General features: G+C 38.2%; 9 protein-coding genes and 1 pseudogene across 20 annotated transcripts; 6 read left to right on the top strand and 4 right to left on the bottom strand.

The window, feature by feature from the left end:
• Positions 1–1,871: 1,871 nt before the first annotated feature.
• Positions 1,872–28,335, top strand: LOC127453850 (E3 ubiquitin-protein ligase TRIM4-like; annotated as a pseudogene).
• A 5,453-nt stretch (positions 28,336–33,788) lies between these two features.
• On the top strand, positions 33,789–36,937 carry LOC127453853 (CD209 antigen-like protein E). Of its 3 annotated transcripts, XM_051720590.1 has the most exons (7): positions 33,799–34,027; positions 34,129–34,228; positions 34,456–34,557; positions 35,215–35,370; positions 35,624–35,775; positions 35,966–36,087; positions 36,684–36,937. In XM_051720590.1, the coding sequence occupies exons 2-7, from the start codon at positions 34,129–34,131 to the stop codon at positions 36,847–36,849; spliced, it is 798 nt and encodes a 265-aa protein (XP_051576550.1). In that variant the 5' UTR covers positions 33,799–34,027; the 3' UTR covers positions 36,850–36,937. The 3 variants fall into 3 exon arrangements, with proteins under 3 accessions (XP_051576551.1, XP_051576550.1, XP_051576549.1); XM_051720591.1 differs by having other exon boundaries at positions 33,789–34,228; positions 35,218–35,370; XM_051720589.1 differs by having other exon boundaries at positions 33,802–34,228.
• Positions 36,938–38,756: 1,819 nt separating this feature from the next.
• On the top strand, positions 38,757–52,396 carry LOC127453852 (COP9 signalosome complex subunit 7a-like). Of its 2 annotated transcripts, none has more exons than XM_051720586.1 (8): positions 38,757–38,879; positions 41,327–41,449; positions 43,228–43,303; positions 43,582–43,670; positions 46,490–46,692; positions 46,808–46,913; positions 50,186–50,355; positions 52,060–52,396. In XM_051720586.1, exons 2-8 carry the CDS (start codon positions 41,327–41,329, stop codon positions 52,097–52,099), a joined length of 807 nt encoding a protein of 268 aa, XP_051576546.1. In that variant the 5' UTR covers positions 38,757–38,879; the 3' UTR covers positions 52,100–52,396. The 2 variants fall into 2 exon arrangements, with proteins under 2 accessions (XP_051576546.1, XP_051576548.1); XM_051720588.1 differs by lacking the exon at positions 38,757–38,879 and adding an exon at positions 40,498–40,642.
• A 758-nt stretch (positions 52,397–53,154) lies between these two features.
• On the bottom strand, positions 53,155–64,214 carry LOC127453859 (PILR alpha-associated neural protein-like). Its single transcript, XM_051720599.1, has 6 exons — positions 64,045–64,214; positions 63,509–63,561; positions 61,207–61,562; positions 58,402–58,480; positions 56,466–56,585; positions 53,155–54,675 (listed from the first exon to the last, which is right to left on the bottom strand). The coding sequence occupies exons 2-6, from the start codon at positions 63,517–63,519 to the stop codon at positions 54,654–54,656; spliced, it is 588 nt and encodes a 195-aa protein (XP_051576559.1). The 5' UTR covers positions 63,520–63,561; positions 64,045–64,214; the 3' UTR covers positions 53,155–54,653.
• A 146-nt stretch (positions 64,215–64,360) lies between these two features.
• On the bottom strand, positions 64,361–91,195 carry LOC127453842 (uncharacterized). The gene is made up of 13 exons (XM_051720568.1): positions 90,860–91,195; positions 90,399–90,514; positions 89,923–90,077; positions 78,240–78,363; positions 77,969–78,090; positions 77,511–77,597; positions 76,000–76,089; positions 74,679–74,767; positions 73,017–73,245; positions 69,013–69,135; positions 68,744–68,909; positions 66,268–66,353; positions 64,361–64,864 (listed from the first exon to the last, which is right to left on the bottom strand). Exons 1-13 carry the CDS (start codon positions 90,947–90,949, stop codon positions 64,776–64,778), a joined length of 1,566 nt encoding a protein of 521 aa, XP_051576528.1. The 5' UTR covers positions 90,950–91,195; the 3' UTR covers positions 64,361–64,775.
• A 443-nt stretch (positions 91,196–91,638) lies between these two features.
• Positions 91,639–110,464, top strand: LOC127453840 (zinc finger protein 384-like). Of its 3 annotated transcripts, XM_051720563.1 has the most exons (11): positions 91,844–92,115; positions 93,184–93,239; positions 93,834–94,068; positions 94,210–94,299; positions 94,511–94,650; positions 95,384–95,457; positions 102,511–102,735; positions 107,479–107,646; positions 107,759–107,837; positions 108,959–109,117; positions 109,245–110,464. In XM_051720563.1, the coding sequence occupies exons 1-11, from the start codon at positions 91,890–91,892 to the stop codon at positions 109,542–109,544; spliced, it is 1,752 nt and encodes a 583-aa protein (XP_051576523.1). In that variant the 5' UTR covers positions 91,844–91,889; the 3' UTR covers positions 109,545–110,464. The 3 variants fall into 3 exon arrangements, 2 of the variants coding, with proteins under 2 accessions (XP_051576523.1, XP_051576524.1); XR_007899458.1 differs by lacking the exon at positions 109,245–110,464 and having other exon boundaries at positions 91,639–92,115; positions 107,759–108,830; positions 108,959–109,097; XM_051720564.1 differs by lacking the exon at positions 102,511–102,735 and having other exon boundaries at positions 91,849–92,115.
• Positions 110,465–111,504: 1,040 nt separating this feature from the next.
• LOC127453837 (guanine nucleotide-binding protein-like 1) lies at positions 111,505–121,738 on the top strand. Of its 3 annotated transcripts, none has more exons than XM_051720558.1 (13): positions 111,581–111,708; positions 112,667–112,712; positions 113,820–113,973; positions 114,089–114,225; positions 115,967–116,118; positions 117,027–117,098; positions 117,436–117,628; positions 117,730–117,828; positions 117,943–118,125; positions 118,242–118,420; positions 118,537–118,711; positions 118,894–119,034; positions 119,938–121,738. In XM_051720558.1, the coding sequence occupies exons 2-13, from the start codon at positions 112,706–112,708 to the stop codon at positions 120,183–120,185; spliced, it is 1,740 nt and encodes a 579-aa protein (XP_051576518.1). In that variant the 5' UTR covers positions 111,581–111,708; positions 112,667–112,705; the 3' UTR covers positions 120,186–121,738. The 3 variants fall into 3 exon arrangements, with proteins under 3 accessions (XP_051576517.1, XP_051576518.1, XP_051576519.1); XM_051720559.1 differs by lacking the exon at positions 111,581–111,708 and adding an exon at positions 112,435–112,548; XM_051720557.1 differs by lacking the exon at positions 112,667–112,712 and having other exon boundaries at positions 111,505–111,708.
• A 14,145-nt stretch (positions 121,739–135,883) lies between these two features.
• On the top strand, positions 135,884–197,173 carry LOC127453834 (epithelial discoidin domain-containing receptor 1-like). Of its 2 annotated transcripts, XM_051720547.1 has the most exons (20): positions 135,884–136,228; positions 138,211–138,313; positions 155,531–155,685; positions 160,759–160,861; positions 166,869–167,097; positions 167,207–167,354; positions 168,172–168,274; positions 169,411–169,597; positions 178,153–178,402; positions 179,091–179,204; positions 179,881–179,928; positions 180,954–181,120; positions 181,838–182,039; positions 186,923–187,036; positions 187,785–188,080; positions 188,224–188,351; positions 191,155–191,352; positions 191,437–191,701; positions 193,721–193,870; positions 193,944–197,173. In XM_051720547.1, exons 3-20 carry the CDS (start codon positions 155,589–155,591, stop codon positions 194,082–194,084), a joined length of 2,940 nt encoding a protein of 979 aa, XP_051576507.1. In that variant the 5' UTR covers positions 135,884–136,228; positions 138,211–138,313; positions 155,531–155,588; the 3' UTR covers positions 194,085–197,173. The 2 variants fall into 2 exon arrangements, with proteins under 2 accessions (XP_051576507.1, XP_051576508.1); XM_051720548.1 differs by lacking the exons at positions 179,881–179,928; positions 186,923–187,036.
• LOC127453849 (uncharacterized) lies at positions 196,893–210,676 on the bottom strand. The gene is made up of 7 exons (XM_051720584.1): positions 210,557–210,676; positions 210,087–210,407; positions 209,672–209,980; positions 209,155–209,232; positions 204,394–204,479; positions 201,818–201,874; positions 196,893–201,576 (listed from the first exon to the last, which is right to left on the bottom strand). Exons 1-7 carry the CDS (start codon positions 210,615–210,617, stop codon positions 201,466–201,468), a joined length of 1,023 nt encoding a protein of 340 aa, XP_051576544.1. The 5' UTR covers positions 210,618–210,676; the 3' UTR covers positions 196,893–201,465.
• A 3,724-nt stretch (positions 210,677–214,400) lies between these two features.
• LOC127453844 (flotillin-1-like) lies at positions 214,401–232,342 on the bottom strand. Of its 4 annotated transcripts, XM_051720575.1 has the most exons (14): positions 232,233–232,342; positions 230,767–230,821; positions 229,438–229,513; positions 224,371–224,461; positions 224,136–224,279; positions 223,559–223,732; positions 222,712–222,831; positions 222,180–222,275; positions 221,943–222,095; positions 220,767–220,948; positions 218,421–218,466; positions 218,137–218,274; positions 217,781–217,945; positions 214,401–217,329 (listed from the first exon to the last, which is right to left on the bottom strand). In XM_051720575.1, exons 2-14 carry the CDS (start codon positions 230,807–230,809, stop codon positions 217,306–217,308), a joined length of 1,452 nt encoding a protein of 483 aa, XP_051576535.1. In that variant the 5' UTR covers positions 230,810–230,821; positions 232,233–232,342; the 3' UTR covers positions 214,401–217,305. The 4 variants fall into 4 exon arrangements, with proteins under 4 accessions (XP_051576535.1, XP_051576536.1, XP_051576537.1 ...); XM_051720576.1 differs by lacking the exon at positions 223,559–223,732; XM_051720577.1 differs by lacking the exons at positions 229,438–229,513; positions 230,767–230,821; positions 232,233–232,342 and adding exons at positions 224,923–225,178; positions 228,957–229,405.
• Positions 232,343–240,257: the final 7,915 nt, after the last annotated feature.

The raw sequence follows: 240,257 nt of genomic DNA on the forward strand, positions 1-240,257 counted from the left end.
AAACTGGGCAGGGTTTTTCCATTTGCCAGCATGCTTTGCATGGGACTGGATGGGATGAACATATGTTGAAATTAAGTGTTATTTTATGTATTTTTGAGCAAGATGAGAATATGAGGAGAATTTTTTATGTTTAATGTTCTGTTATATTGGTATTTAAAAAGATTTTTGGGGGTTACCATTGTGGTGAAGATTGACGCTTGTGCTTAGTTTGAGGATGGACTTAAAACTTTTAATTGATGTTTGATTCGAGTGCTGCTTAGCTCTTTAAACGGTTACTATCAAATTGACAGTGCAACAGTTTCACTGTCCTTACACTTGCTCATCTGGCCTATACTAATGATTAGTAAAATAAATGAAGTTGGACCAACATAAGAAAATTAATGAAATGAAACATTATTTAATTAAGTTTGACTATTAAACTATTAATGTTAAGTTAAAAATACTACAGTACATTGATTTAACCTAATTTAACTAAATTATGTTGGCTCAATGAAAATGAATTAATCTGAATGAAAGAAATTAAATTGCTTGTAAAAACTTTGTCAAATTCAATAATTACTTAATTTTTTGAGTTTAAGATTTAGTGACAACATATATCAGTGTCTATAAAAGCTAATAATGCCCCTCAGTCAGGACAAACTAAAGGTGTTGTGATGAGGAGGAGGGTGGGGCTGGGCCGTGACTATGCACGCCTGGCCCCCAATCGGGCTAATCACCCGAGAGGGATAAGTGCAGCTGCGTGTTGCTCTCTCTCTTGAACTGCTGCATTCCGCTGCACTTATCTCTATCCTCGGCTGATTAGCCTGACTGGGGCCAGGCGTGCATAGTCACGGCCCGGCCCGGCTCTGCCCTCGTCCTCGTCACAGATGTATAGACAGATGTTTCACTTTCACAAAAGCATTCTGAACTCAAAGGATCATTGCCTAATGTGGTTATATGGGTACATGCCAACACCTCTCTTCCAGCTGCAACAATTAACAATGATGATTAAACAGAAACTTGCGAAAAGCATATTTATGTTTGTATTTAATGTGAAGACTAAGTATTAAAATATTATGTTTATGACCTACAGTACCATATGATGCATCTGAACTAACAATCATATTCTACATCTTATATTCCAGCAGCTGATACAACAACACTAATTCCAGTCACCACCTCAAACTCTGTCCTGAGTACATCCGTAACTCCCACACAACAAAGCACATAATCCTTATAGTTCTCAGGTAACCAGATTTTCTCACTTCAGTGTTTTGCAGTGGCTCTCAAAAACTCATTTCTTTATTTCTTTACTGGTTCATAAAAATATGAATTTTGTATTTGTACAATTTGTCCCATCTGAACTAAAATCCATCCTCCATAGCGTTAGCTAGAATAACAACAATCCAATTACCACCCCAAACTCAGAGCAGACACCAAGGCATAAATGAATAATACCTCATAAACAACAAAGTATTATTTCAGTGGTTTGCACTGCAATAACTTTTACATATTGGAGTTCTAGAATCACTGATTCCTCTCTGGAGATTTACAGCTTATAAAACAGCTGATTTTGCAAATAAAATAAAGTTTATTTTTCTCACGTCACTTTTTTTTCACCAACAATCATCACCAGCATGAGCCAGCATGAAAGTTTTTAATCAGATATGTCAATGAGACTACAATAATTTCCATCTTTTCCTCAAACAGAATGATGTAGTGTGGCCATTTGGTACAGTCTGTGCCATTTATCATTTTATTTGCAAATAGTTGTTTTTTATATCTTTGACTAAAGTACAAGACAATATTCTCTTGTTATATACATTTGTACCCTTAGTGACTCTCTCTGCTTCAGTGACTGCTGTTGTTGTTGTGACTGCTGCATTAGTTGTTCTCCTTCCTGTTGTTCTTCTTTGGGTGATGTGTCAAAAAAGAGCTGGTGAGTTTTCAGAATCTAATATTTTTCAAAAATGGACAAACAGTCCAACATATCCTTTACAGATTAACGTGTAAGTTTTAGGTTGTATAAAGAAATAGTAATTTGGAATATAAAGATGTTCTCTATCTGTCACTCACTCGAAGTTGTGTCGATGTAGTGATACTAGGGGTCACGCTTGGGAGCCCCGAACACCTCTGCTTTTTGAAAAAAGGCCAATGGGAATTGGCGAGTGGAATTTGCATGCCACTCCCCCGGACATACGGGTATAAAAGGAGCTGGTATGCAACCACTCATTCAGATTTTCTCTTCGGAGCCGAGCGGTTGCATTCAGTGCACTGAATTAAATTCAAACTCAGTTTTCTTTACCATTCACCTAAAACTGCTGGATTTACGGCGCATTTCAGCGGCTTCTCCCCCTCTGCACCCGTGGAGTGCAGAGAACGCCCCTGGGCACTTCGGCAGAGCAAAAGAGTATATTCTAAAAAAGTATATTTTCTTTCTAAAAGAGCGGCACACACGGAAACGTCTTTTTAAAGATGCCTTTCCATTTGTGTGTTATTCCTGGTTGCGGTCGTTATCTCTCCGCTTCTGACGGCCACGGTCGCTGTCTTACATGTCTGGGCGCTGCCCACGTGGAGACATCGTTCGTGGATGGGTCTTGTCCTCATTGTGAGAACATGACCATGGCAACGTTGCGGTCATGGCTTGCATTCGTAAGAAAGCAAGCCAACCCAGCGGCTCCCTGCCTCGGTCCTTCTACCTACGGGTATGAGGCTGTGCTGGTTAGCAATTTGGGGACCTCAGTGGGAGCATCTCCACCGGGTAAACCCTCACATACCTCCCATTCCCCAGCACGCTCGCTTGCCCCGGTCGGGCTCTCGGATGAGACAGCCGGCTCATCTCACGGCGAGTTCGACCTCTTATTCGGAGCCCGGGAAGATGATGAGTTATCGAGCACAGCATCAGAGAGCGGGCTCGTCCACTCTGATGCGGATGCCTCGGCTGGGCTCCCTCCTTCGGGTGTGGTTGCTCAGTCTCAGGCCGATGCGGAGATAACGGACATGCTTTCCCGGGCAGCCGCGAGCATCAGGCTAGAGTGGAACCCTCCACTCTCCCCTGAACCCTTGTGGCTCGATGATTGGTTCCTGGGCCCAGAGCGCCGCTCACGCCTGCGCGCCTAGCCGTGGCACAAACACGCCCACACCGGGTTGGCTCCGATGGACTGCGGGAACGATGTTCCTCCTCCCCCCTCCTCAACCAATCTTATGGTGGGTATCGGGAGCCAGGTAAGTGCTGTGATGTCCCTGGACTCAGCACGGCCACGGGGCTCGAGCCCCCGCGATGTGGCACCTCAGGCTCCGCCCCGCCATGAGGCCCCACCCTCCGGTACGTCCGATTTGATTATCCTCTTGGTCCCCCTCGCCCGGAGTTTGGACGCATGGCTTGCGCTTTCCAATCTGTCGCGATGGCTGACCTGGACCGTCCGACTCAGCTACGTGATTCAGTTCGCCAGGCACCCGCCTAGGTTCAGCGGCATCTGCTTCACCTCGGTTAAGGGCGAGAGCGCTGCTACCTTGCGTGCGGAGATCACAACCCTTTTGCGCAAGGGCGCGATAGAGCCTGTCCCTCCAGCCGAGATGAAGAAAGGGTTTTACAGCCCTTACTTCATCGTACTGAAGAAAGGCGGTGGGTTGCGGCCAATCTTGGACCTGCGAGTTCTGAACTGGGCCTTGCACAAACTCCCGTTCAAGATGCTGATGCAGAAACGCATTTTAGCGAGCATCCGGCATCAAGATTGGTAGACCTGAAGGATGTGTACTTCCACATCTCGGTTTTACCTCGACACAGACCCTTCCTTCGGTTTGCTTTCGAGGGCCGGGTATACCAGTACAAGGTCCTCCCCTTCGGCCTGTCCTTGTCCCCTTGCGTCTTCATGAAGGTTGCAGAGGCAGCCTTTGCCCCACTAAGGGAAGTGGGCATCCACATACTCAACTACCTCGATGACTGGCTGATCCTAGCCCACTCTCGGGAGTTACTGTGCGCACACAGGGACCTGGTGCTCAGGCACCTCAGCTGTCTAGGGCTTCGGGTCAACTGGGAAAAGAGCAAGCTCTCCCCGGTTCAGAGCATCTCTTTTCTCCGCTTGGAGTTGGACTCAGTCTCGATGACAGTGCGCCTCATGAACGAGCGAGCACAGTCGGTGCTGAACTATCTGAAGGCGTTCAGATAGAGGACAGCGGTTCCACTGAAACTTTTTCAGAGGCTCCTGGGGCATATGGCATCCTCCGCAGTTGCCACACCGCTCGGGTTGATGCATATGAGACCGCTTCAGCACTGGCTTCAGACTGGAGTCCCGAGATGGGCATGGTGCCACGGGACACATCGTGTGGTCGTCACGCCGATCTGTCACCGCCTCTTCAGCCCTTGGAACGCCCTAGCATTTCTATGGGCAGGGGTTCCCCTAGAGCAGGTCTCCAGGCACGTCGTGGTTACAACAGATGCCTCCAAGACGGGCTGGGGCGCCGTATGCAACGGGCACATAGCCGCCGGCTCCTGGACTGGCCCGTGGCTGCGTTGGCACATCAACTGCCTCGAGTTGTTGGCAGTATTGCTCGCCCTGCAGAGGTTCCATCCATTGATCCAGGGCAAGCACGTGTTGGTCCAGACGGACATCATGGCGACGGTAGCATACATCAACCGTCAAGGCGGTCTACGCTCCCGTTGCATGTCACAACTCGCCCGCCGTCTCCTCCTCTGGAGTCAGCAGCGCCTCAAGCCGCTACGAGCCACTCACATCCCGGGCGACCTCAACACCGCAGCGGACGTGGTGTCACGACAGGTTACGCTCAGGGGAGAGTGGAGACTCCACCCCCAGGTGGTCCAGCTGATTTGGAGTCGATTCGGTCGAGCACAGGTAGACCTGTTTGCTTCCCGGGAATCCTCCCACTGCCTGCTTTGGTACGCCCTGACCGAGGCACTCCTCGGTATAGACGCGCTGGCACACAGCTGGACTACGCAAATACGCGTTTCCCCCAGTGAGCCTACTTGCACAGACCCTGTGCAAGGTCAGGGAGGATGAGGAGCAGGTTGTCCTAGTAGCACCCTACTGGCCCACCCAGATGTGGTTCTCGGATCTCACGCTCCTCACGACAGCCCCCCCCACCCCGGCGAATTCCCCTGAGGAAGGACCTTCTTACTCTGGGTTTGTGTAGGAGTCGGTGTTGTGCTGGATTCCATCTCTAAGATAACATTACCTAGTGTTGCAGTTTGTTGTCGCTGTTGAATATCAAAAGAGAAGCTATTACTGTCTGAGCCAAGGCTCTCGGGAGCGCGCATAAACATCACATCCTTTGGATTTTCCCGGCAAAACTGACCTGCTCCCTTCACATGAAAATCAGTCTACAGGCTTTAATAGGCAGCCTAGGAAGTCCGGAAAGGGCTCATTTCTTAAGTTGCATTACAAGCCGTTCACACATTGGCAAAAAAAAGGCGAATATTACATGAAAATTGTTACATATTGCACCTTTAATTTATAAATATACAGTTGTTCATTGTTAGTTCATGTTAGCGCATAATGCATTGACTAATGTTAACATAAACAACTTTTAATGTTAAATATGTAATTAAAATATGTTAAAACATAATCCAAGATTAATAAGTGCTGTAAATGTATTGTTCATTGTTAGTTCATGTTAACTAATGTACTGAAGGTAAAAAAAAATATATATATATATTTCAACTTATTTTAAGGTGTTACCATCAACTTTATCCTCTTGGACTCTTTTTACTTATGGAAAAGTGGTATGTGGGGAAACCTACTTTACAGGCTCGAAACATTTAAAAAAAAATCTTGGGTTCAATACACAGGTAAGAAAAAAATTCCTGTTCAATAATTGGGAGAGGGTGTGATCTTACTAAATAAAGGACTGAACAAACACTACACCTTGAAACTGAACAGAGCACAGACACAGCATCTCACTAAAACCTCACTCTTTTATAAGTGCATAGATTTCAAAGACTTAACACTGTCAATTTCTTGTATCATCAGAAGACTCTAAACAGAGAAACATCATGTCTTCAACACTGTCTCTTCACCTTATGTGTCCAGTGTGTTTGAGTGATTTCAGAGATCAAGTAAGTTTGCCATGTGAGCATAATTTCTGCAGGCAGTGTATTACAAACTATTTGGAATCAAGCACAGGTGCTAACAAATGTCCAGAATGCAGGCAAAACTTTATCAAACAGGATCTTAAAGGTAATAGAGTCCTAAGAAATCTTGTGGAAGCTTTACAGCAATGGAGCCAGGCAAAAGAAGTTGTGAAAGAACAGCAACTGACTCCCAGGAATGCACATGAAATGCTCTGCTCTTAACATGAGGAGCAACTCAAACTTTTCTGTGAAGATGATCAGAGATTGGTTTACCTTATCTGCAAGGAGGGAGAGAAACATCCCAGACACAGTTTCAAGCCTGTAAAGGAGGCTATGAAGACCAGTGAGGTTGTAATAATCTGTGAATCATGCAAATAAACAAAACATTACAGGCAACATAGATGGAAACTGTTTGTTTATTTTTTATTTATATCTATAAAAGGAGGAAAGAATAATGAAAAAGCTCCAGAGGACAGTAAGCATTGCTGAGGCACCAATGAAGCAAAATACATCATTGTTGACAGAGATGCAAATAAATGGAAACATCCAGGTGTCCGTTTTGGAATCAGGATTAAGATAAGCCAGCCTGAAAGATTTCTGGAGGTAATGCCATTCTCTTTCTTTCAACACAATGAATATTACAAATGTTACATATTTGAGCACTAAAATTTAACAGAATCAGTCATTTCATATGGATTTGATCAAGAATCAAAACTGTTTCCATTGTCTTCAGTGGTGGAATGAAGAATGTTTCCCTTTAATTGAAGAAATCATGCTCAATAAGAACAAAGACATGAAGTCTGCCTTGCAAATGAAGTAAGGTGTAACATGCATACATTTTTTTAAATTTTTTTTTTATTCAAAACATTATTGTGGCCTTGTTACCACAATTGACCACCACAGTTTGTAAGAGCACAGGCACTAACAACAAGGCCGCGACTCTGACAGTCAAAGTCAAATCAGAGTTGTGCCATATTACTTCTTTGACAGAAATGAAAACGAGGCTGTGAGGGATAGAAGTATAATTTGTTCAGTGGGTTGTGCAACTGTTGTTTAAATTGGTGTTGATCATTCAGCTGACAACAATTTTAAGAAAAAATCTTTCCAAAACATTTTCAGTTGACAAAAAAAAAAAAAAAAAGGTTGAGAAAATAAAATTTAATCTGGGTAATCTGGCTTTATACAGTGCATGCCTTTGAAAAGATTGTAAGTCTCTGACTGTCAGGCAAATGAGAGGTGTTAGTGTAAAACTGCACAGTTAAAGATCAACAAATGAGGGCATTATGATAGATGGTGAAACATTAACTAATTCTAGTTGCACCTTCATAAATTAACTCTACATGACATTCTACAATGGCATATTAATGAACAGAAAGTACAAAGTTAAGCTTTATGTCCAACCTTATGAAAGCTCTTCTGATTTCTTCTACCTATTGCGCTTCAGTTCATGGGCCATAAGTTCATCACAGGCATAAAGATGCTGTCCTGGCTGTCAGAACTCAAGGATTTATATCAAAGATCACAATATATGGCTTAAATACATATGTTTTATGCAGCAGAAATTAAATTAAGAAGAAAATTATGTTTTCCAAAGATTTAGGTCAAGACTTAATGGTTATCGAGTGATTTCTGAACACTTCACCCTTGACCCTTATAAAACTGACCTGCCAGTGTTTGTTTGGAGAGACATGCTAGGTCCTGTTAAACAAGGTGAGTTAAGCTTAAATTAATGTCTCTCATTGTACTGTTTTCTTAAACATGTTCAGTATTTGTAAGGGACTGTAATTCTTTATTATGAAGGTAGCTGGGTAGAATGTTAATCCACTATGGGGCTCCGTAAGAAGCGTGACAGGAGACAGAGAAATGTTCAACTCTTTATATGAAGACTTTGAATGCACAGCAGTACTACACGTTACAGAGCAGTTGGCAGAGCAGTTGGCAGAGCAGTTGGCATCACAGAGGCTTTGAGTAGTGCACAGAGGAGATATCTAGCACATATGTGAGCAAATGGTGGCAAGAAGCATTAGATGGATGCCTCAACAATGATCCAGTTTGGACTGCATATGGTATAGCTGCGATGATATGATCACAAAGGTGATATCAGATGTGGCATTAAATGTGGTATTAAGTATGGTCTTTATTCAGTCACGCACATTAACACCTGAAGAAATGTCGGAGCAAACGAAAGTGAAAGTGAAAGGAAACCGCAATAGCGGAATAGCATCATACACAACATAAAAGTTTCATAATAAAAGTACTCCCAGTATACACAGGAAATTTAGAACCGTATTCATTAAGTGCCATTAGTTTTGATTATGTTTGTTTCCCATTGTCTGTGTTTTCTTCAGACCTATAGTACAATAGACAAACACCTGAAACTAGCTATAAGAAGCTATCAACATTATGAAGGCAAAGATTACTTTGCCAAATTTCAGAAGTTTCACAATGGTTATAAGGACAAATATGTGGAGGACATACAAACAGGTCAGGTGTACTGGGAAGTTAACATAGGAGTTGAACCAGGGTGGGAACATGGACTTACAGTTAGGAATTATCAAAATGAGAAGATTTCCTTCTGGCAGACATGGGTTTCTAAACATTTTGAGAAAATAGCTCTTATAGTGAAAGATTACAGACTTTATGCCGTAAGGGGTGAAGAAGAAACCTTGATTGCCAACCAGGTTATGCCCAGCAGGGTTGGGGTATATGTAAACTGTGAGAGATGCCTGGCTGTATTTTGCAGTGCAGACAATATGTCTCTCATTCACACAGTGTGGTGTGGTGATAAGATTTATCTATAAATTAAACCTTTCTTTTAGAGCATGAGCTATCTATGAGTAACAGTCCAGTCATCGTGATGGAACTGACAGCCCGTTATCAGTGTAAGAGTTATCTTCAGGAAAGTATTTAAAGGAAGTGTACCTTTTTCAATTGGCTGTTTATCAAAACATATTAGAAGACTTAAACTTACTATTAATTTCATTAAAGGCTAAAAATGTGCGTATTTCCCACAACTGCTGATAATGTGGCTCTATGGCACAATGCAATTTCAAATCCAGTCCAATACATAAATATATCATGGGGTCCAAGCACATATGGCCAGGACATGGCCAAAATAATTAAATTGGACACAATAGAGCCTGTGGGCACAGCTGTTTTTGTGTAAAGATTTCTTCCAAAAGATTGTTTTATCACAGTTGTAAAATTAGAATTTTCTTAGAATGACAACAGAATGACAATAGAAGAAGAAGAAGAAGAAGAAGGAGAAGAAGAATAGATTTTGGATTGCTGGACAACAGCACATTACAAGTCAAAGAGGATTTTAAAGGATTTTTTGTCTTTGCACTTTATCTAGTAGACAAAATCGGTAACACATCCTTGATTTACCATGCATAAATGAGATTTTGGATTGCTGGACAATTAAATCCAGAACTTGAGAAAAAAAAATTATGTAGTTTTATGATCAAATTCTACATGGCAGAATATTTTAGGGGCAGAAATAAAATCTGGTATACAATTTTTTTTCGTCTTGACTCAAGGAATCATAGGAAATTAGAATTTTGATTCTAGCCCATACAGATAAGAAGTTATTAGCAAAAATACAAATTAGCTCATTATAGCGCCACTTTGTGGACAATTTTCACCAACTTTGGTATGCAGCCTAATTTTTGCCATCTCTAAGTACACCGTAAATTTCTTAACAATCGACCATTCGCAATGCAAGTTATTAGCTGCTGAAATTGATTGGCTGATGGCGGGCATTTTTGTTGATTTGTTGAATGGTTTTTGTAAGGATATGTTAGCATGCGCATAACCCAGAAATGATGCATGGCAGTTTTCATTTATAAGGAATCTTTTATTTGTAGTGCCCCTATTGGCAAAATTGGACTAAACTTTGCATGCATCCTCAAAATGTTGTGGTATCAAATTATTCCAAGTTGCGTAAAGTTTGGACTTTGCGTTCAGAAGATATAGGCCATTAAGTAAATTTAGGCCATGCCCAAATAATTAATTAGCTTATATCTTCGAAACGATCTGACAAATCAAAAATCCAAATGTTTTTTTTTTTTTTTGTCAGGACAGTCCCTAGATGATATGCGCGAAATTTCAATCAAATCGGACCCCTAATAAGATTACAAACAACCTTTGAGTAAATAGTTTTGCAGAAGAACACTGTAATCCGGTTGATCAAGTCTGTTTTTTAGGAACTTCAGTGTAAACCTCCTCTCACACACCACTTAATAGCAGCGTAAGGTACTTGGGAACTTTTAGGCAAGCCCAATTGTACATTTTTGTGTCCGTAGTACTCCATACACAAAATTGTTTAACAATTGTTTTCCCATGTAAACATGAGCTAAACGGAGAACTTTGACAATTGCGAAGCGTCGCGGGTTTTTTTTACATCGTGACACATTAAAAATACTTAAAATGGTTAAAAACGCATCTCGACATGCATGTGTTCTGTTTGTTGCACTGCGTCTAGCTATTTTGTAGCGCAAGGGTGCATTCAGTGCAAACGGCCCCTTTCTCTTTCTTTGATCCTCATCCTCTTTGGTTCGATGACAAGATGGGTGTGTAAAACATTCAGGAATTAAGCCAGGGGCGATTCTAGGATTTCAATCTTAGGGGGGCTCAGCCCCCACTGACACTATTAGATGTGCACATTTAATGTATTTCACTCTTTTTAAAGTATTTCACAGATTTCATACTTTTTTTTATTTTTTTACTGTTTTTACATCATTCAAGGTAGCAGCTAATATTCATTCAGAATATTGTCATTTTATATAGCAAACACACCAAAATAACTTAAACCGTTTAAAGAATCATTCAAATAATCAAATAATTTATTTTCAAAACTGTGTTTATTATACAAAATCAATAATTTCGCAATTTCTACAGATTAAAGTTATATCAAACCTATATGACCACCCTACCTGACAAATAATTATATTAAGCACAACACTGACACCGGTTCAGAACTTTATATAAGCAAATGTCAGGCGCACAATAAATGGATCAAAAATGTTTAAATTTAAATTGCGGATCAAAGCGAGAACTTGTCGGCTGATTCGGCTCATTGTTCATTGTGCAGAAACTAACACTAACAATAAAATCAAAGTCATTTAACAATTTAAATTTGCAATTGTCATTTATCATAATATTTAGAGAATAAAGTAAAAAATAATGAGATTATGAGATTAAAGCTGTAATATTTTGAGGATAAATCGAAAGGAATGTAACATCAAAGTGATGTGGTGGACAACAGCAAAGTGGAGCAGCTGGGTCTTTACATACAACATCACTAACCAGGGAGGTAACTTGGCTATGCAACCGAGCTGAATTTGTGCGAAGTTTTTGCGAGCTCTCGGTTCATGAATGAGGTGTGCATTAGTACAGCAGAATTCAATGTGTGGGCGCCTGTCAAGGGAGGCACGAGATATAGGCTTGCACTCAAATGAAGTGAAACATATATGGAACTGCTGTGAATTATAGAAGTCCATATCAAGATATTGTATGTGGTAACATCTCCTCAGTTACAGTATTGTTTAGAGAGGAAAACCCAATAACAACGCCAAGTGGTACTGCTCGTATTTGTCTGGTTCTTTCTCCTGAATAAATTAAAGTTCCTACATAACCGCTGCAGTGTCCGGATACTAATAATTCTGTGCTGATGCGCCAAAAGACCAAGGATTTCTTTATCGCTAAATCCTATTCTAAATATGTTTACATCCTCCACATCCATCTCTTGCATGAATGAAGCTGCTGGCTCGGAATCCATCTATTGCTGTGATAATGAAGCTTTCCTTATATTGAGATTTGTTTTCTCTTATATTTCTACTTCATTCACACAATTCTAAGACTTAATTCTAATAATTTTTACTTTATTCTCAAAATATTATGACTATAATCTCAAAATGCTGCGACTTTATTCTAATAATTTTAACTTTATTCTCATATGAATTTAATCTCATAATGCTACAACTTTATTCTCAAACTATTACGACTTTAATCTCTTAATGCTACAACTTTATTCTCTTAATTTTTACTTCATTCGCAAAATATTACAACTTTAATCTAGAAATCTTATTTTTTTATTTTATTTAATGTGGCAATAAAACACCATTGTGAGATCACAGAGTAAAGTCAAAAAGAACTTTATAAATGCATCTCGAAACTCCTGCGTTGGGTTTCATGACTGTTATTAAACATGATTCCAGGTTGTTTTTTAATGAAGCAAAGTTCAACTTAATGGTAAGACTTTTTTTTTTTTTTTTTTTTTTTTTTGCTCTGGTGTGCAGACTTAAGAACAATAATTGGACGAGTTCAATGACATCTGATTTTAAACTGATTAAAAATAAAGGCACTCCAAAGAGGCTATTTAAATGCAGCAGTTTAACTCCACGCACATGGCATGGAAATGTGAACCAGTTTTATATATGCACTGCATGCACAATTATTAGGCAAGTGAGTATTCTGATCTTATCATTATTTCCATGCAAATTTTCCAACTCCAAACCATATAAACTTGAATGCTTATTGAATTCAATCATTTTCAGGTGATATATATATTTGTGTAATGAGGGAGGGTGTGGCGAAAGTGACTAACACCTTATATCAAGGTGTGCATAATTATTAGGCAGCTTCATTACCTCAGGTAAAATGGGCCAAAAAAGAGAATTAACTGGCACTGAAAAGTAAAAAATTTTTTTAAATGCCTTTCAGACGGATGCAACACTCTTGAAATAGCTAAGCTATTGATGCATGATCACCGGACAATCAAACATTTTGTTGCGAATAGTCAACTGCGGCACAAAAAACGCATGGAGAATTAAAGGCGCAAATTAACTGCAAAAGACTTGAGAAGAATTAAATGTGAAGCTACCAGGAACCCATTATCCTCCACTGCCACCATATTCCAGAACTGCAATCTACCTGGAGTGTCCAGAAGTACAAGGTGTCAAATGCTCAGAGGCATGGCCGAGGTCAAGAAGGCTGAAACACGACCACCACTGAATATATTCACAAGTTGAAGCATTAAGATTGGGCAAAAAAATACCTGAAGACAGATTTTTCAAAGGTTTTATGGACAGATGAATTGAGAGTGACTCTTGATGGACCAGATGGATGGGCCCATGGCTGGATCACTAATGGACACAGGGCACCACTTCGAGTAAGGCATCAGCAAGGTGGAGGAGGGGTACTGGTATGGGCTGCTATCATTAATGATGAGGTAGTTGGACCTTTTAGAGTTGAAGATGGACTGAAACTCAACTCCCAAACCTACTGCCAGTTTCTGGAAAGTACTTTCTTCAAGCAGTGGTACAGGAAGAAGTCCTCAGCATTCAAGAAGGACATGATTTTTATGCAGGATAATGCTCCATCACATGCATCCAAGTACTCCACTCCTTGGCTAACCTGCAAGGGCCTCAAAAATCACCTGACTTAAATCCTATTGAGAACTTGTGGGCCCTTCTCAAATGTGAGATTTACAGTGAGGGAAGACAATACATCTCTTTGAACAGCATTTGGTAGGCTGTGGTTGCTGCTTTAGCGAAAGTTGATCATGAACAGATCAAGAAACTGACAGACTCCATGGATGGAAGGCTCATGGCAGTTATTGAAAAGAAGGGTGACTATATAGGTCATTGAATATTTTTGAAAGGCCAAAAATGTTATTTAATTGTCATTTTGTGTTACTTATTTGTTGCACTTACTCTAAAAATTGAGAATAAACAATTAAGTTGGGAGAATTTATTTTTGTAATTTAGTTGCCTAATAATTGTGCACACTGATAGTTGCCTAATAATTGTGCACACTGATAGTTGCCTAATAATTGTGCACACTTAAATATTCCCCTACAAAGGTTTGTATTTAATTCCATTTTTTTCATAATCATACTTATTTAATTTATTAATGACATTATTCTGGTAGTTGATAATGAAGGGATGACAGGGAGACTTGATTCACACACTAATTGCTTACATTTTGATCTGACATGCTACTGTGATGCAAGTCACAAGTATCACATTTATGTGCTCATTTCCACATCTTAAACTACTGGATGAATGCCATGTGTATTACAAAAGCATTAACACAAAACACATTACAAAATATTTTTGGTCATCAAATGGGATATTATATTTTGTATGGTGAAGTGTTTTAACTTCTCTGTCACTGAAAAGCAATTTGAAAATCATATGTTTTTTGCCATGCAGCACCACACAGCTTCACCAGAGCCCCATTTACCAGACCCAGACTGTATCTTTCACTCCATATATATTTAATTCTATATCTCTCATTGTGTCAAGAATAAAAGTGGCATTCTTATTGGTTTATGAAGAGTGTGCATTATGTATGTGCTCAAGTGCGGTAAAAGTGAGGTAAGAGGGAAACCCCATTATTTTAGCTCAGTGCTGCAACAGGATGCAAACAAACACACAAGCAACAGAGGAAATGTGAAAATAAAGCGAAACAGTGGAGGACAGAAAATAACAGAAGCAGTCATCAGATGCCATGTTCGCTATTAACAGCAGCGTCGTGGGGATATAACATTGCTATGGAGCTGCTTACTGACTAAACCACTTTTATACTGTAATAAAGAGTACACCACTTACAAAGTGTATATAAACGTAAACATCTATTTTGTGTATTAATGACTCACCTAACAAATACAGTATCTATGTGTGTATCAAATGCTCAATGGTGGCTTTACAAAGAATCCTACAGCTTGAGCACAGAAGGTGACGCAGAAGTCAGGTAGTGTATATAAGAACACATTTTTCCCCACTTGACCCTCTATCTGATAACGACATCAAAAGAAAATTCCGGATTCCAAGGACCAAGAACCTTGAATTGCTGCAGGTTGTAAAACCACACCTTCAGAGGGCCACAAGAAGAAACTATGCCTTAAGTCCAGCAGTGCAGTTCTTAGCTACACTGTGGGCAGATTTATGGAGGTGGTTGCTGATGGCCTGTGGCACAGCAAGTCTTAGGTCAGCAAGGCTGTGAAAGCAGTAACACCTTTGCTGTTACAGCTTATGAACACCACGCTGACTTTCCCCAAAACTCCTCAAAAAATCCGGTCACAACATTGCAGTTTTTTCAACTTCCTGACAAGTAAGAGGGGGTCATGCTGGTGCTGATGATGATGAAGATGCTGCATACATACATTAACATACATATTGTGTTTTACATATATAGCCATATGTGAAATTTCTCTTTGGAAAATGTTGTAACAAAGATATTCACTTGTAAATAATAAAATAACACCTTTTCTACATGAAAACGAACCCAATCCTGTGTTCCAAATGTCATAAATAATCCCTTCAGAGGGCACAAGGGAGAACAATTGTGACAGTCACACTGGAAGATCGTTTAAGACTGAATTTCCAATAAAAAAAATTGAGCACCACAACTTCAAGCCTTTTAAAGCTCTCAGAGTGGATGGTGAAGTCTTTGAAAGCAATAGGGCATAGGGGTGATAAGTCTGAATAGTACACACCCCAGCCGTGGCCAAATCAATGACGTCGACACCACAAACTAACAAGGAACTATGCTTCTAACCACAGGTGGAGAGCTGTAGTTCCAACTACACAACTTTGCGACGCCGTTTGCGAATGTTCGTTGGAACTACAGTTTCGGGAAACACCAAATCGTTGAACTATGTTGGTAACGATGAAACTTGCGACCATAGTTCGTTAACGATGGTTTTGGGAAACGCACCCCTGGTTGGTTCGCTGTTCAGTGAACTTGCTGCTAATTTGATTATGGATGGTAATTTTTAAACGCGCTAGCTGATTTTACCTAGGTAGAGTCCATTTTAGGGAGCGAGAAGGGATGCGCCGAACAAGTTGACTGGCGCATGCATTAAAATGTACTTGGTGTGTGGATTGTGAACAAATGAAGATTAGAAATTAGGTTTATAGATTATATGTTTAGAAATAAATCTGGCATAATAAAACATCAGTGCCTCTGATACAGAAAAGATGCACCCCTGTGAGAGAAAATAGAAAGATCACACTCGAGGCATTCGGTAATGTGTCAGATGAACTTGAGCAGGTTAAAGTCAAAGTGTGAACTGTCAGTTAATACAGGTGGGGCTCACTGATCAGAATTAATTTACATTTGTAGCCAGAATTGAAGCCTGCCTTGTTGCTTTTGTACCCTGATGTAATTAACATTAAGCCTTACTTTTTTTTCTTTTTTTTTTTTTTCTCATCACGAAAAAGCATTCGGGGCTATTAACAAAAGATCTGGGGCTTCAGCCCTATCAGCCAGTGTCTAGCTACACCACTGTTAATAGCCTACTATCTCAAGTCTTTTGAATTCTTTCAAAATAGAAAATCACTCCAAAAAGAGATTTTAATTTCAATAGAATAACTCTGGTAAAATAAAGGTATACAAAATATACAGTTGTGCTCAAAAGTTTGCATACCCTTGGAGAATTGGTAATATATGTACCATTTTTAAAGAAAACATGAGTGAGCAGGCAAAACACATTTCTTTAATTTCATATGGGATTCATATTCAGCTGTAGGTTATAACAGAATGGCACAATCATAAAACAAAACATGGCAACAAAGAAAAAATGAAATGACCCCTGTTCAAAAGTCTGCATACCCTTAGTTCTTAATACTGTGTATTGCCCCCTTTAGCATCAATGACAGCGTGCAGTCTTTTGTAATAGTTGTCTATGAGGCCCCAAATTCTTGCAGGTGGTATAGCTGCCCATTCGTTTTGGCAAAATGCCTCCAGGTCATGCAAAGTCTTTGGTCGTCTTGCATGAACCGCACGTTTGAGATCTCCCCAGAGTGGCTTGATGATATTAAGGTCAGGAGACTGTGATAGCCACTCCAGAACCTTCACCTTTTTCTGCTGTAACTACTGGAGGGTCAACTTGGCCTTGTGCTTAGGGTCATTGTCGTGCTAGAAAGTCCAAGAGCGTCCCATCCACAGCTTTCGTGCAGAAGAATGCAAATTGTCTGCCAGTATTTTCTGATAACATGCTGCATTCATCTTGCCACAAATTTTCACAAGATTCCCCATGCCTTTAGAGCTCACACACCCCCAAAACATCAGTGAGCCACCACCATGCTTCACAGTGGGGATGGTATTCTTTTCACTATAGGACTTGTTGACCCCTCTCCAAACATAGCGCTAATGGTTGTGACCATAAAACTCTATTTTGGTCTCATCACTCCAAATTACAGTGTGCCAGAAGCTGTGAGGTGTGTCAAGGTGTTGTTGGGCATATTGTAAACAGGCTTTTTTGTGGCATTGGCACAGTAAAGGCTTCTTTCTGGCAACTCGACCATGCAGCTAATTTTTGTTCAAGTATCATCGTATTGTGCTCCTTGAAACAACCACGCTGTCTTTTTCTAGAGCAGCCTGTATTTCTCCTGAGGTTACCTGTGGGTTTTTCTTTGTATCCCGAACAATTCTTCTGGCAGTTTTGGCTGAAATCTTTCTTGGTCTACCTGACTTTGGCTTGGTATCAAGAGATCCCAGAATTTTCCACTTCTAAATAAGTGATTGAACAGTACTGACTGGCATTTTCAAGGCTTTGGAGATCTTTTTATATCCTTTGGAATGCCCAATTCCCAATGCGCTCTAAGTCCTCGTGGTGGCGTAGTGATTCGCCTCAGTCCGGGTGGCGGAGGACGAATCCCAGTTGCCTCCGCGTCTGAGACAGTCAACCCACGCATCTTATCACGTGGCTTGTTGAGCGCGTTGCCACGGAGACATAGCGCGTTTGGAGGCTTCACGCCATCCACCGTGGCAACCACGCTCAATTCACCGTGCGCCCCACCGAGAACAAACCACATTATAGCGACCACGAGGAGGTTACCCCATGTGACTCTACCCTCCCTAGCAACTGGGCCAATTTGGTTGCTTAGGAGACATGGCTGGAGTCACTCAGCACGCCCTGGGATTCGAACTAGCGAACTCTAGGGGTGGGTATGTAAACTTTTGATCAGGGCCATTTGGATGATTTCTGTTATCATTATGATTTAAAAAGGAGCCAAAAAACTATGTGATGATAAGTGGCTTCATATGATCACTATCCTTAAATAAAAGACTTTTTGTTTTGCATGATCAGTCATATTTTCAAAATCAATGCCAAAATTTCACAATTTTTGCCAGGGTATGCAAACTTTTGAGCACAACTGTATATATTAAAAAGATTTGTTCAGATTTGTTCACTTATTCGTTCAGTTCACTTATTCAGCCTAAAAGTAATTACAAGTTTTAATTACATCCTGATGTCATTAGCCACTTTTTTTTTAATTCATCCAGCTCTTTTCTCGCTTTGTTAAACGAGATTACCGAACTAAATATGCGATTTCCCTCCTCCACTCCTTAAATCGGTCAAAAGAGACGCTGATCCTCACTCGTTAACGAAGCAAATGAGGAAATGGGGCGTATTCATTCAGTGGGCCAAACCAATGATATGCTCCTTCACAGCCTGCACTCCAGTGCTATTAGCTTGTGCTTTAGTCAGTCTTTACAGGTGGGAAAAGCCACCAGAGCAGTCTCGCACTGTGGCGCTCTAAACAAGTGCACTGCTGCTGGGTAAAACACTCGCGTGGTGAATGCAAAGTCACAGATTGGGGGGGGGGGAGATTAATTATTAGGGGTGCTAAAGCCTTTCTAAACAGGGTCTAGCAATGCCCATGAGTTAAGCATTATGGGGGTTGTTTTTTATTTTAAAATTAAATATGTTGTACAACAGTAATGTATTATTTTAAAGATTTGTTTAATTTTTTAAACCTGTCAGCAGTGGTGAGTACCTAACGACAGTGGTCCGAGGAACGACAAACCACAATCCCGCGACAGGGTGTTGGGCACCCAAGGCTCATCAATGCGCGAAGGCAACGGACACTATCCGTCTGGTCCGAACCGACAGAAGGTTTACTGTGGCACAAGGTCAAAGAAAATTTTAATGATGGTTATGGGAGGAATGTGTCACAACACTAGGTGCATAGCCACAGAGTGCCCATGATGAGCCCTGTCGACCGTCAAAAGCGCCTACATTTGGCATGCGAGCATTGTAACTGGACCTTGGGACACTGGCAGAAGGTTGCCTGGTACGATGAGTACCGTTTTCTTTTACATCCATTCATGTGGATGTCAGTTTGACATGTGCTACCTACCTCTTCATCACAATGGTATTACCTGATGGCACACTGCACACATTGTTCGGGAATGGTTTAAGGAACATGATGAAGAGTTCAAGGTGTTATCATAATGTACATCAGCCTTCTAGTAGCCCACCGGACCATCGTGACAAGTCCCGACCCACCTGATGGCCAATCTGACCCTGCAGTTTGTCCGAACGGAGGCTTTTGAGAATAAAGTCATAATATTTTGAGAAGAAAGTCGTAGCATTACGAGATTAGTAATATTTCGAGAATAAAGTCAAAATGATAAAGTCAGAATACTTTGAGAATGAAATCAAGTTAATATTGAGATCCAGACACTGCAGCGGTTATGAATTGAATTGATTCTGGAGAAAGAACCAGACAGATGTTCGCACAGTCCCGATCTGCATGGGTGATGTTTGAGCTGGGTTTCTTGAAGCTCTAAGTTGAACATTAGTAGCACTTAAATTGTACTTACTACAGCATGTTTCCTAAAAGCCTCGTTATATAAGTAGCACGTAAAAATGCTTGTAAATTAACTAGAGATATGAACCGCTCTTAAACCCATTAAGTGCAACTACACGTATTGTTCTTATATCTTTCACAGTTTTATCAGGTACAAAGGGGCATTTAATAAATTATATTAATATATTTGATAATTGGAAAGCCATTGCACACGGTTTCAGAGGATAAAAAGGTGATGGAAAAAATAGCATTGAAATCAATAGGCAGTCTCCGCAGTCTGTTTTATTGGACTTCTTTGATAAGCATAATGGCAACAGAAAGATATGTTCTTATTGAACAGATTTGCTAAGAAGACAATCTCAGCAAAAAAAGAAACTGTATTTTAAAGATAATTTTGTAAAAATCCAAATAACTTTACAGATCTTTATTGTAAAGGGTTTAAACAATGCTTTCCATGCTTGTTCAATGAACCATAAACAATTAATGAACATGCACCTGTGGAACGGTCGTTAAGACACTAACAGCTTACAGATGGTAGGCAATTGATGTCACAGTTATAAAAACTTAGGACACTAAAGAGACCTTTCTACTGACTCTGAAAAACACCAAAAGAAAGATGCCCAGGGTCCCTGCTCATGTGCGTGAACATGCCTTAGGCATGCTGCATGGAGGCATGAGGGCTGCAGATGTGGCCATCGCAATAAATTGCAATGTCCGTACTGTTAGACGCCTAAGACAACGCTACAGGGAGACAGGAAGGACAGCTGATCATCCTCGCAGTGGCAGACCACGTGTAACAACACCTGCACAGGATCGGTACATCCGAATATCACACCTACGGGACAGGTACAGGATGGCAACAACAACTGCCCGAGTTACACCAGGAACGCACAATCCCTCTCCATCAGTGCTCAGACTGTCTGCAATAGGCTGAGAGAGGCTGGACTGAGGGCTTGTAGGCCTGTTGTAAGGGAGGTCCTTACCAGACATCACCGGTAACAACGTCGCCTATGGGCACAAAAGCACCTTCACTGGACCAGACAGGACTGGCAAAAAATGCTCTTCACTGACAAGTTGTGGTTTTTGTCTCACCAGAGGTGATGGTCGGACTTGTGTTTATCGTTGAAGGAATGAGCGTTACACTGAGGCCTGTACTCTGGAGCAGGATTGATTTGGAGGTGGAGGGTCCATCATGGTCTGGGGCGGTGTGTCACAGCATCATGGGACTGAGCTTGTTGTCATTTCAGGCAATCTCAACGCTGTGCGTTACAGGGAAGACATCCTCCTCCCTCATGTGGTACCCTTCCTGCAGGCTCATCCTGACATAACCCTCCAGCATGACAGTGCCACCAGCTATACTGCTCATTCTGTGCATGATTTCCTGCAAGACAGGAATGTCAGTGTTATGCCATGGCCAGTGAAGAGCCCGGATCTCAATCCCATTGAGCACATCTGGGACCTGTTGGATTGGAGGATGAGGGCTAGGGCCATTCCCCCCAGAAATGTTTGGGAATTTGTAAGTGCCTTGGTGGAAGAGCGGGGTAACATCTCACAGCAAGAACTGGCAAATATGGTGCAGTCCATGAGGAGGAGATGCACTGCAGTAATTAATGCAGCTGGTGGCCACACCAGATACTGACTGTTACTTTTGATTTTGAGCCCCCCCCCGTTCAGAGACACATTATTCCATTTCTGTTAGTCACATGTCTGTGAAACTTATTCAGTTTATGTCTTAGTTGTTTAATCTTTTTATGTTCATACAAATATTTACACATGTTAAGTTTGCTGAAAATAAAAGCAGTTGAAAGTGAGAGGACGTTTCTTTTTTGCTGAGTTTATGTGAGTAATGTGACTGCAGTTTAAATCTTAAATAGGCAAAAATAAATAATTAAAATATGGTTAACAAAGGAGATTAGGGAGAGGGTGTGCAATAAGATGGATCCAATGGATGATATGAAAATACAGTCCTAGTCTGTTTACATAGCAGTTACAAATTGCAATCCAAGAGCAATGAGCAGACAATGCTCAGTGTCACTCGCACAAACACCAAACACCATCATGGTAACACATGTGAAATTAAAATAATTCAATAAACATTAACTAAACTACATCAAATATAACACAGACCATTGTAGATAAGTGATATTAAAAATAAGAAGAAGCAACTATTCCCATAAAATATAATGAAATGTGACGGGTAACGCAGGGAATTCTGGGAACGCCCGATTATTGTTTTGTTTTTTAACCGTAACTTTAACAATAATTTACTATAAAAAGAACATGTACTCTCTTGTTAAACATAATATATATTTACCATTAATTATACAGCAAAATCATACTTTTTACATGTAAAAATTATTTTTTTTACAACATTGTACTGTAAAATTACATGTATTGTCTTTTTAAATATATATTTTTTATTGTATATTTTAAGGTAACTGCCCGTATACCAATTATTTTCATTTTTTTACTGTAGTCATTTTAACAGTATTTTACTGTTAAAATTGCAGACATTTTTTACAGTGCAGGAACAGTTGCAGAGGTAGCTTGACTTGGAACAACTAAACACCAAGCACTGAAGCAAGGGAACAAACCAACTTAAATACACACAGGGGAGCAAGACACAGGTGACAGTAACAATGATAATGACACACAAGTCCAAAACCATGACACGGTTAATGTTTATATTTTTTGAAGTCCTAGAACTCTCTGACAATTTTTCTGTTCCAACCCCGATCTTGCACATCACAGTTAAAACTACAGTGATCAGTTTGCAGGTACAGCAGGGCCATCCTTAACTCCTATAATTTTGAGAAAAACTAATTATGAATTTACAATATATATCTCACATAAGATATATTTGCATGTTTGAGGAGATGCAGCAGTTCTTAATAAATCAGTTAGAAGAGGAAGTAAAGAAACAGCTGGAGACAGAGGAAAGGAATGCAGTTGAGGCCATGCAGATTAACCTTTCTATGATAAATTTACAGAACAAGAGGGAAGAGACGCTAGATCTGCACTGGGGGACTGAGAATGGCACAATCAAGCTGACCACTTTCTACAGCATAAAGTCATAGTTCATCCAAAAATGTTGTTCCAAACCTGAATGACTTTCTTTCCTCTGTGGAACACAAAGGATAGACAGTTAGCCTCATTCATCATTCGCTTTCATTGTATGTTTTTTCACAATAAAAGTCAATGATGAGAGAAGAGAGAAAGTCAAGCAGGTTTGCAATGACATAAGGGTATGTAAATTAAGACATAATTTTCATTTCTGGATGAACTATCCCTTTACAGTTTTTAAAATCGATTTTACACATTTCTCCAAACTCATGTCACTGAACACTCAAAACAATTAACACAGCCATCTGGACACTTACAGTTTTTCTTAGTCGATTTTATGCATTTCTCCAAACTGTAATCAGTGCTCTCAAAACAATTCTTATTTTCCTAAACAGATTGTAAATTTTTCTTGATTTTCATAATTTTCTCTTAATACTACACACAAATTTATCTGATCCAAGATTCATGCTTTCAAAACAGTTAACACAGACAACTAAATTAAAGTCATATTCTCAAATGTTCACGTGAGGTTGTCAGATGCCTTCATATTGATATTTGCTGTGTTAGTAAAGCACACAGCAAAGAAAATGCAATTTACAAAATTTTTCCACACAACTATCATGACTTTGCTATCTGTAAAAGGGGTCAAATATGAAAATTCAGTCCAAACAAAAAAATGAGGAAGAAAAAGAGGAAGAACAAGACCTTTGTGGTTCAAACTGGGAAGAGTGGGTAAAGGAAGGGGAAATAGGAGGAAGAAGTGATAAGAAAAGGTGAATGTTTTCACAACTCTTTCAGGGGTGAGCACTGAAAGAGTGGAGGAAAGACCAAATGGAGATGGTGTAATGATGGTGAGCTGAGAGAAAGAGGACAGCAGGGTGGAAGAGTAAAGTAGAGAAGACACAGAAGAAACTCAAATTATTTGAAAGTCACTCTAATTGATCATGTCATGAATCACGGTCTCTCTGAGACACACAAAGAGTTTGGCTTAATGTGAGTAGATCTACAATTACTTCAATTTCAACAAAAAAGAAGAAGAGGGAGGAATGCCACAATCAATTTCCATCTGTGCTTACAGTGCTGTCTAATGTAGGTCCATATAATATAGCAAGATTGCTTTTTTTTAATTATTAAATTAAATATCCTCATCCTCTTTCCAGAGGAAGAGCAGGAACAACTATAAATTGAGAAATTTTACAAAAACACATGGAAACAGGTCTTTATTGTGGATTTTTATGATAAATGTGTTATTTCAATAGTCAAGTTGTGTGTCTATAGCTGAAAATTTTATGAATTCAATAGAGAACATATCTCTAGTTTTGATGTTAGTATTTCGGTTTAATAAATGCATTATCAGAAAAGAATACATTGCTTCATTATGCAGTGAAATTGAATTGTTCTGTAAAATTAAGAGTCTGTTTTGTCGGAGAGCCACGTGATGCCATGCGAAGGGCAGACATGTGAGAGACAGCTCTGTGCACTTTGCTAATTTTTTTACATTATTTTCATGATATAATCCGGTGAAATTCGATACACCCAGTTACACATTTACTGTTTGAGGTAAACATGGAAAAGAAGTCAAAGTCCTCGGGCTCTGGAGACATTAAAAGACACTTACGGGTTCAAGATGAAAGTCCAGACAGGCCTATGGACCAGGGACTCGATTTGGATGGCACAGCGGGAGAAGGAATCCAGCGTCAACTGTCCAACATGTCGGTGATGTTGACGAAGGTACTTGTGGACTTGGAGGATCTCGCTGTAATACGTTGATCTATTACGGCGATGGAAAAAAATTTATCTGAGCTAGTCACAGGAGTGACATGTTGAAAAACGGATCGATTGTTTGGAGGCATCGGAGAGGGAATTAGCCGTTAGTCCGCTCGCGAACAAAATTGATTTGGAACATGTTCTTGAAAAGCTTGAAGATCTTGAGAATAGAAGCCCCAGGTATAACATAGCATGAGGAGGGCAGAGACATGGTGAAATTCCTGGACAAGCTTTTCCCGGGTCTGCTCGACATAACAGCCCACAAGCTGGAAATCGAGTGAGCTCACAGAGTCCCAGCTCACAGCTGAGGGAGAAAGGCACCGATCGATTCTGGCCAAATTTTTGAGATCATCCGAAGAAGATCTCATGTTGCGCCAGGCAAGGAGCAAAGGAAGGCTTTCTTGGAAGAATTACAATATTTTCTTGTTCCCGGACTTTGCGAACTCGACAAGAGAGAAACGCGATCGGTTTAAGGAATGTAAGAAACGTACATCAGCGGAAGATCACTTTTGCTCTGATGTTTCCAGCCAGACTGAGAATAAACACCAAGAACGGCAGCAAAGTATTTACATGTCCCAATCAGGCAATGTCTTTTATTGAAACAATGGGTGAGTAACCATTGGGTGTTTTTCTTGTGAGTGGATTGATTCACTGTACATACTCTGGCTTTCGGAGGAAGCTGGGCGCCATTTTTGTTTCTTTTTGCGTTGGCTCCACCGAGTGGTTGGAGTTTGTTTTGTTTTGTGGATTAACACTTTTCCTTAAAGAAACTTTTGCATTGACGGAAGATCACTTTTACAATGAAGTTCCCAGGCAGATTGAGAATAGACACTACGGATGACAGCAAAATATCTACATGCCCACACAAAGAAAGTCTTTTATAAAGTTGGCGGACTGTGTAAATCATGGGATATACTTTTATGCGGCCTCCGAGTGAATTGGCTCTTGACCATTCGTGGAACCGGGATGCGTGTTTCCTTTCCTTTTGTGCTGATCCCGCCTAGCGGTTGGAGCTTGTTTTGTTAAATAACACTACTTTGGGACAGTTATGGATGAATCTGTCAGTTCCTGGTGCTTATGCCTCCTGTTGGCTGGAGTATGATTTGTGGAGTATTTTCGTGGGACATTGGAATGAGTATGTCATCTGCTGCACTCATCAGCTGGCTCACTGAAGATTCGTTTGTCTGACCGAGGAAACTGAACGGCTTTATATCGGCTGGAATTTGTTTTGTGAAGGAACACACCTTCGAGACAGTTCTGTGAATGAGTCTACACATTCTTTGTGTTTATTCTGCCTATTGGCTGTGGTTTGTTTTACAAAATATTTGATGTTATGTAATTTTGCCTTACAAATTTGTGAGGCAAAATTGAGCAATCCGATGGCAAAGTTGTCGCGGGGGCTTTCGTAGGCGTACATGGACTCTTTGAGTTTAAAGGGATTGATGCCGGGTTCATGCGCACAATTTTCTTTTATCTGTTTGTTTTGTTCGGGGGGAAGTTCAGGGTTTTATTGTTGCATTAATGCTGAAATGTGGTCTTCATAATTTTGTCTTTGGCACACAATTTATTTTTTCTATTATATAAAAATTATGTCAAATGTTAATATGAGTGTACTATCTCTCTCCACATGGAATGTGAATGAGTTGGGGCACCCTATAAAAAGAAGGAAGGTTATTTCTTTTCTTAAACGTAAAAAATATGATATAGTGTTTTTTCAAGAAACGCATCTTTCCCTGCAGGAAGCTGAAAAATTTGGGAAGATATGGGGTGGACATGTTTTCTTTAGTGTTGGCTCAAGCAAGAGCAAGGAAGTCATTATATTGGTCAATAAACATCTACAATTCAAATGTCTCAAACAGATTAAAGATAAATTAGGAAGAGTCATTATTGTTTTAGCAGAAATTCAGGGGCAAAGTCTTATTTTGGCTAATATTTACGCACCTAACGCTGATGATCAGGGCTTTTTTATAGATCTTGAAGGGAAGTTTCAAGCTGCTGGCACCCCTCATGATATAATTTTGGGAGGAGACTTTAATCTTTTGATGGACTCAGTCCTTGATCACAGTGAAGCAAAAGTGTGTAAACCCCCTAGTGCAACACTGACGCTTCACAGGATGTGTAAAAATCTTGGTCTTACATATATTTGGAGACTTTTGAACCCATCTGGTAGAGACTATACATTTTTTTCATCAGTCCATAAGATTTGTTCTAGAATAGATTTTTTTATATATATCCAAATCCCTCATTTCATCTGTTGTGGATTGCTCAATTGGAAACATTTTAGTCTCAGATCATGCCCTGGTGAGTTTAGAGGTGTTGCCACATATAGAGAAAAATAAATCATATAGTTGGTGCCTTAATGTATCCCTTCTGCAAAATCCTGATTTCCAACAAATGTTAAAGACTGAAATCAATATTTATATGGAGAAAAACTGGTCCTTGGTATCCTCTGTGGGCATGGTTTGGGAGGCACTTAAGGTGGTTCTTAGGGGTCGGATCATACAGTATGCCTCATTCATCAAAAAATCCAAAGCACGAGAACTCGTGGAGTTGGAAGGAAATATTAAAAGTGCCGAGGCAGAGCTGAAGCGCTGTATGTCAGCTGATGGCCTCAGAGAATTGACCCGATTGAAATATAGATATAATACTATTTTGTCGCAGAAAGTGGAGTTTTGGTTATTCAGGGAAAGACAGTTATACTTTGAGTTGGGGGACAAAGCAGGGAAGCTTTTGGCTAGATATATAAAGCAGAGAGAGTCTCTTTCTACCATTCCCTCAGTGAAATCTGCTGGTGGTGAAATTTTTACTTCAGCCATTGATATTAATAATGCTTTTAAAGAATTCTATCTTGATCTTTATAGTTCCACGTCTTTGTCTACTGATGAAGATATTAGAAACTTTGTGGAACCATTAGATCTTCCTAAACTGAAGACTGAGCAAAAAAACGCTCTTGATTCTGAGATAACCTTGGAGGAGCTTGACGAGGTAATAAAGTCCCTACCTACTGGAAAGGCTCCGGGGCCAGATGGTTTTGCCGCAGAATTGTTTAGATCCTATGTTACAGAACTGGCTCCACTTTTGTTAGAAGTTTATACTGAATCATTAAAGAATGGAAAGCTTCCTCCAACCATGACACAAGCCCGGATCAGTCTGATTCTTAAAAAGGACAAAGATCCAAGCGAGTGTAAAAGTTACTGTCCAATCTCCCTGATCCAACTAGATGTAAAAATTTTGTCAACATTTTTGGCTAACCGATTAAGAAAGGTTATGACATCTCTTATACATATAGATCAAGTGGGGTTTATTTGGGGCCGCAGCTCTTCTTATAACATCAGGCATCTCATCAATATCGTGTGGTCAGTAGTGAATGATCAGTACTCTGGTTGCTGCCGTATATGTATATATATATATATGTTTTGCATTTCATTGTTATTGTATGATTTAATAAAAAAAAATTTAATTACAACAAAAAAAAAAAAAAGAGTCTGTTTTGTCGGCTGTGTGAATTGTTTTGAGAGCACTGACTATAGTTTGGAGAAATGTATAAAATCGATTGAGAAAAACTGTAAGTTAAATAATAATATCATGCATTCACTTGTCTTGACATATTTGTACATGTTCATACAAAATACTGTCTGATTTTATATGTAGAGAAAAGCCACTGTAAGTCATTGTTGTTTAAGTCAGATCATCTGAGCACTACTGTAATGCTATAAATCATGTGAAAATATCAATTTGTGTTTGTCTTTCTCCACAGAGGTTGAATGATTTCCAGTGACAGGAGGAATGAAGGAGAAAGACAAATATTAAGTAAATGTATGGCGAAATTAGGACAATTCAAAATGTATTCACAGGAATCAAGGGTACATATGAAAAGACAAGTCGTTAAAGAGTGGTTTTTTTTGTTTGTTTTTTTTTTTAGAGGAAGGCTGGTGTTTTAAATAATTCCTACTGTTGCAGGTGTAGGTCAAGAGTAGAAGATCTTCATATGGCTGTCAATTCTCTTTTTTAACTTTTCTATTGACTCGTCTGTATTTATTTATTTATTTATTTTTATTAATGGAAAATAGAAATCCAGCAAACCAGGTAAAAAAAATAAAATAAATAAAATAAAAAAAAAATACTTTCCCAATCTCTGCATCAGTGATGTTTGCTTTATGGCAAATGTCCAAACCAAACATGTATTAATCCACTGGGTTTGGGCTAAAGGGTCTGTGTATTCTGTATTATGTGTCATGGTAAACCAGGCCAGATTAATCTACATAAATCCTGAGTCATGGAGTGATCAATAGTTTGAGACATTATTTTGTGACAGTGCTGTGTCATGGTTTTCGATTTGCTCATTGTTTGTTTTTTTCACTGTTCATATCAGTCTCTAAGAGTAGCGTTCAATGTTTGCCAAAACTCTGAATCTGAATACCAGAGTAGGGCTGTAACAGAAAACATGTAACGGTGTTACGTATTCAGAATACAAAACTGTAACTGTATTCAACCCCTATTGTTTTTAAGCACAATTGTAGGAGCCATTTTATAGTTTTTTTCCTTTCAAATCGGTTTGTCGATGGCGGGGGGTGGGGGGTGGGGGGGGGGGGGGGTGGTCTATGCATGATATCCAATCTCTGAACTGTTTAGAATCACGGCAGTTATTATTTGGCAGATAGCGTTTTGTGCTCCGCCCCCTTCGCGGGTGTCATCGTGTGTATAAATGGCGGAACACAACACCATCTCCTCATAATTTTCTTCTTCTGGATAGCGATATCATTCTGGACACCCATCTTGGAATTTGTCATCAGACCTGCACCTCTTACAGTGAGTGGATCATTTATCTGTTCCCTGTAATGTTCCAACGAAACATTTTTCTTCGAAGCTTCGCAGTTGTGACTGCACATCGACAGCGTGTGGTTTGATTTTTCCTCCTGTGTGTCAGCGGACGGACAAGCCCATGTTTCGCCAATTCACTGCTTCACCAGTGAGCAGATTATTGTCTATGGACTGTTGTGTCTCAACGGTAGTGCATCCTTTGAATTATTGAAGCATATTCATAAATGCAACTGGATTTATTGTGTTTGAATGTGTGTGTAACTGCTGTACACAAGCATAAGAGACATTTGCTTAACAACGTCTTCATCAAGATGGCATTTTGCAAATGTTTCCACAAGCACATGAAAACAAGTATATTTCCCTCTGTCTGGTGGGCACGAGCACTGTTTTACGTAAAGCAGCGCTCATTGAGGCTGATTGTGTTCACTGTGAATGCATGAATCTCAAGACATTTGGCTCTCATCTCGGTTTTATTCTGAATACCGTAGCCATCGCCCTCTCCTTCCGTTATACTCCTGTGGCTTCCGAGAAACCGCTCGAGGGAGGCGTGTGAGGACAGGAAATAGAGCATGGAGGTTTAAGGAGGATTTTTGCCGGCTCAGCCTGCCATGCCTCCTCTCCTCCACATCAGTCTTCGCCAGTTCAGCACAAGCACTTTATGTTTATGATTAGAGGGTGCTATGTCACTAACATTATCCCTGCCAGGCATGCAGTGCTTGTTGAGATTAATTGTGTTCATTGTGAGCATGTGATACTCAAACGCTTTGCTCTCGGCTTGCTTCTGAGGAAGCTGATGGCCTCCCCTCCCTATATCTAAAAAGGACGGGATAGAGACCCTGAAGAATTTGAGGGTGATTTTCGCTGGCTTGAGCCTGCGTCTCTCCTCTTCTCCATCTCCAGAGGCCTCACTTGTACCGTGTTGATTTTGAAGGCACGCTGCAATTGTTAATGGTGGTGTTTATGTCAGGAATACTTTGTCACTGTGCTTCATTTGTGAGACATGTACACGCTCAGTTGAGACGCTTACTGTAATATTCCCCTGCAGGCGGGAAACGGAACAAAGCGGCCTCTAAGACAGCGATGCTTGAAGTTTTCTTGCTTGAGACTTACAACAACAAAAAATGGTCTTTACCGTGTTGGGGCATCTCCGAGTTTCACCGCCGGAGCCATTCTTTCCAGAGCTGCACGAACAGCTAATTATGACTTGACGTTGTCCCTATTTAGTGAGAGTTCATGTCTTTGGCGCTGTCGCCTTGCGGTACTTATTAAACACGCTTCTTGTTTCCCTACTGTTCCGGTTTTGGACTTAGCGCTTGTGTGAAAAGCTTTCACAGGAATGCCATTCGACAGTGTGTTTGCGCATACTCTCATTAAAGACAGCGTTGCTTCTTGCTTTGGCTTCAGTAAAACTTGTCGGAGACCTTCAAGCATTGTCGGTCGATGACTCTTGCCTAGAGTTTGAACCGGGTTTATCAAGAGCTGTTCTCAAGCCCAAGAGAGTTATGTGCCGAAAATCTTGAACACCCCCTTCAGGTTACTACGAGATATTGTAGTTGACCGCAAACTGCCTTTTGTTTGCCTTTTGCATTCCATAAAGAAAAACATCAGCGTCCAACTCCACATCTTATTTAAAGAAACCTCAAGGTTTAGATTCACTTAGCTGTTAATAGTGGAGATGTAGCAGTTCAGATAAGATAATAGGGACATATCACACATAATTCTTCCACTTGTGACTTGCCTTTAAAAATATCTATTCTATAAGTATTCTTGTATTCTGAATACTTTACTTTTTTATGTGATGTAGCGGAATGCAATACTGAATACATTTAAGAGAGAGTATTTAGCATACAGTGTCACGGTCCTGTCTCTCAGTCAGTCTGGTTTTTGGTCTGACAGGGCCATGGCATTATTCACCCATGTCTGTCCTTGTGTGAGCGCGCGTGTCTCTGTTTTATTCCCAGCCGTGCGCTCTTCAGTCTGTTGTGTTTCATGTCTGGAGTATGTTGTCTGGGTCCTGACTTCCTGTCTAGTTCGGTTCTGGGCTGTGTCGGGACCTGGACATTAATACTCCTTGTCTGTCTGTTATTGACGTGGGTGCATCGCGCTTGTGTAATCTTGTCAGTCCTGTATGCTTGTTCTCTAGCCTTGTTCTCTTGTCGATCCTGTATGCTCTCTCGTGTTCCTGTCTGTCCTGTTCACCTCCCTGGTTCCAGTGCGGTCCGGTTGGTCCTGTTCCCTATTTCCACCTCTGCCCAGCCTTGATTCCTGTTTCCCCTATGGGGTAGTTTTAGTTGTTTATGTTTTCCCCCCTCATGGGAGTTTTTGTTAATAAAGTGTTTTTTTGGATTTGAACTGCGTTGGTGTCCTCATCTCCTCAAACCCTGACAGAACGAACTGGCCACGATGGACCCAGCTGACACAGATTCAGTCCATAAAGCTCTCTCTGGAAAAGGAATACTTCTGGGACAGCACAGAAGACTGCTACGGGATCTCACGGACATCAACCAAGCCATGACAGGTCAGATCTCACAAATTTGATGATACTTCTGTGGTCTACAAGTCCGACTTCCTGTCAGCCCACTTCCACAGTGTCTCCATCACCTCCTTCTCAGATCATTCATCCTTTACGTGAGGCTCATGTCCCGGATCCTAAAACATACTCCGTGATTTAGGAAAATGTAGGTCCTTTCTTCTTCAGTGTTCTCTAGTTTTCGGCCAGTGGCCACACACGTATTCCGAAGATGAGAAGAAGATCCCTTATGTCTTTGGGCTCCTTCAGGGAAATACCTTAGCATGGGCCACAGCAGTCTGGAGCGGTCACACTGCCTAGTTTAACTCTTTTGCCTTTTTTACTGCTGAACTTAGGAAAGTTTTTGACTACCCTGTTCATGGAGCTGAAGCCGAGAAGCGCCTCCTCTTGCTCCATCAGGGCTCTCAAAGTGTGGCTGAATATTCAGTGGAGTTCCACATCTTGGCTGCTGAATCTGGCTGGAATGATGGTGCTCTTCATGCTATGTTTTGGAATGGAATCAATAACCGAATTAAGGACGAACTGGCCTCCCGTTACTCACCCTTGAGCCACGATCTGAGGAGTTGGCATCAGGGCAACCGCCCTTTTGGCCTTTTCGCCTAAGCACTCCTCGATGCACTTCAGGGTTTGGGTTTTAGTGAGGCCGCCCTAAGCTATCAGTTCCTGTCACGTCCTGTCTCTGTCATTCTGGGTTTTGGTCTGACAGGGCCATGGGATTATCCGCCCATGTCTGTCCTTGTGTGAGCGCGCGGTCTCTGTTTTATTCCCGGCCGCGCACTCTTCAGTCTGTTGTGTTTCATGTCTGGAGTATGGTGTCTGGGTCCTGACTTCCTGTCTAGTTCGGTTCCGGTTTGTGTTGGGACACAGACATTCATACTCCTTGTCTGTCTGTTATTGACCTGGCTGCATGCACTCGTGCCAATAATCTATGTCGCTCCTCATGGAGTTTTTGTTAATAAAGTGTTTTTTTGGTTTTGAACTGCGTTTGGGTCCTCATCTCCTCAAAACCTGACATACAGCCCATAACACTTTCTTAACTCTTCTTCCCATCCATAGTGAATAAAGATAAATTGGGACACTTTCTGATAACATGTCACTGTATTTTTTTTTTCTTATGTAATCCAAATGGCTACACCAGTTTCATTTCATATTAGTTTAGTATGAATTACTAGTATTCCACATTAGTTCATTATTAGTATGAATGCTGATTTTTATTTATTTCTTTTTTTGTAGTGGAATTATATACCCAATGACAGAGTAGATGATTGAGCTTATTTTGTCCCACTGTATCTGTTTTCACCATAAACAAAATGTATAGTGTTCAGCCATAACCACAAAAACCTATGATCACTAGTTATAATTTGCTATTCTTGGTCAGAAAACACACTGGAATATTTTACCTGTCACTGGATTTTTATTATTCAACAAGATTTTGTCATTTCTTCAATACTTATGTCAGGTTAGGTTGATGTTCGACATCAACATCCTTATTATTAGTTGAACCCAGAAAAGAAAATTAAAAATCGAACTACTTAGTTATAATTTTTTTAATGTTTTTTTTTATATTGACTAGATGTGCAGTGCCCATATGTTATTCTAAGCAAATCTTTCATTTGAAGGTATACAAAATGTTGGTTGTAATGTTTTATGTACTGTTTAGCAACATGCTCAGTATGAATCATTTTACAGGAATATATCTAAAAAGCTTGTGAACAAAATGTTCTATAACCATTGGATAGAATGATCTACTGTGTCATTGAATATGTTTTTTCTTTCATGCTGAAAATGTCTGTATTGCACAACCAGCCCTCCTACCCTTCTTCCTGCAAGTGTTTACCAACTTCCAACCCTGAGAAGGATGTTTTTGGGACTGACCTTGCTCTGTTTCTCTCTCTTTCAACCTGATTAAGGGTTCATTTGTTAATCTGAATGTTTGCCAATGTGTGCTGGGTTGGAAGGGGAAGAGGGGGCTGAAAGTATTGCATGATCAGAGACACAGAGGGAGGGAGAGAATTCAGGGATAAAAGTTAGTGTGGAGGGAGCTCTGAAAAGGAGCAGTTCCTACATGCCTCAGGAGCAGTAAAACAAACAACTTTCAGAGGAAAACCGTCAGACAGATTAGTTCAACTCAGGAGGAACTTTCTAACTCTACAGGAAAACCCTCTTTTTAGGGTAATGTTGAAGAGATAAAGACAGAGTAATTACTGTAAGAAGCTCTGTGGTTAAATAAAGAAGACTGTGCTTGACAGATCTACTGAATTTCTTGTTGAAAGATGGAAGACATTGAAAACTACACCAGTCTACAAGAGTTCACAGAGGATCTCTCTCATTGTGGGAACAGACCTATACTCAACACATTACAGGACAAAAAGGGTAATGGGTGTGCTTTGTGTGCTGTGTGTGCATGTGCATTTGTGCTTTGTGTGCTGTGTGTGTGCGTGTGCGTGTGCTTTGTGTGTGCGTGCGTGCGTGTGTGAGCATATGAACTAGAGGGGAGTGTGGTAGAAAAAAAATTAGAATGTAACTGTAGAGGTGTTCAGTGATATGTGGGCATGTTCAGAATAATAATCAGATCATACCATGATCTTGTGTTTCATCAGGTGTCCACAAAGGAACAAAGTGTTTGAGGGGGCAGGCACCTCTTGTCCTGTCCATTGCTCTATTGGCCTCTGTTTTTGCTAACATAGTACTGGGAGTTCTCTGTAAGTAAACATATTTTCACACATACACATATATGTATGCAGCCCCTACTCAAATACACATATCATTGAATCTGTGGTATAATCAGTCAATGTGGATTTCTTTCCTTTTATCGAGCTACCAAGCAAGCACATCATGCTTGTTATTTCGAATTTTATTTAATTTTCCCTTTCTGTCACTTACAATCCCCAAAAATGGGGACAATTTGGACATAAAGCTAAAAATTCTCTAATCTGATTGATTTTGAAGGTTGGGGGAGATTCAAATGTGTGCTGCTTCTGCATGTATGTTTTCACATAAGAATCTTTGAGCTTTTGTGTTGGCATTAATAGTATTTGGTATATAGAGTGCATAGATTATACAATTTCTTTCCTACTATCAGAAAACTTGGTTTATGTTGTACAATATATGTACATGTTATTCAACAGGTATTAATAAAAAAATTTGTATTTAAATCTTATCTCATATAAAACTGTACTTGAACCACTGGGTTCTCACATATGAGAAATGTTTAAGACAAAAAAGCATGCTATTGTCTGATCAGTCTTTCCAGGCCTGGCTGATCAATCCATTAATGGAAAATACACTTCTCTCTCTCTCTCTCTCTCTCTCTCTCTCTCTCTCTCTCTCTCTCTCTCTCTCTCTCTCTCTCTCTGCAGTAGTTAACAGTCGCAAAGCATCTCCTACTGCACTGCCAGCTAAGAATGATGAATCTGAGGCTGCTTCTCTGACTCTTAAACTTACCGCCATGCAGGAACGTTTCTCTCGCCTTTGCTCTGAATACACAACCCTTGGACAGACTTGCTCAAAACAGGGTAAGAAGCACATGCTTTTATTTGCAAATGAGTCAATTGTTCTTGGGGTCCAAAATGAGTGTACCTCTGAATGGCATTTCACAAAAAAAAATAGGTTCCTAAGGGGCAGCTTAGGACTTTGAGGACTGTGATTGCATAGCCCAGTCTTCTAGAATAAATAACCCAGACAGAGGTCACATTACAAGACATCCAAAGAAACTGTGTGAATTCTGCAAACTTATCCTGGTTTCCTATCTACGTATGAACTTCCCAGTGATCCAATGTAGGCCATGCCCAGAGACTTGGATGCATATGGAAGGAATGTGTTATTTCTTTAGTGAGGATAAACTTGACTGGGAACACAGCAAAGAGAGCTGTGCATCCATGGGTGGCCACCTGACTATACTCCACAGCTATGAACAACACGTAAGTGTGTGTGTGTGTGTGTGTGTGTGTGTGTGAGTGCACATGTTTGCATGTATGTATGTTTGTAAACAAATTTCTTGTGTATGCACAACTTTGTTAATACAGTAGTTCCTTCATGTCTGCAACATGCATGTTCATTCTATATGCTGTTCCACAATTATCACGAGTTGATACCTTTTTGTTTTTGTAGCACACCCTTGAGAGTGTCGCACGCCAGCGTGGTGGACCAGACTATCATTTCTGGATTGGTTTATCAGACACTGAGACTGAGGGGGTGTGGAAATGGGTGGATAACACAGTTGTTAATAGGACGTACGTGCACATACTCACACAAGTTGGTTTTTCAATCATGGTGGGGACTGTCCCATTGACCTCTTTTTTTTTTATACTGAGTTAATGATATTTTAATGATAACCTAACCCTCACACCAACCTTTTTGCATGGTTAACACTTTAAGTTCTGAAGGGGTTTATAAAGATTTCCTTGGTATCATTTTAAAGAAAACCTTTCAAATTTTTTATTAATATGTGCTGTGTAAAATTACTAATAAATTATCAAACCGGAACACTTCTGATTTGTCTGCAAATTCCAAAGCACTTGTTCAGTTTTAGTCATAATGCCTATACATGCATTGTAAAGTACAGCTTCTAAGCTTCAAAACGATGACTATTATGTGTTGGTCAAGATTGTAGTTATTGATTTTTTTATCATTATTTTGTTTCTCGGCGGGCCTGATCTTAAAGGGTTAAATTTTCATTTAGACATTATTCAGTAAGTTTATTAATGACTGATGGCCGGTCCCCACAATATTGGTTGGATTTCAGATTTTACTATGTTCCACGTGGGATTTTATGTGAAATTATTTTTTCTTCTAAATTTTCCTTGGGGTTTTACTCTGTGCACTGTAGGTTCTGGAATGAATGGCATAAAGAGCCAAATAATCACCAGTCCGGTGGGATTCATGGAGAGGACTGCGCAGTGCTGGATTCTCACTCCAAAACGTGGTTTGATGTGCCCTGTGATTTCAATTACAAACGTATCTGTGAGATGGATCCTATCACCATCGACATGTGAAGTGGACGTGTGCAAAATATATGTCTCTATTTTTTCTATTGCCCCTACTCTTTTTAATAAAAAATTAAATGTGATTTAAGAATTTTGATTTAGTGTGTGTGTAATTGTTTTGATAGTTTTGGTGATATTTTAGGAAAGTTAAAACATTGTGCAATAACGTTTTTTCCTGCCATCATCACAATCCCCTTTCCCCCCTTTCCCCAAAAGAAAAAAATCCTTGAAGTCTTATGCAAGCAAACAGAGTCCACACATGTTTTTGAAATAGAAGCAAACACTTTATAGACTGTTCAATTGTTTGTTTAAAATCATTGAAGGTTTTTTTATTTTTTTTTTATTAAAGATTGTAAATAAATAAAAATTGTACTTTATTCAGGACCACGATTAGATCCATAAAAAATAAAAAGTCTAAACCAACTATTAGGCCTATTAGAGAACAAAACACGTGTTAAACACAAACAAATTTACTTTTATATTTACACACTGTTTTTGACACATCTGACACACATGGCAGTTTCTGCAGCCCTCCCTGCTAAAAGATCAGCACCAGTTTGCTGGTTTTAGAGGGGGTTTAAACTCTTTTTAGCTGCTCAGTCTGAGACCAGTTAAGACCAGCCAAAATAATAATAATAATAATAATAATAAAATAAATTTTTCAAAATCCTCTTAAATAGGGTGACCATATTCTGGTTTTCCAAAAAGAGGACAAATTTCCAACATTCTTTTGAATGTCCATGTACTAAAATAAAATAGTTGATGCCATGAGTGTATCTTCATTCACTATTACTATTATTTTGAATGGCCATGGAAAATGAAGCAATATGATAACAATTTTACCTGGTCGCAAAAAGTAGTCCGTTAATTTACCTGATGAACTTTCACCTTTTGCTGACCCTTTATGCTTCTTCTAATGTGTGCTTCTAAATCACTTGCACCTTTACTAGCAACTGACACATAAGTGCCAGATTTACATGTCATACATTCTGCTTCCCACGGATCTCGACCTGGACGCAAGCATGGGAATTTTTTGATCAGATCTTCTGTAAATTTACACTTTCGTTTGGGCATTGTTTCCACTCAGCTGTCATTTGCTGCTACTGTCAAACAACTGTTTGATGCCGAACACAACAGCGCTTCGGTGTTCACGGAGAGATTGACAGGCAGGAATTTGGCCAATAGTTGCTGCAATCCTCTTATAATTGACCAGTTGGTGTGCGAGAAGGCGGGACTTACAAAGAGGGGTTAAAGCGATGCAAATATGCGCACACACACAATGAAGTATTAGACCAGATGCACATCATAATGCAGCTAAAGCCGAATCCCGGACATTTTCGCAAACTTAGAAATCCTGGCCGGACGCTTTTTTAAGGTCCGAAAAAGAGGACATGTCCGGGAAAAAGAGGACGTATGGTCACCTTATCTTAACCAGCTGCCCAGGCTGGGTAACCAGCTCGCCATCCAGCTTAGGCTGGTTTTAGCTGGTCGTTTTTTTTTAGCAGGATTGGCTTACTTCGGTTCCCAATCGCTTTAGGACTTAATAGGACGTCTGTCAACACTTTGAACACAAAAATAACCCACAAAACTAATGAATTAACGATAAAACAGCAAACATGAGACGTTATAACAGTTTCTAAAGCCTCGCCTTTTTGTCAGTACCCTACAGTTACGATATGTTGTTGTAAACCAAGTGGGAAAACTCCAGTTATAGTTTCAGGTGTCATTACATTGCCTTTAAAATAACCTTTAAAATAATTATGTGTATTCGATGCTAGGCACACAATTCTTGGCATATCTGCACATTTTTTATTTGGCTAGTGGTGTCCGTTTTGTATTTTGTATTTTTTCCCCATGTAACTTCTCGTGACCACACGGGGGCGATGTGTGTCCACTCAATTTCACACTCTATAGTCACGCCACCCCCCTTTCCTTATTCGACCAATCAGAGAGCACGTTTTTAAGTCGTATGACGCTTGCTAACGGAAGTAGTACTGGTAGCACAGTTGAGACAAATAACCTCAGTCTTTATTAGTAAGGTAAATATATCGCTTCGTCTGCACGTTTCAGCATGCGAAACGGGGGTTTACGTAAATATGACACATTTTAGCATGCTCGGCAAAGTATACACAGTATGTTTATGTTAAAGCGTAGTTAATGCAAGTAAGGCCTAACTGCTGTTGTGTTGACAAGCATCATGCCGGTGTTATGGATCAACTGGGGATCATGTTAACTGGGGATGTGCGCGTGCATGTGAATAATTTTACTTGCCTTTTCAGCAGATTCGTTCAATGTGAATGGTCAGTGAGTACAGAAAAGGCGTTTTGCACATTATAGAAAATGTTGGCATCATTATTAACCCGCTTTTTTCACCGATGTCTGTTCCGATCAATTTGACACACTTTTAAGAGCGATTTTAATGGTTTCACAGGGTAACATCTGGTTTCTCATGTTGGACTGGGGCATTGGTTTGAATGGGAACTGGCGATTACACTTGTCAAGAGCAGTAAATCGCAACTGGAACTCTTTAATTTGCAGCACTAAAGCATCATAGGCTGATATGTGTCAATAATAGGCTTATACTCTTAAATTACTTCCATTTATTAAAATAAATAAATAAATAAATAAATAAAGGTTTATCGGTTTAAGAAAATTATTGTTTGCGGATAATATAAAGACCGGTTGGTCTTGTGTGATTGTAACCATGCGAAAAGACCTGGGTTCAATTTCCCAGTAAACATCTGTCAGTTTAATTAAATTGATATATTAATATCCTTTACTTTTCAAAGTTTCTGTGCATGACAGTGTCGTATATTTATGATTACCCATGACACTGCCAAAAGATGATCTGTCAGAAGTGCAATTTTGTTTTTGTGTGGAGACTGGAGAGCATGTATAAAGGCCAAACTGACCAATGATAAATGATCTTCAGAGGAAGTTCTTCAGAAACAATGATTTCGTTTGATTGGCTAAAGATTTTATCTTAAATTGTTTGACCATTTAAAAAAAGCCTGTAAACTATAGACAGTGTAGTTGCAATCGAGAAATGTTGATAGATTTGTTTAAAACAATATAATAAATTGTATCTGTGTTTTACAAAATAGTTTTCAATAGACCTATTAAAATGACATCATAACCTGCACTTAATGAACCATGATTTGAACCCAGGTCTTTGAGTAATTTATCAGCATGACTTGCCACTGAACCAGCATCCCTGCTCTAGTTAGTAATTATTGGATCACTTTGTTCATTTTCAATGGTAGGAAAAAGTTACTCACTCTATCATGGTTAAGCCATTATTCATTATAAAGGGGAGAAAAAGGCGATTGAAAGTATATTATTGACACACATCAGTCTATGATGCTTTAGTGTTGTATATAAAAGTATTCCACTTGCGATTTACTGCTCTTGACAAGTGTAATCGCCAGTTCCCATTCATGACATGTCCCACGTCAATATGGGAAACCAGATGTTACCTTGTGAAATCATTAAAATCGCTCTTAAATTGTGTCAAATTCATTAGAACAGACATCGATGAAACAACTCTGTTTAATAATTATAACAACATTTTTTACAATGTGCAAAACGTCTTTTCTTTACTCATTGACAGTTCACATTGAACGAATCTGCTGAAAAGGCAAGTAAAATTATTCACATGCACGCGCACATCCCCAGTTAACATGATCCCCAGTTGATCCATAACACCGGCACTGAGCATGAGAACGCTACAGTTCATTTATACTTCCAGTTCAGTTTATTCATATAAAACAACAGCGATTGTGTTTAGACTGCATTTAAACAGGTAAATCTATTGTTCATCAGTGGTTTCAGATCATTTACTCTATCTTTTTCTACAATAACAACAGAAACAGAGGTATCACGTTTGTTCAGTATAATAATCCAATGTCTAACCAAATTTTTTTTTTTTTTTTTTTTTTTAATTGCATATATATTGTGTTCGTTAGCATTTGGAATTCCCTAAATGGCCTTATCTGTAAAATTTGCTTTTAAATTAATATTTTCTCGGCTGTCTCAGAGAAGTAATCTTTTTATGCACTCGGCAGCATTGTTTTAATCATCATGAAAGTGTGTCATGCATAAGTTCACCTCGCTAATGAAGTTATTTTTTACCATGAGCCACCTGTCATATTAATTTCCTGCATTGCAGTGTTGTTGAAAGCATATAGCTCTGTACCAACAGTACTTTAACAACCCCGATGATTTAAGGTTATTGCACATGAATTATTGAGGCATGCAGGTACAGATTTAATGAGAACAACTCTTGTATTGAAGAGGTGAAGTCTGAATGTAGTTTTCTTCATTGGCAAAATGTGCAAATTATCTAATTTTGTTTGGCTCTAAATATGTACCTCATTCTTTCACAATGTTCTTGTCCTTGTTCTTGCACATTTTCTTTAGCCTGAGACATGGTAATGTGGTTGTTTACACTCTCCTTGTCCCCTTTCTTTGTCTTTCCTCCTGTCAGATGGAGGTGGATCAGCTGCTGTCTCTCTCAGGTTCAGCTCTGGCTCAGGCCATCAGTTCTCTGCTGGAGACTCCAGGCCTCTACGTTTTCTCAGACATACTCGAACTGCCCAATGTCCGTGAGGTGAGATTGAGTGTGTGTGCTGACAAATGCACATTAATATGAATTCTGGGTCAACCATAAATACGTTTATGGCAGCACTTGTGAGTGTCATATTTAACGTTATGTAGATTAATCTTTGGTTAACAGATTAAATGTGGTGTGTTGTTGAACTATTTTGTTTTCTTTCTTGACAGATTGGTTTAAAGGGATAGTTTAGGATTTGCTCACCCTCATATTGTTCCAAATCCTTATGACTTTAATCCATTTGTGGAACACAAATGACACTGTTAGGCAGAATGACAATCTCAGTCACCTTTCATTGCATCTTTTTTTTTCCATACAATGAAACTGAATGGTGACTGGGTTCACCATTGTGTTTTACAGATGAAAGAATGTGACAGAATTTTCATGTCTGAGTGAACTATTCCTTTAATGTCAGGCTGTCTAATGTTGTATTCACACTTCAGCATACCCCCCCCCCCATGTCCTATTCATATGAGATTAGTTTAATATAGTCTAAACTGCAAAACCACACTGGATCTGATTCTTTTAAATATGTCAATATCAAATTGTTTCATGGTTTGAAATCTGCTTCAAATTGGATTTCTGAAGATGCAGTTCAGTCAGATCACAACTCAAGGGTTTTTTGTCATTCAGGATGTCACTGCATTTAATGTCATACAAAATGCACCTTCGTAAAAATTTGTTAAAAATAATAAACACAAATCAGCAAGTCAACAGCTGTCATCAGATATTGAGAACTATATCTGGCCTCAGTTCACAGCTTTTCCCACAGAGATCCCACAGATTACATGCATTACATACAGTGCATTACTCCACTGCTTATAGCCTTGTACCGTTTCATCATGCTCTGCACTAGCATGTCTAAAGATTAGACTTTTTTTCTAGATTAGAATTTTTTTTTTCCTACTGTGTGAATATTAGCGATGCACCAATATGAATTTTTTGGCCAATACAAATTTTAACAAAACTATACCGATATTTTGCAACTTACCTTATATTGTCATCAGATCACTATTTTACTTTGGAATGCTTAAAAATGTATAAATAGGTACAAAAGCTTTTTCACTGTTCTAACAAAAATGATTTCCATTGAACATTGAATTTGTTGAACACATGACAGGTTGATACATACAGGATAACAAAATAAAAAAGATAGGCCTACAAAAAAGTACTATATGTGATATCATGATGATTGATGTGAAAATTTTTTATTTTGTACTTAAACATTTTTGCACTTCTTTTTTCACAGTTTAAACGCAGCACTTTAAGGTTTAGTAATCACACAAAGCCATATTGCGATTTCAGTCTTAATTCAATCAATCATGCAGCATTAATGGTTGTCATACCGATATCTCAGTCAAAGTCTGCTGGTTTCAAAGCATTTTGTATGGCTCCCAATATCATGTAGCCTATAGGTAAGTGCCGCTTTCACAACTGCTTTTTTTCCACATTAACGTGAGAATGAGACAAAATAAAAATTAAATATTACATGTTCTTAGGAGTGCCAACCCTTCTACATATTGTGGCTATGTTTACAGTTTGTGTTACTACTTAATTATAAATCAACCATCATTTTTTATATCGCCGTCTTAATGCTTGTAACCGTTTTGCAGATAGTTTTAAATTTGGTCGATAATTGGCTGATAAATATCGGTAGCTGATACATCGGTACATCCCTTGTGAATATAGCGTAGCTAAAGTACTAACCCACTAAAACTTCAACACTGTCATGTACATCTGTGTCATTTTTCTTTGTTTTATTTCTCTCCCTTTAGTTGGAGACAGGTCCCCATGCTCCAGTGTATCAACTTCTTAATCTTTTTGCATATGGAACCTACTGCGACTACAAAGGTAACCATGACAACAAATGATCCGGCCAGAGATTGGCCCCCTGAGGCAGTGGGTTCATTCTCTACTCTGACTCAAAATGAGGTTTTACACTGTGTACACTGCCCTTTTCTTTCCAAAATAAGTTAGCTCTTGTGAGGTAGAAGCAGGAGTCTCTGGCCCATGTTCTGTTGCAAATTTTACCAAGACTGTAATGCCATCTGCTTTATTTCCTCTTGGCTGTTTGTGAAAGGTTGGTTTTAATGTACTGTATGTTAATGTAATGGATGTGTTCCCTTTAGAGAGGGCAGCCTCGCTTCCTGAACTCACACCCGCCCAGAAGAACAAACTCCGTCACCTGTCAATCATCAGCCTTGCCTCCAACCTAAAGGTTTCATCTATACTCAACTCATGGTTTATTAAAATAAAAATTCTGTATTTTACTCACCTTCATGTTGCTCCAGACCCCTGCCATACTTTCTTCCATTGGACACAAAAGGAGATGTTAAGCAGTATTGTGCTCTCAGTCACCATTTGCTTACAGTGCTGTGAAAAAGTATTTGTATATTTTGTATATTGTTATATATTTATTTTTATTTTTCATACTACATTGTTTTAGATCTTCAAACAAGATATAACATAAAACAAAAGCAACCTGAGTAAACGCAAAATACAGTTTTCAAATAATAAAAAAATAAATAAAAAAAATTATTGAAGCAAAAAAGTTATCCAACACCTATATCACCCATGTAAAAAACTAACTGCCCCCTTAAACTTAATAGCTGGTTGGGGCCACTTTTAGCAGCAACAACAGCTACCAGACACTTCCATTAAATGGAGATCAGTCTTTCACAATGCTGTGGTGGAATTTTGTCCCTCTCTTCTTTGCAGAACTGCTTTAGTTCAACCACATTGCGGGGTTTTTGAGCATGAACTGCCTGTTTAAGGTCCTGCCACAGCATCTCAATCGGGTTCAAGTCAGGACTTTGACTAGGTCACTCCAAAACTTTAATTTAGCTTCTTTTGAGCCATTCAGAGGTGGACTTACTCCTATGATTTGGATCATTGCTGCATAATCCAGTTGCGCTTGAGCTTCAACTCACGGACTGATGACCAGACGTTCTCCTTTCGGATTTTCTGGTAGAGAGCATAATTAATGTTTCCCTGAGTAGCTCAGCAAGTAAAGACGCTGACTACCACACTGAGTGACTCCAGTCAGGCTTCCTAAGCAACCAATTGGCCCGGTTGCTAGGGTGGGTAGTCACGTTGGGTTAACCTCCTCGTGGTCGCTATAATGTGGTTCTTGCTCTTGGTAGGGCGTGTGGTAAGTTGTGCGTGGATGCCGCGGAGAATAGCGCGAAGTCTCTACGTGCGCTAGATCTCTGCGGTAATGCGCTCAACCAGCCACGTGATAAGATGCGCGGATTGACGGTCTCAGATGTGGAGGCAACGGAGATTCGTCCTCCACCACCTGGATTGAGGCGAGTCACTACGCCACCACGAGGACTCGGAGCGCAATGAGAATTGGGCATTCCAAATTGGGGATAAAAGGGGAGAAAATCCCCCCCCCCAATCACACTACCACCACCACCATGCTTGACTGTAGGTGTGATGTTCTTTTTGTGGAATTCTGTGTTTGATTTACACCAGGTGAAAAGGGACCTCTGTCTTCCAGACAGTTCCACTTTCGACTCATCAGTCAACAGAACATTATCCCAAAAGGTTTGAGCATCATCAAGGTGTGTTTTGGCAAAATTCAGATGAGCCTTAATGTTCTTCTGGGTTAGCAGTGGTTTTTGCCTTGCCACTCTTCCATGGATGGCATTTTTGGCCAGTGTCTTTTTGATAGTGGAGTCATGAACAGTGACCTTTATTGATGCGAGAGAGGCCTACAGTTCCTTGGTTGTTGTCCTTGGCTTTTTTGTGACTTCCTGGATGAATTGTTACTGTGCTCTTGAAAGAATTTTGGAAGGTTGACCACTTGTGGGAAGGTTAATTACTGTGCCAAGTTTTCTCCATTTGGAGATAATGGCTCTTACTGTGATTCTTTGGAGTCCCAGAGCCTTTGAAATAGCTTTGTAACCCTTCCCAGACTGATGTATTTCAATCACTTTATTCCTCATCATTTCTGGAATTTCTTTCGACCTTGGCTTAGTGTGCTAATGGGTGAGACCTTTTAGCTAATTTCATGCTGCTGAAAAATTTCTATTTAGGTGTTGATTTGATTGAACAGGGCTTGCAGTAATCAGGCCTGGGTGTGTAGTCCAGCTGAACCCCATTATGAATGCAGTTTCGTAGATTTGGGGATTTAGTAACTACATGGGTAAATACTTTTTCACACAGGCCCAGTTGGTATTGGATAACTTTTTTGCTTCAATAAATAACATTATCATTTAAAACCTGTATTTTGTGTTTACTCAGATTGCCTTTGTTTTATGTTAATTTTGTTTGCATTTTTTAAACAATTTAGTATGAGATATACACAAAAACAGAAGAAATCAGACCAAATACTTTTTCACAGCACTGTACATTGCATCTTTTTTTCCATACAATGAAAGTGAATGGTGACTGAGACTAATATTCTGCTTAACATCTGGTTAACATTTGGAACCATATAGTCTTTTAGTGCTCAATATAGTGCTTAAATAGTCTTTTCAGTATCACAATGTCTTTATTTTTTATGTTATAAACATTCAAACAACAACTAAATGAACGTTTAAAGCCGTTACCGTCGGAGCGCACTGTTTTGATGCAGCAATGCGGCCATGTTTTCTGACGTCAGACAAAGAATATACAAACTTTTATTTTGGTCTCAGTCACCATTCACTTACATCGGATCTTCTTTTCCATTCAATGAAAGTGAATCGTGACTGAGACTAACATTCTGCTTAACATCTTCTTTTGTGTTCTACAAAAGTCATATGGTTTGGAACATCATGATAGTGAGTAAATGATGACAGAATTTGTATTTTTGAGTGAACTATCCCTTTAAGACTGTTATCATGATCAACACACATGTATTAGCAGTAAAGCAGTTAGTGTTATTGATTTACAAGATAGAAGAATCCAATATTCTCTTAAGTTTTTATAATACTTCAAGGACAAATTATAATGTTTAACCCCCCCCAGAGCGTACTATTCATCAGTAACAAAATAAATAAAATCTGTCTCTCTGTCTCTCTCTCTTTTTCTCTCTCTCTTTCTCGGCAGTGTCTGCCATACTCATTGTTGCTCCAGCAGTTAGAGCTGAAGAATGTGCGTGAGCTAGAAGACCTGCTGATCGAGGCTGTTTACAGTGACATTATCCATGGCAAACTGGACCAGAGGAACCAGCAGGTAGAGGTAGACTGCAGCATAGGTCGAGACCTGGGCCCCAATGAAATACCCAACATTGCCAACACACTTCAGGAATGGTAAGTGTGCATTTGTGTTTGTCAGTGTGCTTGGTGATGGATGCATTTCAGAGATGGATTCTTTAGTTGAAGTTATAAATGTGAAATATAGTGTGAAATATTCTGTCTCTCTCAGGTGTGCAGGATGTGAAGCAGTTCTGTGTGGCATTGAGGAGCAGGTGTCAAGAGCCAATCAGTACAGAGAGAGCCAGCTCAAGGTTAAAGTTCAAGTGGAGACAGAGGTGTGTGTGAATTCTCATAGACCTAGTAAATGTGAAGCCCATTTTTTGTGGGGTTAATCTAAACTGTATTAAAACATAAGGCTGATTATGGTAAAACGCTTTTCTATTCCAGCTTAAATGCAGAGAAAATTATAAGTCAGCTATTCATAGGGTTTTTTTTTTCCCTGAAAAGTGAAAACACAGTGGCGCTGCCAATTAACTCATTGTTTGAGTGGCTAGGCTGACATGGTAAAATTGGCTCAACCATTGTTTATTTTTGCAATTGCTTTTGTTGGCACTAGTGTTGCAGAAATTTCACACTTCAGCCTTAGGCTACGTCTACATCAATCTGAATATATTTGAAATTGCCGTTTTTGAAACGCTCTCCGTGTACACAGAAACGTCTGAAAAATCTTAAATCCCCTCACGGCGCATGTGAAAAATCGCCGTTCCATGTATGGTCTGAAACACAATTGTCCTCGTGTTTCGCCGGACAGCAATTCCAAGTAAACTTCCTGTCGCCTTTAACCCTTTTGCATGTGCGATCAAACTGGTGTGATTACACTATGCTGGGCTCAGACGCTTATGATAAAACTGGTGCTATCTGCATGCGTGCTTCTGTTTACCAGCAAAAGAGGGACTGAAGTGTTTGTCATAATGAACCAGCTGCTCAAATAGTCTTTTCAACATCACAAAATCTTTATTTTTTTATGTTACATACATAGTTACAACCTAAATAAAAGTTTAAAGCCGTTACTGACAGAGTGCACTGTTTTGATACAGCAATGTGGCCATGTTTTTTTATGTCAAACAAAGAATATACAAACTAGTCAGTACACTCGAGCCTTCGCCCATTCCATCAATCACTAATTCTAACAACTTCCAGTGCTGGGAAAGTGGAAGGGCTAGGTTTTTTGAACCTTCTATGCTTCTGTGGTGAACTCAGAATCCCATGCTGCATTGCATGTAAACAATATGGTGGCGTGCGTAGCTGGCAAGCGCATTCACGATCACATCTTATCTATCATAATCATAAACATCTAAAAACCACGTTATATGTTTGATAATATATAATCTGTCCTTCAGTGCATCTGCTGTGAAGTGTAAGGTAAGATATTTTTTTAATTACAGCGCGCATTAAAGAGCTCACGCTGAGGGGTCCATCAGTACAGAAGAAAATTATGTGCAAAAAGTTAAGGAATGCAATTTGAAGATTGTTCAAAGTAGGGCTGTCCCCGACCAAAGATTTTCCTCGTTGACTAGTAGGCGTTCATTTAAGCCATTAGTCGACTAGTCGCACGTTTATGATATTAATTTAATTACTTAAATATATATTTTTTGGGGGGCATCAGAAAATGGTTCGAGTTCCATGGCTGAGAAGGAATGTTATAAGTAACATTGCTAACACTGTTCTACATTACAGAGAAATACTAAACCGTAATAATGAGCCTTTAAAATATAAATTTCACAAGCGCACGCACGAAGCGAGCCGCAGCGACACCGGCAAAAGTGGTAATGATTATGAATGTGTCGGAAAAACCAGAATGGAGACTGTCTGTACATTTTGATAATTTATAGAGAGAAATGCACATTAGGGTTGTGCCGACAGACAGTGATCTCGGGGATCGACGATGGTCACAGTGATCACCAATAGCTGATGCCTTTGACCATGTCAAGATGATATTTGGCTTGTTTTCCCATGTATTAAATAATAATTATTATTTATTAGGCTTTTATTATTATTATCAAATTAATATTACAAATAATTTGCCCGTAGAGACACAGACATGCGCTTGAAGAAACACTTTATTATGTTATTAAGAACAGATGACAGAAAGCCGTCTATGCGCATGTGTGACACGCTGATACGGAGGCGTGCAGTTTCGTGGAACACGCGCGTATAAAAGGTTCTCACTCTTTCTTTGTTTCTGTCTTCTGAATTTTTGTTTTGTTTTGTTTTTTTGTTGCAAGAACAGTATCGTCTATGAGTGTACTGCAAATGATCTCAGCTCAGGAGGTGTTTTGAGTTCAGTTCACTTTATTTCCACAGAGTAGTTCATTGTGACCACAACTCTGCAGCCTATACATCTGTGATTAAAACATAAAATAATAAAAAAACACATTCACCTCGAACCATGATTTATATTTCAGTGATTATTATCATCATTATAATTATAATTTTTACATTTATAATTGTTTTTATGTCTTCATTTGTGTAAGTAATTTTCCACCATGATGGTAATTGGAAAGGGGTGTGTGATATATATATATATATATATATATTATTTTATCACATTATTTTATTTGCTTTTTCATTTCGTTTGGAGTGAAATTTTAATTTAGAAATGTATTTGATTTAAGTTTTTCGTTTTATAAATAAATTAAAGTTTCAATGCAAAATCACTAAAGCAAGAATATTCACCGATCCCTCAGCCCAGGGGTTGCTGATGTAATTGTGTGTGTGTGTGTGTGTGTGTGTGTGTGTGTGTGTGTGTGTGTGTGTATGTATGTAGTGAAGGAGGGAACAAAACAAATTTAGTCACACACATGATGTATTTTCCCAGACAATGAAATACCCGGCAGATAGAGAATGCACAGATGAAGTACGTTCTTTGCCACAGAGATATCGACAACTTTTGTAAAACCATCTTTCAAAAAGTTGAACAACACACATTTTAATTGCACTTTTTTTTTCTTTTTTTAGTTTCATTTGAATTTTTAGTTAAAATAAAAAATAAAGTTCAAAGTTTGAAATCAAGGTGTCTTGCTTTATTGTGTAGGCTTAACCTAACCCTGCTTAACGAAAATTACCCTATAGTACCACCTAGCGCCAACCAGTGGTAATACCGGTGTTCGTCAGTTTCCTGTGGAGTTTTTTCTGCGACCAAACGACCAATCAACTTGGTCAACCAAGACTCTTCTCATGGACTAACGTTTGGTCGACTATCAGGGGGCAGCCCTAGTTCAAAGTAACATTTAACATAAAAACACTATCAAAGTGAATATTAGTCACAACAATGCTGCTACAACATGGGCCGCCATCTTGATTGTTTTGGGTTGAATAGATCACATGACAATGAATACTTAATAGTTTTCAGATATCTCCATTTTCCCTGTCCACGCTACAACGCAAAGACTACGTTTTCAAATGTATCCACTTTAGAGAGCGTTTTCTAAAAAATGAAAACGACTTAGTGTGGATGTGGTTAATCTTTTTCCTCTATTTTTAAAGGATTCCTTTTCAATTTACCTCTCTGAAAAGCAAATTCCCCTTTATTTCATTTTTTTGTTAGGTATCAAATCTACAGAAAACTCTTAAGGCAAGCTCTGCTTCACCATCATCTGGCCCAGCCCCAGCTGGGGCAGCATCCAATCAAGATGCAGACCAGCCGGCTGAGCCAAGAGACCCTGCCTCCTCTCAGGAACCACGGCAACCAGGAAAAAAGAGTTCAAAGGTCAAAGGGTAAGTGAACTGTATTTAAGGGTTTTGGACTTCAGAACAAATATGGTTTGATGTGAAATACGGTTAAGAACAAAACCAGTAAATAATTTTATTTATATATATATATATATATAATATAAATACATATAATATTTATATGTACCAATAAAACAATAAATACTAATAAAAAGCAATATTGATGTACATACATCTTTAATAGAACAATTTAAATATGAAAAATATTACACTTTTGAATAACACAAATCGCAGTTGATTCATTGTAATGGACAGAATGAACTTATTCACAGAAATGAATCAAACTACCCAAATCTAACACTGTATTTGCTACTGAAGTTTAAATCAGAGATGCTATTAAAAGGATGGACGGCGAAACTAGTCTAATGACATGCATTTTAGGAATTTTAATGGCCAAATAAAAGCACATTAGTTGCTTAATTTGGATTTACTGCAAAATCATTGTAAATATATAGTGAATACTCCATATATTCCCTTGTCCTAGTTTTTACATGTCTATTCCTGACCACCCTACACATAAACCACACATTACGTCATACTGAATCACAGTGCAGGGAGTCTGTATTCACTAATGGCATTTTTTGAGTGCGTAGGCGCTACATATGATTTATGAATGTGTGTGCATTCTCTTTTCTTCACTGTTGTTCAGTGTTGAACGTTTTATGTACTGGTTCCTGCTTTAGTTAAGTGTGATTTATAAGAAATCGCCCAAAGGCTTAAAGTCCTAATTAATCCCTGATGAGTTTAAAATTGTCTCTGTCCTGGTTTGGAAAGCTCATGTGCTCTGGAGAGAGAGGGGTTTTGATCACCACTGCTTTTCCTTTGTCACTGAAGAGTGTCAGTTAAGAAGTATAATTTATTCAGGACCAATCTGACATTTATTCTGAGTCCACAGCTATCGAGGCATCTCAGTGGAGATGAATCATTAGCATTTCGGGGCTATGTCTAGCCCGTGTATTAATCTACTACATATTGTCCAATAATAATTACAGTTCTTAGATCAGAATAGGACCAGTAGGTAAGTGTGGTTAAAAATGTGTTGTAACAAGTGGAATTTTATAAAAATAAATGCATTAAATGAATAAAATGTTACCACGTGTTTTGATCTCATAATTTAAAAACACACTGCTGAGGGCAGTAAATGCTGTAAGAATAGCATTTCTTGCCACGAAACATTTCGGTAACACTTTACAATAAGGTTCCATTCATGAACATTAGTTAATGCATTAGGTATCATGAATTAACAATGAACAATATATTTATTACATAATTTAGTAATCTTTGTTAATGTTAGTTAATAAAAATAGAATTGTTCATTGTTAGTTCATAGTCCATTAACTAATGTTACCTAATACAGCTTTTCATTTTAAAACTGTATATGTTGAAGTTAACATTTAACTAAGATGAATAAATGCTTAAGTATTGTTCATTGTTAGTTCATGTTAACTAATGTTGTTAACTAATGTTAACAAATGGAACCTTATTGTAAAGTGTTACCAATATTTCTTATTAGTTCTAAAAGAATCATTAATGGAATTGTTAATGAATCAAAAACGTTGAGGAATCTGAACCAGAATCCTTTAATTTCTTATGATTCCCATTCCTAATGATCAGAAAAATACATTACTAAGAAAATCATTTTGTTTTGTTTTTTTCTCAAATTCAAAACATTCTTTTTGTACGTTTCAGGCTTCGTGGGAGTGGAAAGATTTGGTCAAAGTCTAATTGATCCACAAAAGCACTGAGATCACCTATTCACAGAGACATAAATATTCTGGAAAGGCTTGCTGGATAGACAGATAAACCAACTGATAGCCAGTTCTCAGACACAAACCGTCATCTTCTATAAAATAAAATAAAATACAAGACTTTTACACAACACTGTGTGCTTGTGCGTGTTAATGAATGTGTATGCTGTAAATGTCATTTAATTTGACTCACTCATTTCCCTGCGTGTTTGTTTTGTTCATCATTAAATCTGGATGTTAATTGATGAAACCAATGAATAAATGATATCCATCTGTCACACTGTGTAGTTTCTGGCTTTCATGTTTCCCTTCCTCTAATGTTAAGTGGTGGTAAATGTTTCGTCTCAATGGGGACGTGTCTGTTAAGAGGTCATGGCATTAATTAGCCACACTTTAATGCAGAAGCCCCGAAATAACATTGAGGTTTGGTTTTCCCCTCTCTCTCTCTCTTACAATCGCAAATACAAACTCCACAAATGTGTTTCGTGAAATAGCCTTTATGCAGCCATAAAAAAGGTCAGTCTGTTGCTGATGTTGCTGTCCATACTGCAAAGCAACTCTCTCTGTCTCCTGCATAATGGTATGTAATGGTAGCAATTAACTTGTGGCACCTGCTCAGAAATGAAGTGTACAATAAAAGCGGAGAGTAATGATCTACGTTTACATTAACTCCTGCTTCTCTCTTTTTGTCTCTGTGGAGATCCATCCACCTCAAAATCTATGATCCTCTCACACAGCCTGTTTTCGCTCTTTCTCTATAAATAGTAGTGTTAATTTCAGTCAGTGTGTTTGAGGTTCACTCTTTCTCAGTCTCTAAGCAGATGGGAGCTGTTAACTTTTGCAGCTTACATATGCATGTGTATGTGTACTTCGAGAGTGTGTGAAGCATGTTTATGTGTGTCCCTGTCTTCTGTCTGACCTGCGTATGATTCAGGATGGGGTGAGCAATTACATGCTTGAGTAACTTTCATACTGACAGTCCTTTTAAAATCCATATCACAGATACATATACATATGTTTTAAAACACCAGAGATGGCTTTTTTATTGATTTTGTAGTACATTGAACCACATATTTAAGGCAGTGCTACATACATAATGTAAAACTTTTCTGAACATATTTAACATGGTGTTGCTTTTTGTGCATGTAGTGTAAAATCAAAGTATAATTACTGAAAATAATGTGTTATACTCATACATTTTCATGGATAATTATAACTTTGGGACCCTCAAACAGCACAGGTGAGGGAATATTTCCAGTTATGTTTCTGTGGTTACTTTGTATTTTCACTTCCAAATAACCATGTCATTCATGAAGGAAAGTACAAATCGGGATTTTCATGAAAACTTAGCCTAAAGCAGAATGTCTTTAAAAATTTTAAAAGCTTGCTATCATCTAAAAAACCAAACCCTTCAGTTAGCCGCAGTTCATAAATATAAAAGACAAACCCCAGAGTTTCATGCTGCCTCGCTATACTTAAAACTAACTTGTGTCGTCAAAAAAGTTGTTTTTTTAATTTGCTTTTTGAACTAATTATACCATGGAAACATCAATATTCTTTTCATTTTATCTTCATATTAAAGTTCTGGATTGTGCTCTCCATAAATAACACAAAACCTCCAAAAACCTGGAATAACATCAGATCTTATCAATGCCCATTAAATAAATCTTGAATAATGCATAAAAGTGCTATATACAGTTTGCTTACCAACAAGACAATTCATTAACTCTCCATCGAGGTTGTGTGTTTCAGCACAACCAAGTAGAGATATATGGCCATGACGTAGAAAATATAATGCTAATAATAACACAGCAACACTTGAAATAGAATTACATAAGTTTCACAAACACCTCACCAGATGTTAATCCATAATTACTAAAAAATGTGTCAATTAACCGCCGTAAATGATATGGTAACACTGCAGAGGTGTTTCCAAAGATCTTTTTTTTATCAGTTGACGTCAATGCAATCCACTGTTGCAATAGGACTACAGATGTGAATTATATTTAACCCTTCAAAATAATTGATGTCATACATTAAGCTGAAATAAATGCTACACAAGTGCGATAAAGGCAACTATAGGCAGACGTAACCTTTAAACCTTTGGATGCAAGAGAGAAAGGCTACTGCAAGCATGTCACGGTGGTTAATAAATTAATGACTACATACATCACAGCTTATTCCAAGATCAGAAGCTAATGATTGTGTTCATGGTTGAGGAACATTCCTTAAGCCCTTGTTAATGGCTGCATTGAGAGCTAATTAATATAATACTGTACGAACGGCACTGAAAGAAAGTAGAAGAGAAGCCAAAAAAAGCCACTGGAACACAAGATCCCTCTTAGGAATCAAGTCACATACCCACGTTGCCATCAGAGTGTCCGACAGGATTAATTCATCCATATATCTGCATGTGTAATATCTAGATTTTATGTACATTCAGAGAGGTTTGCCCATGGGTTCACACCAGTGGCCATACCAATGTCCACATCAAGCCCACAGGAAATGATTATCACGCTCGAAACAGTCAGCTCTTCAAAGATTGACCACCGGTATCCTGTAGCATGGGGTAAAGAGGTTGAGGGAGAGGGGGTATAGAGGTGGGGGAGAGACGGCAAATTAAATTAACATGAGCTTCACTCTATTATCTAGTGTGAGTTTAATTCTAAAATAGATGGAGCGGGAGGAAGAGGTCTGATTTCATGGATGGAGTGTTTTCTTTCACTCTTTTCTCTCTATCTGTCCTTTTGAAATATTCACACAGATTGAGGAAAATACACAGCAGTGTCTAACTGGCTGTTTAGTATTGCAAGCTGTTGCTTCTGCTTATAAGTTTACATACCGCTTTCACAATCTGCTAGTCTTTTTTATTATTAGTTTTTTTTTTAAATAAGAGGGGTCATAAAAATTGCATTATGTTTTTTAAATTTAGTACTGCCCTTATGAAACTACTGGATATCACAGATATTTACATACTGTATATTACGAAGTAATTGAAATTACTAAGTAAACTGAAATTACACAAATAATTCTGTTCAAAAGTTTACATACCCTTGGTTTCCTAAATGAAGTGTTACCTCCTTGAGCTTTAATGACTGCTTGCAGCTTTTTGTGATAGTTGTATGAGTCCCTGTTTGTCCTGAATGGTGAAGTTGTCCACTAGGGCTGGGTATTGATACAGATTTACAAGCTCTCGATTGGATTGGATTCAATATCGATTCATATGGGTATATTTCAATTATAATGTCCCTTTTGCTTACGCATGAAAGAAATTCTCTCCCAACTAATGCTTTTAATTATACAGGGGACCTTCTAACTAGGTACATTATGAAAATATTAATTTTACTAATTGTATTAGTTTTTCATCATTTTGGTCACATTTTAGCTTTTTAAAAATGAACAAATCTTGTTTAATTGCATAATTTGTACTATTTACATGTATTTACATTGATTTGTTGAACACATGCTAAAATCCGGTACTGTCTCTTTAAGAAAACAGGCACTTCTGTAGGGAGCATCTGTAAATGAGCGAATGTTAATGAGAGAGACTCCAATCGCATTATCTCATCTGTGCTATGCCTGATTAGAATTAAATGTTTCTTTTTTTATTATCAACAACTCACTGTACAGAACAGAAAAGGTATTAAAAAAGACATTTGATGACAAATGGGTTAAGTGGATCTCATCTTCGGTCACACACACAGAACAACTTTTACTCCCAACACGCAGTGAAAGGATCTCGCTGCTGAATACTTCACCACTATACTACTCAATTACTGGTGATTGAAATCTGAACATTTACCAGCAAGTTGCCAAATATTTGGCTGTAAATGCGAGCGCTTTCCTCTCATTGTAGAGGGTTGCGCATAGAGTAAAAGATCGATCTTTAAGAATCGATATATAGAGATTGTTCAAATGAAGATTGCGATACATTGGAAAATCGATGTTTTATTCTGTCTACAAACCTCCAGGTACTGTAAGTGGCTCAGTGGTGTTGAGGTCCAGCTTGGCCTCTCAGGACAGTTGAAGGACTCATACACAACTATCACAAAAGCCAACATATACTGTTATTCTACAGACTTGGCTCTGGGTTTTTCCAATTTCTAAACCAATTCCAAAATTTTAATTGTAACTCCTCCTAGAGCTTTCAAGTTATATTCACCAAACTCTGCACAGATCTTCAGACAGTGCAGTGCTTTACTGGTAACCTCTCACTGATTCCCTCTCTCTCTCTCACACACACACACACACACACACAAAACATAAGTACTTAAATCAGTGTTGGCACCCTTACTCTGTTTCACAGTCTTACACACACACACACATACACACACACACACACGATACCTCTCTCTGTCAGGGAAGGATGGAGTGCTGTGCAGTGTCTGCCTGCTGTCCTCCTGAGCTATGGAACGAGGGATGGACAGAGAGAGGGGGGGAGGACGCTGGGAGAGACTGCGGTCGTAACTGAATGAGAGAAAGTAAGAGACAGAGAGCCAGAGAAAGCGATTAGGAGGACAAACAGTAAGTGAAAGAATCAAGAACACAGACACTGAAGAGAGAAAGAAGCACAGAAAAGAAGAAAAGAGAGCTTATACAGAAAGGGAAAGATGGAAAATACTTGAGTGACATTGGCAAGAAGTTCATTCACTTGGTGGTGAAATTTAATAGACTGCCTTCAGCTAAAAATAGAGGGGGTAAAACTAAGAGAGAATATTTCTTTTTAAGATACAACATTTTAAGATACAAAAGAGAAATACTAATTAAAAAAAAAATCTCAAACCTCATTCTGTATTTGCTTAAAAAGAGATCAAATAGAATTTTGCTATGCAATTTTAAATGCAAATTTACATTTAATCTGCACACCCACAGAAACCAACCAATGCTCTGATCACATTCACTAATTCTGTCTGTACAACAAAGTAGGGAAAGTTCACCCAAAAATGTCATCAAAGTAAATGGTGACTGAGTCTGTTAGTCCAAAACATTCTGCCTAACATCTCCTTTTCTGTATCACAGAAGAAAGTCTTGCGGGTTTGGAGCAACATGTGGGTGAGTAAATAATGACAGTATTTTCATTTTTGGGTGAATCCCTTTAATGTCTATTATTATCTTACTGAAAGTTTTTTTTTTTTTTTTTTTTTACACTGTTCTATTTTAAATTGTATATTGTTATTATTTTTATTAATATTTTATTTTGATGGTTGATTTATTGATGGTTTGATGATATTGGGAGGGAGAGAAAGTGAGAGAAGCTGAAATATTCATTTAAAACTATATTTATCCAGCAACCATAAGGAAGACAAAGTATGGCAGACACAGAGTGAGTTCCCACAGTGTGCGGATGTGGAGACTCACACATGTAATATTAATGCCCCACCCTGACAAACACACACATCTCCACCGACTCAGGAGTGAGTTCACTCCACCTCTGTTCTGATTGAATGACGGAAGGAGGCTTGGGCATTGTTAAATGAGCAGGAGGGTGTCATGGCAAGTATATGGCATACAGAGATTCATTGTGTAGATGCAGCTTGTGTATGCAATAAAATCGCCTTCAGCTCACGCCTCAGGAACGAGCCCTGGTCTGATCTTTTACGTGAGCAGCAGCCTTGCATTGAAATTAAAACCAGGAATTCGCAATGTGACAGTTTTAAACCTCTTCATCTATCTTCCAAACAAGCTCACAAACATTCCCATAACGTCTGATTTGCAGCACCTGCATCATGGCTTTGCCGCAGCAAAACGACATCATGTGATTGGTTGAAGTGTTCGACACATTCCAATAGAACTAAAATCAGTGAGTGGAAAATTCTAGCATAAACTAAAGTTACTAATATATCAGACTTATAACCTGTCACCTAGTGTTTATAGTTACTCTCAGGATGATATGGACCATTCCTCAGCTCTCTATATCATTTTAATGATCATCTGTTCAATCGAATGCTGCCGTCCAAGCAAGTAAAAATGCAGTCTTGTACCTGGTGGCCCCAAATGCTCTAGGCTACATTTCTAATTAAACTAGCACAATAAAACATTGTACAGTGTCCACACAGATATTGTCTGCAGAGTTAGAATATCCATTGATGACAATTTTAACAGTTCTACAGGGAACTCTTATCGAAACAGCAGAACCCTTGTTTGATACTTTGTGGAAATCTGTCTTGTGTAATGACACACTGATTGTTCATTCACTCACACACACACACACACACACACACACACAAGCAGGCAGTTTCAGAGGACAAATAACAGAATGCAGAGAAGTGTTGAAACATCTCACCACAGTTTTGCAGAGATGATGACCGCAGAGAGAATCAGCAGAGACGAAATTGTCACTGTCACATAAAACTGTGGGTCCACTAAAGAAAAAAATGAAGGCACAGGAAAAAAGTCAAGCAAGCTCCTTGAAACAACCACACCATCTTTTTCCAGAGCAGCCTGTATTTCTCCTGAGGTTACCTGTGGGTTTTTCTTTTGTATCCTGAACAATTCTTCTGGCAGTTGTGGCTGAAATCTTTCTTGGTCTACCTGACCCTGGCTTGGTATCAAGAGATCCCCGAATTTTCCACTTCTTAATAAGTGATTGAACAGTACTGACTGGCATTTTCAAGGCTTTGAATATCTTTTTATATCCTTTTCCATCTTTATAAAGTTCCATTACCTTGTTACGCAGGTCTTTTGACAGTTCTTTTCTGCTTCCCATGGCTCAGTATCTAGTCTGCTCAGTGCATCCACGTGAGAGCTAACAAACTCATTGACTATTGATACACAGACACTAATTGCAATTTAAAAAGCCACAGGTGTGGGAAATTAACATTTAATTGCTATTTAAACCTGTGTGTGTCATCTTGTGTGTCTGTAACAATGCCAAACATTCAAGGGTGTGTAAAATTTTTAGCAGGGCCATTTGGGTGATTTCTGTTATCATTATGATTTAAAAAAGGAGCCAAACAACTATGTGATAATAAATGGCTTCATATGATCACTATCCTTAAATAAAAGACAGTTTTTTTTTTTTGCATGATCAGTCATATTTTCAAAATCAATGCCAAAATTTCACAATTTCTGATAAATAAAGTATAGTCAGGACATTACTGATGTAAAAAACAGCACCATCAGTATTTAAAAAAAGTCATTTTTGATCAAATCTAGACAGGCCCCATTTCCAGCAGCCATCACTCCAACACCTTATCCTTGAGTAATCATGCTAAATAGCTAATTTGGTACTAGAAAATCATTTGCCATTATATCAAACACAGTTGAAAGCTATTTGGTTAATTAAATGAAGCTTTGTGTTTGTTTTTGAGTTGCCACAATATGCAATAGGCTGGTATGTCTTAAGGTCAAAATGGCAAAAAAGAAACAGCTTTCTCTAGAAACTCATCAGTCAGTCATTGTTTTGAGGAGTGAAGGCTATACAATGCTTGAAATTGCCATAAAAACTGAAGATTTCATACAAAGGTGTACACTACAGTCTTCAAAGACAAAGGACAACTGGCTCTAACAAGGACAGAAAGAGATGTGGAAGGCCCTGATGTACAAATAACAAGAGGATAAGTACATCAGAGTCTCTAGTTTGAGAAATAGATGCCTCACATGTCCTCAGCTGACAGCTTCATTGAATTCTACCCGCTCAACACCAGTTTAATGTACAACAGTAAAGAGAAGACTCAGGGGTGCAGGCCTTATGGGAAGAATTGCAAGAAAAAGCCACTTTTGAAACAGAAAAACAAAAAGAAAAGGTTAGGGTAGGCAAAGAAACACAGACATTGAACAACAGATAATTGGAAAAGAGTGTTATGTATCTTAACCCCATTGAGCTTTTGTGGGATCAGCTAGACTGTAAGGTGCATGAGAAGTGCCCGACAAGACAGCCACATCTATGGCAAGTGTTACAAGAAGCGTGGGATGAAATGTCACCTGAGTATCTGGACAAACTGACAGCTAGAATTCCAAGGATCTGCAAAGCTGTCATTGCTGCACATGGAGGATTTTTTATGAAAACTCTTTGAAGTAGTTTAAGAAGTTCTGGAAAAGATTTTGAAAGCAGAGAGGGAGTCTGCTTCACAGATGGATATGGGAAGATCATTCTACCAATGAGGTACAGTGAAGCCAAAAGTCTGGGCAAGTGATTTGATGCCTCATTCCCACCAGATGCCTGAGATCTGCAAATGAGTGGCACTTGTTGTACCAACACAATGAGGCACCAAATCACTTGCCCAGACTTTCGGCTTCACTGTACCTCATTGGTAGAATGACCTTCCCATCTCCATCTGCGAAGCAGACTTCATGCGCTCTCTTGGGTTCGTTGAAGACCAGCCTGCTGATTTCTGGATCATTTGCAAAGGGCTAATTGCGCATGCAGGAAGGCCAGCTAAGAGAGCATTACAGTAATCCAGTCTAGATTTGACAAAAGGCTGAACAAGGAGTTGTGTGGCATGTTCAGAGAGGAAGGGTTTTATTTTCCTGATGTTGTAGAGTGTAAATCTACATGATCGAGCTGTTTATGATTCCCTTTCAATTACTGACCTGGAATTGGAACTGAGTTGGTCACGCCTTACAGGAAGTTGATTTGAAAGTTGAATGGTAATGACAGGAAGAAAAAATTACTGAAATTTACCATTTAAATTCCATTTTCTTCAATTCTAATTTGAATTCTGCATCCTGTTTGCACATTTCAAATGAAAGAATTGAATTAAAATATAAAAGGCATTCTCATTTCAACTCTAAATTGTGCCCAACTCTGTAAACAAAGTGATAAAAGAAAGAGAAACAGAGGAGAAAAGAGAGTCAATAAAGTTAAGAAAATATGGAGAGTATAGAAAGAGGATTGAGAGAAAACAATAAGCAGTTACAGGAGAGAAAAAGAGGGAAAATATGGGGGTGTAAAAGTGTGGGTAGTGTGTCATAATCAGGTAAAACTGTATTGATTGGATTGATGCCTGCCTCTTGCTCAATGGGAGCGAAATTTGAGCTCTCCTTAAGCACACATTTTCTGCTATGAAGAAACAACACGAGCCAAGAGCCCTGTTGGCAGTGCAGCGCTCAGAAAAAAAAATAAAAAATCAATTTCACAGATACCAACCATCCTTGTCTTGCTCCTCTGTCTCCATCTTTTTCTCATCTCCTGTTGATGGGTGTTGTGTTTGATTGGCAGACGCGCTCCGATGATGCGACCAGTCCTCAGACGTGGTGGTCATCCTTAGACTATCAGTCTCCAGGCCAGACAGGAAGTGATGGGTTTCATCCTCCAGTGGCTGTGTGGGACCCCAGTCCACTGCCCAGAGCGGAGTTGTCGTGGCCTGCGCCGTGACTGGCATCTGCATTTCACCAAGCTCCTCCCACTTTCTCTCATCTGTGTCACCGGTGGCAGTGCAAAACATTATAGTGACCAGCAGGAAGCTCCAAAGGGGAATGAATCCAGTGTAGGGAGAGATGGAGCTAAGAAGAAGAAAAGACAAAGCAAAGAAGAAAACAAGGACTGAAAAGGAAAATCTACACTGTAAAAAATTTCCATAATTTTAACGGTAATAGAATGTTTAAAAAAGGCTCAAGTAAAAAAAAACAAAAAACAGTTAATTGGCAAATGTGTAGTTACCGTAACATATACGGTAAAAAAATATATATATTAATGACAATATGTTAAATTTTATGATAAAATATTGTAAAAAATAAAATAATTTTGATGTAAAAAGTATCATTTTAATGTATAATTAACAGAGAATACATGTACTTTTACAGTATTGTTAAAATTACGATGAAAAAAAATTAGGAGTTCTCTGAAGTTTCTGTGAAACCCATCATATTTAATTATTTAATGGACATAGTTATGTTTCTTCTTGTTTTTAATATCAGTTATTTACATTGTGGTGTTCTGTGTTACGTTTTATGTAGTTTATTTAATGGTAATTGCATTGTTTTAGTGTCACATGTGTTACCCTGATGGTGTTTTGTGTTGGAGTAAAACTACATGTGTATTAATTATTGCTCCTGGAAAGGGACACACTTGATGAACTTTAAGTCATCATGTGGAAGTTTTTTAGTTCCAGAAGGTTAGTATATTAAGTTTAAATCATTTAATAATATAAATGGGAGTGAACCTTAAATATACAGCCATCAAAATTACATCCCGTATAGCCTGAAACATGGTCACCGTATTTTTCATGGTAAATTTCTTGCAACAACAGCTGCCAGTATTTTACTGTAAATTTAACTGAAAAAATGTTTATAGTGTAGAGATGTATAGAAAACACAATTGAGAGAAGACTGCAAAGAGATAGAAAGAGACTTTAAGTCAACATTAATTTTAAATTGATACTATTTACTTTATTAATGCAAGTTCCTGATATTATTGTAAATGACATGATTTAGCTTCATAAATCTGTAATTACAATGTTATTAATACATATGCAATTACAATATGTAATAAATGTAACGCTTCTGCAATAACTTTCCTTTTCTGCTAATGTCACTTAGGAGAATGTTAACAAATAGTTTTTTATATTTTGTTTCAGCAAACTTGCATTCAGGTCTGGTTCCATTCTGGTATGGGACGTCTACTCTTCACACTTCAATCATGTCCCGCTAAAGTTTTTCCAACTGAATATCCTGTTTCTCAGTACGAAATATGTCACACTACACAAGCAAAATGGGTTGCAAATGGCAATTAATGTAGACTATGAAATCAGAATGTAATAACATGCTCTTCCTCTGAAATGACTTTCCTTTTCTGCTGATGTCACTTAGGCCATTCAGGCTGTTGAATAATGTTAATCAATTTACTTTGGCATTGTTTTAGTGAGCTCACATTCAGGTTTGGTTCCATTCTGGTATGGAACGCACACTTTTTGCAATCCAATCATTTCCTGATGGTCCCGACCTACATTTCTTGTCACTTAATATCCTGTTTCCTTAGGATATATGTCACACTATAGAAGTAAAATGGGTTTTAAATGACAATTCACATCGACTTTTTAATAAAAAATGAAACAGTTTGCTCTTCCAGAAATTACTTCTCCATTGACTTCACTTAGGCCACTCTGAGGATATTGGTGTTAATGTTAACCAATAGCCAAATAGTAACTTAGGCATTGGTTTAGCAAACTTACATTCAGGTCTGCCCTCATTCTGGTATGAAACCACTTTTCACAATCCAATAAATCCCTGATAGATTAAATCAAGTCCCGCCCTACATTTTTCTTGTTGAATATCATTTTTCACTCAGTTACAAAAGTAAAATGAGCTGCAAACAGTGTTTCGTGTTGACTTTAAGCAGAAACTGATGCAACTCAATGAGCTGCAGGAAACTAACAGGACAAATCTAAGAGTTCAACCAAAACAGAGTCAGTCAGTGTGTTCGTATGTTGAGCCTTTTCTCTTTTCCTTACCATCGCTCCATCGCTTCTGTCTTTTCACTGAGTCCTCACCGCTCCAATCATCTCTTAAATGAGAATAACATAAAAAGAGAGGGATGAGAAGAGAGAGAGGAAGAGGTGAAGAGGGGGAGGGTTGAGTCTTGACACTGACTAAAAGACTATAAACAGATGGCTGTAGTGGAGAAATACCCTGCTGGCTCCCAGAGCACACAAACATAAACACACTCATATGCATAAACATATACACAACTCAGATACACGTTATACAGTGACGCCCACTCACTCAGATCAAAACTGAGCATGCATGCATTCATCAATCATTAAAACAGCAGCCTTGTAGTGCTTTTGTAGTGCTGTAAGATTCACAGAAAAACACACTCACATAAACACCTGTGGATCCATTCCCTATGTCAAGCCACATCTTGACCCATCAAACAAAGCTGAACATCTGTATTCAGATTTAGCTGTATGAAAATGCTACACACCAACTTGAAGACACACACACACACGAAAACATGCAGATTTGACAGATCAGTTTGCATGCCTACCTTTTGCCGCTTAAGAAGGGAGTGGGAGAGAGGGAGAGAGCCTGGAAGTGGGGAAAAGCATTAGTTGCCGTAGCGACAGAGAGATGTAGAAATAGTGCCAGCAAGAAATAGAGTATGGAAGAGGGAGAGAGACAGAGAGAAAGAAAGAGAGAGAGGGAGGGAGGGGAGAGGGGATTGGAGGAAAAATTGAAATACTAATTATGCTTATTAACTAGTTCAAATTAAATAGACAGCAAGAAGAAAATAAATGAATTTTGAAGGCGAAAATAGATGGAGAGAAAGAAAGAAACAGCTTAATAATACTCAAAAGACCAGCTGAAGAAAAATGATTTGTTTATTTAAAGACGCAGTGGCAGAGAAATCGATATACATTAATGTAGCGTTGGACAGGAGCCCAACAGTGATGAACAACGCAATAGATATTTATATATGGAATGCCAACAATTATAAATACTCTCACACACACTCAGTCATAATATGGTAGGTTTTATTGGATCAACGTTTACATTGAAAACAGTCTGTTGCTTCTTTCACTTCTGCTGTCTCTACCCTTCTGCCAGTCACTCAATCTGTTCCACTCCAGTCCCCTCACTTTATTTCTCACACTCCATCATCATCCCTTGACCTTCCCTCCTCCTTTACTTCCTTTCCAGTACTTTCTTTTTAAACCTCATTCGACCTCCCCCTTCTCTCTCTCTTTTTTCCTCCCTCTCTCTCTCATTCTCTTTCTCTCACTGAAGAACGCAACGCAGCCATGAAGAACTTGCGGGTTCTTCTGTTTCAGATGCATCTTGGGGGATGGAGATTTCATCATCGTCCACTGGAAAAAGAAAAGTCGATATCTTCGTTAATGTTTGAACATTGAGTTGCAGTGAATTGTATGAGCTACAGTGTGAAATCAACTTGTGGTTGTAACTCTGTCTGACCTTTCAGAAAAGAAACAATTTACCAAATATACATTTTACAGCATCATCTTTATTACACGTTCTCCTAAGGATCCTTTGCAGAAAAGGCAAACCCAGACTGCAACAAGCTCAGTGAAAAAAATAAATCCAAGATGGATGAGGTAAAAGAAAAGTCAATTATAAATATACTACAATTTAATTAAATAGTGAATAGCAACATGCTAACGTCAAACTCTTTCAAAATCGTTCCAAAAATTTGTCACTTTTGAGATTTAATTTCAGTTAAGCTGAAATGTTGATTATAAATATACTTATATTTCATCAATACTAAAAAAAATTATTGAATAAAAATAGCTCAGTGTAATTAAAAATCTATTATATTTCCTAATATTGTTGTATGATATGTATTTTTATGCTTAGTAGAGTATTGTGCATTAGCTTGGCAATATGCTAAAATCAAACTCAATCCAAATCATTTCAAAAGTGTACCAAATCAGACTCTTATGAAATTTAATTTCAGTCAAGTTGAAATGGTGATTATAAATATACTTTTATTTGATTCATTACTGAAAATGACTGATAAAAAATTGCTCAGTGTAATTAAAAAGTCAATTATTTTACTCAATTTTATTGTGTGCTATGTATTTATTAATACATTATTAATGTAATTATGTATTTATCCCCTTTTCTCCCAATTTGGAATGCTCAATTCCCACTACTTAGTAGGTCCACGTGGTGGCACAGTTACTCACCTCAGTCCGGGTGGCGGAGGACAAGTCAAGTCGCATCTTAACACGTGGCTCATTGTGCATGACACCGTGGAGACTCACAGCATGTGGAGGCTCATGCTACTCTCCGTGATCAATGCACAACTTACCACATGCCTCATTGAAAGCGAGAACCCCTAATTGCCACCACGAGGAGATTACCCCATCTGACTCTACCCTCCCTGGCGACCGGGCCAATTTGGTTGCTTAGGAGACCTGGCTGGAGTCACTCAGCACACCCTGGGATTCGAACTCGTGACTCCAGAGGTGGTAGTCAGCATTAATACTCGCTGAGCTACCCAGGCCCCTGTGTGCTATGTATTTTTAAGCTTAGTAGAGTATTGTGCATTAGCTTAGCAACATGCTAACATCACACTACTTCCAAATCATTCCAAAACTGTTCCAAATTAGTCACTTTTGAAATTTCCTTTCAGTTAACATGCTGTCTTAGAAGGCAGCTGTTGTGGGCAGTAGGTAGTAATGCATCTCACTAAGTTTTGGACAAGAGATTCAGTTTAGCTCTGTCACCTATGGCTGGCATTCTCTCTTACCATCACTTTTGTCATCCTCTGAGTCTCTGTCAGATTCCAGAAGAGAATTTTCCAATCGGCTGTCTCGTCTCACTGTGACATCGCCTCTAGAAAAACAACAACAGAAGACTGTCAGTGTAGGGCACATGGATCACCCTGTTTAGAAGGACAGAATGATGTTGAACACAGCCCAAAGCAGAAAGCAAAACAGCTTTGCTGACAACAGTGTGCCGTCAATGAGTTTTCTGGGTTCCAATGAGTCCTGGAAAACCTGGAATTTTGCAATACAGTTTTCCAGTCATGGAAAAGTCATGGAAAATGAGAAAAATCCCTAAATGTCCAAGAAAATAATGATTTGTCCTGGAAATTATTTTAATTTAATAAAACTGTTTGAACAAAAACATGGAGTTCAAAAATTCATATTGCTTTGTCACTGCCAGCGGCTGTGCATTGTGAAACAACATCAATGGTTGACTGTCATGAACAAAGCCCTATCATGTACGTTCTCTGCTCATCTGCTGTCATCTCTACTTTGCTCAGACAAAATAGTTGACAAAGTTATGTATTAAAATTCATTCCAACACTGCTGTTGTGTTAACAACAAAAACATTTAAGTTGTAAACTTTAGACAATGGAGAAGGTCAGACCGCTGATTTAAAAAAATAAATAAATTCAAACCTCAAGGTGGTAGCATGGTGATGCAGCCTTTATTGCTTACTTCATGATGTAAATTAATTTGTAATAATTCAACAATCGGAGACCGCTTGTACTGCGGTTACCACATGCAGGCTCTATGAAACACGGATGGAAACACCGAATCAAGTCAAAACAAGGCTTTAGCCATTAAACAGAATTTGAAATACAAAAATGAATGTTTGAATGCACAATTAATCAAATTGAAATTGCAATATGTCCCAGTGTGATTATTAAACCACAAAAGGCTGTCATTTATTGAATAAATATATAATCTGCATGTGCTGCATGCTTCAAAATGACTGTGTGAAGCCAGCCATTCAAACACTGAAAACACCTCATCAAGATCATCACGCATGCTCTGTGACAGAGAGACAGAGAGCAGAGCACTCTGAAGTGCGCAGCACATATATAATATATACTATTTATCTAATTAAATTACAGTTTTTGGGTTTAATAAATAACAGTGGGCCATGTAGTGAACTGCTTATCCGGAGGTGAGAAACTACTGTCAAAACACACATAAATGCCAAAATAAAAGCTCGATTTAAATGGAAACATGAAACTATAAAATGACTATAAATAAAAAATAATTAAACAAATGAAGTGCTCTTATACAAAATCCAAAACAACACAGGAGATTTTTTTTTTAGATGCTGCACAACAGAACATCACAGATTAATAATTAAAGCAATATCTCACATTCTGTTGTGCAGCACCTTATTTGACAAAAAAACCCCCAAAAAAATCTACTGTGTTGTTTTGGATTTTGGATTGATAAAAAAATAATGCAATGTTATGTTGAAAACTTTTATTAATTAAAATAATTCTACTTTAATTAATGTTTTAATGAATTCATTTCATTAGATACCATTTTGATAATAGAATTTAAGTACACTACAATCCAACAACTACAACATCATGACTTCTCGGTGTTTGCTTAAATATTACACCCGTTAGGCACATAAAATGACCTGGAAATGTCCTGGAAAAGAGTGGGAACCTTGGTTTTGAACGGCTTGTTTTATCATACAAACTGCTTTTTTGATAGGCAGCAGGTTTCTTTAATGAAATTTCTTTGATGAAAATAAGAGAAAACTATAAGTAAGCCATTTGTAGGTTAATTCCCCTGAAAATGCAGCTCTGTGGTGCTTTCAAAACATTTCTCTGTTTGTTTCAGCATACCGACCAGCCTTACACGGCAACACTGGCTCAACCAATTCTGCAATTATGTTTGGTGTAGTTAGTGGTTCAGAAAGTAAACCCTTGAGCAATAAGGGTGGGGTAAATGCAGAGCAACTTAAAACTTTTGGTCATTCTGATCAACCTTTGACTTTGTTTTTCACACAGAAATGTAGTTACTACAAAGAAATCAATACTTTTTCACAAAAGTGTTATTAGCTCAGCACCCAACACTAGACTAAGAGCTACAGTTTTCATTGTCAATTAAACTCTGCCTGGAGCATTCCTGCAGACTTCTCATTAATAGGCATCCCAGAGAAATTTTACTCCAGCCGGTATCTCATTACACTTGTACATATTGATATACTGACTAACTAAAACAAAGAGCAGAGGTTTGCAGTGCCTTATATTAGTAATAGAGGTACAGGAGTCTCTCTGTGAATGTCAGTGAATTGATATATTAGGTAATACAAAATATACAGAAAGCTGTGAAGGGCTAGGAAATAGGTGGGGGTAGCTAAGGTACACTGGTCAGAGGAAGGGAGTTTTCAATAGGCCTTGAGATACAGGGATTATATTTGAACCTATGTGGCATGTATTAGTCTGAAGAATTAAGACACACCTCTTTTTAAAATTTCCAGGAAGCTGCTCCCAGACTATGAGGTCACGACCCCCTGTGACCCAACGATGGTCCCCGCTTGCTGTTAGCCATGCAGCAAAACAAAGAATTCTGGGAAGATCTGAAGAGGTGAGGGAAACCAGGTACTTACAATGGGGAACAGAGAACACTGAAAGAGTGAAAAAGACAGAGACAGAAAGTGATTATCCTGCACACTGTATTGAGGTTTTGCACAATGAGGGGTTAAAAAATGTGATCTCAGAATCACTTACGGTTTATCATACTTTCTCCATTGGTGAGGTCAAAACAAGAGCCAATCAAAAGACCTGGTATTTGATTGACACAATCTGTGACACCAGCAGTGCTGCTGTGATTGGTCAGTCTGGTCACTACACCTGCGAATGTTTAGATAGAGCAAACACACTTTTCTTTAAGAATTATTTTTATCTTTATAACATTTCCCTCACTGGGACTATGTGTAAAACTACACAACCAAAAATATGACACACTAAGTATTTGAATATAGAATTGGTGTGAAACCAAAAGGAACCGGATTTACACAACATTTAACTGATGAATAAACCATACAGAAAAACTAACAATTTGTCTGTTTATAGCACTCCTACACTCTGTTAATAACTGCCACCTTTGCTGTGTGTTTTATTTCATTAATACAAATGTTTTTTTTTTGTTTTTTTTTTCATTTGGTATGAAGCTCATTATTTCTATGAAAGCTCCAGCAACGAGTTATTTGATGAACTGGTGTCATTATGAAGCTTAGTGCTCTCGATTAGATGATCACATCATGTAGTGTGTTCTTACTAGTAACTGTGATTTATCTGAAGTAATTGTTTACAGGTTGTTTTAGCCTTCAGCAGAATTCTCCTTTGAGAAAACAGGATATAAATGAGAAAGTGCCGGATGTTTTTTATGTCTTTCTCTGCCCAGGGCAAACAGAAAATGAAGGTCCACTGGGGGTGATGAAATATTTATCGCTACTGAATTCAGCATGTCTGTGAGAAGTGCTTTATAAAATGAGATGTTGACTGAATATTTATTTTGATGTCAGATGCAGTATCATGTTGACACTGGATTTAGCAAATACCGAAAACTAAGGTGGTGGAAAAGGCCAACAAACGATTTTAAAAAATGGATTTATAGAATGTTAAAACATTTTCTGAAAGAGTCCGAAATGAAAAAGTTCCAGATGCAGATTATTTTTCAATCAAAATCCCAATAATAACTTGGAAGATTTGGTGCATAATGTGGGACCTTTAACTATAAACAAACCCCAGACACACCGGGGACTCTTATTTTGAAAGGATGGAGACTTGGCTCCATTACAATGCTCTATATTTAAGTATTTACTAAATTAATCTTTTTATAGCCTATATATTCACCAGATCAAGGGTATAAAAATATGAATGAATACTGTCAATGTTTTTATTTATTTTGTTCAACTCTAAAGGGTGCTTTTATCCTGTAGAAGCCATTCTAACTGTAGTATCCACCAGTGCAGGCCACAGAGGAACATAAGAGGAAATTTGAAAAGAAAACTAACGGCATAGATTTTTGCCAATAACCGATAGTTTTAAAAAGCAACTATCGGCACCAATTAATCGGTAAAACTGATATATCTGTCTACCTCTATTGACATATGCATGCACCAGGGTTTCCGTTAGCCGGTATATACTATTTTTTGACTGTTAAAATGTCCTAATGTCCGAAAATTCAAACATGGTCGGACACAACGTCTGGTAAAAACATTAACACAAAGCGTCAGCAACCCCTTTAATTGATACCACAAATGCACAGCGTGAAACCATTCCCATGATTACAGCGCTTCACTGCCATGGAGGATTAAAAGCGGAGTCCTAATCCGTGACTACAGCGGGTTTTATACCACACACTGGCAAAAGCAGCCTGCGTTATTCACGTCTCACATTAAAATGGCCTTGATTCTTCTGGAGGAGCTTTTATGCTATGAAAATAGGAAAATAGTCATAAAATAAAGAGTCAAGGAAATTAGCCAAGGTGAGAAATTATATAACATAACTAGGGGTGGGCGATATGACCAAAATCTTACATCACGATATGAGTAATTTTATATCAAGATAACGATATATATAACAGTATAGTGTTTTTTGTTTTGTTTTGTTTTTTGTAAATTACAATTTATATATTAAATAACCATATTGTGATGCCTATTTTTGGATAATCCAAATAATTAATTTGTCCTTTAATAATTTTCTCTTTATTTAATCGACAAATAATATAAATAAATAATAATAAAAAAAGGGGGCCTGGGTAGCTCAGTGGTAAAGACGCTGGCTACCACCCCTGTTCGCCAGTTCGAATCCCAGGGCGTGCTGAGTGACTCCAGCCAGGTCTCCTAAGCAACCAAATTGGCCCGGTTGCTAGGGAGGGTAGAGTCACATGGGGTAACCTCCTTGTGATCGCTATAATGTGGTTCGTTCTCTGTGGGGCACGTGGTGAGTTGAGCGTGGTTGCTGCGGTGGGTGGCGTGAAGCCTCCACATGCGTTATGTCTCCGTGGCAACGCGCTCAACAAGCTACGTGATAAGATGTGCGGGTTGACGATCTCAGAAGCGGAGGCAACTGGGATTCGTCCTCCGCCACCCGGACTGAGGCGAATCACTATGTGACCACAAGGACTTAAAAGCACACTGGGAATTGGGCATTCCAAATTGGGAGAAAAAGGGGAAAAAAATAAAAAATAATAATAAAACACTCAACTTGGTTACAAATCATTACCATAATGCTAAATTTCATATTATGCTACATATGTCTGATATGATGTTGACCATTAATATTATTATTATAAACTTTCCTCAAGAAATTCAAGATCTTCCCAAAGCAATGGAACAAAGAAAATAATAAGCTACATAAGTATCTAAAGTGAAAATAAACACTTCTTGCAAAAAAGAAATATAAAATAATTATAAACCCTTCTTGCAAAAACATAAATGACCGAAAAAATACGGAGCTCATCTTTTGGCTTTCATAATATTCTTTTGCATCCTTCATTTGATGTCCCACCTGTTTTAATAGCAGGCTCCTCTTCATTTTCTTGAATTGTTTGGGTGTGTAATCCCAGTCTAGTTTTCCTGTAAATTTCAGGAAGCCTGCTGGACTTGTCCGCACTTACATGCTCCAGAGAAAGTGCACGCGACACTCACATGAAACACAGATGCGTGTGTCAGATAAGAAGCATATTATTGATATTGCACAGCCCTAAACGTAACCTAATTATTTTTGTTATTTTAATATTTCTTTGTATACGAAAGGACATGTGGCAAATTCAGTTAAGTTTTTTTGCTCTGCCCATGCACTTTTGCTCCTTGTTGAATGTTTCATTTTTATAGATGCTAAATCCATGACAGCCGTTTTTTTAATTAGACGCTACTTCCATAAGAGCCGTTTTTCTTTTCTTTTCTTTTATAAAATAACATTTACCGTTCATTTTGTGTCATTATTATATCACATTATTATGCATAGTCCATCGCGTTACAGCGCAAAATAAACATCGAAATGAAATGACCAGATTTTTTCCAATTTGTCCGGCAAACTTTATCGAACCCCGGACACATTGGCTGGCACCAAAATTTCTTAGCGGAAACTCTGTCACGTACATATACAGTAGTGTGGACTAGTCTGATAACACTACTATAAAATGCTTCTATTTTACATTTTTCTAATTTAATAGAATATTTTTCAATACAAAATAAATTATAGTATCACCATAACAATTTGAGTGGTTTTATTTTGAAATATTTAGATTTTTTGAAAATCTGACCTTGTGCAAAATTTGTAGTAGTGACACAGAAATAGTGCAGGTTCTTAAAAGCATAGGTCACCCAATAATGGAAATCTGTCATTATTTACTCTTCCTCATGTTGTTTCAAACCCATATGTCTTTTATTCTTCTTTGGAGCACAGAAGGAGATGCTAGACTTAATGTTAGCCACTTTTGACTTTCATTAAATGCAATGAAAGTAAATGGTGACTGAGACTAACATTCAACCTAACATCCGCTTTTGTGTTCCATGGAAGAAATAAAGACATATGGGTTCGGAACAACATGCGGGTGAGTAAATGATGAAAGAATTTAAAGGGTAAACTATCCCTTTAAATATTTCTTATTCATTTTACATCATGACATTGCTTTGTTTTAAATGTTTAAAAATCTTAAAACTTTTTATTTCCAGCTTTACATTTGATTTTAAATCCCAGAATTTCAATATACTGTATATTACCCGTTCTCCAGTTCAGGATTCGTATGCTGGCCCTGCCACATGAGAGGAACATGCGGTCGCCGCGAGGGCTCAGAATCAGCCTCCCGCTCACTCCGTCATCCCCCCCACACCCTGTGACTTCTGGCTCCCAGAGGTGCAGCCTGCGGAGGGGCTCCGTCCATTCGTCACACACCTCCCACACACACACACGTCCTTCAGCGGAGCCGCTGAAAACCAGAGGACCCTGGGCCTGTGGAGAACTGAGGGTAAATGCCACTGTGTTTCCATGACAACTCCTGCCAACTTAATAGTTTTAAATATGAAACAAGTCATTGCTGTTTGATGCAACAGTATTCTGTTTCTTACCTTCACCTCTTCTTTCACCTTACAAAGTGATATGTAATATATTTCCCTCCTTTCCCTTGAAAGCATTTCCTTGATTCTATATCTATTTATATTCCTATTATTATATTGCTCTTTCTAGGTTCTGTCACTATCGTGACATTTTGGCTGATGATTAATTGTCATAAAAATAATTGTGATTAATAATTTAATTGTCTCTTTGATACACATGCACCTTTAAGTTATTTATTCACACTGAACTTGGAATTAAACAATCAAACAATCCATACAAATACGTTTTTAGTTTAAATAAATTTTCCTACTTTATCGCCACTTATGCACACTGGAATGGTGCTTTCCTCAACCGAAAATGCTCTCTAGTACCACATACTTTGGAAAACGATGATGTTAGGGACTGGAAAACTGAATTTTGAACCAAAAAATTTATTATTGAGGATTTGTGGCATTTCTATATTTGCATAAAAATACCCTAATTATGGTGGCCTGGGTAGCTCAGTGGTAAAATGCGCTGGCTACCACCCCTGGAGTTTGCTAGTTCGAATCCCAGGGCATGCTGAGTGACTCCAGCCAGGTCTCCTAAGTAACCAAATTGGCCCGGTTGTTAGGGAGGGTAGAGTCACATGGGGTAACCTCCTTGTCGCTATAATGTGGTTCGCTCTCGGTGGGGCGCGTGGTGAGTTGAGCGCGGATGCCGCGGTGGATGGCGTGAAGCCTCCACACGCGATATGTCTCCGTGGCAACATGCTCAACAAGCCACATGATAAGATGCGCGGGTTGATGGTGTCAGACGTGGAGGCAACTGTCCCACCTGGACTGAGGCAAATCACTACGCGACCATGAGGACTTAAAAAGCACACTGGGAATTGGGCATTCCAATTTGGGTGAAAAAGAGAGAAAAAAAAAAAAACACACAAAAAAAACCCTAATTATTTGCTAATTTGCAATTGGATTTGAAAGTTCTCGGTAATTCATGGTTATTTCAAATTATTGCAAACAGGCAATTATATAATAATCACAACAGACTTTTTCTAAATTCCTAATTTATTTTATACTCTTCTTTGTTTTCATCAATTTCTTGCTGAGCAGAGACGGAGACTGCAGAAGGGAAAATGTTTAAATGTTGCCCTTTAATAGCTTGTACATCTCTGTGAACTTTAGACCATGTTTAAAGATCGCCCGGGCAGCCTAGGTATTCTCAAGAGATTTCTGTACCGGCAACACTTCAGCTTTGAGCCGAGGCACAAGATCTTTTTTCTAACATATGCAGACTGAGAAAGTTCCAGATAACAGCACAGTTCTGTTGCCATGGCGCTCGCCCACCTGTAGTGTGGTGACTGCGTCCAGGTGTGCATTCACTGACTGACAGTTCTCCTGTGAGCTCCAGCTCCATACCTGCAGCTTCCCAGCATCTAGTGGAAGATCAATAACATGATATCTCCAAGAGAATGACGCAAGGCACGGTCAAAACAACTTACACACACAGATGCCTACCTGAAGCAGCTAGTTCAGGACCAAATGATGGTTTGTAGTTATTGATAGACTTTTATTTTGTCTTTCAATAACTTCAGTAACAGTGTTGCTTGCTAAGCTTAACAAATGCAGTCAATACAATATCTGTAAAAACTGTAAATAAAGTTTTTTAAGGTAATCCAAAAAATGTGCTTTGTGTGTGAATGAACTAGTTTTACTTAAAGGGACAGTTCCTCCCAAAATGAAAATTCTCTCATCATTTACTCACCCTCATGCCATCACAGATGTGTATGACTTTCTTTCTTCTCCAGAACAGAAGCAAACAAACCCAAACAAATATTTTTAGAAGAATATTTCAGCTCTGTAGGCCCTCACAATGCAAGTGAATAGGTACCAAAATTTTAAAGCTCCAAAAATCACATAAAGGCAGCATAAATGTAATCCATACGACTCCAGTGGTTAAATCCATATCTTCAGAAGTGATATAATAGGTGTGGGTGAGAAAAAGATCAATATTTAAGACCTTTATTACTATCAATCTCCACTTTCACTTTCACATTCTACTTTTGTTTTTGGCGATTCACATTCTTCGCACTTATCGCCACCTGCAGGGCAGGGAGGAGAATTTATAGTAAAAAGGACTAAAATATTGATCTGGATCTCACCCATACCTATTATATCACTTCTGAAGATATTGATTTAACCACTGGATTACTTTTATGCTGCCTTTATGTGTTTTTTGGAGCTTCACATCTTTGGTACCTATTCACTTGCATTGGGAGAACCTACAGAGCTGAAATATTCTCCTGAAAAATCTTCATTTGTGTTCAGCAGAAGAAAGTAAGTAATTAGCATCATGGATGGCATAAGGGTAATTAAATGATGAGAGAGTTTTCATTTTTGGGTGAACTATTCCTTTTATTAAATTTTTTTATTTAATCTGACTAATGAACATGACAAATTAGGTTACAGCAGCAAAAGTAGTTTTTAGGTGTTAGATCAGGTAGAAATAGATCCTTGAAGTAACATTTGCACTTTTTTGATGATACATTTAGGGTGTTACCATTTTAAAGAATGTTAAAACAAAATTGTAATGGGGGAAAGTCATGCAGTAACAGGGTTGCACGTAAAAACACAACTCACCCTAACACACATACCCACAGATGCCTACCTGAGCCAGAGACGATACAGCCTTCTCCTTCAGGAACGAAGCAGAGGCTTGTAACTGCATTGAAGGTGTAAATGGATTTAACACACTGACCTGCAAGACACAAAAAGCCAACATGACACAAACCTAAATCGCACTTGACTTTAATTCACCCTCATCAGCAGAGGGGGAAAAAAAGGCATTGTGGTGACTATAAAAGAATGAGGAGCCTCTCCACCAGTTAGATAATGACTGATTCTTGAGATTTACATAATGCCATTCAGCACACTGCCTTTCACTGGCTCTTCTTCATCTCAGTTTTCTTGGACTTTATACTTAAGTTCACAATGAAGATGTTTGTTATTTTTTGTTTGTCCCTTTTCATCTATATTTTTCTCAGTTGCTTACAACACACATCAATAAAATTGGCATTTATTAATTCAATCCCAACATATTTTTGTGCGTTATTGGTGGATAGTGGCTGGCAGCTGCATTGCACCATGACCGGACTGCAGCGAGCTCTGTACTTGTTGTTGCTGTGTCTCGGACGAAGGGATTTCTTGGTGTGGCCGTTGTGTATTCTGCTTGTTTAGACATGTTATTTTTCCACTCGAACGCATTCTATTGGACTGGTGAATCACACACATGCTGATTTATACCATCACTCTGGACTATGCTGTTGACATGGGCTCTGCTGTTATGTTGTGTCTAGTACATATAGTGTGGTTGTTGTTGTTATATTGCTAGATTTGCTTGTTTTGTTTAGATGTACTTTTAAATGTTTTTCCTTGTAAAGCACCTTAAGCACTGGCCAAAAGTGATAAAGTAAACATAGTATTAATTTTGTTTTATTAGTAGTCGTAACTCGATAGAGAGCCCACCCACTTTTTCAGCTGTCCTGGTTCTGGAAATATTTTTCCCTGTCATTTTTATCATAGGGATTTCATAAAATCCTTCATAAAAGTGTTCAAAGCCATAAACCAATCAACTTTGAGGTGAATCACAACATTACAAACTTGGATTTGAAGCAAAAAATGATTTGAAAATCAAACAAAAAGAGCAAGGTACAAGACTATGTACTTGAACTACAATCCCATGAAGCATTGCAAATTATGTAATCAAATTAAAAATGATGGAAAAATATAAAGAAGCATATACCAATGATAAACAGCCTCGGAGCTCACTGTATGTCTATCTTTAAAGGTGTAAGCTCTACTACATGACATGGCTGGTCAAGTGATTTCATCATGGTTGCGTCCATGAGGGGGAGCCCCTCTCTATGCAGAATAAAACTTTTCTAGAAGACTAGTATGATTGGAATCTTTTGTGAGTGAGCATCACATTTCTCAAAAGTACTATTCATTTATTTGTGTAAAAAAACGTTTAATTAGCAAATTAATTACTGAGTGCACTAATTATTTGATGACTGATAACTATCATTGAAGGCTTTAGCTAAAAAGCATGTTCAGAATGTTTGCTAAAGCCACACAGTGTGTGTGTGTGTGTGTGTGCGCGCGTAAGTGTGTGTGACTCACCTGTGCTCAATGCCCAAATTTTCACACAACAGTCTGTGGAGCCACTTATAACAAATCTTTCCTTCTCAGCTGCGTCAAGTTCACGTGCTGCAGGAAAATAGAGCAAGAGAATGAGTGAGTGTGACAGAGAAGGAGAAAATAAAATAGAAAAGAGAGATTGCAGAATATGAGAAAAAGGAGAAAGAAGGACAAAGTGAGGAGCAAATGCCCTGTCAAAGACAGCAAGACAAGGAATGATGAAGAGCAAAAAGGACAGATGTGAAGGAGGGAATTAGTAGCTGATACAAAAGAGGTGGTGGAAAAGAGAGAGAGGATAAAGGATGAGTGAAAAGTTGTGGGTACATCTGTGTCAACCGGCTGCTCCCATCAACAGGATCAATTATTCTCTACTTTCTAGCACTTAAAGGCCCTTGAGAGAGTGTGTGTGTGTGTGTGTGTGTGTGTGTGTGTGTGTGTACCCAGTCTTCTGCAGTACTCTGGAGGTGGTGCAACGAGACAGGTGACTCCACCGCTGTGACCTCCCAAATTGCGCTGCTCTGTTGCCGTGGGAACATGCCACACTTTAACTGTTGTATCACGACTAAAATTGATAGAAACAGAGGGTGAAAAGCAGAAAAGGAGAAATGGACAAAAATGACAAGACGCGATAACGGAAATGTCAGCAATTTCACAGTCAGTTTGAGCCATAAACTAATTATTTTTCAGTCTTATTGAAAGCCATTCTGGTACCTGCCAGAAACCACAAGATTGTCGACGGCGACCACACAGGTGATGATGTCACTGTGACCCGCTAGAGTTCTAAGACGAAACTTGGCGTTTTCCCAAGTCTGTTTGCGGAATCTGAACTCAGCATCTGTGATATGTGAAGACAAACAAAAAAACGTATAGCTTTGTGGCATTTCTATATTAATCTATTCCTTACTGTATATTGAAAAATTAGATCATTTAATATTTTCAATTAATATATGGCTAACTAACATCTAATGGAGTTTTTTTCCTTGCCACAATCACCTTTAGCTGCTCACTGTTGCTTTTAAGTGATAGTTCACCCAAAAAATTTAAATTCTCTCATCATTTACATCATCAAAGCTCATTCCATCCCAGATGGGTATGACTTTCTTTCTTCTGCAGAACACAAAGATTTTTTGAAAGAAAATCTCAACTCTGTAGGGCCATACAATGCAAGTGAAACTTTGAATCTCCAAAAAGCACATAAAGGCAGCATAAAAGTAATCCATAAGACTCCAGTGGTTTAATCCATGTCTTCTGAAGTGATCCAGTTGGTTTTGGGTGAGAACAGACCAAAAGTTTTCACTATAAATCCTGACATCCGGTCTCCTTGGCGATCATGATTTCAAGCGTGATTACATTTCCTAGTGCCATCTTGCGTTCTGCGCATGCGTCAAGCATTAGGAAGTTTGATCGAACTTGAAATCATGATCATTCCTAGAGACTGCAATGGCAAGATGTACAGTATAAAAGGAGTCTGGTCTGTTCTCACCCAAAACTGATAAGATCGCTTCAGAAGACATGGATTAAACCATTTATGGATTACTTTTATGCTGCCTTTATGTGCTTTTTGAAGCTTCAATGTTTCAGACCCCATTGTATTATGGACATACAGACCTGAGATATTCTTCTTAAAATCTTTGTTTGTGTTCTGCAGAAGAAAGAATGTCAAACACATCTCGGATGTCATGAGGGTGAGTAAATAATCAGAGAATTTTCATTTTTGGGTGAAATATTTCTTTAAGGCATGAAGGCATGACCTTCTGTAAAGCTGTTTTGAAATTATGCGTGTTCTGAAAAGCGCTACACAAATAAAAATGACTTGACTTGAAAATTCTATATTTGCTTAAAAATGTCTTATTTGGGGGGGCCTGGGTAGCTCAGTGTGTATTGACGCTGAGTGACTCCAGCCAGATCTTCTGAGCAACCAAATTGGCCCGGTTGCTAGGGAGAGTAGAGTCACATGGAGTAACCTCCTTGTGGTCGCAATTAGTGGTTCTCGCTCTTAATGGGGCGCGTGGTAAGTTGTGCGTGGATCGCGGAGAGTAGCACGCGTCTCCACATGCTGAGTCTCCGCGGTGTCATGCACAACAAGCCACATGATAAGATGCGCGGATTGACTGTCTCAGAGGCAACTAAGACTTGTCCTCTGCCACCCAGATTGAGGTGAGTAACCGCGCCACCACAAGGACCTACAGAGTTGTGGGAATTGGGCATTCCAAATTGGAAGAAAAGGTGATAAAAAAAAATTTAAAAAATTAAACTGAACAGTACATCATGGTCATGTCAAACAATCGTAATTAGATCAAATAATCAAGACAAGGTAATTTTGAAATAATCGCAACAGGCTTAGTTTATATATATATATATATATATATATATATATATATATATATATATATATATATATATATATATTATTGTGTAGGTCCCCCTCGTGCCACCAAAATAGCCATGGTCCAAATCACTGAGATCACATTTTTTCCCCATTCTGACGGTTGATGTGAATATTAACTGAAGCTCCTGACCCGTATATGCATGATTTTATGCACTGCACTGCTGCCACATGATTGGCTGATTAGATAATTGCATGGATGATTGTTGGCGCCAGAAGGGCTGGTTTGAGTATTTCTGTAACTACTGATCTCCTGGGATTTTCACGCACAACAGTCTGTAGAATTAACTCCGAATGGTGCCTAAAACAAAAAACATTCAGTGAGTGGTAGTTCTGTGGATGGAAACGCCTTGTTGATGAGAGAGGATAACAGAGAATGGCCAGACTGGTTCGAACTGACAAAGTCTACGGTAACTCAGATAATCGCAATCTCAAAAAATTAGAATATGGTGACATGCCAATCAGCTAATCAACTCAAAATACCTGCAAAGATTTCCTGAGCCTTCAAAATGGTCTCTCAGTTTGGTTCACTAGGCTACACAGTCATGGGGAAGACTGCTGATCTGACAGTTGTCCAGAAGACAATCATTGACACCCTTCACAAGGAGGGTAAGCCACAAACATTCATTGCCAAAGAAGCTGGCTATATCCAAGCATGTTAACAGAAAGTTGAGTGGAAGGAAAAAGTGTGGAAGAAAAAGATGCACAACCAACCGAGAGAACCGCAGCCTTATGATTGTCAAGCAAAATCGATTCAAGAATTTGGGTGAACTTCACAAGGAATGGACTGAGGCTGGGGTCAAGGCATCAAGAGCCACCACACACAGACGTGTCAAGGAATTTGGCTACAGTTGTCGTATTCCTCTTGTTAAGCCACTCCTGAACCACAGACAACGTCAGAGGCGTCTTACCTGGGCTAAGGAGAAGAAGAACTGGACTGTTGCCCAGTGGTCCAAAGTCTTCTTTTCAGATGAGAGCAAGTTTTGTATTTCATTTGGAAACCAAGGTCCTAGAGTTTGGAGGAAGGGTGGAGAAGCTCATAGCCCAAGTTGCTTGAAGTCCAGTGTTATATGTACTCAATACTTGGTAGGTTCTCCTTAGCCCAGGTAAGATGCCTCTGACGTTGTCTGTGGTTCAGGAGTGGCTTAACAAGAGGAATACGACAACTGTAGCCAAATTCCTTGACACGTCTGTGTGTGGTGGCTCTTGATGCCTTGACCCCAGCCTCAGTCCATTCCTTGTGAAGTTCACCCAAATTCTTGAATCGATTTTGCTTGACAATCCTCATAAGGCTGCGGTTCTCTCGGTTGGTTGTGCATCTTTTTCTTCCACACTTTTTCCTTCCACTCAACTTTCTGTTAACATGCTTGGATACAGCACTCTGTGAACAGCCAGCTTCTTTGGCAATGAATGTTTGTGGCTTACCCTCCTTGTGAAGGGTGTCAATGATTGTCTTCTGGACAACTGTCAGATCAGCAGTCTTCCCCATGATTGTGTAGCCTAGTGAACCAAACTGAGAGACCATTTTGAAGGCTCAGGAAACCTTTGCAGGTGTTTTGAGTTGATTAGCTGATTGGCATGTCACCATATTCTAATTTTTTGAGATAGTGAATTGGTGGGTTTTTGTTAAATGTGAGCCAAAATCATCACAATTAAAAGAACCAAAGACTTAAACTACTTCAGTCTGTGTGCATTGAATTTATTTAATACACGAGTTTCACAATTTGAGTTGAATTACTGAAATAAATGAACTTTTCCACGACATTCTAATTTATTGAGATGCACCTGTACTTTCCAGAAGGCCAACAATTCACTAAAAATGTTTTTTTTATTGGTCTTATGATGTATTCTAATTTTTTGAGATAGTGAATTGGTGGGTTTTTGTTAAATGTGAGCCAAAATCATCACAATTAAAAGAACCAAAGACTTAAACTACTTCAGTCTGTGTGCATTGAATTTATTTAATACACGAGTTTCACAATTTGAGTTGAATTAATGAAACAAATGAACTTTTCCATGACATTCTAATTTATTGTGATGCACCTGTATATATAGATATATATATATAAACACAGTGCATCCGGAAAGTATTCACAGCGCTTCACTTTTTCCACATTTTGTTATGTTACAGCCTTATTCCAAAATGGATTAAATTCATTATTTTCGTCAAAATTCTACAAACAATACCCCATAATGACATTGTGAAAGAAGTTTGTTTGAAATCTTTGCAAATTTATTAAAAATAAAAAACGAAAGAAATCACATGTACATAAGTATTCACAGCCTTTGCTCAATACTTTGTTGAAGCACCTTTGGCACCAATTACAGCCTCAAGTCTTTTTGAGTATGGTGCTACAAGCTTGGCACACCTGTTTTTGGGCAGTTTTTCCCATTCTTCTTTGCAGGACCTCTCAAGCTCCATCAGGTTGGATGGGGAGCGTCGGTGCACAGCCATTTTCAGATCTCTCCAGAGATGTTCGATCGGTTTCAAGTCTGGGCTCTGGCTGGGCCACTCAAGGACATTCACAGAGTTGTCCCATAGCCACTCCTTTGTTATCTTGGCTGCGTGCTTAGGGTCGTTGTCCTGTTGGAAGATGAACCTTCACCCCAGTCTGAGGTCCAGAGCGCTCTGGAGCAGGTTTTCATCAAGGATGTCTCTGTACATTGCTGCATTCATCTTTCCTTCAATCCTGACTAGTCTCCCAGTTCCTGCCGCTGAAAAACATCCCCACAGCATGATGCTCCCACCACCATGCTTCACTGTAGGGATGGTATTGGTCAGGTGATGACCGGTGCCTGGTTTCCTCCAGACATGACGCTTGCCATTCAGGCCAAAGAGTTCAATCTCTGTTTCTCATGGTCTGAGAGTCCTTCAGGTGCCTTTTGGCAAACTCCAGGCGGGCTGTCATGTGCCTTTTACTGAGCAGTGGCTTCCGTCTGGCCACTCTACCATACAGGCCTGATTGGTGGAGTGCTGCAGAGATGGTTGTTCTTCTGGAAGGTTCTCCTCTCTCCACAGAGAAACACTGGAGCTCTGTCAGAGTGACCATCGGGTTCTTGGTCACCTCCCTGACTAAGGCCCTTCTCCCCCGATCGCTCAGTTTGGCCGGGCGGCCAGCTCTAGGAAGAGTCCTGGTGGTTACAAACTTCTTCCATTTACGGATGATGGAGGCCACTGTGCTCATTGGGACCTTCAATGCTGCAGACATTTTTCTGTACCCTTCCCCAGATCTGTGCCTCGATACAATCCTGTCTCGGAGGTCTACAGACAATTCCTTGGACTTCATGGCTTGGTTTGTGCTCTGACATGCACTATTAACTGTGGGACCTTATATAGACAGGTGTGTGCCTTTCCAAATCATGTCCAATCAACTGAATTTACCACAGGTGGACTCCAGTCAAGTTGTAGAAACATCTCAAGGATGATCAGTGGAAACAGGATGCACCTGAGCTCAATTTTGAGTGTCATGGCAAAGGCTGTGAATGCTTATGTACATGTGATTTTTTCGTTTTTTATTTTTAATAAATTTGCAAAGATTTTAAACAAACTTCTTTCATGTTGTCATTATGGGGTATTGTTTGTAGAATTTTGAGGAAAATAATGAATTTAATCCATTTTGGAATAAGGCTGAAACATAACAAAATGTGGAAAAAGTGAAGCGTTGTGAATACTTTCCGGATGCACTGTATATATATATATATATATATATATATATATATATATATATACAGTTGAAGTCAGAAGTTTACATACACTTAGGTTGAAGTCATTAAAACGTATTTTTTAACCACTCCACAGATTTCATATTACCAAACTATAGTTTTGCCAAGTCGTTTAGGACATCTACTTTGTGCATGACACAAGTAATTTTTCCAACAATTTGTTTCACTTTTAATTGACTAAATCACAATTCCAGTGGGTCAGAAGTTTACATACACTAAGTTAACTGTGCCTTTAAGCAGCTTGGAAAATTCCAGAAAATGATGTCAAGCCTTTAGGGAATTAGCCAATTAGATTCTAATAGGCTAATTGGCGAATTGGAGTCAATTGGAGGTGTACCTGTGGATGTATTTTAAGGCCAACTTTCAAACTCAGTGCCTCGTTGCTTGACATCATGGGAAAATAAAAAGAAATCAGCCAAGACCTCAGAAAACAAATTGAGGACCTCCACAAGACTGGTTCATACTTGGGAGTAATTTCCAAATACCTGAAGGTTCACGTTCATAGACCATGTTCATCTGTAAAAAACAATAGTACGCAAGTACAGTATAAACACAATGGGACCACACAGCCATCATACTGTTCAGGAAGGAGATGCATTCTGTCTCCTAGAGATGAAAGTAGTTTGGTGCGAAAAGTGCAAATCAATCCCAGAACAACAGCAAAGGACCTTGTGAAGATGCTGGAGGAAACAGGTAGACAAGTATCTATATCCACAGTAAAACAAGTACTATATCAACATAACCTGAAAGGCTGCTCAGCAAGGACGAAGCCACTGCTCCAAAACTAACATAAAAAAGCCAGACTACAGTTTGCAAGTCCACATGGGGACAAAGATCTTACTAATTGGAGAAATGTCCTCTGGTCTGATGAAACAAAATTTTACTGTTTGGCCATAATGACCATCATTATGTTTGGAGGAAAATGTTGAGGCTTGCGAGCCAAAGAACACCATCCCAACCGTGAAGCATGGGGGTGGAAGCATCATGTTGTGGGGGTGCTTTGCTGCAGGAGGGACTGGTGCACAAAATAGATGGCATCATGAGAAAGGACAATTATGTGGATATATTGAAGTAACATCTCAAGACATCAGCCAGAAAGTTAAAGCTTGGTCGCAAATGGGTCTTCCAAATGGAAAATGACCCCAAGCATACCACCAAAGTTGTGGCAAAATGGCTTAAGGACAACAAAGTCAAGGTATTGGAGCAGCCATCACAAAGCCCTGACCTCAATCCGACAGAACATTTGTGGGCAGAACTACAAAAGCGTGTGCGAGCAAGGAGGCCTATAAACCTGACTCAGTTACACCAGTTCTGTCTGGAGGAATGGGCCAAAATTCCAGCAACTCATTGTGAGAAGCTTGTGGAAGGCTACCCAAAACATTTGATCCAAGTTAAACAATTTAAAAGCAATGCTACCAAATACTAACAAAGTGTATGTAAACTTCTGACCCACTGGGAATATGATGAAAGAAATAAAAGCTGAAATAAATCATTCTCTCTACTATTATTCTGACATTTCAATTTTTTTAAATAAAGTAGTGATCCTAACTGACTTAAGACAGGGAATGTTTTCTACGATTAAATGTCAGGAATTGTGAAAAACTTAATTGTGAGTTTAAATGTATTTGGCTAAGGTGTATGTAAACTTCTGGCTTCAACTGTATACACACAGTATACACACTACTGTTCAAAAGTTTAAAGTATTTGTGAAAAATGTTTCATAGTGAGGATGTCTTCAAAAACAACGCCATAAATAATTTTCATGCATCAATTAACATCAGGGCTCCATGTTCTTCTATTCTATTGTATTCTATTCTATTTGCAAAAGGGATGTTTGGGAGTCTTAAATTTATATTTCCTTATTTTACGCACATAAAAACATCTTATGTGCCTAAGACTTTTGCACAGTACTGTATATATATTTTCTATTTTATGCTCTTCTCTGTATTTATTAATCACTTACTGAACAGAGACTGAGATTGCAGAAGTAAACCCATTAATGGCTTGTCCATCTTTGTGAACTTCAGTCCATGTTTAAACAAACATTATTTTATATTTAATTTCATTAATGCATTTTTGGCAGATGTCTTTATCCAAAGTGACTATATATATTTATCAGTATCTTTATTGGTGTGTTCCCTGAGAATTACACCCACAGCCTTGGCATTTCTATTGCAGGTCCATGCTCTATGACAGAGATGCCCAAACTAGGGTCTGCGGGCCATGACCTTTGATTTGGCCCGCCTTGACGTATATGACAAGACGAGAAAAAATTTAAGAAAAAAACAAATGCTATTGACGGAGCTTTTCATTGCAATAATTTAGCAGATTGCAGAGTAATGTGTTTTTTTTTATTTTTTATTTTTTTTTTTTTTTTATTGTATAATGAAATCATAAACGAGGTGAACCAGGGCAACTTTAATATTTTAATACAATACAGTTTGCAGACCCTGAAATTCGGCGTGGGTATTGTGCACAATTTTACTAATTCCCACAATTTCCACTTTCCTAATCCGGGAAATTTCTGCACATTTTTATTCACTTAACAGTGCAGCTGCGAATTAATAAACCAATAGATACAGAGGAACAAATCAAATCAATAAACTTGTTTTTGTATAAACTGTAATTCAAGAAGCTGCGTGAGTAAATCCACTCTGTCTCTCCCTCTCTCGCTCTTGTGCAGCTGTCAGCAGTGTCAGAAGTGTAAGTGCGCTAAGTGAAAATGTGCTTTGTCGCATAGATACTGAACTTAAGATGTTACAGATATATAAACCTTTCTAAACCTGTTAATTCAACATGCAAATGGCATTATACCACATCTCCGTAAGCGAGCGACACGATAAAACAATATTGTTCCTGTTTATAATCAACAAAGCTGTTAACATTGTAAGTGCGTGCGCCTTTCATATCTTGGCGCTCCCCCATTATTCATAATGCAGCACATTTGCAAGAAAGGCAGAAATAGCAAAAAAGCACAAAAAAATTGTGTAATGTACCAGCTGCATGGTGAAGAGAGGCACTTAAACACCTGTTACGTCTCTCATCTCCATCTCTAGTTCCACCCAGGGTTGGAAATTAACGGGGGCTCTAGACAGAAAAATCCTGCAATCATACACTACCGGTCAAAATTTTTGAAACACTTGACTGAAATGTTTCTCATGATCTTAAAAATCTTTTGATCTGAAGGCATATGCTTAAATGTTTGAAATTAGTTTTGTAGACAAAAATATAATTGTGCCACTATATTAATTTATTTCATTATAAAACTAAAATTTAATTTAATTAAAAAAAGTTTTTGAAATTGATGACTTGGACCAAATAATAAAGAAAAGCTGCCAATAAGTGCCCAACATAGATGGGAACTCCTTCAATACTGTTTAAAAAGCATCTCAGGGTGATACCTCAAGAAGTTGGTTGAGAAAATGTCAAGAGTACATGTCTGCAAATTCTAGGCAAAGGGTGACTACTTTGAAGATGCTCAAATATAACACAGTTTTGATTTATTTTGGATTTTGTTTAGTCACAACATAATTCCCATAATTCCATTTATGTTATTCCATAGTTTTGATGACTTTACTATTATTCTAAAATGTGAAAAAAATTATAATAAAGAATGAGTAAGTGTTTCAAAACATTTGACCGGTAGTGTATATAGTTCCAAATTAATATATCCATCATGATCTTCGTTTGAATTTTCGCTGAACATTATTTGGTTCATGCCGTCCAATGTGCAGATGGTGCCGAGTCAGTGGAGGATGCTAGCACTATAAACACACAGACGTGCACTCCATTTCTCACTCTCCACATCAGTTCGGTGTCATGCTCACGAGATAAAATTATCAAATGCTACAATGTAGTTAATAATAATATTAAAGGGGGGGCCTGGGTAGCTCAGCTAGTATTGACGCTGACTACCACACCTGGAGTCAAGAGTTCGAATCCAGGGTGTGCTGAATGACTCCAGCCAGGTCTCCTAAGCAACCAAAATTGCCCAGTTGCTAGGAAGGGTAGAGTCACATGGGGTAACCTCCTTGTGGTCGCGATTAGGGGGTCTCGCTCTCAATGAGGCATGTGGTAAATTGTGCGTGGATCGTGGAGAGTAGCATGAGCCTCCCGTGCTGTGAGTCTCCACGGTGTCATGCACAGCGAGCCACGTGATAAGATGCGCGGATTGACTGTCTCAGAAGCGGAGGCGACTGAGACTTGTCCTCCGCCAACCGGATTGAGGTGAGTAACTGCGCCACCACGAGGACCTACTAAGTAGTGGGAATTGGGCATTCCAAATTGGGAGAAAATGGGATAAAAAAAAAAAATAAATAATAATAATATTAAAGCTACACTATGTAACTTTTGGCCCTCTAGCAGTTAAAAAAATAAAACTGCATGTGTCTTGCGGAAGAACATTGTTATAGTAATGACTTTAGTCATGCTTCGGCTCTACTCCTCTGCGCAGATGAATGTGGTTCGAGGCACCTGTGTACACAAGGATACGGGACATCTTATCAGAGTGAATGTACAAATAAATAACGAAAGAAAGGAAAAGACGGTTATCCGAAAACATGTCATCTGAGCAGATAAGTGCCATATCTTATGCTGTTGTTTTGACTTATTGGAAACATTGATGTTTTGAAATAAATGGCGTTACAAAAGTTAGGCAACATTTGTTAACATTAAACATAACGATTGCTCGTCTGATAAGGTCAAACACTGTAAAGTTGTTATAACTGCAGGATATTCTGGCCAAATAGACCACGATAGTAACTAATTTATAGATTGTCATTGTTACCAACCAGTGGTCAACATCATATCAAGACTCGCATGTCCTTGATAAGCCAATAACTAAAGGATTTATTTATATGAATTATTGCCGTTATAACGAAAAATACACACGTATGCTAGCAAGTGAAAAGTTCTGCACCGATTACAGTATAATTATTGTATTTCACTACAGACGTGTGTGTGTGTGATTACACAACTCTACATAAACCACATCAATAAAATATCTTACCTGTTGAATAAGAAAAAAGCCATCTCTGGGTCGCTTTTAAATCCTTTCAGATCTCGGAGTTGTCACCACCTCTGAAAAGCCAAGCCGATGTTGATTCGGGTTTTATTACAGACTCTGTCACTTTCCCCATTTTTGTTTTTTACAACCGGTGATTCCCTGGAGGTTTGCCGTTTTAAATGATCCATGGTCAATTTTTCTCATTCGTTGTGACAACAAACTTACAGCTTCACACTACTCCCACACCATACACGCGCTACAGTAGCCAGAGCTTATTTTCTCTGTGTACAGATATGACGATAACACGCACGGGCGAATGATGTTTGTATGCAATTTCTCGCGAAATCCATCCCGACAGCTCTAAAATATAAATAATTATTATAGGTTTATCAAAGTGTATTTGGGTAAAGACATGGTTTGGAAGATGGATTTTTGTTACACTCTCTCATTAATAACAATTTGTTGTTTTTTAACAAAAAAAGTTACATAGTGTAGCTTTAACATAAATAATATCTGGATGTGTTAAATAGCCTTGATATTAAATAAAATGTTATTAATGATACAATAATAATTTTACAGAATATTAACCACTTTTGGTGTATGAATCATATCTCTGAATAATGTTCATTGTTTTATTAAACTGGCTTGAAGGAGTTGCTAAGTTTTTATATATGCTCCTCATACCGAATCTGGAGTAATGCTGTCATCTACTCTGTGTCGGTGCATTTGTTTTGTAGGCTGTTAATTTGATTATTAACTAAATAACAAAATATTTGGAAATGTGTGAATGAGAAAAAAAAAAAATTCAGTAACAATGCACATTATGCAATGTAGAGATCACACAATTTTGTAATTATTGAAACATGCCATTTTAAAATTTAAATAATTGTGGCATTAAATTAAAGCATTTGACTTAAAAGGATGACGGAGTCATAAGGCTAGAAAAAGAAATTACCTTTTGTAAAGGTAAAACAAATTTCAGAAATGAATTTCAGGCCCTGAGTTTGTTAGAATGCAATGTTCTCTTTTGGCCCACAGCCCTCAGTCAAGTTTGATTTTTGGCCCTTCGTAGGAAAAAGTTTGGGCACCTCTGCTCTATGAGGAAAATGCAATTCTCATATAAATTGTGGTCATTTTTTCTTTCTCTGGTAAATGCGGATAAATTAAACCATCACATGGGACAGCCATAAATCAGGCAAAATTTGTGAAAGGCATGCAGGCTTGTAATCAATCTGTGTGAGTAACTGCAATTGTCTGTGTGATTAGTGCACTAATTTGACCTTCTTGTTCCTCTTCACTGGGGCTGACTGGAGATTCATGCCTTTCTCCGCCGCCATCTGTATTGCCTCCATTCACTTCTTCATTCTCTCTTCTCTCCTCTCGTGCTATCTTCACCGCAGGAGGCTGAGCAACATGTTGCTCTGTGACCTTCACCCTATCATGAAAAATAACAAACCATCAAGCAAAAACCCTTAGAAAAAAGATCTTTATTTATGATTCACATGCCAGCCCATCGGTGTTAATCACATGCCTGTCTTGCTTATAGCTTTGTTGTAACAAGTATATTATTAAATAATAATATGTGAGACAGGAGGGTGGGAGTTCAAGGATTGACTTTTTAAACAAACATGATGAATCAATACTGGCTAGACAGCAGAAAGTGAAGGACTAGCCACGGGCAGAGAGCTAGAGTTAAATCTCGGGCAAGCTTTGACTGTCTCGCTCTCTCCTTCCCCACCTAGTCGCTCATTCTTACACTCGTCTTTTCATTTTATCCTCCTCTTTTCCCACAATGCCGTCAGTTTGCTGGGGGCCAGAAAGCTGCAGCAGAAGCTCAGCCAATCTGAAGCGAAGCTCCGCCTTCTTTAAGACCTACAGAGAGTGACAGTGGTGGTACTCCATTGCATGGTATAATTAAACATAGTCAGAAAGACAGCATCAACATTATAGTTTAGCAGAATTCATTAGCCAGCTTTGAAATGATGGACTTCCTGTTACTGAGCCATCTTTGAATAATTGTGATCATTTTATGTGTTCACTGTCTTGACTAAGAAGAAGGATCCATTGACCTGGTGATTGACCAGGATGTCCTCAGCTGAACTGAAGAGATGAGGTGTACTTTGAGCATATGGTCATCAGTAAGCTCTGTACTAATGGAGTGCAATAAGAATACACAAATATCCCATGTGAGAGAAGAAGAGCAGGATAATTCTGTACCTTTACTTTTTCTTCGGGAGTGAGTGAGACTTTGATCTCCAAGTTCTCAATTTGCCTTAACTTCTTTTGGAGTTTCCTCACCTCCCCCATCTGACTTCAGTTTAACACAACCCCAATGCCCGATGTATTGTCAGAATGAAACGATTCTTCGTGTAGTCACTAATGCTCTTGATTAGACTCGCACGCTTTCATAGATGATTGTATATGCACTAAATTATGCCCCAGGTTGATACTGTAAACATGGGTTGCTCTATTCCAGTAGGACACTCGCGGATTCTGTATGTTCGTAGACGTGTTCTCAGACCTCATCAACCGGAAATTAACAGCTGTAGAATGACCTCATCTAAAGGAAATGTGTCTTAATCTCTCTGGCGACATCTCGTGGATTTATGGTAACAATTTCTATCTATTTTATCTTTAAAATTCTGTCTACTTTCTGTCATCATTATTGTAAATATCGTTTCTGTAATGGCATATATTGCCACTGAGTTGAGAATGCTGAGCATCTATAAATCAAATTCAAATGCCGCATACAGCTCTGTGAATGAAAGCCCACGGCATTTTAACGAGCAACATAGGCCGAAAATGCAGTTTAGTACTACAGCTGTTTTTAATTGCATTCAAACTTTGTAACAATGCATCAAAAATAACTGAGAATACATGGTATTACAGGCTTCAAACTGTGTATTTACATATATATTATATGATAACACAATGGAAATGTACAATATTAGGGGTTATATTATATAAAACCATTTTTGGTCCTACAAATATTATAAATGATTGGCCTGAGGACTTTTTTATTTTTTGGTAGGTGTTCTTTTGTTTGACTTCACTGGACGGGCTGATAAGACATCTTTGCTGTTGAAAAAGATTATTAATAGAGATTCATAATTGTATTTTGGTGCTATAAGTCAGAAGTATATTGTATGATGTATATGTATATTAAGCTGCACATGATTTATGTATATGTATTCCCCTGTTATATGTTCCAATAACATAAAAAATAAAAACGCTTCACTGGACGGAAATGACGTCAGGATGCAGAGGCGGCGCTCGCTTCGTTCGAGCGGAAGTGCTGTGTAGACAGTTCGGCCAACTCCGTAAGAAAGAAAAAAATAGAAAGAAAAAAAAAAAAAAAAGGATGAAAAAAAAAACTCATTACATTTCTTCAATCTGGGGCTTTCGGAAATACTTCACAAACTATCCTGATCTAAGGAAATCCCCGGTGGAAGAAGACAAAGTCTTCGGAGCTGGTAATCGCTCTTTATTTTTCACTTTGAAGCTTGTTTTGTGGCTGTTGATGTGAGCCTCTGGCGCTGCCCGATAGCCGACACACATGTGCCGGTTTTCCCCCCACTCTCTCTCTCTCTCTCTCTCTCTCTCTCTCTCTCTCTCTCTCTCTCTCTCTCTCTCTCTCTCCTGTCTTTTTTCGCCTTTTCTTTTTACTAAGGAGACATCAGTATAGTGCACGGGGCGTCTCACCTCATGCTGTGGACTGCAGGTCCGCATTCGTTATCATAGTCTTCAATAATCAATAAAATTAAGTTATATATATAAGATATAATGAATCTAAGATATTACTCTAACTCTATCCCTTTCCTTAAAGAGATGAAAATTATCTGATCATTTACTCACCCTCATGTCATCCCAGATGTGTATTACTTTCATTCTTCAGCAGAACACAATGAAGATTTTTAGAAGAATATCTCTCCTTTAGATGCAAGTGAATAGTGTCCAGAAATCTGAAGGTCCAAAAGGCAGCATAAAAGTAATCCATAAGACCACAGTGGTTAAATCCATATCTTCAAAAGCAATATAAAAGGTGTGGGTTAGAAACCGATCAATATTTAAGTCCTTTTTTACTATAGATCTCCACTTTCAAATTCACATCTAAAAGTCACGTGGCGACTGTTTGGTTTCACTTTCACATCTGAAAGTGAAAGTGGAGATTTGTGGTAAAAAGGACTTAAATATTGATTTGTATGTCACCCCCACTTATCATATATCTTTGGAAGAGATGGATTTAACCACTGGAGTCATATGGATTACTTTTAGCTATGTGGCCTTTATGTGAATTTTCGAGCTTCAAAGTTTTGGTCACCATTCACTTGCATTGTAATGACCAACAGAGCTGAGACTTTCTTCTAAAAATATTTGTTTGAGTTCTGCAGGAGAAAGAAAGTCATACACATATGGGACGGCATGAGGGAGAGTAAATAATGAGAGAATTTTCATTTTTGGGTGAACTATCCCTTTAACCTCTTGCCCCATCACATCAAAATGTCAAAAGTTGCATCAAAATGTTTACTTTCTTGTGTCAGGGGTGATGGAGGATTCCCATTTTAATTCATACTTCTGGTCTCCTGTACAGGGACAGGTAAGCACACTATACACACTTCAACTGTCTAAAGGTGCGTCTCAATCAGCTCCCTAGTTCAGTAGTACAGTATGTGCAGTGCCCTTTCCTAGGAATGTCCCATAGTCAAAATCGTTTCTGTGCATGCAAAATTTTCACTCCCTAGAATTTCTCAAAATGCACTGTAAAGGCTAATGAGAATCGACTGCTCTATATATTCACTTACTGGAAAAGTCATCGTGTCTTCTGAAGTCTCTCAAGTAATCAGAGGATTTGCACAAATGTAAATTTATGAAGACAAAGTATTTTCTGTCTTTTAAATTTTTATCTTTTTGTTATTTGTGTGTTCTGCAATTGTTTTATTTTTATATCTGAATGCCATTATGTTTGAATATTATATGTTTTGATTCAAAAATGCAGGATAAGAGCATATTTCAAAATGGAGTTAGCATCCTGAAATTTAATGTATCAAAGCCCTTGTTAGTGCCAGAATTTGTGTTCATGATATACTGATTCACAACATATGCAACCAGGGAGCAAAAATCAGACTCTGCATAAGTTTGTCTAGCCATGCCTACTATTACAGATGCCAACCCAACTCTGTTTTCCATTTAGATTGAGAATGCTGTATTTCTCAATAAGGTCAAGGAGCAGCTGGGTCACGATAAAAGCCCCACCTACTCACATGGCCCCGCCCACTACCCAGCCACAGCGGTGGTGGCCTTTGCCGGGGGTGCCATGGATACCACAGTCGGGGGACGGACGCTGAAACAGGAGCAGGCACAAGCGTCCCAGGCCTCACACAGTATCACAGTAGTGCCGGTGCCATCTACGGGCATCATGACAGCAGGTACTGTATGTGTGGCTGATGTTAAATGGTTACAGGGAACTCTCAGGTTCTTAATTTCTCATTCTTTCACACTGTTTGGACTCGTTTGCACTCTTTTTCACTCTCACTCACAGTCTTCCATCATTTTCTCACTCTGTCTAGCGGGTTTGGTCACCCTGGTGTCTCCAGTGTCCTCTGCCCAGTCCCTTATTCCTGGGCATCCATCCACCACCATGATAACAGTCCAGACAGGTAATGCACGTAATGTCCCCATTAGAACACATCTCTGTCTACACTGCTTACCATTATCACGCAATAATTATTGGAATATCTTCAGTATATATGTTTATATGTTGTTTTACGATAGAGTGTACTGTAGGTCTGACAGATACCTTTTTTTATTGTTTTGTCAGTCTTGGCTTACACATAATCAAAGCATTTTACTTTTGCATGACTCCACCAGACAAGAATAATGAATCAGTGCCATGCTCACCGGTTATCGTACCATTACCGTCGAAAAGGGGAAGAAAGAAGAAATCAACACTCCCATTTGTTGGCTCACCTACAGGGATAGATCCCTTGATTTTGGGTCTTGCAGGACAGGTATAAAAACTGTGCATTGAGAGCTTCATGGAGTTATACGTTAAAGGAATAGTTCACCCAAAAATTTAAATTCTCTGATAATTTACTCACCCTCATGCCATCTAAGATGTGTATTACTTTCTTTCTTCTGCTGAACACTTTTGAAGATTTGTAGAAAAAGATCCAGGCTCAGCAGGTCCTTAGAATGGGAGAGGATGATGATTAGATATTTGTATGTCCAAAAAGCACAGGTAGTCAGCATAAAAGTAATCCATCCTGTCTCCAGTGCTAACACTAATGTCTTCTAAAGTGAATCGATCACTTTGTGTGTGAAAAAGAATAATATTTAAGAACTTTTTAACTATAAAAGTTCGCTTCCAGTCAAGCGTTGATGAATGGTCAAATTTACCCGAGTGCATTTTTGGGTGAACTATCCCTTTTAACCAAGGGTCTGTCCATGCATCAAAAACTGTATACCTACTTCAGTAATTTAATATAGTTAAAATTCATGGTGGTGAAAACACTTGTGTTTGTTGCAACTGTTCAACTGGCCCTCAATAATGAACACCACCTGGTTTGTGGCCCCCAGGTAATTTGAGTTTAAGATGCTTGCATTACAGTGTAAACTGATAATCCCAGATAAAGCCAGGCAGGAATAATTTATAGTTCTTTGGTAAATTTTAACACTGCTATAAATATATTAGACTCATAACTAAGGAGACCTACATGTATACTCTCTTTTTTCCCTCACCAGCATCATTCTGCCAACCCCTTCAGTCTCTCCCCAGAAGAAGTATGTACTGGGAAAGAGGGTGGAAAAACATACAGGTAGGGCCTCTCACTGGGAACCTGGCTTCACATGCACACAGTGTCATACAATTTAATAGAAGAGGCAAAGACAGAGGCAGGGATTCCTAAGCCACTTTATTTTCATACTGTAGCAGTGCATGGCCCTCCCATTTGACACACACACACACACACTCACCGGCTTTCGAGGCTTTGCAAAGAGTGTGTCTGTGTGTTTGTTTGCTGTACTTTAGTAGAAAGTGTTTTTTCTGCTTAGCAGCATGTGCAACCTCAGCGCTCCTCAGCTACACTCATACTCACACATGCACTGCATACACTCCTCTGTTGCTCACTCTCCTTCACGCGCTCTTGTCTATCTCATTGCCCTCTACACTCGTGTGTCTGGCCTTTTCCTCTCGTCTTTCTGTTTTAGAGCCAGAGTCTACGATTTCCTTCTGGATTGTTCTCCAATGGCCTCCTCTCTCACCCTCCTGCTTGTTTCATCTCTTCTTTTTTTTTTTGTGCCTTTTTATTTTGTCTCTTGTTTCTCCTTTCACTATTGATGGACCATGCATGTAAATAGGGTTTTCGATGTGCCGAAATTTCAGCAGTCAATAACAATATCAGTAAAATTTCCACACTGAATACACGTCCAGAAGGCGGTGTTAATCTAGTCAACGAAATTACTGACAAAATGTTTGAGGTGTTGTTTAATTCCGTTAACAAAAACGGGATCATGAGGATCATTTTAACAATTTTCATTAAAACATTGTTGATGAAAAATAAACAACACTGCAAGATATTACCAACGCACTGACAGTTCTTTAGAAGAAGAAAAACCTTGTTGAAAAAAGCCTTATTTATTTAAATAATCCAGTCATGATATTGTGAATATTTTTCCCATCTAAACTGTGTAGTGAGATGAAAGCACTGATCCCTGGTAAAAAGAAAGTGCTTTTTAATCACCTATTTTCAAATGCATCATATGTATATAAGAGATTAATCAGTTATCAACAGTATAATTATAATAATAAAACTTGGGTCTGCAAAGGTTCGATGAAGCAAATGCACAACAGAGCTTTACTTTTAGAAAGACCGCATAAACGGACGCGAGCCCTTTTTTTCACATTCTTCTTACATTGTGAATACGCCGTTGCTATAATGCGCTATGTAGCGCAAAATCCAGAAGTCTATAAAAAACAGAAAATGAATACGTCCTTAGGAGGAAGAATCCACCACAACACCGTTACTACGTATCTAATACTTTTCTATATTCATTAAGTGACATTATTTCAGTTTTTTTCTTTTTTGTCTTTTATATTAAGTTGATATATTTACATCACATGCATAACCACTGGTGGCACTCTGAAGCCTGGTTTGTACTCGCTGCGTCCGCGAGTTCGCGAGGTTGCGCGACAAAAATGACGTCATCGTGGCGTTGGCGGAAGTGCGCTTTGACTTCACTAGACCCCAATTGGGTGTGCATCCCATTTTTTGTAACTGAGCGAACAGTGTGCACGGCGCCGCATTAAAAAATGAATGACTTGTGTGAGGCAGCATTGGCTATATTGTTAAACATGTTCAGGTACAATGCAAACATACAAAAACAAACCAACAGTAACAAAAACACAAAGGTAGGTTAATAATAGTAATAAAATAAATAAAAGATGGGTTTTAAAAGAAAAAGATAATTAATTTGTTAAGTTAGATAAAAATTTTAACAAATCTTTTTTGCTTTATTATTTTTACAAAGCTTTACCATCTTAAAATAACATTGCCTTTCTATCAAAAATAGATTAAAATTTGGTTTATTTTCTGACCATTTCATCTTATTGATAATGAATCTTCCATAAATGGAAATAGAAGTTTGTTGCTTTTTATTACAAAGGTTCTCAAAGGGGTCATGTAATGAGGAATCAAATTTTCATTGATATTTTGACATACAAGAGGTCATCCTACGATAAAAACATACTGTAAATTCCAAAACTCATAACTTAGCATAACATCAGCTTTTGTGGCTCCTGTCTTTTTGTTGCTTAAACTTTTCAACAAACTGTTCTTTCGCCTGTCAGTGCTATTTTTAATTGTTGGTGTTTGTAAACATGCACTAGATGGACATCTTTGACTGTTTTGATTTGTTTCCGGTGTATTGTCGAAGTCTGTTCCCGCTTAGGTTTGTTGTCCCCGTAGCGCCATTAAACATTAAACAAAGGGGGAACAGGGGGCCTGGGTAGCTCAGTGGTAAAGACGCTGGCTACCACTCCTGGAGTTCACGAGTTCGAATCCCAGGGCGTGCTGAGTGACTCCAGCCAGGTCTCCTAAGCAACGAAATTGGCCCAGTTGCTAGGGGGGGTAGAGTCACACGGGGTAACCTCCTCGTGATTGCTATAAGGTGGGGCGCGTGGTGAGTTGTGCGTACATGCTGCGGTGGATGGCGTGGGCCTCCACACGCGCTATGTCTTCACGGTAACGCGCTCAACGAGCCACGTGATAAGATGCGTGGGTTGACAGCTGAGAATCATCCTCCGCCACCGGATTGAGGCGAGTCACTACGCCACCACGAGGACTTAGAGAAAATTTGGACATTCCAAAAAAAACGGACACTAACCTAAGGGGAAACATAGGGGGAACAGACTTCGACCCTAACCTAAGGCGAAACAGGAGGAACAGACTTCGACACTAACATAATCGGGAAACATAGGGGGAACAGACTTTGTCCCTAACCTAAGGCGAAACATAGGGGGAACAGACTTCGATGCTAACCTAAAGGGAAACATGGGGGGAACAGACTTCGACACTAACCTAAGGCGAAACATAGGGGGAACAGACTTCAACACTAACCTAAGGGGAAACATGGGGGGAACAGACTTCGACACTAACCTAAGGCGAAACATAGGGGGAACAGACTTCGACAGTAACCTAAGGTGAAACACAGGGGGAACAGACATCGACACTAACATAAACGGGAAACATAGGGGGAACAGACTTTGACAATAACCTAAGGCGAAACATAGGGGGAACAGACTTCGATGCTAACCTAAAGGGAAACATGGGGGGAACAGACTTCAACACTAACCTAAGGCGAAACATAGGGGGAACAGACTTCGACAGTAACCTAAGGTGAAACACAGGGGGAACAGACATCGACACTAACATAAACGGGAAACATAGGGGGAACAGACTTTGACAATAACCTAAGGCGAAACATAGGGGGAACAGACTTCGACACTAACCTAAGGCGAAACATAGGGGGAACAGACTTTGACACTAACCTATGGGGAAACATAGGGGGAACAGACTTTGACACTAACCTATGGGGAAACATAGGGGGAACAGACTTCGACACTAACCTAAGGCAAAACATAGGGGGAACATAGGGGGAACAGACTTCGACACTAACATTAACGGGAAACATAGGGGGAACAGACTTCGACACTAACCTAAGGCGAAACATAGGGGGAACAGACACTAACCTAAGGCAAAACATAGGGGGAACAGACTTCGACAAATGGGAAACATAGGGGGAACAGACTTCGACACAACACTGGCGATGTGTACCTCAGTAAGGATGATAAACTGGATGTGTGCGTCTTGTGAAGCAGTCATAAAACAAGTCTTTGCCATGGAATTGTCACTGAAGGATATGGGACAGTTAAAAACAATATTGGACTCTATCAAAGATGTAAGTAAATAGTTCCATTCATTAATATTTCAAATTACATGATTGTTTATGTTGCTGACACGCTGTCTACACCGGGCGCCTCGTTGACTTGACATGACACAATGGCTTGAGGCTGTCTACATGGGGCACGTCAACACAAACTTTCTGAAACGTTTCTTTGTGTTGTTGGCAGTAATAGCGCCAGCACAAAATGGAATGAGACACCTGTTTGTTTACTGCTGGAGTGATGAGCCACAACGGACACTTCCATGGTAGACCGCATTATTGTTAATAGCGTCCGGTGTAGACAGGGTGTGAGTGTTAACAGTTGAGCTTGAGGTGAATAGTGTAATATATTCGTATGCAATGTGTTGGATGTGCATTTTGTGTAAACCGTGAAATGTACATTTCTAGTGTTTTGGTGCCTGTTTATTCTCTTCCGATTGATTTTCAAAAATGGCTGAATTTGAGGGGCAACACGCTGTTAGCCAATCATAACAGAGGGCGTTTACATTGAAGTTTAAAGGAGGAGCTGAGTCAAAACTTGCTTTTCAAAAAGATTGTCAGAGAAAGGGTGGAAAATTATAATATATTACAAAATTATGACTGTTTTGGTGGGGAAAAAAACAACAACTTTACTAACATTATCAGTGAACCTCAGGGAAGATAATGAAACTATAAAAAAAAACAAAAAAAAAAACAGCATTTCATGGCCCCTTTAAGACTTTTACATAGCCAAAAAACATTGAGGGCATAAAAAAATAGCACAGGTTAATGAAAATTAAGTAAATTTGCCTTATTCATGAAACACGAGCAGAACAAAATTGTGTGCAAATCGTTAATAAAACAATTATTGTGTCAATTGTGGCATTTATTTAAATGGGACCATTTACATAAGCATGTATTTACACACATTTGTTTTGCTCATGTTTCATAAATTAGGCAAATTTACTGCTCAGTCACTACCCTGCATGTTAGCATTTCTGTAAGAGTTTATGTGAATGTAAGCATGAATGTAAGCATTTCAATGTAACTTTTATAAGAATAAAATATAGTAGAGGTGCTTTCTACACACTGAATGTCACAGAGACTGTAGCATTGCTCTTTAGATTTAAATTGTTTTGACAAGCTTGTGTGAAAAATGTTTAATACTGTAGCATATCAGGAACACAAGAACAGTTTTATCCCTCAGGCTATCCATCTCATGAACAGTTAAAAACTATACTATAATTACATGCAATACACAGCCTTGTCAGTTGTATTATTTATCATATCCTACCTCTTCTGCATTACATTCCCTTGCACTGTATGTAACAGATTTGTATTTGTACATAATATATACAGTGGTGGCCAAAATATTGGCACCCTTGGTAAATATGAGCAAAGAAGGCTGTGAAAACAAACTGCATTGTTTATCCTTTTGATTTTTTATTCAAAAAAATCACAAAAAGCTAACCTTTAATTGAAGTAAAATGATTGAATCAGGGGAAATATCTCATTATTAAATAAATATTTTTCTCCAAAACACATTTGCAATTATTATTGCCACCCTTTTATTCAGTACTTTTTGCAACCTCCTTTTGTCAAGATAACAACTCTGAGTCTTCTCTTATAATGCCTAATGAGGTTGGAGAACACATAACAAGGGATCTTTGACTGTTCCTCCATACAGAATCTCTACAGATCCTTCAAATTCAGAGGTCCATGTTGGTGGACTTTCCTCTTCAGTTCACCCCACAAATTTTCTATGGGGTTCAGGTCAGGGGACTGGGATAGCCATGGCAGAACCTTGATTTTGTGGTTAGTGAACCATTATTGTGTTGATTTTGTTGTTTGTTTTGGATCATTGTCCTGCTGAAAGATCCAACCAGGGCCCACTGTAAGCTTTCTAGCAGAGGCAGCCAGGTTTTGATTTTTTTATCTGTTGGTAATTGATAGAGTCCGTGATGCCATGTATCCGAACAAGATGTCCAGGGCCTCTGGCAAAAAAACAGCCCCACAACATTAAAGATCCAGCACCACATTTAACCGTGCACTGTAAAAAATGTCCGTAATTTTAACGGTCAAAGACTTTTGGTAATTAGTAAAGGGGCAGTTACCTTAAAATTTACGGTAAAAAATTATAATATATTTAAAAAGACAATTGTGATCTTTTGCATTTGATTTATGTGCTCAAACATAGTTAATGCTAGGGTTTACTTTTTGTTTTTCTTTGTGCTGTTACAGTGCATTCAGAAAGTATTTAGACCCATTCATTTTTTTCACATTTTGTTATGTTGCAGCCTTTTGCTTTAAATTATTTATTTATTTTTTCACATCAATCTACACTCCATACCCCATAATGACAAAGCAAAAAACGGATTTTTGAAAACTTTGCAAATTTATTAAAATTAAAAAACTGCATCCCATTTCTCTGAATCATCTTTGAGATGTTTCTACACTTTGATTGGAGTCCACTGGTGGTGAATTCAATTGATTGGACATGATTTGGAAAGGCACACACCTGTCTATATAAGGTCTCACAGCTGAAAATTTATAACAGAGCAAAAACCAAGCCATGAGGTCAAATAAACTGCCTTCAGAACTCAGAGACAGGATTGTGTTTAGGCACAGGTCTGGGGAAGGCTACAAAAAAATTTCGGCTGCATTGAAGGTTCCCAAGAGCACAGTGGCCTCCATAACACTTAAATGAAAGAAGTTTGGAACAGCCAGGACTCTTCCTAGAGCTGGCCGCCCAGCCAAACTGAGCAATCAGGGGAGAAGGCACTTGGTAAGAGAGGTGACCAAGAACCAGATTGTCACTCTGGTTGAGCTCCAGAGATCATGTGTGGAGATGGGAGAAACTTGCAGAAGGACAACTATCACTGCAACACCTAAAGGACTCTCAGACTGTGAGAAACAAGATTCTCTGGTCTGATGAAATGAAGATTGAACTGTTTGACCTCAGTTCCAAGCATCATGTCTGGAGGAAACCAGGCACCGCTCATCACCTGCGCAGTACCATCCCAACGATGAAGCATGGTGGTGGTAGCATCATGCTGTAGTGGTGTTTTTCAGCGGCAGGGACTGGGGGACTGGTCAGGTTTGAATGAAAGCTGAATGCAGCAAAATACAGAGATATCCTTAATAAAAATCTGGTCCAGAGCACGACCCATAGTGACAGGTGGAAGCACTCGTCGCAGATCATTCGTGCAAATACGCATGTGAGCTTTCAAAAGCAGTCAAACTAGTGCATGGGTAGCAAATAGAGATGGAACTGTTGAAAGACTTCTTGAAGAACTTTTGACATCCCTACTTGTAACTTTATTCTTCTATTTGTCCCATTTCCTATCTTATCTGTTTTTGTTTTTTTTTGTTATTTTCATCCATGTTTTCCTTCTCTCTCATTCCTCTTTACTTTCCTGTGGTGTATGTGTATGTATTTCTGTCTGTAGGTGCCGGATGTGTGGTTTGACGTTCTGCAGTAAGTCAGATATGCAGCTGCACTCCAAGTTGCACACGGAGGTGAAAGCTCACCAGTGTCCGCATTGCTCCAAATCCTTCGCTAACACCAGCTACCTGGCCCAGCACATCCGCATCCACAGCGGTGCCAAGCCCTACAGCTGCTTCTATTGCCAGAAGGCTTTCAGACAGCTCAGTCACTTACAGCAACACACACGGTACTCAGCACTGCACCTCTAGTGTGTGTGTAAAGATTTTTACTGGCCACATGATCAATGATCAATTTTATTGTTATTATTATAACATTTAAAAAAATAAAAAATTATATATATATATATATATATATATATATATATATATATATATATATATATATATATATACGTGTGTGTGTATATATATATATATATATATATATACACACACACATGTATATGTATGTATGTATGTGTATATATATATATATATATATATATATATATATATATATACACACACACATGTATATGTATGTATATATATATATATTATATATATACATATACGTGTGTGTGTATATATATATATATATATATATATATATATATATATATATATATATATATATATAAATGTGTGTGTGTGTATATATATGTGTGTGTGTGTATATATATATATATATATATATATATATGTTTAGTATGTTCAAAAAATGTATTCATATTTTTCATTTAATATAACATTCTCTATACAAAAAAACTATTTACAAAATAGTTTATTTGGTATTTCATTTTCAGCAATGAAAAGTAGTGCTGGAAATTACCCTGCTGTAATATAAATCCATGACACATATAAATTCATACATGCACTTATGCTGGAAGACAAGGCTATACAGTGAAAAACAGTGATTAGTTTATCATTTTCAGCCCATTCTAACTAATGCTTCCAAAACTCCAAGTCATTCTCACAATTTCTACAAAACATCCTTTATGCCAGCTAGATAATGTTAGCTTGCTGACACATCAGCAGAATTCACAACAGCAATGTTCAGTCAGTACATCACAGAAAAAACAAATGTTAAAGGAATATTCCGGGTTCAAAACAAGTACATAATGTTGATTACCACAGCACCTCACATATTGACCTCCTTGGCTCATACATATTTCAAAGCTGTGTAGACTGTATATTCTAACATTTTGAATATAATATTATTTGTGATGTATTTTTTTTAAACCAGAATCCCTTGTACGTGATAACACATCCGTTGCAATGTCCAAAATAGTTTAATGTGCTCAAAGCCTAGTAGGCACTGAAAATTGAAATGAATGGGGCCAATCTGTAAACTTTAAAATATAACTATTTCAAAAGTATAGCCACAAGATGTAAACAATATGCATGTTGACATGATTTTAGCGTGATAAAAATCGCTAAATAACCTTTTCTGTGTAAAGTTATATCCAATTTTACAGCGCTATAAAACTCTAACATGACTGTAAAAACTAGTATTTAAACAACTTTACAGCTTAAATAATACACAAGTTTTAACAAAAGAATTAATTTAAGTGCTTTCATAAAATTATTAGCTTCACATTTCTACCTTTTAAACCCTCAAAAATTGGCCCCATACACTTGCATTGTGAGTGCCTCGATTTTTTTCTTTTTTTTTTTTTTTTATTTCTTTTTTTTTTTTTTTTGAGGTAATCAACTTGAACTCAGAATATACCTTTAAGTTTAAAAGGCTTAAAACACATGTATATAATAAGCAAATGTTTGACACAACACCGGCTTGATAGGGCAAGTGACCGTTCCATCAAAAGACCAGAAACTCTCTCCCACAGGCCCAGGGCCTTACGTACATCTTTGTGTGTGTATGACCACTACTGACAGATTCATTTTAATGTGAGCTTTGAAATGCCGAATTATTGGAATATGAAACGGGCGTACACACAGGACGTTTTCTGTCAGCACTATTCTTTTATTGTTGGTCCATGTACTCATGTGTCAGACTTGTGTCTTTGGCCGTTGCATCATATCACTGTTTGTCAGTTAAAAATAGTTAACCTTTTGTTACACAGTGCAACGCATCAAGGTTGGTTTTAAAACAGTGGACCAATCAGAAGAAGCTGGGGGTGGGACAAGTACCTCTTTGTAGCTGCAGCACCATTTTCACCAAGGCTTAATGTTAAGGCTGATACTTATGCGTTGAACCTACGCCGTATGCTCCGCGTAGTGTCCAAAGTGATGGTTTGCATTTATAGGTGCATATTATTTATACATGTCTGCCATACAAAGAGACAATAAATCAGGCATATACTGTATGATTGCTTTTGACTTGCTTAAATAATAAATAAATCATGTGGCATACTTTTACACTCCTTGCTGAAATTTTTTTATCAAATGAATCAATAACTGATTGCTTGACCAACACACAGTGGGTATTGTTTTAAAGCTTAAACTTTATCTTTGCATTAAGCTTACTATGCATTTAGGCAAAATAACCAACTCTTAACATATGCTTTTTAATCTGCTGACAAATTAGAAGTGTTCCGTATTCATGACTTAAGAAATATGATTATTTACACCATACGGATAATTATACGGTCAAAACATCATACAGATTCTCGAGTAGAATATGACAAATATTATTTCACTCATATACCTGATAATATAAAGAGTAAAAAACCTGAGAAAGTAGCACAGAGTTTATTAGATGTAAAAAGTTTTCACTTGACTTGTTCATATAAAACAGAATATAAAAACAGCAGATGCTCACAAAAAAACGAAACGGGTCCAAACACAGTGTGACACAATCGCTGATCAGTGGAGATAGAGATAAAATAATATTAGAGAAAATGTGACGCTACCACAGATAATTTCTTATCGTGCTGTGGCCGGTCTCTTGTAACACAGCGGACCTATCACAGCTGTTGTCATCTGTGTCGACGTGACACGCAGTTACATTTTTAGAGAGGTGCACGTCAGGCTACGCCGTAACCTACAGCGCAGGCTCGACGCTGAAGTATACATCAGCCTTTAGGATCAGGGTGATTATTTTACCACTTAATTGATAACCAGCGAGAAGCCTGGGTGGTATTTCTTGAGACTCAGCATCCTGCTTTCTGTTGCATTCCATTAAGGTCCACCTAGCAGATTTTGAGCAAACATTTTCCTGTACAACCCTTGAGTGGTTCTGATGTTCATGTCAGATGGAGGTTCCGCTCCTGCTTGTTGCTATGGCAACATACTCTGCTAACAACTTGCTGATATGTAAAACTTTGTGTAATGGACTGTGTAATTATATACCACAGTATTTATAATGGCGAAGGTGGTTACAGCTGATGTCACCATATGAAGTGGGCAGATTGCACATCGAATATAGTTCTCTCAGTAGGAGGAATAATTGCTAGAAATTTTTTATCCTCTATATCTCTCCTTCCTTTTCCACCTCTCTCTTCGTATAATTAATTTCTCTTCTGGCATATTTTTTATTACTGCAGACTACGCAAACTTTTACACCACTTTGTGGGGTTTGACACACACACACACACACACACACAGAGCGAGAGAGAAAGAGACACACACTCAAACCCTTGAATTATTGAACTGAAATTGCTGCTGTCATTGAGAGTTCAGCTCTCTTTGACTCTGCATTATGATCATATAACTGTGCCGAAGTTTTATGTGGTTCTGCCTCTCTCTGAAATGGAGGTCACATAAAGGTTTCATCCACTCCTGAACTCACTTGGATATGGGATTGGGCACTGCAGCACACAGAGTTCCTGTGAGAATTTAGTGCAAATATTGTTGAAAGATGGATCTGCCCTGTCTGTGACTTACTCAAATATTGATACCTCAGACACTTACCACAATTTTGAACATTTGGTGGTGATACTAATAGGGGCCACTGTGGCGATGGGGGGGGGGGTTGGAGAGATGTGTGGTGAATGAGTTCCACCTGTGCTCCACGCCTGTCTCGTGTTCCAGTGAAGAGACAGCGGCAGACGAAGACAGAGAGACGCACGAAGCCGAGTGTGTGTTTGTGTGTGTTTGTGTTTGTGTGTGTGTGTGTGTGTGTGTGTCAGCATGCTGAAAAGCAATGCTGTTGTGTATGTGTGTTTAGTTATTGGGCTGAAAAGCCAACCATGTTTGTAACGCTGAAAAGTGTGATTAAAAGCGTTGGATTGTTCACCTGGCTCCCGCTTCCTCCTTCCCAACCAAGCGAGAAAGTCACAGCCACCTAAAAATGGTCAGCAGAAAGAGGCACTGTAGAGAAAAATGTAAAATATTGTCTTGTCAGATATTTGTTAGCTGATGTTATTTAATCATGAGTTCTCTTTATTATTAAATCATCCCCTGTGTAACCATGTTTCTTTTGTTCTTTCCTTCTCTTCCTTTCTTCCCTTCACTCCATTCCTTCTTTCTTTCCTTTCTTTCTTCCTTACCTTCCCTTCTTTCCTTTCCTCCTTCCTTTCCTTCCTTTTCTTCCCTTCCCTTCTTTCCCTCCTTTCTGCCTTCCATTTTTTCTTTCCTCCTTTCTTCTCTTCCTTCATTCCCTCTCTTCCTTTCCCTTCCTCCTTCCTTCTGCCCTTCATTCTTCCTTTTCTTCCTGCCTGCCTTTCTTCCTGCCCTTTTTTCTTCCTTCCCTCCCCTCCCACGCTTCTTTCCTCCTTCCTTCCCTCCCTCCCTCCCCTCTTTCTTTCCTTCTTTCCCTCCCTCCCTCCCCTCTTTCTTTCCTTCTTTCTTCCATCCCTTTCCTCTTTTCCTTTCTTCATTTCCTCCCTTCTTCCTCTTTCATCCCTTCTTTCCTTTCCTCTTCCTTCCCCCCTTTGCTTCTTTCATTTCTTCCTTTCATCCATTCTTTCTTTTCCTCCATTTCCTTCTTTCTTTCTCCTCCTCTCCCTTTTTCCTCCCTTCTTTCCTTCCTTTCTTCCTTCTTTCCTTCCTTTCTTCCTTCCATCCTTCCTTTCTTTCCCACTTTACAGAATCCACACAGAATCCAAACCTCATAAGTGTCCTCATTGCACAAAATCATTTTCCAACACAAGTTATCTAGCTCAGCATGTACGAATACACACAGGAGTGAAGCCTTACACTTGTAACTTCTGCCAGAAGACCTTCCGACAACTCAGCCACTTACAGCAACACCACAGGTACTGCACAGGACATGTCTGTTTTTTATTTCCATTTAAGTTCATTGCATCTGTTAGACTATTTTCTTAATCATCTTTTGCTTCTTGACTTATAAGTTATTTCTCTATTCAGGATCCACACAGGAGACAGGCCATACAAATGTACACAACCAGGTTGCGAGAAGTCTTTCACTCAGCTCTCTAACCTGCGGGTAAGAAAAGGAAATCTGTCTCAGACCCCGTTAACACCTGGTATGAAGATCCATCTCAGGTGTTCCGATAACAAGTGGGCAGCAGTTAATTCAGGTGTAAACAGGGTGCAAAATGTTCTGTGATTTGATCATCCAAACCACATTTTAGGGTTGTTAAAGACACATTTGACCCCATCGCATTTGTAGTGTAAACATCCTGATGCATTCTGGACTACAGTGAAGGACCACCTCGTAATATGTCAGTCTTTCATTGCGCTAAAACAAGGGCATTTGAACTTTTCCAGTTATGTACAACCTTAAAATAAAACTGTTCAATCTGGAAATTTTTTAGGAAAAAACACATGCATAACATTTACAAGTCTTCACAGAACTACTTAAGTATCCCCCGCCCCCCCATTTTATCAGCATTATTACCATGACATAGTATGTGATGTTTGTAGTCATGAAATCAGAGACCCTCCCTTCAAAATCCAAGCTGAAGTGATTACAGAAGATGCATTTTACTACGAGGTGTAACCAGCGATCTCTCTCGCCTGACCACTTGTTATCAGATCACTTTAAACAACTCTTTATGTCAACTGTCAATAAGGTCTCTGTTTAAATTTGTAAACGCAGAGTGTGGCGAGCAGGGCGGGGCCGAGCGGCATCTGGGCAGAGCGAGGCCGGGAAGATAGGTGGTGAATGAACCCCACCTGTGTTCCACACCGGTCTCGCGTTCCAGTGAAGGGCGGCAGGAGTATTTGAGGGGAGGAGACAGCAGCAGATGAGAGAGACGCACGGAGCTGACTGTGTGCGAGTGGCGATGTATTTGTGTCTGTTGGGGACTGCTGAAAAACAAACTGGACATGTTTGTGTGTTGAATGTTATGGCTGAAAAGCCCTATTTTGTGACACTGAAAAGTGTATATGTGTAAATAAAGTTTCACGTGGATTGTCAAGCCGGTTCCCGCCGCCTCCTTGCCCATCCTTGAATCGTTACACAGAGCTTTTGGTGGTAAATTTGATTTTAATTCAGGTTTTAATTTAAAAGTGTTACTTTTACTAGGCTCTGTTGTGCTAATGTAAATTAATTCACAGTTTGTATAATGTCTTTGTCTCTTGCTCTCTCTTAATCATTTGCAGTCTCATCGGCGTCAGCACAACAAGGACAAGCCTTATAAGTGTCACTATTGTAACCGTGGGTATGTAGACGCATCCAGCCTGGAAGTACATCTGTCTACTCACACAGTCAAGCACGCTAAGCTGTACTCCTGTGGTCTATGCAACCATAATTATACCTCGGTACTGCCTTTAACACCTAATCTTTCACCCTATTTAAAACTTGCAGCATTCACAATATACTATCTTTTTATCTCAAAATGATCTTTGTGTGTATCTCTCTTTTTGTCTGCCCTGGTTCTGCCTCTAGGAGATGTATCTGATGAAACACATGCATAAACATGCCCCCGATGTGGTTCTAGCTCCACCCGGGTCAGACAACCCCGGCCATGCTGGAGGAGGAGGCTCAGGGGGAGACCGGGCTGAGAGGAGCAACACCTTCACCCAGCAGGCTGTTGTGCCGTGTATATTTGACCTGAACCAGTATAAACCAGTAACTTCTGCAGATGTGCAGTATAAAACTGTCAGTGTATCAGACATCTCCCCTCACAAAGACCTCTGCATTACTGTGGAGGCATCTGCCATACAGGTGGAACACCTGAACTCATGAGAAATCCCATAGAGCAAGGGACAAAACTTTAAAACTGAAAAACTTATGAAATTGACGAGAGTTGGGGAAATTTTCTTACTCTATGCCTTCCTATTTGTATGAAGGAGAAAGTATGCCTGTGGACTTAATGGACAAAAGTGAAGGAATCGCTAAGGTGAAATTTTATATATATTTTTTTCTTTCCCATCTTTAAAAATGTACTTCTGGAATACTGATCTTCCTCACAAATACTTCCTTTAAAACCGTGGCTTTTTTATTTAATGCACGGGTCATATATCTTTAGTCTATGACAGCTTTCAGTTAAATTTCTGGTTTATCCTGTTTTTATGATCATCTGCGTCTGTAGGGGTTTGTATGGTCACTGCACCTTCAACATCATTATTGTTACTGTCAATATGAATGGAAATATTCTGTGTCTTGCAGAGTATGTGTAGAGTTGTTGGTCCTTTTCCATTTTAAAAGGGAAGTTTTTTGCAGATGTATGTAAAACAGAAAACACATACAGGATATATGATTATCAAGTGTATCTTGTGTGAACGAGTAAAGGATATCAATAAATAAGACAAAAAGAATTGGTGTCAACTAATGCTGTGACAAATATCCTATGACTCCTATGAGATGGTGTGTTCATGATGAATTATCTTGTTTAGAATTCGTATCTGCAGTTGACATGTAATATTCTTTTATTACAACGTTGTTACTATTATACTATCAAAATAACAACTGTTAAAATGCACCCCAAACCTCTAGATTAGCATGGATTAAGCCTTTTAGAATACAATATTAAAAAAAAACAAGTGAATGTTTCTGCTGTGCTGCCTCATGAAAATCTCTTCATTTTAAAGAATTGTGTTACTTTTTAGTGGTTTGAAGAGTTCTCCATCTAAATTCACTCAGACTATAAATAATCATCAACAGTTGCCAAGTAATAAAATATGTATTACTGAATAATATTGTGTGGTTAAATTAATGTCTAGACGTAAGCAAGTGATGGTTACATTAGTTGTCCAGCAACATCATCATCACAGAGTTATTTATAGTTAATTGGCTGTCCCTAAAGATGCTGTCTATTGGATTGACGCTCATAACCAATATCGTGTCCCACAGTAGTTAGTTTCATTTCCATTACAGACTGCACCACTATTGAAATAATTGGGGGTAAAAAAAAATTACTTTATCATTTCTTTTGGCAGGGTTGCATAAATAAGTGAGTAGAGGAAATAAAATGACAAAGAACAATTGTACAGAGGCAATTACATGTATCTGTGGTGCCCACAGTGTTTAAAGGGATAGTTCACCCAAGAATGGAAGTTCTCTCATCATTTACTCACTTTTTAATGCCATCCCAGATGTGTATGACTTTCTTTCTTCTGCTGAACACAAATTTTTATAAGATTTTTAGAAGAAAATCTCAGCTCTGTAGATCCATTCAATCCAAGTGAATGGTGGCTAAAACTATAAAGGTCCAAAAAGCACATAAAGGTAGCATAAAAGTAATCCATAAGACTACATTTGATTAATATACGTCTTCAGAAGTGATGCAACAATCACTTTGGGTGAAAAACAGATCAATATTTCAATACTTTTTTACTACAAATCTCCACTTTCACTTTCAGAATGTGAAAGTGGAGATTTATGGTAAAAGGGACTTAAACATTGATCTGTTTCTTACACCTATCATATTGCTTCAGAAGACATTGATTTAACTACTGGCGTCGTATGGATTACTTTTATGTTATCTTTATGTGCTTTTTGGACCTTCAAAGTTCTGGCCACCATTCACTTGCATTGTATGGACCTACACAACTGAGAAATTCTTCTAAAAATCTTTGTTTGTGTTCAGCAGAAGAAAGTCATACATATCTGGGATGGCATGAGGGTGAGTAAAAGATGAGATAATTTTCATTTTCGGGTGAACTATCCCTTTAATAGTGTAAGTTCATAATGGTAGCATCCACCCCTTCGGTGGGCGGCGTCACCGAAAACTCCACGCGAGTGGCGGATAAACTTCACGAATGTCAATACTGAGTGAACAACATAAGTTACGTCTACGCGCTTTTCTTTGTTTTTCTTCTTTTAACTCATGCGAAGATGCCACGCAAAAAGCCTTTTAGTAACAAGCAGAAAAAGAAGCAGCTCCAGGTGAAACGCGAGAAAAAGCGAGGTGGGTAACTATTCCTGTTAGCTTAGCTGTGTATGTTAGCGCGCGACGAACTCAACACGCTCATAGAAACAAACGTGTCTCGAGACATGTCTCGCGTTATACTTTAGGCGCGTGACTCGTATTTTAAATGTGTTTAAGACTTATATTTTAAATGTGTCCAAACGTGGTTAGTTTCCCTCGTATGGTTCGTGCATTAAACTATGACGCTGCTTAAAGTACTGCGTTTGCTAAGTTTCTGTGGATGTGTGCAGCCAAACTTGATGACAATATACACTGCGTCATGTCATCTTTATTTGTGGGTCGCAAACAAGAATGGACACTGAAGTTTACCTCCAGCAACAGCATAAATGCATCATATTGAGCTTGATGGGGATTGTGTAAGTCTGCAGCAGACTGTCGTTTTGTGATGGGGAGTCGACTCCAAAAGAGTCGATTCCTTGAATCTGAGTCGTCCTAGAATCGGAGTCGACTCTGATACAGGAATCGATTCTTTTGTTCAACCCCATAACTTTACGAACAGGACGTTGTGATTGTCTCAAAATAAGGAATGGGCGTTCTTAAGAACCAACCACATCCTCTACAAACACCTGTTGGTTGGTGGGACACCACCTTATTCATCATGTGCATTTGAGTGCGAGATAATGTGCGTGAGAGAGAGAGAGAGAGAGAGAGAGAGCGATTTTAAAACTTTCGAAGTTTGTGTAGTATTACATCAATGCAAGGGACAGTGGTTGGAGAAGTGGATTCTCCCAATTGGTCGTTTCTCCCAGCCTGTTTCTTGTTATTTTCCCTCGTAAAATTGGATATGAGCAGCAACTAGGGAGTGACAGTCATCTTAAGGTAAAGATATGTCTTTATAATAGCAGGAGTTTATGTCTTCATGTGACACATTTTAAAAACTCTTAAGGGAAAATAAAAACTAAATATAGTGTGCGATTAAAGACTGCAATCTTCACAGGGCCATCGCCAGAACATATGGAATAGGAAACACTATTAAATGACAGGTAAGCTAGTGATATTTTATCAAAGCAATAATCAGACCAATATATCTTAATTAGACCCACTGCTATATAATCTGTTGTGGACAAGACTGTTGAGTTTAAAAAGCTGCCGTTTTAAAAATTTCACCATACGTTCCATAAAAAAAACTATTTCACGCACCATACTGTACGTTCCATTTAAACACAACGTTCCATATTAATTTGTATTTTATTACGTCTCCATAATATGCCTATTAATAGTTATTGAAGTGAATCGAAAATTAAACTATGATTTTTAGAATTCCATTGATTTTCCGCTCATTCCTGACAAGCAATTTGGGGGGGCGGTGAAAATATGTCACATGGGAAGGCACTGCCCACTAATGGCCATCCCTGGTGACGGCCCTGAATTTTGAAACTATCCTGATTGAAAATAAAAGGAGTCGAAGAGTCGATTCTATCGACTCCAACGGCTGGAGTCGGGAATCGGAGTCGACTCCAAAAGACTCAGAATCGAACACCCCTACTGTCGTGTAAACAACTCCTGGCAGGTTGGAATTCAGACACTCGTATTTTACATCCGTTCAGTTATTTGCTAATGCACCCAGTAGGATTATGGTGAAAGTTAGAGAATGTGGCATTTACATCAGCTCGTGTTTTGCTTTAGTTGGCGCTTGTATGATGCAAGTGCGCAGACTCAGCGTGAAGTTACGTAACTCAACAACAAAGCTATCAATGCACGCAACGCAGGCTGAATAAACTGCTGTTCGACTGCAGAACTGTTAGTACTCGAGTCTAGTATACAGTAAACCCATTGGGATTGAAGTGGCAAATTATCTCATGAAAAAGTCTTCCTAGAGAACGTTTCATAAATACTTATACAAAGATGCTTAAATGCTTTGATTGAAAGAAAGCTAATGACTTTTCATAAATCTCCCCATTTCACCCCTAGACAATTGTTTTTATTGGATGTGCATTGCAATATCTTTTTGTTAACTACCTTTTCACAGTAAACCACACAGTCCTTAATTGTTGTCATAGGTGTTGTAATGAATACAGTGTGTTAATTTTGGGGGATCATGGATAAAAGTATAGGATGTTGTTCACAGGAAAGTTTGTGTATATGTGTAGGAGAAACATGTTCAAGTCCCAGTAGCCGTAATCCCAGTGTGGAGAGAGGAACTGGCAGAAACAGACAGTCAGATACATCAGACAGTGAGACGACAGACATTACGAGGATCAACAATCAGCCTGTCCCCAGAGATGGCAAATATGACCCCAACAGGTGAGTCGGGACAGGTGAAACAGTCAGTTCAGACTTATCCTATTAATTTAACGTGAGCTATTTTGACAGCCATGTATCGTCCTGTTTGTGAATCTAATAATGGACTGTTTTTTAGATTCCATCTGCACTTTGAGAAGGAGACCAAAGAGGAAGTGGAAAGAAGGAAGAAAATAGCGATGAAGAAAATCCTCAAGCCGGTGGCAGAAAAGGAGCTGGAGATGGATATAAACCAGATATACCCAGAAGAGAAAGGTATTTATATGCCAGAGGAATTTAAACTGTAGGAAAGGCATGTATTGTAGCTGTACACTGTAGAACTCTTATGTCAACCTTGATTTTAAGGGGAATTGTTTTTACAAGTCCAAGCAACTAACACCAAATATCACCTTCGTTTTAAAGCATAAGATGTTGCATGATCTACACTATATTGCCAAAAGTATTCGCTCACCCATCCAAATAATTGAATTCAGTTGTTCCAATCACTTCCATGGCCACAGGCATATAAAATGAAGCACCTAGGCATGCAGACTGCTTCTACAAACATTTGTGAAAGAATGCGCTGCTCTCAGGAGCTCAGTGAATTCCAGCGTGGTACTGTGATAGGATGCCACCTGTGCAACAAGTCCAGTCGTGAAATTTGCTCGCTACTAAATATTCCACAGTCAACTGTCAGTGGTATTATAACAAAGTGGAAGCGATTGGGAATGACAGCAACTCAGCCATGAAGTGGTAGGCCACGTAAAATGACAGAGCGGGGTCAGCGGATGCTGAGGCGCATAGTGCGCAGAGGTCGCCAACTTTCTGCCGAGTCAATCGCTACAGACCTCCAAAGTTCATGTGGCCTTCAGATTAGCTCAAGAACAGTGCGTAGAGAGCTTCATGGAATGGGTTTCCATGGCCGAGCAGCTGCATCCAAGCCATACATCACCAAGTGCAATGCAAAGCGTCGGATGCAGTGGTGTAAAGCATGCCGCCACTGGACTCTAGAGCAGTGGAGACGGGTTCTCTGGAGTGACGAATCACGCTTCTCCATCTGGCAATCTGATGGACGAGTCTGGGTTTGGCGGTTGCCAGGAGAACGGTACTTGTCTGACTGCATTGTGCCAACTGTGAAGTTTGGTGGAGGGGGATTATGGTGTGGGGTTGTTTTTCAGGAGCTGGGCTTGGCCCCTTAGTTCCAGTGAAAGGAACTCTGAATGCTTCAGCATACCAAGAGATTTTGGACAATTCCATGCTCCCAACATTGTGGGAACAGTTTGGGGATGGCCCCTTCCTGTTCCAACATGATTGCGCACCAGTGCACAAAGCAAGGTCCATAAAGACATGGATGAGCGAGTTTGGTGTGGAAGAACTTGACTGGCCTGCACAGAGTCCTGACCTCAACCCGATAGAGCACCTTTGGGATGAATTAGAGCGAAGACTGCGAGCCAGGCCTTCTCGTCCAACATCAGTGTCTGACCTCACAAATGCGCTTCTGGAAGAATGGTCAAAAATTCCCATAAACACACTCCTAAACCTTGTAGAAAGCCTTCCCAGAAGAGTTGAAGCTGTTATAGCTGCAAAGGGTGGGCCGATGTCATATTAAACCCTATGGATTAAGAATGGGATGTCACTTAAGTTCATATGCGTCTAAAGGCAGATGAGTGAATACTTTTGGCAATATAGTGTATGTCAAACAAATTTGAAAGTATTGTGCATAGTGTGACTACTATCAAATAGATAAGTCAACAGACTTGTCAAAAATGATGCGTCTACCTGCATCTTTTTGCTGTAAATGAAGAAAAAAAAAAAAAAAAAGATGGATTCATGGAAATGAATAGGTCGAAGAGGTTGGGAACCCCAAAAGTTGCATCAGATTAAAGTCAGTCTAAGACAGATGTTCTTGTGTTCATCGGTACAAGGACATGGATGTATCATGTAACTTTTTCTTGAAGTATTTTATGCCATGTCATTCTGTCCTACTTTATTTCATTTTCATTTTGTCTAATCATAGGCCTGAATTTCCCTCGGCGACCCTCATGGCATTATGGTATGCGGAGAGAGGAGCTACTGCGGAAAGAAGAGAAGTCATTTCAGGAGTATCTGGAAGCTCTTCACTCTAAGAACCCCACTGGTACCCTCAGTCATTTTGAGCACAATCTTGAGGTGAGACAAATTCCATTATAGAAGACAAAACTGAAGTACTTTGAGAAATAGTCATCTTCATCAGCAATCAAAATGAGATTGCTGCAGAGTCATTTTATGTAATGCAATAGTTTTTGATGAGTGTGAGCGTCTGTTTGGCCAGATAGCCCCAAGGACCAAACAGTGTTAATATTTTCCAATTAAAATTAGGCTTTTGTGATTCCGGTTTGTTTTTACCAGCTCCCAGATGAGAGAGGCACCACTAAATTGCACAGATAATTCTCAGAGTCAGACAAACAACCTTTTGTTTTTTTCTTTTTCTTTTTTGTTTTTTTTTGTTTGTTTTAAGTTTTCAACTTAAAAGTTTTTAGCTGAACAGTTGTTGAGCAAGAATTGGATCTCAGTTAAACGGTTTCCAGTTACAGAAACATAGTTTTGTATTAATATGTTGCAAAGAGAGCCCCATAAAATGCCTCAGCCAGAAAAACCTTCTCAATCCCAAGCCATTGTGTGCTTAATGGTGTTGTAAGCGATTTTAGCTGTTCTGGAACTTCCACGAGACTGAGCCGTGAATTGGACACGCCCACTTTTTCCAAAACACAGCCCCCCAAAGATAACGTTTAGAACGTCAACTTTTCACTGTTGTCTTGAAACACAACAGTAGCAAAATTGTGCCCTCAGCTGACAACTGTTATTAATATAAAGAGAGCATTAAACCTGAATGATCCGCTTCAACTACTACTCTATGAAAATGTGCAAAATGATTGACAGACCGAAAGCACATCAAAGTTTTCTGATTGGCTGCCCGCAGGGTAATTTCTTAAATTGTGATTCAGAAAGCCTTAATTGAACTCCATTAAATGACCAGTTAAAATGTGTATTATCTTTTGGTTTTGATTATGGACTCTCTCTCTCTCTCTCTCTCTCAGACATGGAGGCAGCTGTGGAGGGTAATGGAGATGTCTGATGTCATTCTGCTCATAGTGGATATCAGACACCCAGTGAGTGTGTGACTGTAACATCTGTTGGAACTTTTAGTAGTTTTCAAAAGATCATCAAAATTGCATAACGTTTACTCGAAATGTGAGCCATCTCAAATGTATTAAAAATTGCTTAAATTACCACTAGGTGGGGCCAGAGATTGTATTCAGTATAATATCAGACAATGACACGCCTGCATTACATTATATTTTTTGAGGGCGGAAAAAAAGGATGGCATGGGAAGCAACAGTTTAGAGTTCACTTGTTTAAGGAGTCGTATAGATGCATTATTAATGATGTACAACAAGGCATCGCTGCCATTCAATAAATGCAGAAAATCTGTCTTTCTGTCTGAAGGTGCTGCAGTTCCCTCCTGCTCTGTATCACTACTTCACTGATGAGTTAAAGAAGCACATCATCCTGGTACTCAATAAGGTTGACTTGTGCCCAGCACCTCTGGTGTTGGCATGGAAACACTACCTAACCAAACAGTTTCCCCGCCTGCACTGTGTCTGCTTCACCTCGCACCCAGGACAAACCTACAGCACTGGTGAGAGAGTCTCTTCATTCTCAGAGCTTAAATATGATGTAATTAAAGAAAATATTATGGATGTTTCCCTAATTCCCGCTCTGCTTATGCTCTCTCTGCAGTTCTACAGAAGAGGAGGATGAGGAAGAAGGCAGGAAATAACCAGGCAGGAGGACCAATCCACATCATGAGAGCATGTCAGGAAATCACAGCAGGAAAAGGTAAGACACAACTTCTCCCAGACATACTGTCAAAAGTATTACCACATATATCACAATAAATGAGCATTACACATTGAAATATGGAGTGACGGTGATTGATGATTTTGTTTTCAGTGGATTTGAGTAGCTGGGAGAAGAAGATCCAAAGGGATGCTGTTGCCGTGGGAACAGAGGGGGATTTGACCGATGATGGTTTAGAATCTGTGTTGGTGGAGCATCATAGTGACGTTGCCATGGAAATGAACAGCCCCACACAAGAACTTTATAAAGATGGGGTAGTAACGTTAGGCTGTCTAGGTAAAACATCTAGATTAAGTTTAGTTGTTCTACATCAATGCCAGTTGCATGTTTTGTCAGCATATGTTCAGGTCTTGAATGAAGTATCTCATCCTTAATGTTTGCACTTTTTACAGGTTTTCCTAATGTAGGCAAATCTTCAGTGCTGAATAGTCTGGTGGGCAGGAAGGTTGTGAGTGTGTCTCGGACACCTGGCCACACAAAATATTTCCAAACATACTACCTCACTCCCACTGTTAAACTGTGTGACTGCCCTGGGCTTGTCTTGCCCTCCCTTGTGGACAAGCAACTACAGGTAAAAAGTAAAAATATTACATATATGTATACTAAGGGAGTGATGAATGATACCACTTTATTTATGAAAGTTAAATAAACCGTTTGTGTGTTTATTTGTGCATCTGCTTAAATCAGATCCTGGCTGGTATATATCCAGTGTCCCAGCTGCAGGAGCCTTACAGTTCAGTAGGGTACCTGTGTGAACGGACCAACTTCCTCTCTGTATTAAAGCTGAAACATCCTGACCAGAGCCCAGGAACACCGCATGACCCCAGCACGCTGGATTGGACTGCATGGGATGTGTGTGAAGGTGTGTGTGCTGTTCTGATGTGTGATGTGCGTACATTCTTGTCTTACTGTTCTGATATGGCACCATTCTTTTCAGATTTACAGTTTGACTAAAGAGGGAGGACCTTAGAGAATTTAAATGATGTTGTTTTGAGTGTTTGTTATGGTTCACATGCTCAGAAGTGTAATTGTTCATTTATTCAGCCTGGGCTGAGAGGAGAGGGTATAAGACCGCCAAGGCAGCCCGTAACGATGTCTATCGAGCAGCCAACAGTCTCCTGCGGTTAGCCATCGATGGACGACTGTGTCTATGTCTGCAGCCACCTGGATACTCTCAGAGCAAAGGTCAGTGGTCAAATCACCACAGATATGTTCTGGTCATCTTACAAGTCTGAGTCCACATTGAAAAATGGGATTCAAAATCTAATTTAAACTTGAAAAATAAACAGTTATTGGATTTTGAAACATTTTAAAGAAAGCTTATGATGAAAAATCTAAGATTTTGCACTATATCTTAGTCAATAATAAAATGAGCAAATTTGTGACTGCCTGTGTTAATGAAAAGCCAGATTTCCTTGCTTCCTTCGAAGCACACAAGATAGGGGCCTGGGTAGCTCAGCGAGTATTGACGCTGACTATCAACCCTGGAGTCGTGGGTTCGAATCCAGGGTGTGCTGAGTGACTCCAGCCAGGTCTCCTAAGCAACCAAATTGGCCCGGTTGCTAGGAAGGGTAGAGTCACATGAGGTAACCTTCTCGTGGTCGCGATTAGTGGTTCTCACTCTCAATGGGGTGCGTGGATCGTGGAGAATAGCATGAGCGTCCACATGCTGTGAGTCTCCACGGTGTCATGCACAGCGAGCCATGTGATAAGATGCATTGACTATCTCAGACTTGTCCTCCGCCACCCAGATTGAGGTGAGTAACCGCACCACCACGAGGACCTAGAAAGCAGTGGGAATTGGGTATTCCAAATTGGGGAGAAAAAGGGGGATTAAAAAAAAAAATACAATCATGCTGGGATAACATGGATTTATGCTAGCTCGAGTGTATGCTGTTACTAAAGGGGGACATAGCAAATACTAAGAAATACATTTTCACTTTTCAATTTCTCAAAAATTGTTATGCTTATAATTTGTAAATTAAAACTGTATTAAATTAGAAGTGTACAAAATGGACTAAGACTTTTGAATGGTACTTTATTTGAACACGACAAAGATTTGAGGTATAATTACACTCACCTCTCCAGATGAATGGGAGTCGCACCCAGACCTGGCTGAGATCATCGCTCTACAAGGAAGAAAGGAAGAAGAGGAATGTGGTGAGAGAGAAGACGAGGAGGGTGAATCCAGCTCAGAGCTGGAGGAGGAGCATGATCGAGATGCGGATGATGATGAGGAAGCTGATGGAGATGATGAAGATGATACTGTGAAAGCTGATAGGAAGGGCCTCACTCTCAACATGTTCAGTGTGCTAGGAGAGAACGAATGCGAGTGAGGATGAGTTCTGTCATTCCGTTCTCACACATTCCTGTTGTCATTATCATTCAGAATCTCCATTTATCACTGATCAGTTCTGTAATTTCTCTTCAGTCTGCAATGTGTCAATCAAGTGACTTGATAAAGTTTTGAATTTAAATGCTACGTATTTCTCAATTGACACTCGCGCACTTATACAGCCCTTATAAACAACACATTCCCCTTCTTTGCATAATAATGCAGGTTTTAAAGCAGTTTTGGGTTTTCCAGCATCTCTGTTTTCCCTAATTATCAACAGAACATTATTAATAGAATTCTTTCTCCTGCATGCATCCTGCTTTTCTGAGAGGGCAGAGGGAATGTCTGTACAACCAGTGATTGTACAATCAGTGTAACTAAGCATTGATACAGTACAATCACTTATTTATTATTAATCTGATTTATTATAATCTCACAACAGTGATGCCAAAGGTCAGGTAAGCTCAATTGCTGTAGGACCAGTTTGACCTCTGACTGTGAGTTGAAGTGAGAAGACATTGCCAGAGTTGCTCTTGTGTGAATGTATTTAACGCTTTATTTCAGTATTGCAAAACTCTGCATACTGGGCAGAACCAGCTGTGTTAGGCTGATCACTGAATGGGAGTAAAACAGCCAGACACAAAAAGAAGTTAGGAACACTCAAAGCACTTTTTAAGCAAGAGACAACCAGCACTCTTTTGCTATTGAATACTGTAATTTCTGACCATATAGCAGAAACAGTGTCCCCACAAAGTATTTGGACACTGAAGTCATGCTTAAAAATGTCTGAATGTCATTGCCTTAGATACAAAATATCAAACTAAGCTTTTCTTAGAACTAACGGAAATTTCAATGATTTCAGTGGATGAATGTAGTCAGATTGTTCAACTAATTTGTCTTCATTTTGAGCAATATATTGCTTTTTAATTTGAAATATAACAAAATTATTTTGGCTTAAAGTGTTTATGCTATACTTCAAAATGTTAGACACTTTGTTTTATATTTTGTTATATAATACAGTGACATTCACATATTGTAAAGTATGGCCAAATACATTTAGCAGCCGCTGTATACTTTTATGTAGGTAATGAAGTGAGGTTGCCGTTTAGGGTTGCAGTGGGAGTGAATTTGTGCCACAAAATGTTCTAGACTATGCAAAATTTAAAGAGATATAAGAAAGCCTGATATATTGTTCTAGTTTCGAAAAAGATGAGATTGTAGAACACACAGTACATACACACTAACATGCGTCATTCTTTCGTGTGAAGCCGAAGCTGAGAGTGGTATTGAAGAACGAGTTTGACTATAGTTTGTGCACTTTTACTATAGGACTCAGGTAATGGGGATGATATGCGCAGAAATATCGATACAAGGCTGCTGGTGTTCTGCTTTTCAGCCTCTAGTCCTGCATGCTCTTGCTTAGGGATTTCATGTGGGGTGTGTTTTAGTTTGTGTGGGTGTAATAGTGGATGAATCACCATTCTTTCTTTATTGAGAAGTTATTTAACTTGACAGAACCCTCTGCAATAAAAATGAGCCCTGATGACGCTATTCGCCTGACTCGTTGCTGTTATAACTTTTGCACGAGGACACAGTGACCAAAAAGCTTTACATAGTGCAATATAAATGTAATGTATAATGCAGGCAAAAAAATAATTTTTGGTAGTGTTTGCATAATAGAAATGAACATCAATGGGGAGTCTTTGAGCAGAGTATTAATCAATCGTTTGGAAAGACTTGACAATGTTTCTCATTATCTTAAAGTTTGAGCTAAAGGCTTTTGGGTCAGTGACACGATGTTAATTTTTTTTCGGTCCGGATCTATTTGTTTGACATTTCTTTTTAAATTAATGATTAAGTTATGTACACGCATGTATTTAGGGTGTAATTAAAGTACTTTAACACCTTTTATTTGATGGTTACACCACTTGACATGTTTTAAGTCATTAAATCATTTTTGAAGAAAATGCTTTAAATGTTTTTCTTTGAAACCAACATGAACACAAATGTTATGCAAAAAGATTTATTTTTATCATATCAGGCAACCTTATTTGTCAATGAACATTACGTTTAAATGAGCCTACCTACAAATTATTTGCGAATTTATTTTTAATGAATAAGGTTTGACCAACAAGTGCCAGCACATACGAGAACTCCAAGACTGTTGGAAGTACATGCCTTTCCAATAGTTTTCAAATATTTTCCATCCATTTCCAATGGCATGCCTCATGAAGTTGAGATTTAAAGAATACCAGGAGGGTAAAAAGCTGTTATCAAGGCAGATTCTAAGAATAGAAAATGTAAGACTATTGCTGGAGACTGTGTAATTTACACATTTCTGTTTGCGTTATTTCATAGATTTTATGACACAGTTTCATTATTCTAAAATGTGGACAATGGTGATTTGAATGAATAAGTAGGTGTTACCAAACTAAGCTGGTACTGTAAATGAACTTTACATTAACATGCTTCTGAAATAAGACTTTTGACTATCGCTGGCCAAATGACTTCTGAGATGAAAATCAGGTCCAACAGCAATTAATTAGATCTGCTTCAAACACTGCAGCATTATCCTATTTCATTATTCAGCAACAACCAAAAACAAGTCAAGTACTAGCATATGGATTACATTATAATTCATTTCCAATTAGACTGGGAAAACTATTGAAGCAGACTTGTGGTTTCTGGTGTTACTTGGAGAGAAACAAATGCTCGCAGTCATAATTTGCTCATAATAACCAACACAAATGAATGTTCCCCTATTCAAAACAGATAAACATAACTCACTAATTTCCTGGAGTTTGTGTAAAACTTTGTCTGTTTATAACTGCTGCCAACTCCACACTCTCATATATACATTTATGCATTTGGCAGACGCTTTTATCCAAAGCGACTTACAGTACCCTTATTACAGTGACAAGCAACCTGGAGTTAAGTGCCTTGCTCAAGGGCGCAATGGTGGTGGCTGTGGGGATTGAACCAACAACTTTCTGCTTAACAGTTCAGTGCTTTAGTCCACTACACCACCACATTATACTACTCTCACATTTCACTTTTGACCTCATAAATTATCTAAATTAAATTCTGTGGCCTCTAACAGGAGTCATTGGTCATGCTTGTGCTGTCCATATGTGTTGCATTAGTGTAGAGCAACCTGCCTTTCACGTGACGTATACATAACAATTCTGCAACACCCTTCAAGCCACTAACCAACAAACAGTGAATGAATTACTCCCAATGAACCCGTCTGTTTTTATACAAAGTCATTAATCAAGTGTCTTCCATTATCTGTGTCTCCAACAAAGTCTGAGTTCTTATCAATGTGAGTCACTGTGACAGTAAACACCACAGGTCACATTGAGGTTAATCAGAGACCAGACACACATCTTTATTCTGCTTGATGGTAAGCAACAGTCACATTTGCATGTGTGGAAATCTGGCGATGTTGGCAGATTTTGAGAGCTGTACCATTCACACAACATAAAGAAAACATGGATTGACTTACAATACTGACAAACACTTGATCTTCTCTTAATCACATGAAGGGATAACTTGCCCAGATAGTGCTTCTGATTGATTACAATTCACTCACAGTAAAATGCCACTTCACTAGTTCACCAGTTCATATAGTCCTGGAGCGCATTAAGGTAAACGGTAAAAGGATAGTTCTATCATCATTTATTCACCCCTGTGTCTTTCCAAACCTATATGACTTTCTTTCTTCCATGGAACACAAGAGCAGATGTTTGGCAGAAGGACCAGTTAAGAACTGACAGCCTCCGTCACCAATAATTTTTATGGTATGGCTAAATGATGCATTGAAAGTGAATGGTGACTGATGCTGTCAGTTCTTAACATTCTGCCAAACATCTCCTTTTGTGTTCCACAGAGTAAAGTCTGGTTTGAAACAACATTTGGGTAATGAGTAAATTATGACATACTTTTCATTTTTGGGTTAACTATACCTTTAATCTTCATTGCAAAGATGTGAAAGTATGGACTAGTTTGCTTCCGTATTTGGAGGAAGTGCAGAGAGGGTATTTTGTCTTCTTGACCTTACAGACTCTGAATCACCTTCCACTGGAATGCAGAAGGAATGCTGGGTGTTAACACTGGCACTGAAGATCTGAGGAATGTCACCGGTCTTTCAGCTCCATAATATTTATGATTTCATTGATCTTTCAGAGTATGACATTTATTTTATTGATATTTACCACTGAGATGAAAATGCAAAACTACACTAACAAATGTTTTGTCTGAGAACTTAAATATGTGCTTTATGTGGTAACATCAATTAACTGGTTTTATTCACTAAATTAACTGGTTTTATTCGAGTAAATAAATGTGATTTTATTACTACATTGCATAATAAAATTATAATATTATATCATATCATATATAATTTTTTGAGTGAAATATTATTTATTTTGAGTTTATATTTGGATCAAAGTTGCTCCTAAATTTATTTCAGGAAGCTCAAAGCTGCAGGAACACACACAAGTACACACACACACACACCAGTTTAATTTATGAGCAGGCAGTTGTCTCTCAGTCTGCTTCCAAGTTGAGTGCTAGGGATGGCAGTAGAGTGTATTAGGTGTCCTGTCTTCTGTCCGAATCTAATCTGTTTTCAGTACGGCAAGTCAGGGAGCCCAAACTATTCTGGCACATAGTAGGACAGACGTAACATAATAACTTTAGACAGCATTGCCTTATATCCTGTCACTGGAGCTATAGATTTCACTACAGCAGGCTTTTGGTTATGTTTGGTTATGTGTAGGACCTTAAGTAGCTTTTACAGGATAAAAACATGTAAATTACACCACAAACATATTGCAAATCACATTATTGTGGGCAAAATGTTCTGGTGTTCTGAGGAATTGGATTGTTCTTTCATATTTCTGTGTGTGTGTGTGTGTGTGTGTGTGTACATGTTTAGCTATACTTATGAGGACCAAATTTTGACACATACTATGCGTCCAAATATGCCTACTTCCCTACTAAATAGTATGACAAAAGTATGTCAGTTAAGTAGAATGTCTGATGAACTATTACATCTGCCAAAATTTTGAAGTGTGCATCCACTGTTGTTACTACATCATAGATTCAGTTCATGGGACATTGTCCAAATTCCCATACGAAGTATGTTTAGGAATGTATTCAAACTACTCACCTGCATACATAAATGTACTTAACGACGATAAAGTATGTTATTTTATGGCCGTTAAGTAAATTTTTCATCAAATGCAGTACATACTCTGACAGATCACAAGTTTGGACGCAGCTATAGACTCAAACAAACATGTTGATATGATCATGGTGATTGATACACTCACTGAGCACTTTATTAGGAACATTATGGTGCTAATAAAGTGCCCGACATGGTCTTCTGCTGCTGTAGCTCATCCGCCTCAAGGTTCGACGGTGGGTTGGGTAGTTTACGAGGAAATTTTTTTAGGTTACAAACTGGTAATTACAAGGGTATTATGCTATAAATGTGGTTTATGAGAGCATTTCTAGTGTCCCCATAATTTAAATCACTTAAAAAAAACATACTAAATGATGTTTTTTTGAAAATGTAAAAATGCAGAAAGTTTTTTGTGAGGGTTAGATTTAGGGGTAGTGTTAGGGTTAGGGGATAGAATCTATAGTTCATACAGTATAAAAATCATCATGTCTATGGAGAGTCCTCATAACGATAGCTGCACCAACATGTGTGTGTGTGTGTGTGTGTGTGTGTGTGTGTGTGTGGGCGCACTTGCATATGTGTTTTGGGTGGTGTGACTGTTTGCGTCTCACCATGTTTGTTGGAGTCTATGTGTCAATAGATATTTTTAGCCTGGGCTCTCACTGCATTGCAATGGCACTCATTCCCAAAATCTCAGCAACCCCCCACTCCACACTTACTCTCACTGTGGAGCCAGATAGACCAGAGAGATGGGGAGAGAGCGAGCAGGACATTTACACTGTCATACAGACAGTCTCTGCAGAATTAGAACCTCACTGCTCTGTATCCATGGAGATAGTTTGAAATAGGACTACAATGGTTTGTTGAAATTTACCTACCTGATCGTCATGCCCTGACTGAACCACTTATTACCGGCAGGCACTACATTGTTAACCACTCATAGACTCCAGGCAGAGACAGAGAATAACAGTAATTTGCAGAGAATAACGTTCTGTCTGATGTAGAGAGAGAGGGAGGGAGGGAGGGAGAAAGAGAGATGGAGACAGACAGATTGAAAGGGAGAACCCATAATTAGAAAAGACAATATGATTTTAAACAGGGGAACTAATGAATTAGACCACAGACTTACCAAAATCACAGCTGCTGGCATGGCACGCATAAAAGACAAACATGTTTATTCACAGTCCCAAAAGAATGAGAGAAGCGGTGGAAGATAGGCAGAGGAAGTGAACTTAAAAGGATAGTTCACCCAACAATGTAAATTCTGTCATGATTTACTCAACTTAATGTTGTTCCAAAACCTGTATGTCTTTTCAACCTCTGTGGAACACAAATGAAGATGTTAGGCAGGCTTAAATGTTAACTTCAGTCACTATTCATTTTCATGGCATTTCATTTTTTTTTTTTTTTTTTTATACAATAAAAATGAATGGTGATGAGGCTAACATTCTGTCTAGCATGAAGAAATAAAGTCATACTGGTCCACAAAAGGTAAATGGTGACATATTTTTCAATTTAGGTGAACTGTCCCTTTAAACTTGTGCTGTATTGACAGCCTGAACTCCAGAAACAGTTGTAAAGGAGACCCAAATACTAGATCTCATTCTCTCTCTCCCTTCAGTGTCTCCTCACCTTCCTCTTTCCATTTAGAGAGAATCAGACACCCCGAAGGCTTGTGCAGAGATGTGGGATTGGAGCGAGCAGACTGATTGAGGAGTGTGTGGGTGGAACATTAAATCCCCTACCGAGTATTTATGAAGCATATAATGTGAGTGGTCAACCAGAGCACAAACATCTAGCCACGTGACATAAACTCACAGACAGACAGAGACAGACACAAACACAATTACCGTCTACTAAATAATACCAGCGGTCACATTCACGTATGTGTTGTATTCAGCCACAGATATTTTCCTTGAAAAAGAGCTCACAACTATTTAGAAACATATCAGAATTCAAAAATATGATGTAAATATAATATATGTGTAATATTATATTTAAATATTAAAATTTAATATCAATTTTTTTATATATATATACTTTATTGTGCCTTCCAATTCAATAGATTTCTTATTACATTCTATAGCCATTCCATTCCTTTCCATTGGCGCAATCATTTGTTGCTTGTTCTTCTCTTTTGTTGTTATTTTTCTTCTTGCACCCACACATAAATGAACACTAGAATGTATATACATATAGTGATCACACGTTATATTATATACAGTATATACTGTATATATATATATATATATATATATATATATATATAGATAGATAGATAGATAGATAGATAGATAGATAGATAGATAGATACAGTAAACCATTTTATTTAACATTTTATAACCACACTTACTTATTAGAAACACTGTGGTCCTAATAAAGTGCCCGGCGTGGTCTTCTGTATGTTGTAGCCCATCTGCCTGAAGGTTCGATGTGTTGTGCATTCTGAGATGCTATTCTGCTCACTTCAATTGTACAGAGTTACCGTAGCCTTTCTGTCAGCTCAAACCAGTCTGGCCATTCTCCGTTGACCTCTCTCATCAACAATGTGCTTCCATCCGCAGAAGTACCGCTCACTTGATGTTTTTTGTTTTTGGCATCATTCTGAGTAAACTCTAGAGACTGTTGTGCATGAAAATCCCAGGAGATCAGCAGTTACAGAAATACTCAAACCAGCCCATCTAGCACCAACAATCATGCCACAGTCGAAATCACTGAGATCAAATTTTTTCCCCATTCTGTTTGTTGATGTGAACATTAACTGAAACTGAAACTGAATACAGTATATAGTATATTATAAAATACAAATAATAAAATACAAATAAATATATATATTTAAATATAATAATCAGGTGCACAAAATAAGAGATAAGCCAAGATATATAACTGTTCTGAAAAGCAGTCTAGATTGCCATGTGTCCTAAACAGGCGCAAAGAAGTAGTTTGCAAAAAACTGCAACTCATTAACAGTAAATCAGAATATATTTGATGTATATGTAGTTATATGTGGAGTGGGAATTTGGACCAATGAGATTTCACTGTGAGTGGGGCTACCCGGCTCAGAAATAGGAACCAAGCAACTGATGAAATTTCCTGTCGCTTGTCTTTGCAGCTGGTAAGGACACAGAGTTGGAATGGTTCTGATCAGAGTGTGCGTTGTAGAATGTTGTAGACTGAAAGATAATGTTTTTCACCAGGCACTATCATATTCCTTCAGAAGACATGTAACATGAAGAATGAGCCACATGCACTACTTTTATGATACTTTAAATATGATACTTCAGCTTTAAAGTGAGGCACTATCCACTGCCATTGTATTGAAAAGATGGACTGAGATTCATTTAAACATCTCCTTTTGTGTTAAACATAATTGTTATTTTGTAGGTAAAAGATCCATATAACAACTAATAAATGGGATCACAAACCAGGAAATGACTTTGGGTCTGGGTATACTAAAACATAATTTAATTCATTACACTGAAGCTCAGCCTTTGCGTTCCTGTGTAGTCCAGTCTGTTCCAGGCAGAACTGATGGCTAGAAGCAGGTCAGTGTGCTGTGACAGTCTTCAGATCTGTGAAAGTACTGAAACATGAAGCAGAATAGTCCTCAAGCTATGTGAATTGACTGATATCAGTGATGGAGCAGTGGAGGTTGTGGATGAAGGGCTGCCTAGTGCCTTTTTACTCCCCAATACCCAGCAACAAAGATCAGAGGACTGACACCCTTTCTGACCCCCACCCAGACACTCGCCTGTGGCTGCAGCCTGATCCCATGACCTCTGACACATTCACCTCTCTGGAAAGCCTATAGAGGGTAAACTAAAATGGTCAGTATATTCAAATGCACAACCTAATATATCTAACATTGATGCATTAAAGGGGTCATGACATACTCTTTTTTTTTTTTAATTATTATTATTATTATTATCTTCTCTAAGGTCATAATTTAGTCTGAATATATTAAACTGTGCACTTAAGCAAAACCATAAACAATCAGTCAACAAACAGTCATGACATATTAAATATTCATGAATTAAATTGTTTACTTACGGATTTCCCATCCAATGTGTTTTAACTGCCCCATCCTTCAATAACAGTTTCTGTGACTGGTTCACAAACAATCAAGCTCATAATATGAGCCAAAAGCATACAATCCTTGCTGAGATGTTCTGAGTACAAGACAGTAAACAGTCCATGGTGGTGGCGTTGGGCTCGTTCAACTAGCTTCAACAGGCCAAAGCAGAGACGCTGGTCTTCAAATCTCACATCTTCCGTGTTTGTTTACACACAGGACTGCGTGTTTCTCCCAGTCAGTGGCAGCAGCGGAATAACGTATGTTTTTGAAAGTTGTGTTTCTACCGCTCTTAAAACACGGCGCACATCGCCGAAAACGCATCAAAACGATCAAAGATCCCAACGAGTGCATGTTTACAAAAGACCAACAATTAAAAATAGCACAGATGGGTGCAAAAAAGGTCCAGGACGCCTTCAAATCAGCACAACAGCAAGACAGTGCAGCTGAATGAAACACAATGGGGGTCTCCATTTTAGAGTTATAACTTGACATTGCATCTTTTAAAAGCAGCAAGGAAGTTTTCAGTTCTGAAATTTACAGTTTGTTTTTATAGTACAATGACCTCTTATATGTCAAAAGATCAAGGAAATTTTTATTTCTCAAGTCATGACCCCTTTAAGTAATAAAGCCTAATGACTGGCAGCTCAAAGTTATCTATAAGACTATTACCATGAAATATATCAAACACCCTTGAATACTTTTTTGCCAAAAGAATTCCATGTCAGTGTATGAGACACAAATGTACATGTTCAACATGTTTGTGTGTGTGTGTGTGTGTGTGTGTGTGTGTGTGTGTGTGTGTGTGTGTGTGTGTGTATATGTGTGTGTGTGTGTGTGTGTGTATATATATATATATATATATATATATATATATATATATATATATATATATATATATAAACAAGGTATTACCCTCTCATTCTTTCACTGAGCCATAGTACCACCACAGTAGTTCGAACACCATTGAACTTACCATAGTATTCATACACTGAAAAAAGAGTTGACCTGCAATTTTTATATAAAGGATCAATTTCTACTTGATTTAACCCAGAAAAATTACTTTTGTTTGGTGTAATAAAATTTGTCATGTTGACTCATGTTGACAGTTTATACAAAAATTTTTACTTGAATAAAACCAGTTAATTCAGACATTACCACATTTTTAGGTTACATGACAACATTTTTTTTACAGTGTACCACATAAGATTTACATGCTATGACATGGCATTTAGCCAGTTATTTTGCTGTAATAGATGTGATTATAAAATAACACAGAGGGAATCTCCTTCTGTCGTTGTCATTGTCTGTGATACGCACATGAACACACACACACACACACACACACACACAAATACACGTGTGCACACACAGGACAAAGTCCAAAGTCTCAAAATCCTTTAAGCCTCAGACACCAAATGTGGCTGATCTTATTTCACAAAACACTCACACACTCTCTCTCACTCACACACACACATTTTACACTGTCTCCCTGAATCATCTTTGTCTTTTATTCCCTTATGACACTTAGAGAAGCACTCTGGAACCCCAGGGCCCCTGATACTGACAGCCATTTTGAAAGAGGACACCACAGAGGGCAGAACAGAGAGTGTCCTGGCATTCTTCAAGTGTGTGTGTGAGGGTGGGGGAGAATTTATGTGTGTGACATTGAGAACTCCTTGGTAGCGAGGTAACAAGAGGGATATAGTGCGAGAGGGAGAGATGGATAGATTAGGTGCTTTAGTAAGGGAATGGAAGGAATGCCAGTTTCTGTCGCTTCCCCGCATTCTGCAGGCTTGACATTGTGAGAGTGATCAGCGCGCTCTGCCCCTCAACAGCTGTGATGTGTGTATGTGTTTGTCGGAGGGGAGGGGTGCATACATGGATGCATGCCTGGATGTACATATGTTCTGAGCTTCCTCACTTCCCCTTTGAGAATAGGCATTTAATTACATAAATCATAGAGATCAACTCAGTTTTGATTAACAGGAACTTTCTGTCTCTCCTCATAACATTTTCCTTTCGCTGTCTAACCAGCTTAAAGGGATAGTTCACCCAAAAATTTTTATTCTCTCATTTACTGCCATCCCAGATATGTATGACTTTCTTTCTTCTGCTGAACTCAAACAAAGATTTTTAGAAGAACATTTCAGCTCTGTAGGTCCATAAAATGCAAGTGCCAAAATTTTTAAGCTCCAAAAGGACATAAATGCAGCATAAAATTAATCCGGACTCCATAGGTAAAATCCATATAAAAGCGAAATAATAGGTGTGGGTGAGAAACAGATCAATATTTAAGTCATTTTTACTATAAATCTCCACTTTCACATTCAAATTCTTCTTTTGTTTTTGGCGATACACATTCTTTGTGCATATCACCACCTACTGGGCAGAGAATGTTGATCTGTTTCTCACACACACCTATCATATCATTCCAGTCCAATATAACAAAAGAGAAAAGAAAAGAAAAAAAAAAAACATCTTAAAAGTATCATAATAGTCTATACGACTCATACATTATATTTCAAGTTTTCTGAAGCCATACAATGAATGCAATTGTGTGAGGTATCGTCCTCATTAACTGTCATTATATAGAAAAGAGATGCAGGATTATTATTATTATTTTTTTTTAATTCAGTTCATACAGGTTTGAACATGAGGTTGAGTAAATGATGAAGGAAATTGCATTTTTTGGGTGAACTATCCTTTTAACAAAGATTTCTCTGATCAGATTTACCTCCTATTTCTCTCTCTCCATCCCTCAATATCCTTCACAGTGAATTCAACACAGGATCAGGCTTGCTTTTCATGCATTGCTGCATCAAGAAAAAAATGAGAGAGAGAGAGAGAGAGAGAGAGAGAGAGAGAGAGAGAGAGAGAGAGAGAGAGAGAGAGAGAGAGAGAGAGAGAGAGGGAAGGAGAGAGAGAGAGAGAGAGAGAGAGAGAGAGAGAGAGAGAGAGAGGGAAGGAGAGAGAGAGAGAGAGAGAGAGAGAGAGAGAGAGAGAGAGAAGGAGAGGGAGAGAGAGAGAGTGAGATACAGAGAGAAGGAAAAAGAATGGAAATGTAGCTGTTGAAGAGATCTGTTGAAAAAAAAAAAGAGTCATTCACATCAAGCGTGACAGAGAGCCTTATCTTCAGGAAGAGAAGTGAAAGAAACAAAGCCAGTGAAAGAAGTGGAAACAATATGCAAAGGTCATTGCAACATTACAGGGGGATTGGAGGTTGCCAGGGCAACACACAAAGCTAGGCCAGCAGGAGAGTGGTAAAAAAAAGAGGGAGGGAGTGAAAAAAGAGAGAAAGAAATGGGAAAAAAGGGAGAAGGAGAGAAAGAGATCAGCTTGCCAAGAGCCATATCACGAGTTAAGCCTGTGGCAAAGAAACCCCTTTTTCTAACACAGTAGAAAAAAGTTATAGATCCTGTTTTCTTGTGGCATACTGGTAAAATGAGCTCTGCACAAGGACATACCCTCTGGGTTTTATTGCGCTGTATTGAAAATGGCCTGCACAATATTGATTTTCATTATAAAACATGAGAAAGATCAGTTGCATCACTTTAACCCCTTCCATCAATTAAATTTCACACTGAAATATTAGTTAATGGATCCCAACTTAATTAACCACAGAATTGCAGCAATTGAACCTGTCAGTAAAACAAAGAAAGTAAAATGGGAGGGAGAAGAACCAAGCGGTTGGATTTGGGTCAGAGAAACCATTACAAGTTTGTTTGTGTGTTCAAGAGCTATATCTAATCATATGCTAATCATATGAAAAGTCAAACCAGGCCATGCACCATTGTTCATTCTGAGCAAAGAGGTCAAAAGTTGGTGGAAAAAGTGAGTTTTACCTCCTACAAAACAAAGTGGCAAGTCACAGCAAAGTTTCAAACTTTTGACAATTTTACTCTCTACTCTCAACACACCTCTCACATCCATGCCCAAGGTGTTAAATGATCTCTTTCTCTTGTTGTCTCAAATGTGCTCTTTTGCTCTCGCTCTCCCTGTGCAAATACTTTCCACACCATAGAAAGCAATAACTTTGCACAAACACACACACATACAAATGCTCATGCACAATGCTTGCGGCCAATGCACTTTGAGAGACAATATTGACACTCTAGGTAGACTGCTGTCTCTCTATTAGTCCAATATTTACCTCAGTGTAACTGAATGACTGCCAACAAATTTCCAATTTCCCATCTCCTCCCAATGGATGGGCAAGTAGCAACACATAGCTGTGGAATAGTTCTTTCTTTCAGTCACCCACCCTCCTCTACCTGTCCTATTTACCTTTACAGTATATTGATTTTCACTGACATTAAAGCACCACACCCTTTTCAACCTCATATGCATGAGTATAATCCAACGTAATGCTTGATCTTTCTAAAGCTAAAGACATTAATTTCTTTTCCTTTACTCTTCCTTCTTATTTGACCTAATTGCCTCTGAAATCTCAGGTTTTTAGTCTGTTAACACACTGTCTTTACTGTCTGGCCTGAGGTCATAATGGTATATTGCTAGAGACTTACTCTGTAATAATGCAATCCTTTAATACTACCAAGGGGAAGTCTCTCGACACACACATCTAGAGTATTTGCTTCAATAAGAGCCCTAACATCAAATCTGTAACCTATAGGAAAACTGCCAACATAATTTTTGGTGAAACTCCTAGAAAGAAAATTAGACAACAAATCCAGCCAATGGACCCTTTTCACAGACTGTGATGACGCGTTTCTGTCTTATTTAGTAGCATAAATCTAGCAAAATATATATATATATTTGCAATTTTTTAATTATTAGGTGTAAATGTATAACGTTATACTTTGTAGTGAATTAACTTGGAATTAGTTTTAAAAAAAATAGTTATCACAGCTGCGATGCGGTTTCTAATACAGCTGCTAAGGGTGTGACTGAAAATTTGGCCTCTCTTCGGACTGCTGTAATCCACCATTCTCTTTTTTTTTTTTTTTCTTTTGGAAAAATGTGATAGCATAATAGTGGATTTTTTCTTTTGCTGTTGGAGCAAATGGGTAGGCAAAAATATATTTGCTGTGGTCTCCCATTCACCGCTATACAAGTTTACCCTGCTATTAGGGTTGCCAACCATCCTGTATAATATGGAATCGTTCTGTATTTGAGGGAACAAAATTGTGTTCCATATTAAATTCATACAGGGCACCATTTGTCCCATATTTTAGTATTTCACACCCAAACGGCTGAGAATTTTTCACAAATCAAGAGAAATGGACCTGAAACACACACCTTTCGCATGAGTTGTGTGAGATATTGGCTGTTAAATGTAACACAGAGGCCACACTTGACAGAAACGGCTGGGGGAAAGATCACAACGACAATCTGTCAGGGGCGTAGATTCCAGGGGGGATGGGGGGAGGTAACCCCCCCGATAATCAAAACAAGCAAGTACAGTAATGCATGCATGACATTACATTGCTTTGCATATGTCGCTGCTTCATCTGGAAGAGAGAATCAGCTCAATGGTGGAGAAAAACTGCAGAACTTTTATAAAAGTGGACTACACTACAAGTTTAGTTACAACACTTTATGATTTTCTTACATTTCCCTTGTAATAAACACTATTTACTGCCAAAACATGGACACTGCAATGCAAGGAAAAATACACTATTTCATGTTAAGCATGTGAAGATGATACAGTGTGAAGAATTAACATGTTTCCATTGATCATTGCATAAAAATACAAATAAATTGCGTTTGTACTTGCTTGTTTTGATTGTTTGGGGGGATACCGCACCCCACCCCCCCTGGAATCTATGCCCCTGCCCGGGTATGTGAAAAGAAATAAGTGTCCATAGACCTTATTCAGAGTAAAACGAGTCTGAGAGACAGAAGTACAGTTTCTTCAGTGGGATGCTGTTGCTTAGATTGGTGTTGATCGTTCAGATGACGAAACATAATTAAAAAATAAATAAATAAATAACATCTTTCCAAATAAATCTGTTTTTTTTTTTTTAAATAAATAAAAGAAACACTCCATAAAACACGAGTTGTTAAAATTAGGTGTGATTTAGGAGCTTCAGACTAATCCTCGCAGCCTCGTTTCAATTCCCGTCAAATCTAGTTCTATACAAGTGTTATAACGGAGACTGGAAAGGGTTAACCAGGTAAATCCTGTTGTTTCCTTCCAGTAATATTAAATTTCATATTCCCCAAATCTCTCCGTTCCTGTAATACTTACAAAAAGGTCTCTCAGAGGTACGCATGAAGTATAATTTACAGCGGCGCTGCCAGGTCACGGGTTCCATCCTTTACTCGCTGCGGATTGGTCAATTACCTCATGAAATATTCAAACAAGCACCTGATTGAGGCCAGCCATTGGACGCAGCTAGTGCAGTTATGTAAATGAGCACCTGGTCGTGTTTGCAAGCCCGGAGGGAAGAGAAAGAGAGGTCTAATGCCAAGAGAGGAGAGAGGAGCTAATAAATAAATAAGGACGTCCATGTAATTTGCGCTCGTTTTCCCGCGTGATAGAGTAGTGGGACGAAACACCAACAGAACATTCTTACCTTGTCGAGTGTGGGACGTACAACTTGCCTACTTTCTAAAACTTTCTGCCTAACTTTCTTTCGCCTTCTTGATTCCGTTTTTTCATTGGTGCTTTAGTGGGTATAAGCATAAACTCATAATACTGTGCTGGACTAATTTGACTCCTAGTATAAAAACAACCTGTTGAAGTGAACAAATCGGATTAAAAAGAAGATCAAGCGACGTCCGCGTGTCGACAATTTTAAGATTTCTGAAAGACATCTAGGTAAGTGTAAAAAGAAATACACTGATACTTATTTGTACATAGACTGCGTATAAAAACATGTATGCATGTATAGTGTATTTATCCGGAACATGCTGTCAGACCAGACGTTATATTTTTTACTCCTAATATTTTGGTGTGTAAATGCACTATTGATTCTCGGATTGCGATTGTACGTGTTGTTTCGACCACCGCGTGGAAACTGTCCATTTAACTAAAGTTGTGTTTAGATTATGCTGAAATGTGTCAAGTCGTTGCGCGAGTTAATTCACCGTCTCTGTCTCGTTCATGGCGGCCAGAAGTCTCGATGTGTGTATGCGTTGGGAGGGTTTGGACGCCTGCCACGGTACCGGGGAATACGCTTGGTCTGTTGCGAGGTCGAGCTGTTTGTTTGTGTTCACGGTGAAGTTGTTATTCACACCCGCTCGCTGAATTGAAGGGTTCCTGGATATGATACCTGACAGCAGTTATTAGAGCAGATACTGCGAAATCGCTTTTACACTGCTGTTGGTCATTATTATGGTCTGTTTACCCACCTGTGGCCCTGGCATTACGCGTCAGTTAGTATTTATGGGCTAAAGCAATCTCGCTTTTAACTGTAATTGCATAGCGGTCTCGAAAACACTCTAGACAGACGAGACACTGTCAGTAAAATGTATGTAAAGTTCTAATCAGACCTGCGCGTGATTGCGCACCATGAACTGATTTACGATTGCTTTTCGTGTCTGATTTACAACCTTTATTCAAATAACGGTTTATCACATTAAGCCGCCTTGACATTTTGTTTAAGCTTAATCTAACAGCCGCTCAAAAGCAGTGTGTTTGAATTCTAGGGTGGGAATTTAGTGCCCAGTTGTAATCAGATGTGGATCTTCCGAAAGAGTCCCTTCAGCTCAGTGCGCGCGACTCTAGGGCCATACATTCTTTACATGCCGGACACTGAGTTGCGATACGGCTTACACGAACTGGATGAATAAGCTCAATAAAACGACCCTTTTTACGATTAGATCATGACGCCCAGGTGGTTGTTGGAGTTCTGTGTACCTTCCGCGCGAGAGGTGACCTCAGACGGACCAGCGTCACGAGAGCGAGTTGTGACTAGAGACCACGAATTCTCACAAGCCCTCAGTCTTGCAAAGCTCTTAAAATTAACAAGCCATGAGAAACAATTGACACTTGAATGGACTTTTGAGTCTAAAAAAGGCCATATGTTTCTATAACTATAGTTTCCCCAAAAAAACAATTATGAGTTTAACAGTTATGAGTTATTTAGACTGTGAAATCTTTATAAGATAATATGGAATCTTACTCAAACAGTGTCAGGAGGTTTCAGCCACTTTGTATTCTTTATTTTGCTTTCTTGGACAGCAATGTTAAATACCAAGTTATCACAGTAGAAAATGTAGTAGCTAACAATAATTCAGTAACTATGGTCTTTAATGGTGGACATTATGTTTATGGTAAATTCTAGGAATATTCCAGGTTAAATTCAAATTAAGTTCAATCGTCAGCATTGGCTTGCCCCTCCTTTTTAGTGAGGTAAGTACAATGGAAGAGAATGGGGCCAATCCGTAAACATTAATACTTTTTAAAAAGTATAGCCACAAGACAAACAATATGTGTTTTAACATGATTTTAGTGTGATAAAATTGCTTAAAAACCTTATCTGTGTCAAGTTATTGCCAATTTGTACTACGAAATGTCAACAAACCCTAAAACCAAGTCTAAATTATTTTTTTGTGGTAATCAACATTGTCACTAATGCTGCTGATTGAGCTTAACTTGTATTGAACCTGGAATATTCCTTTAAGGGGTGTTTCTCTAAACAGAGGTTTATGGACTGAGGAGTAAAAAGAAAAGGCAGAGTATGCGTAAAAGCATGTTCTGCAATGAAGAGATGCTAATGAATGCACCATGTAGCTGAAAATTCCCCCTTCCCCCTTTTCTGTCTCCCACTTCTCCGCTCTACTCTCTCTGTTTAAAAGGGTTTTTGGAGACTTGTGAATAAAGACACAAAGAAAAGTGCAGTGAGTTGTGCTGTGTCACCAAGGGAGGGGACCAAGTGCCAAGTGGGGTCCAGAGGAATGTGTAAGCAAGCACACATTGAGCAGACTTCTCTGAGGGGGCTGAATGCCTTGATTTGGGCAATGTGGGCTTTATTTTATGACTTTGTGTGATTTTTTTTTTTTTTTTTTTTGGAGAAATCTCCCCATAGCTCTGTGTGTCAGGGAGGTTTGACTACGTTCAGATAAAAGACTATAAAACACTTTCATTTGCATTTCACCTGCATTATTCTCCTCTTGGCTATTCTTATCTTCATCCTCTGTTTATCTGGGTGTTTGTGTTTAACCTCACAATGAGTTGTTTTTCACAGGTATCTACACCATTTTGTCCTTGCATTCATAGCATTGTAAACAGCAGGATATTCTCTGAGCTCCTCCACTAGCTTGTAATGTGTAATGATAAAGGGTTTGAAGGACAAATTAAAGAGAAAGGGAGCAACATGAGTGGCATACCAAGTGGAAATGTCCTCTGAGTTAGAACTAACATCAGACTGTCTTATTTCATATGTTAAATTGCCTTTTGACATGCCCAGTACCTCTCTCTTTTCTCCCTCCACTTCTCATACCTTCAATGCATAATTCATTTTCCTGAGCAACCTGTCTTATTTCATATCACATTCTGTTTGTCTCCTGTCTTCCATCACTGTCTCAATGCTATCCCATCTTCACATTGAAATAACTTGTTTATTTAACCAGCCAGCCAGCCACCACTTCATTTTTCAGTTTCACATCACTCTTTTTATTTTCATTCTCCTATATATGGACCCCTTTCAAAATTGATTCTCTTTAAACACTTTCACAGGAAGTGTTTGCATCTGTTTGTGTCCAGTTCCTAATTGTTTTATGGCACTTGGGTAGTAATAATGCTGCCATAGAATTTTAGATGTAAACAAAAAGTTGTGTGTGCGCGCATGTGTGTGTTTCACCTTTTTAGCTTTATTGTTTACTGCTGATGTACTTTAAGATTCAGAGATAGCCCCTCTGGAGTAGCTTGGATCACTGAGAAAATCGATGTTTAATGTATCCTTGGCTTGTTTACATGAACCTTGCCAGCAGCACTGGTTATTTTGAGAAGCTTCATGAATCATTCTTGCATAAGGTTTTGTCGTTCATTAATGACTTACTTCAAGGGGTAACCACAAAGTAAAATATTACAGCCAGTTCTGCTCACAGCAGCCAGGTTTAAATAAACTTGCTGTCTAAGACTGCAGTGAGATGGACAGACTAAACTCTCAGGTGTGTTATTCGGAAAGATTCACTCATGCATGAAGAAATGATACAAAACTGAACACATAGTGCACAGACTGTTTTGAAACAGAATTAGATAAATCGATAGCAGTGTATGCTTATCGAAGTATATGTAATTTGCTTGAGGCGGTCTTAAATTTCAAGCAGTGTTATGTCATTTAAGTACTGAGGCAAAACTCATTTGCATACCTATTCTTTGTAATGAAAAAGTGTTTTAACAGTGAAGAAAGATTTGCATTGAGAACATGTGTACTGCCATATCCTCTTTCATAACTATTTCTTCTATGTAAATCTGCATTATGGACAGCGTTATTTACAGCATGCCAAATCCGTTTAGCTTAATGTGCTTCAGGACTTTTGAACCAGTGATCTGTACTTTAAAGTCCCAGTGAATTTTCTTTGGCCTGTTGAGGTTCTTTCTACTGAAACATGAAGTTGGGGCGGGACTTGTTGAACATCTCATGCCTTTTATAAAAGTAGCCATGGGCTTTAGTTTTCATTGCAGCGCTTGGAAAAGCCAAACACACACCTTTCCACCGTGGTGCTGCTCATGCTGGAGCTCATGGAAACTGATAAGCAATCTCAATACAGAGTCAGACTGCTTTTACACTGACTTGAGAACCAAACGATGATCTAACTGACCACATTACTACATAACCAGCCCACAAACGAACACAGCGCATTGTGGTCTTTGCTTACGACGAAGCTGGAGCTGTTGTGCAAGTCCAGTGCAGATAAATTAGAAACAAGCGAGTAAAACATAACAATATATCAATGTTTTGAATAACAATACACTAAACATAAAGAAAAAAAGAACATGTACACGCGCTGTACATCCCCAGAAACCTCAAAAATGTTCCTCGCACACAACTCCCGTGTTTGGGTCCCTTTCAGAAGTGATCATCTTCAGAGAGACTGCAGATTTTAAATGCTTATATCTTCTGAAAATGATTTTTTTTTCAACATTTAGCGGCACACTAGCATATACATTTGTGCTCAAAAGTTTGCATACCCTTGGAGAATTGGTAATATATGTACCATTTTTAAAGAAAACATGAGTGAACAGGCAACACACATTTCTTTAATTTCTTATGGGATTCATATTCAACTGTAGGTTATAACAGAATGGCACAATCATAAAACAAAACATGGCAACAAAGAAAAAAATGAAATGACCTGTGGGAGTGGGGGTGTGGACAAGCGTCCGTCTGGAGAGAGAAAGCGGTAAGGGCGCTTGCACCTGAGCTAGATTATGTTTAACACCTGTCTGTAATTCCAGTGAGCATGAGGAGAGTGGCATATAAACAGCCACGCCACCAGCAGCAGAGAGAGAGAGTCTGGCACAAGGAAGGCCATGGTGCTACAGAAGCTGTTGTGCTTAATCTATTGTGTTTGTGAAGCTGATGTGTTTAAGTGACTACGTGCCTGTGAAGCTGATGAGTTTGTGAAATTGTAAAGCACTGAAGTGGCCGATTAAAACTCTTACCTGAACCTGGAAACCCCGCTTCCCTGTGTTCTCCTTCCCTTCTGCCTGTGAAGCAGTGTCACATGACCCCTGTTCAAAAGTCTGCATACCCTTAGTTCTTAATACTGTGTATTGCCCCCTTTAGCATCAATGACAGCGTGCAGTCTTTTGTAATAGTTGTCTATGAGGCCCCAAATTCTTGCAGGTGGTATAGCTGCCCATTTGTTTTGGCAAAATGCCTCCAGGTCATGCAAAGTCTTTGGTCGTCTTGCATGAACCGCACGTTTGAGATCTCCCCAGAGTGGCTTGATGATATTAAGGTCAGGAGACTGTGATAGCCACTCCAGAACCTTCACCTTTTTCTGCTGTAACTACTGGAGGGTCAACTTGGCCTTGTGCTTAGGGTCATTGTCGTACTAGAAAGTCCAAGAGCGTCCCATCCACAGCTTTCGTGCAGAAGAATGCAAATTGTCTGCCAGTATTTTCTGATAACATGCTGCATTCATCTTGCCACAAATTTTCACAAGATTCCCCATGCCTTTAGAGCTCACACACCCCCAAAACATCAGTGAGCCACCACCATGCTTCACAGTGGGGATGGTATTCTTTTCACTATAGGACTTGTTGACCCCTCTCCAAACATAGCGCTAATGGTTGTGACCATAAAGCTCTATTTTGGTCTCGTCACTCCAAAATAACAGTGTGCCAGAAGCTGTGAGGTGGGTCAAGATGTTTTTTTTGTTTTTTTTTTTGTGTGGCATTGGCGCAGTAAAGGCTTCTTTCTGGCAACTCGACCATGCAGCTCATTTTTGTTCAGGTATCGTCATATTGCGCTCCTTGAAACAACCACACTGTCTTTTTCCAGAGCAGCCTGTATTTCTGCTGAGTTACCTGTGCGTTTTTCTTTTGTATCCTGAACAATTCTTCTGGCAGTTGTGGCTGAAATATTTCTTGGTCTACCTGACCTTGGCTTGGTATCAAGAGATCCCTGAATTTTCCACTTCTTAATAAGTGATTGAACCGTACTGACTGGCATTTTCAAGACTTTGGATATCTTTTTATATCCTTTTCCATCTTTATAAAGTTCCATTACCTTGTTACGCAGGTCTTTTGACAGTTCTTTTCTGCTCCCCATGGCTCAGTATCTAGCCTGCTCAGTGCATCCACGTGAGAGCTAACAAACTCATTGACTATTTATACACAGACACTAATTGCAATTTAAAAAGCCACAGGTGTGGGAAATTAACCTTTAATTGCCATTTAAACCTGTGTGTGTCATCTTGTGTGTCTGTAACAAGGCCAAACATTCAAGGGTATGTAAACTTTTGATCAGGGCCATTTAGGTGATTTCTTTTATCATTGTGATTTAAAAAGGAGACAAACAACTATGTGATAATAAATGGCTTCATATGATCACTATCCTTAAATAAAAGACAGTTGTTGTTGTGTGTGTTTTTTGCGTGATCAGTCATATTTTCAAAATCAATGCCAAAATTTCACAATTTCTGCCAGGGTATGCAAACTTTTGAGCACAACTTTAGATTACTTTTAAGCTAATAGATAAGGACTAAAAGCAGTAAAACTTAAATTTTTATTTAAACATCTAATATCTTCTGATTGCCTGTGAATCAGTACATTTAAAGGCACTGAAAAGTCTGAAAAGCACTGCAAAGTTTGATTTCAGTCAGAGTAAAACAATCATTCATCTTTAAAATGTCATGGAAACACTTTAGTCTGACTGAAATCTTACCAGTCCGATTTTTGCAAATAAGAACAGACATGGATAATGTGATTGTAACTCTGCTTCGTCCAGCATGTTTACACATTAATTGGACCACAATTGGCTTCGATGTTATGCACATGCTCTGAAAGACTGAGGTATCGTGGGACATGTATTTAACACTTTTTTTTTTTTTTAGCTGACGTCGTCCTTCAAATATTTGATCATGCATCATGTGATGCATACTTGAAATTACAGAAAGACTGTAGCTTGACTACAAAAACACCTGCTGTAGTTTGATTATAACACACACACACACACACACACACACACACACTTAAACATGCATTCTCTCACTAGTTGCTGAAGGGCTCATTTCTCTCTCCAGTAATTACTTCCAGCTTCAAGCAAACGTATACAAGCTTTTGAACGTTGTTCATGAAAACAGAAACATTCAGTAACAAAGTGGCAGCTTCTTTAATTGTTTTTTTCCTCTGCCTAAATCTCAACTGCCAAACACTCTAAGAGGCAATATAAGACCATTCACTTTACTTCTGCTTATATACTTCTCAGTGCCGTTGTGTTTGTGTTCTTCAGAGTATTTAGTAATTCTCCAGATGTTAAGCAGATATTGCACCTTCACTCTCCTCTTTGTTTTGGCTTTCTCCTTTTTTCAGCTTTGTGATATCTAAACGGATCAGACAGACAGTCCTGAATGTCTTGTGCAAACTAGGCTTCAGAAGGAGATTTCTGTGAGAGTGCTTGGGTCTTGCTGGTTTGGTGTTATTATGAGCATAAATTGCTGTTGTTCACTGTACTGAGCTTTCCCGTTTGACTTGTTCTCTTCATTACTTTCTCTCCCTCAATTTATGCTTTTCTTCTTTTTAAGTATGCCGCCTTTTCTCTTCTTTTCACCTGTTTTAAATGATTAGCCTTATGTACAATTTTCTCATGTTTTTGCTAATCTTTTATTGTTTCTTTTCCAATTTGTTCTTCAAGGTTGCAAAATTGTTATAAGCAGTTGAATAACAGAGCAGTAAAGTATCACAACCTGTGTCATTTCTCCAGTTTGTACTCAACATTTGAACCATACCTGTGTGTAAAGACTGTACTCTCATTGCTGTTTGTACTTGTTCGTCAACTGACCGTTTTCTAGCTGGTCATCACAAAAGTCACACAGGTCTATCACATACTTCAGTCTATCTCAAACTCTGTAACGGTTTATTTAAACTGTTATTTGGTTTTTCAAAACTAAGGAAGACATTCAGGGGCAAATTAACAATTTTATTACAGCTTTGCCATTTTCGCACTTTGTATTTTCAGTGCAAAAACCTTGTGAGTTGTTTCAGCTGTTCAGGCTGTAATACAGTGAAGAGAAATGCATATTATAAACTGAACCCCCCAACCCAAACCCCAAACCTAAGCATGAGTGGAGTAAAAATGTAATGTTAGAGAGGAAAATGCAACCTCCAAAACGCACTTGTTACTGATTATGCAAACACGATTACTTCCTGGTGTTAACATGGGATCCGAACCCAGGTTTCCCAGGCTGCTGACACAACACGGTTCCAGTTGCACCACAGGGGAAGGTAAACATGCTGGAGCCGATGCAAAAATGTCTGATAGGAGATGCTGTTTGTCGGTGGGTCGGCCGAACCTAGGGTACCAGAACTCTCGGAAACAACATGCCGACATCCCATGTGATCATGTTCCTTAAATAGGCTGCTATCTGCCTTTGTGTAGTGCTGTGGCTTGCCTATATAAATTAAGTCCATTGTCATTTTTTCTCAACTCTTTCTATGTAAATTAGGCTTTTTATTATAGATTGAATCTTATTCACAAAGTATTCTCTTTTTGCCTTGTGTAGTTAATGTTGCGCTATTACCAGCTGTGAAAATTTGGTATTAAAAGAGACGTTTGTACATTTTTCTAGTGATCAAGGCAGCGGTAATTCATCAAATGTATTATAATGGTTGAGCACTCTTTCAGCATTTTAAAGAGCTGATTTTGTTACCTGGATCACAGTGGTGAAGCGATGTATACCAGATCATGGTAGTCTGTTGCATCCTCGACATCCTATGACTAACATCCAGACTACAAGATGAGATTTTTTTTTTTTTTTGTTTGTTTTTTTTTTTTTTTAGAACTAAAATTTCATTTAGCAGTATTTTTTTTTTTGTGTATGTGTATTTGGTTTTTACAATTACTTTTGAATAGGATGCTAAAACTGCGCAGACAACGCAATAAAATAAATGCATGCAAACGCAATAAAATAAATGCATAAATTCAATTTAGAATTGTGTTATCAGTGGGTGCAATTAATTCTAAATTGAATTTCACCTTCAGTGCTATACTGGTAGTATTTTTCAGTCTATTAAATGATAATAGGTTGAAATAAAACAACTCTGAATTCACTCGCTGATCAACGCTGTGTTCCCTGGCCTTTTAGACTCATTTATACAATACATTTTCATGTAATCCTTTGTGATACTGATTTGGTTCCATTTGCCTGTAATGGAGGGTCTCAAGCACACGACTCGATTCAAGCTTCCATTTTAAACTTATTTTCACATAAAAACAGTTTTGAGTTCATAAAATGTGTTAGAGGTTTGTTCTATGAGGCACATTCTGCCATTCAGTGGAATATCTGACCACATTGATGAGTTCTTGGCAGATCAACACAGATGGTTACATCTGAAAAAACATATTTAAGTTTTGTATTTCATGAGTACACTCAAAGATCAGGAAACTAAATAGGGTGATGTTCTCAGTCTGGATATCAGTGCGTGGGAAAATTTTGGATTTGGCTTCCTGTTTAAATGGTCTGGGTGTACTGTGGGAACTGTCAGCTATGCAGTGAGTGTTTGTAACTAGAAGAGTTAAATAAAGGTTAAGTACCTGGCAGGTCAAATTCATACAATGTCTGCTGGGCGTGTATGTTTTTATGTAGATGAGGTGCAATAGGAAAGGTTTCATTTGGCCCTCTCCAGACAATTCCAGTAAAATATTCTCCCCTTGTAAAGTGACTAAACCTTCCTGCCATTATTCAACCTTCACTGTTTTTGTTCTTTCTCTCTTCTCTTTCTTTTTTGCCCAGTTCTCACTAGGGCTTGGCAAATTAAATAATTATATCTCTTACATCTATATCATGTCAATCTTTTGACAATATTAAATAAAAATCTCAATATATATTTGCTCTGAAATGGCTAATTTTAGAAAGTAAATGCATGTTTTCCACACCGTTTGCTCTAAATAAACACGAGAAAGAATTCAATTGAACCATATACAGTACATAACAATACATAATATTGTTAAATATTTAAGCTATCAACGTCTATTGAAAATGAAAAATGCCATGTGGAGACTAATGCAAAAAATGTTTTAGTGATGGTGCAAACAAATTGTTGAATCAGCGTTATAAATCAATTAATTGAAACAAAATTTAATAAAGCCTAACTAACACCGTTTTTAATACGTTTAAGCAACTTATTCAAAATGTTGCTTATTTGAAATCGTCAGCAAAATCATCACAATTATATTGTGAATATTAAATTTATCACCCAGTTCACTCTTGCTTGCTCTGTCACATTTACCCTCCCACTGATCTCTGACTCTCCTCCTGTTCATTGAGTAAGTCATTCATTCTTCTTTCCTCTTCCTGTCAACCACACATTTTTCACACGTTAGTGGTCATCTTGGCTGGACTGCCAGAGGAACGGCTCATCCGTGCGGCTGAGTCACTCCGGCAACTGACGCACACCCGAGTCATGACATTGCTGTGAAAATCATGTAAACATTCAGTCTTCAAACACTGCCACTCTATAGATAGCTAAATTCAGCAGTTTTGTGATGTCAGACTCTTTGATCCTAAGACTCAAAGGTCAAATTGGCTCTGAGGAAATTCCCTCGTACCTGATGTTTAAAGGAAACCATCAAAACAATGCAGCCGAGACCTCTGTCTGCTCAGAGCGGCCATTACTCACCACTTCTTTCTCCTGCCAGTGTGAACTCACATACTGTTTCAGTAATTCTTCGCAGATTTGGACAGAATGGCTGGAAACTTTTCATCTGCCTGGCAGAGTTAGTAGGACACACTCATTTATGCAAAAAAGGCAGGAAGTGTGGTCAACACTGTCATTTAACAGTGTCATTTAAAACAAGTAGTGTACAGTTTTACTCCATTAATGTTGTATAACAGGATTACAATGTTGTTATGGTGATGAAATTACAATAATGCCAGACAATATTGGAAAAAAGCATTTATGATAAAAAAAATATAACATTGGAAGTACCCTATACGGTTATTAAAAACAAGGGTTTACTAACTTTTTCTATTCTGCACTTTGAATGTTTACATGTTGTGTTCATCTTTCCCTTTCGGCTTTATCAATAAAAAGTGACAGAAAGCCAATTAAATGCCATCCTGTAATTTTCCCCATTCTGACATTATCTCTAACAAAATGTGTGATTATATTTGGGTGAATCTCATGAAAACTGTCAAGAAATTTCCAGGTCAAGTTTCATCCCAAAATAAAAAAATAAAAAAATAAAAAAAAAGAGAAGAAATTAGCTCTATATTTAGTAGGGTTGCTCCAATACCAAATTTTTGGCTTCGGTAAGATACCAGCCCTGGTACCTCGGTATCGATACTAACTCAATACTTAGGCAATAAATAAAAAAAAACTCCGATTTTTAATGAAATGACAAAGAAAATTACTTGACTAAAGAACTGCATAAAGTCTTATAGATACAAATTATGCCTTTTCACTTTAATTTGTCTGGATTCCATGTTAAATGTTTTAATTAAATGTTATGGCCAATAACATACTGTACAGCATTTAATAAAATGAAAATATAATAATTTTCATATATATATTGGTAAAAAATCAAACAAAAAAGATGCACTACAGAGCTTGCTGATATTCAGCACACTTGCTTTTGAGATATTGCTTACAGATAATACTAATAATATAACCATTTCATATTATATAGTTGTTTTTATGAGTATTATTGCAACTACTTTGAATATTACACTTTTATACAGTAGTTATATTTTCTGTCGTCTTCAATTTCATGAATCCAGTTGAACAGAGTTCTCATTGCAGCAGGACTTTTATTTTGAAAGACATTTGAAGTTCTTCCTGTTTTTGAGGGGTCGTTATATCAAGCTTCCTGTGACTTGCCAGCTGAAATCTCTGAGCTGCATTGGTGAAAAAGGTCATTTTAGAGTTCACAGCCATTTATACACTAAACACATTGTTCTCAAAACTCTCACATTACATTACATTTTGCAAATGGTGGCATACTTTAATATGGTATCAAAATAAACAACAAGATGATATTGTACCATTTTACATTTTTTGGTATCATGATATTTTGTTAGTAGTAGTTAGTAGTATACCACACAACCCTAATATTTAGCAAATGAAAAAGAGCCCTATTTATTAGGACCATTAAGATTTTTTATTTCTACCCATTCACAGTTCTTAGTTGCCTACTGTAATGCGGTAAAATCTCATTCTCATTTCTGTAATGCAATATATATATATATATATATATATATATATATAACTTGTAAAGAGTATAGTATATAAAATATACACTGAGCACTTTATTAGGAACACTAGGGCCCTAATAAAGTGCCCAACGTGGTCTTCTGCTTTTGTAGTCCATCCGCCTTAAAGTTCGATGTGTTGTGCATTCTGATATGCTATTCAGTTCACTACAATTATACAGAGTGGTTATCTGAGTTACTGCAGCCTTTCTGTCAGCTCGAACCAGTCTGGCCATTCTCTGTTGACCTTTTTCATCAACAAGGTGTTTCCGTCTGCAGAACTGCTGCTCACTGGATGTTTTTTGTTTTTGGCACCATTCTGAGTAAACTAGAGACTGTTGTGCGTGAAAATCCCAGGAGATCAGCAGTTACAGAAATACTCAAACCAGCCCATCTAGCACCAACAGTAATGCCACGGTGGAAATTACTGAGCTAAAATTTTTTCCCCATTCTGATGGTTGATATGAACATTAACTGAAGCTCCTGACCCGGATCTGCTTGATTTTTGACACTCGATTAGCTGATCAGATAATCGCATGAATAAGTAGGTTTACAGGTGTACCTAATAAAATGCTCAGTGAGTGTATATCATAAGATTGTTGTACTTTGCTTATTTTAATACAATCTGAACACAATGTTTGGTAATGCATAACTAATCACAGTAACGCATTACAGCAGGGACGTGCCATCCATATAAGCAAGGTAAGCAGTGCTTACCTAACAGAAGGGTGAAAAGAAAAATGACACTATGAAATATTTAAATATAATTGTCAATATAAACTACTGTTTTTGTTAATATTCGTCATCGTTCATCTCAGTTTAGAGGAACAGACAGTTATTCATGTATTCGCTTTGGCACCACCCTCAGGTATAAGTACTTTATGTTATGCTTTCTCTGATTCAAAGCATTGTTTACAGCCCTTTCATTCAACACTGTACGTTCGGGGGCCTGAGTAGCTCAGCAAGTAAAGACGCTGACTACCACACCTGGAGTCACAAGTTCGAATCCAGGGTGTGCTGAGTGACTCCAGTCAGGCTTCCTAAGCAATCAATTGGCCCGTTTGCTAGGGTGGGTAGAGTCACGTTGGGTTAACCTCCTCGTGGTCACTATAATGTGGTTCTCGCTCTTGGTGGGGCGTGTGGTGAGTTGTGCGTGGATGCTGCGGAGAATAGCATGAGCCTCCATACGCGCTACGTCTCCGCGGTAATGCGCTCAACAAGCCACGGATTGACCGTCTCAGACGCGGCGGCAACTGAGATTCGTCCTCTGCCACCCAGATTGAGGCGAGTCATTACGCCACCATGAGGACTTAGTGTGCATTGGGAATTGGGCTTGCCAAATTGGGGAGAAAAAAAATAAAAACACTGTACGTTCATTCAAATTGAATCACGCCCGGTACTACAAATGACCAAGGTAAGCATGCTTACCAAAATGAGTAAGCCAATCAGAATACTCCTTCCTTCAGTCAGGCTATCTGATAGGCTAGATTTTAGTTTTTGTCAACACGTTCAAGTTCACGTGACTAATGCATTATAAAGCACTAAAATGGATATCTGCAGTGTAAACATCAACCTACGCAGATTATGTTAATTTCAATTAAAAATGGAGAAAGAGAGGCTATCGAAACTTCAACAAGCAGGCAACTTTTACAACAAAGTGACGGAGATGTTCATTTGCAAGGAGAGATGCATGGATTTTGTGTTCAAGTAAAGGTAAGTTTATGTATTTATTAAAAATTTGTGTTATTGATACTAGGTCATAGATACTAGGTCATTGTTTCTTGTTAGACTGAGGCTATGAAGTGGTGATCTGGCAATCATGTCCTTGTTTTATGCCTGTTTTATAGTCCTAATGTTAGGGCGCAGTGTCTGTTTATATTATAATATAATGTTTATGTTGTAATATTAAGGTAGACACGGCGGTCATCCGTTACTTTTGCCTTGTGCATTCAGGTTAAGATGGCTGTCTTTGGTGGTCAGCTTAGTTAATTGCTGGTGTCCATTCCAGTGGTTCTGAACTGTGGGAAGAGTGACGTGTGAGACCTATGATGTTGAAACTAGTAAATGGCAATCTTTTTCTTTTTGTTGTATGTCAAAACAAGCTCTTCTGGCACTATGGTTCATTGTATGATTTAATGGACATAAACATGCTCGGCTCATCATATGACAATCTTAAATGTATGTGATATGAGCAATATTACTGTCCTGAATTGAAAATAGTTTGGTCATGAAGTTCGTAACTGTAACATAATTGTTTCCATTGACTAGTGGGTTCTAAGGCAACAATTTACATCATTAACATTTCCGTGACATAACACTCACCCGTATAATGCGTTTTGGGCACAGCGTTTAATAATGTGTATTAAAAATCTTTAATGCTTGCCCAGTCTCAAAACCCATGGCACGTGCCTGCATTACAGTAATGAGATTGCATTATTTTGCCTATGGTGGTTGAAACAGTGCAGATGGGGTCAGGAAGGTAAATGTCAACAATAATGATGCATTGCTTAAGTTAATGTGATAGTGAAATGATTCTAAAGGGTTGTGTGACAGGATTATAATGTAAGGGAGTCGCATACACTTTTGCCTTATCGGCGGGTGTAATACTGACAGCTCTTGATGTATGTATGTGTGTGTGTGTGTAAATTTGCTTCAGGCAAGTCAGTTAGACATTTTTTTGTTTAGAGGGTTTTTGTCAAATGGGGCTGAGCTGACAAATTTGCTGTGTGAAATTCCCCAGAGCAGAATCACACTGAAAACTAATAAAGCCCTGAACTGGTCTGACCTCAACTGTGTCATCCTGAGTAATGAGCTTCATTGTTAATTAAGAAGGGACGAGGGGCTCTAATTAAGTTTTGATGTCTGTGAGTATAATGAGTCTTTTGAGTGTGTTTAAGGTCTGATTAACGGAACAGTACATATGGGCATCATTTCAGATTAGTTCCTGTATTCCTCCCACTGTACTAGATCTGCAGGACTTAAACCACCGGGGAGGTTTAGCCCATTCCCATCAGTCCTGCACAGAGGTGGGTAGTAATGCACTACATTTACTCAGTTATATTTACTTGAGTAACTTTTTGGAGAAAATGCACTTTTAAGAGTAGATTTAATGGTGGGTACTTTTTACTCTTACACAAGTGAAATTCGAATGAAAAAAATTTACTCTTACTCTGTTACAATGGGGGACTTTACTGTCGTTACATTACTAGTTTTAATTCAATAAGTGTTAATAAATGTGTAATTTATTGAGATATTTTTGAATGGGACTTTTACGGCCCCGGAACTTTACAGCTGGACTCTGTCACTCGACTCAAGTTCATCACTGCAGCAACGGCAGTAAGCGCTCAAAACAAACACTTTCTTTATTTCACACAATGAAAATGAAGAGTTATGTTTATGCGATGCCTTCATTCAACACCAAAACAAGCGTGAATTTCAGCATAGAGAATTACGGATTCAACTAAGAAAACACGTTGTGGTAAATTGTGGTGATAATGATAACCAACTTGTTTGTTATGGTAATGATCAGTTTCAGCGTAATTCTGTACCTACGGGCTCTATTGATCTTTTGATTGTTTTCTTATATCAGTGCTGCAATATGTCAGTGCATACAAATCCATGTTACAAACTGTCTACAATGGAAGCGAGCGATATACATCGCTATGCCATGCGGATGCATTCATTGTAGACCGAGTCATTGATTATGGGAGCAATTTGTTTTTGTCGCATCGTGCCGTGCTGCTCGCATCTGTTGTACACAGGACGTTATTTTGCTCTGCTGATCGCGTGCTTGATAATGCAGCATGAGCATACAGCCATATGCGTTATAAAGCACACGTGATGACAACAGAGAACAAGCTCTGAACTAAAATAAGCTTAAATGCTATTTTAAACACATAGATAGAGCAACTTCACTTTTATTGCACAAAACTAATGATCAAAATTCATTTGTCAGTGTATATACTGTAAGCTACAGAATATACTGAACAAAGAATCCATGCAGGACTTTAAAAAGTTGTGAAATAGCGACATTAGGCGTTAATGTTAATTAGTTAATTAGGCGATCTTTCTTTATTTCATAACTAAAAATATACAGTATTATGCATAATTATATAATTGAGCCTGTGAGACATTTAGTTTTTTTCCTGTAATAATTTCTAGGAACGTTTCTAAACTTTTCTTCTAATTTTCAAACCCGATCTGTCAGGCATCCTAAAAGTGATAGTTCACCCATAAATTAATATTCTGTCATCATTTAGACTCTCTCTCGTTGTTCCGAACCTTGTGTCTTCATCTTCTCTGGAACCAAAAACAAGGTGTTAGGCAGAATGTTAGGGATTGACATCCTCAGTCACCATTCACTTTCAAAAATGACAAACAAATGGAAGTAAATGGTGACTGAGGCTAAAATTCTGTCTAACATTTCCTTAATTATGTTCATTGTGTCCAAGTCATGCTGATTTACAACACGAGGGTGAATAAAGGATATCATCATTTTCATTTTTAAACTATCACTGTAACAGTGGGTATAAAGGATGACATAGGCACATGATTCATGCACACAAGGTGTTAAAATTAATAATCAGATCTTTGCAATGTAACTAGTTACTTGTTACTTGAGTAATCTTTTAATTCGATACTTTCTTACTCTTACTCAAGTAATTATTAACATTTGTGCTTTTACTTCTACTTGAGTATTTAATTTTTAAAAGACTTAGTACTTTTACTTGAGTACAGTTTTTGGCTACTCTACCCATCTTTGGCTACATGGCCAAAAATACAGAATGTGGACTACCTAAACACAACACACATGTGTGCTTGTTGAACATTCAATTTCAAAACAGCCTCCAATCGTCTGTGAAGGCTTTCAATGTTAGAGCACGGCTGTGGGTATTTTCTCACTCAGACATAAGACCTTTATTGAGGTTCGGCAATGATGTTAAGCTATGGTGTCTTGCTCATAACTGCCATTCCATTTCATCCTAAAGATGTTAAAATGGAGTTTAAGGTCTGGGCCATTGTTGCATGGGTTAAGAAAACCCTTAAGTTATAATTGTAAGGCTATTGTCAATAAGGGTTGTCTTATTTTAAGGGGTGTTTCTTTTATGGACCTCGCTTTGTGCACAGGGGCATTGTCATGCTGGAACAAAAAAAAAAGGCCCCAAAGAATGTCATTGTGTTCCGTAGCAAAATTTGTCTTCACTGAAATTACTGGAATAGCCAAACCTGTTAAATAGAAATGGGGGTCCATACACTTTTGGCCATGTAGTGTAAATACAGCAGAAGCCTTTCTTTCAAAAACATGATATGGGAGATTATATATTATAGTTTTTTCCTCCTCTTTTCCAATGTGTCTCAGAATTTTCTCTCTCTTTGTCAATTGTTTGGTTTTGGTTAATTTAAATTTGTTGATGTGTTACTGAGGATACAGTGATTGCCCATATTGTCAACAGACGTGAGAGGGTTTGTAATGCCAACTGTAATAAACCCCAATCTTGCGTTACAAAACCGTATTATTTAGCACACACAGATTACCTTTTATTCTGTTTCCCTTGGTTTTGGAAACACTTGCACTCTGTTTGTGTTGGCCACCGCCTGTCTTGAGCTCTGGGCAGCTGCACTGGCTGCCGCACTCGCTCTCTCTATCACACACAGCACTATGTAGAATACTGCATGCACACACTAACACACAGTCCATTAAGCTGGCTCTATTACATGCCTCGTCTACACCTCTTTTCCACACCTCCTTTCAAATTCTCCTGCTCTCTTCTACTCTCTCTTTGTCCTTGTGTCTGCACAGCTGTGCATCAGCTGTCTGTCTCTCTCTCAGACTTCAGAACCAGCCCTGTCACTCTGCACGGGGACAGCTGCCACCTCACACAAACACACACCAACACAGAGACCCCCTCATTCCATGCCTTCCATGCGCACACATACAAATACAAATCACATATTCACAGAGACAAATGGGTGGTGTTAATGGAAAAGATGATGTGCTGTGTAGATTCGTTTTCTTTTTGTAATGTGTTTTGGTACATGTAGCTGTTGGAATGGCTGTATGTTAAGTTTGGAAGTGTTTCTAGACTTAGGGACCACAGTGTAAGTGAAGTGTGATGATATCAAAGGTTTATATCTATTTCCCACCATATGGCTACATCAGTGGAGATTCCCCTCATCATCATCTTCTGGTGATTTTCACAATAATACATCATGGCAAAATCAAAAGAAAAAATTTGAAATTATATTTTGCTTAGGATCATTATGATTTTTTGATTGACATTATTTTCATGGCAATCACATTTCCACCATCCATTCTCATTACTGCAATGCGCCTGGGTGTTTCGCTTTTGAGTTGGATTGTAATTCTCATTCTCAATGATGGTTCTCATTAGATTCTCATTACTGTAATACAGCAGAGAAAATCATCCTTATTACATATAATGTAATCATCATTCTGATTAAAATCAGCGTAAATCAAAGGCAGTACAACAGACTACCATGATTAATAAAAACTTTACAGTTTAAATAATTTATCACTACTACTTGTGCATTACAGTAACGGCACTTGGGGGCTTGATTGTCATGAAAAATTATGCAAAATATATTATTATTTTATTTTTTTTACCTTTTTTATTTTGGAGAACAAGATTAACTGGACATGTTCTTGACAACCTTGATGGTGAGATTTGTCAAAAGATTTTAAATTGATTGAAATTATTGAGTACCAAATCAGAGCATTTGAATGATTTCTTAAGGATTGGGTGGCACAGTATTCTTAGGACAGTAGACTCGAGTAATGAATGCTGAAAATATATATATATATGAAAATATAAAATATATATATATATTTATATAAATAAATATATATATATATATATATATATATATATATATATATATATATATATATAATATAAATATATACACTTCTCTGTCTCTTTCTTCTGCGCTAGCGTCTATACTACTCCAGCCACCTTGAGAGCTTGGCAGTACCACAATGTAGATGTTGTTGAATGCTTTGGATAGAAGTTTCTGCTAAATGACTAAATGTAAATGTAATACATTCTTGGTGAACGTAAGCATTGATTTCTCTCAAAACCAAAAATGTCTTTGACATTTTTTAACAGTAGTGAATATATAGTATAGTATAGTATATGTAATATTTCATTTGTAAAAGTTTCATGAAAGGAATTTGTAAAGTAATTGAGTTTTTTTTTTTTTTTTTAACAAACTACTCTTAATCTCTTCCCTTTAGGTATGTCTGTAGAATATAGTCGAACTCTGGACAGGTAACCAGGTGTGTCACTGTTGCTATGGCAACACAGTTGCTGCCATTGTTGCCTGCCCTCCTCGCTGTCCTCCTCACTTCCTGGACAACAGCCCATGACTTGGATTGGCATTTTGACTCTGGTAAGAATGTCAGGTATTCTGTTTATTACAGTTGTCATACATCACAGCAAGTGTGAAAAACACACATTTTATTTTAAGTGTGGTTTTGTGGTCAGATCCTGAGGACTACAGTCAGTCCTACAGTCAGATTTCCTTTCCTCAGTCTTCTTGTGTTCACATCTTAAACCCTCTCTTCCTGTCCATTTCCTCTTTCTTTCTGCTGTTTGTTCTAATGTGTTTTTAATGTCTGTGAAATGGTTCTGTGGTCATTAAAAGCCATTAAATTCAAGCCCAGTATTTGAATGAAAGATCATGATCCATGAGTTTGGGATACAGTGCTTTTTTCCATGAGCTGTTACTAATAGTTAATCATGTAATAAGCTGGAATGGAGACAAGTCTGGTCGCACAATTTGCCAGAGGAGAGAGAAAGTAAGGGGAGAGACATAGGCCATCTACACACTGCAAAGTGTTGGGAGTGACAATCACATCTGAACCCTTTAAGCTTGGATGGGCTCGCCGGTGGGACCTGCGAGAGAAAAAAAAAAGGAATTGTCAAAATATTAATAACTACAGTCTTGACCAACACAAAATAGGTATCGTTTAGAAGCTAAGACTCAATAAGTCAAAAGGCACTCATTCTGTGAAATCTCATTACTAAAAATCATGTCTTCATGCTATGTAAATCTTTAGTCGTTGTGTTTTCATGTGTAATTAGTAATTACTTCTGTACAATTATTATGTGTTATTTGTGTGGAGAGGCTTTTTGACACATGGAGACATTTTTGGGCACTGATAAATTATTTTTGTAATGCTATAACTTTTGATTAGTTTATCGTATCAACACAATTTATATTTTTTCATACGCAGTTGACATGATTGGGAGCAAAACAAAAGCAGATTTTCGGAGCCACCTTATTTACACCCAGAGATCAATTGGCTCAATTTTCTTGGATTTTTTTTTTAGGCTGATTTTACAATGATACCAAACTTGACCCTCTTTTTTTTCTTCTTCTTTTTTTTTTTTTTTTTTTGAGTTACAAGCTTTTAATTTTGGGTATGCCACTGAAACAGGACATTTAAAAAAAAATACCCTCAGAGCTTAAAGGGTTAAGGGATAGTTCATCCAAAAATTTTAATTCTGTCATCATATACTGACCCTCATGTCATTCCAAATTTGTTTGACTTTGTTTTGTGGAACACAAAAGGAGATTTAATGAATATTTTGGTCTTTCTTTTCAATACAATGTCAGTGGATAGTGCCTCACTTTAAAGCATAAAAAATGACCCAAGAATGTCTTAGAAGTAGTCAGTGTGATTTGTGCATCATATCTTAAGTCTTCTAAAGGCATACAATAGGTTTTGATGAGACAACCCAAAATGTAAGTAATGTAAGTAATTGTTCAGTGAAAAAGTCCGTTCATAAGTGCATGAGTGAAGCTCGTTCACAGTGGCTTGCATATCCATGCAAAAACGTCTCCCCTTTTTCTCCCCAATTTGGAATGCCCAATTCCCAATGCGCTCTAAGTCCTCATGGTGGCGTAGTGACTCGCCTCAATCAGGGTGGCAGAGGATGAATCTCGGTTGCCTCCACGTCTGAGACCGTCAATCCGTGCATCTTATCACGTGGCTTGTTGAGCATGTTACCACGGAGAAACAGCGCGTGTGGAGGCTTCACGCTATTCTCTGCGGCATCCACACACAACTCGCCACGTTCCACCGAGAACAAACCACATTATAGCGACCACGAGGAGGTTACCCCATGTGACTCTACCCTCCCTAGCAACTGGGCCAATTTGGTTGCTTAGGAGACCTGGCTGGAGTCACTCAGCACACCCTGGATTCTAACTTACAACTCCAGGGGTGGTAGTCAGCGTCTTTACTCGCTGAGCTACCCAGGCCCCCCAACTTGCATTGTTTTTAAAGAAATTAGAAATGATTAAAACCATCGATATTCACAATGTTGCTTAATTGTTTATCGCAAATATGTTGTAAATATTCAATATATCACCTACCCCTAGTTGTCACGGCTCTGGGGAGTTTGTTGGTTTGTTCTGATTGTTTTGTTATTTCTCTCCCTCATGTTTCGCAGGCGCTGCCGGCATGCATGATCAGTGTTTCCATGGGAACACTGATTGTTCCCAGGGGAACGCTGATCATGCCACTAATTAGCGTGCTAGCAGCACCTGGTTCTCCGCTGATTCACTCCCTACTTAATCCCTTTGTGTTGTCAGTATTTTTGCTAGATTGTTGTTTGGTGTGAAGTAACTTACCTCAGTCTCTCTGCCTAGATGGTCCTGTCTCGTGTATCTGTTTGGTTGCCCATCTCTGCCCGTGTGTCATGAGTGTGGTTGCCTTTCAGTTTGCTGTATGCTTGTTCTCTGTGCTCACAAATCGTTAACAGAGGATTCCTCGTCTCTGCCCTTGTGTCGGGAGAGTGATTGCCTTCCAGTCTGCTGTGCGCTGGTTCTCTGTACCTCACTACATTTCAGCGGAGGATTCCTCACGAATCTGCTCCTGACTACCACGATGCACACACTCCTCTACGAACACAGTATTCACAGAGTCCTCACAGATCTGCCCACTGTGTGGCCATGGCGCACACACTTCCACAAGCTTCTCCCCCTGCTACTGCAGCCGGTGCCGGGTTCTCCATTCTTTGCCAGCACAGTTTAAGCTGCTATTTATTGTTAATAAATACTTTGAACTGTTCCTCTGCTCTTGGGTCTCTTTGTGACACTAGTATCAACCAGATTAGCTGCAGTGTGTGCATGGCCAAGAAGATAAAGTGAGAATTTGTTCATTTAGTGAGAGTTATGTGTTTCCTGAGGAGAGATAGTGTGTGCAAATAGATCAGGAGGAGAATGTCAATGAGGTCTTTCAAAGACATCTGCTTATAATACGCAATGACTGTAAAGAGCAGCTCTCATCTGCTCTGTATTAGCTGGAGATGTTTGAGATAGATAGAGATGAAGACTGGGAGGGAGACAGATTAAGAGTCATGCAGGGAGAAAGAGAGTTTGGAAGAGAGAGAGAATTTTATTGGCAGCAGTGTGATGATGTAATGAAACGGGCACCTGTCCACAGTGTGTGTGTGTGTATGTGAGGGTCTCGCTGGCTGGGCAGGGTTTGTTTTTCAGCCATAGCATTCTTATCTCATGACTCACTTTAAAGCGACTAAGTACATCCCCCCCAAAACCTCACCCATCACCCCCAGCTTTAACACTCACACACACTGACAGGCACACCCTATAGGCAGGACTGATATATGATCAGTTTGAGCCAGAATCTTTCTCTACTGTCCTCATTTCATCTTTCTTCCCACTCACTCCCTCTTTTTCTTTCTCTTTTACTGTGTGCTACACCTGTGATTCATTGCCACAGCAACCCAAGCATTCCAACAATGCAACAGTATTTCTTTGGTATTTTTGAGATTTTTACATTGTGTCGTGTGTGTGGGTTTAGTTAGCTATAGTTTGGGGATGAAATTGTCCCCAGAAGTTAAAGCTGTGTTTAATTTTTTTCCTATTCCAGCTTAATATACAGAGACTATCATAAGTAAATCATGCGTAGGTTGATCTCCCTGAAGAGTGTGAACACTGTGGCTCTTTGGCACTTTCAATAGTGCTCAGTTTGTTTGACTGGTCTGGCCAGCTCAACACTAGGGGTGGGTAAAAATATATATTTTTCAATGAATCACGATCTTCATTTTAATGATCTTAATATAGATTCTTAAATTCCAAGATCAGTCTTTTACTCTATGTGCAACCCTCTACAATGAGAGGACATCACTCGCATTTTCAACTAAATTTTGCGCTATGCAAATAAAATGTATATATTTAGCAACTGGCTGGTAAATGTTTACATTTCACTTGGCAGTAATTTTGTAGTATAGTGGTGGAGTATTCAGCAGCGAGATCCTTTCACTGCGCGTTGGGAAGAAAAGTTGTTCCATGTAATGTTTGTGTGTCCAAAGACGAGATCCACACAACCCATTTGTCATTTGAATAATGTATCTTTTAATACCCATTCTGTTCTCTACAGTCAGCTGTTGATCAAAAACAACAAAAAATAAATATTTAATTCTGATCATGCATGGCACAGATAAGATAAAGCAATCTGAGTGTTCTCTCATTAACATATGCTCATTTACATGTGCTCTTTACAGAAATGCCGTTTATTGTTAAAGAGACAGTATCGGCTTAAGCATGTGTTGAACAAATCAATGTAAATAATAGTAAATAGTACAAATTATACAATTAACAGTATTTCTATTTTTTTTTCATTTTTAAAAAGCCAAAATGTGCCCAAAATGATGAAAAACAAATAAAATATAATCAAATTTATATTAATGTACCTAGTAAGAAAGTCCCCTGAATAATTAACAGCATTAGCTGGGACAGAATGTTTTGTCTATGTAAGCAAAAGGGACATTATAACAGAAATATACCCATATGAATTGATATACAGTAGAATCGAATCAAAAGCTTATGAATCTGAATCGAATCGGGAAATCTGTATCAATACCCAGCCCTACTCAACACAGAAACTTTGGCTCAACCAATGGTGCGAGTTTGGGGCTTTCTGTTAATGTTTATTTTTGCCATTCCATTTGGGGATGCTAGTGGTGCAGAAATTACACACTTCAGCTTCAAATCTAGTTAAACAATCTAAATCTGACACAATCTTTTTTGAGGACACACTCAAAGGTAAAAATTATGCATAAATAATATTTATGAAATTAAACCACACCAACCTGGTTTGCTAGTCTTAGCTGGTTTAAGATGTTATCCCAGCCTGACCAGCTGACAAGTCCCCAAAACCCCTCAATAACCAGCAAAAAGACCTGCCTAATCAGGATGGGAGACCAGCTAAGACCAGTAAACCATTTTAGGCTGGTTTAAGCTGTATTTTTAGCAGGGCTTAGAGGGTAAGGTTAGGTTTTTCCATAATCATTATAATTAGAAGTCCATGAAATATCCTCATTTATATAGCCGAGTAAACATGTTTGTGTTTATTAGTGTGAGTATCTCATAAAGCTTGTTTTGGAAGGTGCTGTCAGAGCCTGTCTGATGTGTTTCCTCTTTATCTCACAGGTAGGTGTCGCTATGCTCTAGGGATGGAGGATGGCTCCATACCCGACTCTGACATCACTGCGTCCAGCGCCTGGTCCGACTCCACTGAAGCCAAACACGGGAGGTAAGAGCACCAGCATGTTTTCATTTGAGACTTCTGCATAATAAAGTTTATTTTCACTCTGATTTGGTGTTGGTGTGATTTGTGGGTGTGTGTTTGTGTTCGTACGTAATTCTCATGTGGGGGAGTGATTAGGTTACGCGAGATGTCAGTAATGGAGCGTATCCTGATATAGAGCATTAGGTAATGACATTACATCACTGTCTGCCTGGACTAGACTCGCATACTGCTGAATAAAGGCCAATACCACACACACATTAGCAAGGACACAGCATACGCATACTGTATGATCACACAATAAAAAAGAGGCATATACAACAAACACACACACACACACACACACACACTGACAAGCTCATTCAGTCCTGAAGCAAAGAGTTTCTGGAGTTTCAAAGAGTGTGTTTCTGTCTTTTGGCAGCACATAGATCATGTGGTTGTTATTAAGTCTGCATTCTGTTGAAGACAGGATGGGGATTTTGAACAGAGGGGAGAGGAGCTTACAGGAGAAGCAGGGTGAGGGAGAGGATGTTACAGCCTTAAACATGGAGGGAGAAAAAGGGGCAGAAAGGGTGGAGGTGAAGAGAAGTGATGAGGTGCAGAGAGGTGCTGAAGCAAGGATTTATAGTGAGGATACTGTGTGGGTGTGTGGGGGTGTGTGTGGGGGTGTGTTTGGGGGTGTGTGTGGGTGTATGTGTGGGTGTGTGGGTGTGGGTGGGTGTGATTTTTGTATGTCTAGTAAGGTTCTCACATATGACATCACAGAAGAACAGTTGTGTGACAGCATGCTGAAGAACAAGAGATGGAATGGAGGAATTTATTCTCTGTAGGAATGGAGGGCAGTAGTTGTAGAATGTATTTAGAGTTGCAGCATTGGTGTTTGCAGGAAGGATTGTGTCTGTTCTGAGCAGTTCACACAAACTCTCGGTTCATTAAAAAAAAAAAATCAACCAAGTGTCCTGTAGAGCTGCTCTCTAGTCCTTTAATGTTGCTCTCACACTAGAGGCTTCCCAACCTTTTTTCTTGGATGAAACACACATATATATAGACACTATAGACACTTTTCCACCATCTGGCTGAACGGTTACCGTTGCTGAATCATGACGTTCCATTCCAATCCAGGCTTGTTGATATGTCACGTTTCTTTTTCCCCTGTTGTGCTGCAAAATCAGGATTAGAATTGAGTGACTTGGCAAGTGACCAATCGTGATTCACCATGTCACTTAAGTGTTCCACCTACACGTTTTTCTGTCCTGATCACGGCTAGCTGAACATGCTGAGGAAGCCGTGGGGGGAACGGTTTGTAATTTTACTAGGGATGGGAATTGTAAGGAAAATAAAAATTTTAGTTCCAATTGTGATACCTCTTAACGATTCTGGTTCCTTAACTGTTCCATTAACAATTCTTTTAATACTTTTGAGGAAAAAATATAAGATATAAGTTTTAAAAGTATAAGATTTAGAATTATATAGGCTAACAGATATAGGCTAACAAATCAGAAATGAATGCAATTCTTGTGAAAGCATGTTTACACAGACTTCTTAGAGGCATAAATGTAATCCAATAATTGATCCTAAATATACATTCAATAAAAAAGTTCCAAAACAAAAATTTGTGCTGTCAGTCAATAATTTTTTTTTTTTAAATTGCGATTTAAGTGTATAATCTTTTGTAGTTAATCGAGATTAATCACAGATTTTGAAAGTGCTAAAATTTGACACTATACAGTTTATACTTATTTTCATGTCAAAATGAATTTATTTCCATTTAAGGAAAGAAAACAAAACAATATCTAACAATATAATGTTTTATTAACATTTTCCAAACATAGCCTTCTACAAGAAATGCACTAAAATAGCACCAATTTGAATAACATTAAACATAAAGTGGGAGGTTAACTAATTGAAAAAACTAGTCTCCACATACGTTGCATATTCATTGCAATGGGCATTAAATCTCTTTATATTAATCTGCTGGTAGACTGTGGCTATCTGCTTTGTTACAGCAATCGTGAAGCTGCGTCAGAGATTATTTAGCAGAGATGGGCCACTTCTATTAAAATGAATGGGAGAAACTGGAATGCCCAACGGCAGCCAATGGTCAACGGATGTAGAAAGGAAGTCCCTCCTTACTGGTAAAAGAGCCAATCGCCTTTTAGATTCAGACATCACCTGTCACTCAACGGATGTAGAAAGGAAGTCCCGCCTTACTGGTAAAAGAGCCAATCACCTTTTAGATTCAGACATCACCTGTCAATCAACTTGACAACGCGCATGCGCATTAGCTATACAAGCTGTTGTCAGATTCTACTGCTGATTTGAAATATGTCCTTTGATCGTAATCTTGGCCAAACGTTTAGGAGATTTCGATCTTTTCCCATTCAAGTAGATAGGAGCTGCACTGGCATGACTGGAAATTGCCTCCCGAGAGCATTCCAAAGATGGCCGACAATGGACTGACTTGCTAGAAAGACTTTGGCTGCGTTCATAATTCGCATCAGAGTGTCAACGCCAGCGTCAATCTTTGAACTCACTATGAAAAGTACTTCCAGACAAAAATGTCTCATTCAGCGTTTTGGTGATAGTTAAGACTTGTCTTGCTTCTGTGGTTATTAAAATGCGCCTTACAATCCCATGTGGGCTTGTTTTGTACATGAAATAGCTCTAAGAGCTCCTTTCTCCATCATTTTATCACTGACAGGGAAGCACTGTCAGAGATTCTATTTATTTATTTAGAATAACAACCTCCGCGGCTCTATCATTGGAGAGTATTGCGACAGTACCGCCCATAGAATGTCTATGAGACTGCCGTGTTATGCTATTTTATGATAAGCTTGTAGGCTAGTCTTGTTAGAAGGGCTCTGGCGCTGTGTCTGTTTGTGAAATGTACAGGTGCATCTCAATAAATTAGAATGTCGTGGAAAAGTTCATTTATTTCAGTAATTCAACTCAAATTGTGAAACTCGTGTATTAAATAAATTCAATGCACACAGACTGAAGTAGTTTAAGTCTTTGGTTCTTTTAAATGTGATGATTTTGGCTCACATTTAACAAAAACCCACCGATTCACTATCTCAAAAAATTAGAATACATCATAAGACCAATAAAAAAACATTTTTAGTGAATTGTTGGCCTTCTGGAAAGTATGTTCATTTACTGTATATGTACTCAATACTTGGTAGGGGCTCCTTTTGCTTTAATTACTGCCTCAATTTGGCGTGGCATGGAGGTGATCAGTTTGTGGCACTGCCGAGGTGGTATGGAAGCCCAGGTTTCTTTGACAGTGGCCTTCAGTTCATCTGCATTTTTTGGTCTCTTGTTTCTCATTTTCCTCTTGACAATACCCCATAGATTCTCTATGGGGTTCAGGTCTGGTGAGTTTGCTGGCCAGTCAAGCACACCAACACCATGGTCATTTAACCAACTTTTGGTGCTTTTGGCAGTGTGGGCAGGTGCCAAATCCTGCTGGAAAATGAAATCAGCATCTTTAAAAAGCTGGTCAGCAGAAGGAAGCATGAAGTGCTCCAAAATTTCTTGGTAAACGGGTGCAGTGACTTTGGTTTTCAAAAAACACAATGGACCAACACCAGCAGATGACATTGCACCCCAAATCATCACAGACTGTGGAAACTTAACACTGGACTTCAAGCAACTTGGGCTATGAGCTTCTCCACCCTTCCTCCAGACTCTAGGACCTTGGTTTCCAAATGAAATACAAAACTTGCTCTCATCTGAAAAGAGGACTTTGGACCACTGGGCAACAGTCCAGTTCTTCTTCTCCTTAGCCCAGGTAAGACGCCTCTGACGTTGTCTGTGGTTCAGGAGTGGCTTAACAAGAGAAATACGACAACTGTAGCCAAATTCCTTGACACGTCTGTGTGTGGTGGCTCTTGATGCCTTGACCCCAGCCTCAGTCCATTCCTTGTGAAGTTCACCCAAATTCTTGAATCGATTTTGCTTGACAATCCTCATAAGGCTGCGGTTCTCTCGGTTGGTTGTGCATCTTTTTCTTCCACACTTTTTCCTTCCACTCAACTTTCTGTTAACATGCTTGGATACAGCACTCTGTGAACAGCCAGCTTCTTTGGCAATGAATGTTTGTGGCTTACCCTCCTTGTGAAGGGTGTCAATGATTGTCTTCTGGACAACTGTCAGATCAGCAGTCTTCCCCATGATTGTGTAGCCTAGTGAACCAAACTGAGAGACCATTTTGAAGGCTCAGGAAACCTTTGCAGGTGTTTTGAGTTGATTAGCTGATTGGCATGTCACCATATTCTAATTTTTTGAGATAGTGAATTGGTGGGTTTTTGTTAAATGTGAGCCAAAATCATCACAATTAAAAGAACCAAAGACTTAAACTACTTCAGTCTGTGTGCATTGAATTTATTTAATACACGAGTTTCACAATTTGAGTTGAATTTCTGAAATAAATGAACTTTTCCACGACATTCTAATTTATTGAGATGCACCTGTACATCAGTATAATGACTCCGGGTGGACACATTACAAAGGTTCCGCCCTTCGCACAAATGTTTATGCTGTATTTACGCTGAATGCGTTAATCACGATTAAGAAAAATGAACGCGTTAAACTTTTTTTAATTAACCGCGTGCGTTAACGCGTTAATTCTGACAGCTCTGCAAAAATGTGATAACATATTTAATTTATTAGTTTGTTCTTTCATAAAATTCCCCTGATTACACAATTTAAAAAAAATTTTTTTTGTGTATCTTTTAACTTCACATTGTCATATGAACAACCAGTCTGTAACTGAACTGTCTGATTGAATGTCACCAGCCTTAAATACATCATTGCATAAAACACGGTAACAATTCTTATTTCATTCTGAGTTGAACATGATGAAAGTCATAACTTGCAAGTCAGTAAGATTAATTCAGTAACCACTCTGGCTGAAGTTTAAGTGTTTTTGATCAACTAAAAAGAGCCATGTCATAAGAATCATTTGTTCAGGAACTGCACTACACTGTGAAGAAGCTGCAAATGGAACCAGACTTTATTCCGATAGTCAGAAGTCTGTCTCTGTGAGACTATAATCTTGTGAGGCTCTGGATCAGGTGAGAAATAAAGGGTGAATCTGAAATGTCTCAGTCTGGTCACAGATTCTGGATCTCAGCTGTGTCTCAATAAGTATCACTGAGGTGACAGTACCCACACATCACTGGAATATCTTATTCCTAAGTGTGTGTCTCAGTTGTCTGTCATCAGTATCTTGTCTTGTGTGTGTGATAATGACAGTAGCTGAATGTGGAGAGTGTAGTTTTGTTTTCTCCTTTGAATGTGTTACTCAGTCAACGTAAAACGTTCATAACTTATTTTACTTTTGAAATATTGTGTATTTCTGAATGAAACCGGTTATTCAATAAGAAAAAAATGTAGGACATCTGGAATTGAATGAATGACAAGTGAAGATAAAAGATTATGAAAGACAAATTAGACCAGAAAATGTGTTTTAGTAAATATTAGAAGAAAAAAAATTGTGTGTGTGTGGGCGGGTTTGGGTGGTTTACCTAAAACCTGAGATCACCTACATTGTGGGGCCCAGCGAAGGAAATGGCTTATTAAACATACTAAACTGTTTTTTTGAAAATGTAAATTTAAATTTTTTTTGGTTACAAACTGGTAATTACAAGGGTATTATGCTATATACATTTTTACTTTACATTTTTAGTGTCCCCATAAATCAAATCGCTTAAAAAACATACTAAACTTTGTTTTTTTTGAAAATGTAAAAATGCAGTACTTTTTTTGCAAGGGTTAGGTTTAGGGGTAGGGTTAGGGGATAGAATCTATAGTTTGTACAGTATAAAAATCATTATGTCTGTGGAGAGTCTTCATAAGGATAGCCGCATCAACACATAAGCAAACTTTGCCTTTTGTATTTATTGTATTTTATTTTATGTATATATGCGTACAATGCTTTTAAAAAGTACCCACTGAATCTTTTCATCCTGTTATGCCTCCAAATATTGATTTTATTTATGATCTCTCCTAGGCTAAGCACAGGAGAGGGGGACGGTGCGTGGTGTCCAGCTGGTCCGGTGTTCCCTAGTGGTTCTGAGTACCTGCAGGTGGACCTGCACACATTACACTTCCTTTCTCTGGTTGGCACGCAGGGGCGGCATGCAGATGGGCTCGGGCGGGAGTTTGCACGTAGTTATCAACTCCGTTACTCCCGTGATGGACGACACTGGATAACATGGAAGGACCGCTGGGGGCAGGAGGTCTCAGCATTAAATATGCCCTCAGAAAAATGTCATAAGTAGCATGTAGTACAAAAGGCACTAGTTGTTCTTTTCTCTTACAGTAGTGTGTCTGGTGTTTTTGTCTCAGGTGGTGTCAGGGAATGAGAACACATATGACATAGTCCTAAAGGACCTGGGTCCGCCCATTATAGCACGCATGGTGCGGTTCTACCCGCTGGCGGACCGCGTGATGAGTGTTTGTCTGAGAGTTGAACTCTACGGTTGTGTCTGGAAGGGTGAGTTCCATGTATGACATGCAATCCATCATCAGTATTATTCCTAAACACACTCAAAACATTAAAGGTGCACTCAGTAAGATTTTAGCTGGCTCTTACTCGTCCCATCAGTCCCAGTAGTTCTTGTGGTTTTGGACTTTACTAACCCCCATCGTCCTGGATACTGGAAGTTTGCTTATTAAATGATGCCGCTTTACACGAAGATGTTTGTTTATCTTCTGTTTTGTTACTTTTAGTCTGTGTTTTTGTCCATCTCATATCACACATATCACATTTATGGACATTCTTGGATTTAATACAAAGGAATTTTCGCACTTTTTTGCGCGCGAGACTGTCGCCGTGCAGCCGCGATTCTGCTAAACGTCACTCTGGACTATACCGTTGACTCTGACTCCGTTATTGTCTGTAAAGTAAGTATGTTGTGTTTGTTGTTATATTGTTTGGTTTGCTTTTTGTTTACATGTATTTTATGTTTGAGCATTGGCTGAAAGCGCTATATAAAGTAAACTTATTATTATTGTCAGTATTAGTGGTTGTAACTCAGTCAATTGCATGACACAGTGTCATGTGCTGTCAACATGGCAGCTCCCATGAGGAGGCGACCCACTCTATCTAAAATTAAATGCTTTTAATTTCATTGCTGATATGACTTGAGTCTTCATCTCATTTTCAACATATTTCTAAAAAATGCTATTTAGGTCTTTGTGTCAAACTTTTTTTAATATGCAAAAAATTACTTAGTGCACCTTTAACTACAGGCACATTCTGCATTCAAATGACATTTAACTTTGAGTAATGTGCTTGTGTTCATTGTTAGATGGACTGAAGGCGTACACCGCTCCTGTGGGTCATGTGATGCACCTGTCAGGCTCACCTGTCTACCTTAATGACTCTGTCTATGATGGCAGCAAAGAGGCAGGGTAATACAGACACACAGACACAGCACACACACACACACACACACACACACGTTTACTTAGCCAAATGAGAACACTGTACCACAGACTTCAATTTTTTTATAAAAAGCTAATTATAATTACTGTAGACAAACCTAAACCCTTACCATAACCCTAACCCCAAAATAATTTATGAATGTATTGTTTTTCCAAATGAGGACATCCCAAAATGTTTCCAAAGGGAGGTTTTGTAAGATATAGCCTGTCCTCAAACTATAGCTAATAAGTATGTATACACATATACACACACACACACACACACACATGCTCCCAATTGTATTTCTTCACATTTCTCAAGAACGTAATCTTGATCTCCTGCCAAGTTTTCCATGTCTGCATTTTTGTCTGGCACATGCCACATGAGTGCTACACATCGCAAATTAAGGAACAGAAAATGAATCATCGTCTTTTTGAATCATCGTCTTGTTTGTCTAACAGTTAGGTTTATACTTACGTTGGTCAGAATCAAGCAGTCGAATACTTACTTGGCTAACCTTTTCAAATCTCACCTGGTTATGTCTTACTTAATTCTCTGTGATGTATGTTAAAGTCTAGCTTCCTTTTCTGTGTGTGTGTGTGTGTGTACATGTTTATACTACATTGTGGGGACCAAATGTCCCCACAAGGATAGTAAAACCTGAGATCACCTACATTGTGGGGCCCAGCGAAGGAAATGGCTTATTAAACATACTAAACTGTTTTTTTGAAAATGTAAAAATGCAAAAAGGTTTCTGTTAGGTTTAGGGGTAGGGTTAGGGTTAGGGATTATCAAAGGGATTATAAAAACAAGTTTGTGTGTGTGTGTGTGTGTGTATGTATGTGTGTGTGTGTGTGTGTGTGTGTGTGTGTGTGTGTAAGTAAGGTGGGGTTGGTAAATGTCTTGTAGAAACACTCCCAGATGTGATTGTAATAGGGCAGAAATGTTTGCAATAGTTTAGCTAACATTTTTGACATTAGCCAGATGTAACTCTCACAGATATGTGTGTGCATGGGAAAATGTGTTTGAGCACATACATCTATGTATATGTGTGCACATGCCCAATGACATGATAAATTCAACTTGACTTCAGTTCTGTAATGTATCTCTCTCCTCTCTGCAGGGTGATGTTTGGAGGCGTGGGCCAGTTGTGTGATGGTGTTTTGGGTGGGAATGATTTCGTGGAGAGTAAAGAGTTAAGAGTGTGGCCAGGATATGATTATGTGGGATGGAGTCGCGAAGCATTGGGTCAACCCACTGTCGACATTGAGTTCCACTTTGAGAAAACACGGGTTTTTCACACCATGCAGGTATGTTTGTGTGTGTATCAGTGTAAGAAATTAACTTTCCAATTAAGCGGCAACATTTTCTCCCTGGATTTGATTTCCTGGGCATTTTTGTTACCTTTTAAAAGGGCATCATGCTGCACCTGCGTGCCAACCAGAGAAGTGCAGTGCGTGCAAGTCCACTTTTACAAGGGCATATTATTTTCCAACAATATAAAGAATATGCTATGCCATTCTTTTGTGTGAAATACTTCAATTTAATAAATGTATCAAAAAATTCTCAATTTGAATAATTGATAACATTTTAATAAGGTTCCATTCGTTAACATTAAAGGAGTCATATCATGAGGAATACAATTTTCCATGATATTTTGACATATAAGAGGTCATTCTACTACAAAAACATACTGTACATTTCAGAACTTAATCCTTAAAGGAATATTCTGGATTCAATACAAGTTAAGCTCAATCAACAGTGTTTGTAGCATAATATTGATTACCAAAAAACATTTTTTAACTCATCCTTCCTTTATAAAAAGCAAAAATCTGGGTTACAGTGAGGCACTTACAATGGAAGTGAATTTCAAAAGTTTAGCCACAAGACATAAACAATATATGTTAGCATAATTTTAGTGTGATAAAATCGCTTACTAACCTTTTCTGTGTAAAGTTATAGCCAATTTTACAACTTCGTTACCATGACCATGTAATGTCAACAAACCCTAAAGCCCTAAAATGACGATTTAAACAACTTTACAGCTCAAATAATACACAAGTTTTAACATAAGAATTAATGTAAGTGCTTTTATAACATTTTAAGCTTCACATTTCTGTTTAAACCCTCCAAAAATTGGTCCCATTTACTTTCATTGTCCCCATTCTCTTCCATTGTAAGTGCCTCACTGTAACCTTGATTTTTGCTTTTTCTTTTTTTAAAGAAAAGGAGGGACGAGTGTAAATACATTTTTGTGGTAATCAACATTATGCCACAGATGCTGTTGATTGAGCTTAACTTGTATTGAACCCGGAACCTTTAATGCAATAAAAGCATTTATTTAAACTAAGCTGCAAAAACGGCTCATTTTCTACTTCCGCGATTTCCTTATGTCACTACACTAGGGGGCCCATTAATTTATGACCGCCTCTACAGCAAAAACATCAATGCCTACTTTACGTCATCGCACCCTTGGCCCGCCCACTGGGGTTCAGTTTGGAAACCGATAGAGAGCAGGACAGACAGGCCTGGTGTGGCCTAATAACTATTCCTGAACACCAAAGGGGACCCATGTGGACTATTTTGAATTATGTTTGGATATAAACATGCACTAAACAGACATCTTTGACCGTTGTCATGTATCTCGCGCCGCTTTTTTAAAAGACTTACAGTTACAACTCTGAAAAGGAGACCCTGTTTCATAAAGCTGCTGCATCTTGTTGTTTTGAGCACAAACGTGCCCTGGAATCGTCCTCACGCCCATCTGCGCTATTTTTAATTGTTGTTGTATGTAATCGTGCACTAGAGCTGTTTTTCGGCTCATATCAGCATGGATTGCTTGTGAACCAGTCATAATACGATTCAAGCTTTGCAAAGGAACTGTTATTGATGGATGGGGCAGTTAAAAGCACATGGTCCCAATCGCAAAACCTTGATTAAATAGTTTAATTCATGAATATTTCATATGCCATGACTGTTTGATAGTTAATGGCACTGCTGTGCTTACAGCAAGTGAGCAGTTTAGTATATTCGGATGAAATGTATTGTATATGCATTATGTGTAAACCTGAAATTTAGTTTTATAATGTTGTGGAGCTTGTTCATTCTCTTCCAATTGAGTTTCAAATATGGCTGTATTCGAGGGGCTGCATGATATTAGCCAATCATAACAGTGGGCATTTACATTGAAGTTTAAAGGAGGCTCCTAGGCCAAAACCAAGTGTTTCAGACAGAGGGCGAGAGACAGGGTGGAATGTGATCATATAACACTAAATTATGCCAGTTTTGGTGCAAAAAATCTTTACTAACATTACCAGTGGACCTCAGGGAAGATAAATTATTAAAAAAAAAAAAAAAAGAGTATATCATGACTGCTTTAATGCATTAGGTATCAGGAACTAACAATGAACAATATATTTTTTACAGAATTTATTAATCATTGTTAGTTAGTTCATCTGTGATAGTTAATAAAAATACAATTGTTTATTGTTAGTTCATGTTGGTTCATAGTGCATTAACTAATGTTAGCATATACAAAGTTTGATTTAAAAATGTATTACTATATGCTGAAATTAACATTAACCAAGATTAATAAATGCTGTAAAAGTATTGTTAGTTCATGTTAACTGATGTTGTTAACTAATGTTAACAAATGGAACCTTATTGTAAAGTGTTAACGAATAATTAGATTTATTACCTTTCAGGGGCCATTCAGACTGGAAGCGTTTTTGTTAAAAAAAAGCTGGATGAAGTGCATCGAATGGAACAGAATGCAGGTGTCTGGAGATGCCTTTTTAAAAGTTGAAGTTCTTTTTAACTTGGCAAGGCGTCTAAACACGCAACACTCCTGTGTGATAAGCTGAAAAAAACAGCTCAAGGATGTCCATCTAGCACGTTTACATTAAAAAAACAAAACAATTGAACAGAGCAGACAAACGGTAAAATGCATTCATCTTCAACAGCCCCTTACTCATAAAGTTAAATCCACATCTACTGTTTTATGAAATAATATGTATAACCAGGCCTAGAATAGAATATTTAAAACTATATCAGACGTTACAAATACAAAACAAAGAAATCCATCACGAGGACATTTAGGGTGCTTTTACACTTGGTTCGATTTCTAGGACCGAACCAGAGTTTGTTTCCTCCCTCATCCCGCAGCCCCCCCCCCGGTCTCTGTTTACATCATATTATTTGGGTCGAACCGTGGTCAGATTACGTCATCAACTTGAGTACAAGCAGTAGATGTTTACTACTGTAACTAGGTAAGATCTCGAGAACATGTCACTGTGTTAAGTGAAGTATTAAAATTTGTCTCTTTGAATTTTCCACGAAAACTTGCCATGCACAGAAACAGCACTTTTTCTCCCACGAATGCATTGAATATGCAATGATGTGAATAATGTTGGCCTTTGTCTGCTGCAAGCACGTGGATGCGTTGCAAGAGATGTGAAGAATGTGAGCTGCTCTCTGAAGGGGATTTATTTGGAGACAAGCAGGGATGAGAAATGCATTATACCATAATAATTGCCATCGCAAGCCTGCAAAGACACAAATTATACGTCATCACAGGCAGTTCGCTTCCACGATTTGGTATGATTGCGTTCATATCAGTAGCAAACCATATTAGAGTTCACATGATGTGTACCCCAACCACCTTTTTTAGCAGACCTGGGTGCGCATCAGAAGTGCTAGTGTGAAAGCCCCCTTAATCCCCTGTATTTTGAATTTTTTCTTAAATTTTTTTTAAATTTCTTAATTTCAGAGTCTGGTGTGTGAATATATGTGGTATCTATATTATGTCTACCATTCATCTTCAACCCTACTGAACTTCCTAGATGTCAAAAGCTATCTGAGAATTAAGCTCAGTCAGTCAGTAAGGCAGTAATGATAATGCTCCAGCTCAGTAAATCCTCCCAGTTCCGCCCTCAGGAACCTGTCATTACCCTTAAACCCTTTAATGAACATTTGATTTGTTTGTGTTTGTCTCTCTGCCTGTGGGATTGATTTTGTGGTGGTGTGTGATTCTGAGACAATCTGAGTGTTTTGTTGGGCAATTTGCAGAACCATAATTATTTTTCTTTTGTTTCTGGTATGTGTGTGTATTGTCATTTTTTTTGTGTGTCTTCTGACCAGGCATGCTGGTTTGTTTTTCCCCACTTCTGACAGTCTCCATCTGTGTGTGACTTTCCGGTTTTGAGAGGGAATTCTTTACACTCTGCGATCTCCATCATCATGGCATACATAAGTACTTACCATGCTGTTAATGTTTTTCCTGTGGCTTCCCACTGTTCGAACACTTCCTCTCCTCACTCCCTGTATGTCTTGCTGTAAATTCCCCCCCAAAAAAGGGAAACAGGACCAGAGGGCCCGTTAAACATTTCCCATAAAAACAATCGCTTGTACACGTGCCGTTGTGAAATGATTTTTGACACCTCCCTCTGCTCTCTCCATCCCTTTAAATAATCACCATATCCCAGACCTTTGTTCAGAGAAATTCCTGCAGTAACAGAAAACCTGCAGCCTCTCCAGGCAAATAATTACCCCTATTGTGATCAGGAACTCCAGTGCAAAGTTTGCCACAGGCCGTCAATTGGAGCAATGGAGCTTACTCACTTATAGTGTATGTGTGTCAGGTTTTGCCTATATTATGGGGACCAGATGTCCACACTGCAAAAATCCTTTTTTTAACTCAGTAATTTTGTTTGTTTTACCAGGCAACTTGGCTTTCTATTAAGAATATACAGTTGTGCTCGAAAGTTTGCATACCCTGGCAGAAATTGTGAAATTTTGGCATTGATTTTGAAAACATGATAATGCAAAAAAACTGTCTTTTATTTAAGGATAGTGATCATATGAAGCCATTTATTATCACATAGTTGTTTGGCTCCTTTTTAAATCATAATGATAACAGAAATCACCCAAATGGCCCTGATCAAAAGTTTACATACCCTTGAATGTTTGGCCTTGTTACAGACACACAAGGTAACACACACAGGTTTAAATGGCAATTAAAGGTTAATTTCAAACACCTGTGGCTTTTTAAATTGCAATTAGTGTCTGTGTATAAATAGTCAATGAGCGTGTTAGCTCTCATATGGATGCACTGAGCCATGGGGAGCAGAAAGGAACTGTCAAAAGACCTGCGTAACAAGGTAATGGAACTTTATAAAGATGGAAAAGGATATAAAAATACATCCAAAGCCTTGAAAATGCCAGTCAGTACTGTTCAATCACTTATTAAGAAGTGGACAATTCGGGGATCTCTTGATACCAAGCCAAGGTCAGGTTGACCAAGAAATAATTTCAGCCACAACTGCCAGAAGAATTGTTCAGGATACAAAGAAAAACCCACATGTAACCTCAGGAGAAATACAGGCTGCTCTGGAAAAAGACGGTGTGGTTGTTTCAAGGAGCACAATACGATGATACTTGAACAAAAATGAGCTGCATGGTCGAGTTGCCAGAAAGAAGCCTTTACTGCACCAATGCCACAAAAAAGTCTGGTTACAATATGCCTGACAACACCTTGACACGTCTCTCAGCTTCTGACACACTGTAATTTGAAGTGACGAAACCAAAATAGAGCATTATGGTCACAACCACAAGCGCTACGTTTGGAGAGGGGTCAACAAGTATTGTGCTCCTTGAAACAACCACACCGTCTTTTTCCAGAGCAGCCTGTATTTCTCCTGAGGTTACCTGTGGGTTTTTCTTTGTATCCTGAACAATTCTTCTGGCAGTTGTGGCTGAAATCATTCTTGGTCTACCTGACCTTGGCTTGGTTTCACAAGATCCCCGAATTTTCCACTTCTTAATAAATGATTGAACAGCACTGACTGGCATTTTCAAGGCTTTGGATATCTTTTTATATCCTTTTCCATTTTTATAAAGTTCCATTACCTTGTTACACAGGTCTTTTGACGTTCTTTTCTGCTCCCCATGGCTCAGTAACTAGCCTGCTCAGTGCATCCCTGTGACAGCTAACAAATTCATTGACTATTTATACACGGACACTAATTGCAATTTAAAAAGCCACAGGTGTGGGAAATTAACCTTTAATTGCCATTTAAACCTGTGTGTGTCACCTTGTGTGTCTGTAACAAGGCCAAACATTCAAGGGTATGTAAACTTTTGATCAGGGCCATTTGGGTGATTTCTGTTACCATTATGATTTAAAAAGGAGCCAAACAACTATGTGATAATAAATGGCTTCATATGATCACTATCCTTAAATAAAAGACAGTTTTTTTTGCATGATCAGTCATATTTTCAAAATCAATGCCAAAATTTCACAATTTCTGCCAGGGTATGCAAACTTTTGAGCACAACTGTACATGAGAAGCAAAATGACATAATATATAAAGTCTTGTTTTTAGAGAAATCTATCTAAGTGTAGTGAGGCATGTGCTTAAAAGCCTAAACAACCAATGCGATTCAAAAAAATAAACTTTATGTTTCGTAATAACGATTTTATTTTTCTCATATGTGGAAATAGATTTTTATTGTTTTAAACTTAAACGTCACAAAATGTTGTTAGATTTGATAAAATAAGATTAAAATTAATATTCCGGGTTCAATACAAGTGAAGCTCAGTCGGCAGCATTTGTGGCATAATGTTGATTACCACAAAAATAAGTTTTATGTCCCTCTAAAAAAACAAAAAAAACAATCTGGGTTCCAGTGAGGCACTTACAATGGGGCCAATCCGTAAACATTAAAATACTCACTGTTTCAAAAGTATAGACGCAAGACTTCAACAATATGCATGTTAACATGATTTTAGTGTGATAAAATTGCATACTAACATTTTCTGTGGAAAGTTATAGACAATTTTACAACTTTGTTGTCATGGTTCAACATGATTCAATGCCTACAACGACCATAAAAATGGCAATTTAAACAATATTACAGCTCAAATAATAAACCATTTTTAACAGAAGAATTAATGTAAGTGCTTTTCTAAAATTAGAAGCTTCACATTCTGCCTTTAAACCCTCCAAAAATTGGCCCCATTCACTTCCATTGTAAGTGCCTCACTGCAACCTCTAATTTTTGTTTTAGCTTATTTTTAAAGAAAAGGAGGGGCAAGTCAGAACTATTTTTTGTGGAAATCAACATTAATGCACAAATGCTGTCGATTGAGCTTAACTTGTATTGTACCTGAAATATTCCTTTAATATTTAATGTAATTTAGCTTCAAGTAAATGTGTTTTTCTAAGCATGTTTAGATATTTTTTACTGGAAAAAAAGACAAAAATACTGTTGTTGTTTTTTTTTAATGTTTTTTGCTGTGCCTACAAGGATTGAAAACCAGAAATCACCTGGTAACAAAACAGTACTCACAAAGAGAAATGGCTTAAACATACTAAATAATGTCAATGCAAAACGGTTTCTCTGAAGATGAGGGGTAGGGGATAGAAAATGTAATTGGCTTAGTATAAAAGCAATAGATAGTACACACTATGATAGAAAAACGTGTGTGTGTGTGTGTGCTTTGATAGCTTTGACTATAGCTTTTAACCTCCCTGCCAGGTTGCCTCTGTTGTAGCCATTTGTTTTGGAACACATATTTCATATGTCAGTGAGTGTTTGCACACATGTGTGCAGTTAGACGGTGACCTAACAACAGGAACGTTAATGTCTAACCTGTCACATTATATATGTTCTTGCCATCCTCTCCTCATTCACACCCTCTGTTTCTTCTCTCTCTTTCCTCTTCCCTCATCTCTCATTTGTGGAGTAACACACATAACTTCTGTTTATGTCTCACTGATGCCCTTTGTCTCCATGGCAGTGATTTGTAAAACATTCACATAACAGACTGCTCCCTTTATATTAAATACCTCTACATTATGCCAACATCCTCCCCTTCTCTTTTTTTTTTTCCTTCTCCCCTTTTCTCCCCAATAAGGAATGCCCAATTCCCAATGCACTCTTAAGTCCTCATGGTGGTGACTCGCCTCAATCCGGGTGGCGGAGGACGAATCTCAGTTGCCTCCACATCTGAGACCATCAATCCACACATCTTATCACATGGCTTGTTGAGTGTGTTACCGTGGAGGCGTAGCGCGTGTGGAGGCCCACACTATTCTCCGCGGCATCCATGCACAACTCGCCATGCGCCCCACCGAGAGCGAGAACCACACATTATAGCGACCACAAGGAGGTTACCCCATGTGACTCTACCCTCCCTAGCAACCGGGCCAATTTGGTTGCTTAGGAGTCCTGGCTGGAGTCACTCAGCATGCCCTGGATTCGAACTTGCGACTCCAGGGGTGGTAGTCAGCTTCAATACTTGCTGAGCTACCCAGGCCCTCCATCTTTCTCTTTTAACATCTTGGCATAGTTTCTAATTGCAGATACTGTATAGTGGGGACCAAAAGTCAGAGATCAAACTGGAAATAAACAGAGCATTGAAACATTATGACATAAAATGAATATGGAAAATTTAATATTCTGCACTATTTCTCGATCATTATCAAATAAGCAAATTTGTGACTTTTGCCATGTTAACTTCTTACATTTCCCTGCTTCCATTGAAGCACACAAGTTGCTCTTTGGAACATTCTCAAATCATGCTGAAATAACATGTACCATCAGGTTTTGCAGAAACTTGTCAAGTCCATGCCAGCTCGAGGGCATGCTGTTATTAAAGCAAAAGAGGGACAAAGTAAATACTAAGGATCTGAAAGTTTTTGTTTTTCACTCAAAATGTTATGCCAATAATATAATTTTTAATGAACAGAAATAGGAGTAAATTAGAAAATACATAATAAAAGCTATTTTCACTCGGGGTCTCTAGTAATTTTGGATGCTCTTAGTTGTTGTTTTTACATTTTTCTTTGTCTGTGTGTCTCAGGTGCATAGTAATAACAGGCACAGTCAGGGTGTGCGGGTGTTTAGTGAGGTGGTGTGTGAGTTTAAGCCCAGTCTTTTGAGTCCTTGGGCGGAGCCGGCACTCAGCCTTAAGGTGCCACTGGATGACCTGCATGACCCCTCGTCCCGCACCATCTCGCTGCCTCTTGGAGGACAACCAGCTCAAATCCTTCGCTGCCGCTTTGCCTTCAGCGACCGCTGGCTCCTCATCAGCGAGATAAGCTTCTACTCTGGTACACAAAGACATACACACCTGACCTCTAGCAGGAACACACACCACATCATTACGTTACAGTAGTGGTTATCAATCAGTTCATGAGCCAAGTGAACAAATGTAATTTAAGTATTTCAGTACCACATTTAAAAAAATCCACTTCTAATATGTCTACTAGTAGCAATTTTATTACATCATCACACTCATTACATGGCTACATACAGTACCAAATTCACAAGTAGACAAGAAGTGTTGATTTGAGTTGCAGTCAGTTATTCAAAAATATTTGATCGCAGAATGCCACAATCGACCATTCAGAATTAAGTGAGTCTTGTAGTTCTCACTTCTCTCCGAATGTTCGGTATTCTTTCTCATATCGCTGCTTAATTTTCTCACCTGCCCGTTCACGAAATGTTGCCTAAAATGTGCTAGATAACCATTTTTTTAGCTAGCTATCTCTGTGTCTTATTTACCAAAGACTGTCATTGTAATGATACTGAATGTTATTACAGTTGACAAGGCTCAGACAACAACTTGAAGAATATTTTAGATAGAGATTTTTGCATCAAATTGTTATTGAAAAGCCACAAATTAAGCAACAAGGTGTTGGTTTATGATAGATATTAATGTTGTATAAAAGACATTTGAACATATTTATCTCATTCTCTCTCTCTCTCTTTGTTTTCATTTGTCTTTCTCGTTTCCAGTGCCATTTGACGATGGATCTCTCCCTCCTCCTCCCCCTTCCTCCAGTGCTCGTCCTCTCAATATCACCTCTCCACACACTCCCAACTCTACAAACGGAAGCAGCAGCCCCACCGGTGAGTCACTGGCACATTAGTGACTACAGTTTTCACTGTCCGCCTGATGCATAATGCACACTAAAATGCCAAGTGCTCTCTGAAATTGATGGGTCAACTTCTGGGAGTAAGAATACAAATCACCAAAAATAAAAGAAGTAGAATTTGAAAGTGAAAGTGGAGATTTATAGGGAAAAAAGTACTTAAGTATTGATCTGTTTCACTCCTACAACCTATCATATGGCTTCTGAAGATATGGATTTAACCACTGGAGTCTTATGGATAACTTTTATGCTGCCTTTATGTGCATTTTGGTCCTTCAAAGGTCTAGTCACCATTTAATGGCATCGTATGGACCTTCAGAGCTGATATTTCTAAGTGGGCGGTTCTTGATCAAAATTAGCTACAATGAGGACCAGATTTTATGCCGCAAACCTGAAGTCTGGCTGTGTGAGACTAGGTGTATGTCAACACCACTGCATTATGGCACATTACATATGTTCATCAGGTTGTTGGTTGTTGTCTGGTTGTTGAATGTTGAACAATTCTGCATTTTTACAGAATGGCAGGGGCTAACACTTCCCCACCCTCCTTCGTCATTTAGCATTACTTAACATCTCTCTCTGGCCCTCATCCACCCCCCACCCCCATTTATCTATATCTTGCTCTTCTGACCTATACACCCTCATATTTCCAGACCTCCTCATGAGAACAGCCCCAATGCTGCCCAGCAGCATGCCAACAGGTGAGAGAGAAAGAGAGAGAGAGGGACGAGGGAAAAAATTATATTTTCTCCATGCTTGCGGTTTAATATGTCTTGGAATTTTACTGCATGTTTTCCAGTACAATTACTTTTATGCTGTTCGCTTCCAATTTTAAATCCAGCCCTAACCTAAAAAACCTGAAAAAGTGTGTGTCTATCTTCCCTGTTGAAAAGACCAATTATTACTGGTCACCAACATATATTTTGTTTATCTGGTATGCTGGTGTCCGTACCAGGCTTTTTCAATATCTTAACCAGCAAACCTCCATTGGTCAACCAGTTTTTAAAAAAAACCACGTTGATTGATTAGTATTTTGTGGTGGTGAACTACATGGTTATGCAGTTCCACCAGCTAGACCAGCATAATCCAGCTTGGACCAGCATGGAAATTCATGTTGGTTTAAGCTGGTCTTTTCAGCAGGGTTTAAGCATGAAGAGATGTGTTTTTTTTGTTTGTTTTTTTTTGTTTTGTTTTTTCTCATGGTTTGGTTTTTGACTCTTAACAATGTGCTATTGTTTGAGCTAGTGTTTCATATATACCCAACTCATAAAGTCTCTTTATTGTGAAATGTCTTCGGTCATTGGTCCTGTGGCTCTTTGAATGAACTCTCATTCCCTCATTTTTAGGACCGTGCCTACTCTCACAGTTCTTTTACTCACGTCAAAGCTTATTACAACACCCCAAAACAACAGCTGCCTCCTAAATTTACAGACATAAACACATACACACATGCAAAGAGAAAGACAGGGGGTGTATAAGGAAAAAAGCAAGTCGTATCACATAAAGTGTGTCAATGACCATTTGGCATGTACTTACTTACTGCCCCACCCATCATGTCTGAGATAAGCAGGTGGCTGTTCTGGACAGATAAGCTTTGCTTTTACTCTGTAAACACTCTATAGGCCTTGAAATGCCTCTGGTAATGGTTTAAATGACAGGTCAGTGATACATAAGCATGCACACATGTGTGCCTTGTTTGTAATCAAAGGGTTGCTGTCTTTTATAGGGGCGGAGTTCCCTGCCATCACTCTGAGGGCGGGATTACCGGTGGCCAAAGATGACAGCAGCAACACGGCCATCCTGATTGGTTGCCTGGTTGGAATTATCCTGCTCCTATTGGCCATCATAGCTGTCATACTGTGGAGGCAGTACTGGAAAAAGCTACTTGGCAAGGTGGGGAGGGAGTGGCTTGTTTTTGATAGCTAAATTTATAGCGTATCTTAATAAACAGTATGCATTGGAGTTAAATTGAAAGATCCCAAGAAATAGTTTGACAAGGGCAATTTTAGTACTTAGTTAAACAGGAAGTTGTGGTGGCACATATTCTAGAGCTTGTCCTTTAAAAAAAAAAAGTCATCACAAAACATGATTTGGTAATAAGAGGCAGTTAATAATAATACATTTTATTTGTAAGTGCTTCACATATAATAATCAGATATAGAAATAAAAAACTAATATAAGAAAGTGATTGCATTAAAACATACAAAATTAAAACATTATAAGTATTTAATTAATCAAAAGGGCAGCATATCAGTATAATGTACTAGTGTAGTGTAGTTTTTTGGGAGAGGACATTTTCATTCTAGAGAGCACTTTACTGGACAAAAAGTTGTTTATACCCCTGCAGACAAAGAGTCATCAATATATTCAATCAATATTTAGGTCCACATTTTTTTGGATGAGAAAGACTTATCTTAAATTTATTTTGTAAATTTCTAGGAGTACACTGGCATATCGATGGCCTTAAAGCTAACATACATGGATTAAAGCCACAAAACTCATATTTTTGATTTCATGGGTTTTGATTTTTGTGTGTGTGTGTGTGTGTGTGTGTGTGTGTGTGTGTGTGTGTGTGTGTGTGTGTGTGTGTGTGTGTGTGTGTGTATCCAGGCCCAGGGCAGTCTCTCCAGTGACGAGCTACGAGTTCACCTTTCGGTTCCATCGGATAATGTTGTGATCAACAACACAAACACACACACATACTCCAGCCGCTATCAGCGCATACACACATTCCCCGATGACAGAGACCAAGAGGGAGAGTACCAGGAGCCCAGCACTGTACTGCGACCCCGAGAGCAGTGTGACAGCACAGGTGACATGCACGCACACACTTTGAGTGCATCCCTTAATATATATCTCTCAGTAAGTGCACAAGAAACCCAAGTCACCACAGAGAGTGAACAGCACTGCCAAAACAACATCAGAAAAAGTACTTTAGGACAATCTACTACCCAGATGCAAAGACCCACTGTCCTATCTGACAGAGGAGGGGCGGGGGGGGGGGGGTGGAGATAAAAGCACAGAGATTTTATTCCAGTAAACTCCAAATTGCCTGGACACTTTTAGACACTTAGGTCACATGTAAAAATGTCTTAATTGCATTGATAAAAAAATATCAAACCAAGTGGCATCTGCAAACAAAAGATGCTAGATCTGTTCTCAGAGCTACAGGTACTTCACTTTTCATAGCCATTTTTAAAATTACTTTTACCTAACTGGTCTCAAAGTCATTTATACTAGATGTTTGAAGTCAGCCCCCTCAAGATCACACAGCCTAGCAGAGTAACCACAGATGTAGTTCATCACGACTATGGGCATGTTCCACTAAGTTGGACAACCAAAATGTGTCAAAATAATTTCTTAATTTTACAATGTAGTTATTGTTTTATTATTTTAAACCTAAAAATTTATTTAATGCCATTGGATTGATTTTTTGTTATATAATGTAAAGACATTCATACATGTTTATGTGTGGCTTAAAGGGATAGTTCACCCAAAAATGAAAATTCTCTCATCATTTACTCACCCCCATGCCATCCTAGATGTGTATGACTTTCTTTCTTCTGATGAACACAAACGAAGGTTTTTAGAAGAGTATTTTAGGTTTGTTGGTCCATACAATGCAAGTGAATGGTGACCAGAACTTTGAAGCTCCAAAAATCACATAAAGGAAACATAAAAGTAATCCATATGACTCCAGTGGTTTAATACATGTCTTAAGAAGTGATATAAGTGTGGGTGAGAAACAGATCAATATTTAAGTCAGTTTTTCTATAAATCTCAACTTTCCACTTTCACACTGAAAGTGGAGATTTATAGAAAAAGAGGACTGAAATAATGATCTGTTTCTCACCCAAATTGATCGCATCGCTTCATTTATGTGATTTTGGAGCTTCAAATGTCTGGTCACCATTCACTTGCATTGTATGGACCAACAAACCTAAAATACTCTTCTTAAAACCTTCGTTTGTGTTCATCCGAAGAAAGAAAGTCATACACATCTGGGATGGCATAAGGGTGAGTAAATTATGAGAGAATTTTGGGAGAACTATTCCGTTAAATGTCCAAATACTTTTTGGTGCACTGTTTGTCCACTTATACTTTAAATGTTCCTCTTTTAAACGAATGTTGGTTTTCCTCATTGAATTTTTTGTTGCTGCCATGCTGAATCCATAAATTTTTTTTAATCATTGTGGGATTGTATTCATATATTAATCAACATAAAATCAATCAATCAATCAGACTTTATTTGTATAGCACTTTTCATACAAACAGAATGTAACAAAGTGCTTTACACATTAAAATACCAATTCCCCACCCCACCATCGAGACACAAAGCTTTAAACAATATTATAAATACAATTTTATAAATAAAGAGACTCAATAAAAACAGTGAGTAAGGAACTGGGAGGTAAAATTCAATTAAAAGCCAGACTAAAAAGGAAGGTCTTAAGTTTGGTTTTAAAAATATCAACATTCTCTGCTGCCTTCAGGTCTTCAGGAAGGTTGTTCCACAGACGATGGCCATAATAATAAAAGGATGCCTCACCGTGGGTTTTTGTCCTGACTTTGGGTATCATTAAAAGGCCACTACCTGAAGACCTGAGGGTTCTAGAAGGTTCATAGGATAGTAGTAAATCTGATAAATAGGTGGGACCAAGACCTTTAAGAGTTTTATAAACCAATAGAAGGATTTTTTAATCAATTCTGAAGGAGACAGGGAGCCAATGCAGAAATTTTGAAATTGGTGTAATATGTCTTTCTGGTCTTCATCAACATACGTGCAGCTGAATTTCGAAGCAGTTGAAGTTGAGATATATTCTTCTTGGGGAGAACAGAAAGCAGAGCATTACAGTTGTCAGTCCTGCAGGTAATAAAAGCATGCAGTAGTGTCTCTGTACTGGCTAGAGAGTGAAATGGTTGCACTCTGGCAATATTCTTCAGATGATAAAATGCATTCTTACTTATGTTTCTAATGTGAGGCTCAAAACTGAGATATGAGTCAAAGATGACTCCCAGGTTTTTCACTTGTTGACATGGATTTAAAGCCAGTGCTTGCAGTTTATCATTGAGGTTCTCTCTCTGCGCTTTAGTACCAATGACCAAGACTTCAGTTTTGTCCTGATTGAGCTGTAGAAATTTTTCAGCCATCCATGATTTGCTATCTAGTATACAGTTAAAAAGAGCATCGATCGGCCCTGGGTCATCAAGAGACACGGCAATGTAAAGCTGTGTATCATCAGCATAACTATGGAAATTAATGTCGTGCTTCCTGATGACTTTTCCAAGTGGCAACATATAAAGGTAAAAAGTGTAGGACCTAAAATTGAACCTTGAGGAACCCCACAATTAATTTTATAAATTTTAGATGAACATTCATCCATGCTTACAAGAAATCCTCTATCGGTAAGATAAGATTTGAACCAATTAAAAACTACCAGAGATGCCAGTCAATCTGTGTATTCTGTTAGAAGAATTGAGTGGTCTACCGTATCAAAGGCTGCACTCAAGTCTAGTAGTACTAAAACCAAGGTTTTTTCATATCCATATTGGACCTGAGGTCATTTACAACCTTGACTAATGCTGTCTCTGTACTATGATTGGTCCGAAAACCAGATTAATATTTTTCAAAAATACTATAAGAGTTCATAAAATCATTTAACTGATTAAAAACAAGCTTCTCTAAAATTTTACTTAAAAATGGTAGATTGGATACTGGTCTGTAATTATTAAGGATTGTGGTATCTAAATTGTTTTTCTTCAGAAGGGGTTTAATTATAACGGTCTTAAGAGCAGGAAAGACACCCATCTGAAGAGAATAATTTACAATGTTAAGTAGATCTTCTTTAAAAAAGCTAAAAATTGTTTTAAAAAAGGATGTGGGAATGGAATCTAAAAAGCAAGTTGCCGGTTTTAGTTGGGAGATAACTTTACCAAGCATCTCGGCATCAACCAGGACAAATTTCTCTAGTGTTTCCTCCTGTGTAGACAAGGATTCTGGGGTGTTAAAATGTATATTCTTACATTGAGATAAATTCGATCTAATAGTGTCTATTTTACTTCTGAAGTGGGCTGCAAATTCTTCACATTTAGAGTTGGTCGACATACAGCTGGACTTCAGAAAAACAGGATTAGTTAAACGGTCAGTAGTTGAGAAAAGGATTTTGGGAATGTTCTGGTTGTCAGTAATCAATTTTGAGAAGTAAGCTTGCCTTGCATGTTTACTTGCCTTATTGTAATTAGTCAACTCTTCGTGGAAAATTTGATAATTGACTGTCAATTTATTCTTTCTCCATCTTCTTTCTGCTGTTCGACATTTTCTTTTTAATTGATTAATTTCCTCGTTTCTCCAAGGAGATGTTTTTCAGTTTCAGTTTTAATGGAGCTACTATGTCAAGGGTTGATCTTAATTTACTATTAAAATTATCTACAATAAAATCACAAGAGGAGGGTAGTATATCAGCAGGAGTGTCACATAAAAGATTAATACAATTTGCAGCCACTTCAGTGGTAAGATAGTGTTTCCTGACCGTTTGTTCTGGGATATCCTGTTGTATAAAACCATTAACAGTAAAAAAAGACACAAAAGTGATCAGACAAGCCTACATACCCACAACTGAAGGGATATTAGTAGACAGGCCATGAGTTATTACAAGATCTAAAATGTGGCCTCTGTTATGAGTAGGCTGAGTAACGTGTTGAATAAAATGCATACAATTAAGCAGATTTAAACATTCTGAAGCAAAAGAGTCTGATTGATTGTCCACATGCAGGTTAAAATCACCTAAGTTTAATTCTGTTGTAATTGGAGTGGATAATTGAGAATAATTCTGAAAAATCTGACAAAGACCGAGCATTGTTTGGGTGGCCTGTAAACTGTTATACACAGTATAGGAGGGCTACTAAAAATAAAAGAATGATATTCAAAGGATAAGTAGTTATCAAACCTATTATCTTTAAAACCAAGTGACGCTGAAAGGGTGGTCGCTGTACCCCCACCTTTTTTTATCCTTCCTAGAGGAATATGAAAAATTGTAGCTTGGTGGTGAGGCTTCAGTAAGAGTAGCTGGTACATCAGTATTAAGCCATGGCTGAGTTAAAAACATACAATCAATGTTATTATCTAAGATCAGATCATTAAAAAGAAATGTTTTGTTTAAAAGAGATCTGACATTCAAAAGTGCCATATGCAGGGTCATGGGTAAAATGATCTTAAGGGGTGAATTAGTAGATGTTGGTTTATGTGATATGGTTCTAAGATTATGAAAGTTCACACCATACATATCTTTGGTGTTATGATGTATGATGCTATGTCTGGTAGTGATAACGACCAGAATTATTGAATTGTTAGAAATATCAAACGAATAACAAAATGCCCAAAACAGTCTGACCTGTGAAAAAACGATTAACAGCCTGCGTCATTATCAATGATAACACTGCCTGCTGTGTCTGTGCATCTCACATGTAACTGGTATGCTCTGTTCCCCTAACGGCCCTGTTGTTTGTGTTTTGTTGTTGTGTCGTGATGCGTCTTTTTGTATCGTGTTGTGGTTGTGCTGTTTTGTGTTGTTTTTATGCCTTGTGACTCGTTTTGTCGACCCTCACTCTGTGTTGTGTCGTTTTGTGGAATGTCTTGTGGTGTTGTGCCCTTGTTTGTGGACTTGTGTGTGGGTGGGATTCGTGTATGTCTCCTAGCACTGCTGTTAAACAACCCAGCATATCATCTTCTCCTGTCTGACCTGAAACATGGCCCCAACAGGCTGACAAACTGCCACAGCCAGCAAGAAAAGCCCCAAAACCTGCCCCAGGGTAAGAGAGAGGGGGGTCATATTGCCCTAAGAAAGGGCAAAGGGGTGGTGTCCTCCCCAGGGAGCAGTTAAAGTCCCCACAACTTCTTAAGGTAACAGTTAGGGTTAAATAATGATCCCAGAGCAGCAGAGAGGGTGTTGAACGTGCAAAAAAACAAAATGGTAGGTCATAGGTTTTATTAGGGATGTGGTCACTGGTCAGGGTCCACAATTAACATTCGCTAACTGTCAAATGCAAGTAAAATTGGCTTTGTGAGTTGCTTGCCAGTTGATTGGTCTCTTACTAAGGAACTGCAACATAATACGTGTAATAATAGCTGATGTAAGCAATACGATTGATTCAAATAAAAGAAATAAAAACTGTTTACTCAAAAAAACTAACAAACAAAAAAAAAAAAACATCTGTTGTGACTAGCACTGTCTTGTAAGGACTTTTTACCATTTATCAAGGATACCTACATCGATGATTTAATCTAGGATAAATTTTTCTCACTAATGGAATTAGCAAAAAGTTCATTTTGGACCCTGGATTTGGTGCTGTATGAGCCCATTGGGGAGTGAGGGGTATGTTAGTTTTTTCTGAGTCTTATTGCCATAAAACCATATATATCACCGTATGCATGTACGTGTATGTTTTAGTGTTTAAGTGCATGTTTGGAGTTCATAATCACGCATTAATTTATAACATGGGTCGTTGGCTCTCTATTATAACTTTTTCCTCTGTCACTTTTTTTTTTTTTATCTCTCAGCTTGTGCTATTGATATAGTTGATAAAGGCCTGCCCATTCAGGAAGGACCACCTCCTTACCCTGGAGCCACGCCCCCTGGCCTATCAGGGGTTCATTATGGGAAAGCATCAGGAGGTGGGGGGAGTGTTCCTCATTATGCAGAAGCTGACATCATTAGTCTGCAAGGCTGTAGTGGTAACAATACATATGCGGTCCCCGCCCTCTCGGCCACGCCCACAGACTGCCCACCACTGCCTGAGTTGCCACGGGAACGACTTATATTCAAAGAAAAGCTGGGAGAAGGCCAATTTGGAGAGGTACTGTGGCTTATACAAACATATATATTTTTCCACACCTTACCTTTATGAAATTCATCTGTTGGAAATTATATTGTGCTGCCTAAAGAAAAACTTGAGACAAATGTTGTTCCATTTATACCTGACTATTTATTTTGTTTTAGGTTCATTTGTGTGAGATTGAAAACCCTCAGGAACTTCCGAACCTGGAGTTCCCATTTAATGTGAGGAAAGGACGACCTCTGCTGGTAGCTGTGAAGATTCTACGGCCCGATGCGTCTAAAAATGCCAGGTAACTGAACTAGAAGTCACCACTGAATTCAAAGTGGAAAGATACTGATTGTCCAGACCATTTTACGAGTCCTAAAATTAGGAGTGACATGAGCTGCTCCTAAATTTCTGCATTAGGAGCTACTTTTAGCCTTAAGATGTTTTGTGAATACAAACCATGGTCCTTCTAAACTTCAGAATCAAAAGAAACAAATAAATCATATTTTGCATTTTGAGAATGAAAGTCTATTTTTAGGACTATTAACAGATTTTTATATTTTGACATTATTTTCATGACGATTACACACATTTCCCCCCGTTCTCATTACGAAAAATGATGGTCATTGTGATATTCTCATAACTGCAATTTGAAAAAGAACTATGTATTATTAAAATTGTGTAAATTGTATAAGTTTTTATACATCATTATAGTATTCCCTTGGTACTGCCTTTCATTTTTGCTGATTTTAGTACAAAAAAACGAAACAATAATGTGTTGCGGTAATAAGAATCATCAGTGAAAACAATTGAAATAATAAAAGTTAAACGTCCAGTCATGTTATAATAATGAGAACTGGAGGGTAAAACAGCTCAAGTGTCCTGAAAATAATGTCACAATGCCAAAAAGCTTAAATGTATACAAAATAAATATTTTATATATAATTACATTTTTTTTTTATTGATTTGGAGTTGAACATGATCAGGACATTGTCTTGACAAGTTTCGTAAGATAGTGTTCAAAAATTCATGCTGAATTTGTTTTTTCTCTGAAAATAGTTTGGGTAAATAAATTACTTGTTTGCCATCTGAACAGTTAAAAAATTGATGCCTGCAATAAATAAATAAAGAGACAGATGACTGCAATATGATATTTTAATAATATTTCAGACTCAGTCTGAAGGAGTTCACTGTTTTGTTGTAAAATATTGTCATTCATATTTGTAATGCCAAATATTCAAACTTGGTGTGATTGGGCCTTTATAGGTGAACTAAGTAAGTTTTTACTTATTATAAAAGTTTTACACACAAAGACCTGAACAGCATTTTTTAGAAATATGTTGAAAATAATGTACACTCACATGAGATGCGGTGTGTGGGCATCACAGCTGTTTCAGCCCACATTATATCAGATATTACACTTATTCTGCGGTGTCTCGTGGATGCATTTAATAAAATGAGATACTTGCTCCAATCTTGCAAAAAAACTGTCCCCAAAGCAGAGAGAGGTCATTCAGCTGCTCCATCATGATAATGCGCATTACGTAGTGGATGGAAACGCGCAACAATTTGTATTATCTTAAGTTGAATTTTTAGAAATGCGCTTAAAAAATGGCAAACATTTTGGATGGAAACCCAGCAATAGCCGCATAACATTACTGAGTCTAGACCTGATCAACTGAAGCAACCCCAGATCATAACACTGCCTCCAGAGGCTTGTACAGTGGGCACTATGCATGACAGGTGCATCACTTCATGCTTTTCCTTCTTACCCTGATGCACCCTTCACTTTGGAATAGGGTAAATCTGGACTCATCAGACCACATGACCTTTTTCCATTGCTCCACAGTCCAATCTTTATGCTCCCTAGTTGTTTTTTCCGCTTAGCCTCACTAACAAGTGGCTTTCTTGTGGCCACACAGCTGTTTAGTCCCAATCCTGTAGGTTCTCGTCGCATTGTGCGTGTGGAAATGCTCTTTGTTTAACTATTAAACATAGCCGTGAGTTCTACTGTCGATTTTTAATGATGTGAATTCACCAAGCGTTTTAGTGATCTCTGATCACGATCATTCCAGATTTTTTTCTATCCACATTTTTTCTGCGAATCTGACAGTTCACCTCTATCCTTCAAGGTTTTAATAATGCGATGGACAGTTCTTAACCTAATTCCAGTGATTTCAGCAATCTTTGCTTGATGCAGGCCAATACTTTGCCCTTTCTGAAACACAGTAATATCTTTTCCATGACAATGGGATACGTCTTCCATCATGGTTGTTTAAGAAATGAGAAGCTACACAGTGCATCAGTTAGGGTTAAAAGAATTGTTGCCAGCTGAAACATATTAATCACTGCAATAATGATCCAACCATAGGCTCTTAAGTATCTGCTTATTTAAATCCAAACTGCTACTTTCTTTTTTGGACAGGCAGTGTACTTACTACAGAAAATAATGGAGCCAGAGTCAAGAGTATAGTCCAGATTGATGGTATCAGCATGACTGTGATTCAACAGGTAGTTCAAACATAATGAGAGCAAGTGAAAATATAAACTGTCCAAACAAGAGGGAGTCATGAAACAAACCGCCTTGTCCTGCATCTCTCACGGCACTGATCACAGATAAACAGCGAGATATCAAACGCCAATCGCAAGCACAGGGCAGTGTTGAGCCAGCAGAGAGCTCGCAAATGAGTTTCAGTTGTCCGGTCACAGTCCAGCGTGCAACAACGCACGGAAATTCATTTGGATTAAATCCAAGAATGTCCATAATTGGTTGTGTGTAGTATGAGACAGAGAAAAACACAGACTTGAGTAACAAAACAGAAGATAAACAAACATCTTCAGTGTAAAGCAGCAACGTTTAATAAACAAACTCCCAGTATCTAGGACGATGGAGGTTAGTAGAGTCCAAAACCACAAGTGCTACTGGGACCAATGGGACGAGTAAGAGCCAGCTAAAATTTTACTGAGTACACCTTTAACTGTAAAACAATGATAGCTATTTTGTGTCTTTGTAAATTTTAATAAAGTTTTTAATCTTCACATACTGTAGAATTTTTTGTCTTTTCTTCTTGTTTCCCCTCATTCTTTTCCCACTCATCTTTCAACAGGAATGATTTTCTGAAGGAGGTGAAGATCTTATCTCGCCTGAAGGATCCGAACATCATCCGTCTGCTGGGTGTGTGTGTGAGCAGTGATCCATTGTGTATGGTCACAGAGTACATGGAGAGTGGAGACCTCAATCAGTACCTCTCCCAGAGAGTGTTACTGGACAAGACTGGACCTCTACATAATACACCAACCATCAGGTACACACGCACACACATTTGTCATAGTTAGGAAGAATTATCAAAATGCAAAAAAAGCTAATTCTCTCTCTCTTTCTGACTAAGCTACCCAGCGTTGATCTCCATGGCGAGTCAGATCGCATCAGGTATGAAGTTCTTGTCATCTCTGAACTTTGTGCATCGAGACCTGGCCACACGAAACTGCCTGGTGGGTGGAGAGAGAGGAGAGGGAGAGGACAGTGGAGGAGAGCGTCAGATCAAAATTGCTGACTTTGGCATGAGCAGGAACCTCTATGCTGGCGATTACTACAGGATCCAGGGCAGAGCTGTGCTGCCTATTCGCTGGATGGCATGGGAATGCATACTTATGGTGAGAGAACATACTCAAAATTAGTGATTGAACTTTTTATATCTAGTATGACTCATTTACATTGCAGAAGTACTTTATGTCGGAAGATACAGTATATTTAATTACTTTATTAGATTTTAGAAACTTTATTTTCTATTCACATAAAATACTTTTTATGTTATGCATGGCATGTATGACATGTTATACTTTAAAACTATTGTAGACAGCTTTTTGCCATTTTTTTTTTTTTTACATTTTTATTATTATTCATGAGCTCATATTTATTGAGAAATTTGTCACACTGCAGGACCATTTAAAATGAACTAGTGAAAGGAAAAAGGTGCTTAAAAATGGTGAAAAAGAAATTAAATGGTGACCATTCGCAGCACCTAATATACACACTTTTACATTCATATAAATATACAGGTGCATCTCAATAAATTAGAATGTCGTGGAAAAGTTCGTTTATTTCAGTAATTCAACTCAAATTGTGAAACTCGTGTATTAAATAAATTCAATGCACACAGACTGAAGTAGTTTAAGTCTTTGGTTCTTTTAACTGTGATGATTTTGGCTCACATTTAACAAAAACCCACCAATTCACTATCTCAGAAAATTAGAATATGGTGACATGCCAATCAGCTAATCAACTCAAAACACCTGCAAAGGTTTCCTGAGCCTTCAAAATGGTCTCTCAGTTTGGTTCACTAGGCTACACAAACATGGGGAAGACTGCTGATCTGACAGTTGTCCAGAAGACAATCATTGACACCCTTCACAAGGAGGGTAAGCCACAAACATTCATTGCCAAAGAAGCTGGCTGTTCACAGAGTGCTGTATCCAAGCATGTTAACAGAAAGTTGAGTGGAAGAAAAAGATGCACAACCAACCGAGAGAACCGCAGCCTTATGAGGATTGTCAAGCAAAATCGATTCAAGAATTTGGGTGAACTTCACAAGGAATGGACTGAGGCTGGGGTCAAGGCATCAAGAGCCACCACACACAGACGTGTCAAGGAATTTGGCTACAGTTGTCGTATTCCTCTTGTTAAGCCACTCCTGAACCACTGACAACGTCAGAGGCATCTTTCCTGGGCTAAGGAGAAGAAGAACTGGACTGTTGCCCAGTGGTCCAAAGTCCTCTTTTCAGATGAGAGCAAGTTTTGTATTTCATTTGGAAACCAAGGTCCTAGAGTCTGGAGGAAGGGTGGAGAAGCTCATAGCCCAAGTTGCTTGAAGTCCAGTGTTAAGTTTCCACAGTCTGTGATGATTTGGGGTGCAATGTCATCTGCTGGTGTTGGTCCATTGTGTTTTTTGAAAACCAAAGTCACTGCACCCGTTTACCAATAAATTTTGGAGCACTTCATGCTTCCTTCTGCTGACCAGCTTTTTAAAGATGCTGATTTCATTTTCCAGCAGGATTTGGCACCTGCCCACACTGCCAAAAAGCACCAAAAGTTGGTTAAATGACCATGGTGTTGGTGTGCTTGACTGGCCAGCAAACTCACCAGACCTGAACCCCATAGAGAATCTATGGGGTATTGTCAAGAGGAAAATGAGAAACAAGAGACCAAAAAATGCAGATGAGCTGAAGGCCACTGTCAAAGAAACCTGGGCTTCCATACCACCTCAGCAGTGCCACAAACTGATCACCTCCATGCCACGCCAAATTGAGGCAATAATTAAAGCAAAATGAGCCCCTACCAAGTATTGAGTACATATACAGTAAATGAACATACTTTCCAGAAGGCCAACAATTCACTAAATATGTTTTTTTTATTGGTCTTATGATGTATTCAAATTTTTTGAGATAGTGAATTGGTGGGTTTTTGTTAAATGTGAGCCAAAATCATCACAATTAAAAGAACCAAAGACTTAAACTACTTCAGTCTGTGTGCACTGAATTTATTTAATACATGAGTTTCACAATTTGAGTTGAATTACTGAAATAAATGAACTTTTCCACGACATTCTAATTTATTGAGATGCACCTGTAGGTGTTATAATGGTACATGCCAGTCATTTTTCTATGTGTGTGTAGGGGAAGTTCACTACAGCAAGTGACGTGTGGGCATTTGGCGTGACGCTGTGGGAGATGCTGAGTGTGTGTCAGGAGCAGCCGTACAGTCACATGACCGATGAACAGGTCATTGACAACGCAGGGGAGTTCTTCAGAGACCAGGGCAGACAGGTATGAATGCTTCCAAACACACACATCAACACTCAACATAGACAGAGTCTCACTCTCTCTCTCTCTGTATCAGGTGTACCTGGCTCGCCCGGTGGTGTGCCCACAGGGTTTGTACGAGCTGATGCTTAGCTGCTGGAACAGAGACTGTAAACTACGGCCTTCCTTTGCGTACATTCACTCCTTCCTCACTGAAGACGCCATGAACATGGTTTAGAGAGAGAGGGACTAAAAGATGAAAAGGACTGCTCTTTTATTCTGCTCTTCTGTTTTAACAGGAGACAGAGAAGGGATGTAAGAAAGCGTGTGGACCACAGACTGGTGGTGTGTTTTTAAGCAGACACGATGGCTAAGCACTCTTATGTAAATTAGTGTATTTTATGATCGGTGGGTCAGGGCCCACCGCAGGTTCGGTGCCCCTATATGACCTGCTTCTCGTCCCTTATCCTAAACTCAATAAGCAACATTTTGTCCCAAAATGAGTTTTTTTTTTTTTTTTTCACCCAATTTGGAATGCCCAAAAGCTCTGTTCCTGGCTGGATTCACTCAGCACGCCCTGGGATTCGAACTAGTGAACTAGTGAACTCCAGGCGTGGTAGCCAGTGTCTTTTACCACTGAGCTACCCAGGCCCCCTCCACAATGAGTTTTTAAGCTTGCTGTTCCCCTGTTAATGCTCATCACATCACATTTCACAGTATTTGGTTTATTAGAACTCAAATCTCACAGAATGCACTAAGGACATGGCCAGGTTACTCTCTCCTTCCCTAAACATTACTTGGACTTTTCTCAGCCTCATACTGTCTTTAAAGGGATAGTTCACCCTAAATGAAAATTCTATCAGTATTTACTCACCCTCATGTTGTTCCAAACCCATACCTATATTTTGAAAAATCTTAATGCAGGTGTTTTCCATACAACAACAAAGCTCTAAAATGACAAGAAAACACCAAAAAAAAAATTAAAAAAATAAAAAACAAAACATAAAATTAGTACATACAACTTTTGTAATATATTCCAAGTCATCTGAAGCCATACGATAACTTTTGTTGAAGAACATATTGAAATTCGTTATTCAATGACACTTCTCCAGAACTAAAAAAAAAATGGATCAGTCCAATTCGTAAATGAATCGTTCTGTCCAGTTTGTAAATTGGTGCATTGAAAAGAACCAACTCGAAAGAATGCTCCATTCACAAATTAAACTAATTAGGTTCTTGTGTTCAAATCACCATTTTAATGATCTGGTTACATAAAAGACCAGTATGAAATTCTTTTGTGTTTCATGAAAGAAAAAAAGAAAAAAACAGCATACAGGTTTGGAACGACATGAGGTTGAGTAATGAAAATAATTTTTTTTTACATTTCTGGGTAAACTATATCTTTAAACAGTGAAGGAAAATGAAAAATGAACCCTTTCTGTAAATGTTTCCAACTATGAAATCCAAGTCTAGTTTGCTCTGTGAGGTCCAGTTAAGTTGACTAATTACTGACAATGGGCTAAAAGGAAAAATATGAGATTTTGGGATAAAATGTTGCTTTGCAGCTGAACTTTATATCCTGGTCATCTAACCTATATCCTTAAACCCTGAACCTACAGCTAACAAAGCTGTCTCTTCATTCCCTGAACACTGAATAGATTTCGAAACATAATCATAGTAACTGGTGGAGGGTTTTGTAGCTAGATGACAGGCAGCACCAAAATAGACAGCTCTAAAAACTCTTTAGTCATAGTTTTTTGTGGGCAGCATTGGACAAATTATTGATTATGCATATTTAAACATACTATATAAAAAATACAGCAGTTATGCTTTTTTTCTACTTGTATAATAAATAATTGTAGAGAATAACATTTAAAATTAGTTTAGCAGTAAATTCAGTCTAACTCTGCTAGCATTTATGGTCATTTAGAGAATTTTGAGGGTGTATCAGCCAGTTTTACATGTCTTTTACTGTGGTGGAGGGTAAATTGCAAACTGCAAACTAGGAAATTAATAATTAAGATCATACAGATCATTAAACATTCACATTGTGGGGGAATTTATTTCATCTCAATAAGTAATCTAAAATTGTTATTTTGAATCATGTCCTAACCAGCCGTGATGCAACAAGATGAGTGACAGGACATTTCTGCGATGCTGTGCTGAGCTGCCCCGCTCACTGTGAAACCTCATTGGTCCAAAATCCCACTCTACTGTGATTTTCACATCACAGTTACACACATAACATGCTATGCGTTCAGTGTTGACAAATTGGTTGTCGCTGTTAACTTTTCTGGTTAGAACTGAATGAGTGCGTATACCTGCACACCAATATGCTGATAACTACGCAAAATCTGCTTATTCAAAAATCTGACAGTGCAAGAATAACACGTTTACGTGATATTTGAAATCATCTGATTATTCTCTGCTTTTGACATTAAAACATAAAAAGACATGCGCACAACACTTGTATACATTTGAAAAGAATGTCTGGAAAAATAGACAAAAATATATGTGTAATTATGTATAATATCCATCTGCAAGTAATCACCTTTCCCGGCATTCTTACCCGCTTATCCAGTGTGCACAAGTTCTGTGCACATGCTTGTTTTCATTTTGATGTCAAAAGCAACAAATTATCCCATTATTTTGAATCTCATGTAAACGCATCTGAATTTTTAAATAAGCTAATTCATGGTAGTTATCAGTGTTTTGGCTCAATGTTGTAGAGGCATGATAAGCATTCTGTCACACTGAGCCCTATTTTAAGAACGCTAAGTGCAGCACTATGCGATAAGTCATACACGCAAAGTCATTGGGCACGGCCATTAAGTTTTGGTATTTTGGTGCAATCATGCGCTAAGTCTAGGCACAAGTGGGTTTAGCGAAATTGCACGAACAAAGTGCAAATGGGCTGGGTCAAGTGCAATTTAATTCAGAGGTTCTTCTCTGGCACCATCTGCATCCTATTACAATATATACTGTAATCCATTCCCTGTCAAACACCAGCGATATAAACAAAGACTGCACATTCATAAGAAGTTGGTAGTGTAAATGGGCTGTATGCAGTGAATTAGAAGAATAGAAATATGGACTTGCATTCTTTTGTGCATTTAACTGCATCCTTGTTGAATGTAAGTCTTCTATGACAGTGACATGCTGTTTCGTCAGGACTTGAATGTTGGCTCCATTAAATTATAGAAAATGTTAGTGTTATTAATCAAATTGATCAACTGACACACAAATCATGGGTAGTATTAACTGATTGTATCAGCTTAGATTAGATTGTGGATTGAGTTTTTTTTTTTTTTTTTTTTTTTTTTTTGGCACGCACTTCACTTCTACCTGTCGATTTTGCTTTAGAAATTCTATTCATTTATTGAAACACGAAAAACTTATAATATTTCTAAATTCAAATTACGTTTAAAACTTAATGAAAATATAATTAAAACCATGAAGTGGTCAAAAAAATGTTTAACCACCTGCTGTAAAATCCAAACATTTACCCTCCCCAACTTCCACCGGCCTCTAAAAATCACTCTATGGTGAAAAATACCAATACAGATTAGATCATAAATACAATTTTAAATTAAAACAAAATAAGAATAATAATTGAAAAATAAACCATGAACTATAGAACATTTAACAAATCTCTTAACTTTTTGTTTCATAAAATGGCTACAACTGATTATAAGGGACATAATTTGATATTCCACTATATTTTCAGAGTTTGGACATTATTATTACCACCTGCTGGTGGAATCTCCAAACTGCAAATGCAGGAACTGAGTTATACGTCTGAGACGTGCTTTTGAAACGTCTTAATGCAATGACCTATTTCTCAGGTAAATAGCAAATTGTGCTTTGTACCACTTCATCAGCATACAATACTCCCACAGTTTGTGGGCATAAACCCACAGACAGCGCAAACACTCCCACCAACACCCACTTGCGCTGGCACAAAAATTGGGATTAGCGCTCTCACGAAAATCAGATACGGCGTTGCGCAAGTTCATTGAGCATTGCGCTGCGCCTTGTGTGGTCATGAAAATAGAGCCCATTCAGTTAATGCAGCCAATCTGAGAAATTGAAGGCAGTGTACCTTCTGAAGACCCATCTGAAGTGTGGATGAACTTTTCTGTGAAGATCATGATAAAACAGAAAAGGGCTTCAAGTGTATGTTGTCAGATTTGACAAAGTACTATACTTCTGTGCGATAATGTGATGTAGGATTTACATTTGTGGCTTTATCCCTGTCCGACATCACACAAATTATCTCTGTCACTCCTCCTTTCATTTACTGTAAATGTGATTTATTGTGTAGTTATTCTGCAGAAAGTTTTGTAATTGGCCTGGCATTATGTGAAATGACTTGAACGAAGCAGAACTTCCTGATCAGAACTTGTGGTAGCAGTATGTTCTGGGTTCAACTGGACTTTTGGAAATCATAATAAATTAGTTTTGTACATAGATGGACTGTATTGTAGTATACTCCTAATGTGCTATTTGAAAGGACTTGATGTGTCTGGACTTGACAGAATTATAACAACAGTGCCTGGAAAGTATGGACAAAGAGCAAAACGATCAGAAAGGCAACAGTACAGAAAGGATATACATTTATATCAGTAAGAGTGACAGAAATGTTATGAATAATTTTCTGTGTTTACAAAGAGTAATTGAAAGTTCAACTGCAGTACCAAAAACAAATCCAGCAGCTGTTTTACAGTAGCAGCACTTTTGAATCTGTCAGTGACTCTCATTAACCCTTTATTCCTCAATAAGTTGATAGACTTAAGACATAAAAAAAAAAAAAACTTGTTTCTTGACCACTTTCATTAAGAAAGTTAGAAAAGTAATTTTATAAAAGTAATCACATTAACTATGTAAACACATGGGGGACTTGCAGAGAAAGTGATGACTGTTACTGTATGTAATTGCTGCAACTGGACGATTGTTGGTGGTACAACAGCCACCTTTAGGAGCTACAAGGTAATGAGGATGTATGTTGCCTCTGTGTAAATGTTGTACATGCACTTTTAAACGCAAAGTTATTTTTATTTTTTTGCCATAAAGTTAAGATAACTCTTGAAGTCTCCATGGTGCTGTTTCAGAAGCTGCAGACTGTACCTTTAAAACTGGTGTTTGGATAAAGATTCATCCTTGATATGTATGTAGGGGTGGAAAGTAACAAAGCCACATAAGTAGCCCTATACTGTAATATACACAAGAATATAAGTCATAAATGGTAATGTTGCTGTGCTGACTATGCTTATTGAATGAGCTTTAACATTTTTTGGTACACTGAACTAAACTTTTATTGTATTTTTATAAATATAGTTTTGGGCATCTTCTATCCTCAGCTATTTCATCTATTCATGTTTCATTAAAAATGTAAATAATTCATGGAACATAATTTTCTTCATTAATATTTGGTATCTGTTATTAATCGGGTCTGTCCGTCTATGTTTTAGACTCTGCCTGTTTTAGTCATTGTCATTGCCTGTTGTCTATTTTTATAGATGTCTTAATAAAATAACCTTTTCAAATAAAGTTCAAACCAGGTGCTTATTTGCATTAACATTCAAACAATCAGTTTTGTTAATCTGAAGTTCATCATTTCACGTGCATCCATACACAACTCAACATTTAGAAACCACGAGATACACACACATGCATATACCGTAAGTGCATACAGTAAGAATTAGATAAGAGAATTAAATAAAGTACACAATAAAATAAAAAGGTGTTAGATCCAGCTGCGGCTCATCTGTATGAGCAGACTAAAATCAACTTCATCAACTTAAAAACATAGATCCATACTATAAACTGTAAATAATGTAATTTGTGTGCACGTAAATGTGTTCAAAATGCTGACATGTGTATTTAAAAGCAGGCCAAGTATAAGCTTTTACCATATTTTTAAGTCGTAAAGTAGCTGAAAGCTCCGTTACACAGTGTTTGATATAGAAATACAAGTATGTGGGCAGAGAGTCTGCTGCCCTACTGAACTCCACAGCGCCCCTCAGTTTTTCCAATGGAAATATGTGGTCAAATATGGTAATGCAACGAGACCCATTTTTGAAACCCATTGGTGCAGAAATTAATCTGCCCATAAACGTAGTGCCAAAGCAAAGGTTACTTTAGTATTAGTGCGCGCCAGCAGTGTGACATATTTTGAACATGGCGAGCACTATCGATAAACGATAGTTTATTTAACACAACAATAGTGTTTCCTTTCTCTTCAGTCCCTTCAAACTGGCCATCAAACAACTTTGTTCTGACAATCAATCAGTTTTTTTTTTTTTTACTGTGATTTAAAAAGTTATAATTATAAAGCATTTCGTTTTTTAGTAGTGTGGAAATGTGTAAATGGCATGTAGATATTTCTGTTTCTCTCTCTCCTCCCTGGGGTTTTTCAACAACACTTAACATTATAAAATAAAATAACATTTGATTTAGATTTTGATCTACAAGTCAACATTTTAAGATAAAGCATTCTTATTTAGAATATTAGAATCAATATTATGTTCTAAGGGAGCCTCCTTGTGGTGGAATAATGCAAGGACACCTCATATTGTGTCAGCGCGTTTGTGGTTAAATAAGTTGAATAATGTAAAAAAAAAAAAAAAAAAAAGCAAGATCTGCCCTACCTATATCTTTGGTCATGAGCCACTACTAGTTAGATCCTTGAATTTACTGGCAACCTGTTATGCTGAATTGCTGACTTCTGCCTTTAAAATTCTGGAGAACATTCTGCCATCAGTAAACTCTATCAATTAAATGATCTTGATTCTGTTATAAACATGTACCTTTCATGTGACTGTTGTGCAGTGACTCAGACCTTTGTAGGATTTACATCTTTGTCAAGGGTGATGTTAAAAACAGTGGATGTTAATGGGCTCCTGGGCTGGAGGATGGACGAATGGGCCCTCCATAACACTTTGTTGAGGGTAGTGACAAAAGAACAGGTTGCTCCATTTTGTTTAGGTTTGCAAGAGGGGACGCTTTTGATTCGTATGTGATCCTGAAACAATGATGGAAGTCCAGAGGCTCCTGTGCTCTTCCAGGGGTGTGGTTAGTACTCACAGATTGGGCTCTACATTACATGGGCTAAAGTGCATGTAGATACATAAAACAAGCAGGGGGTTGCTTTTGTATTAGTCTGTCAGGTGAAATTGGCAAGCTAGTGCCCTCTCATTAGAGCAGACAGAAGTTAGAAAAGTGAATTTGTATTTAATACGAGTAGAAATATTAAATGATAGCAATAATTAGATTCAAGATCAAACGTTGCTAGATAATCAAAAAATGTCCTGTAAATGTCTGTAAGTCATTATAATAATCATAATATTTTTGTAGACACAAGGAAATAGGTTAATTTGGTATTCATAATGAAGACACTAATATTACATAATCATTGAAAAGACATAAACATCCTGAAAAAACATACCAAAACTCCCCAGGCATCAACCGAAATCTCACATTAACATTTGAAATACAGTATATGCAATTGAATTAAACTGTTTGGAATAGGTTTTACTGGGTTCATATTCCTCTGCTCATGGTATTTTAGGGTCATTCAGTGTTGCTTTGTGTAATTAATGACTGTTTGTTTGTTTGATTTATTTGCGAGTAGTCTTGTTCACCGAGGCATAAAGTTCACTGCAGTCCTCCTGGGGTCCAGCTTTTGCTCCTCTGATGGAAGCATTAGTTACTTTATCATCAGAAAGAACCTGAAAAAATCAAATCATTGATATTATTACTTCATGTTGTTGGTGCTTAATTCTTTTGAGCATTTCAGTGTAAAACTTCTGTAGAGATAAGTTATAACTCTACTCAGGGGAAATGTGCAGTACAAGTCTAATTTACTCTATATATATATATAAATAAATAAATAAAAAAAAGCTGGAGTTGATTCCTTTCAGGGAAACAGGTTGGTATTAACAGCACTAAAACAATTTACAAAAGTCTTACTGCATCTTGAGTCATTTGTAGTCCGTCAGCATCTGTATATCTGCTCTGTTTGTTCATCTGTATGAAGCAATCACACAAGACCTTCAAAAACTTCTGCTTTCCAGTATAGTCTGCCGGTATTTTACTTTGGATTAAATTTATAGCCAATTACAAGTTGTAATTTACAACCCGTTCTCATTCCCTAAGCGTCAGTTTTTGATGCCTTGGGAGTGAGAACGTGTTGCTCAGTTAACATGCCAAATTTGTAACAGTAAATTGGCATACAATAACAACTCCCCCGATGTTACAACACAAGTCTGCAACAAGGAGATGGCAGAGTTCAATAGCATCCCAGTTCACATCAATAAATCGGTTAAAGTTTAAATGATCAATGTGCTGCACTTATAAAAACGAGAATCTTGAGCTTTTTTTTTACTAGCCTACATTTTACTCCATTTTACATTAAAATAATTTTATGAAATTAAATTCAAAGACAAAAATTTTAAATACACATTATAATATATATATATATATATATATACTGTATATATATTGTATGAAATAAACCACAACAACCTGGATTGTTAAATAAAAATTAGGTGTATTGTTTGGACATTTTATTTAGTGTACAAAAGGTAGGGGACAATTACTGTACATTATAATAAAAACCTCTTTCTAAACAAGAACTCATGAGTGGTAACAGACAGGGCCGTAGCTAGTGGGGTGGAAGGTGGTAACGATTCTAGAGGCACAAAGTTCCAGGGGGGCCCACGACAAATTCAAAATTGTATTACTTTAATAGGTAAGGGGCCCAGAGCAATATATAGTCAGGGGCCCCAGAATTACTTGCAACGGCCCTGGTAACAGACAATTTCAGTGTAGGTAAAACGGTGCTTTTAGCAAGATGATTTGCGGTAGTTCTTCAAAATACAGCCGCATCTACTCAAACTTCCCTCAAATTTATCTCATGGGATTGAAGCATCGCGCTTTGGTATGTAGGCCCTGACTTAATTTTAGAATGGACCTATTAATAGTAAATGTTGTTTATGCTATTATAAATAGTGCAAAGAACACGTTGTAGTGAGCTGTTTATTATGAGATTTAACTTTACCTCCCGTTTTTCGTTTGTTTTTTCTGGAGTCTGGAATCGACTCATGGAATCGATTCCAAAACCAGGAATCGGAGTCGATTCCCAAATTTCTGGAATTGAACAGCCCTACCCACACCAGCTGCATGTAAACACGTTCTGCGGAAGAGGCTGGCTGTGTCTCGTTTAGAAGGCAGCGTGCTAGGTAGGACGCATCCTTTGAAGGCTGCAGTATACCGAGTATCCTCCTTTAAACAAGTCTCGTTTAAACGGAAACGGAACATAACATGGTTGCTATGACAGCACACCACTCTTTAACAAGCACGAGCGCTTTGAGTGAGAAGGGAACAAAGTTCCTTTAGAAGGGAATGTATGAGGTACATTTTAGGAGAGTTATAATGATGTAAAGAGAAAAGAAAATAGATTTTACAGGTGTACTTTTAGTCTAATACTTTATTTTAATGATTTATTAATATAATTATACATATTATATACTCTGCACCCATCTACTGAGGTACTTCAACTTGGGAATTAACATTCCTTGCGTTTGAACATCATATTTTGATATTGAACATCAACATTTTTAATTTTTTGACATTTCCGTTGAAGCAAAGAATTGTGGGTTGTGAGTGCCCATGAAGGATACACCTCATGCATCCTCCGAATTCCCACGAAAGAAGGTCGCATTTGAAGTGTCCTACTCGCTTTTATGAAACGACACCGCCTCGATGATGTATATGGCCGACAAATGCGACCTCCGGAGGACGCATCCTTCCAAACGAGACACAGCCGCTGACGTAAACAACATAGAGAGGGTGCGCAACGACTAAACCCGTCCGTGTAGCGCATGATCATCGAGTAGAAAACGTTCCGCTCTACCCGCTCTATTGAACTGGAAATGTTCAATATATTGTTGGTCGCATTATATTCATTCTTATCTCTGATTTTAACACAAAAAGTCTACCAATTTATTCTAAATTTGTTGACTTTTGTACCCGAATTACAGTAGCAGGAACAGTTGCTCTGAAGCAAATGGGGATTAAGTGTTCTACTCAACAGCACAGTGGTGATGGTTCATGGATAAACTTTTGTGGCATTTAAACCTACAACCTCTCAATCCCCCTCCCAAACAGCAATATAATTGCTTAAATTATTCTATATTTAACTTTATAGAGGGTATATCAATGGCATTACTGCACTTGTTATCACAGAGCAGTGAATCTCTCTTCTATCACCTGAAACATAGTTGTGAATGTGCCTCTTGTAATATTTATGATACAAATTTCTAATTCCAACTGTATGCAAATACAGACATTCTTGCTTGTATCATGAATGGACAGAAGGCAAACTGTATGGACTAATTTTATAGTACTTTTCATTATTTTTTTCTTGAAAAAAAATCTTCATGATTTACTGTTTCCATGATACAGCCTGATTTAAAATGTAAAAAATGATATGTGAAAACAATGTGAAAAAGAGAAATGCCAGACAACTTTTAATGAAAACTTACCTGCTCTTTTTTTTTTTTACAAATCACCCAAAGAAGAGCAGAAAGGAGAACAGCTAATGCAGCAATCACAACAACAATCACAATCACTGAGGGAGAGAAGACAAAGAGAGAAACATTCAGATACAAGCATATACTGCAGACGAGCATGTATGTTGTGGTAGTTGATTTTGTTTTATCAAAGATATGAAATATTACAACTATTGACTGACAAATAATAGCACATTTAAAGGCATCAGTTTCAATCAGCCTACGATGATGATTCGTTTACCAAAAGATCAGAGATCAGAGACCACAAGTGTAAAAGTAATCTAAGCAACTATTGCCCCTTTTTGTTGTTGTATATAAACCATCTGTTTTGAATGTTGTGTTCTAGAGAATTCCAGTATGTGAGAGTGTGGCGGTGGGGGTGCATACACCCAATAGCGGTTTTAACCACCATGCAGACCACGCAATTGTGTCGGGCCCCGGACATCGGGACCCTCGCCCCGTTAGGAAAGCTCAGCAAAAACCGCTTGGGGGTTTACATGTTGTTTTGGGTACACGTGCGGCACGAATACGCTGTTGTCAGCGCTCTGATCATGTTAGAGGACTGCCGGGTTTTTAAGTCAGTTTTCAAGTAGGATTTTGTGTTCGGGTTGTAATTTATTAAAAAATATACAGTCCTTCCGAACTTGTTTCGAATACGTGCTCTCGCTCACATACGCGCGAACGGATGTGTTAGGGGCCGTTCACACCGAACGTATTTTTGGGTCCGTCTGCTCTGTTTTTCTATTGTTTTCCTTTGTAGACATTCACTGAACGAACGTCCTTACCTGCTGCACCACGTCTCGCTATTTCTTCAGTATCTCATGCAGGAACGGCACATTTTTAGACACTGTGTCAAGTTAAAACGAACACCAGGTCTCAAAAACACATGTTGAGACACATGCGTTCTGTTTCATTCATTGCACTGCATCTTAGCACAGGTGTCATAAAGATGTAACGTTCTGAACAAGTTCAGGTTGCAAAGTGGTGACTGTTACAATGTTTAACATGATTCCAGATTGTTGTGCACCAAGCAAATTTCAGCGCTTGATAAACGGCAATGTTTTTTTATCTTCTGCTCTAGTGTGCTGATGGGCTGCCCTTGTATGTGTACTGTTACAATACTGTTACGAATGTTGCCTACAATGCTTAAATAAAATACTGCCTTTTGCAACATATTGAACAATACATTGCAGCCTCCAGGTGAAAAAGTAAATAAGACAGACATATATTACTATTGTATACAACAAATCCTCAAAGTTATAAAAATAATAATGTATCATATTATACTGATAAACTAGACAACAATAAATAATTGTTGGGTTATAATAATAAAATAACAACTGAATTCCAAAATGTTAGTGAGTGAAGTAGTACGTTTTGCACACCCTGTTCATAAAAAAAAATAAAAATAAAAATAAAAATAAAAAATTTGTAAAAATATACTGTATGTAGGCTATTACTTTTTTATCGCTGTATTGTGGAAAAACGGGAAAACATGTATTAATTATCTTTAGATTTTTATTTAATTAAACATTTTGAAAGTACTTGGCTACAATGGCTGATAGGATTAATTTAAAATTATAATTTAAAATCAATTTTATGTCATTTTTTTAAGCAAAACACTTCGAAATTGGAGCTCCGGGCTGGTCGGTTGCTTGGGGTCTCAGAAATTGTAAACACGCCCCTGCATACACCTGAGGGGTATTCCAGAAAGCAAGGTTAACTTACAGTGACATAAACCCTGAACGTTCCGTTGATTAACCCAAATCTTGCTTACTCTGGGTATGTTGGTTCCAGAACACCTGCGCGGGGTTAGTTCACTCAACCATGAGTTTGAAACTCAGAGTTTGTGCGCGTTCTCGGTGAACTCAGAAAGGCATTCTCAGCAGATCGCCGAATCCATGAGTCACCATGGAAACAGACGCTAAGAAGAAAGTCGCGCCATATTTCAATGAAGCGGAACATGAAGTTTTAATGACTGCAAACGAGCATTACTTCATCTTCACTCGTAATAGCGATAGGAGCTACATTGGTTTAGGACTGAGAGTTTGCTTGACAGAAATTATACTGAATCATTGCGTGAATTTTAAAATTAATAAAACTATAAAGTTCTACCGTACATATAAACGCTTAATTCAACATTAATATTAGACCTCTCTCAACACATTAATGTTTAATAGGTCGACCTTTACGTTATTTGTTTGCACTGAACTTCATTATAAGTATAAATATTCTATTAATATTATGATAATAGTCTATAGGTTTTATATATATTTTATTTTAAGATTAATTTTAATGGTATTTACCATGATCTGTGCATGCTGATTTTATTTTACTGTCATGTGAACTGAATGTATTTCCCTTATTTTTAATACCATTTGATGTACCCAGTTGGGGTTTCTAAAAACTTAGAATCATATCACCTTTAATTTCCCACAGTTGCTGATGGTCTCATTGTATTAATTGACCCTCTTTCAACTGTAGGATCTCCCACAGTTGTCATCATTTTCCATCGATTTAATGTAATGTTTTTTTTTTTTTTAGTAGGCCACACATGATTATTCATGTGCATTATAAGATGAATCTCTGCTGTAACAGAGGTGGACAGTGATAGGAGTTACATGTCCATTGTGTTCTTTTCTCATCTGATGTGGCATTAAAACTTGTCATGTTGTGTTGTCATGTACAGTAGGGTCCATCTGCCTCCACCAACTTGGTGCGGAGTAAAATTATGTTGTTTTAATTGAAGATCATGTGTCTGACTATACATTATAGATGTTCATGATCTCAGCATTAGGGAAAAGTAACTCATCTCTTCCTTGTTAATAGGAAGCTGTAAACGGTCCCTATTGAAATGCAGAACAAAAATGTAATTTAGAGATGGACCATGTACAGCTTCTGATGGAGTAGAGGAGGCTGAGCATCAGAAAAGATACACCTTTCATTGAATCACCTGACCACCAGCTAAATGAGGGCACTGTGGGTGACTCTAAATGACAGCATGTCTCATTTATATTTTCAGATAATAATGTACAAGTTTGAAAATATGTGCATTTATATGTACTGTAGCCTACATGAATTAGAGTGATAAGAAATAAAATCTCTAATTTGTGGTCTGTGAAATTATCACATATTATCTAGTTAGTGAAGAAGAATAACGGGTGATTAATTGCTTAAGCTTTTAATTGGCAGACATTACCTACATATTGATACTATGGAATGCTATTTTATAAACAACATTAAAATTCATTGACTGAAGGAACTGTAAATAGAATGTTGGTGCTATAATAATTTTATTCTATGAAATTTATAGAATAAAAATTATTTATTAGAAGTGCTAAATATTATGGAATCCCTGAACCGCAAGGTGAAAAAAAAAAAATAACAGTAAAAATAAATAAATAAATAAAAATAGTGTCTCAGTTCATCCCTGAGCCTAAGTCTTAATTTTTTTTCTCTCTTCAAAAAAGTTTTTTTTCTCTCTTCAAAAAAATGCATGCGGTACCAACATTGGCCACCAGGTGCCACTATCAGTAAACATGTAATATTATGCTTTTAATGCTTTCTATGTTGCTATATAGTATGAATAATACATTTATTATTTATTTAAGGGTTTGCAAACCTTAATCAAGACTAAATCAGGTTACATATGTTTGATATGGCATTCGTTTTTGTACACGATGTCACGACCATAGGCATATAAATGGTCACGACACCCGCGGCCTTAACATTACCAGACGTACCCCTAACACTTCAAAAGGACAGACATAATAATAATTTCCCCATGTTTCCCGTTTTCCTCAGTACATTCCTTCACTTCCACCCTGTAACACTGAGCAAACGGCATAGATGGTTTAGAAAGACCAACGATTTCAAACAAAAAAATAACTCCAGTTGTTACACGACAACGAATGCCATATCAAACATATGTAACCTGATTTTGTCTTGATTAAGGTTTGCAAACCCTTTGCAAACGGTTCAGGGCTTCCGTAAAATATAAATACATTAAATCCTGTCTTCCAATGTGTTCTGCGTTAAAAAAATATTACAGTATTAAAACCTTCCCATTAAAAGTTAAAGCACAATGTACACAGTTTGTTCACTTTTGAATTTAAATCTGCGGTGTGAGACTGGAAATGCCGGAGTAAAGAAGATTTGTGAGGTAAAGATTGCAGTTTACCGTAATATTGCTTTTAAAGTATTGCGCGTAATCTGAACTTTCTCGCCCACTGTGCAGCTATTAAAAGGGCACGCACGCGCTGCCAGCCTCTGAAACGTACTAACATCTACCTGAAATAAACTAACTCTGGAACATAACCTACTCCGGAGCAGGTTATGTTCAGAGAGTAAGCTGCTATGGCTGCTAACATACCCTGAAGTTCCCTCAGTTTTTGGAACAGATAGCTGAGGTTATCCGCTTATTCTGAGTAAATTTACCCCGGGTAAGTCACTTAACCTGCTTTCTGGAATACCCCTATAATGCGCTATAATGTTTAACACCCGTTTCTGATTGCAGTAGTCACTGGGGAGAGCGATATGAGGAACCACGCCAGAGAGAGAGAGAGAGAGAGAGAGAGAGAGAGAGAGAGAGAGAGAGAGAGAGAGAGAGAGAGAGCTACCATACATAAACAAAGACTGTGTTGAGCTGTGACTGCTGAAAAGCAAGCCTGTTGCGTGATCATTTGAATATTGTGCTGAAAAGCCATTTTTGAGTTTGTTTAATTAAAGTCCTACCTTTGAGTTGAAATCCCAAGTTTCCCCTTTCCTCCTTTCCCACCCAATGAACCTTTTCACAGAGAGCCACTCCAATAACTGAAATAAGTCATACATACATATACATACAGCATATATTTACATGTACCATATTGTGTATATACAATTACAAACCGAATAAAAAATAAATAAAACATTTAAAACATGAACACAACATCAAGGAATACACATTTATCTGCAATACCTTTTCATATTATTGTCTTATTGTATTAACCAGCTTTTGTTGAAATAATGTATCAGTGCAAATATAGTGTAACTGCTTCATAGCAGTGTAACCATCAGCTGGAACCTAGAACTCTTTCATTAGCACTGCACTGATGAACTTGAAAGCATCATGTTTTCTATATAAATATATCAATATTTGCTTTTAACTAGTAACTTGTTTGTGTTTAGAGTGTTTAGGCTATGTGCCCTTAGTTTATTGTTATGCATATGTTACAGAGACTTCTAAAGCTGGTGAACAAGATTGTTTTCTTACCCAAATACTTGACAGTGTAGCTGGCTGAGGTCTTAACTTCATTTCTCTCATTAACCTGACATCTCCACTCTATGTTGTTGTCTTCATTCAGGAGTGTTGTAGTCAGAGTGATGTTACAGTGTCCTGATGATGATATCAGATATCTGGAGTCTGTCTGCAGATTAACACCAGCCTGATTCACCCAGAACAGCTGGATTCCTTCAGTATGGTCCAAAATATCACAAGAGACTCCATCATGTGAATACAACTGACAGGAGAGAGTCACAGAGTTGCCTGGTCTGATCTCATTCTGTGTGGATGATGGAAAGACTGAAACAGAAATTAAAACAGAAAAGACATTAACAGACCTCTCTCATTTCAGTGAATTAAAGTAGAGAATAGTGTTATTTTTAATCAAATTAACAGAAACACTGACTATGTAGGACATGCAGTAAAACACTGGCATCATTTCCGTGTTTTTGTTTATTCACATACTGCAGACAGGTGTAATGACCATGATCTTCTTCTGTTGCTTTATCGATGTTCAGAGAGCAGTTAGACCCCAGACTCAGTCTCTCATGTCTCTCTATGTCATACTTCTTCATCCCTCCAGCAAACAGTTCAACTGCAGCTGAATTTCTATTTCTACTATAGTTCCATGTAGTTGAGTTGCAGTCAGAAAGAGCATTATTACAGGGCAGAATGACATCTTCACCAAAACTGCAGAACACACGAGTCTCTTCCACTCCATTGATACCTGTCACACAGTTGAGCTGGTACTATTACTGTTTTTAAAAAATTTGCCAGATTTTCTGCCATACTAATACCATTAAAAGATGTTTGACAATGCATATTCACATTATCTCATGTACAAACGCTTTTTAAAGCAAATACAGATTATTTTACCTGTAAGAAGTGGGCAGAGAATTATCAGTCCCAGCAGACATTTATCACATTTATCAGCCATTTTCTGTCTCTGTCAGTCTTTCTCTTCATATATACTTACATCGTTTCATTTCAACATCATCAGCCCTTCCTGTTGTTGTTGACTTCCTCTGAACTGACCAACAGTGTTGCAGAAGAGATGCAGAAGTGTTGGGATTCTGTCACCTTTATTTTTCTGTTGCTTGACCCATACACTGTTACCAATTAAATATGTTCTTCTGAATCATACCCGGTAACAGCCTTATGAGACTTGTGACTGATTTTTAATGAGGTAATGTAATAGATTATTTTATTTTTCATTGCACCAAAACATTTGTTTTTATGTTCATTTAAGTGCATGTACATAAGTGCTCTAGTGTAAAATAACTGAACACACACTGACAGCTTTTATGCTGTTACAGAGTCAAAGCTCTAAAGAATATATCAAGTGTATTACTGAATGAACACTTCAAAATATTCTGTCGTATCAGGGCCGTCGCCAGAACAAATAGAATGGGTGAGCATTTTGTTTTCATAGGGGGCACACTTTTTATGATCTGAGACACAGAGATGGACCAAAACAATGTTCACACCACTATTCAAGGCAACCCAGTCAGTTATTATAATCAAAATAGTCCAAGTTTTATAATAAAACATGTTAGAACACCAGAACACCATACAAACAAGATAGTCCGGTCTACAACAATGGCAATAAATTAATAAACTATCCAATAAATTATTAATATAATATCCTACAGTACGTAGACAGTCTTATGGTTATTAAAAAACGGAGGATTAAAAAAAAAGTTAGCTCCATATGAAAAAAAAAAGTTAGTGAATCTTAGCAGTGAATTAGCCTGTGTAGAATTAATCACAAGAACCTCCAGAATGTGTTTTTCACATTGTGGAAAACTATGAGAAGTATAACATGCATAACTTTTTCTTTGTTTCTTTCTTTCTTTATTTCCTTTTCAGCTCTGAATATATACAGTTCATTAACAGGACATATTGTACATTCAGAATGTTGGTTGATCAATATACATTTTCCAGTGAGAACATTTCTTACTGAAAGCGTCATAGAAATATAAACTAAGCTTCATCTTTAGTGCCATCAGAGAGTATTCACCCTCTTTTTTGTACATTTTGTTCCAGTTACAACTCCAAAGTTGAACACATTAGACATATATTTACCCTTCAATAGCAAAACTATTGAACAAATTAATAAAAAATCTCTGTGTGCTCAGATGAAACAAAGGGGTTTCCTTGAATTCTGTAGAGGAAATATTTGTTTTAACCAAATGTTAAATATGGCTCTGTGGCTGATCAAACTGCAATGTGTAGAATGAGTCAGAGCTTCTTTAACTTACCAATAATGTGCAGGTGAATCTGAGGTTTAGTGTTTCCTTTTACTAAATTATTAACGGTGCAGTTAAGGTACCTTTATTATACGCATGACTTGCACGCACATATTTTAAACAATTTATTTATTAATATCAGTAAAGAAGGTCATACAAGTATGAATAAATATGTACAAAAATAGTCTGATTTGATATTTACTTTAAGCAATAAAATTACAACAAACTGGTTAGCAAGCATGAAGATCTCAAAGCAAATGGCACAAAACTGCAAAAAGATTTACTTTGCCAGGTTCTGTTATCACCACTATAGCCAGTGTTATAATAAATATGGTTTGTTATTTGCCACTGTGATCCTGGACCCTGTCATAAATCACTGAATGCTTATATGCACATTTTATGCATTCCCAAAAAATAAACTCTGGAAACAAGTTGTTGCAATAAAGTGTCCATTTTTGTGATTACAGAGAAAATTTGCATTTGAAAAAGAATTCAAAAAGGGGTTCCATGTGTTTAATACATAAACTGTCCCAGTCATGTTTAGAAAGTGTAAGACAGGTCTCATTTTCTCTGAATAGGGATGAGAGTGGACACTGATGGACAAGTAAATGTGGCGGTCTACTCACATTCTCATTTTTGACATGTTTTTTTTTCTGGAAGCTGTATTGTAGAATACTCCACATATGTCAGCTCCTAAACAAAACAAAAAAAATCAATGGATACATAAGATACATAATAGATAAGTAGGCCTATATGTTAAAAGGTAAACATGTCTGTCACTACTTTGTAAAGTAATTAATTTATACATGTGCTGCAGTGTAAAGATAATAATAAATTACCTTCTGAAGTTGCAATCCTTAGGTTTGATTATACTTTTAAATTAGGATTGCTTAGTAAAATAACAAATGCTTTACTGAAGAAAATAATGCATTGTGTATTTTAGTTATTTCACCAAACATATTTTGTTTTGTTTTTTAACAAATTCTTCAGACAAAATAAGTCAGACTGATAATTAATTATAAGAATGCAGAATTAAATGCAGTCTCGATAATATGAGTTACAGGAAAAATGGCACAAAAAAAAAAAAAAAAATAATAAAAAAAAAAAATAAACTGTCCAATGTGCACAACTAAAATCACTGGCATGAATGGATTAATGGTTCTTAAAGAGTGACTTATTTTAAATTTTAGTCAAGAACCAATGAGGTTTGGTGTCAATAACGACTTAGTTTAAATCTGTTCATCATAGAAAGTGATCAAATACATGGAATATGATGCATGAGTCACATGGACTACTCTTATGACACATTTGGGTGTTTTTTTAAGCTTTACAGAAAGGCACAATTCACTGCTATTGTATGGAAATCAGCTTTTGCAACATTATTTCAAATATCTACTTTTGTGTTGTGCAGAAGAAAGTCATATGTGTTTGAACCGACATGAGGGTGAGTAATTACTGGCAGAATTATCCCTCAAATATTCCAGAGTGTTGTATATTCTCAGCTCCCTGTCCTGGTATTTGGTAGTGTTTTTTGCTCTTTATTGTAAGTCACTTCTACTGAGCACATAGAGGTTACCTATTAATATGATTATACTTACAGCAGAGTCATCGGTCTTCTCTCTGTCATCTGAAAAGTAATTATGAATATGTCTCTTGTAAAAGGAAAATATCTTATAAAATGTGTAAAACACACCACAAATATCTTTTCACATTTTTTTTATATTAATTGCACTGAAATATCTTGAAACTGATGATATGACTCCATGTTTGTTTGTATTGTCAATCCGTAACGGAGCCTGAAAGTATTTTGAGCTGGCATTAAAACAGATTTGTTTTTATTTACTTAATAAATCATGGATATCTCTGCCAAAAATTCATAATGTTTGAATCAGCATAATCTCACAACTTTAGTTCAAGAACTTCAACATCTTTATAATTTACATTGCCCTTTCTATGATACAACCTGAAACTAAAGTCAAATTATCTCAAGTTCAACTCAGATAAAACAGAGGTAAGACTGACTGGCCCAAAATCTGTCATCTCAAAACAACCTGGCATTACACTTGACTTGGATGAAGATCTCATTAAGCTTTCTCTGACCATTCAATCTTGTTGTAATTTTTGATGTTTTACTTTCATTGGATACTCATGTTAGGAAGGTTGTGAAGATGGCTTTTTTTCACCTTTGTAACAATATGACATATTAGTAACGTATTAGCTACTCTCTCAGCCTCCAAGATGATGAAACCCTTATACATGCCTTTGTGACATCACGCCTAAAGATACTGTAATTTACTTTTAGTTGATCTTTCTGCAAAAACTGTCAAGCGACTACAATATGTGCAAAACTCTGCTCATCTAAAAAACAAATGCTCCAATTCTTCAGGACCTCCACTGGCTCCGTCTCCTTTTGCATACAGTTCAACATCCTCATCATCACATACAAAGCTCTTCATCACCATACCCCAGAGTTATTATAGTTCCATGTATTTGAGATGCAGTCAGAAAGAGCATTATTACAGGGCAAAATTGCAGAACACATGAGTGTCTTACACTACATTGATACCTGACACACAGAACATTTGGATGTTCATTATGCTATTAATGAATGAAAACACAAAACACTCACATACTGAAATACGGAGTTCCTTGCTTTAGGCAGGCAACAGTAAATCTTTTCTAGAGGTGTTCAAATCCCTCTTAACATGAACAAAATTTTGAAGCAGACTTTTGAGTGAGAGTGTGACATGAACATATGCCAAGTTTAGTACATTCAGGATTAACACAGTATGTTCCAAACACCACAAGACTTTAAGACAATGACATGGATGTCAGCAAGCTTAAACTGAGACTCTATGCCAGACCAGTTCTATTAAATCAATTAAATGTGTATAGATGCATTCTTAAATATACCTCTTTCACAGATATCTTAAACACCATATAGAAATGTGTTTACCCCGAATTAGTAGGTAACAAATTATCAATCCCAAAAAACATTCATGATGTTTACCAGACATTTTCTGTCTGTTAGTCTTTTTCTTCCTTTAACTTCATCAACCACAACTTCCCCTAAATAGTCAGTTCTTTAGAGATGATGCAACATTTGTTGCAACATACAACCATAAAAAAAAAAAAAAAAAAAAAAAAATTGTTGATGAATAATGGACTACTAAACTTATAATTTTGATGATATATTAGAACTAACCAGTAGAACTGAGAACAGTAATTAGAATAGGACAGAGAACTTAACAACACTGTAACATGTATTCTGATACTCCCTAATTATTGTTATTATTATATAATACATATATTGTAATGTCAGCCTGGATATACAGATTAACAGTTTAAAGGTGAAAACATCACCATTGAACATACAGTGAGGCAAATGCAGAGCTACTTTGACATATATAAAACAGAACAATTAGACCCAATGCTTTAACCCAATGAAAACAAACGAATAGCAAATGATTCAATATTCTGAAAATGAGTCATTAAGGCCAGGAAATATCAGATGACACATCACAGAACTGTCAAACACCAGACAGCTAGAGACCATAGCAGACAGATGTCAGTTTGATTCAGTGAGGATGTAAACAGTGTTTTTCAGGCACTTTGTGAGGAGCGAAGGCTTAAAGGGACAGTTCACCCAAAAATGAAAACTCTGTCATCACTTACTCACCCTCATGTTGTTCCAAATGACTTTCTTTCTGCTGTGGAACACAAAATATGTTAGGCAGAATGTTAACCTCAGTCACCATTAACTTCCATTCTGACTAACATCTTTTGTGTTCAATGTAAAAAAATAAAATAAAAAAAGTTAAATAGGTTTAGAACAACATGAGGGTGAGTAAATGCTAACATAATTCTCATTTTGGGTGAACTATCTCTTTAAACTGGAGATGCAAAAGATTACCTTTGGTAATGGTGATACCTTCCACTAAACTACAGAGAAAAATGCAAAAAAAAAAAAAAAAAAAAGACGTGCTCACTTTTTCTGCACCCACTGAAAAAAGAAATGAAAAAATTAAACCAACATCACCCTAAACTGGAGTTTCTGTGGGCACAGAGACATGATTGTAGCCTGCATTAAAAACAAAACCTCATTCTATTCTTCTCTTATCTGTATATTCATCAAAATTCAAAAAACAATAGCTTTATTTTATTCACTTTTTATTCACTTCCCACCCCCTCTCACTTTTCAACCTTCTGTAAAATCCCTTCACAAACCACAGAACAGACAGAACTAAGCACACAGAGACCTGTCTGAAGAGTAACTGAAACTTACTATATTCCATATAATTTACCAATATAAAAATAGAAGGTAGAGTATTCACCCTGTATTAAATGATATTTTCTCTCATAACATATTCTGAGAGTGGACTTCAATGCAGCTACAGTAAACAGTCATAGAGAGGTTTAAAATGGCAAGAGTAAAGAGTTACATTACAGTGTTCGGTCTTGGCTTTCATCTGGATATGTAAGGCAGCATGCATGTGTACTGAGGATTTAGTAATGCACTTCTTTACATGGATTGGCCATAAATGCACATTGGTTTTTGGAAGAAACTGAACCAAAATTAACAGGCTTGTGGCTCTAACCAAACAGATGGAAATATAGAAATTATTCACAAATGTAAGATAATCGATACTCCTGAATCCCTGAATATTCACACTGATAGAGGCTCTAAAGCAGACAAATTACTCCACTTAAAGGGATAGTTCATCCAAAAATGAAAATTCTCTGATAATTTACTCACCCTTATGCCATCTAAGATGTGTATGACTTTCTTTCGTCTGCAAAACACTTTTGAAGATTTGTAGAAAAAGATCCAGGCTCAGCAGGTCCTTAGAATGTGAGAGGATGATGATTAGAAATTTGTAGGTCCAAAAAGCACAATGCGCTTGGAGCACTTGGGTAAATTTGGCCATTCGTCAACAACTGACTGGAAGTGATCTTTTATAGTTAAAAGTGCTTAAATGTCATTCTTTTTCACACATAAAGTGATCGATTCGCTTTAGAAGACATTAATGTTAATGCTGGAGAAAGGATGGATTTCTTTTATGCTGACTATCTGTGCTTTTTAGACCTACAAAAATTTTCATTTTTGGGCAAACTATCCCTTTAATTATACCACATATGATTATATAATATACTGTAATTCACAAAACAGAATATATATATATATATATATATATATATAAAAATTAAAAAAAAATCAAACATTATAAGGTGGATTACAAAAAACAAAACAAAAACTAACTACATTAACCTCAAGGTTCCAGATTTAGTACTACCACAGACATGCATACATAGACAGGAGGAGCTGAGATCCATCCTCAGAGATGATCAGGTCTGATTCCTTCTCCATGAACTACATTAGCCCATGCGGGTTGAGGAAACCTGGACAAAAAGAGAGAGTTACCAGGTGTAGTGTGGAAAACAGGTGCGAATGAGTCTTAAAGTGATAGTTCACCCAAAAATGACATGTCATCGTTTACTCACCCTTATATTGTTACAAACCCATATGACTTGCTTTCTTTTGTGGAACACCAAAGGAGGCATTAGGCAGAATGTTAGTCAGTCACATGTTACTTTCCTTGTATGGAAAAAAGATGCAATAAAAGTGAATTTTGAATAAGGCTAATATTCTGAACATGCCTTTTTGTGTTCCAGAGAAGAAAGAAAGACATATGGGTTTGGGACAATATGAAGGTGAGTAAATGTTGATAGAATTTTCCTTTTTGGGTGAACTATCCCTGTAAGTGCATTATATATGTGTGTATATGTGTGATCTGCAGCAACACAGTGACCCCAACTGAATAGTCCATCAGGTAAATGTGAGTGTGGTCACCTGTGAGATGTTGATTCCAGTCAGTTTCTCCACTGTGGCCGGCAGGTGAGTCATGATTTCCAGAACTTCTCCTGTCAGCTTAGCTGCGCCAACCTCTGATCCTCCGCTGGACACCATGGTAACCTTCTGGGCTGCACAGAGTGGCTTGCTGATCTCTTCTGCCATCTAGAGGATTGGAGAACTAATGTTACCTTCACATCACTGATTTTATTATTTATTATACAACAGTTAGTTCCAGTACTCTAATCTGATTGGACAAGCAGCTTTTAAAGAGTGAAAATATTTCGTATAACAGCACTGGAACATTTCACTGTTTGTATCTATTTATTGACATTCAGATGGATGGATTGACTAACCAGTGGGAGTTTCTCCAGCAGCATGTCCACCATGGCTCCCTCTTTGTACTGTTTAAAAGCTTCAGCCTTTTTGGACATCTGCTCAGCCTCAGCACGACCCTTTGCCTCCATTGCAAAGGCTTCAGCCTCACCTCTCATCTGAGAAAGAGATACAGAATGAGAGAAGGGAGACGTGTGTTAAAGTCTAAAAGGGACTAAATGGTGAATGGTGTATGTGGGGTGTGGTTTATTTAAACAGTAACACTTATACAATTTTACATATGTGGAGAGATTCATGAACTCACTCTGATGGACTCTGCCTCAGCTTCTGCCTCCATGATCAACTGAAGTCTGTGAGATGAGAGATTTTTATGTGACATGAGACAAAAACATCAAGCTATAAATTTTGCAAGCGTTGTTCCACTCATTATATATGTTTTACTGATCGTGTTTACAAGCACTTAAGAAAACAGTTATTCCAGGTTTTTTGCGGAAAGCACCGTTCTGAAACATGATGTAAACACTAACGCTGTTTTCCTAACACCATTTAAGGGATTAAAATAAAATGGTTTAACAAACCTAATTCTCTCCCGGAGAATGTGGCTCATATGGCCATGTAATAACATAAGTGGCATGCTTATCGGTGCATTTGTGTGGAAAAACTAAACTGACGTCATAGGATGTAGCGCTACATCATATCAAAAAGTCAACATGGTGAAAATTCAGAATTTCTGGGGTAAAACGCACACATGCATACACACACAATTGACCAGAACACAGTTTAGAATATCAACTATTCGTCACGTCTGTATATGCGCTCAAGTGCACTGGGGGAATCCCGCAGTATGATGTAACCTCCACTATTGTAGCACAATGCGGCTGAAGAAACAAGCACAGCAACATCTGTGGAACATGTGGAAATAAAGTGAAGCAACAAAAAAAAAAAAAAAGAAAAAAAAAGCATCTTCTGTTGATTTCATGTTTGTTATTTAAATCAGCGTCATGGGGAAATTCCATTGTATCCCCTTTGCTGTGGAGAAAGCAGCTTACTGACCAAGTGCATGTATACGGGTGTAATGAGTAAACCATTAACACTGTGCATTAGGGCTTGGCAATTAATCAAATCTTATATTCAATTATGATTTTGGCTTCCAACGATTAGGAAAACAAGATAATTGAGATAAAACGATTATTGTTGTTCCGCATTCCGTTTCTCAGTGAAACACCGCGGCGTTATATCTTTAAAGCATCCTTTATTAAAGTTCAAATAATAAGGAAGTGGGTTATGAAAATTAACTCTGAAACTGGCATTTCTCTGTGCGGTTCAGCGTCGCATCTATGAGTTGCGTGAAGTGACCGAGGAAGAGATTGAATCTTCTCCCGGCTGATGCACACTATAGCGCGGGGATGCTTGTCACTTGTGCGCGTTTGCTGCAGCTAGAAAATAACGTAGTGAATCATAATATATGTGTCATGTTCACTGTGTGTATCTTATCATGAAGAAAATCGGTGATACGCAGTTCTATTAAGAAGAGAAAGTTTGTTTTCTGTGAGTTAAATATGGATCGAACGTGCGCTTGTTCCGAAAATGCTCACGCTAATGCACACCTGTATGTTCAAATACATTTCAAACTTCCACCAATGCCCGTCATGGTGTGGTATTCATGTAAACACAGAGAGTGATATCTAAAGTGAACATAAACAGTGGAGAAAAAAAGCAGATTTTTATTCAAATGTCGGAATTGTAAGTACAAATGTAAGCTAATAGACCTACTGCCATCTAGTGTGTCATTATAATAATCAAACAACCAAGAAAACACTCACTGTTCTTGACTGGGTAACTTTAGTAGCTTTAAAAAGTATTAATGTATTATAACCATACAGTGAAAACCAGTAGAAGTTTTGTGTTGCATTTTATTCTGAATGTTTCCTTGAATACTTGAAACTGCTGTTAAATACTTCTAAAGTGGTTAAAAAGCACTGAATGTTCTTAATTTGTGTTTTTTGTTCTATTATCTTTTTATCTATTTCTATTCATTGCTGTTTTTTTTGTTCTTTTATTACTGACTGTTTACTACTCTTGAATAATTACTTAAGAACTTGAAACCATTCTTCCATAATTAACATATTAGTTAGTGTTATTATTTGTTGTGGTTTTGAAGTTGGTATTGAGAATTGTCAAATTTCACTACCGAATACTGAAAATGTGGTCTTGTGATAATGTATTGCCTATATTGTTAATGGTAGATCTTGCTGCAATAACATGATGAAAAAGTAGATCTCATTCCATAGAAATGTGAGCACCCCTGCTGTAAATGGTGATTTCTTTATTTGACTACCATACGTAACATAAAATAATTACCATATGACAATAGCCTTCTCCACTACCCAGTGCAGTTTACATTTCAAGTTCAAGGAAAACCACTGTTAAAAAGACAATTAAAAAAAGTTCAATAAATGCATGATGTTTCCAAAGTATTCAAAGTATTGACCAAAATATCTGTGATTATGATTTTTGCCATAATTGAGCAGCCCTAATGTGCATACACTGCATTCACATTTAAAGCAGTTTTATCTCAATAACTGGCTTTCTGGTGTCCACGTAAACAAGTTCACTGTATGTCTGGTTGTACGTCATGTGCAGTCCTCACCGTTCTGCCTCAGCGAGCTTCTCGATACGGTATCTCTCAGCCTCAGCTGGTTTCCTGATTTTAGCTTCCAGCTCTTTCTCCCTGCGAGTGATCTCCTGCTCCTGTAGAGTGATCTGCTGCGTGCGCTCAACAACCTGAACCTGCATCTTCTCCTCTTCAATACGCTGCTTTGTCTTAGCCACCTAATGCCGGTGATACAGAGTATAGGTCAAAGTAGAGTAGGAATGACTTGCATTTAACTAAAAAACCTGGAAGCATACTGTGTACTGAAATTATAGTGCCAATGACGAAATTTGCGTTATGCGTGCTGTGCGCGAGACACAGTGGCACACGGAAAACCAAACTATACTTTGGCCTTCAGATGGGGCTAATTAATGTTACTGTTAACAAAGATTACTAAAATAAAAAATGTGAGTTTGAAAAAGACAGAAAACCCGAAATATAACGAAAATAGAATTCAAATTAAAAAAGGGCCTTTTTCATACAAACAAAACAAATTTGTGAGTAAATGGTTAGTCTCAAATGAAAAATTATCCACACTTATTTTTTTTCACTTTTTTGGCATTTTATTTCTCACAAGTCAGGGGACAAAGGTGTTTCACACTGACACATTGAGAAAAGCAGTGAGGCCCTTGAGTTGTGAAAAAAAAAAAAAAAGGGGGATAATTTTTCTTTTGAGATTGTCTGCTGTCTGATTGTAAAACAGCCAACTAGTTCACTTTTTGCATTTTCTGATACGTCAGTTAGATGTCGGCAGATAGAACATTTTGTGGTGTGTTATAAGAGATGAAAAATAAACTAAACTAAAACGAATCATTTTCCAAATATACAAACGAAAAATAAACAATTTTTGAACAATTAAAAATAAACGGAAATTGAAAATCAAAATATATAATCAACTGAAAACAGAAACAGTGAAATCTTCAAAACTATACTGACCCTGGTGCAGATACATGGGGTTTGGTCACAGATCAGAAATGATAAATGTACTGTTTGAGCATGCGCTATGCTCCAGTAGTTTTAGATGATTTCTTGAAATTCCTTAAAATATTAACTGGCAAAATAATTCACATATAATTAGCATAGCGTGAGGTGCCAAAGATTTGCTGGACTTCAAATAACCATCTATGTAATAAATGGGGACAACATGTAATAATTAAATCATATCTCTAATACCTGAAGCTGATAGGCCATTTCAGACTCTGCCTTCTTAGTGTTGACCTCAACGTCATAGGCAGCTTTTTTCAGCTCATAGTCTCTCTGGGCTTTAGCCATCTCAATCTCATTCTTATACTGAGCAGAGACCTTCTCCTGCATGGCATGAGCCTCCTACACACACAAACACCAACATTTTGTTTTGTCCAGCACTATTTAGTGACAGCAGGAGGAGTTTAGGAATATTTCCAATCTGACCTTGATGACAGCATCTCTCTTGAACTGAGCTTCACCGATACGAGCATCCCTTTGCACTTGAGCGGTACGAGCTTTACCCAGCGAGATTAGATAATCCTGTGAGAGAGAGTCCATGTGAGTTTCAAACTAAGGTATATGTATTATTATGAATACGCAGTGGGGTTCATTTGTGACAATGCTTCTATTTTGCATTTTTGAACTGAAATAGTAACATGAATTTCAGAATTTCTTAATATTTGTTAGGAGTTCACATGGTCAATGTCACAAATTTGCTAATTTGATCAGTGCCATGGGAATAATGGAGAATCTTAAATATTTATTTTCAATTTGCATTTCTTAGTTTAATTTGTTTTTTCAAAATCCTAAAACGTTCCTTTTATTTCCACGTTTAAATTAGATTCTGAATTCCATATTTTCAATGTGGACTTTTGAGCCTCTTTGTATGCTAGAATGTGCATGGGTGCATATTAATGCCAGTGTGTGCACATGCGCATGCACGAGAGAGAGATAGATAGAGAAAGACAATAGTCACCTGATCGTCATGAACATCTTTGAGTGTGTAGCTGACAACACCAATCCCCATGTTGACCAGGTCAGAGGAGGCTACCTTAAATACTTGCTCTGAAAACTTTTTACGGTCCTGATAGATCTCCTACAAAAAGAGAGAGATTATACAATAAATAATAAATAATCATAATCATATAACAGATATAGTGCAGTTAATTGGACATCACATTTCTCAGTCAGCAATGGTTGCTTGTTCATTTTCAGCACTAAAATATCCCCAGTCCTCTTTTAAAATCTTGCAAAGAGCATTTTCCCCTGTGTGTGTGTATTTGTGTGGTAGATAGAAAACAAATAGCTCTTTAACCCTTTCAGACACAGTGGTTACTGTGCGAAACCACCTCTTCTTTCTTCATTTATAGTTTTGAATTAGAGTTTAAAGTACAAATCTTTCAATTTTGTAAAAAAATTTGTTTAGCATAAGAAAAAGAAAGTAGCACACAGGAAGTGATGTTATAGCTGTAGTTTCTCTGCAAAGTTGGGTCCTCATGGTTGATGCTGGTGTTCCTCAAATTCTGCCTACCACCTCAATCTGTGCATTTTCTTTTTCTTTTTTTTTACACAATCCTGTAAGTTTTATTGATGGTAAAATGTCACAGAATAAGAATTGGTAAAAAAAAAATTTATAAAATGATACAATACATTAATATTATTAGGTAAAATGTGGTGGTTTTGCACAGTAATTGCTATGCATATATGCAAAATAGTCACATGGACAAAACATGGTGGTTACTCACAGTAAACACCATGCAAATACAGAAAACACAAAATCACATGGAAAAATGGTTCTGCTTTCTATTTTTAGAGAGCCATACCATCAGGTTCTTCAAGTAGTGAGAGAGAGAGTGCAGAGAGGAAGATGATGAGGAAGAGCTGAATAGTGATGGAATGCAGGGAGATGGAGGCAGTGATACTGTAGTGTTGGGGATCAGGGAAGTGATACTGTGAGTAGGGATGGAGACCAGAATACTGATCAAGTGAACATAAAGCTGGATTTGAAGGGTTAAAGCAAAACATATGGTAGTGAAATAAAAATGCAGTGACCATTCTTATCCCTGAATGGCAATCAACATACTCATTGGTGTAAAAGAAATCACAGTTGTATCAAGACAACTGGTCCTCCCATGCAGAGATGCATGACACATACATATCTTTCTATATTGTCATCTCTAGCCCTTTATTGCGTGGTGTTACTTGCTGAAACCACAAAAAGAAAAAAGAAAAAAAAAAGACCTTTGACCCAAACCCCAAAATATCTGACCCCACATTGGTTTTGTTTTGATGGTTTGTAACAAGTTCATGATAACAACCAAAAAAATATATGTTTAAAAGGATTTCTCTGTCTGAGCCTGAAAGGATTAAAAGTCTAACTTTCAAAGTATCTCTCCGTACCTCCACAGTAAGGTGAGCGATAATGGCTCTCTGGTGACCCTCAAGTGTCTCCAAGGCAATCTGAGCGATCTCAGTCTCAGACTTCCCCATGAACATCTGACAGGCTGTGGCCAGCATCTCTTTATTCTGCCCCTGGATCTTCACCTGCAGTGAGAACACATAGACCCCATAGACTCTACAACTGATCTGTGTACAATAGATGACTGTAAAGTGTGGGTGTGCATGTGTCTCTAACCTGGGCAATGCCTGTCACAGAGATAGGTACTCCATGTCTGGTGTAGACCTTTTCACTCTTCACATTTAGAGTCAGAGTACTGAGAGATATCCTGAAAAAAAAGAATGAAAAATAAATAATATGTGAGTGTGTGTGTGTGTGTGAGAGAGAGATAGACTTCCTATCTCTGCCACTGTCTTAATAATAGTTGTATTTGCACATTAAGCTGGGACAGGAGAAAGTATAAAAGCTGAGGGTGAAATATTTTCTATAGGGATGCACCAATGTAAAGGCTGCTGATATTAATCGGCCAGTTATTGACCAAATTAAAACAATCAGCATATCAGTTATAAGCACGAAAACACTGATATGAAAAACCAATGGATGATTTATAATTAATTAATCATACACTTTGTAAAAACTCTGTGAATTTAAATGCACAATCCATAAATATTAATTGCCACAATAATTACAAGGGTTGGCACTCCTAAGAACATATAATATTTCATTTCTATTCTTTCTCATTCTTATGTTAATACAGAATAAACGGACATGACAGCTGTGAAAACTTACTTATAGGCTGCCTACTACATGAGGGAAACCATCCAAAACGCTTTGAAACCAGCAGACTTTGACTTCTTAGACATTGGTTTGATGTCCATTAATGCAGCATGATTGATTCAATTAAGATTGATATCTCAATTTGGCCTTGTGCGATTACTAATCCTTAAAAGGCTGGGTTTCTGCATTCAGTGCTTCAGTCAGCACTGTGTGAGCAAGCGGCGCCCTCTAGCGGTGTGTATGGCATTATCCATTGTCCATTATACCACTATAATACAGAAAATAAAAGGGGGTTTTGTCCCTTTGGTTTAAACTTTTAATTTTTCCATGATGTGGGTGACATTTCCATGGAACTGCCCAACATATGCATATACACTGGTGGCCAAAAGTTTGGAATAATGTACAGATTTTGCTCTTATGGAAAGAAATTGGTACTTTTATTCACCAAAGTGGCATTCAACTGATCACAATGTATATTCAGGACATTAATAACGTGAAAAATTACTATTACAATTTGCAAAAACTGTTCAGAACTTCTTAAACTACTTCAAAGAGTTTTCATCAAAAAATCCTCCACATGCAACAATGACAGCTTTGCAGATCCTTTGCATTCTAGCTGACAGTTTGTCGAGATTCTCGTGTGACATTTCACCCCACACTTTCTGTAGCACTTGCCATAGATGTGGCTGTCTTGTCGGGCACTTCTTACTCAGTCTAGCTGATCCCACAAAAGCTCAGTGGGGTTAATATCCACAACACTCTTTTCCAATTATCTGTTTGTCCAATGTCTGTGTTTCTTTGCCCACTCTAACCTTTTCTTTTTGACTTTCTGTTTCAAAAGTGGCTTTTCTTTGCAATTCTTCCCATAAGGCCTGCACCCCTGACAGCTCTTCTCTTTACTGTTGTACATGAAACTGGTGTTGAGCGGGTAGAATTCAATGAACATGTCAGCTGAGGACATGTGAGGCGTCTATTTCTCAAACTAGAGACTCTGATGTACTTATCCTCTTATTTAGTTGTACATCTGGACTTCCACATCTCTTTCTGTCCTTGTTAGAGCCAGTTGTCCTTTGTCTTTGAAGACTGTAGTGTACACCTTTGTATGAAGTCTTCAGTTTTTTTTTGGCAATTTCAAGCATTGTATAGCCTTCATTCCTCAAAACAATGATTGACTGACGAGTTTCTAGAGAAAGTTTCGTTTCTTTTTTCCCATTTTTGACCTAATATTGACCTTAAGACATGCCAGTCTATTGCATACTGTGGCAACTCAAAAACAAACTCAAAGACCATGTTAAGCTACATTTAACGAACCAAATAGCTTTCAACTGCGTTTGATATAATGGCAAGTGATTTTCTAGTACCAAATTAGCAATTTATCATGATTATTCAATGATAAGGTGTTGGAGTGACAGCTGCTGGAAATGGGGCCTGTCTAGATTTGATCAAAAATGACTTTTTTCAAAAAGTGATGGTGCTGTTTTTTACATCAGTAATGTCCTGACTATAATTATTAGAATATTTATAATTACACAGAATTATTAACTTCTTTTCCAAATTCTCAGGATACAAAGTCAATTGGTCTAAATCCTAAGCTTTGGCTTTGACAGCGTACTGTCCAGTAACGGCCTTCCAGCCGGGTGCCTTCCAGTGACCCAAACAGGGAATTAAGTATTTGGGAATTTTATTCCCAGCAAATTTGTCTGATTTAGTCAGAGTTAATTTTGATCCCTTAATTAAAAGGTTTTCGAATGATATGGACAGGTGGGCTTCATTACACTTATCTATGATTGGGAAGGTTAATGTTGTATTCCAAAATTCAACTACCTGCTACAGTCTCTCCCTGTAGATGTCCCCCTCTCTTATTTCAAGCAATTTGATAGCATAGCAAAGTCCTTCATTTGGAATGGTAAGTGTCCCAGGTTAAATTTCAATAAGTTACATAGGCCGATTGACAAAGGTGGGTTAGGCCTACCCAAGATTTTGTTTTATTATTATGCATTCGGTCTTAGACATTTGGCTCATTGGTTGCTTCCACCTGAGAGAGCCCCTCCCTGGTTTTGTACTGAAAAGGAAGTTCTTGCCCCTATCTCGTCACTGCAAAGCCTTTCGATTAAACTAGCCGGAGAGGTTAAGTCGCACCCTGTTATCTTGCATTTGCACACGATATGGACAAAAGTGTCCAGAGTGTTTAATTCTGATATTTATTTAAACGTAGCCTCGAGCATATGGCTGATCCCTAAACTATGTATTAACAAGTCCCCTTTCTGTTGGTCAGATTGGATTGTGAGGGGGGTTAATACACTTGGTGACCTATATGAGAGTGGAGTATTGAGATCTTTTGAAAATTTGATTCAACATTTTGGGATTCCCAGATCTCAATTTTATAAGTATTATACTTATTATACGCACCCCCCTAAAGCGGCAGATACTCTAGGAGTGGTGATTGCTGCTTTTGGGAAGGGTCATAAGGTATCAGTGTATTACTCCCTGCTAATTCAGTGTCTGGGGGACGGAGCTTTAAATTCTCTCAAAAGATTATGGGAGAAAGATTTAAATTTGTTATTGGAGGAGGGAGTGTGGGCTAGGATTCTAAAAAACATCAAGTCTGCATCTAGAGATGCAAGGGTTCGCCTTATGCAATTTTAGATTTTCCATAGATTTTATTGAACCCCCTCTAGATTGTATAGGCTTGGTCTTAAGGACACACCCATCTGCTGGCGATGCCATTCTGAAGATAGAGACACCACCCATGTTATTTGGGGGTGTCGTAAGATCCAAGAATTGATGTGTTGGGCACTCAGGTCTCGTTCTGCCCCAGACTCTGTATTTTGGGAGATGGGGAGGTCATGGATTTGGAGGATAAGTACATGAAGGACTGGGTTTTGACCAGTGTGATGATTGGTAGGCAGGTTATTTTGAGGAGTTGGAAGTCGGATGGAGCACCCTTGTTGCTGGTGCGTGGAGATGGGGAGGGTGGCTGCCTTCGAGGAGGGGTCGAGCATAAGGATGGGAGTTAGGGATTCTTACAATAAGAAATGGGGCAATTACTTAGCATTTTTGGGGGAATCTCGAGGAGGGACGGTGGAGGGAGTAATTTAGAGGTTTTTTTTGTTTGTTTGTTTGTTTTTTATTATACTTGATTATTGTATTTTATTTTATTTTTTTATGTTGTTTTAGTTTTGTGTTTTTTTCTGTGTGTGTGTCTATATTCTATTGACCACAGGGGTGTTCGTGGGGGGGGTCAGGGTGGGGTGAGTATTAGGTTGGGGGAGGGGATATAGTGGGGGTTTCATGTTTAAAGTGACTGATTCAATATATATATGTTGTTGTATTTTTTGTATTAATTTATGAATCAATAAAAATTTTATAAAAAAAAATAAAATAAACTTTTGAAACAGAAAGTCAAAAAGAAAAGGTTAGAGTGGGCAAAGAAACACAGACATTGGACAACATATAATTGGAAAAGAGTGTTATGGATCTTAACCCCATTGAGATTTTGTGGGATCAGCTAGACTGTAAGGTGCACGAGAAGTGCCCGACAAGACAGCCGCATCTATGGCAAGTGCTACAGGAAGCGTGGGGTGAAATGTCACCTGAGTATCTGGACAAACTGACAGCTAGAATGCCAAGAATCTGCAAAGCTGTCATTGCTGCACGTGGAGGATTTTTTTGATGCGAACTCTTTGAAGTAGTTTAAGTTTTTTTTATTTTTTATTAATTCAAATTGTAATAGTACACTTTCACGTTATTATTGTCTTGACTATACATTGTGATCAGCTGAATGGCACTTTGGTGAATAAAAATACCAATTTCTTTCCATAAGAGCAAAATCTGTACATTATTCCAAACTTTTGGCAGCCCGTGTATATGGAATGGGATTCTGGACCAATGAGATACCAACATGACACTACAAAAAAAAAGTATAGTATTTATGGCTTAATGCTTTATCATGTTGCACTTGGTTAGGACACAATGTTTCAGAGCCGGAGAACATTAACAGTCTATACACATAACTAACACTCAACACACAGACCTAAATTACTGACCCCAAAACTTCTGCTGTGTTCCCAGGCCCAGAACCTGAAGTGTAGAGCATTGTAACGAACAGGTCTTGACCTCTCAGATTTGCATGTTGACATAATGTAATCAGATTGTGGGTGTAGTACAGTATATAGGGAATGTCACAGCTGTTGCTCATTACAGACAGAATTAGTAAATCACATGTAAATTAATTTGTGCCTCCACAACAACCTACAAATGGAACAAAGGTATTCTTCAAGGACTTATTGATTTATTTATCTTTGTCATGCATACGTAGAGAGAGACGTAAACAAAACTGGAGTCTCCACTGCCAGCCGTCTTCTGTTCTTATTCTTATCATTTATGTGGCCTGACTCCCAGTTAATTATGGAGTTACAATAGAAAACCACACTGCTACACCTGGGTAAACAAAATGTTCCCTTTGCATGTGTGCTCTAGCGCTAACATGTTCTAATAATCCATCTTCCATTGTAGTTCAATACATACCGCTGGATTTTCTGAATGCAGGGAAGAACAAACACTCTTCCTCCAGGAATTAATAGTGGAGGAGATCGGCCACAACCTGAAAGAGACACAAAAATAGTTTTTTTATTATTTTTATTTTAAAGTAGCAATTCATTACTAATATTTACCTATTATGAATTAATCTACCTTTTAAAGGTAATTCACACAAAAGAGTATAATTTGAAAGCTCTTTACTGTTGTTATACCATACAATTTTTGTAGGAAAGAAAATTATGTGTTGGCAGACTCATAAAGACAATAATCAACAATAAGTCCGCTCACTAAGAAAAGCATTATGGTACTTTTAATATGGCTGATTTCAACACAATAATTGTACTAAATGTAAATAATTGTAGTCAAATAAATTGCATTCTCTTGAATACTTTTAACAAACTTTCAACATTTGAAACATAGTAATTAATAGCATATTTAATCACATAATAAAACTCATGCAAATCTCATTGGCTCATGCAAATCAACAAAAAGCCTGTAATGTTTTGAACACAGCTAAAAAAAAGTGATGCAAAAAGTCTCTTGCATTAAAAAACAACATCAATCCCATACAGTTTGATTTTCAACAGATGCAAAGACACTCATAACCACACTTCTTGCCACAGCATGTCTCCAACAGCCTATGTAAACTGAGCACATTTTACAGAGCACAACCCTCCCCACAGTGTGAGACAATTGACCAGGTTACTTATTTTCTCCCCCTCTGCACAGATCTGACTACATTAACCTTGTTGTAGTAAATGTGAACCCATTGGGGTTTTTCCCTGAGCATTCATGTGATCTTAACATGTAACCACTAACATTTATAAGCACAAAACATCACAGCCATTACAGTGAACTTTGTGTCTGTTTTGACCTGTGAATGGAAGTCACATGAATGTCTCAAACCTGCTCTGCACTTCAATATAGCTGCATTGTTAAAAGCAGCAACTAAACAAACATGCAGAGGTATTGCTTAAGAGAGAAAGAATGCAGTTTTATACATTATCAGTGATCCATACAAACATTACAGATCACTTGCTTCGCGCTACAGGTCTGATGGATGTCACAATACAAGTCACAATACACAAGTCATGTGGTTCAATGAAAAGCTCCAGTGTACTTCAGTGTAGGTGGTTTGAAAATACAGTACAGTAAAAAGTAGAAATCAAATTATGTTTAATGGAATAATGTTTTATTTTTATCATATTCTTATTTTATTTTTATTTTATTTTTTACTTTCAAGTACGATTATTAATTATAATATGTTTATTTATGCATGGCGTAACTATGTAATAAATCAGAACAGCTGCAGCATACCTGAGACCACCATCGCCTCATTGGGACCACAGGTGTAGAACATCTTAAATTAGATCTGGGGAAAGAAAGCAGCAGTATTTAAATGGCATCAGTCACTAGATCAACACATGTTGAGCATATTTAGCATGTGGCATCTGAATAAAGAATCTAATCTTATGAGTTCAGTGGACTCCGTTTATAATGCTCAGCTAAATCTGATGTGCTAGTTAAAAGGGATAGTTCACCCAAAAATTTTAATTATCTCATCATTTACTCACCCTCATGCAATTCCTATATGTGTATGACTTTGTTCTGCAGAACACAAATTAAGATTTTTAGAAGAATATTTCAGCTCTGTAGGTTCATACAAAGCAAGTGAAAGGTGACCAGAATTCCAATACCTCCAAAAAGGAGATAAAGTTAGCATAAAAGTAATCTATAAGATTACAGTGGTTAAATCAAGGTCTTTTGAAGTGATCCAGTGTGTTTTGGGTGAGAACAGACCAAAATGAGTGAAAAAGGAGTCACATTTTTTGTCTGCTCTCACCCAAAACCAACTGGATTGCTTCAGAAGACATTGATGTAACCACTGTAATCTTATGGATTACTTATATGCTGATTTTATCTCCTTTTTGGAGCTACAGGAGTTCTGGTCACCATTCACTTGCATTGTATGGACCTACAGAGCTGAGATATTCTTCTAAAATCTTAATTTGTGTTCAGCAGAAAAAAGAAAGTCATTCACATCTGGGATGGCATGAGGGTGAGTAAATGATGAGAGAATTTGAATTTTTGGGTGAACTTTTTCTTTAATCTGATTTGAGTGAGTCTACTCAATCTGTAGAAAGAACTATAATAAGCCATTAAACATTAACTTTATTCAAATCAAAAGCAGGAACTGGAGATGGCTACTCAAAAAGGTGAAGTAAAACAACACATTTTCAGTTTAGGAGATCTGCATAATAATAAGCAACAGGTTAGTTTACAGCCCACACAAAATATAGACTACATTAAAACTGAGAAATGCAATGAACCATTAGGCTGTTGAACAATTTAACTGAAAACAGATCAAACTTTACTATACAGATTTTCTTATATAGTCCATTCACCTATAAAACCTGCATCTAGACTTAAAAAATCCCACAAGGTAAAAGGCGAAAGTACTTCAGTCTTAAACTAGCTACTTGATCTCGTGCCGTAATAAGCACCGGGTTTAACTGAAAACTAAACCTCGATGATAAGTCAGCTACATAAACTTTCTCACCTCATAATAAAACCTAAAACATATGTGAATGTTTAATATATAACTTAAATATCTTCTACATGTTTAGAAAAACAAACTAATGCATTTAGCAACCGAACAGGAAATCCTTGTCTATTCATTAGCGGCGATTCACACGACTAAAGTTGACTTCGGTGTTGATAATCACAAGTTCAAATGCTCCGCAATAATTGTATAAAACAAAATACTCTTAAAATACTCTTACCGATTGCTGATGTTTTGTTAAAAATAAAGTAAATGTGGATCTATGCCTCACTCTCTACCGTGTCAATGACAGGAAGAGCTCTGGTAATCACACAATCTCGGCCACGCCCATTCAAAACACTGGCGATGACTCAAAACTTAGCCAGCTACCTACCTTCAGGGTCGTGACCACGATATATTTTTAAGGGAGAAAAGCCCCCCTCCCGTAATCAGACATGGCCAGACTGCATATCTGGAATTAATGAATTAACCCTTCACGAACCAGGAAGGAAGTTTATTTGTAATGAAAGTGCCTGTGACTTTTGGGAAATACAATGGTCTGAATGCAGGCGGTTGTGTAAATTGTCAGGGAGCCCATACTTAAAAAGAGGGGCATAAGTATATGTTTGGCCAATGAAATAGCAAGCGCTCTAGACAGAGATGACTTGCTATGAGAGAGATGTTACAACTAGGTTGTAAAACCATGCGAATGTGTTTTGAGAAGACCATTCTGCTGTAAAACATATGTCTTGTAAGGACACACCGTTCGTCCATGCCCATGAGGAGGCCATGCCTCTAGCTGAGTGTGGTTTAACACCAGTTGGGCAATTCACACCCTAAAGGCCCTGACACACTAAGCCAACGGTTGGCCGTCGGCCAATGTCTGGCCGTCGGTGAGCGTCTGTCGAGCTAGTTTTTGCGGTGTGTTCTGCACCATCGGCTGAAGTCGGTCCCTGTCTGCTTTTTTCGGCCGATTGAGCATGTTGAATCGGCAGCGGAGCTCGTCGGTGAGTCGGATCATTCTGATTGGCTGTTCAGCTTAGCAAACCAGTGCACGAGAAGAAAAACGGAAGTGATGAAGCAAGCAAACGACGAAGTCAAGAGGGAACACACAGAACGCTCTTCTCATTTCTTCGCATTTCTCATCCCAATACGTGAATATTTTCAAACGACATGGCTGTCTGGAACGAGGCAAGTGAAGATGAATTAATCAGCATGATTCAGGAGAGGCCAGCTCTGTAGGACATAATGGTAAGCAAGCACTGCTTTGTTTATGTTTTGTATCCCAGCAGTCACTAGCTCTTCCCATTTTGAGTAACGAATACAGACTACTGCCACCTGCTGGTATGGAAAGTTATTTCCTCTCATGCAGGCGCAGAACAGACGTGCTAGTTGGCCATCGGGTGTCGTCTTTGCGGTGTGTTCAAGAGCAACTTTTTGACCCAGATGCAGGCGACATGAGCCAACCCCACAGTCTGCTTTAGTCGGCGCTAGTTCCTTGACATTGGTTTGGTGTGTCACGGCCTTAAGACTCGTAAGCCATTCCATTCCATATCCATTCGTAATCGCATCAACAATCCAATGAGAAAGTCTTTATCTTGGAGACGGACATTCCTTTTGTGCATCCTCCATATAGCATACAAAGAGCTGGTCAGACAGTCTGAATTGGCGGGTGTGCCATCTGAAATAAATGGAGGAGGGAAAAAGGCTTGAAGGTGAACCATTTGCGCTCTGAAGGATGCGGATAGAACCTTAGGCACATAGCCTTTTCTGGGTTTGACAGTGGTTTTTGAAAGACCCAGACCAAACTCCAGACATGAATTTTCAACTGACAGTGCTTGCAAATCACTGACCCGTTTTACTGAGGTCAAAGCCAGCAGTAATGTGGTCTTAAGAGAAAGCACACACAATTCAACATAGTCCAGAGGCTCAAAGGGAGGCCCCAAGAGCACTTTTAGGACCAAAGTTAGGTAAGTCGGGACTGTAGACGGGCGAGGGGGATTTAGCCCCCCCCTTAAGGAATTATGATTAAATCATGTTTGCCTTTAGAGGTGCCGGCTTCAGGTGCGTGATATGCAGATACAGTCACAACATAAACTTGAGCATTGACAGAGTGAGCCCTGCGTTGCTCATAAAGAAATTTCAGGTATAGGGCAGTTCACTGGGTCTTTGCTGTTTGAAAAGCGCCAATTAGTGAACACATTCCATTTCAGTGCATAAAGGCATCTCATGGATGGTGCTCTAGCCTGTTAAATGGTGTTCATAACCGACTGAGCCAATTCCGGCTCAAATCAGAATGTGATGATTCACGATGTCGGAATGAAAAGCTCTCAAAGCTAGAATGACAGACAGTACCTGTCCAGCTGTCAAAAGTCGGGCGTCCATCACACGCTGCACCTAAATCTGTGTTGGATGCATCTGTGGTCAGCACTTTCCTTCTGAAAATTTGACCCAGCATAACACCCTGTTGGTAGAAGGCCAGCGCTGTCCATGGTGCTAGAACAGCCAGTAAGTGGCGAGTCAATGTGATGCACATGTGCCCGAGGCTCCAGGTGCAATGTGGAACATCGCTTGAGTCAGTACTGGAGAGGTCTCATGTGTAACAGACTTAACAGTATGACGGCAGATGCTGCCGCCATAAAACCCAGCATTCTCTGAAATGACGAGTGGTAATGTTTTTCTAGTATGAACTGAGACAGACACTGAAGAATAGTCTGTATGTGCTCGTTCGTGAGGTGTGCACGCATGCTCGAGACGAACACCTTAAAAGGAGGTTTACTGGCTGGGGAAAAGTGTGCTTTTCGCCCAGTTGACATTTGGCCAGATTATCCATATGGCAAAGCAACAAGTCTCTGTGTTCGCTCAGTATCGCTGAGGTAATTAAAAACACGCACACATTCATTTTCAATGGGATTTCGTGAACATGCAGGGAGCCAGAGACAGACTGAAATGAAGGACTTTAAATTGATACGCAGTTCCCTCGAACACCAATCTAAAAAGCCACCTGTAACGTGGTGGCCCTCGTCCTTCAGATCTGTTGATGCAAACCAGTCCTGAGGACGGATGTGTGATAAGATCTGTTTCTGAGTTCATTTTGAACGGGCGAGTCACAAGCGTGCGATTCAAGCGTCTCAGAACTAGAATGGGCCAAAGCCCACCGTCCTTCTCCAAAATGAGGGAATAACGGCTGTAAATCTTGCTGTGTGTGTTGCTGTCAGGGTCAGTCTCTATCATGTTTTTTGAGAGGAGACTCTAACTATCTATTCTATCCCCTAAACCTAACCCTCACAGAAACCTTTTGCCATTTTTAAATTTTCAAAAAAACATTGTTTAGTATGTTCTTTAAGCCATTTGAATTACGGGGACACTAGTGATGTCCTCATAAACCACCTTTATAACATAATACCCCCATAACTACTAGTGTATAACCTAAAAAAAATTCCACAAACCACCAAAACCTAAACACACACACACACACACACACACACACACACTTACACACACAAGAATGAACTGGTAAGACTTTAACACAACACTTTTTTATTTACATTTGTCAAATAAAGTGGAAGGAATGATGAATCCGCACTCAAAAATGGGCTAAATCTCACATCAATTTATTTATACTTATAAAATATTTATTTTTTGTAGATTGAAATGTTATTAAGTTAATAAATTAATGTTTTCTTGATATACAGAAGTGTATGTTTGAACCAGTTACATGCTTAATATTAGAATATTTACGGTAAAGGCTTGTACTGCTTATCGAACAAACAGGTCTGTGGATGATGCAGTCAACATGGAATTGCATCATATCCTGCAACATCTGGACAAACCAGGGACATATGCAAGGTCCTTTTTGTGGACTTCAGTTCAGCTTTCAACACCATCATCCCAGCTATTCTCCAGACTCAATTACACCAACTCTCTGTTCCCACCTCTATCTGTCAGTGGATTATCAGCTTCCTGACGGACAGGTAGAAGCTAGTGAGACAGGGGAAATGCACTTCCAGCACATGTACAATCAGCACTGGTGCCCCCCAGGGATGTGTGCTCTCCCCACTACTCTTCACCCTGTACACAAATGACTGCATTGCCAAGGACCACTCTGTCAAGCTCCTGAAGTTTGCAGACAACACCACTGTCATCGGCCTCAACCAAGATGACGATGAGTCTCTATACAGAAGGGATGTTGAACGGCTGGCTCACTGGTGAAGTCAAGGCAACCTGGAGCTGAACATGCTCAAAATGGTGGAGATGATTGTGGATTTTAGGAGGAACACCCCAACATTGACCCCCCTCACCATTCTAAACAGCACTGTGGCAGCAGTGGAGTCATTCAGGCTCCTGGGCACTACCATCTCACAGGACCTGAAGTGGGAGACCCACATTGACTCCACTGTGAAAAAGGCCCAGCAGAGGTTGTACTTCCTTCACAGCTGAGGAAGTTCAACCTGTCATAGGCGCTGCTGATACAGTTCTACTCAGCAGTCATTGAGTCTGTCCTCTGCACTTCAATAACTGTCTGGTTTGGTGCAGCTATGAAATCGGATATCAGAAGACCTCAAAGGATAGTTCGGACTGCTGAGCAGATTATTGGTTAACCCCTGTGATTCCTTCGAGAACTGTACACTTCCAGAGTGAGGAAAAGGGAAAAAATCACTCTGGACCCCACTCACCCAGCCCACTACCTTTTTGAACTGTTGCCTTCTGGCAGGCGCAACAGAGCACTGTGCACCAGAACCTTCAGGCACAGGAACAGTTGTTTCCCTCAGGCTATCCATCTCATGAACAGTTAAAACTGCCCCTTGTGCAATAATTATGTGCAATACACAGCTTAGTCTATTTATATTTATCCAACATACCATACCTCTTCTGGCATTACATTCCCTTGCTTCTGTATATAACAGATTTGTATTTGTATATTTTACATACGTATATATATATATATATATATATATATATATATATATATATATATATATATATATATATATATATATATATATATATATATATATATATATATATATATATATATATATATATATATATATTGTCTTGTGTATTTCTATGTATACTTTATTTTCTATTCACTTTTTATTTTTATTCTATTTTTGTATTATTATCTCTGTCTTGTTGCTGTATTGTTTGTGCAATGGAAGCTTCTGTCACCAAGACAAATTCCTTGTATGTGTAAGCATACTTGGCAATAAAGCTCATTCTGATTCTGATTTTATAAATGATTGCAGGTGTGTGCTCATAGGTATTTAGCACTGATGAAACCCAAAAACGTTTTGCTGTTGCACTTGGCACTTTTTTGGAAAAAATGTTTTACTCTGTTTGGGCCTCTGTATAAATAAATTGATGTGAGATTTAGCCCATTTTTGAGTGCGGATTCATCATTCATTCCACTTGCATATTTCTGGATCTACGCACCTGGATAATTGGATTATATCTTTGTATACTTGGACTGGTGTTTGGCACAACATTGTTTGCCACATTGCATTTGTTAAATAAAACCAATAAATCAGCCACAATACTAAACATACACACTAATAAATGAAGGGTTGAGATGATAACACACTCACAATATAGAACCAGGGCATCAATAAGTGGAGCTCTACAGTTATCTTTTGGACATTTCTGGCATCTGTTGTTTTCCAGCTGATGACATCAATCTGACTCTCTCTCTTTCTCTCTCTCTCTCTCTCTCTCTCTCTCTCACACACACACACACACACACACACACACACACACACACACACACACACACGCTTGCAAATTAAATTTCTTTCAATAGAAATGGTTTTCAAGTCATGTTATTTACATTTTGTTCACCAGATGGCAGCAATCTGCCTTCAATTTATGTCACATTCTCTTATTTTCTTCATACTTCAACTTATAGAAATGTAGGTTCTGATTTTTTCCCCAAAAATTTGCTTATTTGTATATGCAAATTAATGGTAAAATTTACAGTACGTGTAAATAAGTTCAAAATATTATAAAATCCCAAAAGAAATGCATAATTTTATTGTTATTACTTCAGGGAAGAAAAAATGGTATCATTATCAACATAAAAAAGGGTTACACATCTAAACCTTCCGGTCAAAAATGAAGGTGCCATTTCTGAATACCATAGGAGGGTTAAATATCAAAATTCACTAGATACCCTCTGTATGTAAGAATGTAGTTTTTTTTTTTTTTTTTTTTTTTTTTGCACTTCCATAAACTATATATTTTTTTAATGATTATTTCAAGTTTACTATCACAGGATATGTATTTCTTTGTGTATTACAAGAAAAATTACTACTATGTTCATACAAATAAATACTATCATGTTGATTTTCTGTGCAACAATGTTGAATTATCTGTATCCCATATGCGTGTACACATACTGTACATAATAAACATTCTTTTTCTTACTCAAGATGGTGCTGTTGTTTCAGTGATTGACTTGATTTACATTTGACATTGCTATTTAATGAAGAAACATGGGGTGCGTCTCAATCAGCTCCCTAGTTCAGTAGTCAGAGCACTGATCAGAAAATCTGCCATTTTAACGGCTGTATAAATCGTAAAATCGTTCTAGTACACTGAAACGTTCCCTCCCTAAAAAATTCTTGGTTGCTCACAATGTTCCCTTACCGGAAACATCGTCATGTCTTCTGAAGTCTTTCAAGTCATTAGAATACGAGCACATGTGTAAATATATCATGTCAAAGCCTTATTTTCTCTTTAAAAGAGATGTTGTTTGTCTTTCGTCCATAATAACCATGAAAGGGAAACAATCTTATAAATATTAGAGTTGTTAAAAGTAGGTTTAAAATACACTCCTTAATATTTTAATCTCTTTATTTAATGTTATTTATTTTTCATAATGACACTGTACGTTTGAATATCTTCAACGAAAATGAACGGGTCATTTATACAGGGATGATGCTGATTAATAACAGCTGCGCTTGAATGCGCGAGCTCGTAAGTGCCCCAATTCAGTGGATGAACACCCTTGCCAGTGCCCGAATTTGTGTTCACAATATACTATGATATTGGGAGTGTGAGAGCTGATAGAGACACACCCAACATCAAAGTAAACTATAGCAAGTACAAAACATGAACAGTACCATATGACTATTCATATAAGACTCAATAAGTGCCTGAGAAAATACTTATGATAATGTTTATCTTATGAGTAGATTATGTGTTGCTCAATATGTTTTTGACAGGCAGCTGCGTCTCAAGAAATGTCATTATAAAAGTAATGAATACTGTTCTAGATTTGTTGCATTACCTCTCTGATATATAAAAAATAAAACACTAAAATATATTTTATTTTATTATTTTCTAATTGTCTTGAAAATAGTTAGAAATGTTTACATTATCTGGGCACTTTGTCCATCCATTTTTTATAGATATATATGTGTCCGCACTGACGTGCAAAGAACGGGGGCAGCAGGGTTGCAAGCCCCTGCCCTTTTCCTTCACAAATCTAAAGGTGCCCTTTTTGGTCGTCCAGAAAAGGGGGAGAAATCGAAATAATTAAATTAAAATAGTTAAATAAAATACAATAAAAATCTTGTCATAATCTCACAATAACAGTAATGTGTTATTATGAGATTTCTTTGTAAATCGTGGGCATATTAAAGAAAATTAAGCGGAGTAGCCTTTAAGAGCGCGTGCTACAGCAGATCGGGGCGGATTCCAATCGCAAGTGATCCTCCCTATGCCCTGTACTCATTCTAAACCGCAGAGCCCTTGAAGTGGTACTCGGAAGGAAACATGGCATTACTGTATGAATGTACCCTTCACTAACAGTCTTGTGGAAGGGCCCTCCGTGAAAGCATTCATTTTCTCACTTTCGTTTTGAATGAGCTATCAAATGACAGGAGTGCCCTTCAAGTAAGCAATAAAATGCAGTTTTGAATTCACCCCGGAACATCGAAGTGCCATTACCTCAAATGAGTAACAGGTCAGATAAAAAGTCCACTCCATGTTTTGTGCTGTAAGTTCATAAAAAGAATAAAACTCGATTGCTACCGCATTTCCGACATCGCAGTAGCACTAGTGTAGAGAGATTTATTAATTATAATGGGAGCGGTCGCGTCGCTTTCAGCGATATAAATTAAATTAGTATTTTATAGAATATTGACTTGAACTGAAGGAGCTGTCTCAGGTCCAGCCAAAGCCAGTTTGGTTTTGTTGAAATTAATAAGCCATTAGACTAATCATATTCAGAAAAATACCATTAGGCTACCACAGTACCGCAGTT

The sequence above is a fragment of the Myxocyprinus asiaticus genome, chromosome 16 (assembly GCF_019703515.2).
Source record: "Myxocyprinus asiaticus isolate MX2 ecotype Aquarium Trade chromosome 16, UBuf_Myxa_2, whole genome shotgun sequence".
In the NCBI taxonomy this organism is placed as follows: domain Eukaryota; kingdom Metazoa; phylum Chordata; class Actinopteri; order Cypriniformes; family Catostomidae; genus Myxocyprinus; species Myxocyprinus asiaticus.

Bases quoted from the DNA above. Each gene is read 5' to 3' on its own strand.
- LOC127453834 (XM_051720547.1), top strand. From the start codon at position 155,589: ATGGCAACACAGTTGCTGCCATTGTTGCCTGCCCTCCTCGCTGTCCTC. The intron at 181,121-181,837 runs GTGGGGAGGGAG...GTGTGTATCCAG, and splicing joins GGAAAAAGCTACTTGGCAAG to GCCCAGGGCAGTCTCTCCAG. The intron at 188,081-188,223 runs GTACTGTGGCTT...ATTTTGTTTTAG, and splicing joins GAGAAGGCCAATTTGGAGAG to GTTCATTTGTGTGAGATTGA.
- LOC127453837 (XM_051720557.1), top strand. From the start codon at position 111,636: ATGCCACGCAAAAAGCCTTTTAGTAACAAGCAGAAAAAGAAGCAGCTC. The intron at 116,119-117,026 runs GTGAGACAAATT...TCTCTCTCTCAG, and splicing joins ATTTTGAGCACAATCTTGAG to ACATGGAGGCAGCTGTGGAG. The intron at 117,629-117,729 runs GTGAGAGAGTCT...CTCTCTCTGCAG, and splicing joins AGGACAAACCTACAGCACTG to TTCTACAGAAGAGGAGGATG.
- LOC127453840 (XM_051720563.1), top strand. From the start codon at position 91,890: ATGACGTCAGGATGCAGAGGCGGCGCTCGCTTCGTTCGAGCGGAAGTG. The intron at 94,651-95,383 runs GTATAAAAACTG...TTCCCTCACCAG, and splicing joins TTTTGGGTCTTGCAGGACAG to CATCATTCTGCCAACCCCTT. The intron at 107,838-108,958 runs GTAAGAAAAGGA...AATCATTTGCAG, and splicing joins CTCAGCTCTCTAACCTGCGG to TCTCATCGGCGTCAGCACAA.
- LOC127453853 (XM_051720590.1), top strand. From the start codon at position 34,129: ATGGAAGACATTGAAAACTACACCAGTCTACAAGAGTTCACAGAGGAT. The intron at 34,229-34,455 runs GTAATGGGTGTG...GTGTTTCATCAG, and splicing joins CACATTACAGGACAAAAAGG to GTGTCCACAAAGGAACAAAG. The intron at 35,371-35,623 runs GTAAGAAGCACA...TGAACTTCCCAG, and splicing joins ACAGACTTGCTCAAAACAGG to TGATCCAATGTAGGCCATGC.
- LOC127453842 (XM_051720568.1), bottom strand. From the start codon at position 90,949: ATGGGGGAGGTGAGGAAACTCCAAAAGAAGTTAAGGCAAATTGAGAAC. The intron at 78,364-89,922 runs GTCAAATTAGTG...CACATATCACAG, and splicing joins CAGTGAAGAGGAACAAGAAG to ATGCTGAGTTCAGATTCCGC. The intron at 78,091-78,239 runs GTACCAGAATGG...TATCAATTTTAG, and splicing joins AATCTTGTGGTTTCTGGCAG to TCGTGATACAACAGTTAAAG.
- LOC127453844 (XM_051720575.1), bottom strand. From the start codon at position 230,809: ATGTTCTACACCTGTGGTCCCAATGAGGCGATGGTGGTCTCAG. The intron at 224,280-224,370 runs GTTAGAGACACA...TTCTCACTGCAG, and splicing joins CTGTGACAGGCATTGCCCAG to GTGAAGATCCAGGGGCAGAA. The intron at 222,832-223,558 runs GTATGGCTCTCT...CTCTTTTTGTAG, and splicing joins ACTACTTGAAGAACCTGATG to GAGATCTATCAGGACCGTAA.
- LOC127453852 (XM_051720586.1), top strand. From the start codon at position 41,327: ATGGAGGTGGATCAGCTGCTGTCTCTCTCAGGTTCAGCTCTGGCTCAG. The intron at 43,671-46,489 runs GTTTCATCTATA...CTTTCTCGGCAG, and splicing joins GCCTTGCCTCCAACCTAAAG to TGTCTGCCATACTCATTGTT. The intron at 46,693-46,807 runs GTAAGTGTGCAT...TGTCTCTCTCAG, and splicing joins GCCAACACACTTCAGGAATG to GTGTGCAGGATGTGAAGCAG.
- LOC127453849 (XM_051720584.1), bottom strand. From the start codon at position 210,617: ATGGCTGATAAATGTGATAAATGTCTGCTGGGACTGATAATTCTCTGC. The intron at 209,981-210,086 runs GTCAGTGTTTCT...TTTCTGTTTCAG, and splicing joins TTTACTGCATGTCCTACATA to TCTTTCCATCATCCACACAG. The intron at 209,233-209,671 runs GTAAGAAAACAA...GACTTATTTCAG, and splicing joins CTACACTGTCAAGTATTTGG to TTATTGGAGTGGCTCTCTGT.
- LOC127453859 (XM_051720599.1), bottom strand. The intron at 56,586-58,401 runs GTGAGATGTTTC...TCTCTCATTCAG, and splicing joins ATCATCTCTGCAAAACTGTG to TTACGACCGCAGTCTCTCCC. The intron at 54,676-56,465 runs GTATCGTGTGTG...CCCATGCTACAG, and splicing joins TCCTTCCCTGACAGAGAGAG to GATACCGGTGGTCAATCTTT.